This window comes from Lagenorhynchus albirostris, chromosome 6 (assembly GCF_949774975.1).
Source record: "Lagenorhynchus albirostris chromosome 6, mLagAlb1.1, whole genome shotgun sequence".
NCBI lineage: Eukaryota > Metazoa > Chordata > Mammalia > Artiodactyla > Delphinidae > Lagenorhynchus > Lagenorhynchus albirostris.
Window position 1 is genome coordinate 3119650 of NC_083100.1, and position 286323 is coordinate 3405972.

At 50.1% G+C, this 286323-nt stretch overlaps 4 protein-coding genes across 40 annotated transcripts; 1 reads left to right on the forward strand and 3 right to left on the reverse strand.

Annotated features, from left to right (window-relative positions):
• Nucleotides 1-3892: 3892 nt before the first annotated feature.
• LRRFIP1 (LRR binding FLII interacting protein 1) lies at nucleotides 3893-146216 on the reverse strand. 37 transcript variants are annotated; one of them, XM_060151760.1, is made up of 26 exons: nucleotides 146062-146216; nucleotides 71031-71117; nucleotides 64874-64891; nucleotides 61272-61319; nucleotides 59610-59654; nucleotides 58942-58992; nucleotides 55569-55607; nucleotides 51963-52022; nucleotides 49663-49725; nucleotides 47452-47529; nucleotides 46064-46108; nucleotides 44834-44899; nucleotides 39937-40026; nucleotides 30697-30732; nucleotides 30126-30251; nucleotides 28490-28561; nucleotides 26577-26747; nucleotides 23688-23780; nucleotides 22658-22750; nucleotides 21398-21490; nucleotides 19951-20092; nucleotides 10043-10092; nucleotides 8372-8489; nucleotides 7745-7824; nucleotides 6551-6655; nucleotides 3893-4753 (listed from the first exon to the last, which is right to left on the reverse strand). In XM_060151760.1, exons 1-26 carry the CDS (start codon nucleotides 146149-146151, stop codon nucleotides 4643-4645), a joined length of 2070 nt encoding a protein of 689 aa, XP_060007743.1. In that variant the 5' UTR covers nucleotides 146152-146216; the 3' UTR covers nucleotides 3893-4642. The 37 variants fall into 37 exon arrangements, with proteins under 37 accessions (XP_060007743.1, XP_060007745.1, XP_060007746.1 ...); XM_060151762.1 differs by lacking the exon at nucleotides 46064-46108; XM_060151763.1 differs by lacking the exons at nucleotides 28490-28561; nucleotides 61272-61319; nucleotides 64874-64891.
• A 26986-nt stretch (nucleotides 146217-173202) lies between these two features.
• RAB17 (RAB17, member RAS oncogene family) lies at nucleotides 173203-194555 on the forward strand. The gene is made up of 6 exons (XM_060151210.1): nucleotides 173203-173328; nucleotides 179997-180156; nucleotides 188882-189033; nucleotides 190280-190405; nucleotides 193334-193427; nucleotides 193697-194555. Exons 2-6 carry the CDS (start codon nucleotides 180000-180002, stop codon nucleotides 193807-193809), a joined length of 642 nt encoding a protein of 213 aa, XP_060007193.1. The 5' UTR covers nucleotides 173203-173328; nucleotides 179997-179999; the 3' UTR covers nucleotides 193810-194555.
• A 5434-nt stretch (nucleotides 194556-199989) lies between these two features.
• On the reverse strand, nucleotides 199990-200363 carry PRLH (prolactin releasing hormone). The gene is made up of 2 exons (XM_060151570.1): nucleotides 200342-200363; nucleotides 199990-200258 (listed from the first exon to the last, which is right to left on the reverse strand). Exons 1-2 carry the CDS (start codon nucleotides 200361-200363, stop codon nucleotides 200095-200097), a joined length of 186 nt encoding a protein of 61 aa, XP_060007553.1. The 3' UTR covers nucleotides 199990-200094.
• A 13704-nt stretch (nucleotides 200364-214067) lies between these two features.
• MLPH (melanophilin) lies at nucleotides 214068-255825 on the reverse strand. Its single transcript, XM_060151764.1, has 15 exons — nucleotides 255157-255825; nucleotides 247317-247450; nucleotides 235169-235387; nucleotides 234942-235054; nucleotides 233160-233198; nucleotides 232470-232573; nucleotides 231195-231314; nucleotides 229953-230151; nucleotides 227660-227799; nucleotides 221902-222132; nucleotides 221533-221688; nucleotides 220064-220156; nucleotides 217580-217637; nucleotides 217001-217101; nucleotides 214068-215511 (listed from the first exon to the last, which is right to left on the reverse strand). The coding sequence occupies exons 2-15, from the start codon at nucleotides 247424-247426 to the stop codon at nucleotides 215467-215469; spliced, it is 1728 nt and encodes a 575-aa protein (XP_060007747.1). The 5' UTR covers nucleotides 247427-247450; nucleotides 255157-255825; the 3' UTR covers nucleotides 214068-215466.
• Between the last annotated feature and the right edge of the window lie 30498 nt (nucleotides 255826-286323).

The window sequence follows — 286323 nt, forward strand, 5'->3', positions numbered from 1 at the left end:
AAGTTGCCTGATTTTTCTGTGCCTGTTACCTTATTTATAAAATGGAGGCAGTAAGAGTGCCCACCTCAATGGATTATTGCAAAGATTAAATATGATTGTAGATGTAGGGGAGGTAGTGACATAATCAGATTTTAAAAATTTTACTCTAATAGATTGGAGATGTGAAGAACACTGAACAGAGAAGGCCAGGCAAGGGTAGTTTGCCAATGATAATGGCCTGGTCCAGAGGAATAGCTACGGTGATGGGGAAACGGATGGATTTGTGAGGTCTTTAGTAAGTAGAATTGATAGATCTGTGTGCTTGAGATCAGAGTGGAGGTGGGTGAGGGAGAGGAAGGGGTCAAAAATAACACGTGGGCTTCAGACTAGGCTGGTGGCACGACTGATGCTGCCTTTGTAGCGGTAAGAATCTGGGGAAGAGAATCATGCAGCTGGGGCTGGGGAGTGGGAGAGGGACAAGGAATTCAGTTTATATCAGGAGACCTGGCTTTGTAAGCTGAACGGGATTTTGTATTTCTATACTCTGTTTATTGTCTTTTGTAACCTCTCATTAAGTAACCCTTTCCTGATGCTCCTCAATGCCCTTTGCTGGGCCCTCCTCCTTCACCCAACCCCTGTCAGGTTGTTTTTGGCTCTTGCTGTGCCCTCTAATTATTTACACTTTCTCCCTAGGCAAGTCTAGTCCCAAGACTAGAAAATCCCCTCTTTGCTGATGACTCCCAAATCTACACCTCCAACCTGGGTCTCTTCCGCAAGTTCCACACTCAGTTCTCTGCCATCCTGGAGGGATGCAGGATGCCTTCCAGTGGAGGATGAGAGATGGTAAATAAAACAAAATCTCTTGTGTGATAGACAGTGATAATTTGAGAGAAATGAATCAGAAAAGGGAACGGGAATTGTTGAGGGCTGGCAATTTTAAATAGGATGGTCGGAAAAGCACCTCACTGCTCTACGGCGCAACTGTCCTTATGTTTCATTAGCTTTGCAAGCCTGATGTGGCCTAAGTGGAACTCCTAAGCCCTCCTCTTTGACTTACTGTTTCTGTAGGACTACATTTCACTTTCACTGTTGCATCAGGTAAGATCTTACTGTTACGCTGTAGTGTGCATCTCAGGCACGGGGGTCGTTTCTATTATTACACATGAGCCCATCTGCTTGGTGTCAAGAGATTGATTCTGTGCGAATGATTTTTTTCTAGGTGCTCCTATAATATTTCAGTGTGTTTATTTGACTATTTCATGCAGAGAGCATAAGTTACATTCATACATATTAAATCATATTTGGTAAGTAAATTGAAACGCTTAGGTTTTTTAAATTATTTTTTTATTTTTCGGCCACACCATGTAGCATGTGGGATCTTAGTTCCCTGAAGAGGGATCGAACCCGCGTGCCCTGCAGTGGAAGGGCAGAGTCTTAACCACTGGACCACCAGGGAAGTCCCTGTTTGTTTTAATTATACTTAAATTATTTTTCTAATTCTAAAATAAGCATGGACACACTTAGATTTAAAACAAAGACGTGCTACTGATGCAGCATCGAGTGGACATGCAGAAGCTAGTGCTATGACTGAAAAAGTAAAGGAAAAAGAGACTGGGAGGAGGTGTGGTGTGAATTTCATGATGAATATTGATTTCAGTTTTCTGGGAAGAGCAAAATGAAAGCGTGCTTTGTTACATAAGAAATGTTTAAAGGGCTTCCCTGGTGGCGCGGTGGTTGAGAGTCCGCCTGCCGATGCAGGGGACACGGGTTCGTGCCCCGGTCCGGGAGGATCCCACATGCCGCAGAGTGGCTGGGTCCGTGAGCCATGGCCGCTGAGCCTGCGTGTCCAGAGCCTGTGCTCCGCGACGGGAGAGGCCACAGCAGTGAGAGGCCCGCGTACCGCAAAAAAAAAAAAAAAAAAAAAAAAAAAAAAGTTTAAAGATAAAGCTGACAATATTAAGAGAAATTTTCAGCAAATACATAGTATGATGGTTTAAAAAATATGTCCACAAATTCTTTGATACTCTTTCCTTTAATATCTAGGGATGCTGCTCTACATCCTACGATGCTCAGGACAGACACCCAGCACCCAGGAGTGATGTGGCCCCGGACGTCAGCGGTGTGAGGCTGAGAAACGCTGGGTTACAGGGATGAAAAAAGCCAGCAACAAATTCCCAATAGCCACAGGAAAAGTTTTATTCTATGAAATGAATTTAAAAATTGTGTTCTAGCTTCCTCTGGATGAGGAAGTTTGTGCAACGTGGATTTGCCGTGTCTGTAAGGATTGGCACAAGAGGTACCAAACTAAAGGTTTGACTTCCTTCAGAGCCACTGGTTTGAGAAATACCATCTTCCCAGGGCTGGCGAGACAAGCAAGAGTCGCTTCTTCACCAACTGTGAGATTCCCCAGGCTCTGGTTTCCTCATCGGTGATACGGATTTAATAACAGCATCTACCTCTCTAGGGCTTTCATGAAAATCAAATGAGTGAAAACATGCATCTACCTACCTGCCAGGCATGTCTAAATGATATACAAGTGTTTGCTGTCGTTAGTGTTATTTGTGAGCCAGATGGATATTTCACTGGTTAAGCAAGTTTGTATTAAGATGTCGTGGAAGGAACATTAGAGGTAAGACAATGAAGTAAACGTTTCTCTTCTGCTGGCTGGAAGGACACTGCAGGAAGTGTCACTGCAGGAGCTCCTCTTTCTGGTTCCTTCTGTCGTGCTTTCTTCCTCCTTGTTTACGGGGCACCTGTGGTGAGCAATTCAGGTCACCCGGTGGTGCGACCCGCAACCAAAATTTCTCCCAGTCTCGGCCCAAGTTTTCCTGTCTCCTGATGTCAGCCCTCTGTCACCCTGTAACTTGTCTGCCCCTAGTGGGTAGTGGCCCCAACCCCTCCAATGAGGTCTCAGTCCCACTTTGTCGCATTCTCAGGTTCTTTAGATCCTCTTTCATCCGTAGTAGTTAATCCCCTATTATGAGTTAATCATTCTTTATATTACACTTTCCCTGTTCCAATTACTGGGTGGTTTCTGTTTTTGGAGCGGACCGATACACTGCATTCTTGAAACAACTTGGAACGTTTAATGCTCATTAAGTAGAATTTCAAACTAAGTCTTTTGAAACCAATCATCCTAAAATTTGTTCTAACAAATCTTAGGTAAATATAGAAACCTGTGGGGAGTTGGAGCTGTCCTGGGATTAATGCAGCGTAGGTTTCCACATAAAAGCATTGTTTTTTGAATATGCAGCAGCTATAGCACGTCTGTGGCACTGACGTGTGGATTAGTGATTGGATAGTTTTATCTATGGAACACTCAAGAAGATCTGAATATCCTCGGCACAAGGAGACCGAATTTCTCTTACCCAGTGAAATGTAGCTTTACGTATCCCAGATCCAGACAGTGCTGGGGGACGGAACTTCGTGACCTCTAGCACTCTGCTGGGAATGTTTTCTTAATTATATATAATTAAGAAAGATGGAATAATTATATATTCCAATTCATGTCTAGCAGTCCACAATGGGTATAGTTATGGATGATGTCATCTTGGTTTGCACTTGCTAATATCCTGAAAAGGTGGCCGGCTGAACCAGCCTTAAGTGAAACCCAACGTATACAAAAGAGTAACTGAGAATCAGCAAATAGCCCAACGTCCTCTACTTTTGTCCCTGGAGTTACTGCCTCTACTCTGGTCTGTCACTTCTTCAGTTTACTTTTTATTCTAAGACCGCTGATTCTTATAAGTGTTCTATTCTTATTCACTGTGAATACACCTTCTTTTTTAAATAGAGAAAGAAAAGTGCATTGATTTGATATGCTAAAAAAAGAAAAAGATGATCCAAAATATAGAGAACAATTAGTATGAAATAAAGCTTCTTTCTCAGTGGGAAAAAATAAAAACCATATTGCTGAAGTCTTTCAACATTTCATTTTTTAATTTTTCCAATAGTACACTCTTTAAAAGAAGTTAACAACTTCAATTCCAAACATAAGGATTCAATAATGCGAATGAAAAGCTGTCATTTTCAGTGAAGCTGTTGCCTAATTACCCTGGAAAAAAGTATTCTTTTGATTGAACTGATGCAAAAATCCCTTAGAAAAGCTTCATTGTTGCCTGTAAAGAGTCTTCTTAAGGTCACTTTTACTTCTAGACCATCCCCCTTGTTTCTAGTGAAAGAGTTTTGCTTGGTAATGGCTTGTGGTTCCACAGTGTTTTGTGTATGAAAAGCGTAGACTAAGAGATACTACTGAAGTCGCTCAAATTGTAGATTTTGCCACAAAAGGAAGTCCCAACACTGAAACGTTTCCCCTTAATGTTCAGCAAGACACATGAAAAGAAAACTCAAGTCCCACTTTCATCTTTACTTTGATCACCATTTTAAATGGCGTGAAGAGGCTGCCGCACCGTCGGAAACAGAGCTCCACGGCCCCGTGTGCTTATTAAATGGCCTGCAGGTTCGGAGCGGCCGCCCCAGCCCCGGTTGCGGTCTGCAGACAGAGGCATCTGGTTGCTGCTGGGGGTCCCGGGGCCGAGCCGGGTGCTCCCCAGGGGTGTTCTCTCGGAAGCAGGGGAAGAAGCAGTGCTCCCAGACAGCAACAGAACAGCGCGCGAAACAATGCTCTCCATCCACCCAATCATTTCCTGTTCAGAGCTGGCCTTTACTGCTGGGACAAGAGGACACTCCTGTTGGCTTTCATTTTTTCCAGGCGCTTCACTAAGTGGCCATTGCTCACCTCGAGCTCTTCTGTTTTGTCCAATGCAGAGCGAAGCTGGAAATCAAGGCAAAAGGCAGTGAGCTTGGATTCCAAGCCTACTGACAAACAAATGACGACCCAGACCCACCGAGACTCTAAAAATACACATATACCTACACGTGTGTATACGTGTATTTCTTTTTTTTTTTTTGCGGCACGCGGGCCTCTCACTGCTGTGGCCTCTCCCGTTGCGGAGCACAGGCTCCGGACGCGCAGGCTCAGCGGCCATGGCTCACGGGCCCAGCCGCTCCGCGGCATGTGGGATCTTCCCGGACCGGGGCACGAACCCGCGTCCCCTGCATCGGCAGGCGGACTCTCAACCACTGCGCCACCAGGGAAGCCCACGTATATTTCCTAATTTAAAAAGGAACACAAGGCACAAGATTCTGGCCTCATGAGTAACTAGGGAATCTTCCTCTTCTGAAATAGCTAGACCCCAGACAGGGCGCAGTCTTGGGGATGGTGACGGTCTCACGGAAGGTGAGGCAAACGAACAAACAAGCGCTGAGCCAGACCAGCTGGAGGAGGTGATCCCCACAGCCCCGGGCAGCTGGCTGCTAGGGGTCTGCAGCCAGAAACCGAAGTGGGAATGGCTGAGGCCAGGATGACCGTGCCCGGGAACCAGGGGGGCACAGAGCCTGGGGGGCACAGAGCCTGGGGGGCACAGCAGGGAGCTGCACGGACTGCAGGCAGTGAGGCAGAGTGGAGGTGCCCTAAGGCGGGGGTTCACAGCCCTGTGCTTGTGGAGGCATGCATCATTAGAACAGAGTCTGCGGTTCTGCTTCTGATCCAAAACCCTCCAGGAGGGTGGGCGGGGTCCTGAGACAGGTTAAACGGCCCTGCCCTGCCTTTCACCAGCAGAGGCAGAAGCAGAAGCCCTTTTTGTAGAAATTTCCCCAAGTCAGGCCTGGAGTATAAATTCAAGTATCTAAATTCAAATCAAGCATAATCTCATAAAACACCAAACACATGGTGGGACAAACCATTTGAGTCAACAGAAGCAATAAACAACAGAAATAGACCCCAAAGACTGAACATGTTTCAGTCCTCAGTGTGGAAAGCAGAATAGCTGTGTATGAAATCGTTAAAGAAATAAGGATACAATCAACAAAGGAACCAAAACAAGAAACAATCAGGAATGAGAATACGAAACAAAAGGAGGTGAAATGGAAGATCTACAAAAACTGTACATTATGCAACGTTGGGAGGTAAGGAGATGGGGAACGGAAAAGACAGATGGTAGAGAAATGCAGAGGGTCCGTGAGAAGATCTGGTATCCTCTGATCAGAGTCCCAGGGGGAAGGTGGAGTCTAGGGAAGAGGAGTTACTGAAGGAGATCGTGGTTGAAAATTTTCCAAAATTTATTTAGAAAAAAGACCTCACAGATCAAAGAAACACAACATATCCCCAGCAGAACAAATAGCAGTAAACCCACATATTAACACATTAGAGTGGAGTGTAGAAAGTCAAAGGCAAAGAGAATGGCAGAGCAGCTAGAGAGGGGTAAAAAAAAAAAGATCACCTAAAAGGAGTTAGAATGACAGATTTCTTAGCAGAAGCCGGAAGATGGTGGCATGATAGTTGCAATCACCGTAGACAGAAAAACCACTGACAGGTGATTCTGGCCCTGAGCTCCTAATTGGCTGAACTACAATTTCCTTTACGGTGTGAGCACAGCCCTTCAGAGAGGTTCGGGCAGATGTGACAATGAATGATTCGGCCGCAGATTTCCCGGCGGTAAACCCTCCCTCTGCTCTCCCAACTAGAATAGCATTACCCATTCTTTTCCTAGAAATAGCCTAGAAAATTTACCTCTCTTTGAAGTTTCCGTTTTTCAGCCTTAAGTTCATCTTCTATCTTTTCAGCATTTTCAGCAGCCAGTTTATAACGTGATACTTGGCTTTCTAACCTTATGACCTGAGAGGAGAGGAGAAATCATGTGTATAAGTTGATGGGCCTGTGTTCTTTCCCCGATTGCTTTACTATATTTGAGATCAAAAGGTATAACTTGATAAAATGAGAGAAAACACCATGACAATAATTATGATCTAGCATTTGGGACTATTACGTAGGTTCTAGCCACGCAAGCTATTTGTTCATATTTATGAGCAAGCCAGTACTGACACCTATCAGGGACTCATTTCCTCCCTGACCCTTGTCCCAAGTGTGGTTCCCGCCATGCAGACCCCATGACACCATCTCTCCCCGATGTGGGTCGATCCTGCAGAACCAGGCTGGTGAGGCAACGGCTCCACCAGGACCTCAGCTCCAGTCTAATCTCTCCCGGGGTTGGGGGGTGGGGAATCAGGAAAGGGAGGAGAGAGGCAAGGAACTCAGAGAGCGGGGGTGACGGAAGGCGGCTCTGCGGTGGCATCTGCGGCCAGAGACTCAGCCTGCCCTCAAAGGCGTGCTTCCGAACACGCATCGCTTTCTAGGTGCGCTTCTCATCTTCGTCTCTACAAAAATTCCAGAAAGTTCCAGCCACATATACCCACAATGGAGGGGGCAAGAGTACCTGCTTGTATCTCTCCCTTTGGTTAGGACACAGTCTGTCCCAGGGCCCAGCACGCTGGAGGCATGAGTGCCCCAAATCTAGGGACCAGAGCGAGCTGCTGGGCTGGGATGGAAAGAGGGAAAATCCAGGCAAAAGGGACATCCCTGCATGAAGCGTTTTGTAATCAACCGATTTTTTTTTTTTTTTTAAAAACAAACTGTCAAAAAAAACCCTAACCACATTAGGTACTTTCTGCAACTAACTTTGTCTATAAAGGATTAGTATCGATTATAACAGCCCAGATACTAGTTATGACCTCTCCCTCCCCACGTCCTCTCCTTGTAGGAAATACACGGAGAGACTTGCTGCCTTGTTTACCCCCCTTAGGACCTTTTTTTGGTTCTAAAATTCTCTGCTTCTTTTTGTCCTCAGCCTTCAAGCCTTTCTAGCAAATAAAACTTCAGTTAGTCCTCAGTCGGGCGGCCAGTGATTGCGTACAAGTGTGCACGTACATTTTGTTCTAATGCAGTTATCTCTTGCTCAGATTTTGCAAGTTTAAATTTGAGGTCGCTGATCTGTCTGTTGGCATCCCCTAAAGGTTGAAAGAGAAGGAAAATCTGTTAAGCTCTTGGGCTTTGAAAATGTTAAAACAATGGTTACTGGGAACCAAGCCCTTACTTTATAATCGTTGCCCTTGAGCAAAGAAGGCAAAGAAATGGTAGGGGGAAGGGGGAAGGGGAGAGAGATTGGGCCTGCTTTTGTCCCCGTAAGCCGCCTTCTAGTCTCCTGGCACGGAAAAATACCTTCCGATCTCCCCATACAATCGGCAGATCCAAAGACTGTATTCAGCGTAGTAAACGTGGTTTCTAGCCGCACGTCAGCTGGTGGTACCTTGGTGTATGTTTTGGGTCACCTGTTCTGTTTCTTAGGCTCAGACAGAAACATCCTTGCTCTGCCCACCTGCCCATCCTTGTTCTAGCCCACAAGGAAACATCTTTGTGCTTCTGTACTCAGGGCTTTTGGGGGGACGTTGGGAACACCGGCCGTTCCTTGCCACGACAGTTTTTCTCCTCCCGCATTAGTACAATAAAAATCGCGCATGGCAAAGGGATTTCTTCTACAGGAGGATTGACATTTACTTTGCAGATCCATCACGTGCACGTCCGTCCCGTTTTGTAAGACCCCATCTTCCGGGTGCAGACTGTCTAATCTGATATTCCTCTGTCTCTCTTCCAGCTGCCCTTTGAGTTTCTTAATCTGCAAACATCCACCAATAAAGCACGTTAATTTCTCGATTCTAAATGAGATGAGAGCCTGTGAGAAAGGAAGCTGCATGTCACGTAAAAGCCCACACCCACTAAGCACAATCCGATGTTGCCTTGCAGTTATTCTGTGTGTCTCGAAGGGGCCAGAGAGACAGGGGTTCCGTAATGAAGCGGGAGAGAAATGTAGTAAGACATTACGAGCCACCAGGAAGATGGGGGAGTCTCTCCCGTTTCATAAAGGAACAAACCCAAATAAATAAATGAAAAACCTTGTGCCAGTCAGTACTCTTCTTAGAAAGCACTAGTAGTATACAGGATGAAAATGGAATTCTATTTACTGTAACAGGCATGCATTGTTTTGTAACTCTGGGCGAGAAGTTATTTCTAAGGTTGAAGTTCCTCTCGAATTCAGGAGGAGATTTTCCGTAAAAACGGTTCTGAGTGTTTATCTACAAGTTCATAAATCAGTACACGATCCACCTTTGCTTTATTCACTCAAAAGCCAGGAAAGGCCACCTGGAGCCTTCCAGGCACAGCAGTGCTGTCCCCAGCGGAACCCAAACAGGTTGTAGGTTTGCCACCTGCAGAGAGCTGGTCTCTACATAGCTTTCTTCCCTCTGAGAGAGACACACGCACACAGAGTAGCTGGAATGGCAGTTAGCAGCCGTGACTGTAGAATCTTCTGCTATGTAATGGCGTGTCTCCCAGCCCTCGTTCTGTTAACCTCTAATCTCTGCGGACTTGTTGGAAGTCCCCCCACACACCGACAGGAACAGAGCAGACCCCCGTGACATACAAACCATCGGTGCGCGCTGCTCTAAGAAAACAAGTACAGAGTTACCATGGACACGTGTTTTTAAAAGATCACAGGCACTTCATGAGAATCCTCCCACCACATTTAGTGCCTTAACCCAATTTTGAAAGAAATCTTCAAATCTTGCAAAAAGCGAGGCAAATACCTTTGATTAGGCTTACGCGGGAAAATGAGAAAAATCGAGCTTCCTTAGAAAGTGATTGTGGAATAATTTAATACTACCCTGCATATGAAAAAGACCAAACAGGACAACTGTGTAGCATTTCTTGAGGTAGAAGAGGTCAAGGAAGGTAAACTATAGTGAAAACAACTTGGATCAGCTGTAACAAAGAAATACCTGCTGGACAGGTGTGCTGACCACTGAGGGATTACAAAACTGACTTTTACAGGCCAGCGGAAGAGGAAGGGTGTTGGAATGTCTGGGGAACACCCTTGCCTCTCAATGCTTAATCTAGGCCTTCTACATAAATCTTTATTGTAAGCAGCAATCCATGTAGCATGTACCAAACTCAGACCCTGGCCTTGAATCTTTGGGACAATCTCTCGAAATCTGATAGGATTTCTAACGTTTTACTTGGATAAGAACATTAAGAACACTGGCTGGCTTGGTAATTATTTTCAGCCACGATGCATCAGGGGTTTCCTGATGAAGCAAGAAGCTAGAATGGGAAGGTTCCCGGTTTCAGGTGCCCCGTTTTCCAGAACTCGGAAAGTAATAAAAAGATCGTTACCTGTTCCAATAAGCATTCCCGTTCATCAACGAGCTTTTTCAACCTAATATCTAAAGAAATCAGAAAGATACAGGTTTAGGTGACTCCATGGACTGCCCCTTTCAGCAGATTGCTAAACTGAAGAAGGAGCATTGGGGTTAGTGAAACTGATGATGAAGGTATTATACACGTACCACGGCGAATGAGGCCACAGACAGGACGGGGGAGGAATTCAGCCAAGGGGGGTGAACTGCATCAACCTCCCACACATGCTTGTCTCGTCAGGGCAGCATCCGGCTGCATGCAAACAGGCTAATCTTCTACTCTGGGTTAGCATGCAAGAGCTCTAGGGCCAAACCACACTGCAACACAAGATCTCACAAGGCTTCACGGTTTAACATCATTAGCAAGGTACAAACACACTGAGAATCGGGATCAAATATCACCAGCATTTTCGTTAGCCTTGACTTTCCAAGTTTCCATCCCACGAGCGTTGATCTTCCTTATTTCTCTCAAAGACTCACCAGTGTCAGAGTTCTGACTCTCCTTACGAACCCTAAGTGTCCTGACAGCACCTCCGGTAACCCACTTTGTTGCTATTCTTTTGAGGAAGAATGCAGTAATAACTTAGGTTTCTGTCATTCTTCCCACCCCAGATACAGAAGTTTGCATACACGTAAGCACCTAGAAATCCCCCAAACAACTCTCTGAAGGGGCGTTGAGTAATACATTCTCCAGAGCACAGAGAGGAAACCAAGACCCAGGGAGGATTTTAGGGGCAAACTCCTACACCAGTTTCAGGGCAAAATCAGGATGACGTGATGGTGGTGGGTGCTCCTGTGTGCTGTGCCCTCACTGTGTGCCAGGCACTGTCCCAGTCACTCACACCACCTCCCGCGAAGCCCTCCAGGCGGGCAGTGCTGCCACGTCCCTCTTCTACAGATGAGGACCCAGGCCCAGCAGCTTTCCTAAGGCCCCAGGGCTGCACCCCTAACCCATGCACCCACTGTTTTCCTAAACACAGCCCTCTGAGTCAGACCGGACTCCTGGCCTGGCTCTTCTTCCCGAGGCGGCAGTGCTCTCACACTGCCCAGGTTTTGATTAGCCGTGTGAAATGGAAATAATGCATACAAAGCGCACCTTTGTTTTCATTAAAAAAAAAATCATCTATCCACATTCTAATCCAAGTTACGTGTTTTCGCTAATTGTTTTTCCAAACATCCTAAATTGCTATTTTAAAGGCACAATAACAACATAAATGAAAACAGAAAATGTTACGTATAAGATACATTTATAATCCTTTTGAGTTCCACTTTAATTTACATACAAACTGCTTCTGACAGATGTTTTATTCTGTCCCTTCCATAAATGCACCCAACACTGAAACAAAAATGAAAAATAAATTGAAAACCTGGCTCTCTTATTCAATATCACTTTTCATTTTATCTTGTATATTTTATATTCCTATATACAAAAACCACAGGCATCATAAGAAACACTGAATATATCAGAAAGTGATTTGAGGCTCACATATCTATTTACAATTTTATTATTATTTTTCTATTAGAAGACTTCAAATATCTTAGACAGCAAGTAAAAAAAAAGTTAAAATGCAATAATAGTGCTAACAATAAAAAACAAGAGCAATCTGACCTTGAGTCTTATAGGGAAAATATGAAAAATGGAGAGAGACAAATGGAACTTTTAAGGAAGAGAAATTTTAAAGCAGAAGTGGAGAAGATTAAATAGTTTCAGGAAACTGGAAAAAAGAAAGAAGCAAAGTTGTTTGACATAAAGAAAATAAGCACTGAAATAAGTCAGAGAAAGACAGACAGTATATGTTATCACTTATATGTAGAATTTGAAAAATAGAACAAACGAATGAATATAGCAAAACAGAAACAGACTCACAGATGGTAACTAGTGGTTACCAGTGGGGAGAGGGAAGGAGGGAGGGGCAAGATGGAACAGAGGATTAAGAGGTACAAACTACTATGTATAAAATAAATAAGCTACAGGGGTATATTGTACAGCACAGGAAATATAGTCACTATATTATAATAACTTTAAATAGAGTGTAATCTATAAAAATATTGAACCACTATGTTATACACCTGAAACGAACATAATATTGTAAATCAACTATACTGCAATAAAAAAAATTCAAAAGAGAAATGAAAATGAGTCCTGCTTTTTTTACAGTCTTAAAAGTCAACAAGTCTAACCTGTGACGTGAACAGTGATGCATGACTGGTAATTACTGTGGTACTGATCAGGAGTGCTGCAAATCTCTACTCACTAAGCAGCCCTGCTCACCGTTGGTCTCTAATACCCAAACGATAAGCATTAAAGAAAATAAAGTCACACTGTCTCGAACTCAGAGTTTTATTTTACACTGGGAAGTTAAAATCAATTGGCAATTAAAGTTATTTTAGTAACATTGTTAAAGGATTACATTTTTTAAAAATCTGTTTTTTATATATTAAACTCCACCACACTTTCTGGTGTGAACTTTAGAGACCCGTGAAACAAGAAACAAGAAAGGTGGCGAGGCCATACAGACCGTCACAGGGGCAGCAAGCCAGCCCCAGGACCCCCAGCCCCGCTCCAGAGGGGCTTGCGTGTTGTGACTGCGTCTGTCCCGGCTGCGAAGGTCAACCACCAGCAACAACCATGGTCACTCAGCACTTACTCTCCCGTGCTTTACTGGGTCTGATCCACACCGCCACTCTCAAAGGCAGGTTCTAACCCCAATTTCAGAGAGTAAAATGAGACACGGTAAGGGTAAGTAGCTTACTCATAATAATATATTATCAGGAGGATAATTTTCATTCTGTGGGTTAATTTCACCCAATCCTGGGCCTCAGGCCTCCTCTCCCCGTTGCAGAGAAAGTCGCCTCCCTCCATATTCGCAAAGCTAATGATCAGAAGATTGACATCTCAAGAAACCCACTGAGTGTGGTCCTTTCTCTGCTCCCTCCTTGCACTGACTTAATTTGATTATAATCCACGTGGTCAGTTTTCAACTTCCCCAGGGCTAGCCTCCCATGCCAGGATCGCCCCTGCTTCCGGTAAAAGGCAGAACAGGGACAGGCTGCTCAAGAGGTCTGTACAGATGGCAACTCCCTACAGCAGCTGCTGCTTCAGGTCAGCCGAACAGCTGAAGCCTTTCATGTCTCAAAAAATTCGTTCGTCTTTGATGTAAGAGGGGCAGAGAAGGTGAAAGGGAGAGAGCGAAAGGGTTTTTCTCCTGAAAGACTGTCCTCCCTGTATGAGGTCAGCACACTGGATACGCACATATTCTGAACGGAGCACGCTCACACGCCCCTGCCTTTCCTTCTGGAGCCCGGACACTTGGAGTGAATCTTACTGTTGTGTTCCCTTGTTTCGATGGCCATGGTGGCATGTCATACAAGGCGGTCTCCTAGAAAAGGAATCTTATCAATGGAAAACAGGAACCCTAAACTGTCTAAACACCCAGAAGCAGCATTCCAGGGTCCTAGTGACAGTGGAAATTTAAATGTTCAGGTCATTAGGTTTTCCATTAATTGGAAATACTCAATGTGATACAAAGTAGTCAATGCAAGATATCCCATTCTTAAACACTCTTCAAAAATTTTACTGCTTCTCAACCTTTGTATGTTATAAAATAGCCTGTAATTCAAAATTCTCAGTTACCTTTCCCTATGTTTTACAGAAACTCATAGTTATACTTACATACTTTGGAAGGAAGATTAACATTTTACATACAGTAGCCATGCTCTGGTTTGGGGTTGAAAAATACCCCAGCTTTTTGATTTAAAGTATCAGTGATCGATGCTTTTCTCTGTCCTGCATTATAGTGAAACCTCAGTGGTCCAGGTTCCTCTGGGGCTGGGGCTGACAGGTCACCATTTGATTCTTTTCTGAGTCTGAATTGTTTGACACTGCGATCTTTCCAAATTGCCTTATGTACTTCCACGCCTTCCTACACTGAATATACCAAAGGTAACCATTTCTTGATAATTCAGGGGCCTTCACGTGCACATTAATTACTGTGTGGGGCCGTAATATCATCTCGCCCTCAGAGCAGAGTAATTGGTGTGCATAATGAAGGTTCTTAGATTATCAGGGATGGTTTGGTTCTTCAGAATCCTTATCTTTTTTTGGTGACTTTCCAATTCTCTGTTGCTTCCACTAGAGGTTGGGTCCTATGTGCTTGTTCATGGGCAGAGCACCTTCCATATAGGAAGTGATCTTACATGTTTATTGATTAAATGAGGGATGAACACTTGAGACTGCTGGCTGGCTGGCTGGAAGGATGGGAAGCCTATAGTAATGCCCTTAAATGTGCTGTTGAATAACATGGGAAAGAAAGGAAAGAAGTTAAAATGGTTTGGTGATCTCACCACTGAGTGAGTTTGGCTGTTGAATCACTTCCCCAGAGGCCTTTAAAAGTAGGAAGGAGAGCTGTTCCCAATGTACCTTCCGGTATGAACGCAGCTTTGCTAAAGTTATAGATACCAACTTTAAAGTCCTTTGCAGCCCTTGGACTTGATTCTCTAGCAAGCCCCATAGTTTTCTATTTATATGGCACAAGTGGAGAGAACTGATCAGTCCCATTATCCTCTGCTTCAGGACACTTATGCAGAAATAGTCAATGTTTATTTGAAATTCTCATCATCCTCTTCGAAACATTCTAATAAGCATTGGCACCTGTAAGCAACGCAACAAGATGGAGACCTTTCTCAAGTGGGCTCTTCATCACAACCACAGACCACAGGAGATTCTACGAGGAAAGATCTTACTCAAGGAGGGTCCAACACTAGTCCCAGTCTAGACGCCGGGAGAGAAGCTCTTCACTACTGACAATGGATATTACGCATGAGTCCTCCACAGAACCCCAATTGGGAACTAGCAACCCAGAAGTAGATAAAAGTAGATTAAAGATGATATGATGTAGCCACAGTCAGAATTCAAGTAGCACAAGAGTGATCACAGGCTTGTAAAATTATAAAATGTTTTTATTTCAAATTTTGTTGAGGTATTGGTCATTTTTGCACTCAATTATATACTGTAACAATAATACGAAGTCATATGATCTCATAAAGTGTCAACAGCATTCAAACTGTACATTCCCCTGTAATTTTAATATTCTATAATGGTTTTTTATTTAACTTTACAATTATTTTTAAAATGTTTCTTTATATAGAAAATATATATCTTGTTCAGGAAGATCAAAACAAGAAATTTCTGGTAAGAATACACTGAAAAACAACAAATGAAAATATTTATACCAGATACCAAGTGATTCGACTATTTAAAATATCCCGTTAGAGTCTAATCAGAAGTTTGCACAAGAATAGCATCTTTTTGTCTTGTTCTACTGAATAATGATTAGACAAATAGAAAGAGAAGTAATTTTAAGGTTAAAAACATAAATTTTAGAAATGATTCTCCCTAGCCAAATACTGCAGTAGGAAATGCAATTACAACATGTACCTCTTCCAGAAAAGAATTAAAAAAAAAAAAAAGAAGTCTTTGCATAAAATGACTTTGGTACATAATTGTCATGAAGTCAAAATCTCCTACAAAATAAATTCAGTGATCCTCAAGAATGAGATCGAAAAGTATTGGTCTGAGATAAAATACTTATATGAGGTAAAGGCAAGTAAGCTATCCCTAGTGCTGTAAGATGTTTATTTGCTATCCCTAACATGATTGATTATTGTCCTAACATGCAAATCTCATCACTCAGTGACCTATGTGCTGTCTGGCCGTTTATGTACTTTTTAAATAAAATACCATACAGGTTATACTATACATATCAAGATCAAATATGAAAGCACATACATTTAAATGAGACACCTTCATTTAAATCATACTCATAATGCGGAAATCTCAGGATACTATTTGGTCGCTTCAATTAGATGTTGATACATTTGGTCAAGAATATGCACATTCATATCAGCTTAAGGCCAAAGCTAAATATTTTGATGCTGATTTTAAGCAGAAATAAAACAGTGTACATTATTGTTTGATGCTCTCGGAATGCTCTCCATTAGAACTAACTCCAATAACAGAAGTGTCCTTCTCATCTGGGTGATAACCTTAGTGATGAAATAGAAATCTACAGGTAACAGTCTATAGCTTCAAGGATTAGATAACTTGGTGGATTGGCATTCGGTGCGTCTATACCAATCTAGAACATTTTCTGTGTCTCACCGGTGGAGTCTCTCACAGTTGGACTTGCTGTGCAGTCCTGGTCTCCCCCTAAGACCCCGCCTCAACCTACGACAAGGCACAGTCCTCTTTGTTTCTGCCCTTCCCGTGTCCACCTGTCATCTCTTCCTTGCTTTCTGAATTAAAGTCCCCCACCTCGCCTGCTGGTGCCACGTCATCATTTTCTAGACTAACGCTGTCTGAAACCTTCCTGACTGTGTGGCCTCGATTTTCTGATGTCACATGCTCTCCTGTGCCTTTTGTTCGACAGGCATCGTTAATGTCCTTCGAGGGACCTTCATCTTGGAGCAGGGCGCTGCCTGGCACTTCCTCATTGTCTGGACCTGGAGGACGGCTGGGAGCGGTGCCGTCTTCCTCAGCATCATCTTTTCTAGCCCCTTCCTCTAATTCTTTATTACTGGCACTGGTGCCTGATGACTGAACTGTATTATCTTCAAAATCCAACGTGTCTCCATCAGCTACTGCTTTCCTTGTCTTGGTGTTTACGCCATAATCGTCTTGGTGAAGTCCTCCATCCAGCTCAGTTGTAGGATTTTCTGGCCCATCGGCGTTTTCACTGCTTCCTACCGCGGCGTCCTGGTTTGGGTTTTTAGTGACCTCATTTTGCGCTTCTACAACTGGCTTTTTGTCAGTAAGTTCGACCTGCTCTTCGTTCACTTCACTTAAATCTGGGTTTTGAAATGTTAACTCTTTCTGAACATCTTTGGTTTCTACAGGCGCTGGTGATTTTTTCTTCTTGTTTTTCTTTTTCTTGTTCTTCGTTTTCTTGGGCGACGAATCCGGTGCCTCTCCCTGTTGGTCATTCTTTTCCTCATTGGGCTCTCTCACATCTGGGGATTCACTTTCAGCATCTACCGTACTTGGACCTGTCACCTCCTGAGGGCTGCTTCTGGCTTCTGGAGAACAAGGAATGGCTTGGACTTCCGGCTTGATGGGTTTCTCATCCCTTAATTTTCTTCCATTACCCTCCCCTTCGTTGTTCTCCCCACCTACCTCTGTGCTCTGAATCGGGACCTCCTTGGGCTCAGCTACTTCCCGGTTGGTGAGTTCTTTCTCTGAATCATGCCCTGAGCTTGGGTCCAAGCCTTCCGGAGCATCTACCTCACACTTTTCACGGTGACTCACTGTGTCATCGATACCCCTTGGAGGACTTGAGGCTACTGTGCCCACCTGCTCCCCCAACCCAGTGAGCCCTGCCTCCGGCACAGCCTCTGTGGCGTTCCCACTCTGCTCCCCAGTGTCTGCACTGCTCTCCCTTCCAGCTTCAGATATTTGCAAAGGAGCACATTCCTGACGTGGTTCTACGCTAACCTCTTCCACGTTGGTTTCAAAATCTTCCTGTTTTTCTTTTTCCCACTCTCCTGCAGATTCTTTACTTTGGTTTTTGGTATCCAAGGCATTATTGCTGCGCTGCCCAATCCCAGGACCTGGGATTTCACCATCTAGTTCACTGTTTATGACCTCACTTGACTCAACCTGCTGTGTGCTTTCAAAGAAGGAAGTGTTCTCCAGAATCTGGCTTTGAACCTGTTCCTCGTTCTCAGAATTTACTAACGTTCCTGGGGAGGGGGCACTGTCTTCAGAGGTTTTCTGGTCCTCGGCATTGTCACCAGGATGTAACACCTCTGTGTCCACACAGTCCTCTCCTGGGTCCTCTTTGTGCTGTCTTTGCTCAGTGTTCTGCAAGATCTCTCTTTTCCCCTCATTCTCCACCATTTCATCTTTCACCTCCACTTCATTGGCTCTTCCTAAAAGACCATTGAGAAAATTGAAGGGACCCCATGACGTGGTTGACCACACAACATATATTACAATGTAAACACATGTTCTCTTTCCCAGCCAACCCCGCTCCTAAAGAGAGAGAGCCATCAGAGAAGCGCACGGACAGAAGCCTTTGCCAGTTCTGTGCGGCAAAGCAGCCAGCGCGTTAGCAAATGTTGGATCAGCGGAGGCCACTGCCGCCACGTCAAAGGCAAGAGCGGCTGCTGGTGCCACCTGGGGTGAACTGACTTTCAAAGGTGAAGTTACGTTTTAACAAATAAGAAAGAGCTCTGGATCAGGCAGCCAAACTCTCCAAGATGAGGGGATTCAGAAGGACGGAAGGTTCGTGGTCCCCATTCTCATTTCTGGATGCACACGGGGACCACTCCTACTTTTCCAGCTGTCAAACTGCACTGAATATCACGCAGCTCTGAGAGCAGCTTTCAAATAATTTTTAAAAGAAACATTCAGGGCTTCCCTGGTGGTGCAGGGGTTGAGAGTCCGCCTGCTGATGCAGGGGACACGGGTTCGTGCCCTGGTCCGGGAAGATCCCACATGCCGCGGAGCGGCTGGGCCCGTGAGGCAGGGGACGCGGGTTCGTGCCCCGGTCCGGGAAGATCCCACATGCCGCGGAGCGGCTGGGCCCGTGAGCCATGGCCGCCGAGCCTGTGCGTCCGGAGCCTGTGCTCCGCAACGGGAGAGGCCACAACAGTGAGAGGCCCGCGTACCGCAAAAAAAACAAAAACAAAAACAAAAACACATGAAGACCACTTACAAAACTGACGTTTCTAGTTCTTTAAGTGTTCATTACACAACAGTTATCAAGGATTTATAAGATGTATATTTGAACAAGAACAGCATGATAAATTCTAGCTGCTCAGGTAGGGAACATAAAGGTAGGATGGACATTCATCAGTTTATCTTCCCTCAGCAACTCTGACACAATGAAAAGAGCTGTGTTTCTTGAATAGTCATCAGGGTAATGAGGCACCTTCCCGGAAAGCCAGTCCTGGGAAGCTGGGGCCTACAGGTTTCTTCATGTCCATGAAGAACCTTCCAAGTGGAAACTACAGCCTTGGTCCCTGACCTTATCTCAGCCTCACTGTGAAAAGCTGGAAATGGTTGTGAGCGAGGCCTTATTTGCTGGCTACAACTTCAGGCGGCCCACCACATGCAGAAGGTTTATCCCAAAGCCAAGTATATTACGACAAATATTAACTGGTGAATCTTTTCAGATATTTGAAAACTGTGTAAAATATTCCTACAATATATTGGGTTTCCCAATTTACATTCTTTCGGAAGCAAAAATGTGACATACAAAGGAACATCACCTCTGACAAAGGGGCGGACGTTTTCAGACTCTTGCTGGTAAGGAAAGCCCTCCGCAATGACCACACTCACCACCCAGGGCTCCCCGTCCATCTCACCTACACCCAGGGCTACTTGTCCATCTGCTGTCCACAGGCACTTCAGACTCTCAAAACGCTTAATGTGCACGGGATCTGCAGCACTGGCTTGCAAATACAGTCAACTAACTTACTTTACGGCTCTGCTATTCTGATCTTTTGACAATTCTGTAACAGAATAAGTCACAACGCTGTGTTTGGCACATAACTGAAGAAAAACAAATACAACGGAACCGTCAACACGGTCACTTAATTTTGAGATTATTTTCCTTGTATTCACAGTCTCGCTGGCAGCTTTGAGAAGCAAAAGAAACGTAGTCTTAAGCCATCGGTGGTGAGCACTGAACAGAGGTACATGCCGGACAACACACGTGGGTGATGGCATCGTGTGACAAGGAAGTTCCCATGAAGTGACAGAACGAAGGGCATGCTGGGTGATTGTTAATCGATCAGTGATGATTATGTCAACTCTACCAATGCATGGAAGGTGAACCAGTGCTGACTGGAAGACACGAGGATCAAAGGAAAACAAGTACTTACCTAGCGTCCCATCCCCTGTTGCCTTGAGGGCATTTAACTCTTCCTTTGTCATCTTTGTAGAACCTTGGTAGCCAACATTATTTAGGGGGTCTGAAGTCTCTCCATTGGTAGCTACTTCTGAATTTAGGATTATTCCATGTTTCTGGGAATAAAAACAGGCTCATCGTAATACTCACTAAGAGATATTAGGTTAAACTTTCTTTTATAAATAATAATTTAAAAAAACCCTATTTTTCCCTAAGCAGAGGAAAACTCTACAGAGACAGAGGAGCGCCAGGCTGCACCCCTGTAAATATTCTATCAACACACACTGATCTCGGATGTCTTCCTCCAAGGGCCCTTCCTTACATGTTCCCATCCACATCTTAGTGTGCTGGTGACAAAACACCTTCCTTGGGCATCCTCTTTCACTGCAGGCTGCCAGGAAGCAGAGCAGCGAGCAAACCACTATAGAGTGGTCCTTACCTCTAACACCCCGGCTGTGCTCTTTAAAAGGACAGAGATAAAGAAATATGTACGTGTTCTGAGAGGAATGATCAAACTTGGATGGAAGGTTTGTGACATTCGAAAGAAATACAATTCGTGCTCACTACACAGCAAAACACTTTAAACCCGGCGACGCTTCACAACGCCAGGACGCCCCCCCTCACCCGGGATCACCCCCTCCCTTACCCGCTCCTGCCGCCCATAGCTCTTTCTCTTCTGCTTGGAGGAATTCCCAACCCTGTACTCACACCCTGGCTAGAAGCAGCACTGCGAATGTGAGCTCTAAGCCTGTTCCCTGCCGGCTTACTGCTCTGGCCTTGACCCTTCATTATAAGTAGCTGACGTGGATGTTTCCATTGGCGACGCACGCGCCAGCCCGTGGCCATACCCCCTAGACTCAACACCACCTTCTATGGTGCCGAGAGTCTACCCAGGGCTCTGACCCCCGCTGCTGCCCGTTGGTTTATTTTACTCAGTTTCCAGCCAGCAGCTGAAGACCCCTTGACATGGCCCAGACAGAACTTTCCTACCATCCACGGGGTCTCCACGTCTAACTAGCGTCAGCCACGCCACTGTCCAGCTACAGAGGTCCTTATGTTCGAGACTTTAATATAAGAAAGAAATACACTCTCTAACTTGGAGTAATGTCCTGGAGAATTTACTGGTGAGTTTGAGAAAAAAATTTAGACAGCCTATCAAAAAAATTCTTGGAAATCAGAGTTGCTTCCAAGATCAGATATGCCTATAAACATCTAAAGACAATAGGCACACCCCACGGAATCTACACTGACTTCACATGTCTCTTTGGGGGTCAGTTAACCCACGATTTGATTTTATTAACAGAACTAAAATCAACGACATAAAATCAATGAACACCACTATCCACACACATTCGTCCTTGAGAATCCTGGAATTTGCTGTTGTCGCCTGGATTTTTAAAAACTGTACTTTGGCTTCATACCTTTAATTCCTCTTTCAGCACGACTACTTCTTCTCTAAGATCGTCTCGTTCACTCCTTATGGAATCAAAGAACTCTTTCTGCCTCTCTAATGCCTGAGTGTGTAGCGGAGCAAAGAGAGAGAAGATTCGCACAGGTGAGCAGACGACTTCAGAAGCAGGACTAGGAAGGAGGCTTCTACTATGTAAAAGGCTAACACCGGCAGGGCATTCGATAGACTATGCTTAAAGATACAAACACAATGCAGTGTTAAGCTCTGCACTCAGTTTACGCCAGCCAAGAAATGTCACTGTGCATGCTCCCTGAGAGACATTAACGTTCTGAAGGATGCTCTCTGCTTTACACCCTCTCCTGGCTTAGTCTGCAGTTTCACGGCATAGTTGGAGAAGGAACAGAAGCCATGCACCCATTTAAATGAAGGATAAATAAAGGAAAAGAAGAAATGTTTACAAACCCCCAGTGACAACTATTTTAGTAATTTAGACTGTTTTTGTACGTTGATTCTCGGTGTTTGTTGTCACAGATGAACGTAAAGTGGTCCTGAGGCAAACGCAACGCACACACAGACATGCACACGAGATCTTAAGCGTTGGTGAGCGTATCAGAGTGAAGGCAAGGTGCAGCTGCACGCTGTAAAGGCGCTGACGTTCGCTTCAACATCTAGAGATTGCTATCAGAGCCGTGGGGAGTGAGTCGCCGTGTTTGGGAAGCCATTTGGCATCGCGGAGCACAGCTGTCACTTTAGTAAGCGTGTTCTTTGCTCCCTACTCGTCACTCCTAAATGCAGATGGGCTGCCTCTTCTTTCCCTGTGGAGCGAGAGCAGCTGACATCTCCCTGGGGAGGCTCAAGGTGGGGATGCGTGAGGCACAGCACCTGCCACCTTGCAGCTTCCTCAAAGCCCTTGGAGAAAAAGCCCAGGCAACACGGGATAGGGGATTCCAGGAGGTCTGAGCCTCCACGCGTGGACCCGCCCAGCGGGTTCCTCACTCCTCTGATCTCTGTGCCGCCCGCTGCTCACAGGCAGGCAGGGAGCCCGGGAATGCTGACCAAAGGAGAATCTCCACATTGGAAGTCCACTTCCAATGTGGAGTTAATGTCAATTTGGGTAAGTTCATGTAGTCTCTCTTTTATTCGTTTTGTGTCCCACGGGGGTCACATGCAAACTCATACAAGCCTTTTTGCAAACCAAAGATTCTGAAAGCATTCAATTTGCTAAGCAGACTGCCCACTTGAACCGATTGCAAAGACTTGAGAATCCTACCCCTATCTTTTTGTCTTTCCATTCTACTGTTTCCTGAAGATCAGAAATCTCCCTGATATAACTCGCCTGTTTCTGCTGTAGCTGTCGGATTTCCTGAAGAATAGGAACAGATAGAAAGAAAGCAGATACAGGGTTAAACGGGAAGCAACTCTGCAGTGTAGACAACCCCTGAGCCAGCAGGCGCCCCTGGCGGTCCCGGCACCATTTTTTCTCACTGATCCCGAGTTCGTTCTCAGGATGCAGGGACTTTATCCTTGTCCTTTTCCCCAGCTCCCAGCTGGAGTGAACTTCTCACTTACAGGCACTAGAGTTCTAACCAAATTAAAAAAGTAAAAAGTCAAGTCTGTATTAGTTTCTTTTTGTCGCTGTAACAAATTGTCACAAATTCAGTGGCTTTAGAACAACACAAACTTATTCTCTTACAGTTCTGGCGCTCAGAAGTTCAAAATGAGTCTTGTGGTGTCCCCAAGGCACAGGCAGGCCTGGGCTCTTTTCTGGAGGCTTGGGGCAGGGGAGAATCTATTTCCGCCATTTTTTAGTTCCTCGATGTGCCCACAGTCCTTGGTCTGTGGCCCCTTCCTCACGTGGCTCTGACCTCTGCCCCCGTGGTCACATCTCCTATGCTGCCTTTGACTTTCCTGCCTCCTTCTTGCAAGGACCCTTTGGATCACTGTGGGTCCATACAGATGATACAGGATAATCTCCCATCACAAGGTCCTTAACTTAATCACATCTGCAAAGTCCCTTTGTCTGAGTAAGGTGACATAGTCACAGTTCCAGGGATTAAGACATGGGCATCTTGGGGGGCATTATTCGGTCTGCCACACCTCCTCAAACAAACACAAAATCACCAAAGAATGAGAATCTTCACTAATAAAAGGAACTGTCTCCTCAAACGAGGCATAGAGAATTCGCCTAAACTCAATTTTCAAGAAAACTGGTAGCTTTAGTCATGACCCAGCAAGATGCTCGTAAGTCACACACAAAGAGAAAAAAAGAACAGAAAAGAAGAACGGGAAAAACTACTCACCTCAAGCATTTCTTCTCTTTGCTTCAGGGCCTCTTTCACCTCAGCAAACTGAAACTGGAGGATACTGTGGGCATGCTTTTCCCTTTCAAATTCCTATAAGGGAGGAGAAGAACGTTCAAGTTCCAGTGGAATCACATTTTTCTGTCACTCTAGTTCACGTTCTTATGATTTACCTTTACCTGGAACAAATTACCTGTTGCCATGTCATCACAGTTTTCAAGGCCTTTTTTAAAAATAAATTTATTTATTTTTTTTGTTTTTATTTTTGGCTGTGCACGGGCCTTCGTTGCTGCGACGGGCTTTCTCTAGTTGTGGCGAGCAGGGGCTACTCTTCATTGTGGTGCGCCGGTTTCTCATCGTGGTGGCTTCTCTTGTTGCAGAGCACGGGCTCTAGGTGCGCAGGCTCAGTAGTTGTGGCACAGGGGCTCAGTAGTTGTGGCTCGCGGGCTGTAGAGTGCAGGCTCAGTAGTTGTGGCGCACAGGCTTAGTTGCTCTGCTACATGTGGGATCTTCCCGGCCCAGGGCTCAAACCTGTGTCCCCTGCATTGGCAGGCAGATTCTTAACCACTGTGCCACCAGGGAAGCCCTCAAGGCCTTTTTAACAACATGAACCAGTTTCTCTGGATTTTCTAGAAGACAACCCTACGATCTACTGTAAAATTAACCTGAGGACAAACATATGGACACCAAGGGGGGAAAGGGGCGGGGGTGTGTGTGGTGTGGGATGAACTGGGAGATTGGGATTGACATGTATACACTAATATGTATAAAATGGATGACTAATAAGAAACTGCTGTATAAAAAAATAAATAAAATAAAATTCAAAAATTCAAAAAAAAAAATTAACCTGAGGAGTTGGCACAGCTGACAGTATGACCCGATTTCTTTACAGGTAAGCCGTGCCCTGGGAAGGCCCCCAAGCTGTCTGCTGAAGGCCTGGAGGAGGCAGCTTTGCAAAGAGTGGTAATAAAATCATCCCTGAGTTTGAAATATGCCGATGAATACTCTTTGGGGCAAAAAGGGATGGTCTACCTTGGCAAGTTTATCTCACTAACAGTAGGCGGCCAGCTCTGTACCTCAGAGACAAAACAGAAACAGGCGGGGGAAGCAAAGCCCTTGTCAGCACAAAGCCGCTCCCCCAGTCCAACCCTTCCCTGCATGAGACTCATCCCTGCAACCGGGCAACACGCTCCTCTCGTCTCCCACTCAGCACAGCACAGCAGCGCAGTCCCTGACGATGGTGTGGTACCCACCTAGCTGCCAGCAGTTTAGGGAACAGCAGGGAACACCTTCCCTCAATTCGTGACCAGTTATTTTAGAAGGGATTTGACCTTAGCTCATCCTGGCATCATGTGCTCACCCACTTTCTGAAGTCTGGGGGTGACTGGACCCTCCTAGCTGTGACAAAGACATGTCTGTCGGGCTTTGCTTCGCCCATGGTCCCCACCTTGGGTCAACATTCCAGGATCACCCCATTTCTCTGGAACTAGATTTGGGGCTTCTCGGTCTACTTCCTGATGCCTAAATGAGGGCATTCTAGGAGTAATTTAGAAGGCATTACAGTACTGTTCCACCCAAGTGGGTTCAGAATACGCTCTCTGCTCCTAAATTATGAATTAGTTTCAAAGAAAGCTTTCATGACATCAGGTCTCATGAAAAGTTTCTCCTTTGTTTCAGAGTTCAGTTACCAGGAACTTCATGGACAAAATTCTTCTTTAGCTTCTAACTCAACTACAGTAGGGAAAGAAGGAGGCCCCTGAGTTGTTATGGTATTTGGCTTCAACCCTTGGGATTTAGAGGATATAGCTAGTTAGGAAGAAAAAAGATAATGACACTCACAAATTAAATTTTCTATTTATCTCAGCAACTCTGAAAAATTGGATAATATTCTAGGATTTGAAAAACCAGCTAATTCCTTAAAATATGAAAAACAAGTATTCCTTGCTGTCTCACAAAGAACAGCTAAGCCCAGCCTTCACCAAATCAGCCTACTGTCATTAATTTCAACATATGCTCATGCTTTTTGTTGATAACGTAAGTTAACATATTAATTCCAGTGGTTCTTCATGAAAGCCCAAATAAGATTCTACCCTTTTCTGAGGTTAATGAAGGTTTTTAATTCTCAAGTGGAGGAACCATGTCTTTTCCCAATCAGCAGAAAACAAATGAATATAATTTTCTTAAAATCCTTGATACTTGTAACTATTTCTCTCTGGTGTTGAGATAACAAAATAAGAATGAAGAAATGTATATTAACAGGAAAATCTTGCAGCATCTAATTGTGCTTTGTCCAAGCATGCTGGGTCTTTTGTAGGCAGGTTTTTTCATGGTTATGATTTTACCTTATATGCAAAACACACAAATGTCCTCCTAGTAGAATTGTCTCTAGTTTACATATTGAAATTGTGCATACCAATATTGCAAGTCCCTCAGCAAAGAGCATGGTATTCTTATTCTTATATGTTTGGGCTTCCAGGGCAAGTGGAGAACTATTGTTTTTTAAAAAAACACACACACGCAAATATATACATACACATGTATAACGTGTAGATATCATATACCAAATATATATACATACACACACACACATATTCTACCATTCTTACCTATACCGTGTGTATATCCTCCCATCCTTATACATACCATTTATATATATAGTCTACAATAATTACATGTACCATTTATATACATATGCCTGTGTATATATATATTCTCCCATTCTTACATATACCATTTACTTGTATATTCTCCCATTCTTACATATATCATTTATATATATATTCTACCATCCTTACATACACCATTTATATATCTATATATTCTCCCGTCCTTACATATAGCATTTACATATATATACACTCCACCCTTCTTTCTCGCACTAGCACATACTTTGGTTTTCTCCTCGTACTGCCGCCTGGACTCAGCCAGCTGCTCTTCAAGCTCCAGCATCATGTCCTTTAGCGTATCGACCTGGTACATAAAGTTTGTCTTCTCATTGTCTAGCTGAGCGTTGGAAACCATGGCCTTCTTATATTTTTCTTCAACTTCTGCTAGTGAGTCCTGCAGAAAATAGGTCATGTTTTCGAAATTGTAGTAAGGAAACAGAAACACAGATTAGTTCAGTATTTTTAACAAAACCTCCAAAAACGCAGCCCTAAATTTAGACTTTTTTTCTGGGAGCAAATGAATCAGAAGAAGAAACACATGGCAATTTGAAATGTCCCCAAAGTCTCCCTTTTCAATTTGTTCCGATTCTCATGACTCAGGAAATTAGTTATTAACTGTGTGTAGCCGTGAAGATAACTTCCAGTCATCAGGACAAGGGGGACGCTGGGTGGAAGGGGCTCCGGTCACAGAGGCAGCAGAGCCCTGGCTGTGGGAATCTGATTCTGTAGCCCGCTGTACAGGTGTCTGAAGTAACCACTCAAGACACGTGACCAGAACCTGGGACAGAGCCAGTGCTGGGGAGGGGGAGTAGAACACCTGCCGCCAGCGGCCCACTGTCCCCACTGGGGCTTATGAACCAGGAAAGGCTTAAGTGGAAGTTCACATGTTCAACCCATAGGAAAACTCAACAAGGTACACAGGCCTCACTGGGTAGGTCCTGGAGAGACAAAGCTCATTCCTTTGAAAAGACAACCAGGGAAAGAGGCCTGCAAAGTAAACATGCCCCCCTCAACCCCGGGGCTCCCACACCGGCAGGGCAGGCCCCAGGGGACAGCAGCGTGTGGACCCCGAAGCACAGACCAGCGGGAGACGACTCTGGGAGAACACAGAGCAGCATCCCAGGTGCAAAGGACCCTGAGCTACAGAAAGGCGGGCACTGGCGGGTCGGGCGTGTGTCAGGTGCTACCAGGAGGCTCTGCGGAGACCAGCGCTGCTCTCGCCTGCACTTGCAAACCAGGGCAAGGATTTCAGGTGGGACCAGTGATTCCTGCGCTGTTCCATGGCTCTCTTTCCAACTCCAGTAGGAGTTGAAAGCCAGAATCTTAATTTTCCCCCCTTTTAAAGAGCGGTGACAAATAGGAAACTGATTAGTCATGGGATTTGGCACCCCTGGGATACCGAACTCAGACTGGCTTGGGGGTACTTTCTCAGGAGCTGAAAAGGAAGGAACAGAGTTACCATCCCTTGCTAGACTCATGAGCTGCCCGAGCTGCCCTGAGAAGCCAGAGAATAAAGTCCCCGATGCCCCACCTCACTTCACGGAGCCTGGCAACTCAACTTCCTGGTCGGCACAATGCAGTAATTCCACTTGCTACGAGTACCGTGTTATTTACTCAAATAAATCCAAGAAGATACACATTCAGACATTGCTTCCATTAGTAAAATGGCGCAGTATGCAAATAGTTTGTGTGTTTCAAAAGCACAGCAACAGAACTTCCTTATCGGGAGACATCAGGTGTTTTGAGAAGCAAATTAAGTTGAAGCCCTCCTTGTACGTAAGGACTGCGGAAAGTGAAGAAAACCAAAAACCCTTCTTCAAGTGTAGGGTATGCTTCTGTGGGAAATGAGAAACTGGTTTTAAGCCAGGTGTGGTGGGGAGGTGAGTCCAAGACATGCACCAGGAAACATGTTAGTAACATTTGCTAATGAGGAGTTACAATTTTCGAGTCTTGGTTTCAAAGCTGCCTTTGGGAAAACCCTGAGCACACACACCCGTGCTACCAGCATTCCTGCCACTTTGAGGTCTACAGTCTGCGGCCTCTTTAGAGTGAGCATGCAGTCTGAATGTCTTCTGTAGGATTTTTTAAAGTTAAGCTGGGTTAATATCGTGAGTCCACACTTCCGTAAGCCGGTACCTTCATCTCCTTCAATCCCTGCATGTATTTGCCTTCTACATCCTGAATCTGGTCCTTTAACTCATTGAGCTCCTGGGGGAAATGGCAAAAAACGCAAATGATGTCAAAGGGAAAAATGGACAGAGACCACAAGGAAGGAGAGGCGATTCTCTGATTCTTTTCTACTTCTGGGCGGTTTCCTTATTTGAGTAGTTGGAGCAGCGATCTTCGTTTAACTTTTTTAAGTGTTAAAAGGAAAATAAGATGAATTTCAACACTACAAAGATGAAAATTAGGTGTATCTCATATGATATTTTCACACAATTTTATCAAAGGTATGTGGCTTCAAATATTTTTACGCAGTTTTATAAAATGAGCTTCTGAAAATGGAACAGGTTAACTTACTCATACTTAACAATTCTTTCAAGCTCTCTGAGTTCTGCTCTGTGCTACACACAGTAAGATACGGAAGACAGAAATCAGCAAAGCCTTGTCCCTGCCCTTACAGAGCCCAAGGACTCTACTTTCCCGTCTTGTTCACCGCCACATTCCCAGGGGCTGGTGTCTGGCGTGAGCTGGAGTTGCAATAAATCCTTACTGAACGACTGAGTCATGCTCACAACCCCAAGACCAGATGCAGATTACGACTGCAGCCAACTCCACTTCAAGGCGGGAAAGGATGACCAAAGGGCTGCAGGAGGCCGAGGGACCACACAGGGAGGGACATTTCAGGAACAGAAGTCAAAACATTGTTCTTATAAAGCACAGGAGTTGGAAGGCGTCTGCAGGGGGACCTAGTCCCACCGGCCCTGATGCTTAAGCTCTTCTCTGGCCTCCCTGGCAAATGCCATCCGTCTGTTCAGGTAGCACCAATGGAAGCTGGTTCCCTTTCACCAGTTTTCATTACTAGAAAGCTCGTCCCTAAATGAAGCCAAACCTGACCCGGAAGAGCCTCCCTGCCCTTGGTGCCCCGGAAGAGCCTCCCTGCCCTTGGTGCTCTCTCCAGAGGACACGAGGTCTGGTGATTCAGCCTCCCCTCTGCACAGTCTCCATTTCAGATGCAACGTCCCTAGTTACTTTAACAAGCAGAGGCCCATTTGTCTGTCACACACTCAGTGTTGAGGATGTAACAGAGAACAGTGTCCACAGACTAGTGGGAGAAGGAAAAATCAGTAAAATACCATGATGGGGTCTACTGAAGGCATACTACGCATATGACAAAGGGAAAGGAAGGGCACGCTGCAGGCAGAGGGTGGGGATGCGCGAAGGGCAGGGTGGTACTGTCGGGGGCAGCGAGTGATCCTTGTCCAGCGCCTTCCAGTGCTGTGGGCGGAATGTCCACTTCTGCTCTGCGTACAGAGGTGGCTGAGCACCTCAGGGCAGCGTGGTGAGGGGTCTCGCCCAGGTGTGCCCGGGGAGCTGAGGGATCCCAGCGCAGGTGTGCTGGCCCTACCGGGGTGGGGAAGTCAGGGGCGGCTCCTTGCAGAACAAGAACCGGGCCGGGCCCTACTGTTACTAGAACACCAAGCTTAATGGGAGGGAGGGGAGACCAGATGGAGAAGAAAGAGCTGGAACTTCACAAATTAAATCCTACTTTACTTGAAGACTGATTTTCACAGAAGGTTTCCCTAGGTCACGCGTAAGTAGAGGGTCTTACCTTGATTTCCCTAATGGAGGCCTCAGTGTCAATGGAGATGGAGGTGTCCCCGCTGCCCCTTCGAGAGGAAGTCCCACCCAGGGAGGCCAGTGTGGCTGCAGACAGGCCAGGCAGCCCCCGAGACCCCTGCAAAGTGGCAAGAGCAAATGGGATTTCAGCCCAAACCAGGATTATTTCTCAGTCTACGAGGATGGTACCTTTACTTGAACTCAGGTTCCAAACTGCAATATCTTCGGTGGGTTTATGGTGAGCAAGAAAAAGAGGTTCATCTCGAGGGGCCTCACGGACGCTCAGGGTTTGTCTGGAGTAACCGTAAGCTCCATGGCTGGGCCCATCGTGAATTCCTTCACCGTTCTGCAGGTTTAACATGCACACTGGAAGTGACCCCCGCCCCCGGGGACCCCAAAGGTTTTGTGTTGCCTGGTGAGCCACCCACTAGTCCTGTTCACTCCATGGTGAAATTCTTTATTAAAGATCAAGCAATATATTTTCTTGTTAGTTTCATCCATAATTTTCGGGACCCTCGTGGTTTATAGATGACACAATATAAAGCTCTACAGAAATTCCTTACCTTCTCCGTGAAGTCTTTTTCTGGTCTCTCTTCAACCTGGAGAGGAAAATGGATAAATATTAAATACTTAAAAGCATTAAACGGAGAATCTGGATTTAGGGGGTAAGATAATAATAAAATAAAGCATCAGCTTCCTTTGTGATTTTATTTTTTTATTTTTTGCATCATGTGGGCCTCTCACTGTTGTGGCCTCTCCCGTTGCGGAGCACAGGCTCCGGACGCGCAGGCTCAGTGGCCACGGCTCACGGGCCCAGCCGCTCCGCGGCATGTGGGATCTTCCCCCCCTCTGTGATTTTAAACACTCCTTTGCCATGAGACTCTCGGATACGCCGGTGTCACAGCGGTGGCCCACGGGCAGCTCAGTGAGCCTGGTTGAATTTCACCGTGTGGTTTTTCAACTTTCACAACTTCCACAGGAAGATGATTTGTGAATGAACTGAACAGGATGACTTGACCAGTTTCTACATGTGTGCAGGACACAGTGTGGGTCAGGACAGGCCCCAGCCTCGTTCACCCACCACAATTACTATGATCGGAACGTGAGAATATGACCAGCATTCTGGGGGCTGGAAGATGCAACCACACAGTTTTAATTTTGACTCTCACTACACTTGGTCTCCAAAGCAAGAGAAAGCAGTGGAGCCACAACTGCAGCTTTCCCACTGCTTCTGAGTAACTGAGTCAACGTGAAAAGTCTAGTGTAAACATTTTGAGACAGACACCCAGATGTGGGGAGCTGGCTGGGGGTGGGTGACGGTACAGGAGAATTTGCTGGGTGAAAAGGGGGACCCCAAGAATTTGGCTTTTCAAAATCTTTCCTGTTTGGACTGTCTCTGAATCCTCTCTTTTCCCTCCTGCAAGCAGGGGTCTCTGCGGGAACCCCAGCAGCCTGTGGAGCCCCAAGACAGCACATCTGCTTCAACCCTATGGGAGACCCCTGCCCTGTGAGGGTCTGTTGGGGTCAACAGTCTGAGGCTGCACTGGTGCTATTTCTTTTTTGCTTAGCATCCAACGAAAGGCCAACTTTCTCTTCTTTTTTTTTTTTTTCTTCTTTTTTTTTTTGGCACATTGAGAGCTCCTTTCCGAAAGTCCATGGGAAAGGTCCCAGAGGGCGAGAGAACCCTGCACCAAGTTGTCTCCAGACTCTCTGGATTTTCCCATCATGCCTCCAATCCCACCTCCTGTAGCTCAGAGGTTCCTAAATTTGATGGCCAGGGAGTCAACTGAAGATGCCCGTGACGGGTGGGATCACACCTTTGATCCAGGAGACCTCGTGAGTGAGCTGGGACCCTGCAGTCACCCTTGACTGTTTACGCCACAGACCACCCAGACTGCAGGTGGACAAATCCTAACGGGTCTGGGTCAAAGGCCACCACAGAGCAGCTCGTGAACAGGTCAACTGCCCGCATCGCCGTCATGCACGGGGCATGTGGGTGCAGGCGCTAAGCACAGATCGGGATGCCGTAATGGCGGTGACTTCCTGTGAAGACGAGCACTTCCTGTCCTCTGCCCACCCTGGGCCCGTGCTGGGCTGGATGCCCACATCCTCCCCATCCTGTCCCCCACCAAGAAGGCTCACTGACTGCCACCTTCTCTCCTTCACGCTCCTCAAACCTGCTTTCCAAGGGCAGGACGCCTGAAGTAACCGCTAGAATAACACAGCAAAGCGTGAGAGCTAACAGCCGACCAAGGGGATCAGATGGAATCGTACAAAATACTTGATTAATTCAAAAGAAGGCAACTTCTGAAACCAGCTCTGAGCTCAGGAGAGTCGAGCTCAAGGCTCTTCTGCTTGACAGATCCAACTTTGCCCCCGGATCTGCCTCCCAAATCCACTGCATCTGTTCTCACGCACCCAGCTCACATCTGGGGCTTCAGCAAGAACTTTCTACTCTCGGCTAACCAGTCTCCTTCTTGTCCTGAGGAGAGGGCGTGAAGGAGCTGCAGCCCCCAGGCCAGCGGGATGCCCCGCGCTGGCCTCACTCCCAGCTTTTGCTAAATAAGCCCGTGGGCGGGTGGGGCTTTGGATTCTGGCGTTGCCTCCGCCCAGAGGACTCTCCTCTCCACTGGGCCACAGCCGGCTGGCCTCCAAGGACAGGAGATTTCCAGACACTCTTGGCCACGTGCATCCTTTTTCACTCGATGTGGCAGTCACAGCCTGTTAGATAAAGGCAGCTCACTCACTACCATGTCACACACCGCCTGCCATTTGTTGGCACGTGCGTTTAGCGTGTGTAAACTTATATATTTATATTTTTCCAGATGTGCATGTCACACCAGCCTAACTAGATATTCTGGAACATCTGTAGGTGGCCCACGATTAAGATGGTTCTATCTCATCCTCCCTGGCAAAGCGCCAGGGAGCCCCCGACCGATGTTCTGAGTCATGAGGAAGATTTTAGCATTTCAAGTGTGGGTCTCCTCTCCACTTGGGAATACAAATATTCCTGAAAATTTACGAAGGAAACGTTACTGTCCAGCACTTGCTCTGCTGCAGAATCCATTCATTAGATCTCCTGGACACAAGGCCTTTATTCCCTAGAATAAGTTAGTTTGCAGAACAAATATTAATGAGATGAAAATAAAGAGGGTATTTTAACTGTTGGTGGAAAGAGAAGATTCAGTTGAACAGACCATCAAGCTACCGTGAGAAGCCTGTTGCTGTTTTGCTCTGCAGTTTAAATAGTGTCTTTCCTGACTGTTCCTCAGCAATAGATAAATATTGCCCAGAGAAATGAAGCTCCAGAAATCCTATGTTCACCTACAAAGATATCCGTGCCCATAAAATGAGGACCCCACTTTCTTTTTTGTAGTATTTCTTGTGAGAAAGATGAGAACTATACACCAGACCGCAAAGCACTGGTTTCCTGGGGGCCTTTAGCATAGCTTTGTTCTGCATTGTTTCACCATAAACACACACACTGCTTTTGTAATTTGCAAAACACCAAATAAGGGAGAAAAAGCCCTAAAACCATAGCTTTCTCTTTAGTTTAAAAGTAGTTTGAAAAAAGCCTTTGTTCTGAAATAGATAACGAACTCAGAATGTGAAAATTCTGGATGTGTTTTTAAGTAGAGACCACGGAGGGAAAAATTAAGCTCTCAATGACAGTTATAGCCAATCTATGCTTGACTATTGTTTCCAATCTGTATTTTACGTATCAGGGTGACTGACGTTTGTCTGTTTTCTGAATGACAAGGGACACGTGTATCTGCCAGCCTTCCTGCAACCTAAGAAGTACGCGGAGCCCCATGGAAAGTGGTGCAGTTTTGGTTGGGGGAGGGACGGATTGGGAGTTTGGGATTAGCAGATGCAAACTATTATATATCGAATGGATAAACAACAAGGTCCTACTGTATAGCGCAGGGAACTGAACTATATTTAATATCCTGTGATAAACCATAATGGAAAAGAATATGAAAAAGAATATATATATGTATAACAATCACTTTTCTGTACAGCAGAAATTAACACAACATTGTAAATCAACTATATTTCAATAAAACAGAAGGAAGGAAGGAAAGGAAAGAAGGAAGGCAAGGCAAGAGGAAGGGAGGGATGGAGGGAGAAAAGCCCTGCAGCAGCATGGAGCCATTGCAGCCCCACCGGATGCCACTAGATGGCAACCTGCGTCGAACGGAGTGGGACCGGCCCAGGGAGCCTTGGTCAGGCAGGGCACCCCTCACTGCCCCTAACAAAGGAACAGATAAGTAACCCTGACGGTGAGTTTAATTTGACATAAAGCATAGTACTTTATCTCTGAAAATAATATACAAAGAAACAGAATAGATGGAAGGGTTTTAAACACTGTCGTTTCTGCTGCATGACGTGACCCAGGGCATGCCGTGGACCACACGTGTCCCAACACGCTGCAGCCCACGGCAGCACGGGACCCGGGACGAGCCACAGGACCTCGTGGACATCGCCTTCTTATCCGAGGAAGGGCGGCAGCACCACAGACCTTGCAGCCTGTTAGCCTTCTTACCCTCATTTACCGAGCAATACTAAACGTTTTAGGTCAGTGTGAAAACTTTATAGTAACAGCCTTATGAAACATGCAAACCAGTATTTTATAATGACAATGGAGTGTATAAAAAGGTATCTTTTAAAATCTACGGGAGGTAGTCACTTCCAAACAAATTCTGTGAACTTTTAAATTATGGCAATTCTTCCTTTCAGAAACAAACGCTTAACGTAGCACGTTAAATATTTTGTTAATTCCAACCTTCTAAAATCGTGTCTAAATGAGCACACTATTTAGGCTCACTTAAATATAATGTCTGGTGAGGTTTCAAATTCCAAGTTTTCCGTATCACCACCTGGCTTGCCCACCTTCCTCGAGACAGAGTACAGTAGGTGGGCGTGGGAAGACCCTAGCAAGGGGGCCAGGGACAAAGGGACTTTTCCTCATGGTGCCCCAAGCCCCAGATGGGAAACGGGATCATGGAAGCAGTGTCATCACGGGGTCCCTCTCGAGAAACCAACTGACAGTACTGAACGCTGCTCAGAAAACACCCATTTTAAGGGTAATTTTCCTTCAGATATAAACAGCAGTGGAGGCTACCATGAGAATGGACATTTCTGGTTTAAATCCGACAATATTGACCTCATCCTGAATGACTGGTCCTTGAACTCTTGTATTTATAATTCAAGACCTGTTTTTCCACCTGGTTCCTGCTTCCACCTCTCCACACGACACAAAACATGAGTCATTACAGTCTTTTGTTTTTCTAACTCAGATGGGGCTGAGATTCCTGTTCACCACCAATGCTTCTCTGAAAACACACTGGCGCGTGAACCTGGGCGCCACGCAGGACACCCCGACCGGTGCTTCCGTGACCCGGCAGGTTCGCTGGGTTCTGAGGCCTGGGTGACACAGCTGCGTCGGGCCCTCCAGGCGAGGCCCTCTGCCGGGCTGTTCTCCGGGCCTGGATTACCCAGACTCCCGAGTCCAGCTCCCTGGAAGCATCCTGCCTCTTTCCTTCGAGCCCGTGCTCTGAGTTCTATACTGTATTGCGCCCATTTGCTGAGGTCTGTGAGGGGAGCAGGTGTGTCCCTTCACCACTGCAGCCCTGTGTCTAGAACATTCGATAAACACTGGCTGAATGAACGGACCCCAACTTCCTCAACAGGAAGGTTCTGGAGAAGAAAATAGGGCTCAGCTACAGAACGTGAAAAATGAGATGAGGTCCCATAGTGTATGCCCTTCTGAGATGGGGCGGGCACCCTCTCTGCTACCCACGAGGCTGGAGGATCCAGGGGGTGGGGCACACTTCACGTCTTTGGATGCTGAGGTACCTTTATTTTCTCAAAGTGGGGCAAGCTATCGTTTTCCCTCATTCTGGTTACTTTTGTTCTTGGGCAATGCTCCACTTGCCCGTCCCCTGGGGCACCAGCCTACATCCCACACCCAGAGCCTCCCAGGGCTGCCCCTGCCCCGGCTCCTACTTCCTCCCGGAGAGGCCCCTGCCCCCTGCCCTCACCCGTACCACCCCCTGGAACCATATTCCTGATGGATCACCAGGCGGGATCATTCTCCCCGAGCCATAGTGGACATTCGATAAACAGCCCTGGAAAACTCGCCCAGGAGAAGCAGGTTATCAACCCAAATCTTTTCTTGTTTTTGGTTTTCAAGCATATCATTACTCGTCTTTCCAGGTGGAGTTCAGGAAGTCTACGTGCCTGGCCAGGTGTCCCCAGTCAGGAATGAGAGCTGTGACATCTTAACCTGGGTCTTGGAACTCCCCCTTTCTGCTCTGCGTCCTTCTGAGAAGCCAGGCGGGGAGGATCACTCACCCCACGGGCCTCTCCCTGGGCACCGCCTGTCCCTGCAGGCCTCCCTCCCAGGCAGGAGGACCAGGGGAGTCTGAGCACAAGTTTCCTGGCCTCTTTCCAGTCAACAAGGCCAAATGCATCCACTTACACTGTTCGTCTCGCAAGCCCAAAATGCAAACTCCCAGCCCCTTCCAGTGGTGTGACTGTGCAGGCTCAGAAAAGAGAAATGGGGCAGATTCCGTGGAAGAGGACTGCGGTTTGGAAGCACAGAGCAGAGGGCTCACTCAGCTCTGTCCTCCAGACCCTCTGCAGAGGCCAGGAATGCTGCCTGTGCTCTATCCTTCAGGTGACCAGGAGCCACCATAACTGCGTGGAAGTGCCCCGCGCGGCACACAGGTGTCTCTGCCTCCTGAGGGCCACACCCGGACGCGTCCTCAGCTCTGACGCCGCATACCCGCGCGGGCGCCCGGATGCTGACCTCTGCTCACTAACCGTGCCAGCCTGAGTCAGCCGACCTTCGTCAATGAGCAGCTGGGTCAGGGGAGAAAGGAGACGGAAGTGATGACCTGAGTGTAATGAACTGAAAAATCAGCCCAGTCAAGCCCCTGGGAGTCTTGCAAACCCAGGGCTCTCCAGGGACCAAGGGACGGTGGCAGAGGTCTTGCCAGGCTCCCCAGTTACCAAGAGACCCCCGCCTCTCGTCCTCAGGCCCCAGGGACACGGGCACGATGAACGCTCACCTCTCTTGTGTCCACTAAACCCATTTTGTGGGAGTAAACTGTTGTCAGATTTAGGAAGCAGATGACAGGGGAATTCATATCTGGTTTCAGTCTCTTCCATCCGGGGAACTAGACATGTTGCTAGGCTGAGACTTCATTCTGACGCCCGAATAAACCCAAAGACATCAGACCATCACGGGCGCACAGTTCCCTGCTTCGCCTGAGCTGCGCCAGGCAGGGAGCCCAGGAGGGGTCAGGCCTCAGCTTCTTCTGTCGACCGTGAACTTTCGTGTTCCCCAAAGTGAGCGCCAGAGAGCGAGCATCATGCCTGAGAACGGGCGGCTCTCCGCGTCGGGTCTATCATGGGAAAACACCGATGACTTCCGTCGGAAACACGCAAGCAAGGGCTTGAAGGCGGAGGCAGGCAGGCAGGCCCGCGCAGACGGGCGCTGCTCACCTCGGCGCAGGGATCCCTCAGCTCACAAACGCTGCGCTTCAGTCCCGTCCGCCACGTGCGGAAGAAGCGACGCGCCAGGTTTTGAACACTGAACGTACGTGATACGGAACAGCTGGATATCTTACCGTCCCTGCTTGACGGGTCCTGGCTGGAGCAGTAAGCAGTGGACTTTGTGGGGTGTCCGCCATGCCACGTTTCCTGCCCCACCCCAGTGCGGTCAGGAAGCGGCTTCTCCTATTACCCTCATTGCTGGGGGGCGAGGGGGGCAGCTTTCAATTCCACAGGGAAACAGGCTCTCCTGCTCTAATACTCGCTTGCCTCATCTATCTTTTGTTTTCTCACCCTCGATGTGTAAACGGCGGAGAGAACATTTCTCTACTAGCAGGAGAGCATCCGGGCAAGCCCAGTGACGAATGGCTCTGGCCTTGGCCTTGGAGTCGGGGAAAGCAGGGCAGGCGTGTGGGGGGACTGAGGCCCCCGATTCAGCAATACGGGCTCAGTCTGCAAAAGGGATCCATTCCTTTGTTTGCGTCGCCAGGGGAAGCAGACGTCTGCATTTGGTGTGAAGCCTCCTGGCTTTAAAAGGCTGCATCTAATTTTAAAAGCAAATCAGCAGCACCCCATGGGTGCACGTGTGCAAGTGGGCGACTCAGCCCCATGGCCTCTTCTCTGATGACCAGGAACACTTCCTGAATTTTAGACATCGATGCGTCTAACTGTGGTGTGGTGTAAGTGAGTTACAAACCACAGTCAAGCTCCAAGTTCAACCTCGCCCATCTTTGCCTTCTTCTGCCCAGGGTCTATGAGGAGGGGTCCTGGCCCTCGGTGTGGCAGCCCCCGTGGTGCAGGGCTGGCATGCACACCGCTCAGCACACGGCCCAGCCCCTGTCCACTGGACGTCCTTCCCTGGTCATTGTGTCAGCCCCCCCATCCCAAATGTCCCCTAGGCAGATGTGCTCTGCCAATCCCTTATGGTCAAGAGAACAATACAGTTGCCTCATACAAAGCATCAGATGCGGTGAAACTGTCTAAAATTCCAAGGACCATGGGAAAAACACACAATAATGAGACTTAAATGATGGAGACTAGGTAGCAGGACCCCTTGCTTTCTGAAGCAGAACTTGGGTCATCTCAGGCCGGGTGACAAACAGGAGAGCAGCTCTGTCGTTTGTTTCACAGGCACTGAACAGAGGACCAACGGGACAGTGGGGGATGGAACAGAGCTAGAGATGCCGTGGCACTCGCAGGCCGATACTTTACCCTAAAAAACTGTTGGGCTCCAATAACAGATAATGTTCCAAACAAAATGTTTAAAAGTGAACCCTTCAGGGGCTTCTCTGGTGGCGCAGTGGCTGAGAGTCCGCCTGCCGATGCAGGGGACACGGGTTCGTGCCCCGGTCCGGGAGGATCCCACATGCCGCGGAGCGGCTGGGCCCGTGAGCCATGGCTGCTGGGCCTGCGCGTCCGGAGCCTGTGCTCCGCAACGGGAGAGGCCGCAACAGTGAGAGGCCCGCGTACCACAAAAAAAAAAAAAAAAAAAAAAAAAAAAAGTGAACCCTTCAATCTAAAAGAATGGTACAAATGAACTTACTTACAAAACAGAAATTGAGTCACAGATGTAGAAAACAAACTTATGGTTACCAGGGGGGAAGTAGGGGGAGGGGTAGGAGGGGTAAATTGGGAGATTGGGACTGACATACACAAACTATTACACATAAAATAGCTAACTAATAAGGCCTACTGTGTAGCACAGGGAACTCTTCTCAATGGCCTATATGGAAAAAGAATCTAAGAAAGAGTGGATACATGTGTATGTATAACTGATTCACTTTGCTGTACATCTAAAACTAACACAACACTGTAAATCAACTACACCCCAATTAAAAAAAAATAAACTAACTGGGACAAATACAAAAAGAGCCTTCAAATTTTTAAATCATAAAAACAACACATCCAGGCACATGGCTACATTTCTCCCGCACTGCGCAAAGTTCCCGTCTCCCAGTGAGACCCCCATCTCTTCAGCGCTGTCAGCAGCTTCCTAGATGGTCCTTTGCAAACTGAGCAGTGCAATTCTGAGCTCACTGAATAGTCATTTTCTAAATTTGGAAGCATCCTCCCCAATCCTGCTTTTGCTTAGACCTGAAATAAATCATGGAAAGCCTTCCTACTTTCTCCCGGTTCAGGCGTTTGGAGGTGGAGGGGTCTTCTTACGGGACAGAGGACTGAAGGGTCCAAGGGGGGGGGGAAGGGAGGAAGTGGACAGCAGCAAGGGCGAGAGGCCCACTCACCACTGGGCTGGCCCGCGCCGAGCTGCCTCTTGAGGAGCTGCGGGAGCTGGACTTGAAGTGGCCGCTGTGCTCCGAGGGCTGCCCACCCAGCTGGCCGCGGGACACGCAGATGGAAACAAAGGAACAGGTCAGCGAAGATGCAAGGAGGACGGAGGCCACGAGACAAAGGCTCCGGTTAGCTGTGAGGCCAGCCAGGCGCAGCCCAGAAGGGAAGGAGAGGTTAGTGCGGCCGCTGGCCGGCCCTGGGAAAGGAGGTTGTGTCTTCCCAGCATTCGACATGTGGCCACTCAGAACACAAAACTTAATCACACTATCAAAAAACACAGAATTCTTGGTTAGTAGGAAGAAAGTAACACAGAGCATCTGTTCAGCTGGGGTGTGGAGGACACCTAGTTTCTGCGCTGAAAAGCCTCCACGATGTGCAAGAGACAGGTCTTGAGAACGTGAGCTGCCTGCCGGCACAGAAACTGAAGACCGGGACAAGTGGGGCCGGCTTCAGGGCAATGCAAAAGTTTGCCTCTCTACTATCTTTGCAAGTGAATACAAAATAAGATTTAGGGTTAATACAAAATCAGGCAAGGCTTTTTAAAGTGCCGCAGGACCTTCTGTCTGGTGGCCTGCGTGTACATCTGTCTGTCTACCCATCTACCTAAACTTCCTCTCTTCTAGTAAAGGAAAGCACCAGCAACTCGTGTATCTGGAGGCTATGCCCTTAACTTTGATTTGTATTCACATTTGTGATAGGCCTAAATGCATTTTCAGTTTAACAACAATAACAACAACAAAATCTTACCTTCCTATATGTGTACATATACCCCATATCCCCTCCCTCTTGCATCTCCCTCCCACCCCTCCATCCCACCTCTCTAGGTGGTCACAAAGCACCGAGCTGATCTCCCTGTGCTACGCAGCTGCTTCCCACTAGCTATCTATTTTTCGTTTGGTAGTGTCTATATGTCCATGCCACTCTCTCACTTCGTCCCAGCTTCCCCTTAAGCCTGCCCCGTGTCCTCAAGTCCATTCTCTACATCTGCGTCTTTATTCCTGTCCTGCCTCTAGGTTCTTCAGAACCATTTTTTTTACATTCCATACATATGCGTTAGCATATGGTATTTGTTTTTCTCTTTCTGACTTACTTCACTCTGTATGATAGTCTCTAAGTCCATCCACCTCACTACAAGTCACTTTGCTATACAGCAGAAGCTAACACAACATTGTAAAGCAATTATACTCCAATAAAGACGTTAAGAAAAAAAGTATGTACATATCTTAAAAAGTATCATAAAAGCGGTTCATGAGACCTTAAAAAGAAAATCTTACCTTCCTCTTGAACGAGGCAGGGCGGGGGGAGGGTGGGAGGGGAGGCGGAACTCGAACACCATTTAGGACCACAGGCACCGGCAGACTGAGAAGCTGGCCTGCGAGGCCTGTGCTGACTGCCCACTCCCTGCCCCCAGGCCCCCTGGAGGCCCGCAGGCATCATTCCTACTGCAAATTATGGGGCCACAAAACTTCAGGGGCGCTCACGGTCCTTATCGTAAATACCATCGTTTAGTTTGCCTGTTTTTCCACCAGAGAGGAATTCCCCAGGGCAGAGAATTCCCCAGGGCACAGTCTGTGTCTATTTTGTTCCCTGCTGAATCCCCAGCGACCAGAGGAGGCCTGGCACACAGTAGGTACTTGAGAAATACTTGTTGAATGAACCATTTCAAGTTTAGGCTGTTAACAGCCTTGGTCAAGATGAGCAAATTCCCCAGACCCATCTTGCCTGGACTCATTCCTATGTTGGATAAATATTTATTGTGTATTTACACTTAGGTGCAAGATGCTGTTTCTGATGCACAGATAATACAGCTGTACGTACACTGTGTGTAAGAATCACTGCCATGTATCGCACATACAAGAAATCTACCGGCATTGCCAGCCTCACCTTTTAGCTTTATTGTTCAAAATAAAGGAAAACACCTAACGTCAGCACTTTAAAGCAGAAGTATTTCGCCTTTGGGTTTGCTGATACAAGAGAGAGGAAAACTTCCTCCTGTAGACAAATCCTACTGTATCCTATGTCACTCGAGTCCTGCTTTATGGTGCTGAGATATGACAGGTTGTTGTCAATAAGGTTTATCTCTGACCCAGGTTTCCCCAACTCCTGAGTCTCAAATCATCCGATCTGACTTGATCATGCGGAAAAGAATCAGTGTAAAGTCTGTGTCACTGTGGTCCATGTGGCACCTTTGGAGTCGCCCATACTTTAGAGTCAGCGTGGCTAATGTGGGCTGAAGTAAGTTATTCAATAGCAAGATCTGAGTCCAGGGTCCATCTCTTATCGGCCACGAGAGCTTGAGAAAGTTACATGTCATCTATGTCATGAAGTAGAGACACTGACCACACAGGTTCTGAGGATTATGCAAGAGAATACAAGCTGGGCTTTTCTCAAGCTGTCACTTTCTGCTAGAAACAACTCTCACGGCTCCTGGACCAGCTGGCATCGGTGGTGATGACCGCTTCCCAGAGGGTCAGAACTAAGAAGGTCACTTCACACACGGCCAAGAGTCCTTCCTACAACATGCACACAGCTTACGAATGGTAAGGAAGGTACAGAATAGAAAGGTTTTGAAGCAAAACCGTTCTACTTTCAAGAACTAGTCATTTAATCATTTAACCGTAACTGTAATTAGTCCTTTAATTGTAAACACACACTGTGTCTGAGGCTAATTTCTTGGGAGAATGGAGACGGGGACATGTCTTTGAAAGAGGGCTCAGGACTGTCCTGGGCAGGCCTGGGGCCAGCCTGGACCCAGCTCTCAGTACTGCAGGGCAGGACAGGAGGGACTCCCAAGGCGCAGCGTCCTCACATTTTTGTGTGTGTATTTGTCGGCGGCCACAGCTCCTAGCTGCAGAGAGAGCCTGGGGAGATAGCATTCCTGGGCGCGGGGAGCTCCACATCCCCTGGCAGGGCTATCCTGAGGGCTGGGGGTGGGGCAGAGGTGGGAAGGGATGAGGGGTCAGCGGGCCTTCCCTCCCGCCAGGCCTGCTGATCGGTGGCTGGCACTGAGCTGATGGCCCAGAGATCTCTTCTGAGGGATTTTATCCCAGGGTTCAATTTGTCCCATGTAATCCAGCAAACGCATGCTGTGCTCCTTCTGCAAGAGAGTGTGGTGTTAGGTGCAGAAAAAAAAAAAATCTTTTGATTCTCTTTTATTTCTTCAGCCTGGTGTGAGACGGGGGACGTGAGCCCTATTTTAGGCATTCTGCTGTCGGGACAAGAAGACCTTTTACCTCCTAACTCCCTAAAGCCATACCGCCCAGGCAGTTCCTACAGAAGGGTTTAAAGCACCAAGTAACTGCTACACAAAAGAGCAATCAGCGATGCCAGTCACAGGGCCCAGAAGGTCAGCAATCGGCTACTTGAAAAAGTCCATCTACAGAGGCAACATTTAAAGAGAATCTAGGAGACGTACATCCCGCCAGACATTAGAAGTTCTGCTTTGGTGCTTGGGAAGATCCAGTCTCTTAAAGAGTTAGGCTGCTGCCTCTTACTGATAAAACAAAATCATTTAGTTGCATTTTATCCGTCCTATGGGCCTGAGCTATTTCATCCATTAGGTATGGTTTATGAGCTTTTTAAGGGCCTACAAAAATATTTAAGAACTTGGAAAAAGACAATATAGCGGGTTCCACTGCATTAAAATTTTATGCAATATAAAATTGTTCAATGCAAGTGTTCAATTAGATGTCGACAGAAACTCATGCTACGTGGGACTGACACATACACACGACTACGTATAAAACAGATAACTAACACGGACCTACTGTAGAGCACAGAGAACTCTGCTCAATACTCTGTAATGGCCTATATGGGAAAAGAATCTAAAAAAGAGTGGATACATGTATATGTATAACTGATTCACTTTGCTGTACACCTAAAACTAACACAACACTGTAAATCAACTACACCCCAATAAAAATTTTTAAAAACTCATGTTACATCAATTATTATAATTAATATTTACAAAAACTACATTCTGAAGAAACCTGTAGGCTACCCTGGCTTACTGCCTAAGAATTCCTGAATATTCATGGCTGGAGAAACATAATAAATCATAAAGCTGGATCATTTAACCAATTGATTAAGTAGTCAATGACTTCCGAAAGCAAAATTATAAAAGCACTTTCAAGTATTTCCTCAGCCATCGTCGTTCATGTGGGGCGTGGATGCATCTTCCTAGGATTTGTGCAGGAGCCTCAGGACGCAGAAGCATCCGCCCCTGGGGAGGGCTGACTGGGTCCAAAGCCCAGTCAGCTGATCCTCAGGACAGGTCAACCAGTTTCCGCACTTCCATGGGCCCAGCCCATTTTGTTTTCCTTTATCCTTCACTCATCTTTTTCATTCAACAAGTATTTCTTGTACAACTACTACACCTTTATTGAGAAACCCTATCACTTCAAATCCTTCAAAGAGGTGAAAGGACAACAAAATAGGAAAAGGAAATTCCTTATGTGTAATATTCTAGTCCTTAAATTTGTTCATCTTCCTCGATCATCCAGAGGTGAGAATAATTTGTGGCCTGTTGAATTCCCTTTTGACTCTTTGACTCCTTTTATTATTATAAGATCACTTCATCCCTTGTTGCAGGGAAAGAGCAGATAAAACTCAATTAAGATGAATCTTTCTCCCTTTGACCTCAACATAAACTGATGAGTGAGGACATTAAACTAACACCAAAGGCTGTATGACTTACGTTATCCATGACCCTTATTACCATGGAAAACTGGGATGAGACAGTGTTTCCTTCCTATCACTCTGGTTAGTTATCTCCCAGGGCTGAAGCTGTGCTGAGAGAGTCACCCCAGGGTCATGCAGCAGAAAGCTCGGGAAACACAGAAAGTGCCTTACAGCGTGGGAACCGCAGGCACTGCTCCGCCGAGCCCCACCGAGACTGCTCTCATCCGACACAGACGCCTGTGACGAAAACAGACTGTCAGGACAGAGCACCTTTCCTCTCTCCATCGGCACCCAGGAAACACTGAAATGTAAGCTAAGGAAGAGTGACACATGCCAGGAACACGTCCTGAAAAACATCACGATGGAAGACATGCAGGAAAGGCTCAAAACCACCTCCACAGGCAAAGGCTGTGCAGCAAAAAAACAGGGTCGTGCAAAAGTCCAAGTGAGAGAAGTTTCAGTTGCTATCAACCAACTGGCATGCAGTGGAACCGCCTTTAAATCTATGACTCTGAAAAATATTCCTTGCTAAGTAAAAACTTGTAAATCTAGATTTAAAACGAGCAGAGAGTTCAAATATCCTGGATTTTCTCATGGCATCCTCATAGTTGATGCTTAGAAAGTTACTCCAATATGAAGTGACTTTGTAATAAAAATAGCATGTTGATTATAGCTCAATTATCTTATGATTCTTTAAGAATTGCTAACTAGAGAACAGAACATTTCATTAACTTGAAAATCCTATGTAATCAATCACTGAGGGTAAATGAGGGTAAATAGGCGCTTACAATACCATGAATGGAACTTTAATTTCCCCTGTTTCTCCTTGAGGACACAGCGGGTTTGCTGGACCAGTTATACATCTAATTCATAAGTGTGAGATCTGATGGAAGTTCAGAAAGTTATTAACAATCAGAGTGTGGCTACTTTGAATACTTAAGTTTCCTGCAGGGCATAAGTACCTGGTATTTAAAACTGGAAATTTCCAAGATGATATAACATAATGGATTAATATCTGTTAAGGTTACCAAAGCAATAAAAACCTATCTTTCTTTTTGCCAATAGATTAAGTAAATGTCGCCAATACTTTATTTCTGCCTAACAATCCTATACAAACACGTGTCTTCCCCCTTTACTGTCAACTGTCGGGAGAAATAAACCCCAGATCTGGCCAAAGGGGGCTGCAAGTGTAAGCTCCACATAAAGGGGTAATTCACCCCCAGAAGGGCTGCAAACAGGTTAAGTCCACCGCACTCAGAGCAGGTGTTCGGTGGGGGAGAGGCGCGCGTGCGTGCTGAGGGGCCGTGGCGGGGGCGGGGGGCGGTTAGGCAGAGCGGGGGTGGGGGTGGGAAGGGGCGGAGTGGGCAGAAGCGGGCAAGGGGTTGTGGGAAGCACACGCACCCGGTAACTCCCAGCCGGCCGGGCAGCGCCGTACATATAGGAGGGCTGGAGGATGAAAGCAAATGGCAGGTTTTTAAACCCTTGAAAAAACAGCAACAAGTAACAGTGACAAGGTAATTATGATGCTTTTGGTGATCATGACAGCCAAGTTATTGTACAACTGTTATAAGGAAAAGAAGTCCACAAAGGCACCATGCCTTCAATAACTCTGATAGATGGAAATCCACATTTACAAGGAAAATAAACATGAGATGATTTCTAGCTTTAAAAATAGTGAACTTCCCCAGAACCTCTGAAATTTGGCTATTTTCTGGGCCTCTCTTTTCAGGCATTCCTAGAAGAAAGGGTCGGGGAGCGAGACAGAATGGTGACAACGTCAACGACACCAGCAAGAGCCCAACCCACGACTCAAAATCCCGGGTGAAGAAAGCACTTGGGGGTGTTAATACACAGGAACAGTGCGGCAGGAAGAGCCTGTTTGCTTCTATCAGAGGATCCCGCGACAGTCTCCAAGATACAAAGGAGCTGTAGAGGGGCTGCAGCTGCCCAGGGCTGGCATGTCTCTGGCACGGGGGAACCCACACCCGAACGGAGACAGAGCCTGTGCGGGGTGTGCTGGAACACAAGGGCAGCTCGCTCGTGTGACCTGAGCCTCACCTCCAAAGAGCATCATAACCTGTTTACCGGCAGAGGCCATGGAGAGCCCAGGGCAGGGGGCCCACGAGCTGGTCGGGGAACATGCAGGAACAGGGATGAATCACTCAGCAACGCCAAGGAACACGACAATGCAGGGAGATGGCAGTTCAACCTCCATAACGTGACGTGTTCTTGGAGCTCGGCCTCTGACCTCCTCCTACGAGAGCAGGACTCCTATACCTGGAGCTAAAAAGGCCAAGCACCTCGGGGACGGCCTTGTATAAACAGGAAACACAGCGGAGAACGCCTTTCTCCCCACTTTCCAAGACGGAGGAGTTAGATTATGTACAAAAGCCTTCCAAATTGCTTCCTGGATACATTTACAGGAGGAAAAAGGGGTTTTTAAAAAACAAAGGAAACCCCAAATGGGGAACAATTGCTGGAAAAGGAGGAGAGACCCAAGAGACCAATTTTTTGGACTTGAGCTTTTGAAAGTATACATTTAATAGAGCCTCCTTTTTCCTACACTCCTTTTTTAAAAAAATATAAGGTCTTAAATTATTTTTGATTTGCTTTGAAAGGATGAGGAAAGTCTTAGCCAGTTAGTCAAGCCAATTGAAACATCTACTAAGCTTTGCTCTTTGGACTTCACATGGAAGAGGTTGAAGTATCCACGTCCATTTAATCAGCAATTCAAGTGACAACAGAAGGAAAGAAGAGGGAAGAATGATGTGAAAAGGAGGAGGACAGACCCGGTTTCCATTCTGGGCAGACACGGGTCTGGGAGCAAGGCCACGACTGAGAAGCCCGAAGTCGGAGCAGGAAAGTCCCTGTAATCAGAGAAAACGGGCCGGAGGGGAAAAAGGCTCACAGCTTTATTTCATCTCAAAGGCATCATCAATTCACACGAAATTGACTTCCGCAACAAGATGGGTAAAGGACATGCACTTGCAGGGAAGAGAGAATGAGGGGAAGGAAGTAAGGCAGTCCAGTTAACTGACAGAACTACTACCTGGGACTAAATTAGGACTTGAGAGTCTACACACAGGCAAAAACAGGTTTCATTAATTTGAACTGACAGCAAGGTCAGTGGGATTTTGAAGGTCTTTCTAAAGCAAATTCTAATGTTTACAGTTTGGTGGGAAAAACTCAAAATCAGGAATTTGCAGAGATAGTAACCTCTATTCTACGTAATAAAATATTTCATTGGAGATGATCTTGGGCTTGGTTAGGTATTTACACAATGCGCATGTGTTCAGGATTCATAGAAGACATGATAGATTCAGTGGGACATTTCTGAGACCAACAGTCTATACGAGATTTCTGGGGAATACTACTATATAAATTAGCGGTTTCCCCAAATACAATGTCCTATCCACATTAAAGGACCCTTGAAGAGGAGGCTGGCTGTTTCAGATTTCCATGTCAGCAGTATTCTACTGATTACGCAAACCCAGGGCAGCCCTTGAAGGGGATGAAGTAGTTCTGTTCAGGTAACTTGGTGGCACGCTAAGACATCTCTCCATCCTTTCGAGATCCCGTAACTTGTGCCTATCGTTCCTATGCCTCGGATCAGGTGCACCAGAATGACCTGAGGGGCAGGCAAGTGGAATCCTGGGGTGCGCAGGGAGAAAGTTTCTAATATTTTAACACAAACCCTGAAACTTGTTCCAGTGGTTGGGAGAATGCCCTGGGTAGAAGCCATTTTGTCAATTAATTTTGGTGAATAATTCACATCCAAGTATTAGATAACTAACACCATGTTCTATTTTACAGAAAGTATCTAAGCTTGGAAGTAAAGTTTTCTGAATGACGAAGTGCTCTTTTCAACAGCAAAATCTCCCGCTGAATTAAGAAAATGCACACAATACACAAAAAGCTCGAGGTGTCAAAACCCACCAATCCTTTGGTGCTTACAGTTGATCTTACATTGTCAGAGTTCACATACTAGGGGAAGGAAGGGTTGGAGTATTTATTATTATGGGGGGCAGCGGTGGGAGTTTGGGGCGTGGGCAAGCTGATGGAGAGAGGGAGAAGCTGCGGCAGTGTCTGGAACGCCCCCTTCCGCCCTCCCCACGCAGCAGGAGTAGAAAGTTGGGGGCGGGGCTGAGGCACGACAGGGGTGAGGACGACGGAAGGACTAGGGTTAGACTACTGTGGCTCTACCTGGCTAGTTTCTATTTATTCTTTCTTTTCCCCTACGTATTCTTTAAGATTCAGTTGACATTCTTTGTTATGACACTTCCTGGCAAAATCAGTTTCTGCACTAGTGCGAGGGGCAGGGGGCGGGGGGGGGGGTCTGTCTTCTGTTTGACAAGTAAATGCTTCCGGAGGACCTAACTCACCTGCTTGTCTCTGTGACTTCCCTACCTAAACTAGTTCCCTTATGTTTGCTGAGTGAATACAAATCTCACCTAGGTAGGATAAACAAGGCTTACCTATTAGGGCTCTTAAATAATTGAGAAACATTTGCCTATCAAGATTGGTGTATGTTCTTAAAGGACGGGAAGGAATGTTATCGTGTGGACGTTTGGATTTGATTTGATTTTCATTCCAAGTCTATTCCATCCTTGTGAAATTGCCCCAAGTATGCATGTACCCTGCAAAGTAATGCTGCTTTCAAGAATTCTCAAGGAAAGAATTTCAGGGCTTTCTTCTTTCCCTTTTGATTAATTCCAACTACTACACAGCCACATACCTTCTTTCACCGTGCCTAACTCAACCCCACAATCTGCATTCAAACATTTGAATCTGAATTCAAATGCAAGAGAGTGGGCTAAATCCGAATTAAATATATCATGTTAATTACCACCCCAAAATGGACTTTAACAGTTATCCAAAGGAAACTTCATAAAATAGACATTCAAAGAGAAAAGAGAGTGGAATTTACACATATGGGATTGCATGCTACAAAACCTGTAGTTTCTGCAGAGAGGATGTGAAAGATTTAAATGGAAACCAACCAAGGTGTCCTCTCTGGATGACGACAAAGTAGAGAATCTGCTGTCACCGCTGTAGCTGGAATTCTGAGCAGCAAAGAAGACAAGGTAAGTGATGAGCACTTCCTTCCTCTCCCCAAAGCACCACCCGGTCAAAAGGCAAATATGGAATGACACAACCAAACCAGTATTAGTACTCCAGGAATGCAGAGGCAGCTAGAGAACTGATACCCGCTACTACAGCAGAAACTCTTAACCACTAGGGGTTCTAAGCTGTGTTTTACTTTTCAGTGTTTATATCTCAGTGAGGTCGTGTGATTTAACTATTATCATTACTTAACTATTTAAATTTAGCTATTATTGTCTGTAATTCCTTACTAAATCTCATGATGGACCACCTATAACCTTAGTCTAGACTTTCCATATGACATCTCTCCTTAGGTAACTAAAATTCCATGTACTGCACGATTTTCACTCTTTCCTCAGCCCAGCACGTCTGAGGGCTGCAGCTCAGCCCCGAGGCTCCAGGGAGGAAACAAACACCATCAGTCTTGGCCATCTCCTTCCTGCCCACAGACTGGTGCTTCTGACGTCTATGAAATTTCCCATTTCCCATCCAATTTTTCTCCAAGTCCATCCTTACACTGTTCCTGGAGTTTTCTGCTCCTATATAAGATGCTACATTAGAAGTACGTTACTTGGTCCTTCAATCATTATATGGGGTTACCCAAAAAGTTTGTTTGGGTTTTTGTGACCCGAACGAACTTTTTGGCCAACCCAGTATTTCTCGATTATTTATTAAATCAATTTTATATCCAACTTCACTCTGTGGTGAACAGTTTTATAATCAAGTTCTTTTGTATCTGATTTCTAGAGGCATTACTTACTCTAAACTAAATCATAAGGCACACTTCTACCGTTTCAACGTAAAAATCAAAGATTAAACTATATGGAGATATGTACGACGTAAAGCTTGATGCCACCTTGTATGGTCACAAACATGCTGGCAACTACATGTTTGGGATGCTCTAGAGAAGGATGTAATATTGGGTAGAAGTTGGACTAAAGACCTTCTAAAGTAACTTCCAACTCTGAACTATGATTCTTTGTGATCGATATGGTGAAACTATGCATTTAGGGTGAAAAGTTACTAACTAGTCAATTTAAGCCCAACGAGCAGTGGGAAGCCATCAGAGCTCCTGTCCTATAAAGCCAGCACTAAACAGCCCTCAGGGATGCTGAGCACAGGAAGCAAAACTGTCAACATCCTATAAGAGCTGAATGGATGTCGCTTGCTTCTGTCCCCGGAGTGCTGTATGACCTTAAAGAAAAACATGACAGAGCTTGAGAAAGTCCAAAGGCTGTCAGTGCAAAAGGCAACATAAATAGGAAGACACAGCCTTTCAACTGGGAAGACTTTTTAGTTTGGAATGAGAAACGCTGAGCTGCAACAGAAGTGTATGCAATCCTTCATAGGAACAAGAAGGTAAAACCTGACTGGCCAGTTTCAGAACGCTAAGGGGGTGTCCCGTTACCGCTTTGAACCGTGAAAATATAATTTAAATGTATATATGATATTGCTTAATATAATTAAGGCAAATGAAAAGAAATACTGTTTTATACAGCTAGTAAAATGTATTCCTACAAGAAAATAAATGAAGCAAATGCAGGAACAGGAAGATTTTGGATAATTTAATGTATAAGAGATCTGCGGCAGGTCAAGAAACTGAATTAAAATGTATCTGGTTTAACCACCTGAAATCCCCAATGACTTCCTTGGTAAACCGAGACCTCCCCCACTTATTACTGGCTGCCCTGCTATTGGTTCATTTCTTCCTCCCCCCCCCCACAGCATCCCTCAGCTCGTCTTCTGCTTCCTTCCCTGGAGCTATGAGTACTGCGAGCATCTCAGTGGTCAGCAAAACACAGGCTCTAGGGTATGTGTCGTTGAAATTACAAATGAGAGAGGTGGGCAACAGTGGAAATGTTGAATTTAAGTATGTTTGAGAGTGGAATACACTTCATATGCACATTACACACATACACCCAGGGCAATAAAATAATGAAGGAGCTAGTACTTAATTCGACCTTTTAATACCTAAGAGATTCCTTTCAATGTCGATCTCTTACCTTAACACTTAGAATGTTAGAAGACGAACAGTCTAACATTGCTAACCAACTGAAAAACATTAGCTTTCATTCTATCATGCACACACACACAGAACTACTATAACAGAAAATAACCAAAGAAGCTAAATTTAGCGATATTTTAGAAAAGCTTTGCAGCAACCTGTTTGAATTTTGTGTCACGCAAATTTACTAACCCTGCCAGATCTTCTATTCAGGGACTGGGATCCGTATAATTCTCCATCATAACCATTTGTCTGTTTCAGCGAAGAAAAGGAGAAAAACGGACATCAGTATACAAAGGCAGACACAGGTACAGATGAGCAGGGAAGAATTAGCCGGGTACAAAGTGAGTTTTTGGAGTGGAGCGGATGGACACGGCCAGGGTAGCACACATCCCGGCAGGCCCCCCGCTGCCTCCATGCTCCTGATCTGCTCGACTACACCTCAGGAGAAACCAGCCCCGTCGGCGGATCACAGTGTCACTGTGACTACGGGGCACTCACTCGGGGACAGGAGGAAATGCCAAGTCCCCATGGAGTGAGGCGCATGGGCCTGGGTGCACTTGATTTCCTCGGCAGTTTTTGGTTCCAGTTTTGTGCTGATGATGCGGGAATCCCAGCCTGTGAGGAGCCTGGATGTCAGGCAACGTGGGCTGATGACTTCCACCTGAGTCAATTCGTCTTGCGTTCTTGGTTCAGCATGAAGTCCTTAAAAACCACAGCTCATTATGAAGCTGTATTCAGAAGATTCAGAGAGAGCTTCTACTCAATTTATAATTAAATGCAAACGTTCATCATGGAAAAAATGTCTATCATGGCAGTACATCCTCTCTATCAGTTTTTCATTCATCCAGTCCTCCTACTTTATTTTTCAAAGTGAAATCTGAGCACATATTTTATGAGTTCATAATTTGTTCTCCAGAAAAAAAGAGAATGATTAAGTTAAGCATATGCTTGTCTTCCTTCTCTTCCCAATTCCCAGCCAAAGCTCGGGCTCTAGAACTGCTCTCATTCATCTATAAGGAAATTTCCGCTGATTCAAGATAAGAGCCGCCAAGTGTCAGGGACATGACCAGCTCCTGAGACAGAAAAAGGAGGAGCAGTCCCCACGACTGCTAAACATGGAAGGAGATGCCAGGGGATCATGGACCTGAGTCCAGATTCCAAGTAGAAGCTTTGTCATATGACTTTGGGCAAGTGAATTTAATCCACTGGAACCTCTCTACCTCCTTGGCTGTGAAAACGTGCATGGTAATAAATACTTTACAAGGCCATTGTGAGGATTAAAGCTGCTTAGAATGAGTGCCCAGATCAGTGCTGACTGTATGGTTAAGTGCTTGGTACCGAGGAAGGACAGGATACGTTTCCTTGTTAAAAGTTCGGGGGAGGGGAGACAGTTCAGCACGTATTATGCAGCTGTGACGTCGATGAAGAATACATATATGGATTTCCGGGCAGATTATAAATCCAGATTCATGAAACCCTGACTATAAAACTGTGTACTTACTTGTGTTACAATTCAAAAGCAAGTCTATTCGAAGTTTCTAAATGAAAAAGAGTATGTAGAAATCCTTCAAAATTAAAATTTAAAACTATGAGTATATTAAAACATTTCTGAAATAAATTTGCTAGTAAAAAAACCTTTGGAGATTGGCAGGAATTTTTATTCAGTCTAATTTCCTTTTTTTCTGTCTCGAGAGAAATAATCTTGCATGTCAAGGACTCGTCTATCTCAGACCTCAGTCTTATTCCTTTGATATCTGTTTAGAAGCTAGTTTCTGGAAAAAATTAATATTGAAGGCTAACGTCAATCAATTTTAGACGACTTTCCCCTTGCTAATAAATAAGGAAGAAAAATGTATTACATATATAAAGCCTCTGGCTTTCCACTGTTGCTTATAAAATACATACTGCTGTAGATGGATTTCTCCTTTTTGATCTTCTCATTCTCTCATTTAGCCTGCAGCGTAAAGCAGAGGGTGGGTGAAGGTTGGGAGAGCAAAGGCCCTCCTTCAGTTGTCCCTTTCTCTTCTGGCCTTCCATGAAAATGCAGGAAAAACGCTTCTTTTTAAGGCTTTGTGGAACCACACTTTTCTGTTGTAATGAAACTCTGTCATAGAGAACGTATCCCTACAACGTACTCCCAAATGTGTAGACCTCACCAACAACATCTCTGTAGTGAGAAGTACTGTGACCTTCTTAAATAACACACCAACTTTCTCCTCTTGGGTAGTTTTTCTGTGTTGAATTCAGATGGGTGGAGCTGTTTTTAGTGGCATAAGAGGGTAATAAGGAGAGTTGAAAATTAACTGTAACAACATTAGAGTAAAAAGTCCACAGAAGGCATATATCACCTTCATCTTAAGTCAGGTCTCGGATGTTCACCCAGCTTTGTTTTACAGAATTGTTTTTCAACACTCCTCAGACCACCTGCATCCTGGTCACGGGGCGTGCTTCCCATCCCAGGACATCGGAATACCCGGAGGCCCGGGAATATGCATTTTAACAAGTTCCCCAGGTGAATCTTACATATAGTAACACTGAGAAGCACTGCTCTAAGACAGAACAAAATAAAGACATTCACCAATCAGCATTTTCTAAAAGAGGATAAGTCAGATATAAGAATAAATGTCCCATCAAAACCTATTATTCTAATGGTAACGTGATTAGTCAGAATGCTAACGACTCCATGCAGTGCTGTCAAAGCATAACCAACTTCATGCGTGACCATGCAAAACGCAACTGTTATATTTTCATGAATAGTTTTAGGTATTCTTCTACTGAGTCAAAAGACAGAGCACCTTCAAGGGCATTAGAGATGGGAAACAAAATAAGCAAGGCAAAATCACAGCTTTGAAGTGCAATCCTTGATGCACTCAATCTAGTTGTAAAGGGGAGGACAGCAGCCTCACCGGGAGAGTCCGGGGACAAGCGTGCTGTGCCGATGTATGGTCCTGTTAATTGTCATCTTAAGGGTAAAAATATATTTTAAAAACCGGAGTTTGCTGGATATTTTTTCAATGCAATGGAATGAATGAAGCACAAAATCCTTTTGGAAAAAGTCCTTCAAGTGAAGAAGTGTATGATCTGCTATAATAATTTCAGTGCTGAGTCACTTTAATGCTGAGTGTGATTAATGCTGGTGAGATTACATTTTTCTTCCTTTTAGTGTAATTTAAGCTTACAGGTTTTCAGAAAGCATAAGGCGATCAAACTCTTCTAGATGGATGTAAGAAGGGAAATTCTGAATTTAAATCTAAAGGCTTCGTTTTTGTTACTGGATTTGGGGTCTTTCTCAAAGAGCACTTTCTGGCCAAAGAGCCATCTGGGACATTTAATTTGAAAGGATACAGATTAGAAAATAATCAATTTTTCATTAGATAAAATGACTTTAAATTCAATCTTTTAAAGGAAATGTAGAGGCTTGGGAATTCTTGATCTGATTTGAGTTCCCTGAAGAAGACCCATCCTTCCCATCTGGTGTCTGCAGCTGCTACCCCAAAGCCTGGCAGACAGCGGTGCTCACAGGCCGCCGGGTGCGGGAGATGGTCAAGCACCCACACCTGGGTTCCAGACCCATCCATGAGGGTCAGAGCTGTACCCAGGAGGCTCTGGGAAGAAGAGAGCTCACTGTGGTGTGTGCACCTGCCCTCCGGCCCTCAGTCCCCAGGTAAGAACAGGTGCGTGGCATGTGTGTCTTTTAAAACAAAGGTGTACAAATGCTCATGAGATTAGTGGAAACGCCACAGGTTATTATCTCCCACGCAACACTATTAGGATCAGGCCACATGTTCGTCTCACCCAAGCGTAGGGACCCCCGTACTCCAAGTCAGGCTGCGACTGTCAGAGGTGGGATGGAAGAGAAAAACAACACAAAAGAGTTGCCCAAAATCAATTAAAAAGCTACCTAAGGCATAACACAAACATAAAACAAAAAACAGGCAATCTTGAAAATCTTAATGAAATTCAACTATTTTCATGACTTCTAGAATCTCGTATGTATTTACAAACGCAATTACATTAGCATTACCATAAAACCATTAGCATTAAATGAAACTCCCGTGGCAGCCGTTGCCCTAATTCATGGCATCCGAAGCAGTCTGAGCAATCCTTTCTCCTCCCCTACCTAAAGCATTCTATTTACATTAGGCAAAAGGTCAACAGGTGTGTCACTCTCAATTTTTAAGTAGAGAAAATTAAGTACTTATGATACCTAAATCTAGGTTTTCTGAGAATGTCCATACAAACGCTAGAAAAAAAAATTTCTTCCATTTTTAAGGGTTTATCATCACTGTCAGTGGAGTGAAGAAGGCCTGTATTTTGAGAAAGTCAGGAGATAAAAGATAGGGTCTTTGGGCTTCCCTGGTGGCGCAGTGGTTGAGAGTCCGCCTGCCGATGCAGGGGACGCGGGTTCGTGCCCCGGTCCGGGAGGATCCCACATGCCGCGGAGCGGCTGGGCCCGTGAGCCATGGCCGCTGAGCCTGCGCGTCCGGAGCCTGTGCTCCGCAACGGGAGAGGCCACAACAGTGAGAGGCCCGCGTACCGGAAAAAAAAAAAAAAAAAAAGATAGGGTCTTTGAACTTTGCAAACGGAAGATTTCCAAATATTAAAATATGAAAAACAGTAGAAACTGGCCCTACGCATTGAAGGCCTGAGATGAGCCCCCCTGGCGGGGGAGGCGCAGTGGGGAACCCTGCCCGCCCACCAACCAGGAGAGGCCACTTCCGGGCCCCCGACGGGCTTTGGGATTGATGCTGTCACAGCACCCTAGCCCTGAGCAGGCCCCCTTGCTGCTCTGGGCTTGTTCTGTGTCTGTAAAAATTAGAAGGTTTGACTCTTATCCCCAGGATCCAAGTTCTCAAGGTCTGTGATTTTTAACGAGAGTTATTTCTTTAGGTCAAGTGCGTCACAGGAAAGAGCGGGGGAGCACGCTACCCGGCTAGCGACGAAAACCCATCCACTGCTGACTTTCCACCTTCCCCCCATCTCTTACTTAGCACCCTAATTGTGGAGCTCCTCCATAAACTTTTATATCCTAAAACAAATAGGCTTGTATCTTGGCAAAGAATGGTGTCCAGCACAGAAATTTAGCTCATTTCTGGTTAAAATCGTTGAAAATGAAATAAATGCTATAAACACCCAAACAACCACTAATAATACAATAGTTTTAAGCTTTTTGGGATCAGCTCTGAGAATCTTAAGAAAGTGACAGATTATTTTCCCAGAAAAATGCAAGTACAAACAAAATCTTGAATACAATTTCAAGGAGGATCGCAGATGGAAAATGCTATTTTATTTTATTTTATTTATTTATTTTTTTGCGGTACGGGGGCCTCTCACTGCTGTGGCCTCTCTCATTGCGGAGCATGGGCTCCGGACGCGCAGGCTGAGCGGCCATGGCTCACGGGCCCAGCCGCTCCGTGGCATGTGGGGTCTTCCCGGACCGGGGCACAAACCCATGTCCCCTGCATCGGCAGGCGGACTCTCAACCACTGCGCCACCAGGGAAGCCCGGAAAATGCTGTTTTGAAAGAGAGTTTGGGTTCTTTCTGCATCTCTCCTATTCTCCCTTGAGCCCAAAACAGTCAGGTTTTGCCCTCACTATTTCCATCAAAAGTGCCCTTGTCAAGCTCACCAACGTCTTGGCCAGTGGTCATGTGAGTCCTGTGCTCACATGATCACGCCCCTTCTCCTTGAAAAGGTATCTTCTTCATTTGGTTTCAAGGACCCGACCTTCTCCTGCACCTGCTGGACAGCTGTAATTTCTGACCCTTGTCTACAGATTCTGCAAACTGAGTTTTGCATTGATAATGTTTAGGTTACATAAATCTTACTTCCTCTCGTGTGAATCATGTCAGAGGGTATGTGAGGAAGTTACAACTACATGGCTAAGGAGAAAGTTTCAAATAGCAAGGAAGCTCTTTAACTGACTTCACCTTTGAACCGTAACTTTCTGGCAAAACCACGATGGATACGCTTTTGGCACCTTCAGGCCAATGACAGTTGTTAACAGCAAAGCAACAGTGTACAGCCATCCTTCGGTATCTGCGGGGGGTTGGTTCCAGGACCCCCCAGATACCACAATCTGCAGATGCTCCAGTCCCTTATATAAAATGGCGTAGTATCTGCATATAACCTACGCACACCCTCCTGTACACATTCAGTCATCTCTAGATTACTTGTAACACCTAATACAACGTAAATGCTACATGAATAGTGTGGAATTTTCCCCTCTGAATATTTTTAATCCGTGATTGGTTGAATCATGCAGAACCTTGGGTATATGGAAGGCTGACTGTATCACCTTTATAGTTTATTGTTATAAACAGCTAAATTAAATGTACATTTGGTGCGTGTATAAGAAGGCTAGGAGTTACATCACGACTTAATTGCCACGGTGATTAAAAACAAGGCTTCTGCCCCATACAGTCCTTCCGTAAAATGGAGTGGCTGCGTCGAGACCGAATTATTACCAGCAGAGAGATGCAGCTTTAATCCAGGGGTAAACTAACCTGACACGCTCAGATTAATTCACTGACTTAAAGGACTAAGCAAAACACGTTTTTCTCTACTTCACTTCCCAAAGCATGCCTTGTTTTCAAGTATAATTATGAAGATTTTTGGAATGTTTAAGGAAAAATGTGTATTTGTGTTTCTCAACCATCAGGCTGTCAGTGATGAAGAGATTTCATTATAGTTGATGAAAGGAAAGGCTCCTGAGACCTCAGGCTGGACGGATTCAATGTGCCCCGGTGTTCCACCGGCAGCCTACAGCAGCTTTCAAGGAGCTATGGGAAACATCACTGAATAATAGTTCCTTTAACTTGTAGTTACTTTAACTGAGATTCCAATTTGCTGGGGAGCTTGTGCACTTCCATTAGGACAGAATGAGCCTTCGTGCTCCCCTTCACCACACTAGCAATGAGGCAACTTACTCTAAATGGGGCAGTTTTGTGATGTGGACCAACACGAAGAAAGGAGGACTTCCACTCTGGGGAGAAAGACACAACAAAACTGCTTACGCTTATCACTAATCTCTCTACATCACAAAGAGACATCCCATCATTGAACAGAGGCTACAGGGATAATGAAAAAGAACTTCGAACGCAGGGATGGAAGGGCCAGGAGCGTGGACACAGACTGTACCATGCAAACTCAACCATCTGGTTACTGACCCTCAGACTTCCGCGGCTACCCGCTGACACGCGATCATCTTCATCAGACGCCTAGTAAAAAGAAAGGATGAAAACAACCATGAGGCGATGATGTAACAGACACAGAGAAACCAGTGACCAGCTCTGAGGGAAGCAGCTGACCCGACACATGGCGGGGGGCAGATCAGGCCCCTGTGAAAATCTCAGTGCACGTGAGCCTGGGTTTTCGCCAAAAGGGCTTTGTTTGTGCACCTCTGCTTAACAGAAGACTGTTTCTGGATAACACGACTTTAACTTCACTACAGTGATGCTGTTCACTTCGCTGGTAACCTACAAACATGTAGCTTAATGCATATTACTCTGCAAATTATTCATGGGTATTTAATAGCGAAAAAAGCACTAAAACTGTCATGAAACTCAGAAAATTTTCAAACACTCACTCTCGCCTCACCAAAGTCAGGTCACAATGCTAAAGGCTGGGTTCACAGTCTTTGTTTAGGTAACAGTATCAGTGTTAGTTAATTTCTTTCATAAGTATCATTAAGATATAGATATAGATACAGATCTATAGATAGGTGTATATACATACAGACAGATGGATAGAGAGACAATTTATGTATTTCAGCCATTAAAACTGCAAATCAGACTTCAGTCAAAACGCCGAGGTAACGAATGAACACAGTACTAACCGACGTGTTTCTTCTGGATCTACGGGAGTAGCGCTCACTGTCTTCCTACCAAAGCAACGGAGGAAACAGCACAGAAAGGTTAGGGCAGACACAGGAGAAGGCTTAGATACTCCATAATACAGTATTTCTGATATAAATGTCAAACAAATATTTTCTTTGCTTTTGCTTAAAGGCTTCAATTAAACCACTGGGGGAAAATGTTTTCTTCTAAAAGTGGGTGGGGGGCTTAAGCACACAAAGAATCAGCATATTTCATTTTGGCTTTAAAAGCAAGTGCGTGTTGGGTGAAAAGCAGGGTCTTAATTTTTTCCGAATCGAATGTGGTCCATTTAAATCAGCCTACTTTTCTTCTTACGTTCAAAACCTTACTCACTTCTCTTCAGGAATTGGAAGAGAAATCACTTTCGTAAGAGATCCAATACGGATGCCACCCCATCTACCATATTTTGTGCATTCTAAGGTGCTCCATTTTGCATTTGGACGTCTCTGAAGTTGGGGCATATCTTATCATCAAAGTTGCTCACGATTATAATTAGCAACTTTCTGTTTCTTTCTCAGTGGTATATAGAACACTGACACATCTTTTAACTGTGTCTTACGACTTGATAAACGTACATCTCCCTGTGTCATATAAACTAGAATGATGGTTTACACATAACAGAGGTTGAAGTTAATAGTTTTTTAAATAGAGGAACTGTGTGCTTTATATGTCATCAACTGTTTTCTTTTATATTATACACAGATCTCTCAATGTTAGGTCATTTTATACTCCCTTAGATTATTTTATGTGTAAGGGACACCTAATAGGACAGTTCCATACTGGTCAGGTTCTCAAATGCTACAGGTACGTGATGATGTCCATGAGGCCAGTCAGCAAGGTGACAAGGACAGGAAGAGGTGGGGAGCACTCAGGTGGATGAATTCATGACAGGAGCCATGAAGCCGTGCTCCCTCGGGACCAGTGGACAGCTCTTGGAATCCCCCCTCTTCTAGAACCTCCCGCCAGGGGGCAAGATCTCCCCCTGGGAGGGTCGTAAGGACAGGGGTATCGTGAGGGGCGGGCCAGCTCTTAACCGACTAAGGAGGACAGCTAAGTCGTGCCAGGAAACAGGGTGAGAAGGTAAAGGAATTTTCTCACCAGAGGACAGTGGTTTCTCAGGCACAGCAGATGAGGTTGGGGCGGGGGGTACCCAGCAGCAAAGTATAGAGGTCGGAATGGGGTGACCGGGCAGCTGACTGCAATCGTGAGTGAAGGAATTGCAGCATCACGCGTCCCCCTGGATTCCAACTAGAGCTGGCTGGACCGGATGCTCATGGGAAGGTTCTCGCGCCGGGGCCACACGCCCAGCCTGAGTGTCCCCAGTGGGGAGTCCACTGCAGAGGAGATCGGGGTCCTGGTCGGGGTGGAGACCCTCACAAACGCTGGCCTGGAAGCTCCAGGAGTCAGCTGCTACTGAACAGACCTGACACCAGCCCTGGCCAGGGCACCTTCTAACCAGGCTTCACGTGGGATGTACACAACCAGGCCAGATGCAAGCACGCCCAGCAGGAAATCACTCAGTATCAAATTAGGGTGCAACAGGGACCTAGCCATGTAATTAAACTGTGGAAGAATCCAATTACAAACCATTTACGCTTTTCAAAATCAGATTCAAGGCCTACCATCCATTGCTCGATGTCGCCCCACTTTGTATCCAGCCCATAATATTTCTACAGACAGAAGGGAAAGAAAATTAGGCAAGAAGTGCAACGGTAATCGCACAGGACACTGTTCTGACATGCATTTCCAAACTGTTGCCAAGCCTCGGGGTCAAGGTAGCATGCCAAGGCAGAGCAGGGAAGCACATGGTCAGGCTCTGACCCCCACGCGGCCTGTGAGCCTGTGAAGACAGAGCCTCCCGACCCGCTCCCTCGGGGAAGACGAGAGAGCCCAGGACGAAGCAGTCCTGGGGCGAGGGGGTGGCCTCCGTAGAGACCAGGAATTCAAACTGAGCCCAGCAGCTTTCAAGCCCCTCTGTAAAGCTGTCCATGCCTTCGGAGCAGGTGTACTGCAGGAATAAAGCACGATTTAAGAGAAGCCAAAGCCATTCCCGTGCTGCTACAACAGGAAGGAGAACACCAGAGGAAAGGGGGAGAAATGGTGTGCTGCCCCTAGATTTCTAGTACACTTGCTCCAGCTATCTGATAGCCACGCTAAATTTAGGCCCTCGAGAATTTCTGGGCTGTGGACGTCTTTATAACATGCCACTGATGGCAAGATGACCAAGCAGGCTGTTGCAGAAGAGGTCTTGGCCCAGGGAAGAAAAGTTCTGCTTGGTGTTTTCTTTAGCCAACACCTCCATGGTTTCAGCTCGCCTGTCTAAACCGCAATGGCCCAAGTTAGAAACAGAAAAGCAGATTCAGGGTGGCTACTACTGTTACTAAATACAGCAATTCCAAATTCAGGTGGGAACCCAGGTAGACTCTCAAGTAATGGGGCTTTGCTGTCCTCCTCACTCTTCCCTCAATTTCTAATAAGAAAAGCAAGAAACAACCATCCAAACCTCCCTATTGTATGACACAGATGGGATTTTCCTCTTACACGTGAAAAGCTTATCATCAGAAGAAAAAAAGTGGATGCTAGAGTACACGACAATTTTTGAAATTGTTTTACAATGACCAAAACAGGCTGCTGCTATGTTTGGTTCAGTTTCCATTTATTTTGATGGGCGGCCAGATTTAGAATATATATATGGCTCTTTGATGGCCTTGCCCCTTTCTCCTAGAGGCGGCAGCAAGCAGAAAACTGGAAGAAGAAAAGCAGGAGGGAGAATTTAACAGTGCTTTAAAAAGTCAAACAATACAGAACCTTAATATCCGGAGCACATAAGCCAAATCTTTTTCTGTAAGTTCCTTTCCTTAGACTATAAATCGAGAAAGGAAATAAACGTAAACACTTCCTAAAGTCACGTTTTAACATCCGTTTAAGTGAAATGTAACGGCTTAGAGCTATTCTGCGTTCAATTCATGTTAGCCCCACTCTCACTGTCAAATGCCAGATATGAAAATTTGATGTCATCAACCCTCCTTTATCTCACGGCTTCACTGCGAAGACAGAAAGAAAATGTGGTTTTTAAAAAGGAGGGGGCCTACAGAAATTGACAAAAAGTAAATTCCAAAAGAAGTCTGTGTTATCCGATTTTCTATTTCCATATTTCCCTTTTTGGCCAATTCTATACCCATATCACATACTGCCCTCTACCTATTGCTCTTTTTAGGACAAAAATAAGAATCAGTATTTAAAGTCTTTCATCGAGTCCACAGGTGGCCTAATAAACAGCTGCTGTAACTCTACAGCTGCATCTCCACGCCATTCCATGGAGGGAGGACACCCCTGCCAACAGTAAGTGCGGTTAACGAGTAGTCCTGGTGTTAGCTGGCAGTGACAGCACAGCAAACTCTAGAAAGTGTAAGATATTGCACATGTAAACTGCTATGATTAGCCAGCGAGTCATGCAGAAGGAAGCAAAAGCCAGACGAACGCAGAAGTGCTCGACTTTCAGAAACAGCTTTGATTCCGCAGGAGAGAAACCGTGATGGATGCAGCCGATGGGCTGGACCAGAGCCTTACTGCTTCCTTTTCCGTTTCCTGAGTCTCCGTGACAAGGAAAGCCTTCCCTTCCCTTGGACACATCTTTATGATAAAAATGTGTATCTGTTTTCCCATGGAGGGCTTCCTGTGCTCCCTCTAGCTGTACTTTGTATACAAATGACCATTCTGACGAAGTTCTAAGGGCGTATCCCTGGTGAGTTAGTGAAAGGAAAATAATCTTGATGCAGCACCAGATGGGAATGAATCAAAGTGGAAATGACCAGATAGGAGTCCCCTGTCTAGGTTTTAGGCAGTTATGTCTTGCTCTATCAGATACTGTGATGGTTCCCAGCCTTGTCTTTTTGTCTGTTTTTTTTCGCGGTATGTGGGCCTCTCACTGCTGTGGCCTCTCCCGTTGCGCAGCATGGGCTCCGGACGCGCAGGCCCAGCGGCCATGGCTCACGGGCCCAGCCGCTCCGCGGCATGTGGGATCCTCCCGGACCGGGGCACGAACCCGTGTCCCCTGCACCGGCAGGCGGACTCTCAACCACTGCGCCACCAGGGAAGCCCCCAGCCTTGTCTTTTACCTGTGAAATTCTTACCTAGATTCTCTGTGTATGGGTTGGAACTCTAGCTTCAATACACATTTCCAAGTGGACCCTGCAAAAACTAACGAAGTCCAAATAGATTCCGGCACCTACTTAACAGGTTTCTTAACACTCTGCGGGACAGTAGTTATGCAGAGTGAGAGAGGCAGGAAGGAAAGGCAATTTGGAACTGAAGCTGGCAAAGGAATCCAAAAACAGAATTTTAAATTTACTGATAGAGGGTGTTTAAAGGGTCGGCATGTTCTACCCTACGAAATTAAGTCACCTTGTTTTGATTTTCTTAGTTGCTCTCAAAGGCAAATATAGTCCTTCTTTATCTGTAAACTAAATAAATTTGTAAACACGAAGCTATTACAGGTGTCGTAAGTCACAACAATTCATTTTTGGGAAAGACTCACTGTAAACACTTTCTGTAAGTTCTCAGGGAACCGCTTACTCCTTCCTTCGTTATTGCTGGATCAGGAGTCACTGACTTGGTTGTTTTCCTCTTTATTTTCTGTGTCTGGCCTGCTCAGTGCATTTATTTCTAAACCTCCGCTGCTTTTACAAAATACTAGGAAACAGAGAATATTGGAGATAGAAGGCAGGTGTGTTTTAAGCTGTTGGATTTTACTGTTATATCACCATTTTCTTTTTTTACTCAGATTTTAAATCAGTATGTAATAATCTCCTCATGTATGGTAATATGCCTTGATAGCTTAAACCCTTTCTAATAAAATTATATGAGAGGATAATCTTTCTTTTTAAATATCTGATTTCAAAAGGTTTTCCAAACTCTGAGGTGTGATTTTTATTTTGTCTTAGAGTTAATTTTTCTTCTTCAACGATTTTCTAATTTCTTGAGAAAAGGGAGATGGGAAAAGCTTTCAGTACACAGAAATGTGTGCTGACGGCTGCTTTGCGTGTGGGCTGAAGTGGGGACCTAAGCATTCTTGTTCAAACCGATTCATAAATAAAGCAGTAAAAGAAGCAGTAAGAACTTCGATGAGTTTTCAATCAAAGGTGTTATTTCTGAAAGGTGACCAGGTCCTTGGCAAGGGAAAAAGAGTACATGCAAATTAGAAAATAAAGAAGGAAGAGCCTACCTTTTGAACCTGATAGATCTATAGAGAAGGGCAAAAGAAATTGGGAAAGAAATATAAAATCCAGTTACAGAAGTATAAACATCAGAAAGAAAGGTTCTGTAAGTACCTAGGAATATGAATAAAAGCCATATTGGAAAAAAGGTGAAAACTGGTGAAATATGAATGAAAACAACCTCTTGAAGCCTCATTGAAATAATCAGTAATTTCATAACAGATTTTACATTCTATTTTAGATATATTGGTGAAACACAGGCATGTCCACACAAGTCTACAAGAATCCTGCTACTATTCTAATGCAGAAGTTTGTATAACCTGTTACCGTTAATGGGAAAAAGAACTTCATCTTCAGTTTAAAATTTCTTTTCACCGTGATCAAAGTTTAACAAAAAAGTACAGAAATTTAATTGGAAAGTCAACTGGTCAAATTCACAAAGAGTGAAGAAAGAGGCTTTCACATTTGGATTCATGCAGAATATGTGGAAAATTCAACAGATACAAACAGAATACCAGGAAAATTCCAGCCAAATGGAGTGATCACTGGAATATAACTGAAAAAAAATTGAAAAGCTTATTATCATACCTTGACATATTCGTTTGCTCTAGAGCTTCCTCCTAATTTTGTAGTAATCTCTAGGTAAGACTGAGATGTCTACTCCACCCATCCGTTCATTCATTCATTCAACAAAACTTTGACTGAGTCAGGCATTGTCCAAGGCACTGCCACAACTACAAGGCTTGAGACTCGGTGCTTCTAGTCCTACGTGGGTAAGCACAGATCAATGTATTCAACACTATGACTACTGAACATTGTTCCTCCAACAGAAATGTTTATCAGGTCAGTAGCAACAAGAGATGCACTCTGACCATCATGAGATCACCTGGGCATCATACCACCATTTTTTTTTTCCATTAGTGTAGGTTCTCGAACAAAGTAAAAGGTTCACTCAGATTTCCCCAAGAATATCTACATATTCTCCTGAATAAATCCATTAAAAAGGAGCTCATAATCCTTTGAAACAGCCCCCAAGCACAGCTAACGTAGTCGGTTCTCACCATCCGCACGGGTGAAAAGAACCATTCTGGGGGGTGCGGTGGGCGGCTAGGAGGGCTGGGGTGCCTGGGCCATCTGGATAGATCTGCAGCCGGCTCGAGGCCCCATGTCCTCAGGGTCTGCTGGGGCTTGATGACAGGTCTACACTCCTCCAGCACTGATGACACTTCTCACCTCTCCTCTGTGCACACTCTCATGCTGGCCTTGGAGGGTCCCAGGCACTAGTGTGGCTTAAACCACGACCTATCTCTGACACCCCCCAGTGGTGCTGCCAGCTTCCCGCTCTCCTGAGCCCCCAGCGACGGTCACTGCTCTCCAGGCATTCACAGCCTTGGTCTGCCTGCAGCCGAGCTGACCTCCTTGTTAAGGAAAGCCTTGGTCCTGCTCAGAAGCACCTGTGCAGAGGCAGGGTGGCTCGCCGGCCGGTGCAAACAGGGATTGTGTTTCTCAATTTTTACACCAAAATATCAACCCTACTAGTTAAACACGGGTCTTCCAAAGCATATTCATTTCCACTTAATCAACAACTTAAAATGCCAGTGCCTGGGCTATCAGATTGTATAACCTCAGATTGTGGTGCTATTTCTAATAATAGGCCCGGAGATGTGATATGCAGAGGGGAGACCGAGGGATGTTGTCTGTACACCATCCTCAGTCCTAACAGCGCGTCCCCAAACCTGCAAGCTTGTCTGTCTCCTCTCTCTAGATGTGCACGCGAACGTCCATGCGCACCCAAGGGCCCACTCGTGCCCACTCCCCCAGCCCGGGATACGGGTCACGTAAAGAATCAGCTGGACGAACAGCTGCTGCTCCCGTGTTCTCGGTAACACTCAGTGGACACAAAGGTCCTTTCTGTGTTTATATGACGAGCCCTGAATCAGCACCAAGGAAAAAACTTGTTTTTCAAGGTGCTCGTCTGCTTGCAAAACGCTAAGGACCACGTGGATCTTCCCCCACCTCGGTGGCGAGTGGCAGCGTGCCCTCTGCCAAGGTTAATCCCAAGGGTGACACACTGACGCCGCCCTTTGTTTTCGCTGTTGGTTATACACTTGATCTGGAGGCAGAGGATGTAATGGGAAGCCTCCAAGCTTTGCAGCTTTTCCAGGTCCAGATCTGAATCCTGGCCAGCCACTCGCTCAGCTTTTGGGAACGCTGTCTAATTAAGGTCCGTCTTCCTCGCCTGTCAATAAAACCCGGACAGACCCCTCTCCAGACTGTGGCAGCACCCAGTCCCGGCACCGCCACACGCCAGGGGCTCCAGGAGGTCCCTGCCAGGCCCCTCGCCCCACCCCAGATCTCTCTCTGACTACGAATAAAACATGCGTATTTTATTTTAAACCTTTCAAATCCCTTTTTTGAGGAAGCAGACATACGCTTTAAATGGCAATGCGCTCCTGTCCCAAGCACACTGAATTTACGATAGCAAAACTGTCCTTTGTATGAGTCAGTGCTCCTGGGCTCACACATCGATACAAACCAGCGGGCAGAGCCGGGGCCCTCTCTCCATCCTCCAGGCCTCCGCCATCTGACTCTCATCACCCATGAGGCCTTCTTGCCTGTCCTGGCTTTCCCCACCTGCAGCTTCTTCATTCAGCACCTGCACTCACCCACCGTGCTGCCCGGAGTTACTTTCTCTGCTTCCTGCCTGACTGATACGGGCCCCCCACCCAGGGTGTCATTCTGCACCCAGATAATTCCCAGCGTGGGGCTGAGCCATCAGGCACATGGCCTGATCCTGAGAAAGGCCCCTGGAAACGTGTTCCCGCGTCTGAAAGCATCTCTGCGGTGGCTGAATGCTGAGGGCACCCAATTAGCAAACTGCTTTTGTGCGAGACCTTCCACGGAACTTGAATCACGACAAAACATTTTCATCCCTGTGAACCACCCGAGTGTCTTTACCGCAAGAGTAAAGAATTTCAAGGCAAACTATTAGACAGAGAATGGATAAACAACAAGGAACTACATTCAATACCCTGTGATAAACCATAAGGGAAAAGAATATGAAAAAATGTTTGTATATGTGTAACCAAATCACTTTGCTGTACCGCAAAAACTAACACAACACTGTAAATCAACTATACTTCAATAAAATAAATTTAAAAAAAAGAATTTCAAGATTCTAATGCCACCTACTAACCAACGACACTGTGTGTCTGACCGAGTGAGGCAAACTATGGCATTTTTAATCGGATTTCCCAGGTTTTAATCAGATTTTCTCGGCAAAGCCCGAGGTCCTTAGCAGGCACCAGACACCCCAGGGCAGGCCACGGTGCACAGGAGCTGGGCTTGAATCTCAGCTCCTGCCAGGCCAGGATACTTCAGTCCCTGTCCTGAGAGCACAGTGGGGCTCCCAGGGCCTGGTGAGGCTGCTGTGAGGGGCAGGGCTGTGCCTGGCGTGGCAGGCGGCGGGGGGACCCTCCACACGATCACCCCCTCCCCCCACCGACATCCAATGCCCATTTAATGATACCAAGATTAAATGGCCCTGACTTAGTTTCCCATCTTTGGGTAGCAACTGCGGTTTTGCGACTTGAAATATTGCAACTGAAGTGCAGGAGTTCAGCAGCAGATCACTCTGCAGAATTAAATGCAATGGGAGGGGATTTTCTTTGACTCCAAGGGGGAAAAGGGTGCTTTGCTTTGAAAGGAGGCCCTTCAAATAAATGGTTTCTTACTTAGCCGAATTCCTCTTAACTTTCATTTTCTAAATCAAGAACTTCTGCCAAAGAACTCTGTAACAGGCTGCTTTTGTTATCAACTATATATTTAATTCAATTCTGCCCATAATTAAGGCTAGAATATATTATAATTTGGAAGATAGATATGTATGTATATACAATGCAATTCATTTTGGACTTGAGTTTGTAGAAATTTTACCTTTGTGAGAGTAACTTTCTCTCACTTGTGAGACAAATGATAAAATGATTATCATTGATAACACCACCAAGAAAACCAAAGGCAGGCCCCCTGACAGGTTCAAGGTCATCTTTCCCGAGTCCAGTGGTCCAGCTCCAACAACAGAGCGGAGGGGACAGCCACAGGCCACCAGAAACACTACCAGGCGGCCACTCAGTCAAATGTGGCAAAACCTGGAGGGGCAACAATGTATTTTGAAAAATTCTTCTTACAGCTCTTTTAAGGACTTAATATGAAAAAGACTGGGGGGTGGAGGGGAAGCAGGGGAAGCAGAGGAACGAATGAGCCTCTGCTGGAGCTGGAGAATGCAGCCTCACCTCGCAAACTGTGATGAAGCCACTGCATTAACCCCCGAGCTTCCCTGCCAGTTGGTTTCCAAAGCAGAGGGCAGGGGCTGGCAGTGTCCTACACACGGGGGCTTTGCAAGTAGCCACTGAATGGACAGGAATATTCTAAACAGACATTGATGCCAGGCAGTTTGAAAAATCAATTTGCTATTTAAAATCTCTAACTTAGGGAGTTCCCCGGCGGCCCACTGCTGGGGCCCGGGTTTGATCCCTGGTCAGGGAACTGACATCTCGCAAGCCACACGGCTCGGCTCAATCAATCAACCAATCAATCAATCAAATCTCTAACTTAAAAACCAGTCCAGGCTAAGAGAACTATTCCATTAGGTGGCCTCCAACGAGGACTCTTTATGTCAGAGTCTGGTGCCCGGCTGTTGGCTGCTGTCAGGGTGATTCCTAAAGCCCAGGTGACACTGTCTCAGACAGGTTAAGTGACAAAGGTCTACAAAACAACAACACCTGTCCCTTTTCTCCACCTTCCAGTCCAAATACTTCTCCCCATAGAAGTATTTCTTCTTCACATCCCCAAGTGATGCCTAAAATACGGTCGAGGTGTGGCTGCCCCTCTGCTCGGGCCACTTCCCAACATCGCCGCCGGCGTGTTGTGTGGCCTTTCTCTCAGGGACATGTCCCCTCCATCCCCATCACTCCGGGGCCCCCGCCCTCCTGTCATCAGGACCCAGGTATGACTCTCCTAACTAACCCCCTGGGCTTGAGTTTCTAGTAACCTTCAACAGATTCTTGGAGCCACGTGGGAGAGGTTTCCTCCTCAAGTTCAAGCCTGGCCACGCCCCTCGCCCCGAGTACACACGTCCACGCGGAGTGGCAAACCCCGCAGGGAACAACAGTGAGCACCTCGCCTCTACAGGGAACGTGACCTTGGGGACCTGGCAGAAACTGCAGTGGTTTTAGGAGAAACTGGAAATCCAGACTTTAACTGAAACCTCACAAGTTTTAAGACACCGGTTCGACTTTGAAAATTTGGCTACCTGAACCAAACCAGACTCTGAGTACGAAAATCATCCCTGGGGAAAGCAGCAGGCCGCCTCTCCAACACAATACATTCAAATCTTCAAACAAGCAGAGCCGCCGGTGGGCCTGGCACGGCTGCTCCCCAGACCCCGCGAGGCCGAGGCCCACGGGAGAAGGCGGAGACCGTGGAGAGGGACTCGCTCGTGCGCTGCGTGGGCTTCAAGGTCACAGGGAAGCCCACCCCTTGAACTGCGAGTGAAAGAGCCCTCACGCTGCCCACGTGGCTTCTGGCTGCGGCTCAAGGTGGTGAACGAAAGTAGCAAACAGCATTAACAGGTGTGTAAACACATTACTGTCCACCTTCCCAGGAGGGCAGTTTCTATCCTGGTTATTTCATCCAGTGTGTATTCTGTTCTCTGTATCACACATGGGCTTCAGGCCTCATGAAACCTATGAAAAAGTGTAAAAACCACAGGGGAAGCATTTTAAACGAGACTGCTTAGCCTAAATAAATAATAACCTGTTCTGCTTTCACATTTTAATTCAGAGGACGGGCATCCTAGCTCAACAGCTAGAACCTCAAGTCCACAGCCAGCACCTCTTGGCTCCTGGCCAGAAGGCTGGGCCGGGGAGATCCACGTGGGCACGTGCTCTGTGCGCAGGCTCGTCCCAGGATCCGACAGGCTGAGTGTCCAGGATGGGCCATCTGGCATCTGTATGCTATGCCATGCCCTGGCCTGACCTTGAACCAAAGTCACAGGCACAGGTGCCTTCAAACCGAGAGCAACAGCAGAGGGGCAGGTGCCCCCGTGCGGCCCGCTCTGCCTGGAAGGAACCCTCCCGCGAGAACCGATGGGGAGCCCCGCGTTACCTCTTTCTGCTGTCGCTCCAGCTCCTTCATCCTGATCTCTCGGGCCTCTGCTCGTGCCGCACGCTTTGCCGCCAGCCTGGCCTCCGCCTGCAACAGACCGGAGATGGCATTAGGAGACAGACCAGCGGCTCCTGTCCAGGACACGGTTAACCATGATGCTCTTGTTCAGAGGTTAATAAATAGTAACACAGACTTGTAAGCGTTAAAAGGGTCCAGGAATCACAGTCACCATAGTTACAGCAGTCACGACTGACCCCTTACTGAATGCCAATGGGTGCTATTCTGAGGGCTTCGTGTATATTATGCCGTGGACTCCTCGTAACAGCCCTACTGGGGAGATGGTGTTACCATACCCAGCTAATAGATAAGGGAACTAGGGCACAGAGAGGGTAGGGCGCCCACGGTCACACAGCCCGTAAGTGGCAGGGCTGGGCGGTCTGCCTTCCTCTGGAGCGATGACAGATTAGTGCACGGAGCAAAGCACTAGAGCTGGACAAGACCCCAGGTCACTGGTTGAACCCCTCCCTTTACAGACCAGGAAGCAGAGGCCCGGAGACGCCACCAGACCTGTCCAAGGTCACCGGGCTGAGACTCTGCCCCTGCTTTCCAGAACTCCTGTCCAGTCACCCCTCACTACTCCCCGCTGCCCCCCAGCTGCCCCTCAGCACCTGAGCCCTGGGAAGCCCATCTTGTCTCAAGCAAGACATCTTCCACCAGAGCAGAGTGGTTCCCGCTGCTACACTAAAACAAAATCCGGCCCCATTAACTACCTGTCAACTTGCAGCTGATTTGCCCTATTCTACTCAAGAGCATCTAAGACGCTTGACCAGGACCAACCGACGTCGTCGGACCCGGCGCCTGAGCCCTGTTTCTCATTCTACAAATCTCGAGCTTATTCATTATCGCAGGTGATACAACGGCCCAGCGAGGTGAACGGTGCAAGGGGACCAGGATCCAGGTTTTCTGGTGTCAAACAAATCCGTCCTTTCCACTTAATTTTTTATGGGAATACACTTGTGATTCTTCCAACAGTTCTGACAGCTTTCGCTGCTCCCTAGGTCATCTTAAAACGGGGCCTTTGGAGACGGCCACGTGCTTCTGATGTGGTCATTGGGGCCAGCAAGCAGTGAGGTGGTCCAAATGTCCTGTTGTCCAGTTTCTTCCCAAAGGCCAGGCATCCTGTACCGCAGGCTCCCACCAGGACCGTGGCTCCTCACGTCAAGGACGTCCCTCGGCCTCACCCCACAATTACATTACACAGAACTACAAATTCGTCTTCTAAGTTCTAATCTCAGTTGAAAATTGACCACAGCTGATCTGTCAAAGATTAGCTAGCTAATGTCCTCATAAGGAATTTATTCTATAACCCTCTTCGTTCATGCGGGGTTTTTTTGTCTTTTTTGCGGTACGCGGGCCTCTCACCACCGCGGCCTCTCCTGCTGCGGAGCACAGGCTCCGGATGCGCAGGCCCAGCGGCCATGGCTCATGGGCCCAGCCGCTCCGCGGCATGTGGGATCCTCCTGGACCGGGGCACGAACCCGTGTCCCCCGCATCGGCAGGCGGACTCCCAACCACTGCGCCACCAGCGAAGCCCCATGTGGTTTCCTTATCAACCCAAGCCCAGGTCCTTCAAATCAAGGATATCAAAAGTCACAACTGCATCAGAACTTTGATACCTCATTGCCATTTTCAATTTTCTAAACCATGTTACATTGTGTGATGAGCCACTCGCTCAGGGTCTATAAAAAGATCCAGCCAAAATGGAGGGGAGAGGAGGGGAGGGGAGGGGAGGGGAAGGTTTGATAGACTGACATCTGGGTACACTGGCTACCTATAGCTTCATCAACGGGCCAGCAAGAGGTCTGCGTCCACGCTGAGCGCAGCTGCCTCTCCAGCCCTTCCTGGGCTCCCTGGCTGTTGGCCCAGGTTCTAAGCCGGTGTGGACCAGGCAGCCACAGCCCATCAGCTTGGGGAGGGGGCAGTGAGGAACAGTGAGGGGATTTAGGAAAAGAGAAGGGAGGGTATGGAGGAAGAAGAGGCGGGTGGAGGAGTGAGAACGTGAGAAAGAGGCTGGAAGCAGGAGGGGCTGCCAGAGGGGGACAGGGGAGAGAGGCGTGTGGCAGGCAGGGTTCTAGGATGGTCTCCGAGATTCCCGTCACTGCTGTACATGCTCTTCATTCTCCTCTCCCCTTGAGGGTGGCCAGAACGGTGAGTATGACAGATGTCACTCCTGTGACTGGGTTACATTATACTGCAAAGAGAAATGCACTAGTAATGAAGGTCCCTCGTCAGCTGACTTTGAGTTCATCAAAACAGAGCTCCAGGGTGGGCCTGACCTCATCAGGTGAGCCCCGGAAAAGTGGGCCTGGAGGTCAGACAGACTCCTGCCGGCCTCGCAAAAGCAAGCTGCCACGTGCGAGAGGGCCTGTGAGGAGTCGCATGACAAAGAATGAGAGCGGCCCAGCTGACAGCCAGCAGGAAAATGGGACCTCAGTCCCGCAACAGCAGGACGTGAACGCCACCAACAACCACGTGAGCTGGGAACAGGACTCTGAGCTCCAGAACGGATGCAGCCTGGCCGAGACCTTGACTGCAGCCTCGGGAGACCCTGAGCAGAGGGACCCAGTAGGCTGTGCCCAAACTCCTGGCCCACGGGAACTGTGAGATAATCAGCGTGTGTTGCTCTAAGCTGCCACATTTGTGGGTATCTGTCCTGCATCAGCAGACGACTGACATGAGGTGGTGAGGTCTGGGATGATTCCTGCGCACACAGCGTGGGTGCCTCTGTGACTAAGGAGCCCGAGCCCCTGCACGCCCACCTCCTCCCCGGCCTGTCCGGCCAGCCCCCTCCTCTGCTCGAACTCCTCTTGGGACCGGAGCAGAGATCCTCGAAGAGACCACCTCTCTGAGCAGGTGGTCCCTGCCACCTGAGACGGCCTCCCCACCAGACTGGCAGGCCTCCAAAATCATGTCCCATCAGACCCCAGCTACTCTGGTGGGCCTCTACCCACCAGCAAAGGGCTCCCGTCATGGCCCACCTCCTCTCTGGTCCTCACGTCCACCCAGCATGTCTGTCCTGTCCATGAGAACAACGCCCGACCTGAGGGACCTGGGCTTGGGTTGACAAAGGGACCACATGAATGAATGAAGTTACAGGACAAGCTCCCTGTGAGGACACGAGCTAGCCAACCCTGAAGACAGATCGATGTGGTCAAGCTTCACCTTCGATTAGAATGTGGAAAGGAGATAAATAATTCAGTACAGTTTCAAATGCTTGCAGTCACCGCCACATGAAGCACCTCCATCTCACAGGATTCTTATATGACTCATATGTGGAGAACAAGGCTCTCATAACACAGGAAGTGGTAACAACCATGCTTGCTCCTGGGACTCTGGCTAAAAGCTAACAGATACACAAGCCAACGTCTGAAGGGGCGCAAAACCTATGCACAGCCAACTTCATTAGCACAAAACCAGTATCAGCAGAATAACCCCAACACAACCTGAGATGCCTAAAAGAAAAACCACACGGAGCTTCGACAACACAATTCACTCTAAAACGCCGACACTGCCAAGAACACAAAACAGCCAGACACAGAGCATCACCGATGATGCTCATTTAAGACAGCATCAGGGGAAATGTTTGATAAGATCAGTCAGTCGTTCAATGAACAGAAAGTACAAAATAGCGATGGTCCACCCTGGTGACCTGCAGGCACGAGTTCATTCCCCCCAAAATTTCCAGGGAGGCCCAGCCCTGCCCTCCAGTTGCCAACCACCAACCGAGCAGTTCCAGGGGTCGATGTGCCCCCGGCCAGGGCTTCGGTGATGCAGGACAAATCCGTGTGGACTGACGCTTCTGTAAAATATAAACTCACACGCTTGAGGTCACAGCCAGGTCACACTGTTTGAGTCTCCAAATGCACACTTTCACTTTCTGTCCCTCGCCTGTAGGGGACTGCAGCTTCCTGGCCACCAGCACTCCAGCCCAGGCCTCGCAGCACTGCCGAGACTGCAGGCGAAGGACTTTCAACGTGCAGTCTGGGGCCCCAGTCTCAGGGGTGCCCACAAAGCTCTCGGGGACCATGTACAAGTGACAAGCGCTACGGTGGGTGAGAAACCGTGCTGGGGCTGCTCTGGAGGAGAACGTAACCCGTCCGGGTGTCGGGAAGGCGTCCTGGAGGACGGGGGCCCAAAGCCAACGCCGAGGGGCAAAGAGGAGAAGGCCAGGCGAGGGGGCGGGCGGCAAGGGGCCAGGACGGGGCGGCGGAGTCCCGAGGGCCCGGCTGCCTGCGCTAGCCTCAGCCCTGCTACCTGGAACCTCATCTTGAAGGAACGCGGAACCACTGACGGGTCTGAAGAAGGCAGAGCACAGCGGGGTCTAACTTTCACTTTAGAAACGTGGCTCTGGCTGAATGTGGGGACCAGGGGCGGGGTGGGGAGGGCGGGATGAGACCCGGGAAGTACGGAGAGGCTGCTTCTGAGCGGGGGCGGGGGGGGGGGGATGAAGCCGGGCGGAGAGGCGAGAGGGCCCTGGAGGGAACGTCAGGTGCCCAGGGTCCCAAGGAGGCCCACGCGGCCCCAGGAGCCAGCCTGCGCCATGCTGGATGCCACTCACCCAAACCCGAACCCGGGCACACGGTCTGCTCACGCCTCTGGCCTCGGAGGTGGGGCATTTCTCCACCCTGACCCCCTCCCCGCCGCGCTCCCAACCTCAAGGGAGACGACAGTGGCCGAAGGGAAAGGATGGGGCCAAGGAGACGGACCTATGGCATTTAGGGCACAAACGATAAACTGCACAGGCCTGTAAAGCAAGGTCTGGGAAACGAGACTTCCCAGGCTCCCCCTCCCCACGCCCGCGATGGCTCTCAGCCGTCGTCCTTCAGCTCCCACTGGAGGTCAAGGTCAGTGGGTCTTCCACTGGCTACTAGCCCCCGGCCTGCTCGCTGTGACCGCACGACGCTGGCAGGGCCGCGCTCCCACCCAGAGCTTGGTGGCCGGGCCGGTCCAGCTGCTCGTCCCTCAGCCCACCGTCCTCGACAGGGGCTCTGGAACAGGCGTAGCTCCGGACACCAAATCCTCCTTTTCTGGCCCAAGAGCACCTTTGTTGAGATACACGCTGAGACATTCAAGGATGACGTGATACGACCTCGCTCAGATGGGGAAAGTGGCCGTAGGCTGGCAGCTGTGGGGCTGGTGGCAGGAAGGGGGGGCCCTTGTGCCCCAGCGGCAGCCTCTGGGGCTTGTGAAAGATGCAGTCTCCAGCCCCACCCCAGACCCGCTGAGTCAGGGCCTCGGGTGCGGCCAGTCTGGGCTTCAACCCGCCCCCAGGGAGCTGGCTGCTCCCCCCAGTGCGACGACCTCTGCTTTCTGTTATCCCATCTCCGCTTGGGTTATGTTTGACGTTTTTCATAATAAATAGCAAACATTTTTGGAAGGAAGGAAGGGGGGTGGGGGAAGGGAGCAGAGGCTGAAAGGGAGAGAAAGAGAGGGAAGGAAAGAAATGAAGAAGCACCAAGGCCAAGCTCACTGCTGCGGGAAGGTCGCCTGGCGCCATCGCTAAAAACCCTTGCGGTGTTGCCCCCCAGCCCTCACCCTCGGGCCCCCTCCCTGTTCCCGCGCACCTCCAGGATTAGGGAGGAGCTGACCCAGCCGGGCCTCCTCTGACGAGATGCAGGCTCCCTGGCTTTCTCAGGACCGCCCAATGTTGGTGGGGAACGAACGCCAGAGTCCCAGCCCCCTCACAGGGGACACAGTCCCCCAGGATCCTACCGTCCTGACCTGGAACCTCATAAACAGAGCTTTACAGACATGGGGCTTTCAAGCAAGGCACCCTTTGATGGTGGAGATGGTTGGGAAGAGAAGATTCCTTTTATCACCAAAGTTGCCTCCTAATAATCCTAAAAAGCTGAACCCTTGATTCCGAAGTTCCACTTTTACATTTAATGTTACCAGAGATAAATAAGACCACGCTCTGACACTAAGGAGATATGTATGGTCTGAGAGATGCTAAAAACACACAAAGGAGCACAAGTCCGAGCCCCAGGGCCTCCTAAACAAATGGCTAAAAACAGCCAGGCGCGCCCAGCCAGGGTCTGGGACACCAGCCCTACGGCACCCTGCAGGTCCAGGGGCAGAAGCACGGAGGCCACCGGCCAAGGGCCCGGCCACAGGGGCACACAGGCTGGTTGAGGAGGTAGACAGCCAAAGTGATGCTTCTCTCTGAAATACCCTCTCTCAGCGGCCCAGACCCGGGCTGGGCTGGAGAAAGGCTGGAGGGTTATGTGAAAACGTCACTGGCAAAAACAGGAGTTACTTTGGTGATGGGTCTCTGCACTGGGCCGAGGGCTTGATCAGCTCTAGTTCTAGATCGGACCACAGAGCAGAAGTGGCTTCTACCAGAGCGGGACACAAAAGTCAGTGGATAAACAGACGCACGCCTCTTCTACCAGTGACCCTGACAGGACTCCTGCTTGGAGCACCAGAAACTCCCAGCTGCAATAAAACTGTCATCCAGAGACAACGGCTGCTCGTTTCTTCAGGGTCAGGGAACTCAGGGACAGCCCCCTGCTTGGCCTGGGGACTGGACAAAACTAAAAGAGAAGTTATGCACCAGGATGGGAGGAGAAAGCCCTGGGTGGGGCGTGTCCTTCCCTCCGAGCCTGGCCCCTGCACAGCTTCCTTCCTCCCTGACCTCCTGTCTGTGCTGGAGGTTTTGTAAGCAGTGGTGGACACAGCCCGAGGGCACAGCAACCACACACCGCCCCCAGTACCCCGCACCCCAGTGCCAGTGACGTCGGGGGCTCTAAGAGCTCTGATAATATCTGTATCCTTTTGTGACTCCTACCCGTTCAACCCCACGTCATGATCTTCGAAAAGCAGAAACGCGATAAACATTGGTGGAACCAAAGTCCTGCCTGCTTGGAGAGGACAGAGGTGCCCAGGACGTAGTCTCAGCAGCTTTCTAAAAAGCCTCACACGACTTCCGGAGTCCCGACTCTGTCTGCATACTTCCTGAGCTTCGAAGCTTTCCTGGGATTCAAGCATGGTGCGGAATTCTATATGCCAAGACCTCTCACCCCGCAGTCCCAGAAAAAGTTCTTATTCTGTTCTTAAATTCTCCTGGGGTTCAAGAATTCTACATGGAAGCTGGACGGGGTTTATGAGCTGTAACTCGAGGACGACTCTTGAGAAATGGGCCTGAGCTGCTTCGTCATCTCCTCCACCTCGGAGAAAGCCCTGGAGCCTGGAAAGGCACCGAGATGATGCTCTGGGAGCCGCTCCCCGTCGGCCCCGCAGAGCCCGGGGAGCCTTGCTGCTCATTACTGACGTGCGGATCCGTGACCCTAATGCTCTGTGATGGCAGAATTTTCTTCAGGCCACGTGATATGTTACCACTGTAGTTTATAACCTCTTGGGAAAAGTTAAAGGATGTATTTAAGGTTCACTCATGTGAATATAATAGGAATATCATGCAGTTGAAGCCAGCAGTGTGACAAAGAACCGGTTCTGTTTAGAAACAGGCAGGGGCCCTCTGTCTCCACGTGTGACTGTTCCTGGGAATGAGGAAGGACTACAGCTCCTGTTGGGCAAGGCTGAAATCTCAGAGTCGCTGGTGAACACACACAGCCCCGTGTTAAAGCGATTTACAACATGCTGCAGACAGTGCAAAGGAACCATGAGGCTGTGATACAGAAGCCCTTTCCTGACTTGCCATTTCTTTTTTTTTTTTTTCTTGAAGTAGAACTGAGTTACAATGTTGTGTTAGTTTCAGGTATACAGCAAAGTGATTCAGTTATTTTTTTCATATCATATTCTATTATAGGTTATTACAAGATATTAAATATAATACCCTGTGCTGTAAGATATATCCTTGTTGCTTATCTATCTTATATACAGTAGTTAGTATCTGTTAATCCCAAACTCCTCATTTGTTCTCCCTCCCTCCCTCCCTCCCTTTCCCTTTTGGTAACCGTAAGTTTGCTTTTTAAGTCTGTGAGTCTGTTTCTGTTTTGTACATAGATTCATTTGTATTATTATTAGATTCCACATATAGGTGACATCATATGGTATTTGTCTTTCTCTGTCTGACTTCACTAAGTATGACAATATCTAGGTCCCTCCATGTTGCTGCAAATGGCATGATTTCATTCTTTTTTATGGCTCAGTAATATTCCATTGTGTATATACACCACATCTTCTATCCATTCCTCTGTCCATGGACATTTAGGTTGTTTCATATCTTGGTTACTGTAAATAGCGATGCTATGAACAGTGGGGTGCATGTATCTTTCTGAATTAGAGTTTTTGTCTTTTCTGGATATATGCCCAGGAGTGGGATTGCTGGATCATATGACAACTCTATTTTTTGTTTTTTTTTTGTTTATTTTCAGTACACGGGCCTCTCACTGTTGTGGCCTCTCCCTATTTTTGGTTTTTAAAGGAACCTTCATAGTGGCTGCACCAACTTACATCCCCACCGGCAGTGCAGGAGGGCTCCCCTTTCTCCACATCCCCTCCAGCATTTACTATTTGTAGACTTTTTAATGATGGCAGTTCTGGCTGGTGTGAGGTGATACCCCATAGTGCTTTTAATTTGCATTTCTCTAATAATTAGCGATGTTGAGCACCTTTTCACATGCCTGTTGGCCATCCGTATGTCTTCTTTGAAGAAATGTCTATTTAGGTCTTCTGTCCATATTTTGGTTGGGTTGTTTGTTTTACTGAGTTGTATGAGCTGTGTGTATATTTTGGATATTAAGCCCTTGTCAGTCGCATCCTTTGCATGTATTTTCTCCCAGTCCGTAGGCTGTCTTTTCCTTTTGTTTATGGTTTCCTTTGCTGTGCAAAAGCTTTTAAGTTTAATTAGTTCCCATTTGTTTATTTTTGCTTTTATTTCTTTTGCCTTGGGAGACTGCTTTTGGGAGATCTAAGAAAATTTCGCTATAATTTGTCAGAGAATATTTTGCCTGTGTTCTCTTCTAGGGGTTTTATGGTGTCATGTCTTATATTTAAGTCTTTAAACCATTTTGAGTTTATTTTTGTATATGGTGTGAGGGAGTGTTCTAATTTCACTGATTTACATGCAGCTGTCCAGTTTTCCCAGCACCACTTGTTGAAGAGACTGTCTTTTCTCCACTGTACATTCTTGCCTCCTCTGTTGTAGATTAATTGACCGTAAGTGTGTGGGTTTACTTATGGGTTCTCTATTCTGTTCCATTGGTCTATATGTTTGTTTTTGTGCCAATATCACGCTGTTCTGATTACTGTAGTTTTGTAGTACTGTCTGAAGTCTGGTAAGGTTATGCCTCCAGCTTTGTTCTTTTTCCTCAGAAGTGCTTTGGCAATTCTGGGCCTTCTTTGATTCCATATAAATTTTAGGATGATTTGTTCTAGTTCTATGGGTATGGTGTCATGGGTATTTTGATAGGGATTGCATTAAATCTGTAGATTGCTTTGGGTAGTATGACCATTTTAACAATATTAATTCTTCCAGTCCAAGAGCATGGGATATCTTTCCATTTCTTTGAATCATCTTCAGTTTCCTTAATCAACATTTTATAATTTTCAGCAGATAATTTTTTTTTTTTTTTTTTTTGCCGTACGCGGGCCTCTCACTGCTGTAGCCTCTCCCATCGCGGAGCACAGGCTCCGGACGCACAGGCTCAGCGGCCATGGCCCACGGGCCCAACCGCTCCATGGCACGTGGGATCCTCCCGGACCGGGGCACGAACCCGCGTCCCCTGCATCGACAGGCGGACTCTCAACCACTGCGCCACCAGGGAAGCCCCAGCAGATAACTTTTATTATCACCTTGGTTAAGTTTATTCCTAGGTATTTATTTTGACGTGATTTTAAACAAGATTTTTTTTTACTTTATCTTCCTGATACTTTCTTATTAGTGTAAAGAAATGCAGCAGATTTCTGTATATTAATCTTGTATCCTGCTGCCTTGCTGAATTCATTTATTAGTTCTAACAGTTTCTGTGTGGAGACTTTAGGGTTCTCTATACAGAGTATCATCTAATCTACAAATAGTGACAATTTTACCTCTTCCCTTCCAATTCGGATACCTTGTATTTCTTTTTCTTGTCTGGTTGTTATGACTAGGACTTCCAATACTATGTTGAATAGAAGTGGTGAGAGTGGGCATCCTTATCCTTTTCCTGAATTTAGCTGGAAGGCTTTCAGCTTTTCACTACTGAGTATTATGTTGGCTGTGGGTTTGTCGTAAATGGCTTTTATTATGTTGAGATATGTCCCCTCTATAACCACTTTGGTGAGAGTTTCTATCATGAATGGAATGTTGAATTTTGTCATATGCTTTTTCTGCATCTATTGAGATGACCATGTGGTTTCTGTCTTTCCTTTAGTTGATGTGGTGTATCACATTGATTGATTTGCGTATGTTGAACCATCCTTGCCACCCTCGAATGAATCCGACTTGATTATGTGTATGATCTTTTTTATGTATTGTTGTATTTTGTTGAGGATTTTTGCATCTATATTCATTAAAGATATTGGCCTGCAACTTTGTTTTTTTTGTAGTGTCTTTGTCTGGTTTTGGTGTCAGGGTGGTGGTGGCTTCATAGAATGAATTTGGGAGTGTTCCCTCTTCCTTTCAATTTTTTTGGAATAGTTTGAGAAGGATACCTATAATAAGTTCCTCCTTGTATATTTGGTAGAATTCCCAAGTGAAGCCATCTAGTCTTGGACTTTTGTTTGCAGGGAGGTTGTTTTTTGTTTTTGTTTTTGTTTTTAATTACAGATTCTATTTCACTTCTAGTAATCAGTCTGTTCAAATTAGCTGTTTCTTCCTGACTCAGTTTTGGCAGGCTGTATGTTTCTAGAAACTTGTCCATGTCTTCTAGGTTGTGCAGTTCATTGGCACGTAACTGTTCATAGTATTCTCTTACAATTCTTTGTATTTCTGTGGTCTCAGTTGTTATTTCTTCTCCTTCATTTCTTATTGTTTATTTGGGTCCTCCCTCTTTTCTTCTTGGTGAGCCTGCCTAGAGGTTTGTTGATCTTGTTTATCTTTTTAAAAAACCTGCTCTTGGTTTTATTGATCTTTTCTATTTTTTAATCTCTATTTTATTTATTTCCTCTCTGATCTTTTTTATTTTCCTGAGTTGACTTTGCTACAGGAAGTGGCAACCGCTACCAACTTCTGTTTTCTATGTAAACCCCCAATTCCTCATATGCAGTAGATTCTAAAAATAGTTTGCCGTTCAAAGCAACCAAGCAGACTGGGCAATGTGTCCTCCTGCACAGGCAGGAACAGGAGAGGGAGCGTATACCAGCTGGCAGCTCGGAAACAGTGGCGATCCTGGCCTCTGTACCACATGTGTCCACGGCCACCGTGTCCCTCAGCTGCCACGTGCATTTTACTCCACTCTCAACATCTCATCTTTCCAACCCCTCACTCAGGCAATCACGATAAGTTCCCCCACGAGGGGGCCTGCTCTTTACAGCCATGACTGTAATTATGATGGCCACGGAGAAGAAGGCACTTTGGGATGACAGTTGTCAATGGGGGAAGTGCCAACGCTTGAGAGGGCATTCTGGAACTGCTGGGGGGGGGTGCTGGGAAGTCACAGTGACTGGAGGAGGGGACTGATGGCATTTAGGGGCAGGGCGTGGTATGCCAACCATCCTGTACTCAGACAGGCCCACACAATGAGGAACTTCCCCATTGGCTACTCAGGCAGATAGAAAAACCACATTATAACTTTCAGACCTACAAATTCATTCCAACTCACTTATAAATTCAAAATACATTCTGAGTAGTTTTAACATACACTGAATATTCCAGGAATGCAATCTGCATGGAAGTCAAGGGAAGATCATACACGGCTTTGTTCAGAACCTTCCCAAGAGTTACTCTCAATATTCACATTCTGTCACTGCAATTTACTTTCATTTTATTTCTTTTTAATGTTACAGTTAAAACATTATATTGACCTGAAATTATGTGTGAAGGAAGATTGTACCACCTAGGAACTTCATTTCAGGTTAGTAATAAGGATGTTAAAAACTTGTTATAAAAAAGGGGCACTGGGTCTGACAGAGCTGCAAACCACAGGTTTAAAACTTCGGGGTGGGATGAGGGGGAATGAACCCCTCTACTGCACAGCCATGCTTGTTGAAACAGCCCAGGCACAGGTTCAGGGCACAGGTCTGGGGGCCAGTGCTTAAGCCACAAAATAAACAAGACACGTTATCAATTTTACTTGACGATTTGGAGGACATAAAGTTAAGGACTAAAGTTTAACTGGTTATTTAAAACACTATGTTTCCATCAAAATCAAATCAGACGAGTTACGGACTGTAAAATGATCACGGAATTTTATGATAGAACAAGCAGCCTTCAAAGAAGCCTTTACCTCGCAAGGCCACTTTACGTCACTGCTTGTGAGGGGCTGGCTCGTGGGGGACCAGGTGGAAAAGCTACCTCTCGTGGCTGTGACTGCGGTGTTCTCAGCGGGGCCCTGAGTTTCCGAAGACAGAGACTGTCCAGAGAGGGGTCTCGAGACCAAGCTACCAGCGCTGGCTCTGTTGCTGACCCATTACGTGAACTTGGACAAACTGCATCACTTTTGAACACTAGCCCTCAATACCGGGGGCAAGGGGACCAGGTGACGTGATCTCTGGGTGCTCCCTTTGCCTCTGAAATGCTATGTCTCTACACTGGGGTGAATTCTTTGCACCCTGAGACTGTCCACAGAGTTCTCTTTCCCCATTTTGCTACTGGAAATCTCCTGACTTTGCTTCTCAGAAAAACATACCAGAATAACAAACATTTTAATCAGGAACAAAATTATTCACGTTCCTTTATCGACAGCAGACTAATAGCATTTACCTATTCAAACTTCACAGCACAATCTTAGGCTTAACAACGACCCACAAGCTGATCCATCGACCCACAACGATCCATCAAGCTGATGAATAAAAACCGTGCACAGTACCTTCCACGCAAATAAATTCTCTCGTTAATACATTTAAAATGTTTTTCTGAGATGAGTGATGTTCACACTGCCTTCAACATATGGGAGTAAAAAGCAAGGGCGTGATGGCCACAAATAACCTTGTGTGTGACCGACAGGATCGACGGGTGACAGGTAAGAGCAGCCTGGCCTCCCCTGTGCAGCTCTCCAGGTGACAGGTTCCCTCCAGCCAATGCCTCTGGGCTCCATACCCTTCACTTCACCTGCTCCACTCAGGGTCTTCCTTGCAAACTCCACGCCTTTAAGGTGACACAAAACACTAACACTGTTCCTTCTCAGAATAAGGCTGGACCCTCCAGCAGCTCCACACTTTCCCACGTAGGCAGCACACAACTACTGACAGCCTTTCCTATGCTCAAGTGATTCTCCTGGAACCAGCTAGGAAAGAGCCAGAAGGCGTCATTTCCATCCTCAACAAGCTTGTCTGTCTGTATGGTGGTAGGAGCCGTACAGCACGCAGGAATGAGGCTGGCGCCCAGCAGCTCCCGGCATGGCTTGACACAAGTGACAGCTAAAAAGCTGGTACAGTATGAAAAACAGAAAGATGAAAATTTCTGCAGCTCTGTCATTTCTACTATGCCTCTCCTTACTTAGAAAAAATACAGTTCATTGAGTGTGCTTTTGTCTGAAAAACTACCAGAAATAGAAAGGAAACGTTAATCAAATGAAGACTTCTCAGTATGCACTCCGGAGCAAGGTCTTGTGTCCTAACAGGCTGCCTTAGTAAAAAGAAACCCTTCAGCCCTGATACTGGGGTTGTGAGGCCCCAGGGCTGCAAAAGAGAGCCTGACAAGAGCAATGATGCTCGCTGACTGCCCGCCGGACCCTGCCCGAGCATCGTGTATGGTGGTGACATCACCAGCAGCAGCGCTGAACCAGCAGGGCTGGGTCTGAACTGGCCCCCACTGCCTGCTGGCTGTGTGGCCTTGGGAAAGTCCCCTGAACTTTCTGAGCCCGTTTTCTCTTTATGTGTAAGTGGAAATAACCAAACCACCGCTGAGGTTATGCAAGGGGGGAGGGAAGACTTCTACAGAAAACACTTAACAGGGCTGACACGGCAGGGGTTTGGGAGATGCTACCTACTGTTACTATCTACACAGTGTCTTCTATGACGACAGTGTGAATTCAGCTCACAGGAGGTTGAAAGCAGCAGGAGAAGACAAGCATGCTGAAGCACTCACCAGGAGAAAGAGTGCTGGGGGAATGAATGCCAGAGGAGGCAGGGGGAGACTCCCCACCCGCAACAAAAGCCCACTCCTACTTCTCTTCCCACAGGAAGATTACACACCCACTGGCCAGAGATAATAAAACAGATGTCAGGATCAGAAATGATGTTGCTTTAGGGGCTTCCCTGGTGGCGCAGTGGTTGAGAGTCCGCCTGCCGATGCAGGGGACACGGGTTTGTGCCCCGGTCCGGGAAGATCCCACATGCCGCGGAGCGGCTGGGCCCGTGAGCCATGGCCGCTGAGCCTGCGCGTCCGGAGCCTGTGCTCCGCAACGGGAGAGGCTACAGCAGTGAGAGGCCCGTGTACCGCAAAAAAAAAAAAAACAAAAGAAAGAAAAGATGTTGCTTTGATAAGCTCTATTACACAAACATATAAATGAAACATTTTAGTTAAAACGAAAAGTAAATCTTCCTTACAGTCATTTAAACTACAACTAGAGTAGTTGTACTTTAGCGTCCAAACAAAACTATTTATATGGCTTTAAAGTTGTAAAGTTACAGTATTAAGGAGAAAACCACTTGAAACTCTGGCCCTCCCCCAAATGAATACATGAGGCGCAGAAAGGGGATTTTAGTGGTGGTATGCAGTCAAGCACATGGCAATTCTGAATCACTTAACCTTGGATGTAGTCAAAATAGTGCTTTGTTTAACTCAGACGAAGTTCATTTACTTAATTTTATCTAGACTGTCTGAATAATGAAAGTTCTGGTAAATCCAATCCATGAAAATATGGAAATAAGCTGCTTTAAAACACACACACATACAGAGTAAAATTTGGGTGGCCCAGAGTAAAAGCAGTAAAGTAAATAAAAGTTCCTCTTCTCCCTGACCCACGTCTAACATATAGTGAGATGTCACAGGCTTACTGCCTTAACAGGTTAGCATTTCGAACCTTATGGCCAATGGGGCTCCAAGATTAAAACTTTTAAATATGATCAGATATTTCGGAAACACTAGCATATGAGTAACTAGTCATAAACATTTCCTTTCAATAAAGATGTTTAATAAATAAATAAATAACTAAAGTCTGTGGGTTCCGGGAAAAAAAACAACAACACATTTCCTTTGCTGAGTCACACAGCCTGATTTTTCAGGGATAAGAATTTCCTCTTGAACGCTGCCTTTTGAGGGGCAAACACACCGCACCAACTTGTGGCCTCATAATTCTGTAGAAACCAGATAAGAACCTCACTCTAATCAGGTAATACACCAATCAACTTTGCCTGAAAACACTTCAGCTGCTATAAATAACTCGATTTCCTGTGCTCACTGTAAGTGGCAGTTTAGACGGCAGGGTTTACAAGAAGTTTGCTAAGGAGGCTTCCACTACTTTGATACTAGCTCAGGCTGAACAGAAACTAACCCTTAAAGAAAAAGGGAAGTTAAGTCTCCATCTTTGCCCTAGTGGGACACTCTTACTACTATGAGGAAAGAACTAACTTACTGTTTTTATATCTTAACTGTTTGGGAAAACGATTCGTCTAAAGCAAACCATGATTCCAATGCTCAAAGGTCTCCTGTTGAGCCCAGCAGGGTCGGCCCCCCAGCACTGTGTTCACCCACCCCCGTTCATCCACATGTCCCCTCGCCACCAGGACCTGGGGACCTGCGCACTGGTACCTACAGTAAGATGAGACTTGGGGGTTCACGTTCTACCCTGATAGCCTCTCTCAGAATGGGGCTGGTCGTCTGTGAGGACTTAGTGCTAATCAGTATGTGGAAAACTTCCAGAGGTGACACAACCCGGCAGGAACATGGGGAAGTTACAAAAGTTAAAGAAACACGGTTTCTACGCTGTCCTCTCCTGCAGGGAGCCTGGACTTCCTGCTCGGATCCTGCTTTTTTCTTTGCCCCGTGAGATGGAGCTGGACAAGTCCATCTCCTCCTGCCAACCCCAGCTCTGGCCTCACACACAGGTGGCCCCGGCCCTCCTCCTCCCCTGGTGACCCCTGTTCCCGGGACACAGGGTCTCTGGGCACAGAACACAAGCCAGCACAAGCCAATCTGAAATGCCCACCGTTCTCCCGCTGGAACACTACCGCCCAGGGTGGCTGCTGGGCGACTCCTTCCGACACATCCCACCCCACCCCACTGGTCCTTCAGCAACGGTTTCCTTTCCTTTTTTTTTTTTTTGCGGTACGCGGGCCTCTCACTGTTGTGGCCTCTCCCGTTGCGGAGCACAGGCTCCGGATGCGCAGGCTCAGCGGCCATGGCTCACGGGCCCAGGCGCTCCGCGGCATGTGGGATCTTCCCGGACCGCAGCACGAACCCGTGTCCCCTGCATCGGCAGGCGGACTCTCAACCACTGTGCCACCAGGGAAGCCCAACGGTTTCCTTTTCAACCATTAACCTCAAAAAACAGTCCTACTCTAAAAAAGTTTTTGCTGCTATTTACTTGAGCAAGTTCACAATTGATTACTGAAAACCCCTAGGACCAAATGTGTTTCAGAATTCAACATTTTTGGATTTTAGAAAGGTAACAAGATGCGTACACCATATATTCTGTAACAACCCAGAGTAACAGCCCTTAATCAAGAACCTTAACAGGGCTGCAGAGAAATGTACGAATATTCACACTGAGAAGAATAAAGACTGAAAATAGCCTCCCATCGGCCAAATGGGACCTGGGGACCTTGGCACAGATACCTACAATAAGATGAGACTTGGGGGCCGCGAAGAGCCTCCCATCACCGCCAAATGAATCCTGCTGACAACTTACAAAAAAGAGAAACAACTTCTGATTTTCAGAGCTTACTGGATCCTGGAACTCGGGGTAGGAGGTGGGCTGTGCCCACCGAGCACCTCCTCACTCGGCAGCTGTCCCCGTCTCTCCTGTCACCAGCTCCCAGCAGCATCTCTGTGAAGCACGCATCTCGACCAGATCCAGTCCCAGGGTTAAGTTAAGGGTTAATGAGAGCGTGCAGCCAGCGCCTTCGGGCGACAGGTGTTATTTCTACTCCTGCCTCTGACGGCCTGGCGCTCCCTTCCTCACATCCTGTTCTCCATGGTCACTCTTTTCTTCTCCTTGCCCAGCAGTTCATTCCTCTGAGCTCAGATCTTGCCCAGGATTAACATCAGCCTGTTCTTGCCATCTATGGTTTGCCTAGGCGGCTCCCCGGGAGCTTGGGCATCTCAGCGGCGTTCCCATCCTTCTTTCCTCCAAGGGCCCTTCCCTGATGGTGATTCAAGGATCTCTCTGTAGGTTCCCAAGTAGGTTAAGGGGTAGGAACCAGCTCCAAAGGCCTGGTCCAGGGGTGGAACGTTATGTCAGGTCAGAGGAGCACACTAACGAGGACCTTAAAAATACCCACCCGCCTGTCCTCAGCAAGGAGTGTCATTTTCAAGCGTGTATTCATCAGAATCTATTTCTACACTCCTCTCTGGTGTTGACCGGGAAGCTCAGGGCAGGGCAGTCTTATTCACCTTGAATCCTCCACAAACACTCAGTAGGTGACTAATTCCTACCTGCTGAAGGAGTGATTATTTGGGGTTCACACTTTTATCAAGGTTCCACACAGGCCGGATAAAGTGGAAATCTAGGGTCTCTCTCCCTGTCTGCAGTACTAACTTAATGATGTGCTTCTTTTCCAAACTACGCCCTTTCACCTTTAAATATTCCCATTCATCATCAACCACAAGCCACATGAAAAGGGGTAGTTACTAACCTTCCCCACCTCACCCCCTGCCCGATTTTAACGCCAAACTACTCCCACATCCATGGTTCCAACGCTGGGTGCTGAGCCGGATAACTGCAAAATCCCCCAGAGGGAGGATCCCCTTCGGACCCGGTGACCACAGGAGACCAGTCAAAGTGGATCTGGGAACTGGGGTCCTTGGGGGAACTAGAGAAACCGGGTGCAACGCATTGGTTCTAAGGTCCAGCGCAGGGTAAGTGCTCCAAGCCACCCAGCCACTGGGGGCGCCAGCCTCAGAGCGAGGGCACCGCCTCTGGGCACCAGTTCCTAGGTACTGTATTTTGTAAAACATCAAACTAGAAGCTCTGAGCGAAACTCTAGACCACGCGCAGGTCTCACACCTCGGCTGGATCCGCGGCCGAGTCACGCAGCTGGGCAGAGCCCGTCAAAAGGCCGTAACTGCGGGCAGAGGGGACCAGACGAAGTTCCTTTCCGTCCTGCTGAGGGGCGTTGCCCAGGGAAATGTGCTTTCCAGAGCGCAAGCCGGGGGTCAGTGCACACCGAGCCGCGAACTGAACCGAGAGCAGGCCACCACCCCCCGCCCATGCTCGCGTGGGGACGTTCGTTTAAGGGGGTCCCCGGCCAGGCGAGGCAGCCCCACACCTCCCCGGGCACAGATGATTGCGGCGGAAGGTGCCGCCTGCCCTTGGCTCCTAGAACATCAATAAGGACCAAACACTGGCAATCAGAACCAAAAGTTTCGAAAATGTGTTTTCTTCTTACCAGTCTCTGAGCTTCTGGGCTCAGACAGTCAATTTCCTGGTTCTGCGCGGCCGCAGGGTTGGTCATCCTGCCGGCTGCAGGTCCACCTTCTCACACAGCAGGGAAAGGGAGCCAACGCCCGGCTCCCCGGATCCGCGAGCGGGCCGGCTCTCAGCGCAGCCACATGCCGAGAACGGCGGGGCTACTGCCCAGAGACAAATTCGCGCGTCGGGACGGGAACCTCGCCCTTCCCAAGGCGGGGTCGCGCCTCCGCTGTTCCGGGGCTGGAGTGCGGCCGAAGGGGCGGGGCGCAGGTGGCGGAGCCCGGGAGCCCGCGGGCCTGGGGTGGCGGCACCCGGGAGAAGAGCAGTTGGGGCCGCCCCCAGCCCTCCTCCCACAAGCGTCCCGCCCGCGCTCCACCACGCACCCCGCCCGGCCCGTTCTCAGCGAGCGCTCCTCCCCGCGCCCCAGCGGCGCGGTTATTAATCATCACCCAGCCCTCCTCCGCCCCCCACCCGAAAGGCGGTGGGGAAAAAAGACCGTAGCCGGCCCCGCCTACAGCCCCCCGTCGGCCGCCCACCCACCCGCCGAGAGAGGGCGAGCTGAGAGGCCTCGGAAGACCGGGGAGGAGTGGGGAGGCGCCCGCGCGTGGCCTGGGTCGCCCCGGGGAGGAGCCTGCGCGGGGGAGGGTTCTGCGCGAGGGGCGGGGTCCTCTGGTGGAGGAGCCAGAGCGGGGCGGGGCCCCCGGGGCGGGGCCCGCGCGGGGGTGGGGCGGATTGCTCCTCAGACCCCGCCCCCGGCCCCCTCGCCGTCGGTGCTGCGCTCCCGCCCCAAGGTGTTCTCCAAATACAGGCCGAAGTGAGCTTCTGCGGACGCGATTACCTCGCCCGAGTCCCGCAGCACCTGCTGGTCGGGGTACCCAGCTAACGCGTCACCCGGAGAAAGGGCCGGCTTCCAGGGCGACCACACCGCGCGGCCCGCGGGGGTAAGAGCAAGCATCCGAGGGCCGGGTGCGGCCCCGCCTGCCTCCCCCTCCGCAATAGGCGGCAGAAGAACGCGGCTTGGCGCGGATGCGGCGTCTCAGAGCCGGGGGACTGCACCGGCCAGGGATCCGGCGGGAGGTCGTGCGGGTCAGGGGCCGATCCGAGGTCCCCGCCGGGCGCCGCGCGGGGAGGGCGTGGAGAGGAGCGTCCAGCGGCGGGACGGGGCCCCGGCCACCCAGCACGCGCCTCCTCCAGCCGCAGAACTCGCGTCGCTCGTTCTTTAGCAGTTCTACATGCAAAGCAACGAAACGTCTCCTGACCTCGCCAGGCCGAAGCAGAAGCGACGGGCAGGAAGCGACGCAGATTTTCATCGGAATGCCAACCTGCCCCGGCCCAGCCCGCTGCCTGTGGCACCTGGAAGCTTTCCGCGCCCCGCCCGGCCTCCTACCCTGCGTCCAGGCGGTCCCGGGCCCTTCCTGCCCATACCCTGGGGGCACGTTTTCGGAGGCCGTTCTCAGAAAGACCACCTCCCCGCCCCTAATTCTCTGCAAAGGCGGCTCCAGCGAAATCCTCGACAGACCGCAAATACACATTTAAATGTTACAGTCCCCCAGTTCCCCACTCTGCCCCACTCACCTCCTCCTCGGTAACACGTTAGCGCAAGGCCCGTGTGCACTCGCCTTCCCGCTCTGGCTTCAGGGCAGGGGGCTCTGGAAGGAAGGGTGTATGTGTCGGGGGGCGTAGCGGGGTGGGGAACAGAGAAGGTTCTGAGGGACCGAGGTCCTAACCTAGGAGAGAGTAGGGACAGCAGAAAAGCAAGGCCGAGTAAAGACCCAAAGTGGCCTCTGCGGGAGAAACAGAAGGTTTCCACTTTGATGAGCGGGAACACAGCGCCAGGCCTCGATGGATAGCAGCGTTAGGTTGGCAAGAATAATTTTCAAAGATTGAAATGCGTACCTTTAATACCTTGTTTTCTCGCTATAACACTTTTAAAATACGTCAATGCATTACAGTTCTTGATTCTATAGAGTTAAACTAGTTGGCAAAAATAATTTTAAGCTGTTCTACATAAACAAGTACGGGACTTAGGGAATCTATGGTGGAAAGCAAAGATGATTTTAGTTAAGAGCTCCACAGATGAGAATGATAGCCAGTTAATAAAACCGCCTTCTGGGAGTCTTCAGTTTGAATATTCTGATCTAGATAAGCAAATTCTAGAGCTTCTTGCCACCTGGAACCTTATGACCACATCTCCCTGAGCAGGGCACAGGGAACAGGCTTCTTTTGTCCTGTCACAGGGCAATGCCTGTAGACACCTGCACCCTCCCCAGCTCCCAGGTGCCCGTCCAATGGCTACTTACCAGTTTTGTGAAAACCACATAGGGAAGGGGTTAGGTGGCTCTGGAATTAAACCATCTGGCTCAGTTCTTGCCTCTGCCACTTACTGTGGGATCATGACTAAGTTATGGAGCCCCTGTGTCTCGAGTCTCATCTGAAACATGACAGTGATAATGAAAGCGCCCAGGGCGGAGGGGAGGACCCCCACTGAGCACAGTCAGGGGAGCCGCCTTGCTGCCCCTCAGCCCGCTCTCTTCTCCTGGCCTCCAGGTGCCCAGGCCTTCCTGCCCTTCTCTGCAGCAGGAAGGAAGCTGGGCAACGACAGGTTTAAATGGCTGAGAGCCGGGAGAGATTGTGGGTAGCCCCGGAGAAGACAACAAACCCACAGCCTCCACGAAAGCTGTGAGAGGGCCTGGCTGGAGGGCACTATCGTGGAGGGAGAAGCAACTGGTTGACCAGTTTTATTCCCAGGAACAAACTAACAATACCAACAATAAAATAATGATAGTAAAGGCACAAGAGATTTCTGATTCTACTAAGCAGTAGCAAATTAGAGAAAACTGCTTTGCTAACATCCTTCTAGATGACAGGCCTCTATGTTCTGACATGTGTTCCAGCCCAGCCATACCGTGAAGATGGCTCAGACCCGTCCCAGCTGTAGGGAAATGTCAGTCTGTATTTTAAGTGGTGCTGAATTCACACTTCTTGGTGTTACTTAGACCCCGGGGCCCCAGAACAAAGTGTAGAGGGTCTAGTTGCCTTCTGTTCATTTTGACATAAGTAGCTCTCTAGTGAAAAGGGCCCCTTAGGAAGCCCCTTCCCAGGCAGTCTCCATCCCCCCCCCTTTTTTTTTTATGCGGTACGCGGGCCTCTCACTGTTGTGGCCTCTCCCATTGCAGAGCACAGGCTCCAGACGCACAGGCTCAGCGGCCATGGCTCACGGGCCCAGCCGCTCCGCGGCATGTGGGATCCTCCCGGACCGGGGCACGAACCCGTGTCCCCTGCATCGGCAGGCAGACGCTCAACCACTGCGCCACCAGGGAGGCCCCCAAACATAACTTTTATATGCTCTGGGATGCCGTGAAACTCGTGTGACTCCCTTTATTGTGATAAGCACTTTACTGCAGTGGACTGGAGCCGAGCCCACGATGTCTCCGAGGTGTGCCTGTGTAACATGCTTTGTAAACTGAAAGGTGCCGCGCAAATCTGGGTAATCCCTTCATGAACCAGCTTTATAATATGAAGTGGTTTTTATATTAGTCGGAAGGATCCATATAAGGTTATAACATACATGTAAGCTCACTGTTTGTAGAAGCAACATAGAGATGTTTATTCCGCTGTAATCAGTATGGCTGGGAATTCACGTTCATGCAGAACAGCTGTTATGGCTGGGATTTGGAAACTGGTTTTGTGTGGGTTATTAACTAGGGGTGCAGCCAGGAACCACTGTGCCCTCCCCTGCCCGCCCTCTACCTTGTGCTACATCCTGGAAGGATTTGTCTCCGTTGCTCTAGCACTCAGCATCGACCACAGCAGGAGGCAAAGCTGGTGAACCCAGAAGCAGCCCAGCACCACGAAGACCAGTAAACCATGTTTGGGTGCGACCCCAAAGTGGTTAAATGTTGTGGCATTTGCTGGTTAGCTATGAGTCTGAGGTTCCCAGAGCACCATTAGATCATTCTACTTACCTTCTGTTCTCTTCTAGGGGCTCCCTTAAGAAATTAAGTGCCTGCGTGTAACCTTATTGCACGTCAGAGAACTGCTTCTGAGATTTTCGACATTACATTTCTGTTGAGGGGGCTCAGAGCACCACAACCATCGTGGCTTTTAGGGATGCCCGAGACAGAAGCTGCCACAAAACCTAAGGTGCCTCTCAGGACAGAGTCCCTGGGTTTAAACGGTGACTAGGTGCTTGCAGGTCAGTGGCTGCCCAGCAGCTTGGAAGGGGCTGGAAATAGAGTCCACCTGCTAGAAGTGGGATCTTGACCTAAAGAAGGGAAAACTGAACCTGTCATTGACCTCACAGCTCTTTATATAAAGACCCTGGGCCCACACTGGTGCCATCTGAGCCTTCAGCAAGCCATAATCTTTTTGCTGGGGGAGGGTCCCGCCTCTGTGCTGGTGGCTGCTGACTGATCAGGGTGGTGGGTGTTGAAGGCTAGGGCGGCGGCAGTGATTTCCTAAAATAAGACAATGAAGTTCGCTGCATCGAGTGACTCTCGCTCTCACGAACGATTTCTCTGTAGCACGCAATGCTGTTTGATAACACTTTACCCCCAGTAGCACTTCTTTCAAAATTTGGAGTCCTTCCTCTCAAACCCTGCCACTGCTTTATCAACTCAGTTGATGAAATATTCTAACTCCTTTGTTGACATTTCAACAATCTTCACAGCATCTTCACAGGAGCAGATGCCATCTCAGGAAACCACTTTCATAGCAAATCCACAAGAAGCAAAATCCCTCAGTCATCAGCTCTATCATGAGATGGCAGCAGTTCGGTCCCATCTTCAGGCCCCACTACTGATTCCAGCTCTCCTGCTGCTCCCACCACATCTGCAGCCCTTCCTCCACTGAAGACTTGAGCCCCTCAAAGTCACCCATGAGGGCTGGAATCAACTTCTCCCCAACTTCTGTTAATGCTGATATTGTGACCTCTTCTGGTGAATCACAAATGTTCTTAATGGTGTGTAGAAGGTGCCCAGACCCATCAGAGGAATCACTGTCTATGGCACCTATAGCCTTAGGAAACATATTTATTAAATACAAGGTTGCTACAAACATTCTATTTGTAAAACAACACAGTATCTTTGAAACACAATAAAGTGAAGTACAATAAAACGAGGTCTAGGCAGGTGTACACACACGGAGGCCCACAAAGGTGGTATAACTCGTCCACAGATGCACACTGGCAGAGTGAAGTCAGGTTTTTAACCCAAGTCCCTGCTAAAAGTCCAAGCCCTTAGCATCCGGTGCACTGCCTGACACAGAGGTGCTCCCTCCCCCCAGCCACCCAGGGATCCTCACTGGGAACAGACAGTCACCAGACAGGCTGTCTCCCTGGGCTGAACCTGGACCAATAACCCCAACTCCTGCTCCAAGGGTGTTGGCAAAGCAGTGCGCGTACCCAGGTCCAGGCCGTAGCTTGCTCTCCCAGGGCACTGGTAGGAACATCAGATGAGGGAGCCAGTCCTCGCCTGCCATTCACAGAGAAAACTGTACCCCACAGTCAGCCGGCCCAGATCAGGCCCACGGTGAACTTGACACTCGGGCCTGGGTCCTGCCTGCCTCCAGTGGACAGAAATATTGGGGGCAAGAGTGGCTAGAAAGCAAGAGAGCTAGTTTCTAGCATACAGACAGCTCCTGCTTGCTGAGCACCCGCCCTGTGCTGGGTGTCCTACAGCCACATACTTCCTACTCACCGCTGCCTGTGACTGAGTCCTCACTCTCCCCAGAGACTCTGAGTGGGCTCTTCCAAAATGGGAGCAGGGGCTTCCCTGGTGGCGCAGTGGTTGAGGGTCCGCCTGCCGACGCAGGGGACGCGGGTTCGTGCCCCGGTCCGGGAGGATCCCGCATGCCGCGGAGCGGCTGGGCCCGTGAGTCATGGCCGCTGAGCCTGCCGTCCGGAGCCTGTGCTCCGCAACGGGAGAGGCCACACAGTGAGAGGCCCGCGTACAGGAAAAAAAAAAAAAAAAAAAAAAAAAAAGGGAGCAGATGCTCACCTCACAGATGGATGGATGGATGGATGGATGGATGATTCTCCCAGGAAAATGGAGGACTTTGATAGTTTATCATTAACTCTCATTGATCTTAAGTATGTTATATTTTTGGTAGCAACTGAGAATAGAAACTCTTTTTAAAACGGCATGACTTTTGGATTTTTTTTTGGCATAACTACCTGGCACGCAGCAGCAATTCACCACTTTTTTTTCATTTAGTATATATTTTGAAAATCCCTTTGGATTTTCTAAGGAAGGTGATGAGCTTGAGTTTTGGTTGCGCTGAACTTGAAGTGGGGCAGAAAGCCTTGAGGAAAGTGTCCAGCAGGCACTTTGGCACCAGAAGTATGAACCGGTTTAAGGTGGTGGTAAAAATGGTAGCATGCATATAACAGAAAAGAGGCTGAAGGAAGGAATCTGGGGGCTCCTACATTTAACGAATAAGAGAGTGTCAAGAACAAGCCAAGACAGACGACGGGTCGTTAGGGAAACAGAAAATCAGAGGCGCCTTCTGGAAGCCACTATTCAGAAGGCTGGCGTGAATACTGGTGTTAGGGTAGATGGAGCGGAGAGGCCAGGGTCGAGAAAGCCTTTAATTTGCAACTAGAAAAACACCTGCTATTGTATCCTCTTATTGAAATTCTACATTTAAGCATTTTCAACGGTTCATGCACACAAAATAAATGGCACGTCACAGCCTCGGAGGAAGACAGAATCAAGAAGGTTTTGGGTGGGGAGAGATTTGTTCATGCGTCCGTCTGTTTTTAAGGATGGAAGAGACTTGAGGCAGTTTGGAGGCTGGAAAGTGGAAGTTAACGGAGATTGAGCTAAAACAGGGTGGGCGTGTGGGAGACTGTTGACTAAGGGACAGTGGTGAGGGCATTTCTGGACTTTCAGGATTTGGCCTGATTCTGAGCTAAATGGGGATGAGAAAACCAAAGTGGCCAGGAGAGGACAGATAACGAGAAGCACAGTCCTGGTGCAGAGACTGTGGACACAGAACTGAGGGACGACGAAGGTTGGGAGGAGCAGAGACTGAAGGACCCACCAGACAGCCGCCTCCGGCACAGCCAGGGTGATGCTAGTTTCAGTACCTGAGCCCAGAGCCCTTCCACGGGGCTCCAGGAGGCCCAATAAGGCTGCCACAGGGTAAAATCTGTCCACATTTAAAATAATTTCTGACTTATTTTACTCTGGAATTAAGTTCATCTCCAAAAGCGTCCAGCAATAAGTCCATAGCAATCTTGGAGGGGGGAGGGATGTAGCCATTTTTTCAATCCATTCCTCAGAACTGTTGACCCTTAAGACCAGACCAGATGATCACAGAAACCCCCCCACCACCACCACCATATATTGTGTCCAAGGAAATGGCCACAAACACCTCCAATAAAGCACCTCTTAGGAAAACCAGTCCTGTTTTTCATGAACACAACACACTGCAAATACCACCCAATTATTTTCTAAAAATATTGAGAAGAAAACAACTCAAATCCATTACATATTTCTCAATCACAGAGGAAAAGACTTGGAAAAGTCCCTGTAAGTCAACCCTAATGCAAAGAAAAAATATCTATATATGTACTCAGAATAGTCCATTTAAGAAACTTTTGATCAGAATTGATAGTAAAATAAGGAAAATAGGCTTTACTTTCAACAACTGTATTCACTAGCTAACAGAACACCCCACTGATAAGAAATACACGAAATGCTTCAAAATGTATTTAGGAACATAAAATGATGGTTAAAAAAACAGAAGCAAAATTTCTTCTAGATTCTCACCGATTTGTTTGGCTCCGGTCTCAGTAATCTTGCCTATGAGTTTAACATTCTAGGAGAGATAGAATGTGCCTAACAGTCAGAGCCATGAAACAAGTCTCTACCCTGCTGGCTGAAAACTCCAGAAATCCATCAGGCTACAAAGGTGACGGACAAATGTCAGTCACAGAAAGGAAGTGTGGGGAACACAGGAGTTTATAATCTAAATTTAAACAGTACCCATAGCAAACAGGGAAATTTGAGGGCACATAGGGTGAATTCAAAGGTTTAAAATCCAGGCACTCCCACTAAACAGCTTGACTTGAAGACAACCTGACTTCAGGACAGACAGAAATGTCAGAAGTAAGCAACCTTCCAACCTAAGGTACAGAAATTTCTAAAAGAGCACCCTAAAATAATCCTTCTAAGAAAATGAAGTTTCCTAAAGGAAAATAAAGACCGGAACACACTTTAGCACAGCACTAAACACACATGCCCACACCCTAAAATAAGGGTTTTCCCCTCTGCATTTTAGCCCCTGAAACAAAGGGCAAAGAAAAGTCATCAACTGTTAGCCTCCAGGAAAGTACCAGGTTATGGGCACCTTTTTTATCATCAATCCGTATGAACCAGGTATCTCTCCAGCGGACTTAGCATAGAACATAAAAGCCTCACCTTTGAAAAATGAAGATTTTAGATGAAGTTTAAGGAAGAGCGAAGAACAGCCATCTGGAGAGACATGTTTAGTGTGAGAGTGGAAATTCTGGAAGAGCAGGAGATCAAATAGCCACTCCTGAGCACGTCACCTCTGAGTGCTAGCAGAGAGGTCGATTAAAGGCACCTTTATACCTGCCACCTCACTGGGCAGCTTCGACCCGCCTACCTTAATGGAAAGGCGTGGTTCCCTAAGCCCATTGTAGATCTTCCAAACGCCTCTTCTGACCTGTGGGTTTGACTTTAGTTACTCAGATTACACTGAAGCCCCTTCCTCTTATCCCCACTTCTGTTGAGGCGTTTGTATTAAATATGGGGTGAGACTTTATGAGGAAACTCTAATATAACTATAGAGCAGGGTTTCTTAATAGCGGCACTATTGACATTTTGGGTGAAGTAATTCTTTGCTGGGGTGCTGTCCTGGGCATCAGAGGATGACTGGTAGCATCCCTGGCCTCCACCCACTAGATGCCAGCAACGCTCTGCACCCTACCTGGATGACCAAAGGTGTCTCCAGACGTGGCCACATGTCCTCTGGGAGGGAAGGAGAACCCTGTTGAGAACCCCTGATCTAGAGGGTTGCAGCCTCCATCCAAGGCACTCACACTGTAGAAGGACACTGACTTATCAACTTACACAGACAAGTCACCTCAACAAATACACAGCTAAACATGCACAGAAATAATGATCAAGACAGAAATATTTCCACACGGGCTTCCCTGGTGGCGCAGTGGTTGAGAGTCCGCCTGCCGATGCAGGGGACACGGGTTCGTGCCCCGGTCCGGGAAGATCCCACATGTCGCGGAGCGGCTGGGCCCGTGAGCCATGGCCGCTGAGCCTGCGCGTCCGGAGCCTGTGCTCCGCAACGGGAGAGGCCACAACAGTGAGAGGCCCGCGTACCGCAAAAAAAAAAAAAAAAAAAAAAAAATTTCAACACGTTCTCTAATGTCCGTAGCCCTCTCTTTTTTTCAAGTAAGAACTCAAAAGCAGGGCTGGCGCTGTAGTCAGGAAGGAAGTCAGCACCAGACACTGAAAGGTAGGAAGTGGGAGCCACAGGGTGGGAAGTTTGAGGTTTCAGATGTACAGTCATGCCAAGACCAAGGGTGTAATGGCGGAGGTGGGCTGGAAGGAAGAACGTTGTAAGTGAGAAGGTCGAAGAACTGAGTTCTGCCTCCTGACCCTTTGGGAAGAGGCCCAATCAAAAAGGGGCAAATGATGGAGCGCAAAGCCAGAGCCGGGGCGCGAGCAGCCGTCACAGCCAGCACAGCACGAGAGTCCTCAAACCTCCAAAGCAGAGGTTTGGGAGAAAAGCTGGTTGGAATCCCTGCTCTGTCACTTACTAGGTTGTAGTTTCCGGCAACTCCTGTGACCTCTTCAGCTTCCCACGTGACACAGGAGAGACGCAGCCACCAGGCAGGTGGCAGATAAACGGTGGGACCCCAGGCTGGCACCTGCCACACACTCTGCCTGTTATTCTAAAGAACACAGATTAGTTTTCCTGCAGATAAGAGACTCTGGAATTTACACACAGGTTTAGAAAAGCCATCGGTGGAGTCCCGAGTCACTTAATTGGCTCAGATTAGGTTTAAGGCTTAGTGTCAGCATTTTTGAGCACGGGGAGCTTTGCCCTCTTTCTGGAACCTCCCCTCCTCCAAGCCCCGAATTTTGGGCTTATTGATCTCCCCAGAGCCAAGCTTTTGGCATCGTTGGTCCTTAGACAAGTGTATTGTGAATACAACTCTGTACAAATGTACGAATGTAGACAAAGACTGGAAGGAAACGCGGTAAACAAAAGAGCTTGCTCTATTTAAGTGGTGGATTCGTGGGAATTTTATTGCTTTTCAGAATACCCTTAGATATTGTTTGAATGCTCTTTTCTTATATAATAGTTTAAGGAACTTGAACTTTATTCAGGAGGCAGTAAAGGACCCACTGAAAGTGTTTGAACAGGGAAGTAGGATTTTGTTTGAACAAAGAACCTGTAGGCTACAAAAAAGTTAAAAATCACCCTCATTATTCTTTTGCAAGAATTTCTTGGCTCGTCTCACTATTTATTCTTCCAAGTTAGCTTTTAACTTTAAGCCAACCTTGTCCCCTAAACTGGGATTTTCTTTGAATTACGTTACACTTATAAATTATTTGGGATGGATTCACATCTTTTTAATACCGAGTCTTCTAATTCAGAAACAAGGTATCTCTCTCTCCACTTTTTAATCTATGTCCTTCAGTATATTGTTATACCTTCCTTCATATAGGTCCTACATATTTCTTTATTCCTAAATGCTCTTTTGAATGGGATCTTATCTTCTTGCCGTTATTTTAAAAAATTATTGTGGCATATGTATTTTTTTTGGAAGTAGGGAATTAATTTTTAATTATTAAATTATAATATAAAATTATTAAATTATTAAAATAATTTTAATTAATTAATATTACCTTTTTATTTTATATTGGAGTATAGTTGATTAACAATGTTGTGTTAGTTTCAGGTGTACAGCAAAGTGATTCAGTTATACATATACCTGTATCTATTCGTTTTCAAATTCTTTTCCCATTTAGGTTGCTACATAATACTGAGCAGAGTTCCCTGTGCTATACAGTAGGTCCTTGTTGGTTATCCATTTTAAATATAGCCATGTGCACATGTCAATTCCAAACTCCCTAACTATCCGTTTCCCTCACCCTTCCCCCCTGCTATGGATTTTTGTTTATATCATCACAAATTATTTCATTGAACTCTCAGTTTTAGGCTGATTTTTTTGGATTAGCTATGTACAAATCTGCAAGTAGTTACAAAAAGTATAACTACTTTTCAGTAGTTCTATTGCCGATTTCTTTATCCTGTCTGAACATCAGAACTCCCATCATTATAATGTTACACTGGCCCTGGTCTGCCATCTCTTCTTAAATCGGATACTCTGCAATTAGGGAAGTAGTAAGGACTCAGCAGCTTTGTGGGTTTGTGCTTGCACTGTAATAACACAGGACAGGACACCAGCCTTATTGGCATTTAAACAGCATTAAAGCTGCCTATACAGTAAACAGAGAATTTGTTGTCAGTCACCTGATAAAGCCCCTGAAAGGAAAGAAATTATAAGTCTCAGAACAAGACACTCTTGCCCAAAGGCCACAATCTAATTTTGACCAATAAAAGATAAACAGGCAAAGCGACTTGAAGAAAGATTAGTACTGAAGTCAGTGAAAAGTTTATTATTGTGAGTGTTACCATACAATTGTGTTCTGCAGGGAGAGGCCCTGTGGAGGGATGACACTCAGATTCTGGGGCCAACACTGCGTGGGCAGGAAGCCGCACCCCTGCCTAGAACTTGCTGTTGGTCTCGGGCCAGTTAACCTCTCTCTATGTCTCGGTTTCCTCATCTGTCAAATAGGAGTAACAATGGCACCCAGTTCATACCATTTATAAGGATTAAATGAGTGATTATTCATAATCAGTATTTAAATAAATAAAATGCTGGCTGTGAGCATAGCGCTTGGTTTACAAAATGCACAATGTTACAAAGTACTTCAGGGCGCATTTCACCTAAATCTAATGTAACCAGTCACCATTTACAAAGGGATGTGGGAATTAACTTTTGTCCCAGACCAAGGGCCCCTCCCTCTTGCCTTCCGGCCCCACCCCACTGTGGCTTCTATCTCAGCCTGCATCTCTGCAGCCCGGAACCCACAGCCTGCAGGGCACACCCTGGTGCAGGGGAAATATATAAGCTTGTTAAGCCCATGGAACTGGAAGACTAACTGGAATTCTAAGTCGTGAGGCTCTAGTAGGAGCAACCATTATTACTTTTCTAGAACAAGTGGCCTGAACTTTGGGACAGTTATTGTCTTTCAGGCACCCAGTCACTTCCTAGTTGAACGTTCTGCTCCAGATGGCTGGACTTGACTGTGTCTGCAAAGAATGGTATTAGGCAATAGAAGCCCAGGAACTTCTCTTTTTGGGCAAAGAGACTCTCTTATGGTACAATTTTTGAAAAAGAAGAAATTGTTCCACAGTGAAGCAACTAAGAGTTTTGAATAAAAATATTCAAAGTTTTCACTTCTAATATTCTACGGTTATTTAAAATACATTTAAAATAAAATGTAGTAGAACTATATCTTTCAGCATGGAAAGAGGCTGGAAGGAGGCAAAGGGGAGTAGGCAGTGAAGAACGGGAGAAAGCAGGGAGACACAGACACACTTGGGAGAGGGTCGGACGCCAGCGGCTGCCTCTTGGTGGTCACCGGCAAGCATTCCCGAGGGGCCTGCGCTAAAGGTTTCATCTTGGCTTAATAATGTCAGACAACCCGAGGGTCCACTGAATGGATAAATACATGTGGTGTATCCCTACAATGGAATATTACTGGGCCTTAAAAAAAGGAAATTCCGATACATGCTTCAATGTGGATGAAGCCTTGAAAACGTTATGCAAAGTGAAATACGCCAGATGCAGAAGGACAAATATTGTATGATTTCACTCACGGGAGATACGTAGAATGGTCAAATTTATACAGAAAGTAGAAGGTGGCTGCCAGGGGCTGGAGGGGACATAGGAATGAGGTTTAGTGTTCAATGGATACGGTTCCATCTGGGAAGATGAGAAGAGCTCTGGAGATGGATGGTGGTGACGGCTGCACAACAGTGTGAATGTACTTAATCCTACTGAATTGTACTCTTAAAAATAGTTAAGATGAAAAAAAATAGTTAAGATGGTGAAATTTATGTTATGTGTATTTTACCACAATCAAAAATAATTTATGGTAAAAGTTTTACACTGTAAGAAAGTGGCCAAATCGACCTTGGGATACCTACTTTATGGCATCCCTCTGGCTATAAACATGGTGTCTATGATGAGTATGTAATAGGATGCAAAACGCTCATGACAATGTTGAGTGCACACACACTCAGTACACACACACACACACCCCAATAACATCTATGAAAAAATAAACAACAAAGACCTTAAGGAAATAAATCAAAATAGAGCCATGGTTGTCTTTATGTTATAATGCTTTTTGTTTCCTTCTATTTTCCAATGATTATTTTGTTATGCATGTACTACTTTTAAAGGGGGAAAATAACACAGAATTTCATTTTTCTCTGTAACTTTATTTGAAAAGAAAGGAAGAATGAAAAACCTTTATGCCTTTTGTTCCTAGAGGCTTTTAAACCTGAAAGGAAACTGAAATTAATTAGGCTGCCCACCACTTGCACTTCTTTCCTATTTTTGTACCATGGATGCCCCTGGCAGGCTGGTGAAGCCTGTGGCCATTCTCAGAATGGTATTTTTTTTAATTAATTAATTTTTGGCTGCGTTGGGTCTTCGTTGCTGCACGTGGGCGTTCTCTAGTTGTGGCAAGTGGGGGCTACTCATCTTCGTGGTGCGCGGGCTTCTCACTGCGGTGGCTTCTCTTGTTGCGGAGCCTGGGCTCTAAGCAGGCGGGCTCAGTAGTTGTGGCACGCGGGCTCTGTAGTTGTGGCGCACAGGCTTAGTTGCTCCGCGGCACTTGGGATCTTCCCGGACCAGGGCTCAAACCCACATCCCCTGCGTTGGCAGGCAGATTCCCAACCACTGAGCCACCAGGGAAGTCCCAGAATGGTATTTTTAAGTGCTTAAAACAAAGTGTATAGGGTTACAAAGGAAAGTGATTATTCTGAAATATATTATCAAAATATATTTTTAAATTGTGATATATCGTATCAATCACAGTCCAGAGAGGAAAACAGGAAATGACACCAGTTCTATTAATAGGAGCAATTCAATACAGATGTTGGATGACTGAGACGGCAAAGGGGACTCGGGTAACACAGAGGTAATACTTTGTGGAACAGCTAGGGCTGGGGGAACAAAGGGCTCGGTTAGCGTCCCCCGAAGGCTCGGAAGGCACTGTGCTCCGGAATCTACTACGGGGCTCCACGACGGTAGTTTCTGGGAGCATGAAAAATACTAGAAACGGAACCGACGGCGGCTGCCTGGGTGGAGGCCGTTGCTGGCGTGATGCTCACAGAAACAGGAGGCAGACAGGGAGGAGTGGTCCTGTCTCCTTCCTTGGCCTCACAGCTGCCCTCTAGGGCCTGGGCAGAGCCCGGGGAGACGAGGTGTGTAGGGCTCCAGCCCCAGCATCACAGGGCTGGGAAGAAGCCGGGTTTGGAGCAGAGAGGCAACAGTTTAATAACCAGCCCCAACACGAGCTTCTTTCTTCGTGTACTGAGTGACAAGAGCGCATATCCACCATAATATCGACACAGCTGTCTGCAACCACCGAAAACGGACATAAACATAGTTGGTCCTTGGTGATGAAATCACACACACTTCTAAAGTTTTGGGGCTACATTCATAATTGGAGGTAACGCTGTTCTTTTTTTCTGATCCAATTTCAGGGATCCTTTGAAATATAAACAAAGACCCCTGGAGGATGATTGGACCCAAAGTTAAGAATCCTTCTGGGTGTTTCAAGATGTCGAATACAGTTCTTTTTCTTCCTTAATTTTTGCCTAAAAAAGTCACATGACTGATCACATGATCACAGGATTGATCACCAATACCAGGTTTCTTTTTCTGTTTTGAAAGGGAAAATAATACCATCCCAAATTCATGCCCTGGTGCATCTCTCTAACTGATATTATCAACCATCCTGCAAATAGTAAACAGTAATTTGTGCATTTTATCGATCATATTGCCTATTTCTGAATGCCACAGAAAATAAAGTAGACACACAACCGTGCTTACATCCTCAACCACTCTCCTGGGGGACATGGATTCCTGGGTGGTCTTCAGAGTTCTTTCCTGTAAGGTCCCCTCTCAGCCCCACCACTTTGACTGTGACCCAGATGTCCCCCAACACCAGGTCTCTATTTCTTTTCTCTTGACTTATCCAAGTTTCAGCCCACCTGCCAGGTGGACATCTCTACCCGGAGGTCCCAAAGTCACCTCAAGCTCGAGACGTATTCAGAACGGAACTTGTGTCGCCTCCAAGGGTCTTTCCTCCGCATTTCCTCCTCCGAGGGGGCACTACCAGACACTGCCTCCCAAGAAGGCTTTCTCTAATGTGTCTGGGCTTCAGTTCCCTCATCAGTGAAGGAGAGGCAGTAACAGTCACAACCTCCTGGGCTGTTGTAAGGACTAAATGTGCTGCCAGGTCTTGACATCAGTAAACGCCCGCCCCTGCGAGGTTGGTGCTCTCCCCCCTCCGCCGGACGTGCATCACCGAGTCGGCTTCCTCTCCTAATGTCACTTCAACGTGCCCCAGAGCCACTGCCTTAACCCAGCCTCAGCGTGACTCCCAGAATGATCAGAATTGTCCCCAGTGCCCACCCCACCCCCCACACTGCTGCAGAGTCTTCTCATCCGCTCGTTCCGTCGGTCATCACGCGTGGCTGAGGGCTGCCACGGGTCAGGACCACGGACGTAACCGTGAGCAAGGAGCAGCCACTCCTCCGGGGGAAAGACTGATGTTAAATAATTGCCGAGTAAGTAATTAATTGTCATGGTGAGTGCCATGACATTCAATGGACATATCCCCAGACGCAGACAGAAAATACAGCTTTGCGTTTCTAAGGAAACAAGAAGTGATTCCCAGCGGGGAGGGCTGGGGAAGGAGAGCCCTCCTGTGAGACCTGTGAGGCTTCCCTCTGAGAGCCGGGCAAAGGGCAAACTCCCAGACATCACCAAGCCTTCTAGATGCCGGCCTGGCGTCCTGCCACCAGCCACTCCACCATCGCCCTTACATCCCACAGACCAGCGACAGAAGACTGCCTCCTGGTGCTGACTTCAAACCTTTGAGACCGAATCCCCATGTTTCTTTTTTTCCACGAAGACAATTTATAAAAACGTAACGGTAATTGTAATCAAAGAGGACCCACCCCTCAGCTGAGGAACTTTAGTAACAAGCTCATTTATGTCAGAGTTTTAGTTAACATAGAAACAAGATCACTCTTCCGTCCCCCAGATGGAACGTACATGCATTGATACGTCTCCTCTTACTCTACAAAGCTTGAACAATTCCACCGACTGTGAAAGCATTTCATCATGCTCTGTGAACAAATGAAACACTGCAACTATTTACTAGAGTCACTGAAAGTCAGTATTTCCTGGCTTATCTATAGCACTCCTTGAAAATACAAGGTAAATCACATTGCAAGGTTTTGTTTAGAGTTTCAAGCTAAGGGAAATACTTTAAAATATATATCATCAATTCTAAGATATTTGTAAGGTCTTATTTCAACATGTGATAAAGTAGGTACTCTCTTAGAGTAACCAGAATAATAAACCCAATATAAAACGACCTTAAATTTAGGTCAATTTTTTTTTAAGGGCAAGATAAAATCTGTGTTATGCAGGTGCAGAAAATTTTCTGCTTTCCAGTTTGAACAAGTAATATGATCATAATGGATACCTAAGAATTTTTAAATCTTTGATTTCTATTCAATTTTTTATTTTTCAAATCTTAAATTTCTCATTGAACACAAAAGTCTAACTCACTTGCCTAAGAACCACATTTTCCATTTCTATTTTAAGAAGTTTTATGTTGTCTACCACATTTAAAAAGTCACTAACAAGACAAGAAATGGAGGGCACTGACCCTTCCTCTGTAAAGGGTCCATCAGTGACTATATGTCCTGAGACTAAGCTGCTTGTTCTGGGCTTCCGTAGACTTCTAGAAACTGTGAGGACCCAATACAGTACCGTTCATACCGCTGCAGAGATTAGAATGAGGAGAAGAAACTCTCAACCTGGCGCACAGTGAAAAAGCCTTAAGAAAAATGTTGCCACACCGGTCATTCATGTCACTCTAACTGTAATTTACTTAGAGAGGTGGTCTAAGATATTTCACAAGGGAAACACGCACACCCATGCCCAGACACACATAAGGCCTGTACTGAGCAGGGGCCCTAGCCCCTGGCCAGCTGGCCAGCTTCTCCGAGGGGACCACGGAAGTGCGGGGAAGGAGCAAGGAGCTGGCGGGCGGCCCACTGCAGCCCCTGAGCCTTGGCAGGGCCCCTGAACCAGCCCCTTCCCCTGCCCCCAGCTCTTCCTGCCGCATTTCTCCGTCGTTGTCGTGAGAATACGGAAGACTCAACACAAATGTCATTGCAGTGGTTCACCTCTGATTGGAAAGTGTCTGACTTAAGTGTCCAACAGCGAGAGAGAATCTATTCTGTGCCATCCTGGGTTTCTGACATGTGACAAAAAAATAGCTTTCGTGGGACCATGGGCGGTGCCTGGTTTGTTTCCATAGGTTGAGGCTAAGTGCTTCGGAGCCCGAACTGATGTGGAAAGTCTCCGGCTCTTGGATTTGCACCTCCATGGCAGCCTAGAACCACCCACTACCACTTGCAGGGTATGTGAGCAGTGCATGGGTTACACGGTCCTCGGCTGGCACCACGAGCCGACACAAGTTCACTGCTCATCACTTGCAAAGGCGGATGCCGGTGTTACAGCAATAACTGTCACGCGAACCAGAAGGGGTTCCCTTAGTTCAGGATCCCGGGACCCTTTTTGGATGCAATGGACTGGTTCTCCATATACGACCTGAAGATATTGTGAGTCTCTTCAGATAAAACAAGGGGGTGGACGGGAACCTTGGAAGGGGAAGGTTCGCTGTAAGCACCCCCCTGGCCCCCGTGTGCTATGCTCAGCACCTCCGCTGGACTCTCAAAGGAAACATTTCTCCATGAGGCTGATGATAAAAACAAGTGATAACACTGTGTACCAGATGCTGTTGAAATGCCTGACGTGCTTTATTCTGCTATTTCTCACAACGGCCCCATCAAGAGAAAGGATCCCACTCTCCGATTTGGGACCAAGGCAGAGACGGGGTGAGTGGCTCGTCAACGTCCTGTAACCAGGGGGCAGTGCAGCCGGATGTAGCCCAGGACGCAGAACCGGCAGGAACGTGGTCCCCAAACCTTCACCAGGTGGTCACTGAACAGTGTCAGAGGCTGCGTTGGCATTTTATGGGTTGATCTCATTTAAGCCTCAACAGCCCTGAAAGGTGGGTATTATTAAATCCCGGGTGTCTATGCGGAAACCGTGGCTGGGAGTTGAGTGATGGACTCCAGCTGACACAGTTTCGAGGCCGCAGGGCCGCACCAGGAGCTCAGCTGTGCTGCCCTCCCCACAGTCCTGGTTCTTTCCTACCCCATCCCTGCCTCCATCGAACAAATGTTTTCTCTCTTTCTTCAAACCACAGCTGGAAGGGGCCTCCAGACATGATCTGGCCTGGTTGCTGCTTCCAGCAGATGTCACTATTCCAGTCTTGACAAGTGACCTGTCCAAGGTCACACGGCCAAGCAGCCACACCTAGAACAGAGCAATCTCCGTTTCAACAACACCGCTTTCTGCCCTGCCAGTTGCGTTATAACAATGGCAAATAGCTTCACTGGGGACATTTCAGACTTTTTCCTCTCGGTGAAAAAACCCAGTTGACAAATCATCCTTAGATTATGCGTTATTTTTTCCCTTTTGGAATTACAACCATCTACCACCATTTGTCAAATGTCCAAGAACACAGGAAATGTACTCCTCCCAGCTGGTTTTTGTTAATGGCTCAGTGTCTAACGTTCAGATCTGTCCAGACTCTCGTGATCTCGTGCCAGACGCTGACTCAAGCCCACTCTCCAGGCAGTGGTGAGCGAGGCTTTGTGTCCAGCAGACACATCTCACACAGGGGTGGAAGCTGAGGAGAACTTGTAGGCTTCTGCTCGTCAGCAACTGTTTCCTAGGGAACAATGTGATGGAACAGGCAGTCGGTGTTTAAAGGGATTGTGTTCCTTTTAAAGAGAGGAGTGTGCGTACGCATTTACCAGAGGTAGAGTCATCCTTGTGGTCCCACTTAAGGCCAACCTTCTGCTCTCATTCATGTGATCAAAGTACTGTGACGGCTTCAACATCTTATAAGATAAGCCCAGTGGAGAACCTATTTTAGGGCTATCAAGCACCTGGGTAGGCATGTTTCTTTCAGGCAATGAGGAAGATGTTCAACTCCTAATCTCAACTGAGAAAACATATTTGCAATAGCTATGAAATGGGTTAATAAGCAACCTACAAATCACCAAAAAACAAAAAAATTAAATAAATACTAACACTCCAAGATGTGTTTTGGCAATTTGAAAAGGAACTTCCAGAAATGAAGAATCAAAAAGCCACCAGCTTTTAGCTCTCAAATTTACAAAGGCTAAGAATAAGCACAGCACTTAATCTTGTGGTGAGGAAGACACTTTCTTTCAGACAACACAGATGCCAACGTACACTGATATAGCCTTTCAGGAAAGCAGCTTGAAACAAATATCAGGGTTCTCACACATGTTTTCACTTTTAAAATCTATATTTGCACTTCTAATATTCTAATTTAAGGAAATCATTTGAAGTACAAGACAATATTTACTCTTAAAGACATTCACTGCAATGTTACTCACAACTGAGAGAAAAAAAAACCTGTAAAAAAACCTTTCCAAGTCCAAAAACAGGAAAACGAAGACACGATAGAACATCCTCAGTGCCATACTCTGTGGCCATTAAAACGTTTTTCAGACCATTCGATACCAAGGTTGCACTAATTTCTTTCCTTAAGAAAGACAATAAAGAATGCAGAGGGGAGGGGAGGGGAGGGGAGGGGAGGGGAGGGGAGGGAGGGGGAGGGGAGAGGGGGAGAGGAGGCTGAGAGGCCCTTGGTGTTATCCCAAGACTTGTAACTTTACCCTGGAAGCTACAGGGAGCCATTAAGGGTGGTAACGACGGAGACTGTGGCGTGAGGTGTGTGTTTGCTAGGGATCCCTGGGACACCAAGATGAAGACCGGTTTGAGGCGGGGGTCAGTCTGGGAAGCCCACAGGCTAGGAAGCTACCAAGGCAACCACGTGAGGTGAGCAGGCCTCAGCCAGGCCGTGTTCACACCTCCACAGTGGGAGGAACATGGGGGGGGCGGTCCTGGCTCAGGTGGCCGTGAGCGGGTAAGGACGCGAGACACCGGAGGGGCAGCGGCTGGTTGGAGATGAAGAGCCTCAGAGTTGGGGGCCGGGGATGTCGGGTAGTCAGGCCGAGTTCAAAGGGGGGTCAGGGCGGGACGTGGAGAAATCGTGAGGGGTGTTAACGCCGTAAGTGTGGCCGGAGAGGCACAGAGAACAGCCTGGGACGGGGCAGAGGAGAAGGACCGGGGCGGGGGGTGGGGGAGCGAAACACATGGCCGGAGGGTCAAAGGGCAGGAGGGGAGGCTGAGAGGCCAGTCCGGTGTCACAAACACGGCTCCCCGGCTCCTGGTTAGGTGGTCTCAGGTCCGTGTCAATCCCAGGTGGAAACCGTGGGTACCACACATTGGACGGCGACGAGGCGTGAATGAATCGTCCTCCCGTGTATGACGTCAGGAAGACAGCTTCTCCGCCCTCTCTGTGGCCTCCGCAGAGCAGCCGGGCTTGCCTCCCGCCCCCAGGCCTCCTGCCCGTCCTTCCCGCCGCCCGCCCCATCTCCATAAGAGAGAAAATTCCCAGCGCCCGAGGGGCCTAAAGGGCCAGTCAGCAGGGACTGCCCAGTACCTGTACAGCAGTAACGACGGCTGTGCCCTGCTTGCCCTGCTTCCCAGGCGGTGGCGATGTCCTTACACAGCCAGCCTGCCCGAGTGCTCAACGTGGGGGACAGAAGTCCCACTCCAGAGCTTGTCGCGGGCCTGGGTTCTCTTATTTAATTTTTACCACAGCCCCTGAATTACAGCCATTTTCCAAGTAAGGTCGTGGAGGCAAAAACAGGCGAGATAACTTGCCCCAAGTCATGTGCCTAGTCAGTGGTGTGGCCGGACCCTGGGGGCTCCTCCACCAGGAAGGCCCTGGCGCCTGCGTGTTTTGAACCTTGAACAGAGACACACGGGTCAGGGGCCATGGGAGCAGCAGGTGAGTTGCCATGGAAACCCTGCGTCAGAGGCAGCCCTGTAAATCAAGCCCCAGGGGAAGAACGGGCCCCAAGACCCCGAGAGCTGACGGCTGTCCCAGCTCTTCTGGACAGGAAGGATTGCCTGCCCCCCTTGCCGCAGGGAGATGGTGTCACCTACCCAGGCTTGGGGGCTTCTCTCTGCTGCACCTGAAGGATGTCGAACAACCCCCCTCTGCAAACACACAAGATCACTTCTACAGTTTTAATACTAACAAAGTTTATAAAGAGCATATATGTGTTGCTGTACACCTGAAACTAGGACAACATTGTAAATCAAGGATAGTCCAATATAAAAGAAAAGTCTTTTAAAAAGAGAGTATGTTTGCTTTGTTTTTGTAGGACCTTTTGGCAGTCTCATGGCAGGAAACGAGTTACTCAGAATAAAAACCCTCCTTTAAATGTTGTGCTGATAATCGGTAAGGCATCAGATTAAGGTGCCTTCTCCCCTCCCCTCCCCTCCCCTCCCCCTCCCCTCCCCTCCCCCCTCCTCTCCCCTCCCCTCCCCCCTCCTCTCCCCTCCCCTCCCCCTCCCCTCCCCCCTCCCCTCCCCTCCCCCCTCCCCTCCCCCCTCCCCTCCCCTCCCCTCCCCCCTCCCCTCCCCCTCCCTCCCTCCCCTCCCCTCCCCTCCCTCCCCTCCCCTCCCTCCCCTCCCCTCCCTCCCTCCCCTCCCCTCCCCTCCCTCCCCTCCCCCTCCCTCCCCTCCCCCTCCCCTCCCTCCCCTCCCCTCCCCCTTCCCTACCTCTCCCTTCTTATGAGAAGAGTGGATTCCCATGCTGACTCTGAAATCTGGGAGAAATGTCAGGATCCCTCTGTTTTGTAGATTACACATTATTTATATGTTTTATTCAAAATCACAGGCTCTTAAAATTATTTCAAAGTATAAAAACATCAGAACAATTCACTCCAGTAAATAAGAAAATTAGCATTTCTTTCTTTTAAACTAAATTACTATTGTAGTTTACCTTAATGTTTATTTGAAACCCTTAGACTTTAGTTTCACTAACTTCAAAAAGCACCAGTAAACAGTTTATTCCACAATAAGAAATGCTGCATTATTTAACAGTAAGAAGCTTATTTAAATGTTTCATAAATAATTAAAATTGTACGCGTTCGATACGTGAGAAACTTCAAAATCTTTCAGCATCAGCACAGTGCAGTGGGCTGATAATAACCCTCAAGTCGTTTATTAGTTTCCAGAAAAAACCCTACATGCAATTTTATGAATGGAAATTCTTGGCTGTCATGAAACTCTGCAAGGTAATGGAAAACTAAATCAAGGGGGCATGAAAATCAGTACGCTCCAAAAAATGCTCACATCCTTTGAACCCAGTGATTTCACTTCCAGCCACGGCCAGAGATGCAGGCAAAGATGATTAAATGTGAATGTTTGTCTCCATATTATTTATAGCAGAGGGATATAGGGGCGGAAGGAAATCAACGGTGGTAAATATAGATAGAACACTATGAAGCCACTGGGTATAAAAAGTGCATTTAGAATGGATTATTTTATAAAATGATATTTTATCAAATTCTAAAATTTATCAATTTAAAAATTCTATAAAATGCTCAAAATTCTAGAATTCAAACAAAAAAGTTCAAAGAAGGCAGCAAAACACACTCCCAGAGACCAGACCTTCACACCTTCAAGGAAGTCCATTCGGTTTCTGAGCAGCATTACTTGCTGGAAAGTTCCTTTTTAAACAGAATGAAGCCCAGCTTCCTCAGAGCTTCTGAACCTTGTACAGAATGCAGCTTGTTTCTCCCAAAGGCGGCACTGATGCCCTTGAACATGCTGTCTCATCACCAGACCCTGGTCCCTGGACATGCGCTCCTACAGGGCTGTCTGTTAGTGGAAGAGGGGTGCCCACCCTCTGGCCAGTGACCTGTCAGTCTCCGTTTTCTTTTCCCCTGACCACACCTATTCACAGCACTGTCAGGAAGGTGAAAGGAAAAGGCCTGGTTTGTAACAAGCACTCGGTAAAGTCCAGTCATGATTTTTACCAAGACTTTCAGCTCCTAGAACAGCCTTTTGCCTTGAAGTGATCCTTGTGGGGACAGTAGGTCTGAGTATCCAACAGGAGATGCAGGGGATGCTGCCTGAAGCAGCAAACTGGTCTGAAAACCAAGGTGCTTTCAGAGCTCGGGGCAGAACCATTGCAGCTGGACCAGGGCATCGGCAGTGGAGTCAGGGACGGAAGGGCAGCCATCAGCAAAGCCTTGGGCGGGCGAACCACGCGGGGACAGAACCATGCAGGATAGGAATCCAGGGTCCCCGCCACAAGCCCGACCCTGATCTCTGCCCCTCCATCTCCACTCCTGGCCCCCTGAGGTCCAGTCCACCGTGGTCCTTCACTGAACCCTCAGGCTCAGATCACCAGGGAGCTCCCTACCGCAAGGTCCCAGTGACATCCTTCTGCTTGTGCCCCTTTGGGTCTTTCTGCAGCATGAGACACTGCCAGCTTCCCTCCCGAGTTTGGATGAGCCTCCTCTGCCCCTGGCTCCTGGTGTGTGCCAGGTCAAACTTCTGCTCCCCTTTGTCCGTCCAAGGCCCCCAGCGCTTCATCCGCAGCACCCCACCCTCCTGATCTCCTTAGGAGACCTCATGGGCACGCGTGGCTCTGACCATCCCTGAATGAGATGACTCCCAACTGTAGGCCAATGGGTCTGGACGTTTGCTAGATCTTTCCATTTGGGCAGCCCTCAGCTACCTCAAACACACCACTTTCAGAAGGCAACTGAACTCTTCCCTGTTCCCCAACCTGCCCCACCAACCCACCGGCTCCCCAGTCTGAATAAATGGTACCATGACAGTGCACCACCCTCCCCCAAGCCCGGAAGTCAAGCTGTTCACCTCTTTTCTCCTTGTCTTACAGAATGGCCACAATCTTTATCAATCATGTTTTAAAGCCAAAACTTCTAGCCATTTTAGTTAAACCAGTTCCAGGTGTTAATGGTAACCAGTGCATTTTAATTCAGAGAAAATAGGTTTCACTATAAATAGCCAGGTGGAGAAAGGGGGCATAAAACTGTCCTAGTTATAAGGTATTATTAATGGATTTTACTGCAGAGCAAACAAGTATTTCAGGTCAGCTTATGACCTATGGTTATACATCTTCAAGTCCCAAGAGAAAGGAAAAAAATACTTTCAGTAGTTGGACCTGAAAAAAAAAATGTCTTTCCTTATCTTGTTGAAGGCCTTACGAACACAGGACACACACCACACACTTCAACCCCGAAGAACAAAATCATACATGTGACACTTAAGGACACTGTCCCAGGTTGCATACTCTCCTCCAAAAAGTCACGTCCACCCAGAACCCGTGACCGTGACCTTATTCGGAAACGGGCTAAGATGCAATGAAGCTAAGACGAAGTCATCCTGGATGCAGACGGGCCCTCATCCGATGGCTGGTGTCCTTATACGAAGAGAGAAGCCTGAACACAGAGACACAGACAGACAGGGAGGAAGCTCTGTGAAGACGGAGGCAGAGGTTGGAGGGATGTGGGTACAAGCCAAGGCACCCCAAGGTTCCGGTGACCCCCAGAAGCTGGAGAGAGGCAATGAACAGACAGACTCTCCCTCAGAGCTTCCGGAAGAAACTAACCTTACTGACACCTTGATTTCAGGCTTCTGGCCTCCAGAACTGTGAGAGAAGAAATTTACGCTCTTAAGCCACCCAGTTTGTGGCAGTTACGGCAGCCTCAGGACGCTAATGCAAACACACCGTCCTATGTTGCCCTGGACACACCAATCTTCAGATAGATTTTTATATTTTGCCCAGAGGAATCTTGGTGACTCCTATTCTGGGGACTCACAGGTACCTGGGTCGGGAGAGCCTTTGCCAGGCAGCCTGGCCATATAACTGCAGATGGTGGACTCAGAAAACAGAGAAACACTGCCATCTTTCTTTCTGCACCTGTCCCTGGGCAGGGCACGCTGGATGTACTCCCCATGACTGGTATGTCTCTGTCACAGACCTCAGCTTCATTTTAGAATCCCACTGATGGCGACAAGGCCGTCGGTATCCTCATCACTCCTCTGCTTCTGCCCGAGAGGATTAGCAGTAAGGACAGAGACGGCACCATGGGTGAGGACAGAGGCACCCATACAGCAACGTCCCCTGGGCAGGGACTGCAGGTGGACCAGGGGCCCAGAGCAAGACAGAGGGGTAAGGAAGAGTGAGCGGCCAAGTCCCAGACTCAACTAGGATCCAGAAGGAGAGAGGGGGTGCTGGGGAGGGCAGCCTGACAGCTGAAGACCAACCCTCCTTTATACCAGGGTGCCAGGGCCATGCCTGGGCTGGGGATGCAACAGAAAGGGTCCAACCCCACATCACGAGCTGGGTGTCTGACTTCCAGAAAGATGGAGACAGGGGTTCTCTCTCGGGAGTGGCCTCGATTTCTTGGGCTTATTCTTATCTTGTATTGTTTGTCTTTACAACTTCTCGGAGTTCTTTTTGTATCAGGAAAATCAGCCTTAGTGATACAAGTTGCAAATATTTTTTTCTCTTGTTTGACTTTCTTTTGACCTATTTTTTTTTCCCTGCGGTATGCGGGCCTCTCACTGCACAGGCTCCGGACGCGCAGGTTCAGCGGCCATGGCTCACGGGCCCAGCCACTCCGCAGCATGTGGGATCTTCCCGGACCGGGGCACGAACCCATGTCCCCTGCATCGGCAGGCGGACTCTCAACCACTGCGCCACCAGGGAAGCCCTCTTTTGACCTATTTTTAACGTTGGCTTTCACCATAATGAATACACGTAAACATTCACGTTTACATAATACAAATGTAAACATCTTTTCTTTTGTAACTCCTATATTTTGTATCTTACTTTGAAAAGCTTTCCAATATTATTTCAAAATTCTCTCATTATTTCTTCTTGTAATTGTATGGTTTCATTTTTTTATATTTAAATCTTTGATTTTCTTATTTTAAGTTGTGAAGCATCAGCTGACTTAATCTTATTCCACATAATTTGCCATTTGTGCCCAAGCAATTATTTAATAATCTATCTTTCCCCAATGGTTTGAGATGCTCCTTTTGCCATATATTTCTTTATTTACTTCTGCATTTCCTATTTTGTACCTCACCTACCTACCTGTTCTGAGATGTATGCCCAGAACCAAACAGTTTTATTTATTATAGATTTATAACGTGTTTAATATCTTAAGGCTAATCCCCCTAGGAATTATACTTTTTTGGAATTTCCTGGTTATTATTGCTTGCTAATTTTTCTGTACATATCTTAGAATCAGGTTGTCTAGTTCCAAAAGAAATCCTATTGCTATTTTGATTGGAACTGGCATTATGTAGATTAATGTGGGAGGCTGGATCTTTTTCTGAAGTTAAGTCATCCCATTGAAAAACACAGTATGCCTGTCCTGCTACTGAAATCTTTGGCATCTCTAGGTAATGTTTTAAAGATGACTTCACATAAACTGTGCTGGTGTTAGCCTTATTCCTTGGTATTGTAGGTATTTTGCAGCTATTAAATGAGGCTTTTTCTTCCATTAGAGCTTCTAACTGGTCATTGCATGATTACATGGAGGCTACTGATTTCGGTGCAGTACTTTATAGCCAACCAACCTACTGGATTCTTGCATGGTTTGTAATCGCTTTTCAGGTGGTCCTGTTGGTCACTGCATTTCCACACTGGTTTTAACCTTAGTCCTACAGCTCAGTGGGTACAATGTTCACTGCCAGTTCTTTTGTGTAGTGTTTTACTTACTTCTTGGTTGCACTGATTCTCAAACTTGGGGTTTCAAAAACTACCAGTAACTCGGTGGCAACAGCAGAGCACCTGACTTAATTAGTATGGGGTGTGGCCTGGGCACAGGGATTTGTAAAGGATCTCCAGCTGATTCCATTGAGCAACATTACATGGAAGACACTGTCTTTAATAGTTTATTCAAGAAGGGCTTATGGGAGTGATATTCCTGAATTCTTGCATTTTCAAAACTGGGATTTTATTTCCGTACACATCCTTTCAGAGAAACTCTATGCATATATAAACAAATACAACATTTTTCCTCCTCAAATTTGAATGACAGTTTGGGGTATACCACCCTTGGTCATCCTTCCTTTTCTTAGCTTTGTGGCCATTACTCCAACTGTCTTTCACTTTGGCTTTTTTTTTGTTTTTTTTTTTAAATTTTTTTTTGGCTGCGTTGGGTCTTTGTTGCTGCGTGCGGGCTTTCTCTAGTTGCGGCGAGCGGGGGCTACTCTTCGTTGCGGTGCGTGGGCTTCTCATTGCGGTGGCTTCTCTTGTTGCAGAGCACGGGCTCTAGGCGTGTGGGCTTCAGTAGTTGTGGCACGTGGGGTCAGTAGTTGTGGCTCATGGGCTCTAGAGCGCAGGCTCAGTAGTTGTGGCGCATGGGCTTAGTTGTCCCGCGGCATGTAGGATCTTCCCAGACTAGGGGTCGAACGTGTGTCCCCTGCACTGGCAGGTGGATTCTTAACCACTGAGCCACCAGGGAAGTCCCCTGTCTTTTACTTTGATTGTTACCATGGAGAAGTCTGAGGCCAGCATGAATATTTTTCCCCTCATGTGTGACTTGATCTCTTTGCCTAGTTTCCCATGGAAATCTTTATTATGGCTGTCTAGAAACTTTATTAGACTATGTCTTGGTATTGACGGTACTATGACTCTATTTTCTGGGTCACAGTGTAAATTTAAATCTTCTTTTCTTTCTGAGATGTTTTATTAATTTATATTTCAAAATATTTATGCTGTCCTGTTTATTTTGGCTCCTTCAGAGATTCTAATTTTGCATATGTTAAATCTCCTCTGCCTGTCTTACTGATCACAGCAGCATCTACAAACGCTTAAAAAGTCAAAGTCTGTACAGGTATAAGGCATGTTTATTTTTGTCCTGTAGGCCTACTTCTCCAAAGTGAAAGGTATACTCTTCTCATTATATTTTTTCTCATCCTTTTTTAGTTTCTATTTTTATTTGTACTGTACAATGAATTAACTTTCATTGTGGTAGTGCATGTATAATTTATGAGTAAGTAACCATACGTGTGCTGGATGGATATTCCATCAGAAATCTGCTGCTGTCCTCCACAATGCTTGGTGTCGATACAGAAGTACTGAGCACTGTGGCTTTGAGGTGTCTGAGAACCACTGCTTTCAAAATCTAGCCAAAGTCTTGTACATATGGTTGCTCAATAAATATTAGTTATTTTACTGATCTTGGAAGGTAATATTTCAATAATATAATAAACCATGTATCTCAACTTGGTCCCCCAAAAAGGGCATAAATGTTATTTGAGTAAATCTATTCAAAGATTTCAAAATCCATGCCCTCCCCCAAAAAAATCCATGCCTCACTCCTGCCCAGTATAATAGCTAGTACATTTTCTTTAATTATTCTTACTTTAACACTTAACTGCATAAAAAAGAAGGCTGCGATCTCAAACAACCAAAAGGGAAAATTATGTAGGTAGCACTGATTTGCTTAGGCAATGTTTGCTTTATTTGGTTTTTAATATATAATTACAATTGCCACCAAAAATTGGTCTTTTTTTTTTTTTTGAGGCTACACAGGTAATTCGTGCCAGGGAGATCTTCCTCTCCATCTTCCCAATCCCTACACACAAATGACAGGTGCAGGGAGTCAAGGTCAAAACCCAAAGGAAACAAGAGAGAAACAACCTTAATAACAAAACTGACAGAGTCTCCTGCATGAATAAATCTCAGACTGGGAACCAAGAGCTTACATTTCAGAAAATAAGAAGAGACCAGAAAGAGATGCCTGCCCTGTTGGAATTACGGGGTTTTTCAATAATAATCGGAGGAGAAAAAAAGTAGTCTCTCTTGTTTTGTCTTTTATTATTTCAACTGAGGGTTTGGATATTTTTGGATATAAAAAGATATAAGGGCTTCCCTGGTGGCGCAGTGGTTGAGAGTCTGCCTGCCGATGCAGGGGACAAGGGTTCGTGCCCCGGTCCGGGAAGATCCCACATGCCACAGAGCGGCTGGGCCCGTGAGCCATGGCCGCTGAGCCTGCGCGTCCAGAGCCCGTGCCCTGCAAGGGGAGAGGCCACGACAGTGAGAGGCCCGCGTACCGCAAAAAAAAAAAAAAAAAGATATAAAAATATCTTTGGATACTTTTCCTTTTGTTCATATGATTGGGTTTCAATCAACACTGAGCTGCTATGTTTTCTACAGGGAATACACGGAACTGTCTTTGGTTAAATCATATGATGAGGTTAAAAAGATGAACTATATACATCCAATCACAACACAAGCAAGAAGATCAGCTTCCGTGGATTTAGGAGATTTAGACGACCTGCCCCACGTGCTCTGGTGGCCTGGAGCGTCTGCTGAAATCACTGTAACCTTGCTAGGCAACTGTGATTTCAAAAAAGTAGTTTTGATTGTTGTGCCCTAGAATAGTAGTTCCTAAGTCAATCTGGGCACAAACATAGTTTTGTCAGTCGTCCGAGATGTCCACGCCCCAGCCCGGGCTCGCCCCCAGCTCTGAGCACCCCTGGCTGAGTGACCCTCCCAGAGGGGCCACGTCTCAAGCCACCATGTGCTGGTTTCTAAGCTACTGACTCACATGGTAAAAGAATAACTAACAGTTTAAAATGCCTTTCATGTGCCAGACACCCTTAACATTGAAAAAAAGTCACTTGTAAACTGAAACCAACTAAATATTATAAATACCGAAATAAATTGAAACCATTGAGATCATGTGGATAACAACTTGATCCACTGTTGGGGCCGATCTAAAGTTTGATCTGAAGTAATTTCATTCCAGATTAAGAGTTTACTGCCACTGCAAGTCACAGCCATTTTTCCATTTCCTAAAATTGTCAGGTTGCTCTAATGATGAACGTGTAAGTGATCTCCTCCCTGAACAGACAGGCCTTGTCGGGGCTAAAGGACTGTAAGCACCTCCTCACTGAAGCCTTTAAATATAGTAAGAAGGGGACATCAGGCCTGATGGAGTGAGGTCAGCCCTGCCCGGGAGAGCTGCCAGGAAACATGGCAGCACGTCTGGGTCCTGACAGCGAATCGATGTGTATCCTCGGGCGAGTCCTAGGCCCTCTGAGTCTTGTTTTTCAAATGAAGGAGATGGGCTGGAAATAAATAATCCCTAAGACCCCTTCCAGCTCTAAGTTATTACGACGGCTTGATTTAATGCCATGCATGTGGGAGAGCACCTGTCACCTGGCCCTGTTTGATCTGAGTGGAGAGCTTGGTGATGCCTTACGCACCATTTATAGAGCCAGAACTTGGGCGGGAACAGCTGCTCTCCACCAAGTCACTGAGCCCAAGTGCCTCCCCGCTAAGAAGCACCTCCGGGTCGGCCCGCCCTCGTGGCATCCGCAGGCCGGGTGACAGAATGGAAAGGAATGAGGTGACGAATGGCTCTCAAACAAAAAGCTGGGCTCAGAGCTATTTGCAGACAGACAGAGACTCAGGAAAGCCTGAGGTCGCCGGCCAGGCTTTCCTATCTGCTGACCCAGCTGCTGCTTCCGGGGCAGATGACAGCAGTGCGCCATGCCGAGTGACAGGCCGGAGGCGTGAAGGAGCCGAGCGCACCCTCAAGCCTCCCCAAGGGCTGCCCACCCCACGGCCCGCGAGCGTGGCTGACACCCGAGAGCTGTCACCTGCTGGCATCGTTCTGACGGTCCCCGACTGTGGGGAAGCCTTGACCGTGGGTGCCCAGAAGTGGAGCAGACTCGCCAGGTCCCCAGGGAGCCGCCTCTGATGAGGTCACACATCTAGATTAGAACGCTTTCCAGTCCTAAGACTGTGAAGGGACCCGGACAGAAGGGGAGGCTCACTGCCCACGACCACCTTCCCTTCCTGGTGAAATGGGGGCGACGGACAGGGTGCCTGTGGATAAGGGCGGGTTACAGGGAAGCATGATCGTGTGTGTGTGTGTGTGTGTGTGTGTGTGTGTGTGTGTGTGTGTGTGTGTGTGTGTTTTAACAGCTTTACCGGGGTATATTTCACACACCAGTCATCTCCTTTGGGCGTACAATTCAGGGATTTTCGGTACATTTACAGAGCAGTGCAACCATCGCCTCACTAATTTTAGAACATTTCCATCACCCTAGAGATATCTGTTTTATATAATCTGTTTGGTATGATCTGTTTGTAGACACACTCCCTGGAAGCATATTTAGCCTGGCCTGAAAATTATACCAAATCAAGAGTTTACTGGATTTTTTGCTGCCTCCAAGGTCACCACGGAGAAGTGGCCCAAAGTGATCGCTTTCTCTCCTTAACTTTGTACATTTTTAATGTATTGCCCTCGATCTTCTATACAGCTAAACTCCTTCACAGAATGACCCCCATTTTCTCTCTTTTAATTCCTGTCTCATCCCCACCTCCCATCTGGCACTCCCCACCTCGCCCCCGCAGTCCGACCCTGCCTCAACTTCCCTCTCTCCCTACACCCTTTTCTTTTACGGTAAAATACACAAAACATAAAATTTACCATCTTAACCATTTTTAGGTGTACACTTCAGTGGCATTAAGTACATTCACGTTGTTGTTCAACCATCAGCACCACCCATTTCCAGAACTATTTTCATCTTCCTCAACTGAAAGTCTCTTCCCATTAAAGACCAACTCCCCCTCGTGCTCCCCCAGCCCCTGGCCCCCACCATCTCCTTCCTATCTTTAGATTCCACCTCATACAAGAGGAATCATGCAGTCTTTGTCTTTTTGTGACTGTCTTACATCACTTAGCAGAATGTCTTCAGCGTTCATCCATGATGTAGCATGTGACAAAACTTCCTTCCCTTTTTCCAAACTTAAGTCATCCCCATGACTCATTTACTTTCTAACTGAGAGTTGGTACCTCTTAATTTCCCTCCCCTATTTCACTTGTCCCCCCTCCCCCTCCCCTCTGGTGACCACCTGTTTGTTCTCTGTATCTATGACTCTGTTTCTATTTTGTTATGTTTGTTCAGTTGTTTTGGTTTTTAGATTCCACATTTAACTGAAATCACACAGGATTTGTCTTCCTCTGACTTATTTAGCATAATACCCTCTAGATCCATCCATGTCGTCGCAAATGGCAAGATTTCATTCTTTTTTATGGCTGAGTAGTATTCCATTGTGTGTATATGTATGTGTGTATATATATATATACACATATATATATACATATATATGTGTATATATATACATATATATATACATATACACACACACACACACACACACACACACTCACACACCGTCTCTTCTTTATTCATTTGTCTATCCATGGAAACTTAGGTTTCTTCCGTATCTTGGCCATTGTAAATGATGCTGCAAAGAGCACTGGTGTGCATATGTCTTTTTTTTTTTTTTTTGGCTGTGCCACATGGCATGCGGGATCCCGACTAGGGATCCAACCCCTGCCCCCTGCATTGGGAGAGCAGAGTCTTAACCACTGGACCTCCAGGGAAGTCCCACATATGTCTTTTTGAATTAGTGTTTTGGTTTTCTTTGGAAAAATACCCAGAAGTGGAATTGCTGGATTGTACGGTAGTTTTATTTTTAATTTTTTGAGGAAACTCCAGATTGCTTTCCATAGTAGCTGCACCAATTTACATTCCCACCAACAGTGCACAAAGCTTCCTTTTTCTCCACATCCTCGCCAACCCTTGTTATTTCTTGTCTTTTTTAATAATAGCCATTCTGACAGGTGTGAGGTGATATCTTATTGTGGTTTTGACTCTCATTTCCCTGATTAGTGATGTTCCTCATGTGTCTGGAGCTATCTGTATGTATTCTTTGGGAAAATGTCTATTCAGGTCCTCTGTTCATTGTTTAATTGGGTTGTTTGTTTTTTGGATATTAGTCTTATGAGTTCTTTATATATTTTGGATATTAACCACTTACTTATTGGACATACCATTTGCAAATATTTTCTCCCATTCAGTAGGTGGCTTTTGTTTTGTTGATACTTTCCTTAGCTATGCAAGAGCTTTTCAGTTTCACATGGTCCCATCTGTTTATTTTTGGTTTTGACTTTGGTTTCCCTTGCCTGAGGAGACAGATCCATAAAACTATTGCTAAGTCTGATGTCAAAGAGAGTGCTGTCTACGTTTTCTTCTATGAGTTTTATGGTTTCATGTCTTATATTTAAGACTTTAGTCCATTTTGAGTTTATTTTTGCATATGGTGTGAGAAAGTAGTCCACTTTAATATTTTTGCATGTCGCTGCTGGTGTTCCTGACACCATTTATTGAAGAAGTTGTTTTTTCCCAACTGTATATTTTTGTCTGCTTTGTTGTAGATTAATTGACCATGTAAGTGTGGGTTAATTTCTGGACTCTCTATTCTGTTCCATCGATCTATGTACCTGTTCTTGTGCTAATACCATACTGTTTTGATTACTGTAGCTTTGTGGTATAGTTAGAAACCACAGAGCATGGTTCAGGGAGCAAGGTTAGGTTGTTTATTTGAGATTTTTCTTGTTTCCTGAGAAAGGTTTGTACTGTTTTAAACTTTCATCTTAGAACTGCTTTGGCTGTGTCCCATAGACTTTGGGTTGTTGTGTTTCCATTTTCATTTGTCTCCAGGTATTTTTAAATTTCCTCTCTGATTTCTTCCAGTGACCCATTGGCTGTTCAGTAGCATATTTTTTAGCCTCCATGTGTTTGTGTTTTTTACAGGTTTTTTTCTTATAGCTGATTTCCAGTCTCATGGCATTATAGTTGGAAAAGATACTTGGTATGCTTTCAATCTTCTTAAATTTATTGAGACTTCTTTTGTGGCCTAGCATGTGATCTATCCTGGAGAATGTTCCATGAGCACTTGAAAGGAATGTGTATTCTGCTGCTTTTGGATGGAATATTCTATATAGATCTATTAAGTCCATCGGGTCTAAAGTATTGCTTAAGGCCAGTGTTTCTTTATTGATTTTTCTGTCTGGATGATCTGAGAAGAATTTCCTTCTTTTTAAAAGATGGATAATATTCCCTTGTAAATATATATCACACTTTGTTTATCCATTCATACTTTGATGAAAACTTGGGTTGTTTCCACCTCTTAGCTATTGTGAATAATGCTCCTATGAACAAGGGTGTACAGATATCTGTTCCAGATCCTGATTTCAATTCTTTTGGATATGTACCCAGAAGCGGAATTGTTGGATCATATAGTAATTCTATGTTAAATTTTTTAAGGAACGTTTTTCTCTTGAAACTACTCCAATCGGATGTCCACCCCTACTACTCCACCGAACCAGCTCTCATCAAGGTCACTTCCAAATCCAATGGTCACTTCTCAGCCCTAGCCTTCCCCAACCCATGGGTGTTACCTGACACAGGTGATCCCTTCTTTCTACAGATAGTTTCCTCACTTGGCATCTGGGATAGCATTCAGCCTGCCTTGCTGGTTCCTTACCTTAGTGACCTCTCAACACTGGCCCTTGTTCCCTTGGTGATGTCATCTATACTCACACCATCGATACACTGGTGACTCCCAAGTTTATATCCCCAGCTGAGGTCTTGCTCTTGAGTTCCAAGCTCACATCCAACTGCCTCGTTTACTTTCCCGATTGTATGTCAAATAGGATTTGCAGATGTTACATGTGCAAAAATCAACTCCTGACTCCCTGACTTCTCAGTTTTCCCCATCTCAGAAAGTGAAAGCCCCATAGCTTTTTGGATGGGCAAGTTTGCAGTGGAAGGACCTGCACCCACAGATCACTAAAAGCGGGACCACCACTGAGGAACTCCCGATGTGACACAACAGGAAGCACACAGCACCACCTATGAGGGAAAGGTTCGCCAGAATCTGCAGGAGCCCCTTGAGTTACGCTGCCCAAGGCACCTCGCCACAGGTGGCTCCTGGGCAGGTGAGCTACCAAACAAGTGTGCCGCCCGTGCAAACTGCACTGGATTTCAAGGCTCAGTGCCTTAGAAAGAATGTTAATCTAGGAATGTAAATTAGGACAGGCTAATGGTCGAGTGACTTGGTTTCTGAAAGAACATGGTGGGGAGAAGGGAGCTTCCATGGATTAAAAGATGCTTAGGGGCAGCCCTTGATGTTGGACTACGTGTAGATCCTGATTTGAAGAAACTAATTGTAAAATGATATTTTTGAGATAATAAAAATCATAAATTTTTACTATGTTTGGGTATTAGACGATACAATGAATTAATGTCAGTTTTGCCATGTGTGAAAGCATCGTGGTCACATAAGAAAATGTTCCTGCTGTTAAGTTATGCATACTGACATGTGTAAGAGTGAGGCAACACGGTATCTGGAATTTGCTTATTATGAGCAAATGAAAAAAGAAAAAGAGAGCTGGATGAAGCAAATATGGTGAAATCTTATTGAATCTAGATGATGGATGGATGGGTGCTCATTGTACTAGTCTCCCTAATTTGGGGTACGTTTGAAATTTTTTACATTAAAATTCATTTTTATAAACCTCCAACTTAAAGAGTGTGATACAACTTGTAGAAATGAACGTCAATGTACCCCTTAGGGACCATGAGTTAACCTCTGGGTTCCCTGCATCAAAAATCCACACCCCAGAGGGACCCGGGGAGCATTTCAGAGGAGCATGTGGGGGAGAGCAGAGTTGTCAAGAGAGGTAACTAGGTCTTCCCCCCTAAAACTGACATGTACTCAACTCCCAGACTGGCTTCTGTCAGACCTCAGCATCCCTCTTCCGGTCGCTCAGGGCAAAACCCCTGGGGTATTCTTTGGGTGTCTCTTTTCCTCTCCAATCCCATGGCCAATCTGGGCTGCACAGGCATGTGGAATCCGACCCCCTCTCACCACCCCCACTGCTCCTCTCTGGTTCAGCGACCATCACCTCTCACCCTGGGTCACTGCATCCAGCCTGGTCCCTGCTTCTGCCCTCACATCCTCCTGTCTGCTCCTCATGCAGGGCTAGCCCTGCTCAGGCAGGTGATGGCCATGCATACAAGAGTCGGTCTGCAGGGTGTGCTCTGGGGTTCTGCGGCGCACAAACTGCACGGCCATCCACGGTGGTCCTGCACGTGGCGCCATGAAGAACCCTCTTAAGACACAGGCCAGAGCGGGCCGTCCTCCACTGGAGCTGTGCAACAGCCACCCATCTCACGAGGAGAGAAAACTCCAGCCTCACAGCGTCCTGGAAGGCCCCACAGGAGGCAGCCCCCAGCTGTCTCTCTCCCTGGGTGCACTGTGCTCAGTGCCACAGCCTCCCCGCTCAGGCCTGCTCTCAACCTGTGGCCTTCGCACCTGCTGTTCCCTCTACCTGGGATAGCGCCTTGTCAGGGAGCCCCCCCACCGATAAGCCATCACAAGGGCAATCCCATTTCCCTCCTTACACCTCTCCTCCTGCTTTTCTGCAAAGCCCTTTCAACCCCTGACATTGTTGCAGAGCTGCCCGTTCAGACGTTTATCTTTAGGGTTACAGGGGCTGGGGACTTTGCCTGAGCACCGCTGTGTCTTCAGCACAGTGGACGTGATCAGTAAAATCGGCCCAGTGGCCGGAGGGCCATTTGTAGGTGAGGTTGTTGAGATAAGCGCCACATCTTCTCCTTCTGTGGCCCCAGCACACTGTGCCTGTAGGGCCAGTCAAGACTCGTCAGGTCAGAGAAGGAGTGAATGCCTGAGGCAACAGGACATGAACAAAAAGACAACCCAGGGGCTCATACCAGCCCCATGGCTGTTCCCCGGGGGGAGAAAGGGGACAGTGAACAGAGGAATAAATAAAATGAAAAGTAAAAAGTGTCAAGCTCCTTTGCAGTCCGGTATCAACAGTGGCCTGAAAAATACCATCTTCCTTTTGAAAATAAAATCTAAAAATACATGGAGAATGCCCTCAGGTTGACCTATAATTGCATCTACCATCACCGCGCTCTCAGCTGAGTACAGATAATTAAATAGCGCTCATTCCGTGGGTGGGGAGAGAGGGACCTGGTCCGGGGCCGCGCTTTCTAGCACCAGCTCTGAGCTAAGTGGGGGTTCCCAGTGGGGGCCATGGATGCTCCCAGACTGTGGCCCTGCCTCTCCCCTCCAGCTCCTGCAGAAGCCACGGGCCCGGCAGCCACGCCACTGACCACGGAAGTAAGGCAACGGATGACAGCCTCCTCTCTGTTTTCAGCCCTGGCTGTTCTGAGAATCCCTTTGGGGCAGCCAGAGAGGCGGAACGGATGTATCTCACGGCAATGTGGTACCCAGAAGGGAGAAAGAGAAAAAAATCCTGAAAAGATGTGAGTCTTTCAGGAATTTGAGAAAATGAGGGGAGAGGTAATAAACTGCTTGATTTCAGTGCTTCTCCCTTCCTTTCCATGGCAGCCTGCCGTCGCTTCCCGCTTGGACGGGACCCTCTCCAGATAGTTCCTCCCTGGGTCTACACAGCTGGGGTGGTGATGGGGGCACAGGTGGTTTCTAGGAAAAATGGTTTCAGTTGCTCATCACCAGAAAGCATGAGAGGCGAAGAAAAGTTGGAGTCATGTGACTTGTCCAAGTTCACAAAGCAAATACCCTGAGAGGCGAGATTAAACTTCAGGTCTTTTGAACTGAAGCTGTCTTTTTTTTTCTTTTTTCTTTTTTTTTTCGGCTGAGCCTGGTGGCATTGGGATCCTAGCTCCCCGACCAGGGATAGAACCCAGGCCCCCTGCATTGGAAGCGCAGAGTCTTAACCACTGGACCGCCAGGGAAGTACCTGAAAGGTGTCTTTTATACCAGCCTGTGGTGGGCACTCTGGACACCATTGGTGAGCTGCCGCATGATTTCAGAAAAGAAAATCCCTAAAGTAGGGAAAGAGGAGAATTATGGCATCAGGAAAGAGCCGGCAGGTGCCAGGAAGATGTGCCGGACAGTCGTGGCCGCTCCCAGGCTCCTGCAATCTTAAAACACAAGTGCCACGTGGGACATGCAGGACAAGGTCAGGCTCAGGGCTTGCCTCCACCCACATTAAGTCGTTCAAACGTAACTTTAACACGGGAACAAAATGAGGGCGATGTTACAGTCCAAACAAAGAAAGCAAAACAAAGCAAAAGGACCGGTGTCCTCAGATACTGCCTCAGTTTGAGGTTGGGACGCTGCTGTAGCCAGGGGCAGCCCTCAGGACGTCAGAATATCAGGGAAAAGAGTAAGTTCTTCCCCCAGGTTCTGGAACATTCAACAAGCAGAGGCGGCTTCTACGTCAAGAAGAGTCTGAAAGGCAGTCTCGGCAGCAGCCCCGACGGCTCCTAACAATTCCTGGGAAGGCTGCGAAGAGGCAAAGGCCCATCCCATCTGAGCTGAGACGCAGCCCAGGGCCGGGCCCGGGGGGGGGCCCTCCCGCTAACTAAACGCTGGCTGAGGTGACTGGAAGCAGCTCCCCGCGTGGTGCTCCCAGGTTCCGCCTTAAGGGACAGAACATGCTCAGAACCAGAGCCCCACGCAGCCCCTCCCCCAACTCAGCCACACCCCCTGGGGGCTGCCCCACCTAAGGGGAGGGGCCCTCTCCCGTCCCAGCAGCGCACCTGTGGGGCGGGTCTTCCTTCCTTTTCTGCTTTGCACAGAGGCCGTCGCATCAGCCAGGGGAGCATTCAGCACGCCCCCTGCCGCCTGTGCCTGAAACGTGTGCCATTTCAGGGCAGAGGTGTTAAGAGCCGGTGAACAAGTCGCTGCGGCCCCCGCCCACTGCTGTGATGACAGCAGAAGCCCTTGGGAAGGAAGCCACTATCGGGCAGTGTCCCTGCGAGGCCACAGTGAGCCCCTCAGACCTGTGATGGGCGTCTACTGTGGGCAGGAGGGAAACTTCTGTCGTGTCAGACCTCTCAGGCTTGGGGTGTTTGTTACCACATCGAAACCTAGCCTATCCTAGGTTTCAAATATTAACACTAAAGAAAAGAGAATTCAATGTGAAAAAAGTCAAACATGGAAAATACTAGTATACTGTAACTGGGTAGGTTTACAGTTAAGCTAATAACTGTTGAGAACCTTTATAAACTGAAGATTTCACCAAATGCATAAAGCAAAATGATGAGAAGTAAAGGAAAAACCAACAGATGGATAAGGCAAGTCATTTCTCCTTTCTATGACTGTCTCTTCACTTTTGATATGGGAATGATATTACCAACCTTAGTCTGCTCAGGCTGCTATAACAAAAAGCCACATAAACGACTTAAACAACAGTTTAAACAACAGTTCTGGAGGCTAGAAGTCCAAGATCAAGGTGCCAGCAAGCGTGGCCAATGGTGAGGGCTCTCCTCTGGGCTTGTGGACGGCAGCCCTCTCCTGTGTGCTCACGTGGCCTCTTCTTTGTGTGCACGTGGGGAGCGAGCTCTTCACACAAGGACTCCAGCCCTATAGGATCAGGGGCTCACCTTTATGGCCTCATTTAATCTTAATTACTTCCTTTGAGGCCTCATCTCCAAATACAGCTATACTGGGGATTAGGGCTTCAACATATGAACTTGGGGCAGGGGTTGGGGTGGGGACAGACATTCAGTCTACACACGGCCTTATAGTGTCACCCTGAAGATCTAGGGAGTTAATCAAGGAGTATTAACCACTCAGTAAATGCTGCTACCACTCCCTCTGTTGTTGTTATGCTCATCTTACTACCAAGGTTGCCCTCAATGAGTAATCAATCTCAGGAAAAGAGAAAAAGGACCGTTATCACAGATGAAGAGCTCGGCCAGAGCTTAGGGAGAACTGCAATTCCGAACGTTCCCTAGAATCCGATGAACGCTGAGTTCTGCGGATTTCACGTTGACATTTTCTAGGCAAAGGTTTATAATTCTCGGCAATTTAGACATTTCGTCTTTAATAGTCTGGTCTGCATTTTTTTTTCTGATTTTTCTCACATTCTATGGCTCGTTGTTATTTAAGATAATTTCTAAAAGACAGGTACTGTATTTTCCCTTCTTTCCACTGGACTTTGCCCCTCAAGTCTTTGGTCACTTTAACAGTAGAAAAGCAGGGAGCAAAATTAGCAAAAAACATGTCCACTGAACCGCAGGTATTTAGGTTTAACTGCAAAATGAGCTTCAGCTGACTGAAGGTGATCGTTTTCTGCGTGTAGATTTCTTTACGATGTCACACGTTCAAGAGCACTTCTAAGCCAGACTTGCGCTTTTAAAAACTGAGATCTCGTCTCAAACTAGGCAATAAGTGACTCGACTATGAAAAGTGACAGTGAGTTAAGACGAAAAAAATTATTATTCTTTCTATTCGTGTAAGACCTCCATTCAATAACGATCCACTCTTTAGACTCCCCCTACCCCCTCCAAAAAAGAAAGAACTATCTTCCCAAGCATATCTCATCCCCACTGGGGAGGCAGCAAGGCCTCTCCTGGCTGCACCACGAGAAAACTGGAAGATGGAGATGAAAACTGGAAAACGTCCCTTCTGGTGGAAGGTGGGAGAAGGGGGACCGGGTGTGGGGCAGGGAGGCGTCAGCATATCCAGGCCACAGCAGTGAGTGAGCAGAACACTCAAAGGGGCGGGAGACCCAGAGACCCTCCCCGCCGGCATCCCCACAGCGAGGAGACGCAGAAAAGGCCACGGGGTCTGGCCGGGTAGAGGCCGGGTCAGGTGCCACAACACACAGGGCTTCCCAGCCCGTACTCTCAAGTTCACCGGAGGCACCACATAACTCGCTCTTCGCATTCACACTTAAAGAAGAAAGACGCACCCACCGACGAGCTTCAGGGCGACCCAGGATATCTGCACAGCATCAAAGTATCACTCTCCAAATTTGCTAATGACTGTGACGGTTTCAACCTGGGACCACACATTCTTTGATACCCCTCCTCCAGGACATGGAACAGAAGTCCCCTCCCCTGAGGTGGACTGGATTTAGGGACTTGCTTCCTGCGGACAGAGCAGGGAAAGGGAAAACAGTAACTCTGCAGTGGAGGAACCTGGCAGACCCCACCTCAGGTCAGCAGTCAGGATTGACGTCGTCAGGGATGTCACGCTGGTATCACGTGCCCCTGATGTGATATGAGCTCTGAATTCTTCCCCAAATCCACAACCTCAGTCTTATCAGGCAAATCCAAACTGAGGAACATTCTACTGAACGCATAGCTGACACTCTTCAAAAGTGCCTGGAAACCATCACAGATTGGAAGAGACAGAGGCAACACAATGACAAAATGCAGTGTGGGATCCTGGAATGGATCCTGGAACAGAAAGAAGACTTTAGTCAAAAAACTGGGAAATCTGTACAAAGTCTGTAGTTTAGTAAACAAAAAATCGCTTAGAACAGGTTATGCCTTCTCTTAATTGTCAGTCTAGCTAAGCTTTCTGGTCGACAAGGCACATCTCCAACGTTTAATCGTTTTAATTGCCATCTGCACGCCCAACCCGCCTCCGACATGTTACACCAGCATCACCCTCCTCCTAATGTTTTCAGTTCCTCCTGGTGTGTGCTAGGCTTTTTAGAACCACAGCACTTAGGTGAGGTTAAGGTCGGGCAAAGACAGCTATTTATTGCACCTGGCAGGGTATATGAATACACCTAAATTCCTCTAGTCCAAACCCTGCTCCCCAACAGGGAAACCGCACAGGAGAATGTTCTACGAACCTGCTCCAAGTTACTTCAGCCCCTGGTAGAGCGCCATCAACCTTAGCAGAGCTAAGGACACAATGAACGTCTTTTTAGGGAGTGCAAGCTTGGGGCACTGGCAACGTGCAGTGGAACCTGATGGCCCACGTGCTGTCCAAAGGCCCACCGCCAGGATCGTTCAAAGATTATTGCCAAGTGCCGACATCACAAAACAAGTCAAAGGAGAAACATGGGGGGGAAAAGTCTAAGGAGGAGTTGGAAGAGGGAACGATTGTAAGCATGATCAGGAAAGGATTGAAAGTTCTGCTTCATTTCTCCTTCCAACTCCTGGTACATGAACGGTGGATAAGGTCACTGACCAAACCGGCCAAGGTGGAGGTGGGGGGAATCAGGACGGACACTGCAGGAGTCAACACCTTGCCAGATTAGATCCTGCTAGCGACAGCTTTCTGGAAAATACTGACACCCAAGCGACCATCAAAGGTATTTAATAATCTTGTTCTAGTTTCAAAAGAATCTGTATTTTCAAATGTTACTGTGAAGTAGGGCTAATTCCACCCACCCATCCATCCATCCATTCATCCATCCACCCATCCATCCATTCAATCATTCATTCATTCATCCATCCATTCATTTGTTCACTCACTCACTCACCACCAGGAGAAAATTGCATTTCACTGGTTTCCCTTTCCCACAATGCTGTCCACCACACGAAAAGTATCACATGTGCCAAGAGGAGCTAACACAGACCCCGCCTTGGTGGCAGAGTTCAGTGTGGTTTCTGGGTGGTGCTGGCCTCTCTCTGATGAATTCTGATGAAGTTACCAATATGAGGACAGAACAACGCTACCTCCTGACCTATTCTGGTAACTGATGAGGTCGTCACGACTTGGAATGAGTTACCAATGAAACTCACTCCATATAATTAAGGTAGTTTAAACTATTGATACTTAGAAGAAAAATACCACATTCAAAGGCTTTCATTTTAATAAGAAGATAGGAGTCACCAGCAAACCGCAGAGAAATTTCCATTTATGCTTTGACTCACATTCATTCACCAGGTGGTCCCTGAGGGCCTCCCGTGTGCCAGGGGCAGGGTTCACTAGCAACTGGACCAGGCGCGGCCCCCAGAGAGCACGCAGTCTGCCGGGGAGGGGAGAGCCGAGTAAAGGACATAGCAACCCAGCCGACACGTGAGACGGGAGGAGCTGGGGACACTGGAGGGATGCACGTCTCAGGCCCGGGGTGGGAGACAGGTGGGCCTGGGTCTTCCCAGAGGAAGTGACCTCTGTGGGGAGGGAGGCCCAGACCTCAGCTGCTGATGGGCATACTCTCGTGAGTTCTCGCAACCACCACTGTCCTCATCCTACAGCTGAGGAACTGAAGCTTCAAGATAGCGAAGGACCCACATCCCAGCTCCAGCTGGCGGCAGAGCTGGGCCTTTATACGTCTCTGGAAGAAACGAATCAACCACCACGGAACGCGGCCAGGGCCCGAGACAGGGAGCACGATGCCCATGAAATCCTCTGACGGGTCAGGTGTATCTTCAGCCGACAGAATTCAAAATTTAAAAAGTTGAATACAGAAAAGTATAAACAGAATTCATTATAACTGGACAATATATGATGTATATTATATGTTGTGCTTTTCACCTGTTACACTGTTCTATATTAAATCGTATTTAAAAAGCAGGCCAGTATAGAGCACAACGCTAAACTGCAAGGCAACTCCCCACTCTGTCCTGTACTCAGGATAAGTTATTGTCTGCCTCATGCTGTTTAGGGAAAGTTGGAAAAGATGTTTAGGAAAGAAAAAACAGATTAAAACTGTGACACTATTCACAAACAAAAGTCTAAGTAAAAAAGATGGATTAAACTCAAAAAAAGATGGATTAATCCTAAAGCTGAATTTTCAAAGAATGAGAGGGATGCTGTATGTGTACATTTTCCTTTGCAAACTGTACATAAAAACAGAAGCAGGAGGCTTCCCTGGTGGCTCAGTGGTTAAGAATATGCCTGCCACTGCAGGGGACACAGGTTCGAGCCCTGGTCCAGGAAGATCCCCCATGCCGCGGAGCAACTAAGCCCGTGCGCCACAACTACTGAGCCTGCGAGCCACAACTACTGAGCCCGCGTGCCACAACTACTGAAGCCCGTGCGCCTAGAGCCCGTGCTCCCAACAAGAGAAGCCACCGCAGTGAGAAGCCTGCGGACCACAACGAAGTAGCCCCCGCTTGCCGCAACCAGAGAAAAGCCCGCGTGCAGCAACGAAGACCTAACACGGTCTAAAATAAAATAAATAAAATAATAAATAAATAAATAAATAACGAACAGAAGCGGGAGGTCTAAACGTGGGAGGGGAATATGATGGAACACAGAACATCAGCGTGGCTAACAGTCTCTTCCTGTCTCATCCCTGCAGCCTCAGCGGTGACTCACAGGCCTTTGGGCCAAGGGAATCCAGAGGGAACAGAGCCCCGGGATGGGCGAGGGCGTGGGGGGGGGTGGGGGAGGGGGGAGCCACTGGGACGGCTGATTTTTCCAGTTCTTTCCCTGGGAACAGGAAGAACGGGGCGATGGAGGCTGCACAGAGCTCTCTAAAGAAAGGAAAGAGCTCTCTAAAGCCGCAAGGAAAGGCAGGTGTCCTGCTGCGTGTGGGCAACAAGGACCCTGGCGCGCAGTGGGGTCCTCGCAGGGCCCAGGTCTGGTCATCTATTTTAACAAGTTCAGCTATGAATGACAAAAGCAACATGCCCCTTAGGAGACACGGGCACAGTTTTAACCCTATGGAATTGTGCTGGTCACTGGTCTTCGTGTTGCTTGACACCCAGCCCCCTTGTGATCTGGGGGGCCTCTCCAGGGGGTCTGGAGTTTTAATGGGCCGCCAGCGCGCTCCCAGCGGTGAGGCTGAGATGGGGTCCTCCCTGTCGCTCCACCTGCAGCACACCTGGGATTCTGCATGAGCAGGTGATGCAGGCGGGCGCGCTAGGGTCATGCCCGGCCTCAGAGACCTCCTGGTTCTTAAAGAACAAGGTGGCAGCTTGGACCCCCTCCCTCGGCTGTGGGGGGCTGCCCTGTCCCTGCCCTTTTGGGCATGTCACGTCCACCAGAAGCATCATCCCAGGCCTGGCCACTTACTGGCCTGACGTTCCTTCTCCCAGGCGGTGGGCGTCCCTATGGAAATGCCACCCTCAGGGTTACAGGATGGTGGGGTCACAGGCGGATGTGCTTAGCTGACACATCCCAGGCGGTGCCCGGCAGCGTCTCTCCTTCCTCGGTGGCCTCTTGCTGAGTCCCCAGCATGAAGCTGACAGGCACCAGGCAGAGCCCGTGGGCTGCGGGGACTGGACCCTAGCTGGCTCGAAAGGTCAAGCCTGTGGCCCCCCGACCTCTGGGCAGAGCTGGCTCTCGGAAGTGCTCACGGGAGGGCCACGTGAACGATGCCACCATGGCCCTGTTATCCCTGGAGCACGCCTGAGCCGTCGGCCTGGGGCCTTTCCTGGAGAGAAAGACAACACAGAACTGACACAGCCTGGTGGCCGCATCATCGCTCCGTGGTCCCAGCCGAATCGGGCCTGACGCTGGCCTGGCTGGCCTCGAGCACACCCATGATCGGGGGGGAAACGGGTGTCTGCGACGGGCAGAAGGGAGCCACGAGGGCCCACAGGATGGCACGCAAAGCACCCCCTCTCACCAGCTCCCACCTTCATGTCAACCCATCTTCCGTAGGCCTGCCATTCGGGGTCCATTCCATCGCCCCCTTTTTAGCCTCTCCCCACGCTGCTCCCACGCCACCGTCAACTCAAGCGCCCTCTAGCACACAGCAAGGTGTAATCAAATTCGCAGCTGAAGTCCCAGCTTCCTGAGTCTGCACAGCTTTTCCTAAAACAGCTCCACCACAGCCTTCCAGAGTACGCAGGCCCTTCCTACTAATTTCCGGGAGGGTTACGTGGGGAAGCTCCAGGGAGAATGTCGTTTGGTCACAGCTGGTGCTTTTTGCCCTCCTGGGGAGCAGCACTGACAGGAGTTGAGAGCAAAGGATCCAGCTTCTGGAGATGAGGCGTGCAGTTCAGAGCTAAGGTGCAAACCCAGTGGAGACGCGGAACGTACAACAAGGGTCCTCCACGGGGCCATTTTGCCCCCTGGGATGCTGTCAATACCCCACTACGTACAGACACCTCCCAGCATCCGGTCCAATGTCAGTAATCCCGAGGCTGAGAAACCCCGACTTAAAAGTAAGAGGAAAAACCTAAGAAACTGGAATGAAGATTTGGAAGGCTGCGTGGCCACCACCTTATCCCAGCTCATGTGGCCATTTCAATCTGGAGCTGGCCCCAGGCATGGGTGAAAAATAGTACCTACTGAGAGGTCAGATAAGCCCAGAAATAAACGGTGCAGGACACGGCCTGGGTGAAATGGCCCGTTATCTCCAGGAAGGTAACCAGAGGCGCGGCAGCAAGGCTTGGCTGCCTGACCATGAAGAAGCTCGAAAAATCTGATGGCATCCTACTACTGGTTCCTCAGTTCAAGGCCAAGAAGCACAACTACTGTCGAAAACAGAGGGTCCTTTCCATCTAAAGGCCAAAGAATTGTAATAAGCTCTAAACTATAAGAAAGTCCACAGCCGTCTGACACTAAAGAATACTTATCTACTGAGTGTATTGAAAGCAGCAGCCGTTAGTGCTTTTTCTGAGTTCATGGAACCAGTCCCAAGGGCCGCCTGTATCCTCCTGACACAAAGGAGATTGTCTCTCCTGTATTTTTCTCACAACTTTTGTACAGACTGCTCTCTTTTCTCTCCCCTTGACCCCCGCCTCTCACTCCAGCCCTCAACTTATGAGGGAGGGATTCACCCCTGCCTCTGCATCAGTAGTTCCTGAGGCACACCCTGGCCAGTCCAGCAGGACTGCTGTCCCCTGGTAGAGATGAAGGGAGAAAATAACTACCGTTGGGTTAGCACCTACCAGGTACCCGGGAGATGCTCTGCATTTCCCGGCACGGCTCATTACTACAACCACCGGATAATGTTTTCCCTCTGTCACAGACAAAGGAAAGGAGGCTGGGATACGCTAACTTGCCTACAGACACACGACTTCAGAAGGCTGACTGTGCTTCTCCCACTGCCCCGAACCTTCTCCCCACGCCGGACTGACTTCCGGCCTGTGGGACGCCAGCCCTGTCCACCTGCACTCCCATTTCACTCCTCTCCTATCATGAGACTCAATACCTTCTGCACTATAGAGCACACCTCTATGACAGCAAATTTCAACAAAGAATAAGTCATTGCTCTAGAGCTGTGCTGTCCAATATGGCAGCCACCAACCATAGGTGGCTATTTAACTTGAAAGGAATTAAAATTAAGTACAACTTAAAATGCCCTTTGTCAGCTGCACTAGCCACATTTCACGTGCTCAATTACTACACAGGGCTAGTGGCTGCCGTGACACACAGCACAGAGACGGAACGTCTCCATCGACACAGAAAGCCCTACTGGCCATCACTGCTCTGCAGGATTTCAAAGTATATCTGGGTGATTTCCAGCAATATCTAAGTCCAGCAATATCACTCCCTAAGGGTGGAGTCATATTAGTTGCAATATCTAAGTCCAGCAATATCACTCCCTAAGTCCAGCATATCTTCCAGCAATATCACTCCCTAAGGGTGGAGTCATATTAGTTGTTCAATCAACATGGAAATGCCATCTCTCCGACTGTCAACTTGGAAAATTCCACATCTTCCCATGTGCCTAAGGGACATCACAAAAGAAGGTGAAAAGTAAAAAGCAATCCAGGGTAAGGGTGGAAAAGCTGATAAACTTATGTGCGGGAGGTTGAAAGCATAATGAGCAACTTTAGATCTCCTGGGTTCTTTCTGCTGAACTATTATCACGACCACTGTGTGATTTTTCACTCACTCCCCGAAGCCAAGAAGTGGGTGGAAACACTGCACTATAATACGCCAGTGGAGCTTCTGGACGGTTCTGGCGCTTCCGTACTTGCTGATCCAGGGGTTTACCCATTGCCAAGACCATATCACATTCTGCCTACCTAAACTCTCCAGGTATTTTGTATTTGTTTTATGGAAAGTATATCTCACATCGTAGAGGATTTTCCGAACAAATAAATGAATGATGCCTGAAGCTCTGAAAATCTTATTTTTTCATAACTTCCTTTGTTTGCTCCCCTAATTTGACATGGATTCCACTCTCAGGAAAAGCACCGTGATGACTAGTTCTCTTGTTTGCGCCGTATGGACATTGCATCCTCCTTGGTACGTCTCAGATTATTTTTCAACTTTCTTCTCAAACCCTTCTACCCCCTTAATCAAAACCCAAACTCCATCTGTAGGTACCAAATTAGAGAGGTTTGCCTTGTTAGCATTAAGCAGCATTTCCTCCCAGCACTGACCCTGGCCTTGAAGGCACTGGCCTTGAAGACAAGGGGGCTCGGATTCAAGTCCAGGCCGTGTGCCAGGGTCCTGAGGGACGACTTAACGTCTGGTGCCAACACTTCAGCCACCCCGCTGCACCCCAGGTGGTGTCCTGGTCACATCTCCTGGCATCTCCCCTCCTGGCCTTTGCTCAAATCGTTCTCACAGTTTTTTAGTGCCTCATTCTCACATCTGAATGGATCCAAGGATCACCACCCATCTGGGAAAGGCTCCAAGATGAAAGACAGAGGCCACAGCACACAAAGGGCAAAAAGAAAGAGACCATAATGTAGGGAACAAAAGAAATTTTCAGGAAAACCCAGAAAACCAAAAATGAATATTCCCCAGAAGGATAAGAAAAGGTACTGCATTAGTGAATCAAAAAGGATGCTATAAAAATGGAACAAAGACCCAAAACAAACAAAAATCTTAGAAATTAAATATAGAACAGGTAAGTTTAGTAGAAGGAGTGGAAGATAAAGTTGAGTTATCACCCATAAAGTATCACCAAAAGACAAAAAGCTAGAAAATGCGGGGGAAAGGGAAGTTATTTCCAACAACAGGAGTTCCTTTAAAAGAGAACAGAGAAAATGGTGAGAAGGGGACAATTTTCAGAAAATTTTCCAGAATTTTAGGATACAAATTTCCAGACTGAATGAACCCAGTAAATGCTTAATAAATAGAAAAATAGGACCTAGAATACTGAGGATCAAGAGAAGACCCTAAAAGCTTATAGATATTATACAAGATACTGAAAATATATAAGGCATCAAATTCTCAAAGCAATCCTGAAAGCTAGAATCAAATGGAAAAAAGTCTTCAAAATTGTGGTAGAAAATAGTCTGTTAATTATACTTTTTGATATTTATTATTTTGTTTTATCAAATAGGTAACACAGTCGCATGGTTCAAATATCAAAAGCGTATGAAAAGTTACACTTAACAAATCTGCTTCCACTTACATCTCCACGTTTCTTTTACTATACTTTCTGCCAGTGTTTCTTTCTGTAAATGCAGGCAAGTTACAGCTTTTCTCACGTAAGGGACAGCATGCTATCTACACTTTCCGTATGTTGCTATTTTTAGTTAACAGTACATGCTGGAAATCATTTCAAAGAATACATAGAAATCTCTGTCATTCTTTGGAAAATTATTTTTAACCTAGAACTCTATGCTCAGACAAACTATCAAGTATTAAGGTAGAATAAAGACATTTTCAGACATGCAAGCACTTAGAAAAGGCGTTCTCTCTCAGAAAGCTACTGAAGGATGTGCTCCAGCAAAATGAGTTAGTATGGATCCAGCAACAACAACAACAACAAAGAAGTGGCAAAAGGAGTTCTCAGCATGGCGGCAAAGGGAACGGCAGCTGAAGCAAATCCTAAGAGCACTCAGAGCAGACTGGGTCTAGAGGACAGAGCCCTCCAGGGGGTAGATTTCCAGGAGGGAATAAAATGGAACTGATAGATTTGTTTAATCACATAGAAAATAATATTGTGAGGGGGTCCTATTGAAAAGTTTGTGAGGAATTAGGTATGATAGATATGCAGAGAAATGAGCAGTTGGGAAAAAAAAGAAGAGAGAGAAAGAATTAACCCCAGAAAAAGCAGAAAGTTGTACAAGGAAAAAGGTTACAGTATAATACTTGGCTCTGCAGTTAACACTATCATGTCACATCATCATCACCACTAGTGTTTACTGAGCATGTGTCAGTCACCATTCTGAGGTCTTTTCATGAAATACCTCATATACCCGTATAACCACCTTGTGAGAAGTATGCTGTTAAAATATTCCCATCTTACATATGAGGGAACGGAAGCACAGAGTGGTTAAGTAACTTGCTCTAGGTCATGGAATAAGTGGAAGGACCAGGAACTGAACCCAGGAAACCTGACCCTAGCACCCATACTCTTAACCAGCCTATTGTTCTGCCAGTGCCCATTCATCTCACCTAAAAGTACAATGTAATATGGTGTGAAGATACGGAGAGAGAAAGGTGGGGAGAGGACCTGAGCTAGACCTACAGATCCCAAGTCCTCATCCTCAAACCAGGGGGCCAGCAGGTAGTACCTAACATTGAAAAATCAATAACTAGTGCATATGCATATTATTTACAAACACGGAGCTACTCACCAGATCACTTAGGGTCTTGTAAGGCCATGAGGAGCTTGGCTTTTACTGAGGGATATGAAAAGCCATTATGACACGATCTGACATATTTTAAAAGGACCACCAGCTGCTGTGTGGAGAACGGCCTGGAGTATGGGACCAGGGTGAAAACATATATTACTTTAATTCAATAAAAATTAAGTTTTAAAGATGAACGAATGAAAAAAAGAAGAGGAGAGACACAGTAAGGCAGAGAAGAATATGGGACTCTCCCACGAAATGTTATGCCTGATGGCTCAGAGGTCAGCTGGGGATGACAGTCCCCAAGATGGGAAGCAAGTCAGCTCGACTTCAGGGCACCACCTGGAATAGGGCCTTGGCTGGAGCCGAGACACTGATCCCAGGAAACAGCCTGGATGACGAACTGGCACCCCTTAGTTAGCAGATGACCTTAGCATCTAGGACCCTTTTTCTTATGTCAAATAGAGATACTCTAAACTCTTCTGATGGGATATCATATAGTTACGGGGGTGAAGTTTGTGGGAGTACCCGGCACACCTTAGGCCTTAAAAGCAACCTCAGGGACTTCCCTGGTGGTCCAGTGGCTAAGACTCCGTGCTCCCAATGCAGGGGGCCTGGGTTCGATCCCTGGTCAGGGAACTAGATCCCACACGCTGCAACTAAGAGTTCGCATGCCGCAACTAAGACCCGGCACAGCCAAATAAATACATAAATAAAAATATTTAAAAAAAAAAAAGCAACCTCAGTCCCCATCTCTCCCCTTTCCCCTCCTGAACCCTGACAAGGCTCACAGGTTAACTGGCTCAACTAGAATCAAGGCCTTCTGATTTCCATTCTACCGAGCAGACCCTTCAGGTCCTCCACATGCATTCACAGTCCTGACTGCTGAACCCATGAGTCACTGAAGATTCACCCAGAAAAGGGAGAGGGAGAGAGCTGGCCCTGTGACAGAAATAGCTGTGGGGGGGGGCCCACAAGCCATCGGGGGCCAGGGGGCTGTCCACCCCTGAGTTTCCAATTCCAACTCCATCCAGAACCATCTTGTCGGGAATCACGGCAACAGCTCAAGGTCACAGGCATGGTGCTCGCCATTCCCCTGACAGCTCAGACTGTGATAAAAGTCCGCCTGGAACGCTGGTCCTGTCACATTCCTAACGCTTGTTATTGATCCGCCAAGATGTGTGTGGCTGTCTTAGGAAGATCAACTATGCAAGGGCCTGGTAGTTGTGTTAGAGTCTGGGGCAGGGCGGTGTGTGCAGTGCCAGGCGCTGAACGCCCCTCACATGTTCCTGACCTGGAAGGTGGGGCCCTGACACCACCCCCAGTCCCAAACCACTGGCCACGCCGGATTTCACCCTCCAGTCAGTGTCTGACAGGTTTGCATCCACCAGCCAGCCTCAGAAAAGCAAATTCACTGGAAAAAAAGGTATGAAGGTGATGGTTCACATGAAGTGGGACTGGCTGCAGCAGCAAGCCTGTGTTGTAAATGCCAGTGTGATCGCAACGGAGGTCAGGGACTGCACCAGGGTACCTGCAGCGTGCGTCACACCAGCTGGGCTCCCTCCAGACTGCGTGACCCCAGAGGGGCCAGACCTGCTGAGAGCCGGACGAAGGTGAAGTGGAGGCCCAAACTGAACCAGATTTCCAGGCCACTCTGCAAAAGGGCTTGTGCACCTAACCCCCAGACTGGCCCTCGAATGGCCTTGAGGCTTGAGGAGAAAAGGAGTCAGGGTCCCTCAAGACAGGGTGATCTGTGGGCACTATTTGGGAAGGACGGGAGGTGGGGGGACAGCAGGTGAAAGGGGGCTTTAGGATTAGAATGTCCTTTATTCATGGGACCACACAGAATGAGACATGGAGACTGTCCTAAGTTGGGGTGCCCAGAAGCAGAGCCTGAGGCAGGGATTTGGATGTGAGTGATCTACCAGGGAGCACGGCCAGCAGCGGGGTGTGAGGGGGCAGATGGGGCAGGGAAGGAGGTGGACTCAGTCTGCCCTGGGGCCCTCCCACGGGGAGCCCTGGAGTGTGAACTGCACCACAGAGTTGGTTCCACTGGGAGGCAAGTGGGCTGGGGGTGGAGCTTTTTGTGTCCTCACATCCCGGGCTCAGTCGCTGTGGGCTGCCCCTGGGGTGGGAGGTCTTACCCCCCCCCCCGCAAAGTGACCCCACCCAGTGGCCATGGGCACTTCTCTAGTGAAGTGGGGCCACGAGCCCAGAACAGCCACACTCACAGGCCAGGGGTCGGCACCCTCCAACAGGGGGGATCTGGGAGGTGCACCAGCGCCCCCGGGGCAATCATGGGCCCAGAGGGCAGCGTCCCAGTGGGACCACCTAGGAGAGGAGGCCACGGGAAACAGTCATGGGGGAGGTCTCCGTGCTGTGAGCGAGGAAGGGAAACCGACCGGCGTTCACGGCCGCAGAGAGGATGCCGGGCTCGCTGCGAGGACCGTCTAATGCCGCCTGCACAGCTTGCACAGCCGCCTTCCTCTGTACTGGAAAGGCCTTCTCCGCTGGAGAGGAACACTTTGAATTGCCTCGGGCACTGTGAGAGCAAAAGATCATTTCACTCAGCACAGAGCGCTGAATGAGAGGTTTGGGATGCTACCAAAAATCATCAGCAGAATGTTCAAGGCGGTGGGAGAGAAAAACATATCTGCTTGCAAGACACCTCTCCCTGGGATGTGAGAAACGCTGCTCGAGCTTCTCAAAGTGCTTACTGGACCTTCCTCCTGAAAACATCTTGCCTGAATCCCGCCTCAGACAAGACAGTGAGAAACAAGCTACTCGTGCTAACGCAGCTGCAGTGTTTTAAAGTTACAACTCCATTTACTACAAACTTGCCGGGAGTGAAACCATAAACTAAACTGCAGAAATATAAATGCAGCGCTTCCACTGCATTTGAGTCCAAAGCCCTCAGCAGGGAAGCCAGCTCTCCAGCAGGGCCCTGCCTCGGCCGCTCCAGGCTCCCCGTCCCAGACTCCATCACCTCTGCCTGGAACTCTCCACTTATCCCCTGAGTGCACATTCCTGGGGGCCTGACCCGAGTCCACCCCACCCCCTGCCACTTTCTTAAGGCCTCCTGGGTTTGTCCAGGCCCCCCCCACCCCTCCCCAAGTGCTTCGGGGGAAGCCAACTCCCCCCATTTCCAGGATGGGCCTGACTGATCACAGGGTAAACCCCCTCTGCCCTACTGCCACACTGCTGAGTCCACCATCCTGGTCACAGAGCTTGGCTCAGGGGCGGCATGGGAGATGCTTCTAGCTCTCAGGACGGAGCCACCGGAAGAGACGGGGTGTGGGCTCAGGAGCGGCAGCCTGGGAACGCGGCAGCCAGTCTGCCGAAAGCAAAGCGGCCTGAGGATGAGGCCACCCGCAGAGGACGGCCCGGGAGAGCCAGCTGCAGAGAGGCCATGGAGAAAAGGGGCCACCGCACCGGTGAGGCTACCCGGGAATCTGCCCTCCAGCCAAATCATTTCCCCTTGTGGAGGCCAGTCCAGGTCAGGGTTTCTGTCACTGCAAGACTAACTCAAAATGCCACTTCCCCCGGGGGGCCTCCTCTGATTGCCTGTCTTAGTCCCGTCAATAAATTTTAACTCTCTCATTTCGAAACCTTCAGGGAACGATATCCTTTAAATCTCAGATTCCTGTCTTCTATTTTTGTTACTGATCTATGTCAGGCCCCAACTCCTGGAGGGCGATGCTCTTCAGGTCCATCCCTGAATCCCAGTCTCCCTAGGACAGGGCTCTGGAGAGCACGTATCTGCTGAATCAACGAGCAAACACGAAAGCACGGAACTTAAGACGATTTTGTTAATTTTTATAAGAACTCTCGAGAACTTCATGCTGAGTAGATATTTGCCATTTGAATAGTGACTCTAAGTTTCACAGCTGGGAAATAGAATCCAATTTGTAGTAAAACATAAAGTGTTGCACCAGCTCCTTCCAACACCACAGATACGTGCCATTCAGCACTTGGAACAACCACATCTATGGTTGGTCTTATTGGGAGGATGTGTGTGTGAATAGCCCTCGCATTTAGCTAGTTAGTCACTTTATGTCTGCTACTCACTTCCTTTAATCCTGACAGCCTCGGGGATTTCTTCTTCCCCATTTTCGAGGTGAGAAAATGGAGGCTGGGAGGGGCTGAGCAGGGTCGCACAGCTCGCGAGGAGCTCTGCACAGTTTCGAGCCCAGGTCTGATGCTCACGTCTGAATTTGTCACGGCCAACTGCGTCCCCTGGCTGGGAGGCAGGACCGCGGGTTCCCAGTTACTCAGGACCTCAAGGCCGTCCACCCAGGAGCAGCCCCCGGCCTTCCTTTTCCGTCTGTCTTTATACAATCCAGCAGATATGAGGTGGACTTAGGGAACCCTCATTCTCCTTCCTTTGACCGTAACCACTGCCAGAAAGACAAGGCTCACGGATCGTGTCACCTCAGGCCTCCCAGAGAACACCTGTTTGGTTTTATGTTTAAATACGTACTTAAAGGACCGTCTTCACAGGGGGTGGGGATCATGTTCAAGCTACTACATTTAGCAAATGTCTATATTTAGCCAAACATACTGTAAGTGCCTTTTTGTCCCTCTTCTGTTTTTCAGGCAATGCAACAGAGACTTAGGAGCACCTACTATGTGCCTGGCTCTGTGCTGAGCTCTGGGGATACGAAAGGAAGACATTGCCTGCCGGGTGGCCACCTTCTACGGGGGTCGGACCAGTGAACAAATAATGCTGAGGCCACGTGACTACCACAGCAGGCGTAGGGAGTGAGAGCTAGTGGAACCCGAGTGGAGGCAGGGAGACTTCTGCCCCGGGGCGATGTAGGAGGTCTCACAGAGGACACAAATCTACCGTGGGCTTTAAGGGTTGAATAGGAGTTTTCCTGGAAAGCCTTTCTCTTCGCATAGGGAGAAAAACAAAAGTGTTCATTCATTCAGTAGTCAACAAATACTGATTGACAGCCATGTGTCCATAAAAGCAACATCACCTAAGAACTGGTCACAGAGTAGACCTCCATAAATAGCTGACTGAGGCAACCAGACGCCTCGGCCTAAATCGCCTGGAAGTTTTTCCAGGTGATAATAATGACATGCAGACAAACTCCATCACATTCCAGCACCTGGAGGAGAGGGTATCAGGAAGGCGGCACTGCCTCTGCGTGTACATCCTCTATAGTTAGCACACTGGGTGCACAGTTCAAAAGGTACGGAAGGGTATACGGTAAAAAGCAAGCTTGTCCACTGTTGGCCCAGGGAATCACGCCCCTTCCCAGGGAGGCTGCTGCCACCAATCTGCTGGGCATCTTTGCCAACGTCACCGTTTGTTTAACCTGAAGGCTGAATCCTTGTGGGAGAAAAAGGCACTTGCACAGCTACGCGGGCGGTGCACCTTTTGTTCGCCACACTTCAAGTTCATCAGCGACCATCATAATAAACTCTGCCCGGGGAAACTTTGAGGGGAACCTCTCGGCGTGCCTGAACCCGTCTGCACGCGCGGTCCAGAAACAAGATTCACGGGGACCCCGGTTCGCGCCCAAGCTGCGCCTTGTGTGTCAATCGAGACGGCAACTGGTTATCGACAGGAGCGGGTCATTTCGCCAGGGCCATGTCGCCTGCGGGGACTGTCCTCGGGCCTCCAGGGTCGGGCCGACATCACCCTCACCATGCGGCGCAACACAGCGGGGCGCTCGCTCGCCCCCCACCCGGCCGGCCCGCGGCCACCTTGCGCGTGGCGGGGGGGCGGGCGGCGGCCAAAGGGAGTTGGCGACATGGGGGGAGGGTCGGTGCCGCCGGCCTGTCCCCGCGGCGGAGGACCGGCGCCCGGCCCACCGGGGTCCCGGCCTGGCCCGCGCCCCGTCCGCGGCGCCGGCGTACCGACGGACGGCGGACGGACGGATGCCTGACAGCTACGGCGGCGCCGCCAGCGCCCGCGCCCCGGCCCGGCCCCGCCGCTCACCTCGCGCGCAATCTGGTTCAGCGCGTCGTCCTCCGCCGTCAGCCGCTCGCGGTTGGGGAGCCGCTTGCGCCCCGAGCCCTGGGTGCCCATGTCTGCCGGCCGCGTCGCCCGCTGCGCTGCGGGACCGTGGCTCCCGCCGCCCACGCCCCTCTCGGTCCGGCCGGGCCCCGCTCCGCCCCTCCCTCCGCCGCGGCGTCATGGCGTCAGCGGGCGCGGGCCGGGGACGCGGGGACGCGGGGACGCGGGGGACAGGGGCTGGGGGCGCCGGTGGGAGGAGCACGGGAGCTCGGGCTCCGGGGACAGCAGGGACGCGGGGACGCGCCGAAGAGGGGACCGGGGAGCCGGGTGCACTGGGACTCCGGGGGCCAGGGACGCGGGCGCTGGGGGCTGGGGGCGCGGGGACGCCGGGGGACCGTGAGCATGCAGATGGCGGGAGGTTTGGGATGGCTGGGGGTCGGGGGCGCGGGGACGCGTGGGGCAAGGACAACTGGGAGTGTCGGTGGAAACTGGGGCTGGGGGCGCGAGGTCACGCCGGAGCGGCGGGACACGGGGACCAGGACGCCGACGACCCGCGGGGACAACAAGGGCTGGGGATGCGAGTGGGGAGTGGGGACGGGGGTGCGGGGATGCTGGGGGACAGTGAGCGTGGAAGCGGCAGCAGACTTGGGATGGCTGGGGGTCGGCGGCGCGTGGGCTTAGGGGACGGGGTGATGAAGGCTTGGGGTGCCGGTGGGGACAGGGGGCAAGGGACCACGGAGGGTTCGGAGGCGCGAGGGCGGGAGCCTGGAGCTCGAGATGGCTGGAGGGGTCTGGGCCGGCGGGGCGGGGGACACTGGAGGGTGGACCCCCCTGGTAATCGTGGGCTGACCTCACCAGGGCAGCGGTCACTTCATCGGGGGCGCTGGAGGGCTCGCAGGGAGGGACTGGGCTGCAGAGAGGGGTTTGCACCCAGGGGTGGGTGCAGGGATGTGGTTCAAACCTGCACCCCAGGTGAAGTGGGGTCTGGCCTCACAGATGGGTGAAAGCTGGGTTTTAGGGTCAGGCTCAGGGGAGGTCAGATCCCGCTCTGTGGGATCTCGCCAGCCCCCTGAGCCTTACAGCACGTTCAGAACCCCCGTGTTGGTGTGGGCGTTTCCTTCTTCACCGGCGTGTTTTCTGGGACCTGCCACTTCCCTCCTGTGTCCCCAGCTTCTAGGAAAAGGTCTGAAACGTCAGCTGCTCTCAGGAAGTAGATACTGAAAAGGGAATGACTACTTGAGCTTTACCTTCCACTCTCTAAAGGTGGATTTAAAATTGAACAGGAGGATCAGATGAGGTTTACAAAGCCATTACCTTCTTTTCCAGGGTAAGGACCCGAGTAACTGTTAGCTGTCTGTACTGAATTAAGGAAGAAGAAATGTACTGGCCGAAGCACAGTAACCAAAAGTTCCTGGTATATTTGGGGTACGGGGAGATCTTTAATGCAGCTGGGGAAGAATGGAAGGGCAGGGCCGTCCTGGAGTCACCTGTCGTTTTCCCCCTAGAGATGAGTACAGTTACCATTTTGGTATATTTCTAACCAAGTGACATGACCAGGTTGGTTTGGGTTCTTAGAAAGTAAGCTGGGAGCTGGATGGAGGAGGGAACAGAAAGGGGACCCGGCAGTGGCAGAGAAGGATGTTGGAGGTTTACTGCAGGGAAAAGATGGTGGGGGAGTGACACAGGAGGGAGGAACCAGGTTCCATTGCTCAGGACACCTGAGTGGACTTCAGTGGGGTGGGTCGACAGGGCAGATGGTATTAGGGCTGTGACCTTGTTCATTACTGTACTCCTGGAGCTTGCATACACCTGACACCGCGGAGGGACTGAGGAAATACCTGTTGATTGAGTCTTCTATGTCACATTACACCACTTAGGACCCCCTACTCCTTAGGCGACATGGTCCTGGTTGGAGGACCATCTCTTGCTCTGCCCTCAGCCCTGCTGGAGGCTTGCTGCTCCCTTAGCGTGTGATGCCTGGTGAAGACTCTGCCTTTGCTCAGGCTCATTCCCACGGCTTCACTCATTCATTCCCCCACACCTGCTGCCTGGCAGGTGCTGCGCCGGAAGCTGGGGCAGGACTGCAAAGGACACAGACAGAGCGGCTGTTCTCTCGGGACTTACCTGAGATACCTGGAACTCCTTATCCAAAGCCACATCCAAGCTCCAACATCTCCTTTCTTTTTTGATTGACATATATGCACTAATATGTATAAAATAGATAACTAATACGAACCTGCTGTATAAAAAACTAAATACAATACAATTCAAAACAAATTTTTTTTAATTTTTTTTTTGGCTTCGCTGCGTGGCATGCAGGATCTTGGTTCCCTGACCAGGGATCAAACCCGTGCCCTGTGCAGTGGAAGCGCTGAGTCTTAACCACTCTTAACCCATCTCCACTCTGGAGGAAGTCTTCCCAACTCTCCAGGCTGCTCCTTGACTCTCCTCACTGGTCTTCCTCAGAACATCAGGCGACTGTTCTAGCCCTTGAATTCTTCTGTGCTGATCTGATGATGTGCTCATCTTTCCGCCCTCACTGGGGACTGAATGTGCCACTGCTTCAATCATAATGAGAGCGTCTGGCTGACTTTGGGGACTGAGTCCAGGTTCCACCCTCCTCCTCACCATCCCAGTTGGGTTTTGTACAGAGACAGGGGACTCACTGCCTCAGGGACAGACTGGAGGTATTTCTGAATAGTTCGGTCCCTACACAGTGTTCTCAGACACTAGGGTGAATTCTGTCTCCCATCTCTCCCCCATCAACCACCCACATCTGGGAAAGGCCAACCTTTTGGGAATCATCAGAACTCACGTTGCTGGTCCTCAGGTGGTCCCATGATGTCATGACCTCCTGAACCACCATCCGCATGCTTCCTCCTTCTTTGGTGATGTGCTCTCCAACTGTCTGCTTCTCCCTCTGGAATCAGTTCTTGCCTTTAAATGGAGATATGACCCCTGCATTGTCAGGGTGGGGGCAGTCCATGTAAAGATGTATCTCAGGGCTTGACCCACGGGCAATCAATAAGTGGTTCTCCAGCTCCTCTCTGCAGAGGCCTGGGTCTGGAATGAATAGGGCAGCAGCTCCTGCTGGGGCGTGGGGAGGTGGGCAAGGACATTAGGCTGCTTTGTGGCTGTCGCCTGTTCTTGGGGTGCCCCTTGAGGGATACAGAAGCCTGCGAGACCCCATCCATCAGGCTGAGCCACAGGCTTACCGAGAAGCTGTTGCTTTCTACTTGCTCTGGACTCTCAGCCTCTCCTGCGTGGTAGTCCACGAACTTGCTTCTACCTAGAAGACTGTATTGCGCCACCAGCACTACTGAGCCCCTCCCATGTGGCCCTTTTCTTATTCCAGGTGATTATACTGCCCACAAGGGGTTACTTCAGAGAAGCCGCGTCAGAAGGCTGATGTCGCGGGCAAGAGAATCTCCAAGCCTGGTACTGAGGCTCTTCACGAAGATACAGATGCGCTTCAGGAAGCATCCATGAATACGTGAAGGCAGCCTCGGTGAGGGGCACCACACAGGGGACCCCACGTGGACTTTCCACTCACGACACAGTGTTCCTTTTGTTTGGGACCTCATTAGGCAAGCCTGTGAGCCGGCTGGGGGAAGAAGTTAGTGGGCATCTCTGGAGGAGTCATCCAGGCTGGAGGGTGACTCAGAGCTGCTCTGATAGGGACCTCTGAAGGACAGTCACATGGGCCGTGAGCTGACTCACTGGGGTCCATTGAGAAAGCCTTCCATGTGGTTCAAACATCATTCACTCGTGTTCCAGCCTTACTCTTCCAATTAACAGAGGATGGAAAAACCTCCCTTGGATTACAGCTGGAGAAAGGCTAGGGAGAATCACAGCCACTCACAAGGATGGCTTGAAAGGCAGTGGACAGACCACGGAGCCAAAATCATGCCCAGAAGGGAGCTAGCTGAGGTCAGGGTCGCCACCACGCCGGGGAGGTTAATGGTTTGTCTCCAGTGGCCTGCTGGTCTTTGTTTCTTTCCTCTCTCAGCATCTCAAAGCAGAAAATTGGACTGATCCTTCACCCAACCCAATCTTGTCATTCTAAATGCCTCTTCTCTCCCAGGATACCACCACTTCCAGTTATGTTTTCATGTCTCTTGGAGTTAAAACTTTGGAATCACGTTGGATTTTTAAATTTAACTTATCCTTCATCCCTGATTGATTCTATCCCTATCCCCCTTCCGCATCTTTGCTGACTCCATGATGTTCTGTACCTGGTTCACCTTGCCACACCTGTGGGTGACTTGCAGTAAATCATCTCCTGAACTTGAGGTCTCCAGGGTGGGGTGCATGAGACAATACACTGGGGTGCAGGAGAAACATACTAGAACTTCCATTAATATGTATTTTAAACTAAAAATAAGAATGTTATAGATCAAATGTTAATGTATGATCTATAACCTCACTTTAAGTGGTCACAGGTCATGTCATAATGATACACAAGGTATTCCCAGGGGCTGCTAATGGCATTCTCTCTCATTAGACCATTTTCAGAATATTTTGATGTATTTGCATGAACAAGAAATGGATTTATGGGTTACATAGTCTAGTTTTAACTAAGACTCAAAGGGTAGATAAATGGCTTCAAAGGATTTAAAAGATTCTCAAGAAAATATTTCCCCCAAATCACAGACAAACAAGAGAATGAGAGACATATTTCTAACTCGGGAGGGACTCTTCACTGGTCTCAATATCAGGTTATTAGATATGATGAGAGCAATGAATAATCATCCCAAACAATTTGAAACACAAATTTACATTTCCTATTATTAGTGATTAACCTCATTTTTAATGGATATTGTGCCCTGATATAACAGAGGAAAATAGATTATGAACATAATTTACACATAAATAAATATATAAAATTTGGGGTGTATTTTAAAATATTTGGTGATTGAGTTCATGATAAAAAAAAAGTCTGGTTTCTAGATCAATAATTCTTAAATTTGGGGGGATTGTGGACCCCTTTGAAAATCTGATAAAGGCTGGATTCCTCCTTCCCACCAAAAAAAAAAAAAAAAGAGGGAAGAAAGTAAAGGGCACCTAAACAGGAAATTGAGCACAATTTTAAAGGGTGATACTTTGAAGTCCATCCGTGGGCCATCAGAGCTCCCGTTCTGTGCTGTCCCTATCTGAGCCTTCCTAACTACCAAAGCCAGAACAACCCTCTGAAGTACACTTCCATCACGTTGCACGCTCCAAACTCCAGAATGGCTCCATCGTAGCCTTTGCAGTAATTCTGGAGCTTCCCGATAGGTGTCAAATGTGTTACTGGTAATTCATGACTAGTGATAGTTAAAATGCTGAAGTTTGTGAGATTATTGGCGATAAGTGTTATTACCGTAATAATTTTACCTCCACTGAGTGCCACCGAGGGGCAGGAATTTTGCACAAATGAGGTGCTTTGGCAGGAGGATGTCACATTCAGGATAATTACATGCCATGCTTGTCTCCAGGGAGAAAAGCTGAGAGTGGCTGTCCTCTCACACACAGAACCGGCTCCTTAGCCAACCCCTTCAGTCAGCTCTCCGCAGCGCTCCTGGGATAGCGTTCCTGAGCCCCAAACCCAGGATTGTCTTTTCATCCCCCAAGAGAGCCTTATTCAGGGTCATGGGTCCATGAGTGTTTAGAAAATGTTCGTGGCTTGACTGAATAAAAAGCCCTTTCACATGGTGCTATATAAAATAGGACGTGAAGACCAATTTTCTTTTTATTTGTGCAAGAGAAATGCTACAAATACTCACTGACTGGCAGTGATACCAATTTTCTCCTTGCATGGGATTTATTAACTATTAATTCAGTTGGTTTTTAAAATAAGGACTTTTCACTTCTAGTGATGGAGAGGAAGCTTACCTCAAACTAATCCTCCTGTCAATAATCATTATAAACCTCAAACAAAATATAAAAGTACCCACTGAAGAGTAATCAAAGCAGATAGAGACTGGAGTGGCTACAACCTTTGAATTAAGGGAAGTGAAAGGTGACATCCGCTTCCCCAGAGGATGTTCTCCAGTCCTCAAGGTGCACTGGGAAAAGAATTCAAGAGTTATTGGATTGGAAATAGATGTTAGGGTCTCAGACTACAAGTACGGCTGGCAATTCAGTGAGGAAATCCCAGAAAAAGGGATGCAGAGAGGGTTAAGCCTCAAGATCTGCATACTAACTTATATAGAAGCCATGGCTGAGTCCTGAACAATGTGTGTGTGGAGTGAAACTCCAGGAAATCCACATGGAAGCTGGAAGCCTGGAAGAACTGAGCAGAGATTTCAGCAGCTGTCCCATGCTAGGAAGACAAAGTTAGTAATTCAAGTCCTATCAAGTTAGAGGGCTTGGCAAACACCTTGAGCCTTTCATGGAAACCACAGAAGGACTATGCCTTAATAGCAAGATGACATTAGAGGACTAAGGGGTATGACAGGAAAATCAAAATACACATGCTGTAGCAAAGCCTGGAACCAAGTCTCTACAAGATCAAGGTGCTATGAAGGGTTGAGGTAACTCCCCTCCCTGATAGAGCCAAATTCAGCACTCTTCAAAAGAAGGCAATAGAATCCAGAGTCTCTGAAATGTAATGTCCTCTATGTCCAGTATACAATAAAGAATTACTAGACACAAGAAGAATCAAGAAAATGAGGCTCACAGTCAAGAAAAAAATAATCAGTTGGAAAAGATTCCCAGATGACCTCGATGTGGAAATTAGCAGAGGACTACTATAAAATAACTATGAGAAAGATGGATATAATGGAAGAAGACATAGGAAATTTAAGGAAAGATTTGATGACTCTAAAAATGAACCAAATGGAAATTGTAGAACTGAAAAATACAATGCTTTCCAATTTAAAAAATCTTTGAATAGTATTAGCAAAAGATTGGATGATGTAGAGGAAAGGATCAGTGAACTTGAGGAATGGTCAGTAAAATTACCCAAACCGAAGGACAGAGAGAAAAAGACATTTAAAAAAAACAGGTTACAGGGATTCAGGCTACCACGGTGGTCACTTGATTTTAACGAAGCACCAAGAAAATTCAGCGAAGAAAGGAAAATCTTTTTTTGATAAGTGGAGCCCAAACCGCTGGATATCTATAGAGAAAATAAAGTTTGACCCTTAACTAACACCTTACACAATAATTAAATCATGAAATATTTTCGACCTAAACTTAAAAGCTAAAGCTATAAAATTTCTAGAAGAAAATCTAGGAGAATGTTTTTGAAAACTTGGGGTAGGCAAAGATTTCCTGGACAGTTTTTAAACAGCACTAATCATCAAATCCAAAATTGATAAATTCGATTTTGTCGCAATTAAAAATTTCTGCTTATATAAAAACTTCCGTAAGAAAATGAAAACACAAGGCACAGACTGGGAGAAAATATCCTCGGTATGTAAATGTGACAAAGCACTTCTATCCAGAATGTAGAAAGACTTCCCACAAATCAATAGAAAAAAGGTAAATAATTTATTTAAATAACAGACAAGAGATTTGAATACTTAAACAGACACTTTATATAAGAAGATATACAGAGAGTGTGGAGCAAAGGGCACCCTCTTACATTGTTCGTGGGAATGTAAATTCGCGCAGCCACTGTGGAGAGCAGTAAGGAGGTTCCTTTAAAAAATTAAAAATAAAGTTACCATATGATCCAGCAATCCCACTCCTGGGCATATATTCCAGAAAAGATGAAAACTCTAATTTGAAAAGATACATGCACCCCAGTGTTCATAGCATCACTATTTACAATAGCCAAGACATGGAAGCAACCCTAAATGTCTATCGACAGATGAATGGATAAAGAAGATGTGGTATGTATATACCATGGAATATTATTCAGCCATAAAAAGAAATGAAATAATACCATTTGCAGCAACGTGGATGGATCTAGAGATTATCATACAAAGTGAAGTAAGTCAGAGAAATACAAATACCATAAGATACCACTTATATGTGGAATCTTAAAAAATGATACAAACGAACTTATTTATGACACAGAAACAGACTCACAAACATAGGAAACAAATTTATGGTTACTGAAAGGGAAAGGGAAGTAGAGGGATAAATTAGGAGTTTGGGATTAATAGATACACGCTACTATATATAAAATAAATAAACAAGGACCTACTGTATGGCACAGGGAACTATATTCAGTATCTTGTAATAACCTATCATGGAAAAGAATTGGAAGAAGAATATATATATGTATATGTATAACTGAATTACTTTGCTCTACGCCTGAAACTAACACAACACTGTAAATTAACTACACTTCAATAAAAAATTGTTTGTTTAAAAAAAAAAAGAGGATATACAAATGACCAAAAAGTATAGGAAAAGTGTTGAACATGCTTATCGTGCAAAATGAAACCACAGTGAGAGACCACTTCACATCCGCTGGAATTCTACCATTGGAAAGACTGACAAGACCACATGTGGGTGAGGATGTCAAGCAACTGGGACTCTCACTCGTTGCCGGTGGGAGTATGAAATTGTATCGCTGCTCTGGAATGCTGTTTGGAAGTTTCTCAGAAACATAATTTACCCTGTAACCCGGTCATTCAAGTCATTGGTATTTACCCAAGAGACATGAAAGCATGTCCACAAAAAGACATGCACAAGAATGTTCATAATAGCCCAAAGCTGAAATCAACCCAATGTCCATCAACAGGTGAACAGATAAGCAAATTATAGTTACAGATGTACTACTGCTCAGCAATATAAACTAACAAACCCCGAATACAGCCAACAATGTGGATGTAGCCCCAAAGCATGACGTTGAGTGAAAGAAGCCAGACATAAAAAAGTACATATTGAATGGTTCTCTTTATATGAAATTCTGGAACAGGCAACACTAAGCTATGGCGATAGAAATTAGGATAGTGGTTGCCTTGGCAGGGTGAGTGGATTGACTACAAAGGGGCACAAGGAAACTTTTTGGGATGATGGAAATATTCTATATCTTCAGTGAGGTGTTTGCTGCACAGAGAGACGAACTGTCCAGTTTTATCTGGGGATAAGGGGCTTCCTGAGTCGTGGGACTTTCAGATTTCAAACAGGGATAGTCCCAGGAAAACTGGAACCAGTTGGTCACCTTACATATGTGCATGTAAGCATTTGTCAAAACTCGTAGAATTTTTGCATGCATGTCTACATGCATGTCCAAGAGCACGCACATTTAAAATTTGTGCATCTTATTAAGTGTTGATTATACAATTTAATAAAAAGAGTATTTAAAGAAATGATGATGGGAAAACAACCAAACCAATGAAAACATAAGCAGGCAACAGAAGAGAGCATCTGTCCTTTAGGCATCGTATTAAACTCATGGTTTTAACGTAATGGCTTTTGGAAAGACCATAACCTAACACATCGCTGACTACCCATCACTGACTACACATCACTTCCTCCGGGATGTGGAGATGCTGGATAAAAAGAGGCGCTGTGAAGGGGTATTTGGTGTCAGCCTATTTGACACCTGTCTCCTGGGAGGGTTTAAGAGGTTGGGGAGGTTCCATCCATTTCTCCCCTATTACTTGTTGTGGGGTCTCAGATATCCACTGGCATGCTGTTTTCCTGCAGAAGGACCACAGGTAACGTCAGGACACGGAAACAAAAAGGTGATTTTCTCACAGAACAGTTCGGCTCACTGTAGCAGCTGTGAAAGGAATCGTGAAGCCCCCTCCTTTTTTTCCTCTCCTGCCAATCCATCCCACTTCCCCTGGTCCTTTCTGCCTGTGAGCTTTTCTGTTCTCGCGGTCACTGAGCATCTGTAACCTGGAGGGCAGAGCCATGGAATATTCCAGGCTGTGTTTGATCTGCGCTGTTTTCTGTTCAGTACCGCACAGGTGATCATAGCTGTGGGCTGGTACCTGTGCAGGGTTTGACAGTTTGTATACATCTGTACATTTGGTGAGCCCTTTCTTTCTTCTGCTTTGCAGCCACGCCTAATTATTTTTTAATTGAAGTATATTTGATTTACAATATTATATTAGTTTCAGGTGTACAACATAGTGATTCAATATTTTTATAGATTATACTCCATTTAAAGTTATTGTAACGTATTGGCTACATACTCCATGCTGTACAGTATCTCCTTGTAGCTTATTGATTGGTGAGGCGTCTTGAGTAGGAAGTCACCGAGTTTCTCCACTACTTACATGGACCAGTTAGCGAGTGTAGCTTTTCCCCTTGAGGAATCGCTGTATTTATGAGCAAAACAGCAACCTTATCAACTACTCAACTCCAGTCCTCCAAAGCGGAAATTGAGCACAGATGTTTCAGATCTTTTTCATTATTATAGGAAGATGCTCGCCATGTTTTTGGCAGTAGCTTTTAAGAGTACACTGTATGCTGGATTTGCCAATTTTTAAATCGGACAAACATTTCACCAAGTTTTGGTTATACTGAATAGCGCTCTGAAGACGTTCTTGTGAGGAATTCACCGGAAATTTCTCTACACGAAGATAACGCCGAACAATTGAAAACACTCCGGAGGGTCCCGAGCTTTACCTTGTTTCACTCTCCGCCATAACAGCGCTCAAGGGTTCTGGGCCAAGATGAAGCTCTCTGTGCCGGCACCCGGGCTATTTTAGGAACAGAAGAGAAAAATAGTTTACCACTTACTCATTTGCTGTCTGTGCTCAAGTTAAGTTCTTTATATCTTTGTAACCCAGACAAAGAACAGTTTATAAAATTTGCTACAAGCAGCTTGTAAAATTTAGCTTTGCCTCAAGCAGAGGAAAGGTTATATGGTTTTCTTCTTAGGAAATTTTTTTTTTCTCACAGTAAAATCTAATCGCAATGCAAGTTAGCATCTCTGGGATGATTAAAAGGAATCACAGCCCTGCAAAGTGCCTGGCAGAGTCCAGCACGCTGGAAATGTACATCAGGGCACCTACTGTGTGCAGCAGAGAGAGGCCTGAGGAACAGGAGGATGAACGAGACCCCGTTCCTGTCTCCAGCGGGTCTCAAGGTGGCAAAAGGAGGGATAAAACCGCTTTGCTCCAACAGAGCACGTCGCTGGGAAAATCAGGAAGGAGCATTTGCTTTGTGGATGGATAGGACTTATTCCCACAGGAAGAAGCTGTATCCATGGAAAGCCCGGGCAGGGAGGCTGTGAGCTGCACCCTTGCTTTTATACGGGCCTCGCGGCCGTGGTTTCACTGCCTGAAGGGGAAAATTTAGTGTGAAACCTCGAAGGGTAGCAGGATGCACTCTCTCCAAATATGCCTTTTTGGCTTGAGGCTTATTCTGAGCTGATCATTTTGAGAAACAGCAGACCCAGGGAAAGCCCAGCAAACAGGGTAGAAGCTGCCCCTTTGTAAGTGAAATCTACACGTGTAAAGGGTATCTCCACGTAGAAGGGGGTCTCCTTCCCTGTACCAGGAAGAGAGGATGACTTTAAATCACAAGAAACGCCTATCAATGGCGAAGACACAGCTTAGAGCTGCATAATAACCTCACCCTGTTTACCTGCTCATCTCCCGTAGGAGCCTCCCACCTTTCCTCTGTGTCATTAGCTGAAGATGGTATTTAAGCTGGTGGCTGAGGCCCCCTGAAGAGTTACTCCTTTTTTCCCTGGGGATCTCCCACGTATACCTGAGGTAAACGTGTTAATAAACTTCCATTTGTTTTTCTCTTGTTACTGTTTTATTTTAGGGACCTCAGCCAAGAGCTCAGAAGGGCAAAGGGAGGATTCTTTTTTCTGCCCTGCAGCCGTCTCTGTCTCTCTCCAGGGACCGCTGTCTTGTTGCTCTGGGAAGGGGACTCAGGATCCTTACTCAGCACCAGACCGGAGCTGCTGACCGAAGCCGCTGGCTGCCCTGATGGGACAGAGGTGAGAAGCCAGCTCCCCAGAAGGAAGGCCTCTGGCCGTGGGGAGGAGGGGCAGGGCCGGAGGAGGCAGAGACTGGGCTGAGGATTGGGTCAGGGCCAATCGCTGAAGGGGGGAAGGGCTCCAGAACAGGCCCAGATAAGGGCACAGAGATGTGGCCGTGCAGAGAGAGAGAGAGAGAGAGAGAGAGAGAGAGAGAACAAAGAGACCAGCAGGGCCACGTGCCCACAGGTCTGCTTGTGTGAGTGTGTGTGAGTGTGTGAGTGTGTGTGTGTGTGAGTGTGTGTGTGTGTGTGTGTGTGAGTGTTTAAGGTACATCATCAACTTCCCGCTTCCCAGTCTTGAGCAAGGACTTGTTTCTGTCTTTCTGGGTAGACTGGCTGGGGGGGAAACCATCCTTTCAAATTATTTCAAATTCTCAAAATGTATTCCATATTCAAATGATTTCACTTCCTAAAGGAAATGGGACATTCATTCATTCATTTATTCATTCACTCACACGGCCCTTTAATTCTGTGCTTGGCCTTGCTTCAGGTGGGAAGCCTGACTTTTGTGTTTTTGTGGTTTTCACTTACCCACCATTCACTCCATCACTCAGCAATGGGATAAGTATTTATCGAATGTCCCCTGGGAACAAGGGAAGCGGGAACCCTCCATCCTTTGGTGGAGCCCAGGGTGAGCAGAGCCTTTTCCGGTGTCCTTGAGAGACCCCCTTCCTCACTCTCCATCACAGCGTTTCCTGTGTTATCAGGGTTTCCACAGCTACCATTCCTGGTGGGAAGAATCGTCTGCTGTGGAGGCTCACCGCAGCCTCTGCTCCCCGTCCTGCCTCCTGGGAAGGTGTTTGCCACACTCTGCCATGTTCTGGGGAGACTAACTGTGTCCTCAGGCCGCAGTATTTAGGGAGAAGTGTCCTTCACAGCAAACCTGGAGAGCAAGAAAGAGAAACGGAGTCAGATCAGACATCTGCCTTCCCCTGCCTGCCTTTCCGTGTTGGCATCTGTTCCAATGTATCTGCTGCACTTTTCTTGGGGGGGTGGGGGGGGAGGTGGGCACTGCGTGCTTTTGAAGATTCTGATTATCTTTTATACTCTTGGGGGCCTTACCCGTCTATTCTTTTTTTTTTTTTAATCTTTATTAGAGTATAATTGCTTTGCAATGGTGTGTTAGTTTCTGCTGTATAACAAAGTGAATCAGCTATATGTATACGTATATCCCCATATCTCCTCCCTCTTGCATCTCCCTCCCACCCTCCCTATCCCACCCCTCTAGGGGGCCACAAAGTACCGAGCTGATCTCCCTGCGCTATGTGGCTGCTTCCCACTAGCTAGCTGTTTTTCATTTGGTAGTGTCTATATGCCCATGCCACTCTCTCACTTCGTCCCAGCTTACCCTTCCCCCTCCCCATGTCCTCAAGGACCTCGGGGCAGGACAGGAATACCTGTCTATTCTTATTGCAACATGTATTGTAGTGCTGACATGAATAATGTACTTTTTATATTGTCGTTGTACTCTGTGAAGTTTTCTTTGGCCTCCTCAGTACACAGGAAGCTTCCCGAGGGTATTTCTCGGTGACCCTGTAGGTTTCTGACGGTTCTGGGGACTCGGGAAGGTTTTTGATAAACACTGAATGAAGGATAAGTTTTGAGATCTACTGTGTTAGAGAAGAGAGGTGTCCGCTCCGTCCTGTGTTGGTCGGACTGCTCTCGGGAGTTTGGTCTAGTTCAGGAAGTAAACTTGAGTGGGACACAGGCAAAGCGTCCAAAAGTCAACTGGGAGCACATCGTGATGGGAAGAAGCTGAGCAGAGCGGACTGTCCGGGGCGAGGGGGCCGAGGAACAGGCGCGGGTGCAGTGGAAGGAAGGAAGGAGCTCCTGAGCATCAGGTCCCGGGGGAGGACAGGGACGCCTCGGCCAGCATGGAGAGCCTCCAAAGGACTCCTCTCCCCACCGAGGAGGGGCTGGTGTCGGGCTGGGTGAGTTTGCCCCACCGTGTGTTTCCTGGACCACTAATTCCGGGGCATGATAATAGGTGCTCCATGAAAAATGTGTTTGGGCTCCAGTAAATGTGGGAAATGCTGGTTTAAACGAAGTTGAACAGGTCGCAATGCAGGGGCTTCTCGGGGTCTTCTGTGTACAGATGGGCATTGAGTCTCCGAGAAGGGATTGCAAGGAATAGTCATTCCAAACCCATCTGACCTCGGACCCTTGCCCTGGAAACACATCACAGGCCTAGAATTCACAGAGCCCACTTTGGGGATAACAGAGTACAGTCTGACAAGACCGAGGCCAAGGGCTCTTCCACTTGCAACTTTGCAACAGAGAGGTTCATCCACTGAGCTGGTGCCTCACTGGAGCTTTCTGTGGCTGTCTCCATCCATTCGGGCTGTAAGAACACCACCGAATGGGTGGCTTACAGACAACACCATTTATTTTTCATGTCCTGGAGGCTGGGAAGTCCATGATCATGGTGCTGGCAGGTTTAGTGGCTGCTGGCATCCGCTTCCTGGTTCAAAGACTGTCATCTTCTCACTGTGTCCTCACAGGGTGGAGGGGATGGGAGCTCTCTCTGGGGTCTCTTTTATAAGGACACTAATCCTCCACCCTCATGACCTAATCCCTTCCCAAAGGCCCTACCACCCAACACCATCACACTGGGGAGTAGGTTTCAACACATGAATTGTTCATGGGCACAGATATTTAGTCCGCAGCAGTGGCTTTCTGAACAGGCTCGGGCATATTTCCTCTCTGGAATCAGGATGCATTTTAGGCACACCTGCTCTGAGGAGTTGAAGCAATACGAGAGAACATTGGTGGTTGTGCTCTGGAGTTTGTAGGCCACGTGTGGCAGTTTAAAGGTAATTGTTAATGTGACAGCCATCACTCTGCAGGGGACCCGTCCTCCTCATGAGGGCCCCTTCTGCTCAGAGCTTCCTCCGTCCACCGTGTTTGTTCACGGTCCCCCACCCTCAACCACCTCCTCCAGCTTCCTCAACCGTTGATGGGCTCTGGGTGACCGTGTGGGACTTTGGGAAGAAGAGGGGGAGAGACTGACGGTCAGGCAGGGCCGGTCCCTTGTCAATTCCAGAACCACAGGCTGCTGCGAGTGCAGAGAAGCAGACAAGGGATGCGGGACGCAGAGAGGACCCCTGGGGGTGACAGCTCTTCACTTACTGTTTCCAGGCCTGGCTGCCCTCCGCTTCCATGAACAACCTCGGTAGATATCTAATAAAATCCCTTTTACTCCGGCTAGCTTGAATTGGTTTGGTAACTTGCAACCAAAACAACTGTTTTCAAAATCCCCTTTCGAGACTTCCCTGGTGGCACAGTGATTAAGAAGCCGCCTGCCAATGCAGGGGACACGGGTTCGAACCCTGGTCTGGGAAGATCCCACATGCCGCGGAGCAACTAAGCCCGTGCACCACAACTACTGAGCCTGCTCTCTAGAGCCTGCGAGCCACAACTACCGAGCCTGTGTGCCACAACTACTGAGCCTGCATGCCTAGAGCCCGTGCTCTGCAACAAGAGAAGCCACCGCAATGAGAAGCCCACGCACCGCAACACCCAGCTCGCCACAACTAGAGAAAGCCCGCGCGCAGCAACAAAGACCCAACGCAGCCAAGAACAATAAATAGATAAAATAAAATACATTTATAAAAGAAAAAAGAAATATAAAAAAATAATCCCCTCTTGAGTGCATTTTTTAGGCTCTGTGCTGGGTCTTATCCATACCTGATATTTCAGTACTCACAACTTCCTGTGGCTAAGGCCCAACTTTATTCTTTTTTTTTTTTAAAGGATAAGCACTTTAATTAATTAATTAATTAATTTATGGTCTCGGCACACAGCATGTGGGATCTTAGTTCCCCGACCAGGGTTTAAAATCTTGCCCCCTGTGTTGGAAGCGCGGAGTCCTAACCACTGGACCTATTCATCTTTTACAGATGGAGGAGCTGAGGTTCAGAGAGCTCACGTGACCTGCCAAGGTCACACAACCAGCAAAGGTCAGAACAGTCTCCAACCCCAGTCTGTCAGACACCAAGGCCATGCCCTGAACCTCTCTCTGTGCTTGCTGAGCTGTACTTTTCTCTCCTCAGTGGGGAGGTCCAGGTGGAGGCCAGGTGGGCCCTAGACTGGCCCCTAGACTGGCCCCTAACGGGGGGAGGTTGCGGCTTCAGGGGTGAGAGGTGGGAGCCCCACTGCTCCGAGGCTTCCCCTGTCCGCAGAGCAGGTGGAGGGAGCTGGGCGGCCATGGGGAGCCCCACCCCTGCTGGAGGTTGGGGAGGTGATCTCCAGGCGAGGACCCCTGCCTGGTGCCCGGTGCCTGGTGCCTGGTGCCCGGTGCCCAGTGCCTGGTGCTTGTCACCCACGGGGCTTTGAGGCACCAGCTCAGCCTACACCCCCGCCCACCACCCCGTGTTCAGCCAGCAGGGCAGGGACTCTGTGTTGCCAATTCTTCATCTGTTAAGAGTGACGAAGATGTCAGTGGCAGGAAATGCTGGCCACACAGCAGATCTCATGGGAGCAGGACTGAAGTGATTCAGGGCTCTCTGCAGTTCCAGGGCCCAAATCATAGTCTGCCACCTCTCTGGAGTGCCATGCTGTCACAGCTCCGCTGCCCTCTTCCTTCTCTCCGCCTGCCTTCTTGGTTTCTGCTGTTGTGGCCAGATGCTTAACCAGAGACTAAGCTGTCTTAGTCACTTGGAGCTAACAAGTGACATAGTGAGTGTGCATTCGGTTACCAGCATTACCTCTGCTGGGTAAACTTTGTGCACAGCCTCTGTCACCTGGGGCCCAGGTGGGGGTCTAACGGGGGGCTAGCATCACGGAGTGTGACCTGTGCAGACACACAGTGCTGTGCTCTGGAAGACTCCAGGACTGGCCTGATGTTCTGTGTCGGGCTAGTAAACTCCCAAAGGGCACGGGTTCTGTACTGGTGTCCTGGGGCTGATGTAACAAACCTCCACAGACTGGAGGGCTTAAAACAACAGAAATTTGTGGTCTCACAGTCCTGGAGCCTTGGAAGTCAAGGTGTGGGTAGGGTTGGCTCCTTCTGGAAGCTCTGAGGACGGTCTGTTCCATGCCACTCTCCTGGCCTCCGGTGGTTACTGGTGATCCTTGATTTCCTTGGACACGAATCTGGGGGACACTCTTCGACGCAGTACAGTCATCTGGAGTCCAAAGACCTCCTCTTGATTCAGGAACCCGCAAAGGACCAGGCCTGGGGCAAATGGCCGAGTTGCTTTTCACAGAGACAGACCTACACAAAAGCACGTTGGTTGACCTTCTCATGAGTATTTATGATGTACAAGGTGTTATGAGTTGAACTGTGTCCCTCGAGAATTCATATGTTGAAGTCCTAAGCCCCAGCACCTCAAAATGTGACCTTATTTGGAGAGAGGGTCTTTACAGAGGTCATCAGGTTGTGGTGAGTTCATTAGTGTGGGCCATGGGCCCATATGACAGGTGTCCTTATCAAAGGGGAAGTTTGGACACAGACACACAATCACAGGGAGAAGGCCTCCTGAGGATGGAGCCAGAGATGGAGATGATGCTTCTATAATACAAGCCAAAGAATGGCGAAGGTTGCAGCACGCCCCCTGAGGCAGGGGAGAGGCCTGAAACAGCTTCCTCAGAGGGAACAGCCTCAGAGGGAACCGACCACCGGCAGACACAATGGTTGGGTGGACAAAGTGCTATTTCTCCACTTTTTATGGGAGATGTGTTTTCTCGATGTCTGGATCTTCCTTTACTCCTGCCTGGGTGCCTCTGGACATGACCAAGAGCATCCTGGCTGAGTCCCCCTTGCCTCGCCCGCTCACTTGCCCTGGCTGAGAACGTGGGCACAGCAGCCTGTGGCCTCTGCTGTTGGTCACGCCACCCAAGGCTCCTCAGGAGTAGAATGTGACCCCTCCAAAGAGCCTCTGAGCTTGGGAGGGTCAGGGGTGGGTGGGTGCTGGAGAAGGTCTGTTCCAGAGCCTCTTCCTTAGGGAGGTCAGCCAGGGAATCTCAGTGAGAGCTGAGGAACCACTGGAAAAGGAAAGGAAACCCAACAGCCTGGGGCTCAGACAACCCTTAGATACAAGGAGCTCACGTCTCAGACGTGTATCTAAATCGAGCTGAATTCCTGCCCCTCCTCCACCTTCCTTCACTGTCAGCTTTGCGTTTTCCCAGGGCTGCCTTGTGTGCATCACAGCCGGCTGGGCAGGAGGGTGAGTAATTTTACTGTCAGCATGAAGTGTAGCTAAAATCAGCCGATGAACTAAAGAACTGAATCATTTCTTCGATTCTGCCCTCCGGGTCCTAGGTGCTTTCTGCGTGCGGGGAAGCAGCTGAGTCAAAGGCTGTATTATTGTCCAGCCCATAGGTACATATTCCCAGTTTACCCTCCAGAAAAACGTATGTTCTCAGTGGCAGTTTCTGGAAGTGTCTCGACTCTCCTTCAGTGAAAAAGTCTGTGTATGGAGCCAGTCCCCCAACAGATAAATAGGTGTTTAACCTACATAAGTCCCAGCACCCCATGGCCCAATCACAGCTTGGTTTCCCCCTTAAACAAATACAATCCAACAACTAAAGGCAATTTAAAAAGTGATTCCAGGGGGAGTTCCAGTTCTAGTAACTGTGCAGGAGCTCGTACCGGACAAATCTCCCCATAAAGAACAATAATAAACTCTGGATAAAACGTAAAACACTGTTTCAGGACACTGGAGAGTGATGTGAGAAGCAAAAGCTGGAGGGGATTTGACCCTTGAAAGAAGGGAAGTGATCTGGATGAGATCCATGTGAATGGGATGTTCCTCAGAGGGGGAGGGCCCTTCCTGGTCTGCTCAGGGAGGGGCAGCTAGAACTTACAGGTCTGAGAAGTCAGAGGATGGAGTTTGGCTGCCTGAGTGGCTGGAAAATGAGAGGTGAAATCTTGGTTTACTGAGAGTTTTTGTCATGAATGGGAGTTGGATTTTGTAAATGCTTTTTCTGCATCTACTGATATGATCATGTGATTTTTCTTTTTTAGCGTCTTGATGTGATGGATTGCATTAACTGATTCTTGAATGTTGAACCAGCCTTGCATACCTGGGATAAATCCCACTTGGTCGTGGTGTATAATTCTTTTTATCATTATTGGATTTGATTTGAGAATATTTTGTTGAGGATTTTTATAGCTATGTTCAGAAGAGATATTGGTCTCTAGTTTTCTTGTAATACCTTTGGTTTTGGTATTAGGATAATGCTGGCCTCATAGGATGAATTAGGAAGTACTTCCTCTGATTCTATGCTCTGAAAGAGATTGTAGGGAATTGATATAATTTCTTCCTTAAATGCTTGGTAGAATTTACAAGTGAATTACAGGCATCTGGGCCTGGAGCTTTCTGTTTTGCAAGATTATTAATTATTAATTCAACTTCTTTATAATAACTATAGGCCTATTTAGATTGTTTATTTCTTCTTGTGTGAGTTCTAGCACACTGGGTCTTTCACGGAACTGGTCCATTTCATCTAGGTTACCAAATTTGTGGGCATAGAGTTGTTCATAGCACTCTTTTATTATCATTAAATATCCATGGGATCTGAGTGATGTCCCCTCTTTCATTTCCAATATTAGTGACTTATTTGTTCTTTTCATTTTTCTCAGCCTGGCTAGAGGCTTTTGGTTTCTTTGACTTTTTTCGATTGATTTCTTATTTTCAATTTCATTGATTTCTGCTCTCATTCTTATTATTTCTTCTGCTAACTTTGTATTCAATTTGCTCTTCTTTTTCTAGTTTCTAAGGTGGAAACTTAGATTATTGATTTTCAATCTTCTTTTCTAATATATGCATTCAATGCTATAAATTTCCCTCTAAGCACTGCTTTTGCTGCACCCCTCAATTTTGATAAGCTGTGTTTTCATTTTCATCTTGTTAAATATCTTTTGAAATTTCTCTTGTGATTTCTTCTTTGACTCATGTGTTATTTAGCAATGTGTTGTTTAATCTCTATGAATTTGGAGATTTTCCAGTTATTGATTTCTATTTTAATTCCACTGTGGTCTGAGAGCAGACATTGTATGAATTCTATTATTTTAAATTTGTTAAGGTGTGTTTCATGACCCAGAATGTGGTCTATCTCAGTGAACGTTCCATGTGAGCTTGAGAAACGTGTGTATTCTGCTGTTGTTGGATGCAGAGGTGAAATCTTAAAAAGAAGAGAGGTCCAAAATATTGCATATTAATGCTCCTCAAATCCTTAACTGACCCGTCAAGAGCTCATACACAGGTGAGGCTTCAAGAAACCCAGAGGAAAGCAATGCCTGTAAGGTTTAAAGAGCTGAGCAGAGATTTCAGCTGCTGCCCCCTTGCTGCAGGTGAGAGTGAGTTTGGAGTTTAAGTTCTGCAGAGTAGAGGGGCCTGGTGGACCCCTCAGACTTTCCACCGAAACCACAGAAGGGCCTCAGCTTAGGAACAAAGACTATGTGCCAGGAATAAGATTCACCCTAGGATTAAAGGCAAACCAAGCTCCCCAACAAGGTATAAAGCAAAGTGTCCACACGTTCAAGATGATCCACAGTAATTTAACTGGCTTCTAGAATCAGCTCAACACTTTTCAAAGGAAAAGAATCCAGAATCTCAGAAATAGATCATTCACAATATCTGACACACTATAACATCATTCACAATATCTGACACACTATAACATCATTCACACTATCTGATACACTATAACATCATTCACAATATCTGATACACTACAACATCATTCACAATATCTGATACACTATAACATCATTCACAATATCTGATAAACTATAACAATTCCCAGACATATGGAGGATCAGGAAAATGTGACCCATGGTCAAGAAAAACACAAAACAACCAATCAGTAGGAAAAGACCCACAAACTAACCATACGTTGAAATTAGTAGGTAAGGAGTCTAAAATACTACGGTGAACACAGTAAAGAATCTGTAGGGAAGGATGCATATAGCGAGCGAAGAAGTGGCGAATTTCAGGAGAGATTTAGAGATTCTAGAAAAGAACCAAGTGGAAACCATAGAACTGAAAAATACAATCTAATGTACTTAAAAAACCAGTAAAGAAGATAGAATAGAATACTAAAAGTACTTGATTAAATCAAAAGGAGAAGGACAGAGGAAAAAGAACAGAGGGAACAAACAGAAAACAAACAGCAAGATGGCAGACTTAAGCAGAACCCTATCAATAATTATATTAAAGTTAGACGGACCAGATGCTAAACTGGAGGGCAGACAGGATCAAAATGTTAATACTCAGCTCTGTATACTGTTTCTAAGAGATGTACATTAAGCATGAAGACAGGCTGAAAATCAAAGTATGGAAAAGATATATTGGCTCACTTTGCCCTGCAGGGGGTGGGTCCCTACCTCTTTCCTTCCTCGTGAGTCCCATGCCTCACTCTCCACTTTCCCAAATCAGCCCCGTAAGGCCTGGAGTCTGGCTGGCCTGGAAATATGCTTCATGGAAAGCAGGGTGACGGGAGGAAGCAGAGGAGGCAAAGACAGAGTTCCCTTTACGGGAGGGGTCCCCAGCCCCCGGGCCGCAGACCAGTACTGGTCCATGGCCTTGGGAACCAGGCCGCACAGCAGGAGGTGAGCGGTGGGCGGGCGAGCGAGTGAAGCTTCATCTGTATTTACAGCCGCTCCCCATTGCTCCGCACCGCTCCCCATTGCTCCCCACCGCTCCCCATTGCTCCGTACCGCTCCCCATAGCTCCCCACCACTCCCCATTGCTCCGCACCGCTCCCCATTGCCCCCCACCACTCCCCATTGCTCCTCACTGCTCTCCATTGCTCCACACCGCTCCCCATGGCTCCCCACCGCTCCCCATTGCTCCGCACCGCTCCCCATTGCTCCCCACTGCTCCCCTGGCTCCGCATCACTTGCATTACTGCCTGAACCATCCCCCCAACACCCCCCCCCACCATCCATGGAAAAATTGTCTTCCATGAAACCAGTCCCTGGTGCCAAAAAGTTTGGGGACTGCTGCTCTAAGGTATACAGTGGGAAAGATGGGATGGGAAATATGTTCACACTAATAAATGTTCCCCCCATTGGCAGCTGCACTCAAAACATTTATTTACAAGTGGTGTACTTGGAAGGTAAAACATAGTGTCCCCCTGAGACAAGAAATGAGGCCTAGGTTCTTAAGCCCCAGGCTATGATGTACAGGTAGATTGTTACATGTTGTATCAAGCATATTCAGGAAATGGTAACTCATTGAACTGAATGAGATGGGGTTAGGGGCAGTGTCAGCTTCAGGATATCAATGTCTGATCTGGGAGCAGACTGAGTTCTTCAAGTATCAAGTCTTTCTGCATCTCCAACCACTCTGCCCACCGGCTGCTGCCTCCTGGCCTGGGTGCACACACTGGTGGCGTGGTTTGCTTTCGGGGGGCAGACCCAGCCCCGAGGCCTGCAGGGAAGTGGGCTTAGGTCTACTAGGGAATTCTGCCGTCTCAGAATCTAGAAGTCAGGGGCATGGGTTTTAAGTAGTCATGCCCCTTGGTTCCGTGGACTCCTCTCCGCTGAGGAAGGCATGGCTGGCAGAAGGCCAGCAGAGGGCCCTCTGGGGGGTGGCCCACAGGCTGGGGTTGCTGTGGGGATGAGGATGAAATCAGAGACTCTGAGTTAAGGACTTAGCACAGTGTTGGTGCATAATCTGTGCTCAATAAAGAGTGCCTACGTTGGTTTGCTATGTTTCTAGTCTTTATGGAATCGTACAAGGCCTCTCCACCCTCACCCCGGCTACCCACCCAGACTGCACTCGCTGGCAGTCTCCCCTAGCGCCCCCTAGCGCACGGTTCCAGGACTCGCGCTGTGCTCACACTACCTCTGGGGCTGGGAAAACCCTTCCTTCTCTGGGCCAGTGCATAAGTTTCTCATCCGTCTGTCCATCCTTGTGTCAGTATTTCCCCCTGGAAATACCCATCTCTCTTCCCTCCGGCCAAGCGAGGTGTCTCCTCTGCCTGCGCCCTCTGCCCCTTTTGGACCGTGTCTGAACCAGGGCGGCCCCCTTGCTCGGTGTGGTCTTGTCGCATCCCTGCAGCCCTGGGCACCCCGGGGCAGGGCTTTGCTTTCCTCCGCTCTGCTCTGCCCAGCCTGGCTGGCAGCCATGCACTGAACTGATTGTTGAGCTGAGGAATTTCACTTGGTGTTCAGAAACCCCTGCTGGAATTTTCCATTGAGATAAGTGAGGGTGCAGGTTTCGGGGCAAGGCTGGAGGTCATTCCTGCTTATCTTAAAGGCCTTAGGAGATAAGAACATTCTGGAAGGTCTGCACCTCAGATGTCTATCACACTATGAGATGGATTCTTAGCTACAGCCCAGCAAGGAGGCCTCAAGGAGGAAGGGGAGGCTACTCTTCCCCCAGATCCCTAGAGTGGGTCACTGGGCACATCTACTGGAAAGCTGTGTTGATCATCTGAGCCATGGGGGGTCCTTTTACAAGGAGGTCTGGGCGGGCAGTTGGCAGTGTTGGTTACAAGCCCTGATAACAGCTTCAAAAATATCAGAAATGTTTATGTCGCAGTGGGTCAGGCGGGTGAGAAGTTACAAAGGCTGATGTTTGAACAGTCTCAGGATTTCAAATCCTAGAATCTAGAATCCACCGTGGATATCTGAGCAGGGACTGACTGGGACATGAGTCAGCAGGGCTGTTGCTGGGTTCTTCAGCCACTGGGTGCTCAGGCCACATAGTCCCCAGGGGCCCCTTCAGCTCCAAAATTCTGTAATTTTGCATTTCTTTTGAAGGGGGAATATGCCCATGAGTGTACCTGTCTGAATCTGTGGCCTGATTAATTGGTGCAGTGGAAATTCTTCCTGTTAATGTCAATACAGGAAAGTTGACAAATGCCAAGAGAGAAAGTTAAAAGTTAGTATGGCCATATAAAAATAATATTAATTATGGTCACGTAAGCAAATTTCTTATGTGCTGTCTTTGATTAGTTTCCACCATAAGCAGTGATAATTCTGGGGTGCAGGTCTCAGTGGGGTTAGAAGGTCTGTGTTCTAAGTCTCCATCCTCCCCACCAGGGACTTTGTTTGTCCCCGAGCCTGACTCACACAACCTCGTGGGAAAGCCTCCTCTGATTTAAGCATGAGTGCCCCCCGCTTTGCTCTCTGTGCCGTGAGACCAGATCACAGAGGCCAGAGGTGAAGGGAACCCCCTCACCTTAGAGGTGAGGAAACAGGTGTCGAGAGGGGAGTGATTGCCAAAGTCTCTGCAGGAGGAACCCTAAGGTTTCAGGGAAAAGACCCACCCAAATGACAGCTGTGCAGGGTGACCCTGAGACCACAGAAGCAATCAGCCCCCAGGCCCTCCTGAGTATCTGAGTCCTGGCCTCTCATGGTGCCCCTGGGCCTTTCGAGGTGAGAAAAGGTCGGCTGTTGGGGACTGGCCTGAGTTCAGGCCCCGGGGTGGGGGGTGGTTCTCACCACCTGCCAGTGGTGCGCTTTCCCTCTGCGTCCCTGGTGGGGGGAGCAGTGCCCCCCTCTGTGTGCTCTGGCTCAGGTCCGAGGCAGACAGGATTCTAGATGGCTCTCGAGATGCCCACACTAGGTGTCCACACGCTGGCTAATCCCCTCTTTTGAGGGCGCCCAGGGCCTGGATACAATGATGCCAACTCTTGAGATTAGGTCATACTACATGCCAAAGGGGAAGAGGTTTTTGCAGATGTAACTAAGGTCCCTCATCAGCTGACTCTGAGTTAAGGAAAGGGAGATTGTGTCCGGTGGGCCTGACCTAATCAGGTGAGGCTGTGCTAGTGGGTCTGGAAGTCAGCGAGAGATCCTGATGGCCTCGAGGAAGCAAGCTGCCGTGTGTGAGAGGGCCTGGGGGCTTGGCGCTCTTTCGGGGCCTCTCAGAGCTGAGAGTGCCCTCTGACTGGCGGCCAGTAGCAAAACGGGACTTCAGTCCTACAACAGCAGAGGACTGGGTTCCACCAAGATTACATGAACTTGCAGTGGACCTTGGGCTCCAGAAAGGATGCAGCCCTGCCGACACCTTGACCACAGCCTGTGAGACCCTGAGCACAGGACCCATCAGGCTGTCCCCAGATTCCTGACCCATGGGAACTGTGAGATAATACGCGTGTGTTGTAGGCGACCGTGTTGGTGGTGGCTTGTTACAGGCTGACAGCCGAGTACCCAGGCCCCGAGCCCTTGTCCACCCAGAGGCTGTCCGAGTGCTGGGTTGGCTCCGCTCCAGGCTGTGGTGGCAGCATCGTGAACTTGGGGCTCTTTCCTCTGCGCCCGGGAGTGACACGTCCTCCCCTGGGGCAGTCACTGAGGGTTCCGGGGCCACAGGTCACAGAATTCTTAACGCAGTTTTATTTCATAGCGATTAACCAGAACTTCTCTGCGAGGCCTCTGCCTCTGGAAAATTGAGGGAGGGCTTCTCAACCTGTGTCCAGTGCAGGGACCTTGGTCTCCCGCAGTCACAGAAAGGATGTGGGTGAGATGCCCGCTCTCTCAGATGCCTTCCTTCTACTCCCACTCCTCTGCGAGACGGACGCTGGGGACCTTGGTGGGCAGGGTGACCGGAGACCTCAGGGCAGCGTCGGGAGGGGAAGGGACAGAGAAGACTGGCACGAGTGGCTCTTCTAGGGGCTTCCAGCCGGCCCCCGGCGTATCTGGGCTCCCCAGACCTCTCCAGGATCGCAAGCCCCTGCCCTCGAGGGTGGGCAGGAAAGGCGTGTGCGCAGCTGTGAGCAGGGGGCCTCTGCGTCCCCGTTCCCCCCATCTCCCCCTCTGCCCGCCAGTTGGGACCTTCCCTAACGTGGTCCATGGCGGCTGGAGAGTCACATGGGAGCTTTTTAAAGGACCCCCAAATCTCTTCTTTGGACAGGATCTGGCTTTCAAACCTACTGTCTGACTGCGGGTGCAAAACTCCCATCTGGGGTGTTAGACGCTGGTTATTTACTACTTTGTCTCTTGCATTCCTGCCACAAAGCTGATCTCTACACCCCCCTCCCATCTTGTGCCCCTATCAACCTGCAGGAAGGTGGATGCTTCACGATAATTGGGGAGACGCCCATCCCCGTTAGAGAAAAGCACCTTCACCTGCATCAGAGCTGGACCCTCTGTCACACGGGTTCTCTGGGCAGAGCAGCGGGTCAGCACCCAGACCTTTGGTTCCCGGTCTGCGGGTCGGGGATGAGGACATCATTCAAAAGGGGAGAGGGGTTCTCAGTCTCCAAAGTGACAGGACAATTATGTGGTGGTACCCGGGGAGGCGGCTGCACCCCAGACGAAATGATTGTGTGGGGGAAGAACCCCTGTCCCCAGGGTGGTGTGGGTGCAGCCGAGAGAGGCTGGCCCTGGAGGGATGGTGGGAGTCCCCAGTGGGACTTACACAGGTGTCCCCTCCAACAGAAGACCCCAGGACCCCACAGGGCGCGGGGGAACCACGGAGCTGACAGAGCGTGTCTCACTGAAATTAAGGTGAGTCATGAGAACATAAAGAAAGCCAGCTTTCTGCACACCGTGTCTGCAGACAGATTCGTGGCCCACAGATTTCTACCTTTCTCAGCATCTGGCTCCCCCTTCCCCAGTGCTCGGAGACTCTGAAAATCTTATCTCAAAGAGGCTATTCTATCACTGCTGAGGTGGGAAATTCCACAGCTAGAGTCGTGTGACGAATTTGGGAGGAAGAGGAAAATGTCCCCTGCCCTCGTCTTGTGCCTAGACCCTCCCACCTCCGGGAGATGCAGTCAGGTTGCTGGGAGAAGGCATCAGGGAAATACAGCCCCCCACCCCGAGGCATCCAGGCAGGATGGGCTGGTCTGACCCCAGGACCAGCACACCCTGCCTTGCCCCTGGTTCCAGGCTCAGGGCCCCCAGCGCTGGCGCCCAGCTGTTTGTGGCAGGAATGAATTCATTTGACCCAAATACTTCCTTCTCTTCTGGGCTACTAGTTTCAAGCACAACAAAGAGCCCCACAGCTCGAGGGAGGAGCAGAAGGAAATAAATCAGCATTGAAATGCGACTCGTAACAAAACTGAGAAACTCAGGCGCAGCTGGGTGACCGGATGGGAGCGTGACTTCCGGCAGGTGCCCAGGTGCACCCGCAGCGCCTGCATTAAGGTCCAGCCTCCCGCTGCCCCAGGTGACCACCTGACCACGGTGGACCTTGCCCTGAGAGCCTCTCGGGAAGGGTGGAGGCCTTGGGGGAGGGGGCTGGGCATCGCCTTGGCCCGAGGCTGCTGCCTCTCACCTGTTTTCTGTGAGCCTCTGCCTGGCCCCGGGGCCACGGCCACGCCCCAGCCCGCCTGTTGAGGGAACAAAACTTTCCCCTGGCCAGAAGCGGGGAGAAAGGGGACACACGTAGGGGCCCTGTGGGACCCGGTGATGATAGGGTGTCAGGCTCTCTGGAAGTGACCAGGCCTGGGGAACAGGTGAGTCATTGTTTAAACTTCTGCGTGCTTTGTCGACTGTGTGTGTCATTGTTTAAACTTCTGTGTGCTTTGTCGAGTGTGTGTGTGTGTGTATCTGTGTGCGGATATCGATGTGTGTCTGTTTGTATCTGTGTGTCTGTGTGCATGTATGTGGGTGTGAGTGTATGCGTGTGTGTCATGCGTGCCTGCACCTTTGTGTCTGACGTGTGTCCGTGCACGAGCCCCAGTGCACAGACTCAAAAGGGCGAAGTGAAGAGCCAGGAGTGTGCTCTCCTGAGCGCCAGAGGTGTCCTTGCTCGTCCCCGACGGCTTGCTAGGTCAGGGTCCTGGAAGGAGATTCCTATTTAAAGAGTGGCCTCTGGGAAAATCCATTTAAAGGCTTGAACGTAATGAATAGGAGCCCTTACAGGAATCCATTTCAAATGGATCACGGTGCCCAAGTGCTACCGACTGACCTCAGAATAGACAACTGCACAGTAAGCCCTGCGTTCCTTACACGCCTGGGCGGGGAGAGCTGGAGGAGGACGTGCTCGCTGGCGGACGGACTCGGCAGATCAGACGCTTCCCTGGAGCGACCCTCCCCCAGAAAGACTGGTTTGGACTTGCAATCTCTCCTTTTTCCCTTGATGCAAGGAGATGAGCTTGTCAGAAATGAAAAGCCCGAAACCGAAATGCTCCGCAGGGTGTCCCTGTTGGCCCCGATCACGAACGTGGCATTCTTGAGATCGTCTCTGCGTTTAGAGACACTTCAGTAACCCTGTCTTCATGAAATTACAGGGGCCGGGTCAGGAGTCACATTTTTCAATTGGAGTCCTCTCTGAACAGAGGGCTTCAACCTCTAATCACCGTGTAATCACACGAAAACTCATACATGAAAATGCTTACTGCAGTCTTATTTATTACAGAGAAAAAACAATTAAAGCCAAGTAAAAATCCAGTAACAGAGAAATAGTTCAGGAAATTGGAATCGTTGTAGGGGTATTATGTGGTCATTAAACACACATAGCTCAAATGCATCTACAACGTATGCAGTAATGTGGAAAACCGCCCTTCATATGTCTTACTTTTTATTTTTTAATGTAGGATGCATAATTTTATGTTAAAATGATGGTTTGTTTTTAAGATTCTTATACAAAAAATTAGAAGAAAGTAGGCAAAATACCATCCCTCGTTGTATGAAGGGTGTGGAATTATGGGTAATCTCATTTTTTTCATATTGACAATTATGTGTTTATATTTATTGAAAAATAACGTTTTTAGATAAAGAGATATGTCACCTGTATGTGGTATCATAGTAATGGCATGTTTATTCATACTCCACCGATTTTGGTTAATTCAGACATGTTTGGGGCTAAAGATTTTCTTGACTTAAGGAGAGTTTTATTAATTAGTGCACATAAATAGCAAGGAAAACTTAAAGGGGTATCTTTAAATACTGGAGAATGGCTGTAGGTGTGTTAGAACTTTCTCTTTATGTAAAATTACAGCACAAATCAGTGGAATATCTGCTTCTAAGCAGGTGCCTTAAGTACTTTCGCAAGAAACAAGGTATTAGCCTGGGGTGGCACAGAAACCTGGGGAATTCCATTCTTAAAAGCGTTTCTTTTTTCCAGCTTTATTGAGACAATTGACATATATATAACATGGGGTAAATTTAAGGTATGTCACGTGTTGATTGGGTACATTTACATATTGCAAAAACACCTCCACCCCGTCACATAATTACCATTTCTTTTTGTGGTGAGAACACTTTAAGATCTACTCTCTTAATACTTTTCGAGTGTATAATACTATATGAGCTTTAATCATCACGCTGTACATGAGATCCCCAGAACCTGTGAATCTTACAACTGAAGTTTGCACCCTTTTACCAATATCATCCCACTTCCCACACACACCCCAGCCTCTGGTCACCACCACTCTACTCTCTGTTTCTCTACATTAGGCCAAAAAAAAAAAAAAAAAAAAAAGTGGTTTGTAAGTGAGGGCTTGCTAGTGAGATGACCATCTTTTGGGCAATGAGGTCCGGCCAGCGGCTCCCCGGCAGGCTCATTGCACCAGCGGTTCTTGATGTGGGTGGAGCGCAGGTCCTGCTGCCTCTGTAAGTGACTGAAATGATGCTCGTGCCTGGTGAATCCAGTGTGGACGTGAAGGCAGCCTGTTCTGGCTTAAAAAAAATTTTTTTTTAAATTTGTTTTATTGAAGTCTAGTTGATTTACAATGTTGTGTGAATTTCTGCTGTACTGCAAAGTGATTCAATTATACATATATATACATTCCTTTTCATACTCTTTTCCATTATGGTTTATCCCGGGATAGTGAATATAATTCCCTGTGCTTTCAGTAGGACCTTGTTGTTTATCCATCCGTTATATAATAGTTTGCATCTGCTGACCCCAAACTCTCAGTCCATCTCTCCCCCGCCCCCATCCTCCTCCTTGAGCCTGCTCTGGCTTGGGCTCCTGCATCTTTCTCTTAGAAAAGCTGCTGGGCCTCTCTGTAAGGTGGGGTAACGCCAGGACCCCCGGAGGCTTCTTGCTCTGCTTCAGTAGAAACCTGTGTGCCGCCGAGCCGTGCAGGGGCCCTGAGCACACGGTCACCCTGCGCCTCAGTGGAGATGGCGGGTCCATTAGGCTTGGTCCCCCCCTCCCCCGCAGTGTTGCAGGGCAAGGGCTCCCTGCCCAACAAGCATAGAAGCAACACTATGGCACTGGCTTTTGAGAAAAGACAGAGGTTTAATTTGAGGTCGACCGGCAAGGCTCTCAAACGTGTCTCTACAATCCACGTTTGGGGCAAAATTTAAGGGCTTCGGGGAATTTTAAACTTGGAAGCGAACCGGCTAGTCTTGAATCTCCCTATAAGCTACGCGCGCGCTCCAGGAAGCCAGCTTTTCCTTATTAAAGGACCTGTCCTTCCTAAAGGGCTCTGGGGGCAACATTTCTATTCTTTGAGTTTCCTAGTCTGGAGCTTTCTGGTTTGGGAGTCATCCTGGAGACGTGGGTTCCCGCCTTGCGCATGCGCAGTGCTGTCTCTGTACAGTAACTCCGGGTTTGATTAGTCAACCCACCTCTTTAAGGAGGCAAAACCACTTTAAGTTGGTCAAGGTTTTACGTGCTGTTTCAGCAGCCTCATCTGAATACGTTGTCTGAATCTGAATGCCGGGTTGCCTTTAAACCTGTAACTTTCTGCTTTTCTTGGTCACTCGGGCTGAGCTGCCTGGAGGAAGCGGGTCCCAGCACCTCCTGGATGCCCGTCCTCTGGTTTCTCTTTCTGCAGAGATCCCAGCCCACTTTTTTTTTAATTTGCGGTACGTGGGCCTCTCACTGCTGTGGCCTCTCCCGTTGCGGAGCACAGGCTCCGGACGCGCAGGCTCAGCGGCCATGGCTCACGGGCCCAGCCGCTCCACGGCATGTGGGATCTTCCCGGACCGGGGCACCAACCCGCGTCCCCCGCATCAGCAGGCGGACTCTCAACCACTGCGCCCCCAGGGAAGCTCCCAGCCCACTTTTTGACAAGCTCCCTGGGGTTGGACTGGCTGTGCAAACTGCGGTGGAAGCAGCGTGTCTGTCTAGTTATGACTTGCTAAGCCGTCCCTACGGATATGCACGAGACATTTATTGAGCACCTACTGTCATCTCAGTGAACACTGTCTTTGCTTTCGTGAGCAGTTATAGCCCGGCGAGAGAGAGAACCAAGAAAGAAATAATTCTACGAATTAAGGGAGAGCTGGAAACAGATCATTTCCATCAAGAAGAGGAACAGGGAGCTGTGGGCCCCACGATGCAGAGACTTTTCTCTCTTTTATGCACTGCTATTTATGGGGACTGGATCGGGGGTGAGGGGGTGGGGTAGGGGTGGCAGCTGTGAGACCAGACAGGAGGCTGCGGTGGGAGAGGGATTTGCATCGAGGTGAACAGAGAGAAGAGAGCAGAAGTAGCAGCTTCACCGTAGGGCAGATTCCCCAGATGATTAGGCCGTGGGGATGACAGATAAGCAGCTCTAGCAACCTCTGAACTTTGAGCCAATATCTTTTTGTTATCTTTCCTGCGGCTTCTCTCCTCATTCCGGACTGTGATTTGCCCTTTGGCCTGTAGAGCTGAATCATAGGCTGTCATTTTATCCGTGGAGGGCCAGCCACTTTGGGGGGCGCCCCCATTTGTTCCTGGTGTTTATTTTATTTTGCCTTTGAGTTTAATTTCTACCAGTGGATCAGAAATCTGTAGAAGGACTGCTTTGAATTCCTGCATGGGTGGTGGGTTCTGGAGAGAGGACTGGCCCCTGCAGAACTCCATTCCCCAACCCCCGGGGCAGCTGCGGGTCTGCGGGATGCAGAGGAAGTCGCAGGGTGCCCTGGGGGATGTCATCCGTTGACACAATTAAGCATCATCCCCGATGGTGAAACTTGACAGCATCCCATGGAAGATGGGGTTCCAGACATGCTTTCCAGTAACCATTCAGCTCTGCTGTGTCCCTTTCGCCAGGGAGTGGATGGGCCTGTGAACCCTCTCCGCCAGACCCTGTAACTCCAGTCACCTTCTGTTTAGAAAGTCTTGTTGGTATTTAGGACTCCGTCCTGTTTGCTTTTAAACTTTGATCCCCAACTCGATTCTTTTCCTTTTGTCCCCACAGCGCAGACCAGACCAGTCTGTGGCTGTGGCTGCCTGTTGGGGACAGCGAGGAAACCGGGTCTGCTTCCTACTGCTCTCGCTTTTCTCCCTCCCTCTTCAAAATCCCTTCCCTTCCTCCATTCCCACCCACTGCAATGAGGTGGGAGACGCTCTGTTCACTGAACGGGCTAGCTCTGAGGTGGGTTTGGGTATTGTTCAGGGGAAGTTTTCTCCAGATACAATCCAGATAGTAGACGAAGACAATGATAACAGTGGAATGCCACCAGTTTGCAGCCCCCGAATGAGACAGTGGACATAGGGACAGTTTTCAATGGCTGTTGCCTCCTGAGGAAATGCCCACCACACTCATGACAGTATTCTTGCCAAAAGACAGCCTATATCCAATCAGATTTCTGTTCCGAGCCACCAGGCTACAGAAAATCAGGGTTCAAGGGAACACATTCAATGACAACTTAGGGATGCAATCAGCAAAATCCAGACTGGAAACTACAAGGCAATCTGATTTCTTCAACAAATAAATTACAGAGAAAAAGAGGATGCATGTACATATACCAAGATTTGCAGGAGAATTAATAGGATGTCTAGGAATTCCCTCAAACTAATCTTCGGAGGAAGGGGGGTTTGGGGATGTGGGTGAAACAAGATTGGCTACAGCTTATAAGGTCGGATCTTAAACGGCACCACGAAATAAAGGAAAGCTTCAAGTGAGCTTTATTAGGGAGCGCTCCCGGGCGAGGTTCACTGGTCCGAGAGAAAGGGGCCAGAGAAGTCGCTCCTGGGCGAGGGTTGGGCAAGATTTTATAGGGGAAGAAGGGAAAGGGGCGTGGTGAATCTGGGAGGACGCAGGGCATTCCTTATTTGGTGGTCTTTTCGGGTATCCTGGTGGACCGTTAGTCCCGCCCCTCGAAAGGCGGGAAGGCTGGGCTGGGTTCAAAGTCCCCAGGTCAGTTCCTGGAACTGGGTGGTCCGGAATGTCTCCAGGGCAGTTTCTGGAACTGGGTGGTCCGGAGAATTTCGGTCTGATGCAACCTGTGAATCTGATTGTGTTCCCCTGCCTCGGGCCAGTTGGCCTTACACAGCTGATTCTTGTGGAGGTGGATGATGGAGGTCTGAGGTCCACCAGAACGACCTCCATCCTCTCTGTTCTGGTACATGCCTGAAATTTTCTGCAATGAAAACATGTGCAGGGTTTGCCCAAATTAATTTTGATCACAGAGCCGTTTTTCTCCAGGGCATATCGCTGTGGGTTCTGAGGCTTTCAATACAGTGGGAAGGAATGCAATGTTTTGAGATCCTTGAAACACCAAGCTTTTTCTTGAAACACCAGTTTGAATCCATGAACCACAGCTGAGAGAGTGCTGTACCTTTTAGGTATTTCAGAACCTTTTTGGAATAAGTCATAGGTTTTTCAAAAGTGAGAGGTGATGGAAAGAGGGCAATGAGCCAGTATGATGACAAGCACACAATCACTACTTTGCAGGGTACGAAGCCGTTCGTATGCATAGGCCCCTGCCGGGCACCGTGCACACGCTTTGCAAGCACCTCACAGCACTTCCACCCTGTCCGGGGGTGAAAAGCCCCACTTCCCACCTAAAATAGGGAGACCCAGTGTGCGCTCAGTGCCAGTCCTCTCAGAGGGCAGCCGTCATGGTGGAAGAGACACCTCACTGGGAACGAAAGCTTCGGTATGAAACTTGGGCTGTGCTGTGGATAAGCCTTCCGTTTCTCTGTGTCCACTCATTCATTCATTCAGTCACCCATCCATTCATTCACTCACTCCTCCATTCACTCACTCACTCATTCATTCAGTCACTCATCCGTTCACTCACTCACAGCAGGCGTATATTATAGCTATTGCTCACCCCACTTTCCAGAAGGGGAGATGGGGTGCAGAGTGGCAAGCCAGGTGCCTCTGACTTGGAGCTCCTTTCCGTTCAAGGCTGTCTGTATTCATCCAGGGCAGCAGCATCCCGGGGGCCCACTTGCTGAGAGTATTTGGTATCTGACATTCAGCCTCCGTCCATCATTGTCTCTCTGCAGGGCATGGCGCAGGTGGATGGGGTCCCCTGGCCCGGGGCTGCCCTGGGCCAGGCCTGCATCTTCAAGCTGGTTCTCCTGGGCAGTGGTTCTGTGGGCAAGTCCAGCTTGGCTCTCCAGTATGTGAAGAACGATTTCAGGAGCATCCTGCCGACCGTGGGATGTAAGTGACGGGACAGGGCACCCTTCCTTCGTCTCCTGGTGGGGGAGCCAGGGCTGCTGACCCACACGTGGGGCACCTGGGGATGAGGCCGCCTGGGAATTTCCCAGGCTCTCCTGGAGCCTCGGGCAGTGCCTGGCACGTGCAGGGAGGGCATGAGGTCCACCCCAGGCAGGCATGCACACGGGATCCAGAACCCAGACAGGTTTCAGCTCAGCTGGAGTCTGCGGGGGCCGGGGAGGGGGCGGGTAGTGTATCCGCGACAGAGTTTCTGGCCCCGAAGGGTTGGGTGTGTGAGGGCTTCTGCTGGTGGAGGGCGGAGCCCAGAAGAAGAACCTGCCTCCAGGCTCTGCCACTCAGCCCTCTGAACAAGCCGGCCTCTCACCCTGGCTGGTTGCTCTCCTGCTGACGCTGCTCCCTTTCTGCCTGGACTCGGCTTACCCGCCTGGCCTGGGCTGGCGGATAGGGTGGGTGCTGTAGGGAGGGACGGCAGGGAGGGAGGCCTCTCTCACTGCACTGCTTAAAGAGGATAGCAAGTCGTGGCTTTCAGAGGGGAGGGACTTTGGCGCATCTGTGGACAACTGGTCTCCTTCACATCCTGTCTGGGGATGAAAAGCCCCACTTCCCACCTAAAATAGGGAGACCCAGTGTGCGCTCAGTGTCAGTCCTCTCAGGAGGCAGCCGTCATGGTGGAAGAGACACCTCACTGGGAACGAAAGCTTCGGTATGAAACTTGGGCTGTGCTGTGGATAAGCCTTCCGTTTCTCTGTGTCCACTCATTCATTCATTCAGTCACCCATCCATTCATTCGCTCACTCATTCATTCAGTCACCCATCCATTCATTCGCTCACTCATCCATTCATTCGCTCACTCATCCATTCATTCACTCATCCATTCATTCATTCACTCATCCATTCATTCACTCACCCATCCATTCATTCACTCACTCATCCATTCATTCACTCACCCATCCATTCATTCACTCATCCATTCATTCACTCACTCAGCAAGTATCTGTTGGGTGTGGCCTCTGTCCCAGGCCCACATTAGGTGTGGAGGATTCTCTAAGATGCCAAGCAGACACACCAACGTAGAAACAGAGCACAAAATTCAGCAAACGGTATTAACTCCTTGGGGGCCCTCAGTCTTCTCAGAAGGGTGGTTCCTGAGTCCCTGAGGAATATGCGGCCCGAAGGGATCTGCCAGGGCCAGGCCCCCAGAAATAGTGGTGAGAAGGGCAGAAGCAGGGTGAAGGGCTGGCCCCAGGACGGGAACGCGGGGAGAGCTGGTAGAGACCGTAGATTCAGGCCGGCTGAGGGGCGCGCAGGGCCACCTCTTCTCCATCGGCAGGAAAGTTGACACCGCTCACCCGTGATATCAGACTGGGCTTTAAAAAAATACGACAAAGTGCCAAGTCTGGCTTCAAGTGGGTTTCGTTGAGAGCGGAGACCACAGAAGGGGGCCAGGCCAAGCTGGGATCTTGAGGGCTGTGTCCCTGGGTGTGAACCTGGATTCCAGTTCAGGGAAGGGAGACAGCAGGGACCAGACCGGGCGGCTTGTCGGGCTGGATCTCACTCTAAGACCGAGGTCTGAGGCCACGGCTCCCAGGGCCCTGCTTGTTTATGCACATAAGGTTCTAGGGGGACAGAGCCCCGCGCATGCCTGTGTGTCCTCTGTGGCTGCTTTCCCTCTGCAAGGGCGGCTTTGAGTTGATTGCTGGCAACGGTGACAGTACACCCCTCGAAGCCTAAAATGTTTACTACAGGGAACTTCCCCCCAAAAGTTTAGGACCCCTGCTCGAGAGCCAGTATCCCGGGAGGCAGTGGGCGGCCAGGGGGTGGGCTCCAGCAGGCATGGAGTGGCCTGGGGACTCACGGTGAGCCGAGAACTTAGCTCAGTGGGCCCAGGGAGGCCTGCAGCTCTGACCTACCTTGTGGGGCAGAAGCGGCCCCCCACACAGAGCCAGGCCGAGGCTGCGGGCGGTGCTGGCGTTCTGTATTTCCGGGGAGGGAAAGGGGAGCGCAGACAAGTTCGCTAACTCTCCCAAGCGAGAAACCCGCAGGTCCAGCGCGCTGCAGCTCGTGGACAGTGGGTGGGGTGCCCTGTCTCCCCAACCCCAGTCACCTCCACAGCTTCCTTTAGCTCCAGCAAGTCGGGGGCCAAGCTGTCACCCTCCCCAGGCTGTCCAAGTCACCGTGCTCTCTTCAGGGGTCCTACGAGGGTCAGGAGGGTGCACAGAGCCTGGGCTCGGGTCAGGGTGGGGGGGGTCTTTGCTTGGGTGGCAGGCCGGGGTGCACCCTCTCCACTATTGGTCCTCTGCCCGGCCCCGGCAGTCCTCCTCCTGCCCATGCCCCTCCCCCAGGCCCGGGCTCATCTCCCCAGGACCCTGCCTCTGCCCTGGGGCTGGTGCCCTAGGCCTTGGCTTCCTGGGCTGCCGTGGCCCGCAGCCCTCTAGGTGGGTTAGCGGTCCTTTATTCAATCAGCAACCGGCCTATTTATGGAGCACCTGCGAGGTGCCAGCCACTGAGCTGTGTGTAAGGGACGTAGAGATGAGTGCGCCCTCCTTTGCTTTGAGGAGCTAAATCCCCTGTGGGAATGACGGTCTCCGCCACGTACCTCTCTGGGCCTACTTCACATGCCTTGTACACCTTGTGATGTTCTTACGACCTTTGCAGGTGGATATTATAACGATTACTAAGTTTTTATAAAAATAAATAAATAATATTATTTATTATAATATGATATTTAATCACATATTATATTCTATGTGATTTTATTAATTATTATGCTATGATAATTATTATAAAAACAGACATTCCCCCTTTTTTGTTTTTTCTGGTTTGGCCACACTGCACAGCAGGTGGGATCTTAATTCCCTGACCAGGGATCGAACCTGCGCCCCCTGCTTTGGAAATGCAGAGTCTTAACCACTGGACCTTTATTTTATTTATTTTTGGCTGTTTTGGGTCTTCGTTGCCACACACGGGCTTTCTCTAGTGCAGCGAGCGGTTGCTACTCTTCGTTGTGCTTCTCATTGCGGTGGCCTCTTTTGTTGCAGAGCACGTGCTCTAGGCCCACGGGCTTCAGTAGCTGTGGCATGTGGGCTCAGTAGTTGTGGCTTGCGGGCTCTAGAGTGCAGGCTCAGTAGTTGTGGCGCACGGGTTTAGTTGCTCCACGGCATGTGGGATCTTCCCGGACCAGGGCTTGAACCCGTGTCCCCTGCATTGGCAGGTGGGTTCTTAACCACTGTGCCACCAGGGAAGTCCCTATGTGTATCCCTTGAGGCGGAACCAGGACCCTGGCCCAAGGCTGCTCTATTGCTTCTTGGCTGCCCCTCCCTTGTCTCTGCGTCCTCTCCCTTTCCCTGATTAGCAACGGTTCGAATCTGCCCTCTGGAACTCAGGGAAGGTCATGGGGGCTGGAGTCTGTTCCCTACAAACAAAAGCGGGGGGCATGGAAAGGCTTCTGTGCCCAGGAGCCCCACAGGGTCCTGCTTGGTTTCAGTTGTCACCCTTTCCTGCTGCCCCCTTTCCTCAGACGGCCACCCTCACACTCCCGAGGGCAGCAGGGGGACCAGGACCTGGCATGTCTTTGGTGGTGCTGCCTTCAGGGCAGGCCAGCTGCAAGACACTCCAGCCCTGGGGAAGAGCGGGGGTCCCTGGGCCCCTCCAGAGGGTCTGGATCTGTCGGTGAGTGTGTGGAGTGGCCCCGCAGTGGAGGGTTACACAAGCACTGGGCACAGCTGTGCAGAAGAGCGCCCGGGCCGAGACAGGGTTCCAGCCACCCTGCGGCAAGACCTGTCCTTCCAGAGGAAGCCGGAGCCGTAAGTGTGGCAGGCGGTGACAGACTCTTGTCCCCGAAGCAGAGCCAGAGTGGAACTGAGCACAGCCTCCCGAGGGCGTGGCCTGCTGGGAGGAGACCAGAACCCCCTGAACTCCCGGCTGCCCCAGCACCACAAAGCCCGCCAGGCCCATCTGAGAGAGGGGCTGGCAGGGGAGGTGGGCCGCTGCCAGACGCGCTTACGGTGGCTGGGAGCTTGGAGCACCAAGAGCTCCCGCAGACCCCTCATCCTGGAATCCTGAAAGGCAGCAGCAGGGGAAATTCCAGCCCAGTTCCCTGCCCTGCACGTTGTAGTGACATCTTTGGAGGGGCGGTGACATCTAGTGCTTGCGTTCGGATTTGCTGGCAGAAGCCAGTTTGGACCAGCTGGGCCTTGCCTGGGGCAGCGAAGGTGCGAAAGGTGCTGGATTTCGCCCCACCTCCCTTCCCTGCTGAATGAAACATTGCTGGAGCCCAGGTGACCCTGAGAAGTCACCCATGTTGTGTTCCCTTCCACCGGGAAGCAGCTCGTGACTTTTACAGAAAAGAGAGCGCCGCAGAGAGGGCTTCAGTGAGCAGGATAGGACGTTTATTTAAATTAAAAGGTCAAAAAGCAAAACGTTTCCTTGTGTTAACATTTAGTTGAGACCCTTTTAATTGGGGGCAACAGAATGCAAGTTGAAGAACAACCCCCAGTGAATTCTCTCGTCATTCGTTGCCCGCTGGGGGTCCATTCAGCTCAGCAAGTGGAAGGCACGCCCGCTTCCAGAGGCTGGGGAGGGGGCCGGAAGCGTCCCCAAGTGTCCCCACTGCTGGGGCTCCTGTGTTGAGGTCTGTGCTGGGGCCAGAGGAGGCTGGAGCCCTGCTTTGTGTCACCATATAAAGCAATGCCAGGTGGCCCCGGTTCAGCGTATCGTCTGGTAAAAATGTGCCGGTGTGTCATCTCCACCAGCGTATTCTAGAAACGTGGACAATTCTGGGTTCTGGGCCTGGTCCTGCTCCCACATCCCAGCTTGTTGCCAACATCATTTCAGGAAAAATCTCCCAGTCTGTTTGAATATCTCGGAAGTTTACTTTGTAATCACTTTTTGGCTTTAGCTGTGAACAGGTAGAAAATGTGGTCAGTGGGTTTCTGAACAAGGAAGGTGATACATGTGGGCTCTTTTGTGGGTTGGAGCCAGGAGTTCACGGGGCAGGGGGTGGAAGTTTGCTTTGGATACCAGCCCAGGGGCCCACCTGGGGGGTCTGTGTCTCTCTCCAGGGGAGACGAGGTGCTGCGGTCTGTGAATATCCAACAGCCACTCATGCCACGTCATTGCTCGGTGTGAAAACCCTGCGCTCCTTGGAAATCGGTTGGGATTTTACGTTGATTTAAACTCAGCCACCAGCCATCGTTTTCAGAGTAGAACAGAAGCTAAGATTGTTAAGTGAAGGAGGCAAACCTGAATTTTATGCCCACCTGTAACCTGGCAGTGATGACTTTTAAGCTGAAACCAAAATCGCACACAGAAGTGTGATTTGACCTGATAGCAAACAGACAAAGGGTGTGGATCAAAGGCTGCTGTTCCCAGGCAGTGAGCCGGGAGAGCGGAGAGGGAGGGGGGGAAGGGGCGTCAGGTGCCACACCCTGCACCTCGTCTCTTTTCTCCTGGGTTTGACAACAGCCCTGGGAAGAGGGTACTGTTGACTCTTGGTAAAGGAGGAAGCTGGGATCTCTAAGGTTGAAGCAAGCCGACAGAGTTTGTTGCAGCTGATAGACTTCCCTCCAAGGCCCAGGCGTGGCCCTCACCCTCAAGACCTCAACAGTCTTAATGGAGCTTCTGTCCTGCTCCGTCCTGACAGTAGCCCTGTACGAGCTGGGAGCTGTCAGTCCTACTGTTGAGCTGAAGACGGCAGCTTTGTTTGACCTGGTGTGGTGTTCTGCTGGGCTGTCATAATAAACACCACAGACTGGGTGCCTTAAATAACAGAGGTTTATTCTCATAGTTCTGGGGGCTGGAAGTCCAAAAGTGAGGTGTTGGCCAAGGAGTTTTCATCCTGAGCTCTCTTTTCTTGGCTTATGGTAGCTGCCATCTAGGTAACTGGCTGTGTGCTTCCATGGCCTCTTCTTTGTGTTTGCATGGAAGGGAGGGGAGAGAGAGAGAGCGAGAGCAGACAGACAGACAGAGACAGAGAGACAGAGAGAGGAGATAGAGGGAAGAAGACAGAGAGAGAGACAGTGAGAGAGAGGGAGTGCATTCTTACAGAGGCACTAATCCCATCCTGAGGGCCCCACCCTCATGACCTCATGTAACCCTAATCGCCTCCCAGAAGCTCCATCTCCAAATACTATCATGCTGAGGGTTAGGGCTTCTATATGTGAATTTTGGGAGGATACGATCATTCGGTCCATAACACCTAGGAAGTGTATCTGACTTCGAGTTTGTGGACGAGCAGAAAAATGCAGGATGTGCAGGCAGAGGGTGGATCACCCCAAACTAGATTCTCATGAGAGAGAATCATGATCTTACCCTTTCTATGCTAAAAATCTCAGCCCAGACTTGTCTCTTATTCTCTGTCTGTAGCAAATTGAATTGTGTCCCACAAAAGATTCGTCCTCCTCCTAATTCCCAGTGCCTATGAATGTGGCTTTATTTGGAAAAAGGGTGTTTACAGATGTAACTAGTTAAGGATAGTCCTGGATTTCGGGTGAGCCCTGAATCCCATGACCAGTGTCTCTGGAACAGGAGAACACAAAGATGCAGAGGGGGTGGCCATGTGAAGACAGAGGCAGAGACGGGAGACATGCATCTACAAGCCAGCGACCACCGACGGTTGCTGGTCCCCACCAGGAGCCAGGAGGGGGTGTGGAACAGATTCCCTCTCAGAACTTCTGGAAGGAGCCAACGCTGGAAACACCTTGATTTTGGACCTCTGGCCCCCAGAACTGAAAGGATAAATGTCTGCTGTTTTTAGCCACCCTTTTTGTGGTTATTTGTTATGACAACCCCAGGGCACTAACACACTGGCCTTGGAGTGAAAAATTTAACTTCAAGCATGTGACTACGTTTACCAGAATCTCCCAACAAGCTTCCAACCCAGCCCGGGTCTGGGCAGGACAGAAGCTTTGCCTGGAGTCTCATCCCTGGCCCCTCCCAGTCCCTGGTCTAGTTCTGTATATGACATACTCCATACGCTATGGGGGCAGAACATCTTTTTTTTTCTGCGGTACGCGGGCCTCTCACTGCTGTGGCCTCTCCCGTTGCGGAGCACGGGCTCCGGACGCGCAGGCTTAGCGACCATGGATCACGGGCCCAGCCGCTCCATGGCACGTGGGATCTTCCCGGACCGGGGCACGAACCCGTGTCCCCTGCATTGGCAGGCGGACTCTCAACCACTGCGCCACCAGGGAAGCCCAGAACATCTTTTTTATTTTATTGAAGTATAGTTGATTTCTGCTGTACAGCAAATGACTCAGTTATACATATGTATATTCTTTTTCATCCTTTTCCATTATGGTTTATCACAGGATATTGAATACAGTTCCCTGTGCTCTACAGCAGGACCTTGTTTATCCATCCTGTATAAATACTAGTTTGCATCCATCCCTCCTTCACCTCCTCTCCCCCTTGGCAACCATAAGCCTGTTCTCTATGTCTGTGAGTCTGTTTCTGTTTTGTAAATAGTTCACTTGTGTCATGTTTTAGATTCCACATATAAGTGATATCATATGGTATTTGTCTTTCTCTTTCCGGCCTACTTCATTTAGTATGAGAATCTGTAGGTCCATCCATGTTGCTGCAAATGACATTATTTCATTCTTTTTATGACTGAGTACTGTTCCATTGTATGTATGTACCACATCTCTATCCATTCATCTGTCGATGAACATTAGGTTGTTTCCATGTCCTGGCCATTGTGAATAGTGCTGCTGTGAACATTGGGGTGCATGTATCTTTTTGAATTATAGTTTTGTTCGGATATATGCCTAGGAGTGGGATCGCTGGATCACATGGCAACTCTTATTAGTTCTTTGAGGAACCTTCACACTGTTTTCCATAGTGGCTGCACCATTTTACATTCTGGGGACAGAACATCCTGGTGTTAGTAAATAACTATTTTAAAGTCACAACACTTTGGAAAGCTATGCTAAGGGGAAAACAGTCTTCAAGTGAAAGGTGGATTGCCCAATATGTTGAATAAATGGTTTGGGGATAGACCTTGCGTTGTGTGTACTTATTAAGCAGGGGCAATAGTGCATAAAAGTCCTTGCTCTCCAGGTGCTCCCTGTCGCCAGGGGTGACAGATGAGAACACAGAAGTCTACCTGTGCAGTGGGTGAGTGATAAGCACAGGCGGGCTACTGTAGACCACTCCCAGGGAAGGGGGCCCCAGCACCGCCCCGAGGGCTCACACTCAGAGACCCGGTGGACATGTAGGGAGGTGGGGAAGAGGGAGGATTCCAAGCAGAGAGGTCAGTGGAGAAGGGAGGTCAGCAGGGAGAGGTGTGGGTCAGGCCGGGGGGTTAGCAGGAGGCCAGGAAGGTTGCAGGGGAGGAGCTGGTGTGACCGTCAGCATGCCAGTTACCTCGCTGGACACCCACGGGGTGACCCTGGTTGTCAGAGACCCTTCCATGCCTCACATAGTCCAGAGGATTTGGATAGGACCCTGAGAGTCTCTCTTCCCACCCAAAGCCTCTGTGGAATCTGCAAAGGTCTGCAGCAAATTCCTTGCAACTCTTTGCTTTTTCTGGAAAATGCCATCTTCTAGAAGAGGTGTTTGCTGAGCCTTCCCCACTGAGGGTGACAGGAAGCACAGGGCTGGCTGTCTCTGGCTGGTTTGCTGAGCCCAGCGTTCACGCTGGTCCAGGCTGAGCCGTGGATAAAGACCTCGTCCTCCATGTAAAACTCCTTCCGGTCTTCTGTTTCAGGTGCGTTCTTCACAAAGGTGGTGGATTTGGGGGCTGCGTCTCTGAAGTTTGAGATCTGGGACACGGCTGGCCAGGAAAAGTACCACAGCGTCTGCCACCTCTACTTCAGGGGTGCCAATGCTGCGCTTTTGGTGTATGATGTCACCAGGAAGGTGAGGCTCACCTGGGTGTGTCCCTGCCCTCCCAGGCACATGGACGCAACCTTCTGGCGGCATTACGTGACTGACCTGTGCTGGTGCTTTATGTTAAAATCGTGAGCACCAGTGGAGAATCCTTCAGTGAAAGTCAGTCACCTCCTCTGGGAAGCCCTCCCTGACAATCCCTTTGCCTGCTGCACAGTTAGGTTTGCGCCCCTCCGTGGTTCTCTTGGAGTACCCAGAACAGTGCACCCCCATCCATCACTCACGATTCCTTGGGTGCCCACTGAGCTGGTGAGGGGGGTGTTATGAAAACAGGATACAGCCCCTGGCTGCATATCCACTACAGAATCTCATCGGGCCAAACAGAAGTGAGCAGATGCTCAGTGTACCAGCAGGGAAGGGTGGGGTTCTATGGGAGTTGCCAGGAGGGGCACCATAATTCCTGCAGGAAGGCTCTAGCTGAGACGTTGGGAGAAACAGGATTAGCCCTGTTGGGCAGGGCCGGGCAGGGAGGTGGTGGTGGGCATGTGAGTGGCGAGGGGGAAGGGAGTTCCGGTCAGAGGGCAACGCTGGTGGAATTAAGGAGGTCGAGTGCCGTGCGTGGAGCCCCTGCAGTGCTGAGAGCAGGCCTACTGGGTCAGCATGGCTGCAGGGGAGAGGGGCTGCGTGGGACCCAGGACAGAGGCCCCGTTCCCGGGTCTGTGGGGCACTGCAGTTAGGATCAGGGTTTGGTGTGACAGCCACTTCCCCACAAAGTGGTCCTTGAGGGTATCGTGGAGCAGAGGCCTCTAGGGCTCCAGGTCTGACTCGGAACCTCCTGCAGCCCCCAGCCTCCTGCTGGCTGGGTGAGGACAGAGCTGCCTTCGGCCCAGACCACCCGGGGCCAGAGAAAGACCAGCTACCCCTGCTCAAGGGGCAGAACAGCCCTTGGGGCCCGATATAAGGCCAGTTGGATCATGTGCCATTTTATGTTAAAATCGTGACAACCAGTAGATTCCTTCAGTGACAGTTGGTCACCTCCTCCAGGAAGCCCTCCCTGACAGCCCCTCTTCCTGCTGCACGGTTGGGTTTGCGCCCCTCTGTGGTCCTCCCGGAGTACTCAGAACAGAGCACCCCCATCCATCCCTCACGGTTCCTTGGGTGGGTCACTTGGATCCTGTGTTTTACGCAGGGTAGCTACCGACACTTGCCTTGTCCTTCCTGGGATGGCTGAGGAAGACCACCGGGTTTGCCTGACAGTCCTGTTTTCCTTTCTCAGGCTTCCTTCTGCAAGGCGCAGCAGTGGCTGAAGGACCTGGAGGAGGAGTTCCACCCGGGAGAAGTCGTGGTGATGCTGGTCGGCAACAAGACGGACCTCAAGCAGGAGCGGGAGGTGACCTTTGAGGTGGGCCTGGAGACGGTCATTATGTCCCCGGTGCGGGAGGGGGGAGGGACCCCAAACACACACACCCACCTACCGACACACTCATACACACCCCCCCCCCACGTGCACACACTCACATATCACTTTAGCTTCCCTCTTGGGCAAAGGTTTCTGGTCTCTCCTGGGAAGGTCAGACCCAGAGGTGTCTGCTCCTGGCTGCGGGGAGAGCTGCGAGCATGACCGCAGCCTCCCGAGGGCTGGCAGGGGCGGGCGCAGTGCAGGGAACGGTTTCCATGAGGAAACCACGACCCTTCCCACCCTCGCTCCTTCTTTGAGTAATGCGGGTCTCAGATCTTTCTCTTTGTGTTCAATAAACTGTTCAAGAAGGGGCAAATCCAAATTTTTTGCTAGGAAATGAGTAAGGGAGAGAGAACCTGAAAGCTGCAGCTCTTCTGTAAAACGACTAACAGCAGAATAAATGCTCTAGGTAGTTGCTTGTAAAGCGGGGAGAACCTGAAGCAGGGAGCAAGGGGTTCGAGCGCGTGTGTACAGGACGCGCGTGTGTGTACAGGATGCGTGTGTGTACAGGACGCGCGTGTGTGTACAGGACATGTGTGTGTACAGGATGCATGTGTGTGTACAGGACACGCATGAGTGTGCAGGACGCGTGTGTGTGTACAGGACATGTGTGTGTGTACGGAACGCGTGTGTGTACAGGACGCGTGTGTGTACAGGACGTGTGTGTACAGGACGCGTGTGTGTGTACAGGACGCATGTGTGTATAGGACGCGTGTGTGTACAGGACGCGTGTGTGTGTACAGGACACGTGTGTGTGTATAGGACGTGTGTGTGTACAGGACGTGTGTGTGTACAGGACGTGTGTGTGTACAGGATGCGTGTGTACAGTGGTGTCTGTGTGTGTGTATGTGGGGGTGTGGGAGGAGGGGCAGATGAGGGGAGAGCGGGACGGGGAGGGTGCTGGGCTACAGTGCAGGGCAGGAAGGGGAGGAGTCTGGGGGCAGGGGGCGCCGGTGGAGGCCGTGCTGGGTAGGCGCTGGGGCTCGGAGGCGGAGATCCCAGCGCCAGTGTTGGGACTGGGGGCTTTATTCCGGGGCAGCCTTGAGTCCCTGGGGTGGGGGCCTGATGGGTGATTTAGGAAGAGCGTGTGGGGCCCAGGTCAGGCCGAGTTGGGAGACGGGGCCTGGGTGGGGAGACCCACTGGAGGCCGGGGGCCCAGCTCAGGGGCGGGAGGGGCCTCCTCTCCGCTCTCCCAGGACCCCTGCCCGCGGGAGGGGGACCCCGTGGCTTAGACTGCACGGAAGCGGCCACCCTGGGGCCTGGGCTGTAGACGCTGGGCCCCCAGACCCCACCCTGGCTTCTTGTTCCCTCTGAGCTCCCACTGAGCTGGGCCTTGGGGGCGGGGGGCAGACCCCGGAGCCGCAGGTGCCTTGGCTGGGCAGAGGCCAAGCTGACCTGTGGCCAGTGCAGCTTTCACATTGATTTGGGGGCTTTTCATCTTAAAATAATTTCAGAATTACAAAAATTGTTGCAGAAATAGTACAAAAAGTCCCCGTCGGCCCTTCTCCCAGCTTTCCCAAATGTTAACATCTTACGTAAGCTCGGAACCACGAGCAAATCAGGAAACGAACGTTAAAACTGCTTTACAGCTCTCGCTCAGATTTTGTCATTTCCCCACTAACGCCCTTCTCTTGGTCGTGGGAAATCTGCTCCTAGATTTGGCCGTTGAGAGCGCTCCCCTCCGCTGGCCCTGTCACCCGCCCTGTTATTCCTTGAGCGCTTCCTTCCTTTCTGGCTCACCAAGTTGTTCCAGGTTCACCTTTGTCCTTTCTCGGCCCCAGCCCTGGAATCAATTATTTCCCCAAAGAGCCCTGGTTCCTAGTGCCGGGGAATGAGTTTAGGAGTCAAGATCTGTGCACTGGATGTGCTCATTCCACGGGGGGTGAGGTAACTGTGGCTCCCATCCTGGGGAACCTCCAGGACAAACTGGCAGACGGAGGGCTGGGGACCTGTAATTTAGGGGCCAGAGGCTCATTGGACCCAAGGACAAACCCCTAAAATGACCCCATCTGGAACCCCCAAGCTAGTTGGGCAAAGGGGGGTATTTGAGTTTCATTCATGTGACGCAGATATGAGCTACCTGAAGTCACCAAGTCTTCAGCTGTACCAGGTCACCTTGTCCTTTAAAATACAAGTAATAATGTCCCCATCCCTGTGTCTGGGAAAGGGCTGAGAAGCTCGTTGGGGGGTGGTGAAGAGCAAAGCTCTGCGGGCCAGGCTGGGGGTGGGGGGAGTAGACACCGCTGGGCGCCATGCTGTGGGCACGGCCGGCCCAGCCCCCAGGGGCCGGCTCAGCGTCAGGCACTGAGCACTGCGCCTCCTGGGAGGGTCGGGAGGCGAGGGGCCTGCACGGGGAGGCCCCCAGCTCCTCCTTCACCCCGGCCTTCCCATAAACGCTTCTCCACTTCTCGGCCACATGAGCAGCCCTGGTGTTTCCCAGACGCCCTTGCTCTGTACACCCTTCACTCCACGTAGGTTGGACCCCTGTGGGACGGTGGTGGGGGACCCAGAGAAGGGCCGGGCTCCCACCAGGCTGTCCCCACTCCCCTTCCATGTTTCCTCTGTTCTCACTTGGTTTCAGAGCCCACCGGGGCCAGAGAGCCGTGGTAGGGGCAGGAATCTCGCCAAGGAAAGCATCCTTGGACCCCGCTGCGGGTGCCGGGCTCCCCTGCCAGCGAGCACCCTCCCTGCCCTGCTCCCTGGTCTGGGCCCCCTTCTCTGGGAGTCCCAGAAACAGAACTTGAGGAATGACGTTCTCTGCTGGTGCAATTGTTTCTCGGTGTTTCTTGGGTCTTCCTGTTAGAAGGCGTCTAGATGTTCTTGGGAAACTTCTGATGATTAATGTGGGCTTTCCGTGGCCATTTCCGTCAGGAAGGGAGGGAGTTTGCAGAGAGCAAAGGGTTGCTGTTCATGGAAACCTCGGCCAAACTGAACCACCAGGTGACTGAAGTCTTCAGTGCTGTCGGTGAGTGACCAGCCTCCGACCCCAGAGCAGGGGGTGGGGGGACCGTCACTGGATCTTCAACAGGTCTTCTTCTCTGGCAACCTGGGACCCAGAAGAACGTCCCCAGGGCCTGGAAAGTGGGCAGGAGTCAAGGGCCCGTGTTTCCTGCTTCCTGGAAAACATCAGGGAGGGTGGGACCCTGGGGGATGCCACGTGTGCAAAGCGAGTGCTGGGCTGGGTTGGGGGATTTTCCTCCCAACCAGGCCATGTCCTTCTCCTGTTGTCCCCAGCCCGAGAGCTTTTGCAGAGACAAGAGAAGAAGGAGGGCCAGAGGCAGCAGGGAGATGCACGGCTGGCTCTGAATGAGACGCCCCCGGAGCGGGGCAGATGCTGCGCCCGCTAGAAGGGGCCACTCCAGGAAAGGCCGTGGGGAGGATGCGCCCAGCCCACAACCCACTGGTCCTCAGGGTGAGCCACCGCCAGCTCCACGTCGCTTGTGGTACTTATCCTGATTCACTGTTGATGCTGGCTTGCTCCTGAGTCCTAGAGGCTCTGCAAGAGGGCATCCCTTAGAATAACCACCTCCCAAGCTGGTGGGAATCATTCAGGAGAGGGTCCCATGTCCAAGGCTCCCAGAAGGTGTCAGCTCCACCTCTCAGACACCAGATACCGACTGAATCCCTGATGTCCTGGGGGGTGGGCACGAATGGCCCTGCCCTTAGCTGCCTGGCCACCGGACACTGGAGAATGAAATGGTCAGAGGGGAAATAAAGATCGGAAAATCACCCAGCATGCACTTGGTGTTGGGCAGGGGGCTGCCCGGGGGCTTGGGGCCCCCCTGCTCCTGGGAGGTGGGAGAGGGGACAGCAGGCCCAGCTGCAGGGGGCAGTGCCAGGGAGAGATGGCGTGACCATCATGGGGCTGGGCCCGTCGTCACTGGATCTCTGTGAGGTTCCCCCGAAGGACGGTGCCTGACAGAGGGCAGCTGGGGATGGGGGTGGGGGAGTCAGGCCCCCTACTCTCTGCTCCTCTCTGTGAATGCGAAGTGGTGCTTGTGCAAAGCACGCCAGGACTCAGACTTCAAGCCGAGGTGCAAATTGTATCGCGTATGAGTTTTTCTCCGAAAAGTAAACCGATTTCTATCATGTGGTCCTTTTTGTTTTTCCAAATGTTTTTTTATTGTGGTGAAAGTCACATAATATAAAACATACTATTTTAACCACATTTAACTGTACAGTTCGGGGGCACTAAGTACATTCACATTGTTGTGCAATTCTCACCATCATCCGTCTCCTGAAGTTTTCACTTTCTTAAACGGAAACTCTGTCCCCATTACACCCTGAGTCCTCATTCCCCCTCCCCCCTCCCCTCCCCCGACCCTGGAATTTATCAATGGACTTTCTGACTCTATGAATTTGGCTATTCTATGTACCTCGTGTAAGTGGAATCAAACAGTATTTGTCTGCACCTACTGTCTATTGGAATGCATTTTTAGGGTTAACTTTATATCACGTGGTCTTCGGTGAGTTTGTAAGCTGGGGGTCTGTTCCTGCACATCCTCTAGGAGGGCTCATGGTGAGTAAATACTGAGGGGCCCCAAGCGCGGGCTGTGGCTGAGGTGGGCACAGGACATCTTTCTGGTGGTGACACATCATGAGCTCACCTCGTTCCTGCCTTTAGAGAGGCCCGATGGCTCTTCTGTATGAAATTTTAAATAAGACGACATTGTCATCCCCCTGAAAAAGGTGGCTTCACTATATCAACTGTAACTTCTATATCAACAGAAACGTAAAGCATCCTTCCCCATTGACGCTGAGCTCCTGGACGTCCCAAAAGCACTCACGCGGTCTTTTTCCTAGACAATTTCCAGGTGAAACCTGACAACTTGGTGCTGTGTGCCCTGCAGTTTCTGACTGCAGTGAAGTTTTGTATGCGACTGTTCCCTTGTAGGTGAAGTACGTGAGGTGTGAGCCCCTCTGTGTAAGGCTGAGTCCTCATGCTGTCTGTTCCCCCACGCTGGGGTAGCAGGGCTGGGATCCCTTCTGCACAGCGCGGGACCCACTTCGGAGGTGGCGGGAGGCTGAGGTGGCCCCTGGCCACTAGATGGCGCGCCAGCATCGCTGAAGGCAAACCCCACCGCCCCTGGTCTTTGCGTCCTGAATGCTGCTTTGCCGACAGTAAGGCTTTCAGAGGAGTATCTGACCCCTCCATGATGAAATAGGGAGCGGGGAAATAATATTTGTAGGATGCCCACATTTCTGATTTTTTTTTCTCCCGTCTTGCCAGGCTAGTAACACTGTGCTAGAAGTTATTATTAAAACATATTCTTTGACTCATTGCCACTTGGCATCCGTTCACGCTTCCCTCCCTTCCCCCAAGATGGGATGGGGTGCGTTGTGATCCTGGAGCTGGGTTGTGATAGCCATTGCCGGTTGTGATAGCCCCTTTTCCTCCCCTTCTCCCCCATGAGGCAGGTGGGGCTCAGCCCTGCAATGGAATCACCTAGGAGCCTTTGCAGGCAGCATCCCCGTGCCCACCAGAAGCTCTGGTTAAATCCGTCTGCAGTGCGGCTTGAGCCCTGGGAGTTTTGAGCCCTCCTGGTGACCTAATATTCAGATAAGGGGGAGCTCTGCCATGAGGGCAGGGGTTCTGTCTGTCCTTCCTCTCGTGGGGCTGCCGGTGCCTGGTACGATGTCTGGTACATGCCAGGCACTCAACAAATATGTGTCCAAGAGAGGACAGGAGCCGATATTCCCAGTGATGTAAAGAAAAGGCATGTTCTTCTACAAACAGCCTCCACCCCAGCCACCGCAGACGTTTATGGAAGCCTCTCTCTGCGTCAATGCTTCTCCCACCTGATCTCAGCCCGTCCTGGACCGTGAGGTGGTGGTAGGGGGCGTGGGCGTAGAGCCTGGGAGGCGATGAGCCCGTGGGGTTGCAGGTGCTCAGGGGAGGCTGGTGGTTGAGCTCGCCGTCCTGCCCGCATCCGGGGAATCCGCTCCAGCCCTTCGCATGAGCCAGGCTGTGTGTGCGCGTGCGTGCTCGTGATGGAGGCAGGAAGCACAGAGAGGACGAGAAGCAGCGTGTGGGCGCAGCCCTGCTGTCCTGCCTGTAGCCGTGACCCTTCCCATCCCCCTCTGCTTCTAACGCCTCCTCCAACTTCCCTGGAAGAGCCCCCTGTGCCCAGAGGGCTGACTCAGAATTCCATTCTTTCTCTTTTTCTTTTTTTTGGTACCTTTTTTTTTTTTTTTTTTTTTTTGCGGTACACGGGCCTCTCACTGTTGCGGCCTCTCCCGTTGCGGAGCACAGGCTCCGGACGCGCAGGCTCAGCGGCCATGGCTCACGGGCCCAGCCGCTCCATGGCATGTGGGATCTTCCCGGACCGGGGCACGAACCCGTGTCCCCTGCATCGGCAGGCGGACTCTCAACCACTGCGCCACCAGGGAAGCCCCGTTGGTACCGTCTTTAAAAAATTAATTAATTATTTTTGTCTGCGTTGGGTCTTCGTTGCTGCGCGCGGGCTTTCTCTAGTTGCGGCGAGCGGGGGCTACTCTTTGTTGCGGTGCGCGGGCTTATTACGGTGGCTTCTCGTTGCGGAGCACAGGTTCTGGGCGCGTGGGCTTCAGTAGTTGCGGCACGCGGGCTCAGTATTTGGGGCGCACGGGCTTAGTTGCTCCGCGGCATGTGGGATCTTCCCGGACCGGGGCACGAACCCGTGTCCCCTGCATCGGCAGGCGGATTCTTAACCGCTGTGCCACCAGGGAAGCCCCAGTCTTTTTCTTTTAAAATGTATTCCCTTTTTGAAGGTCTCACTGGCCAAACTTAGGACAATTTGAGCATCAAGAATGATTTGTAAGTTGCTGAACAAAAAAGAAAAAAAAAAGGGAGGAAAGGAGAAAAAAGGAGAAATATCTCCTTTAGAAGAATCCCGCTCCTACACGTGGAAGGAATTAGAGAATCACCATTGTACAACCCATGATGTAACAGTTGATCCCAGCGAAGGTATTCCATAAGGTTTACATCATTGGCTGTGAGCCCTTTGGGAAACAGGCTAGTGCTGTGGGTCCCCAGGACCTCTGTGGATCGCATAGTGAGCAGACGGGGAACCTGAGAGATTTTTACAGTTGAGAGATCCTCTCCGTAAAGGGCCAGACTTGGCACCGGTCAGAGTGGGGCCCAGAGCCCACCATCAGGTATGACGCTGTAGGACAGACACAGAGCATTCGTGCCCTCAGTGGTAACCGAGTCCAGTTCTGCCCCTAGACCCACTGCTCAGATTACAGGAAATACAGTGGGGGGGGGGGGGACAGGAGAACAGGGTGACAGCACTTGGGGGAGCAGTTGACAGGTCACACGTGTGGATCCGTTCTATAAGATAACACATCCGGGCCTTTGTGAAAGTCAATGTCGTGACAAAATGAGATGATCCAGGAGTGATGAGAAATAACTGAGGGTGACCTTGAAATTAGATTGGAGCCTGGCTTCCAAAAAAAAAAAAAAAAAGAAAAGACAAGTAAGATTTTGTTGCCCTATTTGGGGATTTTTGTGTATGGACTAAAAACTGGATGACATTAGGGAATTATTACAAAATGTTTTAGGCATGGTGATAATTTTGTGGTTATGTAGGAGATTGTCCTTAGTTTGAGGAGAAAGATGCTGAGATTTCTAGGGGAAATAGGATGTCTACAGCTTACTTCCAAGCGGTAGAGAGAGAGGAGGGGAGGTGGCAGGGAGAGAAAGTAAATACAGTGATAATTGCAGAATTTAATGCAAGGTATTAGATGTCATAATATTTTTGTGATTTCTTGTAAGTTTGCAAACTTTCATAATAAGAATTTGTAGAAAACATAACATCTTCCATCTCTCTACTCCTCTGGGCTCAGAAGATGTATTTGTCTCCTGGGGCTGCCCTGACAGGGTATCATACGCTGGGTGGCTGGAATCCGGAGCCCTTCATCACACTGATGTTGCCATGTCTGCGTCCTGTGGGGCTGTGAACTCTTTTGTTTAAAGTGTACGATTGAGTGGCGTTTAGCACACTTACCACCTCGGGCCAGTTCCCAGACACTTCCATCCCCACAAGGAAAGCCTGTAGCCATGGCGCAGACCCCAGCCCCTGGCAACCACCGAGCTACTCTGTCTCTGTGGATTTTCCTCTTCTGCACCTTTCATATTAATGGAATCATCCACTGTGGGACCTTTTGTGTCTGGCTTCTTTCACTCTGCGTCATGCTTTCAAGGTTCATCCATGTGGGAGCATTTGGAAGGACTCCTTCCTTCTCATGGTCGAATAATAATCCGTTGTGTGGATGGACCGCGTTCTGTTACCCATTCGTCTATCGACGGGTATTGCGTTGTTTCTACCTTTTTGGCTGTTGTGAATTGTGCTGCTGTGAACATTCCTGTACAAGTATTTATTTGAACACCGGTTCTCAGCTCTCTGGGGTATGTACCCACGAGTGGGAGGGGCCGTGTGCTAACTCCAGGTTTAACTTTTGAAGAACCGCCAAACTGCTTTCCTGGGCTCTCCACGCTGCCTGCCCTGGCCCAGCATCTGCCTGCCCCGGAAGCAGACCCGGCCGCTCTCCTGTTCCCCCATGCGCATCCACCCCGGGGAGGTGCCGACGCTGCGGGAGCTCTCCCCTGGGAGGGGACTGGCCTCTGGCCTCCCTCTGGCCTCCCTGTGGCTGGGAAGGGGGGCAGCCCTGGTGCAGCTCCATTTGGGTGGTCTGGGCCAGCTCAGCCTCCTCCAGCTGGCCAGCGAGTGTGACCCGCCTTCCTTGATTTGGAGCAGGGATGGCTGGTGTCTGGGGTCCTGTGGGCTTGCTCTGCATCCTGAGCCCTCCTGAGTGTGGATGGACAGAAGGAGTCCCGTGGTCCGGGCAGGCTCCTGGGACCCTGTGGGCAGAGGCCTGACGGGCCCTGAGCTCTGGGCTCAGAAGCAACTGGTTACACCTGCCCTGCCCCCCACCCCAGTGCTGGACTAGGGGGTGCGCCTTGGAGAAGGGGGTTCACGCTCACAGAGCATCCCCACTTGCTGGCTGCACCAACCTGAGCTCAGGAGTGAGGGGGGTGGTCATTAGCCCCAGGTTCAGGCGTGGGAACCGGGGCTCCGAGAAGTTAGCGGCTGTGTGTTCCCCGATGCCAAAGCGAGTTCCCTTTGAGACAGGACACAGGGACGTCCCCGTGCGATTTGAAAGGGACGCAAGCTGGGGTTGAAATACGTGAACCTAAGAGTACTGGAAACAAGCCACCCGTGCTTCTTTTTCTCCCCCGAGTACCAACAGGGAGGTGAGAAGGCCTGCCTGGGGCAGAGAGAGGGCAGGGCAGGCCGGGGGGCGGGGCTGCCCTCCACTGGGGCCTCCTGCGTGGTGGCCTCGTGCAGTGCACAGCCTGAGCAGCCATTCAGGGCGACTGGGGGAGGGTGGTAGGAGCTGCAGCGACCAAGGACATCCCAGCCTCCCTACTCCATGCTGGGCGCCCTTGGACAAGTCCTAGAGCCTCTGGGCTCTAAGGGTCCTCTAGGCTAACGTCCCACGAGAGAAAGCACCTCCCACTTTGTCCCCACACAGACACTTGCAAACAAGGCCAGCTGCTTTTATTGGGACTGAAGGGGATGTAGCCTGTGGAGGAGGGGGTGGGGGTCTGGAGACAGGCCCCTGGGGCTATTCCTGGAGGAGCTGAGCTGTCAGCCCCCCTGGGAGGGCTCAGCACCTCCTGCCAGGGGGAAGCAGGCCGGCGGGCGCTGGAGGCCAGGCTTTGGTCCGTCCCCCAGGGCTGCTCTCCTCCGGCCAAAGCGGCCCACAGGCCGGATTCCACGGCCTGTGTACCAGGCAGGATTGATGTCGGGGGCTGGAAAGAGAGAGAACAGTGTGTGAATGCACGTGCCCCGGTGTGTGCAACCGCGGTGGCAGGGCCCAGTGCACGCAGCTCACTGCTGCCCAGTCGCCAGGCCATGCTGGGACCTGCCCGTTCAGGAGGGGTGCCCAGAGGGCCTGGCCAGGCCGTTTCTGGGGGGTGCGGTGGCTTCGGGAAATGGGAATTCAAGCTCACACCAGGACGAAGTCCCCCTTCCCTTCCTGTCCCCACAAGCCCGTTCTCATGGGCAAAGTGGCCTCAGCCCCAGGCTGCCCTGGTGGTGAGGAGAGAAGCCCTCCCCCGAACGTCGGGCAGGGCCCTTGGGAGCAGGTGTCAGGGACGCTGTGGGGAGAGGTCTGGTGGGCAGGAGGCCGAGCCCCCAGCCCTGGGGCACTTAGCGAGGATGGTGCCCCAGCTCAGGAGGCGGCCGGGCCACCACCGTGACCCCGGGGCGGAGGGGTGGGAGGGCAGGCCAGGGGTCCGGGCGCCCCCTGCGGAGCTCCGTGGAGTGCTGGTGGGCCAGGCCCCCGGTGCGCTCATCCCTCTGGCTCCGTGAGAGGCCCGCTGGAGCTGGGGTTCCACACGGGAGGGCGCAGCCTGGGGCAGGGGTAAAGGTGAGAGCGCATGAGGGCGTGTGCGCACAGAGCTGGGACCTTCAGATAATGTGAGCACTGTGCATGTCAGAGTGGACGTGCCCATGTGCGTGAGCGTGTGTATGTGTGAATGCACGCGTGCATGGGTGTGCACCTGTGTACGACAGGGTGTGCGTGTGTTTTCACGCCCCTGTGTACGTGAGGGGGTGTGCATGGGGTTACATGCGTGTGCAGGCAGCTGTGCTCTGCTGCGCGTTTCTCTGCTCTGCTGGGATGGCAGTGAGCACAGAGGTAGCAGGCGACCTGGCTCTCTGCACAGTCCCTTGCTCCCCTGGGGACCCCAGCCTCTCCTCCGTACAGTGAGCACTAAATGAGGTGGCCACGTGTGTGGTGGCCTCTGCCGTGCTCAGTCCTGTTTGCAAGGACCCTCTGTCCTCAGAAGGAAGCCGGGGGGGATGTGAGCTGTGGATGTAGAGAGCGGGGCTCTCTTGGAACGGCCCCCATCTGTCTGCCTGTCTGTGTCAGGGAGCCAGGAGTGCGGGAGGGCTCCGCACCACTGTGGGTGTGCACACCTGGCCTCGGCAGGGAGGGCAGAGGTGAGCCCATTGGGGGGGAGCTGCCCGGAGGAGCCAGGGTTGCTGCAGAGGTGGACGGGGTGCGGCCCAACCTCAGACGTGCCCAGGGAGGGGAGCCGGGGGGCTGCTGAGCCTGGACCACGCTCAGGGGCCGGGACCCTGGTGCAGGTTTCTTTCCCTCCCTTGGCCTGGTTCCATCCTGCCCTGTGCCGCCCGCCGGGCACTGCAGAAGTGTCATCATCTTCCATCCTTCCCAAGAGCGCTTACCCTCCCCACGACCCCAGATCCCAGCTGCTGAGTCTCCAAGATCAACGTGCAGCAGGTGGGACCTGTCCTCGTGCAGCAGGACGCCCCCAGTGCCGGTGCTGGGGGAGAGGTTGCTGAGGGCAACAGAGAAAACTCACTTCTCACCCTGCCGGGGCCGAGGCCCTGAACAGCGTCCATCCCGCAGACCTGGCAACTCCTTCCGCAGGTGCCCCCAGCTCATAGGGCTGGCTCCTCCCACCCCACCCGCCCTTGGTACTTCAGGAACCCGCAGAAGATGCCAGAGAGGCTGCCTGTTTCAGGGAGGACCCCTCTGCCGACCTTGGCTTTCCAGCCCCCGGAAGGTGCTCTCCATCCGAGATTTAAGATGCCCACCCCTTTCCTTTCCAGAGACGTGTTGCGGTGTCTCACACTCAGTGGCAGGGGGACTCCGACTTAGAGGAAATGGAGGTACCATCATCAAAGCAGAGTAATAAAGGGCGCCCCCTGGCGGTCCAGGGGTTGGACTCGGCACTTTCACTGCTGGGGCCCAGGTTCAATCCCTGATCGGGGAATTAAAATCCCCGCAGCCAAAAAAAAAAAAAAAAACAAGCAGAGTAATAAAGAGATGCACCCAGAGACACTGGGGTGTTTGCTCCTCCCCCTGGGCTGGGACCCTCGCTGGGTGGAGGGCATCTTAGGAGAACCCTGACAGCACCTGATACCAGAGGAAGGACCTGCCTCCTGAGAGTTGGAGGTTGGCTGTCGCCTGGCCAGCGGGATTCCTGGTCTGCATTCCCAGCAGAGTTGCCTGGACGGCTTCACCTCTTGTCTCCACCACGGACAGCCTTGTGCACCGGGGCCCCGGCAGGCTGGCATGGCCCTCAGATGCACAAGTGACGTGGTGGCTGCCCCTTCCGTCCCCGCCAGCGCTGGTCCTGGCTGCCAGGACTGACCCCTGCCCGGATGCGGAGGGAAGGTTGACAGAGGAGGGTGGAGTGTCAGGGACCCCCACCCTCTCCAGCACCCTGGGAGCTACTCACCGAGGCTCCCACGAGGCTGGCAGGTGCTGTGACCAGGAACAGTGACCCAGGTAGCAGCCAACTCCCCGCTTTTATAGTCCCAGGAGGAAGCAGTCTACCCGACACCCACCCGTCCCTCCCCGCCTGCCTCCCTCACTGGGCGGCATCAGGAGAGAGTTGGTTTTTTTTCTTTTCTTTCTTCTATTTTTTTTTTTAACTCTCATCAGCGATGTGATGTGTCCCTTCCTGGGTTATATAATTTCATTTGGGCTGAGTGGTTTTAAAACACATTAGCCTTCCTCCTTCATGCTTTGGGCAATTGCAGTCAGGTGCCACCAGCCTGGGTGCTCGCAGCTGCGTGACGGCTGACACAGAGGGGACCCTGCGGCTGTCTCCCTCCTCCTTTAAGTCCCAGTTTCCAATGCAAAGGTGAAGGGACAAGCCACCCGAGGCCATCACCACTGAATGATATCCTCGTGATCCTTCCCAGGCACCTACATGGCTTTTCATAGCTGCATTCATTACGTGCAAGCCACTTTCGTCCTGTTCCGATCACTGAAAAATTATTTTTTCTAGGCTTTTCCAGAATTGTCATAATTACTGTTTAAAATAAACAAGTTTATTATTATGATAAAACAAATACATGTATTTCCATTGTAAAATAAATAATAAACAAGTTTATTTTTATTATAAAAGCTATTTATATACATGTGGAAAGATTTAGCACATACAGAAAGCTAGAAAAAAACCATCCGTCATATCAGGGAATCCAGCCATTTATCACACGTGATATGTTTCCTTCTCGTGGGCTTTTCACATACTTTCTGGGCAGATTCATCAGACTCGTGCTTTCCACATACTTTCTGGGTAGATTCATCGGACTCTTTTCATTTAACAACCATGTCCTCAAGTTGTTAAAAAAGCTGTATATTTATGCTATTTGAAATAACTGAACATTGTTCTCCATTCCACTTGGCCCTCAGAACTGAACTCATTCATATACTGAATAATCATAGATTATAGCAAAGGTCATTTAAGCGCCGTTGAGCCTCATCTCAAGGAGCCTGTCCTGGGGAGGACACCTCCCGAGTTGTTCTCCTTGGACGCGTGCAGGGGGCCACGCGGCCCTTCCTGAGCCTCCGTCAGACTTCGAGGGAAGTTCCAGAGCAGTACCTGGACCCCAGAGGGCCAGTCACGGGCGCTTCTCCTTCCTGTCATGGCTGCCCGTTCCTGGTGATGGAGGTTATATGGGTGGTGGGTTCCCAGAAACTCTGGAGTCGGGGGGCGCTGGTGAGGGGGAGTGTATAAGGAGTGTGGCGGGTGGCTTCTACCCCGGGCTGCAGGCTGAGGCCACTGGGATGGATTCTGTCGGAATGCCCAGGGGAGCTCAGGGTCCGCGGTGGTCAGAGTGGCTCTTGTGAAGAGTGGTGACGGTGGAGAAGCAGTCACATGAGGTGTGGTCCTGTCTCGAGGTGGGTCCTCTCCCTGCAGATGTGCGCATAGCACCTGGGCCTCGGGGGCAGTGGGCACTGTGAGACCACAGCAGCTGGAGGCAGCTTCCTGGGCACCATTGTGGGAGCCTGCGTGTGTGTGCGCGTGTGAGTGTGTCTGTGAGTATTGTGTGTGCGAGTGTGCACGTGAGTGTGACTGTGCATGTGCGAGTGTGCATGCACGTGTGAGTGTGCAGCGCGTGAGTCTGTGCGTGCGTGCGTGTGTGCACACGTGTGCAAGCGCGCAGCGAGTGTGAGTGTGCACACGTGTGAGCGAGTGCTAGCGTGTGACTGTGAGAGGGCACGCGTGTGTGTTGCACGCGGGTGCGCACAAGTGTGAGTGTGCGTGCATGTGTGTGTGCATGTGGTGCGTGTGGTGTGTGAGTGTGTATGTGTGCATGAGTGTGTGTGTGTGTGTGTGTGTGTGGAGTAGTGAATCCTCTTTCAGCCAAGCAGCTTCGTCTCAGTGCGGGTTGGTGCTGATAAAAGAAATGTTCACATATTGAGGTCTGGGGGAGTCGTTCTGGCTTATACCTGTGTTAACTTGAATTGTATGTTAACTAGAACATCCTGTTTGTGGCCCATCAAACATACATTGTACGTCTGCTCTAATCATTAAAGAAAAGGGCGCACTGACTAGAAGTAAAGAACGTCCACATTAAAAATAAAAATGAAATGCCTCCCTTCCTGGGACGCCGATGCTGGCGCTCCTTTGAGGATAAGACTCCCTTTCCAGGGCCAAGGCCATGCTGGCTCGCTGTGTACCTGCTGCTCTGTTTTTTAAAAATACTTTGGAAGAATGTATCCCTGACTTGTTTAATGTTTTTTGTTCTGACGAGGTGCACAGCTGTTCTGAAAACCATGCTCCTGCAGAGCAGTTCCGGGTTATCTGGGAGGCTGGCTTCCGGGCTGTGGCCCTCAGTTTGGCTCAGATAAATCTCTTTCCTATTCCTAGTATAGACTGTCGATTGATTATTTTGGTCGACAGGGTGGCATTGCTCCAGCCCCTGCGCCCACGGCTCTCTGCTCCGCCCTGCTGACAGAGGGGAATGATGTCCCCCGTGGTCTCTGGTGGCAGCCATAAGAGGACCCAGAGTTACTGAGGGGGCACTTTGAGAAGTGGAGGTGCTACTCTACTGCTTTCGCCAGGAGCCCCCGAGCCCCAGGGGGCACCTGCAAGACGTTATTTATGAGAACACCTGGAACCACAGTCCGCTGCTCCCTGGTCTGTATCTCTAGCTAGAAATGATTTATGACAGGTGTGGGTGAACAGTACTCTGCACAGGGAGGCCTCAGATCTTTGGGGAGAGATGACAGTCTGGCTCCTGGGACCCCTTGTGGGGTGTCTGTGAGGTTTACATGGGTGGATCCAGTGACCCGCTCCCCGCCGGTCCAGCGGAGGGCTTCTCAGCAGGCTCGGTCCATCCCTGACTGGCCAACACCCAGGACATACGTCACCCTGCTCACTCTTGTGTCTAGAACCATGAGCTGTGGCCGCCGCAGGGCTACAGTCAGAACCTGGGCTGGAGAGGCAGGGGCGGGGGTGGAGACTCACCTCCTGAAATGCGCGACGAACGGCTCATGCTCAAGAGGGACGCTCCGGAGAGGTCTCCAGGGCATGGCTGCCCCGAGCCACCCTGGCCCCTGCCCTTTCCTCCGTCCTGAGAGGATGCTCCAGGCGCACCAGGCTGCTGTGAGCAGATGACACTCCTGCACTGGAAGAGCCACGTGGAGGAGACCCCCGTGTCCTCAGCATGGTTAGGAGAACCCCAGTCTTTGGGATGGAAGTCACAGCTCTGAGGTCTTTGAGCTCACACACTCACATGGTAGATTACCGGGTACCCAGCGAGCACGCAGTAAGTAGCGTGATGATGGATGGTTTTGTTTTGGCTTTTGGACCTAATGGTGCTTTGTAGGGGGTTGAATAGTGTCCTCCCAAATTCATGTCCACCTGGAACCTCAGATGCGACATTCTTTGGAAATAGGGTCGTTGCAGATGTGATTTGTTAAGACGAGATCATTCTGGTGTAAAGCGGGCCCTAAATCCAATTGCTGGGGTCATGATGAGAAGAGGACAGACAAGCAGAGACACACAAGGGAAGAGGCGATGTGGATTCTGAGGCAGAGATGGGAGGGATGCAGCCACAAGACCAGGAACGACGTCAAGGGCTGCCGGAAGCACCTGAAGCTGGGCAAGAAGCATGGGGCCATTTCCCCTGGCCTCCAGAAGGAACCAAGCCTGCCGATACCTTGATTTTGGACTTGCTCTCTTGACCTGTGAGACGATGAATTTTTGTTGTTCTCAGCCACCTTGCTTGTCGTCCTTTGTTATGGCAGCCATGGGAAAATATGCAGTGCTCTATAAAGGTGTCTGAGTGACTGATGACATGTTTCTTTCTGGCCCTTGTTCCTAGAAGAAACTGGAGTCTTTGTGGCTTTGGCCTGTGTGTTTCTTAAACACAGGATTCCTCTGGACCCCTGGAAAGACACTGTCCTATCTGAGGTCTAGCTGCAGAAGAGCCCTGGTGAGTGGAGTATTCAGTTATTGGCAAGGCTGTTTCTGAGGTAGAGGGCTTCTGAAAATCCAGAGAAAATGTTAAAGCACTCATCTATAAATTAGAAAGCTGTTTTTGAAGTCTGAGTCGTGTGGAAAGTGAGGTCCCTGAGGCCTGAGTGGGATGAAGTTATATTGAGAGGTGGGTGGGCAGCAGTGGGGGGTCCCTTCCTTCTCCAAGAGGCAGTGGCTCTGGGGACCTGACTCTGCATTTGGGATCTGCAGCAGCGCCTTACTCATGGCTCCCAGTCAACTGGTTTCCAAGCTTCAAATGCGATGATGATGTGAGAAACATTATGCACGTAGGAGCTGTGTATTAATCAGGGTTCTGCAGAGAAACAGAACCAATAAGGGGTGTGTGTGTGTGTGTGTGTGCGCGTGTGCGTGTTTTCAAGGAGAAAGAGAAAGGGAGAGAGTGGGATTTTGTGGAATAGCCTCATGTGACTTTGGGCCTGGCAAGTCTGAAATCCTCAGGGCAGCCGGCAGCCTGGAGACGAGGGAAGAGTTGACTTTGCCACCGGAGTCCCAACATAGTCTGCAGAATTCCCTCTTCCTTGGGAACCTCAATCTTTTTCCTCTTAAGGGCTTCAGCTGATTAGACAAGGCCCACCCACATTATGGCATGTCTTCTGTTAATCTCGCCTGAAAATCACCTTCACAGCAACATCTTGACTGGTGTTTGACTAAACATCTGGACTCCGCGGCCAGGCCAAGATGACGCATAAAATTAACCGTCACAGACTGCTGCGTTTGTGGTGATGGAGCAAAGCACTACTTTCTCCAGTGTGACTATTCCCTTGGGATTCTGAGCCCAGGTGCCACTGAGCTGCGAGTGTGGAAGGACTTGAGGGGTTGGCTCGTTTCTTTACCCAAAAGGCTGCCTCTGGGCAGACTTTGCTGTAGATGTTTTCAGGGGAATGCGGCAGCATAAGATCCCTCAGGCTGGCCCTTTCCCGAGAAGCCACAGCTGTCAGGTACCTTCTGGAATGGACTTCACCTACTTACCCGTAAATTAACCTGCAGGAGTCTTGGCTAAAAGTTAATATGTGAATGGATGTCCGGAGGAATGAACAAGATTGCTGGTTGAGAGAGGATTCTGACTTTTGCTTTTCTTACCTTATTTTTTTAGTTTATCTATTTTTTCTGTTTTCTTCCCAATAAAGCATAAAGACATCTCATAGGTAATAAAAGTCCTCTATAAAAATAACTTTGGAGCTACAGGCACTGTGAGTATGTTGAAAGATTTCTTGGCCGCAGCCGGCAAGCTGAACACAGAGCGCCTGGCTGGCAGAGGCCAAGCAGTAAGATTCCTGGCGCTCCTTCAGCGACGGGTTATTAGGCCCCAGCAAAGCAGCTTCTTCCTCACGGTGCTGCTGAGAAGTGAAAGTCCTTGGAACTTTCTGAAATGACGGTTTGGTATAAAATTGTGGAATTGCAGCTCTTTAACTCATGGTTGGCTTGGAGTTGATGAGACCAGGGAGGTGACCTGTGAAATCACACTCTTCCCTAAGGACTTGAAGGAGACTGGGCGTCCTTTGGCGACCTGGGTGCTGGATGCTAGGTTATCTGGGCAGAACGATTTGTGCTGCCCACTCACAGCCCACCTTTAACCGTGAAAGGTCTTTGGTAGATTCCTGCATTCAACTCCTCTTAATGATTTTTCTCTTTTCCGCATTAAGGAGACTGACAGAGAAGAAGACTCTGGAGAAGTATTTTAAATACTGTTTAAATAGTGTCTCTCATGTCCACCCGGGGTCACAGTGAAGCCACTGGCTTCTCTTGCTTCCTGGCTGGAAGCAGGGGTATGGCTCTCTGTACACCAGGGCCACTGGTCCCTGACCTGTGTTCCGCTCCCAGGAGAGATGTCTCTGGAATGGCCATCTGGGAGAAAAAGGAACTCGGGAGAATTCTCTCAAACAGTGGAATTTATAAAGACTATTGGGAATTAGATGAAAAATCCCCTCTTATTAGATGCCCTGGGAGCCAGAAACACAGCTGCCAGTTTGGCTTCTGTGTCTCCTGGAAATATAGGGGTGCCTGACACCCAGCAAAGCACTTTGGAGTTGAACCTTGTTTTTTTCTGTGGTGCGCAGGCCTCTCACTGTGGCCTCTCCCGTTGCGAAGCACAGGCTCCGGACGCGCAGGCTCAGCGGCCACGGCTCACGGGCCCAGCCGCTCCGCGGCACGTGGGATCTTCCCGGACCGGGGCACGAACCCGCGTCCCCTGCATCGGCAGGCGGACTCTCAACCACCGCGCCACCAGGGAAGCCCCCTTGTTTTTTTTTTTTAATTGATTTACAATATTGTGTTAGTTTTAGGGGTACAGTAAAGTGATTCAGACACACACACACACTCACACATATATCTTTTCCATTATAGGTTATTACAAAATATTGAATATAGTTCCCTGTGCTATGCAGTAGGTCCTTGTTTATCTATTTTATATGTAGTAGTGTATATCTGTTAATCACATACTCCTAATTCATCCCTTGCCCTCTTTCCCCTTTGGTAACCAGAACTTTGTTTTCTATGTCTTTGAGTCTGTTTCTGTTTTGTAAATAAGTTCATTTGTATCATGTTTTCTAGATTCCACATGGTATTTGTTTTTCTCTGTCTGGCTTACTTCACATAGTATGATAATCTCTAGGTCCACCCATGTTGCTGAGAATGACATTATTTCATTCTTTTTATGACTAGTATTCCACTGTATGTATATATATGTGTATGTATGTATATATATATATACCACATCTTCTTTATCCACTCATCTGTCAATGGACATTTAGGCTGATTCCATGTCTTGGCTATTGTAAATAGCGTTGCTGTGAACACAGGGGTGCATGTATCTTTTCGAATTAGAGTTTTCATCTTGTCTGGATATATGCCCAGTAGTGGGATTGCTGGGTCATATGGGAACTCTATTTTTAGTTTTTTTAGAAACCTCCTGACTATTCTCCATAGTGGCTGTACCAGTTTACATTCCCACCAACAGTGCAGGAGGGTTCCCTTTTCTCCACACCCTCTCCAGCATTTATTGTTTGTAGGTTTTTTGATGATGGCCATTCTGACAGGTGTGAGGTGATACCTCATTGTAGTTTTGATTTGCATTTCTCTAATGATTAGTGATGTTGAGCATCTTTTCATGTGCCTGTTGGCCACCTGTATGTCTTCTTTGCAGAAATGTCTATTTAAGTCTTCTGCAGATTTTTGGATTGGGCTGTGAGCCTTGGCTTTGATCGAGAGATTGGAGAGCAAGTCAGGAAGTGTCCTACGCAGAGAGGGCAGGAGACTCTGCGCCATGTCAGCTCTGGGGGACACGGGCTTGGCTCTGTCCCTGTGCCTGTTTGACTCCAAAGGAAGCCCCCTCCCTCATCTCGGGGATGAGCCTTGGGGCTCTGTCTGGACCGAGCCAACAGCGTCACCCGTGGCAAAGCCAGCAGAAGGTGGGCAGCTTGAGAGCCCTTTGAAATTACAGCCTCCCTTGCTCTGCCTGGCGAACTCCGGTCCTGCTCTGCCTGAGACTGTCCATGTGCCATCACCATGTCACTGTATTGTCCTCACGTCCTGCCACCCCTTGGAGGACAGGGGTGGAGCCAGGCCACCGCCTATCCTTAGGTCCGCACCCATCTGTGCCGCACGGCAGGAGCTCTAGGGACCCCCATCCACGTGGGCCCTGGCCAGGGACCCCTCAGTCCCCAGAGAAGCTGGCGCCAGCAGGGGTCCAAGGCGTGCCCGGAACCTTCCACCTGACCTTTCCCCTGCACCTTTCAATCCTTGGTCCTTTGTGCCCGGAACCTTCCACCTGACCTTTCCCCTGCACCTTTCAATCCTTGGTCCTTTGCATATGAATGTTTACATACGTTACCTGTCATTTAAATTCTACTCTTTATATTATCTTAGTTTTTCATTTATGTTTTCAGTAGCATCCATGAACAAACACCACCCCTGGTCTGCTCTCACCCCAAACCCTGTAGCTTTTACACAGGGGCCAGAAAGACACAACCACCAACCCCGAGAGAGCCTGGATTAGGGATGAAGAGCTGGGGTGGTGAGTAAGCGTCCTCTCAAGGGTCTGCGGGGCTGGGGGCAGTGAGGCTGCTATGAGGAGGGTCCCCGAGGACTCCGGGAGAGCACACCAGTCACGTGACGATGTCCTGGGGGAGGCACGGGGGTGGGGGGAAATCTGCAATTTGTTGGACACCCTCATATGGCAGAAAAAGCGTCCCCTTTGGTGCTCGTGTAGTCCTGGGTCTGAACCCGCCTTCGCGCTACCAGCGTGGGCAGGTCTTCCGACCTTCGTGGAATTTCTACTTTTTCATTCAGAGGGCAAGCTGCTGGTGCCTGCCCTGCAGGGCTGTTGTGTGGATTAGAGGTCGCGACCCCTTGCGTGGCTTGGGGTCTGAACATGTCACGTCTCTAGTTTTTCTGATTAGTCATTTATGTGCTCACCAGCCCTTGTCATCAGCATCCCTCCCACATCCCAGAAAACAACAAGAGCTCTGGGGCTCCCTCGGCCTCAAAAGCTCAGCCCCGTTTCCGAAGGCAGGTGGGAGGGGTGCACGGCTGCGGCTGCTGCCACCCATGTCCCCGCTGGGAACCTGCAGTCTGGTGGCGGTGTGTCCCTTGCTGGGGTGGTGCCCAGGCTGCTGCGGATGCCACAGGTGCAGGGCGGCCTTGACCTTGGGCTCGCATCACTGCTCAGTGAGGTCACGGGCCTGGCTCTTGGTCCTGAAGCATTTCCACTGCGTGCGGGTGCTGGGCCCCGGGGTCCGGTCACGGCCACTCGCTGCCCGGGCGCGGGCCTCCTCCCCTAAACTGGTACTACTGGAGGTTTCCTTGCACAGAGTGGGTCCTCTGGCCTTGAGTGGGGAGGGAAGGAAAGAACTCGAGGGAAAGTTCCACGAGGGCTGGGGGACAAGGTGAGGCAGGCGATGCCACCGGGACGGAACGGGGGAGGCCGGGTGTCCGTGCCCCCCAGCTCTCAGGGGTGAGGTGTGAGTGTGGCCAGGCTGCGGGCAGAGTCCCACGGTCTCTGTGGAGGCTGAGCCCTGAGGGGCAGGGGGCCCATCCTGTTTGCTCCATACTCTCTTTTGGGGGCTCTGGAAGGGGGTTCCACTGACTGGTTTCTGTAAACAGATTTCCTAGTGTGACAACAGTGGGTTGAACGGTGGCTCCCAAAACTGACATCGCCATCCCAACTCCCGGAACCTGAGAATGTGACCTTACTGGGAACAGGGGCTTTGCTCAGGCAACAGGAGGGGATTGTCCTGGACAGTCCAGCTGGGCCCTAAATCCCGTGACAAGTGTCCTTGTGAGAGAAAGGCAGAGGGAGGAGACGACACAGAGAAGACGACAGACAAGACGAGGAGACGACACCGACACCCCACGACACTCCACACATGTGGAGGTAGGTGGAGGTTGGAGGGATGCGGCCACAAGCCTCGGACCACTGCAGCCCCCAGGACCTGGAAGAGGCAAAGGCCAGTTTCTCATAGAGCTTCTGGAAGGAGGGCAGCCCTGCACACACCTTGATTTTGGACTTTGGGCCCCTGTGAGAGAACACATTGCTGCTGCTTGAAGCAGCCCAGGTTGTAGTGAGCTGTTCAAGCAGCCGCAGGGCCCACCGAGGTCAGGCTGGGGGCGGTGCCCGAGTCCAAGGCACAGCGTACTTGGCTTCTGCCAAGATGGTGGGTTAACGTGAGGTGCTGGCTCCTTTCACCGAACAAAATCTGCAGAAACGATTGAGTAAGAGAACAAACAATCCTAGGCTTTGAGAAGGGCCCTCAGGGAGGCCGAGAGCCGCTTGGGATGGAAGGTCTGGGACAGTGGTGACAGCAGCTGGGGTGGAGGGAGACTGGGGTGAAGATAAAGGGGACAAACATCGTCCGGTCCTTCCACGCTGCTCGGCACTGCCTGGGGACGGTCCTTGCCAACCCTGCGAGACCAAGGTCAAGGCAGTCCTGCATCTGTGGGGTCCGCAGCCTGGACCAGGGGTCAGCACAGATTTTCCATAAAGAGCCAGACGGAAATATTCGGGTTTGTAGCACAAAAGCAACCACAGACACAAGGAAGCATATGGACCTGGCCAGACTTGCTGACCCGGCCTGGACCGCCGGAGTGGGCAGCCTCGGGAGGGAGCGAGGGCAGAGGAGCTTTGGAGAAGAGAGAAGGGCTGCCCTGCCTGGACATCGTCGCTCCAAACCCACAGGACTGTGGACCCCAGGCTGGGGAGCTGTCTCCTCTCAAGGTTCCCAGGGGCTCAAAGGAGAAGGCAAAGGGGGCCGGCAGTCGGGTTCATGGTGACCTTCCTGGTGCCCTGGGCTGCCCAGGCACGGCTGACAGAGCAGCCAGTACTCCCAGGGGACGTGAGTCCTCAAGTCACAACGACGGTCTCAAGAGACCAATAACACACTGGACCGCTCGTAACACTGGCAACAGACGCACGGCATCCATGCAATACCACAGGGTTGTAAGATAAGCACGACGAGGGCACTGAGGTGACGGGGGGCGCAAGGCGTGTGAAGCCAGATCTGACATCCTGGAAATAACCGAGCGGACATTTGGCATAAAAATATACCCCAAATAAGGGACACAGCCGCTGATGGGACGGAAGGGCTGGGGCATACGCAGAAGTCAGAGTCGCCAGCTTTTCCCGACAGATGTGAGGTTAAAGAGAGGGTAGAGCCTTGGCCGGAGCCCCTGGGAGCACGGAGTTGACCCGAGTGGATGCAGCAGGGTTTGGGGGTAAGACCGGAGTTCAGTAGGATGGGCTGACTTCGAGATGCCAGAGGAAGAGGCAGCTGGTCTGTGGTGGGGACCTCGGGGGGTCTGGGCTGCAATCCAGCCACAGGTGCCTAAAGCCGTGGGACCTGATGGGGATGGAAAGGAGATTCGACATCAAGGGGCCGAGAGGGGCTGAGGAACCAGCGCAGGAGCTGGGAGAATTCACATCCCCGGCACCCCGGCCGCTGCCCACAGGATGGGTGCAGGTCCCTGGGCCATGCACACCGTCCGGGGCCTCTGCAGTGCTGCAGAGAGAATGAAAGACTGAGTGTAGCCCTGACCCTAATCGGAGACCCCAACGAGAGGCCTTCTGAAGGAGGGACAGATGTGCTTCCAGGTTGGAAGCTCTCTGAACTCAAGTTAGCAACGGAGCTAAGTGGCCACTACGGTTCCGGGGCACAAGGCCTCACGTGCTTGCTGCATCACACCCAGGGCAGTGCTGCAGGCCAGCCGCGACTGCCTCTTCCTTGGCGCTAGGGACTCACGCTGACTTAGTTTACTCTGTGAATGAGGAGGGGTGCACGGAGACAAGGATTGACCCTCTTTGGCTTACTGGACTCCTTTAATCATTTTCAGCGCTGAATTAGGAGCTGACTATTTCAAGCAGCTTTCATTCTGAGAAGGAGTTTCAGAGCCATCTTTTCTGCAAATCCCAGCACAACCTGAAGCCTCGTCATTCAGATCAACTCAGATGCTGATTCTGAAAAGCGCACTGGAGCTGCCATGGGCCAGCCCGTCGATGACACGGTCTCTGCGGTGACCGTGATGCTATAGGCTCAGTGGAAACGTGAAGGGAGCTCGTGATGCAGAATCTGTAAACCATGGGTGGGGCTGTGTCCACAGTCAGTCTTCGTATCAAAGGCTCTTGGGCATCATTTATTCACCTCTTCTTTCAGTTACCACAGAACACAGACACCAGACCACTTGAGAGAGCAAACTCAAAGCTGACCCCGTCACTCTGGAACGTATCAGGGATCACAGGGGAGGCTGCCTCACACTCGGGGCTCTGTTCCCTCCTCTGCAAAGTGCGCTGTTCCGAGGACTCAGTAAACCGGTCCCTCTGAAGCACGCAGCCGTGCTCAGCGAGGGGAGACGGGTTACTGTGCTCAAGGCAGCTGTGGAGGGGGTCCCAGCGGGCTCCCCTTCAAGCTGGATGAGCCACACAGACACCCAGACTGTCCGAGGCTGAGCAGGACTTGGAGATCCTCTGCGGACCGACGGCAAGTGGCCTCCTGGATTCCACCGCAGCGAGTGGCAGTGCCAGGCTGGGCCCCGCCCGTCCAGACTCTGCCAGTGCCTCCCGGCAGGCGGTCTGCACCTGCACCCGGGCTTTGAGCAAATGCTCACTTGCTGCCGCTGGCATGCTCTGTCCTCGACCACGGTGTCCCTTCTCCCAGCCTGTGAAGCACAGGCTGGGAAATTGCAGACTAGGTGTGTTTGTGTGAGGAGATGCGGGGGTCTATCCCACCCTCTTATTCAGATGGACATGAGCTCAGTGACTTGTCCTGACGTCCAGTCGCACCCACACACCTGCCCTGGCTCCGACAGACACAGTCAGGAGTGTACAGATGGCTGGTGCGGTCACTGAGTCACCCCTTTTCCATTCTGGTCATGAAAGCAGCATAAGAAAGCCAGCAGTGAAAGGGGTAGAAGATCACTGAACAGAGCTTCTTTGTGTCCTTCAGAAAGCTTAAACCCTAAAGGAAAGACGCGTCAGCTTAGATGTTTCTCACGGATCAGAGCAGGTGGGCAGGGGCGGCCTTGGAGGTCATCAAAGAACGTGGGTGAAGAGCTGACGGCCTGAGAACCGCCGTCAGCTCACAGATGGGGTTTCTTCTCGTTCCTCCACTGGGCTGCGTGCATTGGAAAACGCAGGGCAGGTGGAGGGACACGGAGGCCGAGGTGGAGGGAAAGGACCGGCGCCACTCCTGCTCTGTCCCGTTCAGACGAACCTCCCGTTTAAGGGCTGGTGGGTCATCACGGGTTTCTGTGAACACACATGGACACGTCAGCATGCACAGGTGGGTACGCACACAGATACACGGGCGAGAGCACACACACACTCATGCAGGCGTGGGCACAGAAATCCACGGGTGAGCACAGAGGAACATGTAAACACACAGGTGTGCACACAGGTAGACACGCACTTAGCTATATGACTGTGTGTACATAAAAACACACACGGCACGTACACACACACACACGGGAGAGCACACAGATGCGCACATGGGCTTGCTGGTCGGGAGGCATCAGTCAACCTGCTGCCGGGTTTTTTTTTACTCTATCTCTTTCTGCCTGTTTCCCCAGCTATGGGTCAATGACACCAGCCCTCATCAAATGGGCTGTAAGGACGGAAAGTATGTGACGATCTAAAGCTCTGAAACACGGAAGGCGCGTTCTAATTTGAAAGCATGTAGACTTTCAAGCCCCCGCTGGTGATTTCTTATCGCCCGCCATCAGCCCCTGGGGATGGCCACGCTCTGGCCACGGTCCAGGCGGCCTCTTCCGGGCTCAGGTGGGGCCTGGCAGGGAGCCTCTGCCCTCTGTCCTTTCCTGTCGTCTGGGGCGGCCTAACGCTGGCTCTATCGGACACGTGTGCCCCATTTCCCCGTCTGCCGACACAAGGCTCGCACACAATCATCAGCAATGAGTACTGTGAGATACTTTGAAATCCCGATTAAAAACGGAGTTTGTGGAAAGAACAGAGCGGTCGCTCCGTCTTCCTGGACAGCGAAGCCATCGACTCAGACTCTCGTAACCGGCATGAAGTCAGAATGACTGCTGGGTGGTCGCAGTGTGGACAGCTGTGGGGATGGGGGTGTTTGCACCTGACGTAGGCCACTGAGACCTCATGCCCACTCCTGGGACGTGGGCATGACTCTGGGGTCCCTAGAGGTCAGCTGTCTCTCGCCGTTGCAGCCCTGTGTCTGCGGAGTGCCGTGGGCACCCAGGCAGCTGACACGCCCGTCAGAAAAGCTGGTGCTTTCAGCAGGCTCTCGTGCGGCTGCAAACACCAAGGACCATGGTGCCAGGGCTGCAAGGTGCACTTCTGCGGGCATCAAGGCCATGACCCCGCCGGTCCAGCCTGATGTCCCCTGGGCTTTGGGAGACACCTCACGTTCTTTCTGCAGAGAGCCCTCTCCCACGGAAGTCGGGGGACAGCCTTGACGCCGGCACCTGCACAGGTGGTTCAGCTGAATGACCTTTACAGCGCTGGGTGGGCAGGTGGGGCTGCGTGGGGAGTCCTCACTGCCTCATGCACTGTCCCCGTCCCCAAGCCCAGAGTCCCCCAGGGCCAGGCGACCCCGTCACTGTACACTGTGTACCTTTAAGAAATGTTTCCGATTTTCCTTTAGACCTTTTGCTGGTTTTACTATTCCCGTTAGTGTACCCCAATTCTTTACTTTGAAAACCTAATATCAACATGTCAGTCTGAGAGAATTTTAAAGCCGCCTCAGTGAAAAGAGAAAACGTACCGCAATGCTGTGGTTGGCGGTTTCCTTCCTGCCACTGGGGTTTCTCTGTGTCAGGGATCCGCGGGACACGGATTTCCGATCGAAAGAGTCATCATCTTTGTCTTTGAGGAAAACAGGAGGCGGGGGTGCTTATTAATCACAAACTTACCCCAAACAAGTGTCTTTGCTTCCTAAGAAATTTTAAAAGGAGCATAAAAACAAATGTGCCGTCCAGGACGAAGCTGATGTCCTCGTCACCACCAAGACATCAAGGCGGGCTAATTACGTCCTGTGTGCTCTAGGTGGGGAGCTTTGCACCATTATTAGGACGATTTACATCGCAGGACAAGGAAACCACCGCTGCCACCACCGTCAACACCCTTATGTGCTTCAGGCAGCAAATTCCAGGTATCCAGACACCACGTCACTGCAACGGTCCCTGAGGGTGGCCCGAGGGCACTGGAGTGTCCTTCGGGCATCAGTGGCATGACATGCCGGGTCCCACGGGTTACGCAGAAATATGGGGCCCCGACTGGCCATTTTCACGCCCCTGAGCTCACCTCCCAGGCCTGGGGGACGAGGGAAGCAGGTGACTCTTACCTTGACTTCTGGGGTGATCACTGAGCTTTCTCCTCACAGGATAGGGTACAGCCACCACCTGGAAGAAAGAAGCCGTCTCTGGGCGTCAGTACCTTGCTGTAATTGTTAGGAACACCGGGGAGCTAGGTTTGGATTTCTCATCATTCCTGCAGATTCGGATTAATCAGGGCAACTCTCTTCTGTTCCTGGGCAAAATTTGAACTTTTAACAATATTAAAATGCACGCTATCAATACATTACGCAACAAATGCCGGAATATAAAAGAGCTGCTTAGCTTTCGGAGAACTGCAGCCTTGGGTGGGTACAGTGGAAAAGGCCAAGTTCCAGCCCCACAGACAGGTTCAAATCCTATCGCTACCCCTCACCACCGTGACAAGGACGATTTACATCTTCTCTCTGAACTGTCTCCTCATCTGGAAAATGGGTCAGCAGCCCCTGTACAGGATATTGGAAGATTAACTGTACCTAATACATTCTCAGCGCCCCATGGCGGCTGGGCCCCCCACCTTTCTTTCCCTGCCCCTTTCCTGTTGCTCACCTCTCTACTCTGGGCTAATTCATTCGCTGTTTTGCCTCTTCAAGGGGGAAGCTGAGAGCAAAACGGCCTGACTCCCTGGAAGTCCTGCCAACGCCTGACTCCCTGCGATTCAGCCTGGCTGGTTTTGTGGGCTGTACCAGGAGGCTGGCTGCAGACACGTTCAGGCTGGGCTTCCCGGGACAGGTCAGGGAAGACCACAGCCCCGAGAAGAGGGTCAGGGTGGGGCTGGGAGGCCGGACTGAGACCGCCTGTCGCTGGTCTGTGTGGTCTCAATCCAGTACGTCTACCTCCCCCACCCTCAGGCTCCGCATTGGTGCAACAGGGGCGATATCCACACCTGCTTACCAGGTTTTTTGAACATCAAATGGAAAGATGGAAAAAAAATACCGTTTTTAACTACGAAGAGCTACCTACTGCTCTTGTCACGAGAAGCACAAATGACTAGGTGCTCATCACAGCTCACAAGGGGCGTATCAGGCAGCAGGCAGGACCCGGAGCAGACGGCCTGCTCTGTGCGTCCCGCCCATACCCCGCGTCCATCCTTGTGCCGTTTCGCGCACACCGGCTCCCGTGCTTCGCTCCCACGGCCGGGACCCGCGGCTCCCAGGGGAGGCCCGTCCCCGGGCCCTGGAGCCTGCTACGCCTGTGAATGTTCGTCACCCAGGACAGGGGGGCGTGGGGGGCAGTACGTGCCCAGCACCCGGCCCCTGTGATGTGCACTGTCTCCAGGGCTCTGTGTTCCTCTCAGCCAGTTCCCCTGCCTGGGGTCTGCCCGTCTCCTTCCCCTCTGCCCTCTGTCCCACCCTCCCACTCCCCTGGCTGGGTTTTCCTGGATTTTCCCCGACAGACACCCTATGGGGAGAGCAGCCTGTGAGACTTGCCAGGTTTCTAAAGTCCCAATGTTTCAGCTCCACCCCCCCCCCACCCCCTCCGTACTTGTCACGCTTCTGGAAAAGTCGGGCCAACCGTTCACCCGCGTCCAGCCTCTCGAGCTTGGATGTAGTAACACGTACCTCGACCTCACCCGAAGGGTCTGCACGCGGATCCTTAGGACTCTGGCCCAACTTCCCAACAAGCTGGGGAAGAAATACCTGGAGAACAGGGAAGGAGCCTGTGCTTATGACTGCTCGTCTGACCTCCTGCCACGGGGCGGGCGGGCAGGACACACGGAGGGTGTTCTCTTTAGTCCTCGGTCTGGAAGGCCGGGACGGCACGGCAACACCCACAGAGCACACACCACTCCAGGGCTCTGCGCCCAGGGCTGCTGGGTTTAGCAAATTAAAGTACAGAACGCCCAGTTGGCTTTGAACTTCAGATAAACAATGATTAAACTTTTTTGGTACAAGTATGCCCCAGATATTGCACGGGGTATACTTATACTAGAAGATGACTTGCTGTGAATCTGAAATTCAGATTTGATTGGGCATCCCGGCAGCCGCATCTGGGACTCCCCTAAGAGCATTTATCATCCTTCTGCCAGATTTCCTCATACTGTGATCTGTCTGGAGACTCCCGACTTGAATCGGGGGGAAGGATGTTGGTCTCAGGTCTCTGTCGTGGGCAGGTCCCCATCCTGCTACCGTCACACCCGCCTTGCAAAGCGCTTTTATGAAGGCCACCAACACGAGGTGCTGTCCAGCCTGCTTCCTTTGGACTTTGTGTGTGTGCGTGTGTGTGTGTGTACCACGTGGCTGTGTTTCCAATTCTCATGCAGGAGCTGACGGTCCCCCCATATAGCACTCTTTTCCGTTAGAAACGACACTAGCAAACGAAAAGGAATCCCAGCGCAGCCCACAGGTCACTGATTGCAGGAACACGAGGCTGGCAGATGAAGGAGGAGGGCGGCGGCTGCCCCGGGGGCTCTCACTGCCAGGCCCCGGGCTGCCCCGTGCTCCTGGCCAGGGCTCCAGGCACGACCCCCAGGGCCCTGCGGCCCCTCCACTCACCGGGAGGCTGGATTTCTTCCGGGGCTTTGCCGAGGTTCTCACAGTGAGCCCTGCAGCCTGCAAGGCTGCAATCCTGTACTCGATATCTGACACCTGGGGGAACCACAGACAGACAGACAGATGTCACTTGGACGTCCTTTCAACGTCACAGGACAGGAGGAGCTGCTGCCCCCGATTCACCGATTTCATCATGCTTCCCCTAAGATGGGTGACCCGCCCAGGGCCACTTCCTGGGCGCCCCATTTCCATCCGTCTTCCACGGTTGTCAGGAGGGTCACCCCCAAGCGGGGGAGGGGCTCCATACATTTTCTGGGGGCTCATCCATGAGGGATTGAGGGAGGGGTAGTGACGGGGGGAGAGCTGAAGGCAGAGGCTTCTGGGAACAGGAACCGGGCCCCCTTCAGGTCCGTCCAGAGCCCTCCCACAGCCCCCAACCCTTCTCACGGTCCTTGGGGCTCTCTGGAATCTGCTCTCCTCCCAGACACTCCCCTTCGCATTCCCTGGGCTCTGGCGCAGGGCTCCACTGCAGATCCCCGCACACACCACATTCGACACCGCCTCGGGGCCTTCGCCCGGGCTGCCTTCTTGTATTATCCCTTCCCGACCACCCTGCCCCATCCGAGCGCTCCCTGGGGCTACCCTCTCCTCAGTCTCGTCGACTTGTTCTGTCTCCTCCCACTAGAAGCACAAGCTCCAGGAACGCAGGGGTTTGCCCTGAGGTGCTCATAGCTGCACCTTGTGTCTACACAATGCCCGCCGTACTTGGGGTCCCGACTGAGAACTGTTGGCTCCATAGGAAGGAATAAATGAATGCAAAGTTCTCAGGCTCACTTGCGCCCCCTAAGGTGCACGGCCTGGGGAGGCGCCCCTTCTTCCTTGGGGACGGAAGGGCACTTGCTGAAGAGAAAAGAAGCTGGAATGAATGGACAGTGGGTGCTGCGTCCCCTGCACTCGGACGGGCAGACCTCCTCTCCTCTGGGGTCAGCAGGGGGAGGGCAGAGCAGAGCCCAATCACCTTGACTGTCTCTGGGAGACCCTCGCTCTGTCCTTTGACCTTTGCACACCACTAACACACCTCCTACCCTAACTCAAGCCCGGGACCCAAGTTTACAGGATGACCCTCGGTCAGAGTCTGGTCCTGAGCCCCGGGGCTGTCCTAAAATCTAAGCCTGCTTCTGGAGAAGCCCTCCTCATGGGGCAGGGAGGGGTAAGTGTCAGCATCTTCCTTCCGTGGCTGAAAACGCCTGCCGCCTGTCCCCTGCCAACCTAAAAGGGAAATGGGCAGGGGTGGGGCACAGGGCGTGGCGTGGAGAGTGATTCCACGGAAAGCCCCAGGAGCCTGTCCTGGAGCCGACAACGTGGGCTCCCTGTGTGTGAGCCCTTCGGGGGGCTGACCACCCTTGCCAGGCCTCCAGGGCCCCCACTACCTATCTGGGGGAGCTGCCTGCTCCCGGGGCTGCCGGGGCTACCTCGCTTTCTGTCCGCTGCACCTGAGAGGCCGTGGCGGCCACTCTGTCCTCCAGCTGCGACAGCTCCTCGTCTGTGGTCCTGCTGGGCTGCACGGGGTCCTGGGGGCCACGGGCCCCCTTCTCCCGGCTGGGCGTTTGGCCTGCAGCCGTGCACACCTAGGAGAGGGAAGCGCCGCACGTGACCACCAGCGGGGGAGACCGCAGGGCTCGCCCCAACACACGTCCCATCCTGAAGGTGCCCCTTTCGCTGCGCCAGGAGCTGCCTGGCCAGCCGGGCAGCCCGCGGTGGGGCGCTGTGTGCAGCCGGGGCCAGGCCCCCCCGGCCCCGCCTCCGAGCGTGTGCTGCCGGGGTCGCTCAGGCAGCCTCACCTCCGGGGCGGCCCCGGGGGGGTCCTCGCTGGGGACGCTGCTGCCCTGCTCCGCCCCTCCGTCCTTGCCCTCCTCCTCGGATGAGGCCCGCTGGTCACCGGCGCGGCTGATCAAGGCCTCCAGTCTTCTCTTTAGGGCCGCCTCTTCCATGTCGGCGCCCATGGGCTTGCTGCCAACTGGACACTGAGATGGACGAGTGGCTGATCTCAGCCGGTCGGTCACCTGGAAGCGCTGAAAGCAGAAGCAGGGCTCCGTAAAGCACCGGCCCCCAGCACCCCGGGGGCTTGGCCGGAGCTGCGGCCTCATCTACGTCCCACACGAGCTCGGCCAAGGGGCCCGCGCCGCCTGTGCTCCAGAACCAGGCCCCGAAGGGTGGGATGTTCCTGGCGATCCTAACAGCACCCAGGCCACCCGAGACGCACCATTTTTCAACTTCTCTCTGTTCCCAAACTGGGTCCCCAAGCCACTTCCTAGGGTTTAAGCATCCTCATGGCGCCAAACCAAGACCTCAGCCCGGACTGTCTGCATCCGCCAGCTGAGGCCACGGGGTGCTGACAAGTCTGTTCTCGGGGTTTTTCTCGGTCCCCCCGTGATAAGACTGAAGTACCCGACGGCCGTGTGGCCTCAGTATCACCCGAGGGCTCGGGGGTGGGCCCTGAACTTGCATAACCGCTACAGCACTCATGTCCACTGTCCATGCTATGTCTCTGTGTACCAGGCTCTGTGTCCACGGTCTCTCCCACGAGCCTCCTGTCAGCTTTGCAAAGGAATCGTACTCCTAGACGCGGGTCTGGAGCTGACTGAGAAGTGTCTACAGTGTACTTGTGACTCTTGGAAAACTGCAAAGTTGTGTGAACCTCTCAGTGATGTTTTCCATGACACAGTGAGTAGCACCCTTTACCACTCACCCCTTCCTGAATCTAGCGCCAGGGAAGTTTGCCACCAGGGTGGACTTGGAGGAGATTCCTACCACCCAGAATATCTATTTATCTGCCTTGGCTGGTGAGAAACTCAGAGCTAAACAGTGCTCATTTCTGGAAATCTCTTCTCCGGAGTTTAGCTAGGCCTCTGTTTCTTGAAATTATTTTTCAGGGTTGTATTCTTTTTTTGTTTTTCGTTACGCGGGCCTCTCACTGCTGTGGCCTCTCCCGTTGCGGAGCACAGGCTCCGGATGCACAGGCCCAGCGGCCATGGCTCATGGGCCCAGCTGCTCCGCGGCATGTGGGATCCTCCCGGACCAGGGCACGAACCCGTGTCCCCTGCATCGGCAGGCCGACTCTCAACCACTGCACCACCAGGGAAGCCCCAGGGTTGTGTTCTTTGGTCATAATTTTCTAAGTCTCTATAAGGGGGTGGGAGTCCCTCATTGATTCCAGCTCTTACCCTAATTCTACATGTGGGGAAAGGATGCTCAGAGCCCCTCCTTTGCCCGGCCTCACTCAGTAAGCATCATACCAGGGCCTAGACTGCAGTAAGCTCTGGCTGCCGCCCCTACGCCCACAGCTACCCGGCTGTCTGTCTCTCAGACGCACATGTGCACATGCACTCGCATTAGACCAAGGGTTCTGTTCCATTCACTCCCCAGAAGGTGGCCCCTGTGCGCTGGGTACACCCTCACACACAGGGTGGGCAGGAGACCCCTGCCCGCTCCAACGGACTGGACCCCCAGGCCGGATACTGCAGGACCAAGCGAGGTCCCCGGGTCTTCGCTGCTCTGACTTCCCAGCCTCTCTCTCGTTACATCCGCACCAAAGGCTGCACACCTGCGCCCCTCTGAGTTCTGCACCTTTGGCTGGGCCCACAGATGCCCAGGCTCCGCGCACAGCGGACGGCAGGGGCGTGGAGGGGCAGACGCCCCCCCTCCCCCAGCTGTAGCACAGCGGACGGCAGGGGCCTGGACGGGGCAGACGCCCGCCCCCCTCAGCTGTAGCACAGCGGACGGCAGGGGCGTGGAGGGGCAGACGCCCCCCACCCCCAGCTGTAGCACAGCGGACGTCAGGGGCCTGGACGGGGCAGACGCCCCCCACCCCCAGCTGTAGCACAGCAGACGGCAGGGGCGTGGAGGGGCAGACGCCCCCCACCCCCAGCTGTAGCACAGCGGACGGCAGGGACCTGGAGGGGGCAGACGCCCGCCCCCCCCCCCGCAGCTGTACGGTGGAAACCCGTTCAGCTCTCTGAGCCCCATGCATGAGCTCCCAATTGAGAGTCTTCCTTGCAAAGCCCGTGTTGGTGCCTCAACCTCCCTTAACAAAGGGGCTTCAGTGGGTCAGCAGGCGGTCCCCGGCTGACATGTACCTGTTCCGCTCAGAGATCTGCAGCAGAGGGAGGGATTCAGTGGCTGGAGGACAGAGCCACTCCGGCCAGCAGGACACTGGCACCTACCACCTCGGGAGCACCAAATTCCCAAGCAGTGGAAGGAAAGGTCAGGCCACCATTCGTCATGTGCCCTGGGAAGGTAACTGTGAGGCCCATTTTCTGACAGCCGGGGTTCTGGAACGCCAAGCAGAAGCTGGGAGCGGTACCAGAAGCGGAGGCGGGGGGCGTTGGGAGGATGAATAAAGCAGGACAGGTGACACATTCAGCGTCACTGCCGTGGCGCAGCCGTTGTCACTGCTGAACCTGAGGTGCACAGGAAGGTGTGAATTGATTATGCCAGGCTGCTCAAACTAGAAGTCAAGAGCCCCGGGTCAGCGTGGGCCAGGAGGCCTGCCAGGTGATGACCTGAAAGTGCGACTGGCTCATACCTTGAGTCACCAGCTCTTGAGTCACCAGAGCCTATTAACTCCCAGGCCGGGAAATGAGAAAATCAATTCTCCTGTTTTCTTCCAAGCCCGGCAGATGCATCTGGCCTGCCATTATCTCCTCTGTGGTCCGCCTTGTTTTAAAAGAGGGAGATGGCTCCAGCAGGCTGGTAAGACGCTTTTGCATTGTTCCGCAGGTAATTAGTTTGATCTTCACAGCACCGAGGGCTCTGAGTGGGCAAATCTGCCCAGAGAAGAACACAAGCTGAGAAGCTTCAACACGAGGGTTTCGGCGGGAGCGGCCCCAGCCTCGAGTGGCTGCTGGTAACTGAGACCAGCTGTGGGCGCACTCATGGCACCTGAGAGGCAGCGATCAATACCTGGGAGGGGGATGCTCAGCAGACAGTCGTGTGTCCCCGGGGAGCGTGGTGGGCATGAACCCACGGCAGGAGAATAAGAGCTGACCCAACCAGGGTCCGGCACCGGCACAGTGAAGTACCACCTCCAGAGCGAAAGAGAAAGGAAAGCATCCCATGACGAGAACTCAGAAAGTTCTCGTCCTGACGGAGGAGGGACACGAGCTGGGGGCGGCACAGAGCCGTAGAGAGACCACAGCCCTCGGAACGGAAGGTGAGCTGCGGGCTGGTGGTTTTCTCTGAGCAAGAGAGCCTGTCCGCATGCCGCCAGGACAGCCTGGACGCGTCCCAGTTTTCCATCTGGGATCAAGAGCCGTTGGCCCCCTGTAGACAGCCCCCAGGGAACACCTGTCTCTCAGGTGCTCAGGGGCCCAAAGCTGCTCGTGCCCCTCCCTTCGGCCCAAAGTGGGAGCCGCTCTGTCCCGTGTGAGCTCCGTCCAGGTAAATTACATGCTATCTGGACACACGGACGGCAACTTGGAATGAACTTCCGGTGTTTCCAACTCGTTTGCAGCAAAACCCAGATTTACAATTTAGGAATGCAGTGCAGACAGAGGAGGAAAATGAGCGACTGTAGTTTGGCACCGGTGAGGCTTTCGTGGGGAAACCGAGTCAGTGTCTTTAGCCTGCGCTCTTGGGGCACCAGGGGCTCACTACCCACCACATGGGGCAGGGTGCGTGCCAGGGCTCCGTTTCCTGCACCTCCTTGATCTCAGCCCCTTGGAAGCATCCGTCCTTGGTACCACGTGCTGTGCTCTCTCTGGCCTCTCTCTCAGCATGAGTGATTATTTATAGAAAGTCTTTGCTGACTATCCCTCACCCAGAAAGTCCTGACCACGAACGAGTACAGATGCGAAGACAGGCAACAGGTCAGGGGAGGACCATTCAGACTGACCCCAATAGTACATTATTCTCGAGAACTCTCGAATCCCCAAGGCATGTCTGTGAGTCCGGTAAGAGTCGGCCCTGGGTCTTCCCCAATGCACAGGGACGCTACTGCCCTCTGGAGGCCGCTCTTTACACTGCCTGATTCCCTTTTCACAAAGATGCAGGTGAAGTCAGTGGAAGTAAATAAAGTCAAGAGAAAGAAATGAAGAAGAAGAATTCCAGAGACAAGATACAAGCATGAAACAGAGAGTAATTTTCAAGGAGGCATAAAGGATGACTGGTGTCAGTAGGACTAAATACCGGGATATGTGTTTTACTGAACGTCACTAAAGCTGCTAAATTAAAAACTTGCTGAAAATAGACTATTTAATTCTAGTCTTTATCCCATTGTCTTCTGGCCTGGACACTGGGAACTTCTCTGCCAGCGGTGGTTCTGCCACCCAGGGAGGTCTCTGTTTCTGCCCTGGGGAGGTCTCTGTCTCTGCCCTGGGGAGGTCTCTGCCCTGGGGAGGTCTCTGTCTCTGCCCTGGGGAGGTCTCTGTCTCTGCCCTGGGGAGGTCTCCGTCCTGGCCACACTGGCCGTCCACCATCATCCCGCAGCCTTCCCAGGGGCCAAGCCAGTCACCCCCTGGTCTGAATCAAAGGACACTTCCTTGCATCAGCATCTCCCCTGTTCCATAAAAGAAGAGTGAGCCCCTGGGTTGAATGGCAGAGAGCGGGGTCTTCACTGCAGGCCTCCTGAGGGCCTTTCGTGCCCCGCTGTGCTCAGGGCAAAGGGTCAGTGGCTTCTCTCAGAGACGGAGGTCGGAGCAGGAGGTACGTCCAGCCCCGGGGTCGGGCCATGCTGCCGGGTGATATTATAGGAAAGAGAGCCAGCTGGGCCTGCGGGCACTGACTCTGCAGAGGGAGACGCAGAGTTTAAAAACTCCACGCTTCTGCCCTGTTGACGTTTTAGATCAATTTTAGAACAACAAAAAAACCTCCCAAAACAACTAACAAAACACCTGACACTGATTCACCAGAAAGCCATGCGAAGAAAGGCACCTTCTTGGCCTTCCCTGGTGGCACAGTGGTTGAGAGGCTGCCTGCCGATGCAGGGGACACGGGTTCGTGCCCCGGTCCGGGAAGATCCCACATGCCGCGGAGCGGCTGGGCCCGTGAGCCATGGCCGCTGAGCCTGCTCGTCCGGAGCCTGTGCTCCGCAACGGGAGAGGCCACAGCGGTGAGAGGCCCGCGTATCGCAAAAAAAAAAAGAAAGGCACCTTCTACAAGTCAGGCGCTCCTGTTCGCAGATCATTCACTTCCGGAGCACAGCTGTGAAGGGACTGAGGCTGGAAGGGCCCCTAACCTGTTCTAGGTCAGCTTAGACTGAGGAAGGGCCCCCCCAACGTCCGAGCCCGGGAAGGGTGAGCCCCGGGCAGATCAGAGGGGGAAGCAGGTGCGGACGGAAGCAGAGGGCTCAGCAAAGGCCCGGCCCGCCGGCAGCCCTGCTTGTTGTCCCCGAGGCCCTGGAGGGCAGTGTGTAGCCTGTGGCCGCAGCGCTGGACCACACCCCTCGTCCCAGGGCTCCTGACACTGCACATCTCTGCTGAGCAGGCTTGTGCAGTTTCATAGTTTTGAAGTACTTTTAATTTCTCAGCAATGAACTGATGTTAAGGTAAAAAGGCACCACCCAGAGCAGCAACTAGAATGCATTCTTTCCGGCCACCTTACCTGCTTCTCAGACAAGGTCTGGCCTCTCCGTCTGGGATGGTGAGAGGCCACCCTCTGAGCCCAGACGCTTTCTTCATCTGAGGTGTCCACGTCGGCCAGATAGTGGGATGGGAGCTGCTCAATCCAGAGGACATTTGTTCCTTTGGAGGAAGAGTGGGTTTGGATTATTTGGAGTGAAAAGCTGAAAGCCAATGGGCATTTTCTCCAATGAAGAGAAATCAGAAATCGAAGAAAACGGAGACATGATTCTACTCCATTGATATTATGGGGCTGAGATCCCTAGACCAAGTAAGAATGGAACAGAGTCCACGGTCCCACGCTCGGAATTTCAGGAGCAGAAGCCCCTGCCCCGCCAGCACTCACGGGGGGCTCCAAGGTAGGAAAGCCAGGTGGGCAAAGCAAATGTCATATAATTCCATCACATGGACTTCCACGCGCCTCGGGTGTGGCAGACACGCGTCCCGGGAAGTTTCCACGAGTGGAGGGGACTTTGGGGAGTCTTTCCACATTGGTCACCGGGGACTGCTTTTCCTGCCAGCCTAGTGATTCGCAGACTCTCGTGGGCACGGGTCACCTACGGTGTGGCCTGAGACGCTTATTCCTGGGCTCTGTTGGTGGAAGAGCCCCATGTTCTCACCAGAAAGTACCCCCAGAGTTCCAGGTTGGCCTGGAGGGCACAACATCCAGCTGTGCCGGGAGGGGGAGGGCTTGACCCTCCTGTGGGGCGCCCCACAGGAGCCAGGGTCCCAGGAATCAGCTGCACAAGCTGTTTCTGTGCTTGACGTGCAGCCGGCCACATGGCCCTGCCAGCACCCTGAACGACCTGGGGGCAAGGCCCTGAGCTCCAGCTGAGACTCTGGCCCCGTGGACACTGTGGTTTCAGCCTGGGAGACGTGCGCTAATGACCTGGCGATGCCGTGTTGGATGCCTGGCCCCCGTGAGCTCATAAATGTGTGTTGTTTTAAGCTGGTAAGTTTGTGATAGGTCATTATGTCTCAAGGGCTAACAGATGCAACCATCCCATTCAGAGGCCACAACAGTGCGCTGAGCTAGGCACTAACCCTATTTTACAACGAGGAAACCGAGGCACGGCGGTTCAGAGGTTTGTTCAAGCACACACCACACTCCTTTAAACCGCAGACCTTGTAGCTTGTCTGATGCACTATTAAGACACAACACTGCCAATCTATCTCCAACACACTCTCTTCTACCACACTCGCTGTAAGACGCTCCCAATTTGAGACGAGGTGACAAATGTGTCTTAGAATCAATGAAATCGGGTGGTGAGTTGGTCGAAAGAGCTGGGCTTGAAACTCAGAGCTGCCTGCCTCCCAGGCGCATTTCCCAGCTCGATACTGTCTGTCTCAGCTTCTCCCTCTCCCCGCTGCCCCCCCATCCACGTGCCGGGGTTGATTAGGGACCCTGGGAGGAAATGCGTGTGTCCGAGTCTTCATCCTGTGACTTGGTCGATGTAGATTCGTTTACTCATTGTTTATGGGGAAGTAAAGCTGCCCTCCCGCTGCCCCCAGACGCTCCAGGATCCTGGTGGGCGTGTGAATCATGAGCTTACAGTCCCTATAATATAATGAAAAGGGAACATGGAAAGCCGGCCCACTTCCTGGCAGACGGCATCTTAAGCACCTTTCCCCGGCAGCTGGTCCCACGTTGCAGCCACGTGGGAGCAGGTCGGTGGGAAGCAGCCCGTGCTGCTTCTGGGGTCTCACCTGCTCCTTCATCACTAGGGTACCTGAACCCCGGACCCCAGTGCACACTCCCCCAGGGCCCAGGAACAGACAGTGGTTCGGGATTTCATCAGGAAGCCGACTGTCTGACAACAAAACTAAACTGAGGATTTAAACTAGGGTCTCAGCACTCAGGGACCTCCCGAGTCATAGCTGGAAGGGAGGTGGCGCCCCAGGTTTGGAGCTGCCCTGTCCTGTGGTTAAGGTGGTCGGTCCGGGGGACCAGTGATCCTATCATCTCAGGGACACCTGCACGTCCCTACCCCAGTCCTGCTCGATGTCCCCCCATCCAAGGTGGCAGTGAGCTGTGTGGCCAGGGCAGGCGTCAATGTTGGTACTTCTGAGCATTACCAGGGAAGCGCGCAGCCCAGGGGAGCAGGGGTTGATGGCGTGTGCCAGGCCTGCCCATGCTGAAGAGTCAGAGTGAAGAAGGGGCTACGCACTGTAAACCAGTCAGGGGCCTGGCACAGATCGGGGTGGTGGGGCAGGCTGCCAGCGACCCTCTCCTCCACGCAGAGCCCGCGCGGAAGACGGTGGTCAAGGGCACCTACCAGGTGTCGCAGTCGTCCCCGGGGCCATCGTGCAAGACTCTCCTGGCAGGCAGAGCTCAGCGAGGGCGTCTGGTCCGGCAGGCGAGAGGCTGGCCATCTGCCCTTCTGGACGGGGGTGGCACCCAGAGGCCCTGGCATCAGCCTCATCCACGGGCTCCTGGGAGGTGGTCTCCTCCACGCAGGGCTCATCTGTGAGGGCCTGAGCACATGGGGCCTGTTGGCAGGTTTTACTGGGAAAGGGCAGCTCCTTGGAATGTGGGCCTTTCCAGTCCAAGTCTTGAGGGTTTACAGGCATCATCTGACCGACCGAACACTGGACACCCATCCTCTCTGCTCCTGGAGACTCAATTCCCTTTCATTTCAAAGGGCTCCGGACTTGCCGCTGGAGCAGAACCCGTGGCCCAAAGACCTTTTGGGTGCTGGCTCCCAGCTCCCTGCTCTGTTGCGCCCCCACCCGCAGGCGTCTGCAGATCAGCCCCGGAAGACCGAGCCTGGCCCCAGCTCTGGGCTGGTGCCATTTGAGCCCGGGCACTGAGATGTCAGGGCTCCAGCCGAGGGCGTCCTCGCTCTGGGGCTCGTGCCCCAGCTGCCCGTGCTGTGTGTGATGGTCCTGTGTGTGCCGGGCTCAGCCTCTAGTGCCTTTGGAAAGGGGTCCTGTGAGGCTGAGAGGATCAGCCCTTGTCCAGGTGAGGCGAGGGGATGGAGCCTCACGCAGGGTCCCCAGGCCAAGGGCACACAGCTAGGGAGCAGTGACTACATGGCCGGTTCTCCTGGGCGGCCCCCGTGGAGGCCGCGTGTCCTGGTGTAAGTATTAACGGCAGCCCGTTCCGCCCACAAGGCTGCCCTCGCCTGGGCGATGGAGCAGAGGGACCCCAGTGGCGAGCCGCGGTGAGTGCAGGCGCGTGCCGGGCCCTGTCCGACCCCAGGGCGATGCTGTTCCTCTGCCCTCGCTCCTGAGTCCCGGGGGTTCTGCATTCATACGGGGACAGGCACCCGCCCCGAACGCCCCAGGGCCCTGACCCATTTGCCCAGCGCCCCACTTCTCCGAGCAGCCAACCCCGTCTCTCCAGGGACCGGAGGGTGTGACGTTTCTATGCCCCCCACCCCAGCTGGCCCCCTGCCTGTGATGCCCCCATGGCCATCAGACTGTTTCCCAGAATGCTGTCCCCCGACCCGGGGCCTGAAAACCTGTCGCCCAGGTTATCCTGGGATGGCCGGGGGCAGAAAAGAGAGCCCACTGACCTGCGGGTTGTCCGCGGCCACAGAGACCAAGGACAGGCTTGGGGGGTGCCCGCAGGACGGAGTGGAGTCGTCAGAGTCTGCCTCGAAGTCCAAGCCGTGAACGGGCAGGACGCGCTTTTTCTGAGCAGGAAGGGGTGCGGGAAAGAGGAGACAGAGGGTCAGCCTGACTGTGAGGGCCACACGTCCTCGCCTCGGGCAGCGGGGAGGGCATCTCCAAGGGCACAGCCACCATCTGCGGCGGCGCCGGGGGCCGCCCAGAGCCCCCCACCCATCACAGGCTCTGCATCCCCAGCGCCTCTTAGAAGAGCAGAAGGAATCGTCCGCTCAGCCCCCGACGGGCACACAGCTGCACACGGCCCAGCAGTGCCGCCCTGGGGGGCAGGCAGGCTTCTCTGGGCCGATGGGTGCTTCTCACCCCTCACACTTTAGCAAATGAGGGGTGCCCAGCGTGGGGAAGCAGAGCGGGGAGGGGGGCTCCAGAGAGCTCCATCATCTTTAGATGCAAGAGCAGAGTGTATTCCGAATCCTTCCCTCATCATGGTTTCCATCCTTTAAACGTATTGTGTAGGGAACATTCAACACTGGAGAGCACTCGCTGAGCTTAGTCAGCGAGACATATACAATTTTCTCATAAAAAGATGCCTACAGTCCCCGGGGACCAGCTGCGCAGACCAGCCGGCATGGTTCTCAGAGACCCTGTTGCTCTCCAAGGGGCTCCAGCCAACATCACCGCCCGCCCCGCCCCTCCCCTCCCTCCTGCTGCCCTTCTGTCAACCTGCCCAGAAACCCCGGGGATTACTTTGCTTGTCTTTATCACCAAAAATAAGTTAAAAAAGAAGTGAAAGCAGAAGCAGACACCAATAAAAAACAAGGCTCACGGCCGGCTATAAACAAAAGCAAGGACGTTCACAGAGGAAAGCCGGAGGGGGTTCGCTTCCCTGAAAGGTGCAAAGGCTGTTTCCGGGGGACACCAGTGCCCTCACGACCACGTGCCCGGAGGACGCTGGCCGGATGTCCAGGCAGGGCTGGAGGTCCAGGAAGGCCTCTCTGCAGGCCCCGCCTCCCTGCAGCTTGCTCTGGGGTTTCCTATGGAGAGACCTGTGCCGAGAGCACACTGCTGCTTGGTGCTCAGTGATCTCAGAGGCTGCGGGGCATGGTGGAGGCAGGCGGCTCTTCGTGCTCCAGGCCCGCGGAGGGATGGAGAGCCTGTGATTCTCAGGACATCGGAATCCGAGCCTCCAGCATCAGGGAGGGCGGGGCTGGGGGAAGACTTACTTTGCTTCCAACGGGCTGGGCCTGGGCCCCTGTGTCCTGTTCTCTGTCCTCATCCGTGTGCTCGCTGTCTCCACTTCTCCCTCCGGGGCCTGGCTCAGGCCCACCTGCAATGGACGCCTGCATGACTGCACAAGGACAAGACCATCCGTCCATCCGCCCACCCACCCCTCCATCTGCTGTGAAGCGACCAGGCAAGGCCCTCTACTGGCCTCCCAAAGACCTATCTGAGCATCAGGTAGAGCTGTTCTGAATCACAGCCAAAAACGAATACTCTGCATCCACTTCACCAATGGTCACCTTCACCGACCGCTTCCTAAGCAGTCTGAAGACACTGCAGTGTGTGGGTGAAGCAGGCCTGGAGCTAAGTCACCTTTTCCCAAACTAACCTCTTCACTTTCAGTCTCATTTCACTTGCTTCTCAGCCCCGGGCCTCCCTCCCCTCCCTTCTCTGCCCCCCCAGGACGCCTTTTTCACCTGAGCCCCCAGGTCTGTCCCCCGACCCCCAGCACAGCCTCACTCTTCCCTCTTTCCCCCCAGTCACACTGGCCTGGCCGGTGTTCTGTTCCCTCAGGTCACTACAAAAGAGTGATACAGTGCATTCTGGGGTTTTAGTCTGGAAGCCCCATGGACCATCCACCCTCCTCGGGGGCCAGGGGCACCCCGGCATCCTTGTGAGCACAAAAGACTTACTGTTGACGTCAGGTGAGCGCAGCACTTGGTCAGGTAAACCTAGAGCCGAAGAAAAGCACTCAGCAGAGACCCCAGCGGCCCTCACCAGCTACACCCCTGCGTTAGGCCCCGCCTGGACCAGCTTTTGAAACATTAACTTGAATCACTTCTTCTTCTTTTTTGTGTTTGACTACTTCGTTTTAAAGGTACAACTTTCCCGATTTTGTGCTCTTTCCGTGTGCCCTTTCTTGGTGTGCTGCATTCACAGGTACCAGCAGGGAGAATGCAGCCCCTGGACCATCACCCCACCCGAGACCTGCCTCACTGGGTCCGCAGCAGCAGCTGCAATCAGATTTTTTGTTGCCCCCCAGTGCCACCTCCTGGCCCTCGGTGGTGACAGTTCTGAACTGGCCGCTTCTGGGTGGCTCCCAGCTCTGCAACCTGCTGGGCGCCAGAATCCCCGTGACCTTTTACCTAACGCAGATTCCTGAGCCCACCCCAGTCCCTAGAAATCAGAACCTCCCGGGGCCAGGACCAGGTCCTCAGCGTTGTGACGTGGCCTGTGGTTTCCCACCGTGAACGGGGCCTCCGGCGTTGAGATTCTCAGACGCTTCGTGGTGTGGCTTTTCCCGTGCTACCTGTGGTTCCCACACCTGAGCCCTGCGGCGGCGGTGAAACCACACTCCTGCTGCAGGAAGATCCCTCAGCGGGCTCCCGGCCGGCCGAGCGGGCACGGGGTCGCGGGTGCATGCGGCTGTGGGATTTACTGATAGGCTCCAACCAAGACAGAAATATCGGCCGCGATCCTGGTGAGGATCCTGGTGAGGAGGTGGGGGAAACTCCCGAAGAATAGGGTGACAGTGCCCCCCGCCCCACCGTGTCACCAGGACACTCCTAGTGACGCCAGCTGTCTCAGCACGGTTACCAGGAGAGCCACTTTTACTCTTACAAATGTCCTGGTTTCGATGATTTATCACATGCCCCCTGCACCCCCGGCCCAAGGAAGCCCCCTACCCCCGCGGTCTGTTGCTCCAGGTGCCAAAAGCCATCACAGGTGAGGAAGCGTCTCGGTGGTCTGTCCTAAATTCAACAGTGTGCTAAGACTGCTCAGAAACACCTGTGCCAGGCCCAGTGCGTGTGCCCATGCCCTGAGGGTGGCTATGCCTACCTCCTGCATCTGCCTATCAACGTGGGGCTTTACGGGGCCCGAGACACAAGTAAGGCGCCTCTCCAGAAGGCCTGGGGGAGACGCCCAGGCTGGCGCACAGTGAGGACACCCCCAATCCCAGAAGCACCGCCTCCGCTCGGGACGTGCAGGAGCTCCAGACCCCGGGGCATTCTCCTCGGTGCCCCAGATGGAGACGGTCAAGACACCGAGCCCCCAGATGCTGGCCTGACAGGCCGTCACAGCCCGAAGGCCTGGCCAGGTGTTGGCAGAGCCTGGGACTCAGGTGACAGGGACAAGGCAAGAGCTTCCCGAAAACACCGCTCAGTTCTCTCCGTTCAAGTTCAGCAGACACTTCTAAGCTCAGGCAATCTCACGTCCTTCCCCCGACATATCCCTCTACCCCAATGGCTTCAAGGTGGACAACACAGGTGAGCACAGGTTTAGTGCAAGAACACCGTCTGGACCTCAAGTTCTTCATGGAATAAATACTTGGATTCAGAATATTAAAACAAACGATTGAGCTACAGCCCATCTCTTATGTCTTGATGATCTCATCGGACTCATGGGGAATGTTTGCTGAAAAGACAGAGTCTGGGCCCCGTACTGGATGCCTGGGGAAGAGGCTCACTCCTTACCTGCTCCCTGCAGCCTCCCGCAGAGGGACCACGCTACCTGGGCACCCCCGGAGTGCTGGAAGCGGGCTCTCACATGTCTGTAGTACCACTCCAGGGAGCCCCTCTTCACCAGCCTGCAGAGACACAGAGCTCAGGCCCGGGCGGGGCGGCACACACCCCCGTGTCCTGGAAGGGGCAGGCCGGGCCCCCCGCCGGCAGGGCCACTTGATCTCCAGGTCCCGGCTCACCTGGCCAGGTGGCAGGGGTCGCAGAGCCAGCCCTGCTCCTCCGGGTTGTGGCCGCAGCCTTTGCAGGTGAAGAGGCCGCAGTCCAGGCATTGCCTCTTGGGGGTCTCGAGGAGCCGGTAGGGCTGCAGGCAGCGGGCGCAGTGCGTGTTGCTCAGGTGGGCCGTGTCCGAAAGCAGCTCCCTCTTGGAGTTTTCCTTCTTAATCTTGCCTTTCAAACCCCTGAATCGGAAACAAGAAAATATCAGATGCCTTGTTTCTGCAACAGGTTTTAAATTCAAGGGCACGCGTGCGCGCGCGCACACACACACACACACACACACAGACTCTCAGATGCAGAAAACAGTGACCCAAAGTCAGGTAGCACCATGACTTTCTTTCATTGCTAAAGGGCTGCGAACCATACAGGTTCAGAATCACAGGAGGGAGCAGGCCCACAACTGCCCGCACCACCTCACGTAACTCAGTATAGCGGGACGAGGGTGCACAGAGGTCCTGGACCCCAGGTTGGTTCCCCAGCTCTGACCCTGAACCCGGAGCTTTTCTGATGTACAGCCCAGAGCTTGGAGACTGTATAGCTGGATGATGTGGACCCGTGGCCACTAGCACCCAGTGTCCAAGCTCCGTCGGACCAGACGGGGTTGGCGGCTCTGGGAAACCAGCAGGGATGGGGCCCGGTGAGGTCCTGGGGGTGCAGCTTGGCTGGGCCACACAGTTATCTAGAGCCAATCTGTGGCCCAGTTTAATTGTTTAGCAGGAGACTAGAGGAGAAAAATCCAAGAGGTTCCTGGACCAGTCAGAGCGGCAGCAGGAAGAGTCACAGAGGATGGAGCAGGACGGTGGGCAGACGGTGGGCCAGGCTGACGCTCTCTTCTGTGAGGCCCAGGTCAGCCACACCTGCTCCGCCACCCTGGCCTGAGTTAATGGTCCTGAGCTGAGGATGACACCAGGTAAGTGGAGGTCAGGTCGGCACCCTACAGTAAGCGTTGAGAAGCTGAACCCACACAGCCAAGAAACAAAGCCCAGTGGTGGCAGGAAGCTAGGAAGAATACTGTCATCCACTGACTACAGGCTAGATAGAGCTGCATTGACATGGTAGAGAAAGTGTCTTCCTTAAACCGCAGAGCACCTGGGGCCAGGTGGAAAGGGCCTAGCGTCCTCCACGTCCACTCCTGATGTATCTGCTTCAGCCAGAAAACCTCAAGGCCACCCCTTGGCTGGGCAGGGCCTTGTCCAGCTTGTCTCCCAGCATGGGTCCCCCATTCTCCATCCAGGTGGAGCTGGACCCCCGGAAAGAAAGAGGAGGACGTGCAGAGGTACACTGCATCCCAGGATGCGAAGTCCTCTTAAACAAGAGCCCGCGAGAGTCCTGGGGTGGCGGCTGGAAACCTTCAGGTGTTGAATTGGGGGGAACAGATCATGATACTCTGCTTCAGATTCCTTTTTTTGTGAATATATTTATTTGTAATATATATTATTTAAAATAAATTTAAATTTTTAAAAATTAAAAAAAATTTTATTAGAGTATTGTTGATGTACAATGTTGTGTTCGTTTCTGCTGTACGGCACAGTGACTCTATCATACATATATGTATGTCCACTCTTTCTTAGGTTCTTTCCCCATATAGGTCATTATAGAGTATTGAGTAGAGTTCCCTGTGCTCTACAGTAGGTCTTTATTAGGTATCTATTTTATATGTAGTAGTGTGCATATGTCGATCACAATCTCCCAAGTTATCCCCCCCCACCTCCCCCCGGTAGCCATAAGTTTGTTTTCTACATCTGTGACTCTGCTTCAGATTCTCTACAACACAACTTCTCTTCTTCACAGCTGGAAAACAGGAGGGAGAGAAGAGGGGACCCTGCATGGGTCCAGCAGAGTAACACCAGATGCCTGCCAACCAGAGGGCACGTCAACAGACCTGGAGGATCGTGAGGGGCCAGAGCCACCCTGCTTATCGCAATCACAGGGTCGACCAGATGTCCCTGCACTACAGGCAGGGATGAGCCCAACATGCAGCTACAAGTTAAGGTCACCTTCAGGAAGAAAAGATGCCCTGAATGTGATTGACTACACAGTAGTAGTAAACAGAGGAAGACTTGAAACTAGTCTTCCTGTGTGTGTGCTGAGCGGGCCTAAGAGAGAGGAGCAGGAGGTAAGAAGAAGCCAGGCTGAGGTGGAAAGACCACAGGCTATGTTCACGGAGGTGGAGAAGACTGGGCTAAAGTGAAGATGGAAAGGAACTGAGGTGGGCAATGGGGAGGGAAACGGGCAGAACATCAAGTCCAGGGATTCAGAACAGTGGTTCTAAAGGTGTGGTCCAGGGACCTACAGGGGTACCTGAGACCCTTTGACAGGGTCCACAAGGTCAAAACTCTTCTCATAGTAACACTAAGGTAGTACCTGTGTTTTTTGCTCTTTGACCCCCGCACCGGTGGTGCAAAAGCTATGGCGGGTGAAAGTTCTGGGGCCTCAGCACAGATCAAGCCAGAGGTACAGAGTGTACCAGCGGCCAATCTGCTCTCTGCCAGAAAAGAAACGAAACGAAAGCATGTCTTGATGAAGTGCGTCTTTGATTAAAAGTGTGTCAAGTGACAGTATTTGTTGCCATTGACAAAACTCAAGCTTTCAAGCTCAAAGACTTTTGGAAAACTTTTATGTCTCTGCTGACTTGGGCCGGACGGTTTTCATCACGGAGCGGTTTCTGGTAAGATCAGCAGTGATTTGATTTTTTGGGTTCGGTATAATGAAACGTGTCGACATTTGGAAAGTCTGCATAGGTGTCACAAAATCATGCGTGGACAGAAGATTAACTGCAAGTGCAAGATGGACCAATGGACTTTCATGAAACAGGAAAGGTAAAGTTCATTGCCATGGTTTCAGATTCCACATTGTAACTTCCTTTAAGAAACTACCAGTCCTAGGGTTTTCATGTATTATCAAAACAATGTCCATAATTATGTGAGAAAGCTACTAAAACACTCCTGCTTTTTCCTACTACATATCTGTGTGAGGCTAGATTTTCTTCCAACACCTCAGACAAAACAACATATTACAACACATTGAATGCGGAAGAAATATCAGAATTCAGCTATCTCCAATTATGCCAGACGTTAAAGGGATTTTCAAAAAATACAGAACAATGCCATTTTCCTCACTCATGTTTTTATTTTGGAAAAAAAGTTATTTTTCATAAAAATTTTGTTATGTTGTAAGGGGTTTATTGTTGTTTTAAATAAACGAATGACTATTTTTAAAACGCCCAGTTTTAATTTTTGATGGGATAAATATTGACATCTATAACCCAGCTAAACAAAAGCTCCTTGGGGTTCTCAGTAATTTAAGAACATAAAGGGTCCCTCAGACCAAAATGTTTGAGAACTGCTGATTTGGAAGCCATACATTTACTCTCCTAGAATGCAAAGAAAAGGGCTGAGGAGACAGAAATGTGGAGAGAAGATAATGGCCAAGGCAGAGAAGGGCAAACACCTGACGGGTAATAAGGCACACCTTGGAGACATTGTGGGTTCAGTTCCAGACCACCGCAACAAAATGAATACTGCAATAAAGGGAGTCGCAGGAATTTCTTGGTTCCCCAGGGCAAATAAAAGTTATGTTTACACTATACTGAAGTCTATTAAGTGTGCAATAACATTATGTTTGAAAAAATAATGCACACACCTTAATTAAAATATTTTCTTGTTAAAAATTGCTAACCTTCTTCTGAGTCATATTCTTTTTGCGGGTGGAGGGTCCTGCCTCTGTGCTGGTGGCTGCTGACTGATCAGGGTGGTGGGTGTTGAAGGCTAGGGCGGCGGCAGTGATTTCCTAAAATAAGACAACAATGAAGTTCGCTGCATGGACTCTTCGTTTCATGAACAATTTCTCTGCAGCATGCAACGCTGTTTGACAGCAATTTACCCACAGTAGAACTTCTTTCAAAATTGGAGTCAATTCTGTCAAATCCTGTTGCTGCGTTATCAACTCAGTTTATGGAATATTCTGAATCCTTTGTTATCATTCCAACAACCTTCACACCATCTGCACCAGGAGTAGACCCATCTCAAGAAACCGCTTTCTTTGCTCACCCATGAGAAGCAACTCGTCGTCTGTTCAAGTTGTATCATGAGATTGCAGAAATTCAGTCACATCTGGAGCCCCACTTCTAATTCTAGTTTTCTCATGGTGTCCACCACATCTGCAGTTACTTCTGCCACTGGAGTCTTGAACCCCTCAAAGTCATCCGTTGAGAGTTGGAATCAACTTCTTACAGACTCCTGTGAATGTGGATATTTGGACCTCTTTTCATGAATCATGGATGTTCTTCATGGCATCTAGAATGACAAATCCTTTCCATGGTGTTTTCAGTTTACTTTTCCCACATTCATCAGAGGAATCACTGCCTCTGGCAGCTATGGCCTCATGAAAGGCATTTCTTAAAGAATAAGACTTAGAAGCCAAAATTACTCCTCCATCCATGGGCTGCAGAATGGATGTGTCTTAGCAGCATGAAAACAATATTAATCTCATTGTCCATCTCCATCAGAGATCTTGGGTGACCAGGTACACTGTCAATGAGCAGTATTATTATTATTATTTTTTGCGGTACACGGGCCTCTCACTGCTGTGGCCTCTCCCGTTGCGGAGCACAGGCTCCGGACATGCAGGCTCAGCGGCCATGGCTCACGGGCCCAGCCACTCCATGGCATGTGGGATCTTCCCGGACCGGGGCACGAACCCGTGTCCCCTGCATCAGCAGGTGGACTCTCAACCACTGCACCACCAGGGAAGCCCAGCAGTATTATTTTGAAAAGAATCTTTTCCTAAGCAGTAGGTCTCATCAGTGAGCTTAAAATATTCAGTAAACCGTACTGTAAACAGATGTGCTGTCACCCAGGCTTTGTTGTTCCATTTACAGAGCACAGGAAGAGTAGATTTATCATAGTTCTTCAGGACCCTAGGGTTTTCAAAATGGTAAATGAGCCCTGGCTTCAACTTAAAGTCACCAGCTGCATTAGCCCCTAACAAGAGAGTCAGCCTGACTTTTGAAGCTTTGAAGCCAGGTATTGACTTCTCCTCTCAAGCTATGGAAGTCCTAGATGGCACCCAAAATCAAGGTGTTGGTGGGAATGGGATTCTTCCTGGAGGCTCAGGGGGAAGGTCTGTGCCCTTGCTTTCCCAGCTTCTAGAGGGCAACTGTATTCACTGGCTCATGGCCCCTTCTTCCATCTCAGAGCCAGCAATGGTGGGTTGAGTCCTTCTCACCATGAATCACTCTTACGCTGCCCTGTGTCCCCCCTCCTTCCATCTGTCAGGCCCCTTGTGGCCACACTGGCCCACCTGGATTACCCAGGATTGTCTCCCCATGCTAAGGCCCTGATTGGCACCCTTAATTGCATCTGCAATCTTAATTCCCCTTTGCCAGGTAGCCCAGTATACTCACAGATTTGGGGGATTAGGACATGGGCATCTTTGGGGGCTCGTTATTCTGCCATGGTTCTGAAGGGAAAATGTGTGAGCAGAGATCTCACTCCCAGCTGAGAGATTCCCAAATATAAAATCCCCCCCCACCATGCCATTCCTGAGAAAACAATCTGAAGATGTGCTCCAGAGGACTGAAAATCGAATCTCAAGTATGACCCTTAAGAATGAGGGTGAAAGGACCAATGAGTCACAGAATTGAGACAAAAGTATTAAAAGTACATCAACCAAACTAAAGTGTCAGAGAGAATTGCTGAAAGAGGACAAACATAATGTAATAAGAACTGAAGAGCAATTACATGATCTAAGGTCCTGATTATATGAGTTAAGTATCAGGAATTATAATGAGGGAAATAGACACTTGCTAAAGTTCTTTGAGGTCTTCTGAAGAGAATGAGCAAATGATGATAAAAGGGGTAAAGAGGAAATACGTGGTGATGTGTGAACTGAGGGAGGCTCACAGGAATCTCACAGGTGAACCCAGACCACAGTTAATCTCCAGGCTGCGCTGGCGGCTGACTTCCTGTTTCAGCCCCTGTGTTTTCAACCCTGGAGTTGCCTGTCTGTGGTGCCAGGTGGCCCAGCAAAGGGTGACCTCAAATTCCTTATTATTTATTTTTAAAGCAAGTCATGGTTTGCAAGCCACGTGTCACACCAGGAGCTCTTTCGTGGGTAATCTCAGGCATTCAGGTCTGTTTGCAAAGATTGCAAATCCACATCACCACCTGTTTGCCTTTCTGGGGAAGGTCCGCACCCTAATATTTGACTTGTGGGCTGTGCCCTTGAAAACAGGGTGTTCTATTTAGGTAAACTTGGGTCCTCACCCAGCGACATGAGTCACCCATGCATTCTCATTTATCCCTTTCCTATGTAAACTTTGGAATTTCTGTGTTTTTCTAACTTGGAAAACTTCTTTATCTTTCTGATTTTAAGACACTCTTTAGAGATCAAAGATATGAATCACTGCCATTTCTGTTAAAACTCTTTCTTCTAGGGGCTTCCCTGGTGGCGCAGTGGTTGAGAGTCTGCCTGCCGATGCAAGGGACACGGGTTCGTGCCCTGGTCCGGGAAGATCCCACATGCCGTGGAGTGGCTGGGCCCGTGAGCCATGGCCGCTGAGCCTGCGTGTCCGGAGCCTGTGCTCCACAACGGGAGAGGCCACAACAGTGAGAGGCCTGCATACCGCAAAAAAAACCAAAAACAAAACAAAACTTTTTCTTCTAATTTTTAAAAATTAAACATTTTCCTTTTAGATTCAGATGTACATATTTAGTCAATACTTATCAGTATTTTGTGTTGTGATGTCTACCTGTGTTGTCATATGTGGGCTTTTCCACTCCAAGATTATGTACATATTTACTTATATTTTCTTCCAATAATTTTCAGTTTCATGTTTTACATTTTTAATGTATCAGTTATAAATCTAACTGAGGTCAAACTCCCTCCCCCAGCCCTGCACTCATGGTCAACTATTCCAACACTTAGCTTTAACTAATTCTTCCCTCTTTTACTGATATGAAATGTTACCATTGTACTAGATATTGTTATACATACTTGGTTGCATTTTGGGACTTCCATGTTGTTTCACTGATTATCTATATCTGTGAAAGGGCTGGCTGCCAGAACAGACCAGTGGAACATGAGGCAGATGTAAGGATGTGCAGCCCTTGCGCGTGCCAGGGCTTAGCAGGGTGTCAGGGACAAAGGAGAGGCTTTCTGTGTTTTTTCGTTGGTTTGTTCTTGCTTTTGTTTTCTTTGTTCCAATATGGCGACTGATCCTACTGACATTCCAAGTAGGAGCTATAGGGCAGAGAGGGAGTAACTGAGGCAGCTCCCTGCTCCAGGAGCTGGGAGCAGACAGGAAAGGGCCAGAGCACAAGTAAGGGCCAGGAGAGGGAACACAGGGTGGGCATGAACACAAGTGAGGATGGGGGCAGCACGGGGGGAGGTTACACCTGGTATCCGTGAGCTTTCTGTGAGGAACTGGGTGAGCTCACTGCGACAGTGAGTGGGGTCTGGAGGAGAGTGAAGGCTTGAGGAATTGCCTAAGAATTTTTGTGCATCTTTGGGTTTTGGATTCTCCAGAGTGTAGCACTGTGTTGATGGGAAGCCAGGAATAACATCACACCGCGTACGGTAAACACCCCACTCCTGAGTCCCTGGTCACACATGCTGACTTCAGGGAGAGACTTATATCTGCCTGGGGCTAAATCAAAGGTCAGATGGCCTCCCCCTTCCTTCTCCTCGAATTCCCGAAATAGCCTGTGAGAAAAGCCATTTGGAAGCTCCACAAGGCACCTGCCACTCAGCAGCTAGACCCCCAGGGACATCCTCCTGGGCAGTTCAGAGGGTAGCTGTCCACACGGTCCGCCCACAGCCCCAGTCCCTGGAACGAGCGTGTTCTGTTTGAAATGTCCCTTTAAGAGGCTCATGGGGAAGATGCTCCAGCCTTTGCCCTTCACCACCGGATGGCCTCCATCTTCCCCATGGGGCTGTGAGAAGTCCTCTGCACAGGGCAGGAGGTCAGGCCTGGCCGAGGGGTCGGAGGCTTTCGTGTCATGGAGATGGTCTACTGGGCATGCGGGCGTTAGTGCTGGGGACCTGGGCCAGCTCACTGGTCACACACTTTGACAGCAGAAGCCAAAGAGGTGCTGGTCCTACCCCACAGGAGAAGGTGCCGGAGCCCTCACCCAGGCCCCATCCCAGCATCCTTTACAGGGTGATGCTCCCACATGGGGAGAAAAACTGAGCAGCAATCCATCAAACATCCATTCCTGTTAACTCTGTAAACACTAAAGGAGACGTATTCCTTTTTTTGTTTGATTGTTTCCTAACTTGTATATTCGGTGAATTGGCTGTTTAGCAAATCGCCTCTCTGGTAAATGTGCTGCTGGTGAACTGACCTTGAGCCCACACACTATGTCCACTTGACGTGTATTCAGGACAGGAAAGTTCCTTCCAAGTAATGCATGTGTTTGTGTCTTGGTTTCACAGTTTCCCCCCTATTAACTTTGTTCTGTCAACGACCTCGGTAGGTGTTTTGAGCTGGGCCATCCATTTGGCATCTTTCAGAGTGTGTCAAGGACATCAAAAACTCATCTGAGTGCTATACATCTGAAACCAACACAACCTTGTAAATCAACTATATCTCAATAAAAATTAAACAAACAAACAAACAAAAAACTCATCTGAACAACCCCTGAGCAGCTCAGTTTGCTAAGGTCACCCACTTAGTTGTCACCTGAGGGCCAGTTTCTCCATTCAGCCCATTGTTGGTTCATAGATTAGAGAATCAGGAACTGGGAGAAAATATGAGGACTCCAGGGAATCGTGGAGAAACCAGACGTGTGACAGAGAACGGGATACCGTGGCTGCAGGAAATGGACGATTAACGTTGAAACTGGTGAAACGCACAGATTACCACTGAGAGGAGATTGGGAAGGAGGGGGGTTATTATTCTTAAACTGTCTTCGGTTTCATTGTAGACTGCTGGTATTGTAGCCAACTTGCTCTGCAGAAACAATCTCAGTGTCCAGAACCCAAAGGTCTTTATTCGGAGCTTGTTTCCGCCACGCCCTTCCTAAGCCTCAGCACCTACCCGAGCAGAACTTGAACCCACACTCCGTGTGTCCTGGCCTCAGAACCACATGCCTGGGCCCTGCTCCCCGGGGTCACGGGGACCCTGGGGATAAGGCTTGTCACAGGCAGAGGCGGCTTCACCTCTTGTTGCAGTTAACCAATACCACAGTGAGCAAGAGACAGAAACATCAAAAAATAAAACCCACAAAACACCCTTCACTAAGCCCCCACTGTTTACACGACTCTTCCCAAGTGTGTCACCAGGGGCCTGTGTCTGCACAGGAAGCACCAATCATGGGAAGGCTACTGGGGCTCCAGCATCCTTGCCTTGACTCTGATGTGGATTCTCTGAACCACCACCTCTCCAAACTAGAGCATTTCCAGGGACCATGTCCTGCGCTATTGTATTTAACAAGCTCACCATCTAATCGCACACGGAAGGCCAAGAAGACACAGCAGAGCGGCCGATCTGAAGGCCGCTTGAGCAGAAGGCCTCAGGCACTTCCGAACAAGGACATCACCCTGACCGTAACCGACTGGCCGGGGACCTGCCCTGCCCCATAGGCCCCCCAGAAGTGGAGGCAACACAACCCGCATCCTTAGGAGACTTCCTTTCCCAGCAGTAACTGGAGGTTACCCGGGCGTGTCTCCCTTTTACGGTGTGACATGACTAGAGGAACATGGAAAATAAAGAGGAAGGGTATCAGGAGGGCATCCCCCGTAGACAGGAATTTCTGCAAAACCACCCGAGCTCTGCCTGGACGGAGGGAGGGGCTGACCCACTCAAGGGTCTCCCTGGAGGGCTGGGTTCCCCTCACCTCTGACTGATCTGCGATTCTATATACGTATCGAATGGGAGGGTCTAAGCTGTCATTGAAAATAAAAGTACATCAAATATACTTCAATTAAAAAAATAAATAAAAAAATAAAAGTGACAACAGCTGGGCTGCCTGGAGAGGCTGTGATCCCCAGAGCAAAGGCCAGGTGGGCTCTGTCGCTGAGAGCCTGTGGCCCTGGGCCCCGGGTGCAGCCTCCAGGCCACGGCTGAAGCAGAGGGAGGGGACGAGGGGCGGGGCGGGCCCAATCAGCATGAGGACGCTGGCCAAGGTCAGCTCTGGGCCCCAGTCCTGGGGTCGCGGGGGGCTGAGTCAGGGCCCCAGACACCAGTGGGGAGAAAGCACCTTCATAATGAAAACCCGGGGGCGGGGGTGACCTGCAGCCCAACACAGAGCGGAGGGTGGAGGGCTCCACAGAGGGGCGGCAGGAAGCCTCGCGGTCCTGGTCCGACGCCTCCCCGCCATCGAGAGAGGCGCTGGCCTCCAATGAACGTGCTTCACTTAACAGTTCGTCTGTTTGTGTGGACGCTGCTCTGTGTTGGGACCCAGAGACTCCCACCGCGGCTCCTTCTGTCTCCGCTGGGGTCCGTCTTTCTCTCTGTGTCCTCCCTGCAGGGTGGCCTCCTCCAGACCCATGGCTTTAAATACTGGGGCAGCTAAGTAATGATCCCTCTACCCCAAAACGCTGTATGTCCTGGTTCTTAGAACCTGGGACTGTGTCTCCTTACAGGGCAAGAGGGACTCTGCAGGTGTGATTAACTTAAGGGTTGTGAGTCGGTGATGGGATTAGCTGGGTGGGCTCAGCGTGATCGTGAGATCCTTCTAGGCAAAACAGGAGGGCAGGAGAGTCAGAGAGATGCGACGACAGAAGCAGAGGTCAGAAAGACAGAGACTGGAAGACGGCAGGCTGACGGCCTCGAAGAGGCAGGAGGGGCAGAAGCCAAGGAGCGTGGGCCCCTCGAGACGCCGGCAGAGGCAAGGGACCCTCCGGAAGGCGGGCAGCCCCGCCCACACCTCGGCTTCTGGACTCCAGAGCCGCGAGGGATGTGTGTGCTTTAAGCCACTAGTCTGGAATGATTCCAGCAGCCACAGCATCTGTAGGTGGCTGCGCCCTCAGTCCTGTCTCTGCTGGGTTCCAGCCCCGTGGGTGTGGGGCTTCCCTGGCCACTTCGTGTCTAACAGGCAACCCAGCGTCAACAGGTCTGACCCGTGTCCTGGCTTCCTCCACACCTGCTCCACCCTCACCTTCCCCAGGTGAGGTGATGACACCTCCATGCCCCAGTTACTCAGGCCATGGCTCTGGAGTGACCCTGACCTTGACGCCTCCCATACTCCACACCCCACATCCAACCCGTGGGCACACTTGCAGGGGCCCCCTTCAAAGCTCATCTGACCACTTCTCCGTAGCCCACCGCCTGCAGAGCAGAAGCCGGGTCTTGTTACTCCCCTGCCCGAAGGCCTGCAGCCACGCGGGGAAAGGCCCAAGTCCTGCCCGGGTCCTCAGCCCCCCGACGGTCTGCTCCCCATCATGGCTCTAACCTCCTCTTGGTGCTCCGCCACCAGGGGCCTTTCAGGCATTTCCTTGGCTACCTCCCCCCCCACCCCCGAGTCTTTATACAATGTCTCCTTCGCAATAGGCCTACCAACCCACAAAAGTCACCAAGACAACAGGGAGCCCAGGGGACAGCTAAGCCTTGGAGGTCTGGTGGAGGAATATGCAAGGGCAGAGGGGGAGTAAGTAACGCCGGGTAGGTTTTAGCTCAGCCCACGGGGAGAGACATGCAAACTGGCGCTGGGGCCTCCATGCTGAGGATGAGGTGCCCCAACACTGCTGGGAAGAGGCGGAAGTCAGCCTTTGTCCTAAATGCCCTTGCTCCCAGCTTCTGGGTGTCTCAGGCCAGCGCCAAGGCTTTCCCTATTCATCACCTCTAGCTCTTTTATTCGTGCAATGCCGTGCCCTAAGCATCGCCCCACTTAGGAGAGAATGTCACCCTGGGGCTGGATCAAGTTGAACTAAACCTATTCAGGGAATATCTGGCTCTCAGGAGCAAAGTCAGATCTCCTTGTTTTAATTAGGAAGAAACTTAATTAAAGTTTCTTAAGGCCAGAAAGCAGAATGTTTCCCAGCGCCCGGCTTCCGGCCAGTGTCCTGTACCCGAGCTCCTGCTGTCTGTCCACTCGGAGGGCCGCGAGGTGACAGCCCCTCCGGAGGCCACCAGGGCTGCACTGCGGGGGCCCAGCCACACACACTCACTCTAGTCTCTCCTCTTCTTTCCTTCGAAGGTCAAAGTCCCGTTGAACCACTTCCCAGACGTGCTTGGCCTCTTCATCTGTGAGCGTGGAAAGATCCAGTTTTTTCCCCATCTCTGCTTCTCGTCCGGGTCACACCTGCAATAACACAGGACCACAGTGTTCAGCCCAGGAAGCCCGCGTGCAGATGCCGGCCAATTCACAAAGAAGAGGCAACACAGCAAGTGCTGATTTCCCAGCAGCTGGAACCTGGGTTAAATGGTTTTAGAAAACAGGCAAATGGGTGTCTGGAAATGTGTGCAGTCGAAATAAACGAACCCATGCGTACAACCCCCACACCCCAGGAGTCAGGCTTCAGATGACGTTATGCCCTTTCCGAGGACACTGAAGACCCCAATCAATGCCAAGAGGACAAAGGAAGGAAAATCCAAATGTCAAAAAGCAAGAGAAGGAGAGCTTTACCACCTTGCTCGCTATGCAGAGTGTGCTCTGCAGACCAGCAGCAGCTCCCAGAGCCTGTGAGACATGCAGACTCCCAGGCCCTGCCCCAGCACTCCTGACTCAGAATCTGTATCCTAACAAGATCTTCTGATGACACCTCCACCTGTCTCTCCCTCCCCCATCACGCCTGCCCCTTGAGTATTTCTTCACACCTAACAGCTGGTGACATCACATATCGCGATGACGGCGACTGCTCCCTGGCACATGGGGGTGCTTTTCTGGGCTCCCACCTCTCTGGTCTTCGTCAGGCCACACAGGGGCCCCTTGGCCAGAGACTGTGGCCACTACATCCAGTCCAGCTCTGCTCTGGGGGAAGATTCTGTTTGGGTGACAGGTTCCCTGTGGGCAACCGTGAGTTCAAGAACCTCTGGGCGACTTCAGCCACTCTTCACTGAGGACTGAAAACTGCTTTTTAGGAACATCAGAGAAGGGATCCAATCTGTCTGCTCTCACTGGGAAACCTTAACACCAATCGAAAGACCCAATGTTGCTTCTGAATTCTGGGGAACTTCTCCCTCTCACCAGTGCTGACCAGCCGAAAGTACTCTCTGCAGAAATGTGAACACAACTTGCTCTGTTAGAAAACTGCTTTGCTGTACAAGAGGTTAATTATGAAAAGTGCCGTTTTCTGAGAAACGCTTGATGCCAGCTAAAATGGAGATGTCCACGGAGATCCCACGGCTGTCAACTAAACTGTTTCCTGGCTTGTGCCTTAAAGTCGGTGAAAAATAATTTCTTAAATTTTTTGCACCGACCCCTCAGTATTTCCATCCTCAAGCGCCGTGCTGACTGTGAACGACGCATTAAGGGGATGCCCTGATGTGCTAGAATCGTTCGAACTATTTTCATTACGGTTGACTTTAGATGTTGGACGTGAAAACATTAAACCAAGACTGATTCCTGATGCTCCTCTAGAGCACACAGTTTCCGTTTTTAAAAAAACTGGAGGGCTTCCCTGGGGGCGCAGTGGTTGGGAGTCCGCCTGCCGATGCGGGGGACGTGGGTTCGTGCCCCGGTCCGGGAAGATCCCACATGCCGCGGAGCGGCTGGGCCCGTGAGCCATGGCCGCTGAGCCTGCGCGTCCGGAGCCTGTGCTCCGCAACGGGAGAGGCCACAACAGGGAGAGGCCCGCGTACTGCCAAAAAAAAGAAAAAGTCATTTGATGGATGGCTGGGGTTTACTCATTTTTGTTTTTCACCATTGTTGAAAAAAATTCTATCATAAGAAGCCCATTCATTGAAATTCTCTTCCCAGAGCAGATGAAAGCCGTGACCATCAGCTGAGTAGTTAGCATTCTCTCTCCTCTCCTAAAGGAAAAGTCACAATTCCAGGCCTTATTTCAAGAAACTAAAATTGTGAGGTGTGGGGGAGAAAAGCAAAACAAAAGGAAACAAGTATCTCTTTCTTGTCACGCAAGCGTAACCGTCTTGGAGCATGTCAGTGACCGATAAGGGATGGATGGAAAGGTCACTAGGAGTCAGAACTGCCACCGGACGCTTCACACCCACCGGATCCCCCCCACCAGCCCCCTCTCAAGGCTGTTTCTTTTGTTTGATGTGTCTTTCTAATAAGGATGTACTTGGTTTCCCAGCTCAGATAGAAAAGGCCATTGAGGCCTGGGAACGGGCACACGCTGGACCAGGGAGGGTCCGGGCACCTCTGGTGAGGTGGGTGCCTCCCGGGGTCGGGTGGTGAAGAGGCCCAGCCTGGCTGCCTGCTGCCTGGAGTGATGCCGGGCAGCAACCTACTGAGATGTGAACAAGGGAGACCAGGATGCAGAGGGAAGCAGACAGCCTCCCACGCTTCAAGGGGACCACGGCACCACGGCTTAGCGCCATTTCGGAGGTGCCAGGGATGACCCTGAATTGTTGAGGAAGGTGATATGTGTTCATGATGCTCTGTTTAATGAAGCTCAGGAATGACGCAGTACAGACTCTGAAAAACACGCATCCCACATGCTAAACCAAGAGCAGACGGCTGGTGCCTCACGGATGAGACATCATCTGAAAACTTTTACTCTGGGGCCTATCTTTATTTGATTTATTTAACGTCTTTATTGGAGTATAATTGCTTTACAATGGTGTGTTTCTGCTGTATAACAAAGTGAATCAGCTATACATATACATATGTCCCCATATCTCTTCCCTCTTGCAACTTCCTCCCACCCTCCCTATCCCACCCCTCTAGGTGGTCACAAAGCACCGAGCTGATCTCCCTGTGCTATGCGGCTGCTTCCCACTAGCTATCTATTTTACATTTGGTCGTGTATATATGTCCATGCCACTCCCTCACTTCGTCCCAGCTTACCCTTTCCCCTCCCTGGGTCCTCAAGTCCATTCTCTACATCTGCACCTTTATTCCTGTCCTGCCCCTAGATTCTTCAGAACCTTTTTTTTCTTAGATTCCATATATATGTGTTAGCATACGGTATTTGTTTTTCTCTTTCTGACTTACTTCACTCTGTATGACAGACTCTAGGTCCATCCACCTCACTACAAATAACTCAATTTCATTTCTTTTTATGGCTGAGTAATATTCCATTGTATATATGTGCCACATCTTCTGTCAATGGACACTTAGGTTGCTTCCATGTCCTGGCTATTGTAAACAGAGCTGCAATGAACATTGTGGTACGTGACTCTTTTTGAATTATGGTTTTCTCAGGGTATATGTGGTGCCTTTTTTTTTTTTTTTTTTTTGCGGTACGCGGGCCTCTCACTGTTGTGGCCTCTCCCGTTGCGGAGCACAGGCTCCGGACGCGCAGGCTCAGCGGCCATGGCTCACGGGCCCAGCCGCTCCGCGGCATGTGGGATCTTCGCGGACCGGGGCACGAACCCGTGTCCCCTGCATCGGCAGGCGGACTCCCAACCACTGCGCCACCAGGGAAGCCCTGTGGCGCCTATTTTTAGCTCTGGCCCAACTTCTGGGTGAACAGGAGGTGCAGGCAGAGGAGGGGAGGGAGAGTGATTCCAAATTTCAGACACATCCCGTGTGTAGCGTGCTGTGCCATGCAGCAGGGACGCGATGCTTCCGAGGGAAGCATGTTCTCAGGACAGCCTGGGGTCAGGAGCCTGGCTCCCGACATGGGTCCACGACACGGGTGGTCCACGACATGGGTCTTTATCTACTGTGACCAAATCTTCCCATGTAGTGAACTAATGATGTGCAGAAGCTTAAAGCTATTTATTTATTTAAAGATTTTCTGATGTGGACCATTTTTAAAGTCTTTATTGAATTTGTTACAACATTGGTTCTGTTTTATGTTCTGTTTTTTTGGCCCCGAGGCATGTGGGATCTCAGTTGCCCAGCCAGGGATTGAACCCGCAACCCCTGCATTGGAAGGTGAAGTCTTAACCACTGGACTGCCAGGGAAGTCCCAGCTTTTTATTATTTTTATTAATTTATTATTTTCGTTGTTCTTGTTGTTGTTGGTGGTGATGATGGGTGGTGGGGTGATGGTTTAAAGCTTTTAAAAAACTATCTTTAGAAAATAATCTGAAGTCGAATGGAGAATATGTTTGATTTCAGTATTCAAAACGCATAAACCAAAAGTCTCTGGCAATCGAGGAGTGTGTTGCTAGCACCCCTTCTGGCCTGCGTCAGGCTGATGGGGGAACTTGGGGTATGGGGGAAGGGCAGCCCCTCTGCCAGGTACGGCCACGCTGAGGGATCCACGTGGGTTCACGGAAGGGAACAGTCTTTCAGCCACAGTCATCTCTCTCCTCACTCCCCACTTAGCTTGCTCACCAAGACCCTAATCTCCAACCGGTATCCCTCCAACCGTTAACAGTCGAGGGGGAACATGGCAGCAGAGGACATGCTGGACCCATGGAGGGGGCCGGGCTCTGCCCTGCCCTAGCCTGGGGGAACCTCCCAGGGCATGCGTGCTGGGGCGGGGGCAGACCCCACCAGGCTCCACCTGCTCCTGGCTCCACTTCGGTGCAGATAGTGCCCAGTCATGAGCTTCCTGAACAAACCACTTTCAATTTGCGCCTGGTCCACGGCTCAGATGTAATCACATTTTTAATCTTTGAGCCTGTGAGCCCTCCCCCGTTGCTTAAAAGCTATAATGGAGAAAAGAGAGCGTGACACCGAGGTTAGTGAGTTGGGAAGAGACAGAACAGGTTTTACCAAGTGGATATCCCGAACCCAGACCACCGCCATTTCAATGGTGGGTCATCTTTATCTGTTAGAGATCTGAGTTCGTATTTTGGCCACATTAAAGGGAGATCTGGGCGGGGATCCCTCCTACATAAAACCTGGGCTGGCGGCCCCCCGAGCTGGAAGCGACAGCAGTTCTGCGTAGTCACCACCGCCGGAGCAGATAAACTCTGCAGCAAGTCCAAGCTCCTCTTCGATGCCCAACAAACAATGGCAGGAATGACTCAGAATCAGGTGGGCAACTCTTGCCGATAAAGATGTGGGCACGTTCCTGAGGGAAGGCCAGGCACCAGCTGTGGGGCCTCTGTGTTAACCCTTTGCGGCTGCTTCCCAAAGCTGGCCTGTGTGGTCACTTCTGCAGGCAGGGCCTGCTGCCCTCGTCAGCTGCAAAGTGAGCACCTTCCCCCCCACCCACTGCGGGTGCTCTGAAATAAGTCCAGCAGCAACGGCCCTGCAGCTTGCCTCCCGCCTGCCCATTCTCTCCGTTCTCCCAGCTCCCTGGGAAGCTGCTGGAAACCTTGTTTACGCATGGACATAGTTCTGCACCTGCAGCTAAAGCCTCAGCTCTAGTCTCCACAGCAAGGACGGGTCCCAAGGTGACGCTGAGGGACGAGGACGCGGCTGAGCTCCAGGAACTGGGTTCCTATCCTAGTTCAGGCACCAACCAGCCCTGCGACTTGGGACAAGTCCCCTTCCTCTCTGGGTCTCAGGTTTTCCATCTGTACCATGACCTCTATGTCTCTCTCCAGCCCTGGGTGATGCCAGGATATCAGGATTAAAGGGAGAGGTTACCAGGTGGGTAGACGGGAGCGGGCTCTTCCTCCAGAGACTGCTTCTGAAAAGAACGAGACAGCCCTAGAAGGCTGACCCAGTGGCATGAACTGGGGGCAGCCACGAGAAGTCACCACACTGTCATCTGAGTGCACCAAAGTCTCCCTTCTGTGTAGCCTACAGGGCTCTGCAGCCTCTTCATCACCCCCAAGCCTTCCACTCAACTGGCTTTAATTTTTCAGTCACAAATGCCTTAATCAATAAGACCCACTGACTGCTAGTCTATGTGCCTGGAATTGTCTTCAGTGAATCCTGCGGGGCTCCTACCACTGCACCCAGATTTTGGAGGTGGTGGAGCGCAGGCACCTATGATTGGTGCTTGGATCTAAGGCGTGAGGCCCTGGAGATTCAGGCAGGGGGCTCTTGCCCAGGAGAGCTGTGTCTTACTGAGGTCAGCGGAGCGGCTGACAATCCAGTGGAGGGCTGGACGTCGGAGGACAGAGGTGAACGGGCTGAACCCAGCTGCCAGTGTCACTGCTCCGCTGCCATGGTCTGCAAGCCCTGGCCTCCTCCTTGGGGCTTCACGGCCAAGCGCAGTGCCACCTATGCACCTGGTGGGCTAGTGGGGGCCTCACCTCCCCCCTTTATCATTCCAACCTCTCAGAAAGAAATGTGTAACTAAAATTTTAAAAAACAAACATTAAAAGGCAAAGACCCCAACCCAACTGAAAATGAAATGGGGTTTTCAACATTTGGTTAAGGTGAGTAGGACACAGTCTAGGAAACCGCAGGGGATTTGTAAAGAGGTCTGGCTCAGGCAGGGACCCGGGGCCACCCACTATGTGACTCTCCTCGTCTACAGACCCTTCCCCCATCCCGATAACAAGGTGGGCGTGGTGGGCTGTCGAGGGGCGTGTCGGAAAACAAAACATAATTCCAATAAAACTGGGGCTTTCAGAGGCCCCAAAGTCCAGGACGCCTCCTCCCATATGCCATGACACCACCCGGGCTCTCTCTTTCCGGGCAGGAGGGGTCTCTCCCCAAACAGCCTCAGGCCCCTGGGCGACCAGCCAGAGTGAGTCTCCTCCGAGGCCGGCAGTCTCAGCCCCGTCTGCATGGAGATCCGCAACAGGGCTAAAAGGGAACACGCCTGCACTGCTGGTGGGAATGTGAATTGGTACAGCCACTGTGGAGAACAGTGTGGAGGTTCCTTAAAAAACTACAAATAGAACTACCATATGACCCAGCAATCCCACTACTGGGCATATACCCAGAGAAAACCATAATTCAAAAAGAGTCATGTACCAAAACGTTCATTGCAGCTCTATTTACAATAGCCCGGAGATGGAAACAACCTAAGTGCCCATCATCGGATGAATGGATAAAGAAGATGTGGCACATATATACAATGGAATATTACTCAGCTATAAAAAGAAACAAAATTGAGCTATTTGTAATGAGGTGGATGGACCTAGAGTCTGTCATACAGAGTGAAGTAAGTGAGAAAGAGAAAGACAAATACCATATGCTAACACATATATATGGAATTTAAGAAAAAAAATGTCATCAAGAACCTAGGGGTAAGACAGGAATAAAGACACAGACCTACTAGAGAATGGACTTGAGGATATGGGGAGGGGGAAGGGTAAGCTGTGACAAAGCGAGAGAGAGGCAAGGACATATATACACTACCAAACGTAAGGTAGATAGCTAGTGGGAAGCAGCCGCATAGCACAGGGAGATCAGCTCGGTGCTTTGTGACCGCCTGGAAGGGTGGGATAGGGAGGGTGGGAGGGAGGGAGACGCAAGAGGGAAGAGATATGGGAACATATGTATATGTATAACTGATTCACTTTGCTATAAAGCAGAAACTAACACACCATTGTAAAGCAATTATACCCCAATAAAGATGTTTAGAAAAAAAACAAAAAAACCCTCAAAAACACCCCACTGTTTTGGGCTTCCCTGGTGGCGCAGTGGTTGAGAGTCTGCCTGTCGATTCAGGGGACATGGGTTCGTGCCCCGGTCCGGGAAGATCCCACATGCCGCGGAGCGGCTGGGCCCGTGAGCCCTGGCCGCTGAGCCTGCGCGTCCGGAGGCTGTGCTCCGCAACGGGAGAGGCCACGACAGTGAGAGGCCTGCGTACCGCAAAAAACAAAAAAACAAAAAACCCCACTGTTTTGCTCCCTGAGGATCCAGACCAGTTTGCCAAGCTATCTGGGTGAAGCCTGGGTTTGGGGTTCGGTGGGTTGGACGCGTCCTCCTCATCGGCCGGGACCGAGGCCTGGGGGCCCCTGGGGGTGTTTTCACACCGGTGGGGCTGCACCCAGCACCGCGGACCCGCCCTGAACCTGCGGCCTCCATCTCGGGCGCCACCGGACCCCGCCGTTCCCCCTTCTCCCCGAACTCACCAACTCCTTTCCGGGTGCCTGTCGGCCCTGGCCCGGACCCCGGGGTTGCTCTCTGCGGTCCTGCTAGGGAGAGCAAGGCGACGGCCGGGCGTCGGGTCGCGGTGCGTTGAGGCCTGGAGGGCAAATACAGGCCAGGCAGGGCGCAGGGCGCACAGCCAGGAGGGAGGGGCGAGGTCCCGGAGGCGTCCGCCGGGTCACGAGGACCGCGCCGCGCCCAGCTCCGGGAGCGCCGGGCACCTCCGGGTGTCGGCGGGGCAGACACCCGGGGCGCCAGCGCGGGAGGCGCCAGTGCCGGGCAGAGCCCGTCGCTCCTCGCCCCCAGCCTACTTCGGGGAGGAAGGCGGGGAGGAAGGCAGGGAGCGGAGGGCTGAGCCCACACCTGGCGAGTCGGGAGACTGCCCGGTGATGCGGCCGCCGCCGTCCTGTCCTCGGCGCGAAGGGAGCCGCCGGCCTTTCTCGCCCTCGGAGCGCGCGGGACCTCGTGTAATTCCCATCCCAATTCTGCGCGATTTACTCCGGTTTTACAGATGGGGAAACTGAGGCCCAGGAAAGAGCGTTCCCCAAAGCCACAGACTAACTCGTGGGAACGCCTCACTCGTAAATGGGACTCTGGACCCCGTGTTTCCTGCGGCAGACGCGCGCCTCTCCACGTCTTCCCTCCTGCCTGGACGCGGCTGGACCCGGAAGCTCAAACGCCAGTAGCCCCGCCACGGGGAGGGCACCGAGACCTTGCGCGCCAAAAAAAGTCCCGCAAGTCACAGCCGCGGCTCGCGGCGGGGTCAGCATCCGCGCACAGACGGGGCGGGGCCGGGGGCGAGGATTCCCTGCGTAAGGACCTCCGAGTCCCCGCGCCGCCGTCTCACTTTCCGCGCCCGGACTCGCGCTCAGGGGCGCCTCAAACCCGGAGCGTGCGACGCACCACCGCCAGCTCCAGCCACCGTGCCGTGCCTCCTTGTCCTTCCCAAATCCCCTGGACATTAAAGGGCGTCACCATCTTCCCTTTCCCTTCTGGAGCTGGGCGCATCAAAGCACTCCCCCCTCCTCCCTCTCACTTACTATTGATAAAGAAAGATCAAACAAAACTACATTCTTTCCCCCAGGAACTACTTTCGAAACTTTCCATATCTGCGAAATGGGGATAGGAATGTAAATAAATACATAAATGATCAGTGCTGTTAGGTGAACAAATACTGATATCTCCGTTTTACAGAGGAGGAAACTAAACCTTATAGGATCATTGTGATGTCACATTGGATAATTTATAAGGCACTTTCAAAAGGCCCACAATTCTGCTCGGGTTAGAGCTCTGGTTGTCTGCTGAGCCCGCGGAAGCACTGTAAGTGCGTGTGGGTACATAGGCGCTCTGGCCAAGCACCATCAACTCTGTGTGCGAACCCGGGAAGTAAGGTGACACTTATACGTAACCCAGAGTTTCCAGAAACCCTGTGAGCCGGTTCTCATGTTTTCCGTTTCCTTACCATATACTTTACTGTTGCTTATAAAATTAACAGATCCCTTAAAAGTTGGTATCAGGACCGTTTCTTTTCAATATGTATTTTATCTTTTATTTTTTTAAAAAATTGAAGTAGAGTTGCTTTACGATGTTGTGTTAGTTTCAGGTGTACAGCAAAGTGATTCAGGTATGCATATACCAATATCTAGTCTTTTTCAGATTCTTTTCCATTATGGATTATTACAAGACATTGAATATAGTTCCCTGTACTATATAGTAAGTCCTTGTTGTTAATCTATTTTGTATATAGTAGTGTGTATCTGTTAATCCCAAAACCCTAACTTATCCTCCACTCCTTTCCCCTTTGGTAACCGTAGTTTGTTTTCTAAGTCTGTGAGTCTATTTTTGTTTTGTAAATAAGTTCATTTGTACTATTTTTTCGATCCCACATATAAGTGATATCATGTGATATTTGTCTTTCTCTGACTGACTTCGCTTAGTATGATAATTTCTAGGTCCATCTATGTTGCTGCAAATGCAACATTCTGCATGCTGCACTATTTCATTCTTTTTTAGGGCTGAGAAGTATTCCATTGTGTATATGTACCACATCTTCTGCCAGTGGACACTTAGTTTGCTTCCATGTCTTCTTGGCTATTGTAAATAGTGCTGCCATGAACATTGGGGTGCATGTATCTTTTCAAATGAGAGTTTTCATCTTTTTTGGATATATGCCCAGGAGTGGGATTGCTGGATCATCTGGTAACTCTATTTTTACTTTTTAGAGTAACTTCCATACTCTTGTCCATCGTTTTAAAATGTTTTTTTATACTTTCATGCTTATTTATTTAAATTAGTGGGTTTTAAGTAATGTGTAAAACTGATACATGGTGATATGTGATAAAGATATATGGTAAAGAATATGAACAGTATGAAATGAAAAGTCAAACTTAATCTTATTCCTTCACCCAAGCCCACTTCCCAAAAACCATCATTAGCAGTGGTGCCTTGTGTATTCTGCCCAAATTATTGTGTGTGTTTAAGCATGTGGACTCTGGAACCAGCTGCAGGAGTTGGACCCCAGCTGACCGCATCCTCATTGGACTGTTCCTTAACCTCCCCCAGGCTCAATTCTCTCTTCTACACGTTGGGGATAGCAACAGGTTCTACACAGTAGGGTCGTTCTGAATCAGTATACACGAAGCACTGGGATGAGACCTGCCCTGAGGTGAGTGCTAGGTAGATATTAACCCCTGTTAGTATAGACCTGGTTCATTCTTTTTAATGGTTGCAGAGTAGCCACTGCATGAGTTTACCATCCTTATTTTACTGCTCTCCTATTGATGGACAGTTAACTTTGGATTTTTTGCTATTTAAAAATATTTCTGGGGCTTCCCTGGTGGCGCAGTGGTTGAGAGTCCGCCTGCCGATGCAGGGGACGCGGGTTCGTGCCCCGGTCTGGGAAGATCCCACATGCCGCGGACCGGCTGGGCCCATGAGCCATGGCTGCTGAGCCTGCGCACCCAGAGCCTGTGCTCCGCAACGGGAGAGGCCATAGCAGTGAGAGGCCCGCGTACCACAAAAAAAAAAAAAAAAAAATTTCTGCCATAAACATCTTGCGTATAATGTGTAATATCACTGGCTTATACATATTTATGATGGTACATAAATGTAATTGTACCTACATACGTATCACTGTACATACATGCGAATACAAATATATCTATACAATAAAATCCTAATATTGAATTGCCGAGTCAAAGGATGTATGCAATTTTTAAGAGAAAATTCTATAATTGAAAAAGTTTAAATTATTGAAACAATCTCAAAAATGACATAAATTTGGAAGTATGATACAAAGAAGTCCTCCTTCCAATTTGTAAGTTGCTGACGTGATGTTTTAGTATGTATTTTACAAACAAGGACAAACTTCTATAAAACTTCAACCCAGCCATCAAAATTGGTAAATGGTATGCTGTTATGTATAATCATGAGAACCCTTTCCAATTTTGCCATTTGTCTCAGTAATTATCCTTTATTGTGAAGGATCCAGTTCAGAATATCTTGATTTCTTAATTTAGCTATTTATGGGGAGAAGGGAGGGGACAGAGAGGAGAGGAGGGGAAAGGTAAGCAGTGGGGCCTGGTGGCTGCTGGCCAGGATCTTGGGCTCGGTTGTTTCTCCTTCTCCTGGTATTCTTGGCTTGCCTGGGCCTTACCTTTGGAGCCCTGGCCCCTTCCTAGCTTCTCAGGGCTCCCGGTGTGCCCCTGGGTGCTACCCTCTGGCTCCCTTTTTGCCCCTGCCCCTGTATCTGTCCTTCCTCATTCACTTGCTTCGGGCTGGCTTTCCTTTTTAAGACTATGTGGTCCAATCCTGTCTCTTACAGATGAGAAAACCGATGCTGAGAGAGGGGGTGGCATACACCCAGGGTCACACAGTGAGTTGGAGATGGCTCGCCTCTCCAGCAGTAAGCGTCGCAATCAGCCATCACGGACCCTCAAGAAGTCGGCTTGGTGGGTGGACACCAGAGGGAAGCAGAGGCCCCCCCCCGCCACTTCCTTGTCTTAAAGTGGCTGTCAGGAGACCCTGCCTTCTCTGAGGTTTAGGGGTGGACACAGCAAGGAAGGCAGGATGGCTGTCTTGGCCATGCCATCAGGAAGCTCCCCATGGAAGATGGGCTTCAGGGGAGCGCCCTTTAATTTCACTGTTTGGAAGTCCCCCATCTTCAGGGATAGCTGGACAGGCAAGTCCTGTTGAGGGCTGGGCTGGGACTTCCCTCATCTCTGCTGGTAGAGAGGAGACGCCAAGGGGGAGGAGGCCCCCGGCCCACCAGGGAGCATCCTGCAGTGCCTGGAAGTACCAGCTTCCCGCGATGGCAGATGCAGGATTAGAGCTGAGAGGCCTGCGGTCCCCTACCCACCGCCATCCTTGGGTCCTTGATAGAGCTCACCGGCAGGCAGCAGTTAAATCCTTCCTGCCTTCTCCCTGTCTAAATCCTCTGGGCTGGTTTGCCCTTGGGCTAACCAGGGCATCTGGAGTTTTGAGACGAACACCCAGGAAGTTGAACACACATAAAGTACCACCCCCAATCCCAGCCATGTTCAGTAAACTATATTTTACAAGAAAACACATTTAAATGGTACAAATGAACTTATTTACAAAACAGAAATAGAGTCACAGATGTAGAAAACAAACTTATGGTTACCAGGGGGGAAAGAGGGGTGGGGGAGGGATAAATTGGGAGATTGGGATTGACACATACACACTACGATATATGAAATAGATGACTAATAAGGACCTACCGCATAGCACAGGGAACTCTAGTCAATACTCTGTAATGACCTATATGGGAAAAGAATCTAAAAAAGAGTGGATATATGTATGTGTAGAACTGATTCACTTTGCTGTACACCTGAAAGTAACACAACATTGTACATCAACTAGACTCCAGTAAAATTAAAAAAGAAAATGCATTTACATCAAATGCTGAATGATTTTCTTTCTTTTATAAATCTGAAAAACTGAGAAAATCCCATTTTGGGAGTGTTCTCCTGGCTTTGTGGTTGTTCTCCTGGGCTGGGAATCCCAGGGCCTTTGAGGAAGTGTCACCTGACCCTGCTGCCTGCCGGCTCTTCAGCGCACAGGGCCCCGTGACTGCAGTGGAGCTCACACAGTGACCCCTGAGCTGTATGTCTCGGGGTGGGGGGTGGGGTCTGGGGTGAGAACCACTCCCAGGAAAGCGCCTGTCTGCTCATCTCCCAGCCTCCGCCTGCCTTCCCTCTCGTTTCCGAGCTCCAACCCTTTTCAGAATGATGTCCCTGCCCCACTCACTTGCACAAGTCCTACTCCTTTCGGGTGTCAGCTCAACTGTCCTCCCCTCAGAAAAGCATTTCCTGCCTGTCCAGCCCTCCCCACTATCAGACTCCCCGTTATTCCCGTCACGTTCTTACAGAACCATTCTCATGGTTTCCCCACCACATGTGTGAGGCGCTCTGGTAACGTCTTTGTTCCCCTGCTCTAAGGCCCGGGAGCCCCAGGAATGGGATGTTCACTTTGACGTCCCTGCTGCCCATGGTTGGTCTTTGATGACTACTTGTTGAATGAATATTGTTCAGTAATCATAATAAGTATTGTGATGATGCCCTTGATTTTAACTTTGACTGACGATCTCCAAACAGAGCTCTGTTCCCACCACCCGGTGAACTAAGCCCAGGGCACCTTCCGGGGAGAAATGTTGGTTGAGAAGAGGGCTGGTGGAAACGTGGGATGCAGGGTTGGGAGAGGGAGGCCTGCTTTCTTCTGGGGCCATGATTCCCCTCTTCCTCGCACCCTTCATCAGCCCTTACTGTGTTTTGAGACAGCAGCCCCCAACTCAGCTCAGCCTCTTCCCCTATCTTGGGCTGGTCTGAGCTCATCCTTGCTTTTTCTCCCCAGGAAGGATGTGTCAGAGGGCAAGAAACAGTCCCCTTCTACTCAGAGCTGAACAGAATTCATTTGCCTGTTTCTATCCCATGTTCAATAGATCAGAAATGTAGAGTTTGCAAACTCATTTTGGCAAGTTGCTTTCCCGCCATCTGAACACATGAGGAATTAGATTTTGATAAGTGCCTAGAAGGAGCTCTAATTAGGCAGAGAGGCCAGCCAAGAAGAGGGAAAAATCTGAAGAATGAAGCCCTTGACTCTAAAGCCATCAGACCACTCAGGCTTTCAGGGTTTTGGAAGCTTTAGATCATGTGAGACGTGAGCCAGTGAGCACTTGTCTTTCCCTAGAGTAGCTTAATGAGGAGTTTTCACTATGCAGCGTTCAGGAATCCAGCAGAAGTGGTTCCTACTGAAGGGAAAGAACTTAGGCAATAAAGTTTTATGCTCTATTCTCAGAAGACCCTCTTCTGGAAACCTCAGTTGTGTCTATGAAGGGAAGGAGCATGAAGGGAACTGATCCTCACTGAAGACCTACTGGGTGCCTGTGAGCACTTTCTGGTTGCCCAACTTCTATAATATCAATTGTATTGTGTGCCTGACCTGTACAGCGTTAGTTGAGTTGGGTGCCTGACCTGTACAGTATCAATTGTATTGTGTGCCTGACCCGTACAGTATCATCTGAGTTGGGTGCCCGACCTACACAGTATCAGTTGAGTTGGGTGCTTGACCTATACAGTATCAGTTGAGTTAGGTGCCTGACCTATGCAGTATCAGTTGAATTGGGTCCCTGACTTATACAGTATCAATTGGGTTGTGCAGGTCAGGAAGCTAAGACACTAGCCCTAAGTCACTCAGTTAGAGAGGTGAGATCAGATTCAAATCCCGGTCTGAGAGTCTCAAAGCCTAGACTTTCACCTTGCCCTGTGGCTCTCACCACTGCAGGAGTGACCAGCTCAGTTGGTGTTGGCATAACCAGAGGCAGAAAATCTGTGAAGAGCAGCCCTAGAAACTGAAACCCAGTCACCCCCCTTCTGGTGGTTACTTGCCGGGGCACACAAGGGGAAGTGGCTAGGTTAGCCCTTGAGAGCATCCCGCCCTCCATCATGGGGTGGTCACCTCCACCCCCAGGTTCCCAAGTCATGGCTGCTAAATCAGGCATTACAGTGACAATTCTTTCCACCCCTCCTTCACTTCCGTAATTCACAGAATGACCTGATTTCAGTTCTAACAGCGTAAGTTGCCCTTCACATTAAACTCTCGTACAAAAGTTCTGGGACATTTGCAGTGCTGTTAATGGCCTTCCCTGCAGTGAGATCTGTCACGAGATCTGTCACTTGAGCTCCTGCCACCCTCACCCTCTCTGTCTGATGCCAGAACAGGCTCGGGAGTCAGTGCCGACTGGAAACCAACCCAGAACAGGGAGTGGGATTCCAACAGTACCTCACCCACTGCTTCCCCACCCCATGGCCAGATCCCAAAGCCCATGGCCAACCCCACCCCATCCTTAGCCCACGAATCCTCCCCTCACACTTCCTCTAACCCCATATCCACCCCCATTTTTGTGTTAATGGTCCTGTTTCCCGCACCGTCACCACCACCTGAACCCCACACCCAGTTACAGTTTCCAGCTTCCTGATCCCAGGAATCCAAACGGGCTTGCCTGTTTCTTGGAGCACAAGCTATGCCTTCAATTCGGGGTGGAAACTTTATGTCAAACTGTGCTTTCGTGCCTGCACTTTTTCTCCTCCACCCGTCCACAGTTCACCTTCCAAACTGGCTGGAACTCTACCAGCTCGGGAGGCCAAGCTAGGTCACTGGTTTTGAAATTAGCGTTGTAAGTGTATTTCAGGGTTCTGGAGATACCTGATTAGAATTTTCAGGTTTTAAAGCCATTTAAAAACTGTAATAAAACCCCAACATCCTTGGGGAATGGAACGGCAGGCTCCAATCTCCGTCCTCAGGGCTTGCGCTATGCAAGCCAAAATGTGTATCACGGCAGTGTTTAGAGAAATCCGTATCTCCTGCCACCTTGGGGCAGCCTGTGCTGATAATCGGACACAGAATTTAATTGTAAGGGTGCCAGTGTGGGGGTTCCAGATAAAATACAGGATGCCCAGTTAAATTTGAATTTTAGATAAACAATGAACATTTTTTTGTTTTTGTATAAGCTTGTTCTAAATGTTTCATGGAGCATACATATTTATACTAAAATATTATTTGTTGTTTATCTGAAATTCAAATCTAACTGGGGATCTTGTACTATCTGGCAAATATGTACCAGCACTACAGAGAGAGCACCCTGAGTATGTTTTCTATGCTAAAGTCAGGGCCTCGAGAGGGAAATGCTGGCATCCTGTGACCTGGAATGGGGACATTTGGGTGGATGAGCCTGAGCTTGAACACCTAGATTTCCCAGAATTCTCTGGGCATAGAGAAGCAGCCCTTTTCCTCTCCCCAGAGGTACTGGTACCCAGAGACTAGGGAAGACTTCACCGGAGGTGAATGTCTTACAATAGGATGCTTGTCCTCAAGATCTGTCCCCATCTCTTCTTATTTCCTCTAGATTAAAAACTGGGGCCAGGTCTCAGCAGAGCCTAAGTGGGAAAATAAAGTTCCTGCCCTGGGAATAAATAAGCTCCTCACTGACATAGTGACAGGTCCTGACTGGTATGAATCACCAAGTGACAGAGGGAAATGTGTGGGAATGCACCTTGAAGGTATTGAATCGAGTTTACTGATTAGCAAGAATTTCTCCCATGGGTCAGGATTTCACTTGCTGGCAAGGACACTTAGAAATTAGCCAAACACACTGCTGAGATGGCTCTGCAAAGCTTGGGCATGACATAAATGAGATGTAGGCACTGCAGTTGTCTTCCTAGACTATTAAGTAAGAGCTTAGAGGGCTTAGGGAAGTAGGAATATGAGACTAGACTTATTATGTAAGATTGAAGACTCCACCACTTGGCTCTGCTCCCTGGGAGGCCCCAGAGGACACTTGCTTCATCCAGGCAGTAAGGGACACACGGATGAGGGGAGCACCTGCATCTTTGGGCAATCAGTGCTGGCTGTCCTCTGTCATTAGTGCTGACAGTAGGAGATTATGCCGTGGAACTGCCCTCCTTAGTGTCCAAGGGGATGCCGTCATTCAGAAATAGCAGAGTCTGGTGGAGGTGCTCCATTACCAGAGGCAAGGTGGATGAAATTGTCACAATGACAGAAAATCCACAAAGGCGACCAGGGCCCTCTAGCTCAAAGGTATCTGTGGGACTGGCTAATAGACCATGGTAGTCCTTGGGGCTTAGAAGACTGGCATCAAATTAGGGCATTGCTAGATTGGTATATGTAGAAGAATTCAAGAACTGGTGAACAGAAGGTTGATTTCAGACGTTGCAATGAAAAATTACAATGCCACACCCAGTTTCCAGATCTAAACCAGCTTTCAACCCCAGAGCCACTTGACTAAAGGAGAAAACAGGCCCCCTTGAGGACGGACCTTACAATGTCACTACACAATATATACCGTAATTATTCCACATTCCTTCCTTCAAGGGGCCTATGGTTGTTTACCAGAGTAACTGCCCTATTGGAGAAGAGGAAGTACCCAAACTTGGGAGGGAGATTGGACACAGATTCTGAGCTGCCACTCATCCAGGGAGTCACTACATCATCATCAGAAAAGAGGATCCGAAGCAGTTAGCTTTTACATGGGAAGGACAGCAGTACACCTGTTGCCCCAGGGCTGTATTAACTCTGATCTCTGTCACAATATCATCCTCAGAAACCTTGACCACGCTTGTTCAATATATGGATGATCTTTTCCTAATTACACCTGGTGTACTGGAAGTGGCAATGACTCTGGATGCCCAGGGAAGACTTTTAGGCACCAGAAGCTGGAAGCAAATCCTACAAAGATTCAGGGGGATGTAACTTTGGTGAAGTTTTAGGGGTCTAATGATCTAGCGTATGCTGGAAGTTGCCCTCTAAGGTAAAGGCAAGTTATTCACTTTGTAGTTCTTACCACAGAGGCAGAGCCACACACTTGATGAAACTCTGGATTTTGGAGGCAACATATGCCCACTTGGGAATACTGCTCCAATCCATTTAGCAAGTTTTTCAAAAGGCTGACAGGTTTGGGTGGGGCTCAGAGGATGGGGGGAATTCTGTAGCAGGTTTAGGCATTAATGCAAACTTGGTTGGTCAGGGAACTAGAGGAAATAAGATGGGAAAATTGGAGACAGGGGCATGTGTGTGAATCTTGGGAGTGGGTACCACAGGTGAATCTTGCATCTCAAGTCACTGCTCAGCAGAGGCCATCTCCAGTAGAAAGGACACTGAATGAATGGGTGTACTGGGTGACCCTTCCTGTGGAGGTCAGCCTCTGTGCTTGGCCACCTCAGTGTTTACATGGGTCCAGCTGTACAGTCTCCCTCTCACCAAGGCTGATCTAGCTGCTCCTGTTGCTGAATATCTGACTGATGCTAAGCCCTTTATATGACACCATCCCTTGAGAAGATAACATCCCCTGAAATTGCTGTGTACTAGGAGTATTAAATGGGGGTTGTCAAGAGATTGGAAAGTGCAATTACAAAGGACTTAAGGTTTTGGTTCTGGAATAAGATGCATAGACTCAATTTCCCCTGCTCGTCTATCATAAAAACAAATAAATACCCTGGAAATTATTCAACAAATGATACAAGGACTCTGAAAGATGGGTGGAAGAGGGTGGACTGGCCAGAGACCTCATGACTGGAGGGAGGACCATGTGGTGAGTTCCCTGGGTTTTCCTTTTATCTACTGCACAGCCCTGGGCTGGGTGCCAGAGAAACCTGCAACCAGAACCTCCAACAGGCATAGATTAAAAAAAACCCCAAACCTGGAAAAGCCTTCTTTCTCTGGCTAAGGGACTGGGGAAGGGGACGCCCGAGAGAAAGTTAGTGAAGGGTTCCAGTCCCCGCTCAGCATCCCAGACCCCAGCAGGCAGTCTGATCTGTGAACAGCGGTGACAGCACCCAGGCTCCAGGCCATCCCAGCCCCTCCATAGCTGGGCCCCTGGTGGTCCATCTGCCCACAGCTATAGCAGCCATGAAGCTGTTACCAAGCCAAGCTTGGGTCTGCTTGCCCATGTGCAGTAAAGCCAATCTACTGACACTGGGTTGTGGTGAAGGAAAGGGCAGCGTTTACTGCAAGAGCCAAGCAAGGAGTCTAGGCAGCTAGTGCTCAAACCCCCCGAGCCCCCGATGGGTTTCAGCAAAGCATTTTTAAAGACCAGGTGAGGGAGGGGTGTCCCAGGGTGTGTGATCAGCTAGTTCACAATTCTCTGATCAGTTGATGGTGGGGTAACAGGGTGGTGTCACAGGGGTTAACATTACCAATCCTTAGGCGCCAGTAGGTCTGGAGGCTACATGCTCATGGTCATCTAGTAGTTAATTTCTTCCATTTGGTGGGGGTTTTAGCATCTGTAAAACAACTCCAGAAAAGTGCATCAGATACTATTACCTAGGTACCTCTGAGAGAAGCTACAGCAGAGGGTATGGGGATGGGGGGTGGTCTGTCCTAGGAAGACAACATAGGATTCTGCTCGGTTATAAAGCCATGTGTCTCCTTGCCCTCCACCCAGTGGCATAAGGAGACCTAGGTCAGTCGTTCCAGGTTCACCCAGTGAGGGCAGGTGGCCCAGGGCAGTGCCTTCTGGCCTCAGAGATGACACCAGCAGGGACTGAGAAGAGCCCCAGCAGCACGGGAAGAACGAAGCAGCCCCGGGTGACATGGCGAGGGCTCAGGACACAAAACTATTGGCAGGCAGTCAATCTCCGAACTCCTTGTTATGGGGAAATGAAGCCCATGAATGTAGGCCAGAACCTACACCTCAACTAAACAGGTGACTGTTGCCGAAATAGAAGATTTTATCAGGATTGAGTTTCCTACCATAATAGCCAAAATGTGTAGGGTATAATACAAAATCACTGGTGCTACCGAGAACCAGGAAAACCACTGGATGAGAAAAGACAGTGAACTGAGGCCAGTACTTAGATGAATCAGACAGGGATTTTACTTCATTTTTTAAAAGATTTATTTTTATTTATTTATTTATTTGGCTGTGCCGTGCAGCATGTGGGATCTTAGTTCCCCGACCAGGGGTTGAACCTGCAGTGGAAGTGTGGAGTCTTAACCACTGGACCGCAAGGGAAGTCCCCCTGCCACGGATTTTAAAGCAGCTGTCATATATCAATGTCAATGCTTCAAAATCAATGTCAGAAAGGCCTCAATAATCAATTAGAAGTCGTGGATTTATAAAACATTATTACTTAGAATTAGGAGACCAGGACGTCACCCACTCGCTATGTGATCTTGGGGAAGATTTTCAACCTTACTGAGCCTTGATTTCTCTGTCTACAAGGTAGAAATAATATGTCTGACCTGGCAGGTGAGATGAATCATACAACAGCATGCTGGTAACACTGTTGGTGCCCACTCAACAACCATGTTCCTTCTGTACTCGCAGCACCCTGCTCTCATGGAGAGAAGAGATGCTCCTAGCTGACGGTGCACAGCTCTCCAGCCTCCCTTGCAGCTAGGATGGACCACAGGACACACTTCTGGACGATGGAGGTATGGGGGTAGAGGTTCCTGGAGAGGGCGTCCCTTCCAAAACAAGGCAGGAAAACCTCACTCAGGGAAAGCCCTGCGTGTCTTATCCTTTCCCATTCTTTCCGCCTGGAACTTGGATGTGAGGTCTGGAGCGGCAGCAGGTTTCTGGCAACCAGGAGGAGGCAGGCAAGGGTAGAAAGCCTACCTGCTAACGCTCCTGGGGTGGAAAGACGAGCCTGGAGTCCTGAGCTGAGCTGTGCTCCTGGCAGGCAGTCGTCAATCTCTGAACTCCTTGTTATGGGGAAAGACGAACACCTACGTATTGAGGCCACTGCCGTGTGGGTTTTCTGAGCTTATGGTAGAAAGCATTCCTGATGTAATGACGAAGGTGAGGAAGAGAGTGTGAGTGATGGTTTATTCAGTGCCAGGTACCGTTCTGAAGGATGACAGTCACCTTTAATCCTCACAGCTACCCAGGGAGGTCAGGGCCAGTCCTGTCCCCGTTTCAGGGAGGACTGAGTAGGGGTGTGGGTGCCTGTCCAAGATGCAGCGTAGGCAGGAGGAGAGGCAGGAGCGCATACACCCCACCTTCCTTGTGCTGTGGCTCAATAAACATCAGTGGTTAATATTTTCTTTGTCGTCGTTAAGGTTACATTAGAGGATTTTCGTGTGTTTGTGTGAAAACCCTTAGGAGGGTCAATGCTTATCGCACTGAAACTTCCTCTCTTTCTGCCCCTCTTCCAGCATCCTGACCTTCTGCCATGTGGGTAGCACATGGTGTACAACCTCCTGCCCTAAAGGAGCTGGCAGGGCCAAGGTCAACCTGCTAAGCCTGCTGAGGCTGGCCTGGGCTCCTGCCCCGCGAGGCCTGTTTTCCCACCCTTAACACGGGGACGCCTTGCTGCGCTCAGAGAGCATAGGCAGCCTTTGAGCGTAGTGCTGGGCGGTGGGCGGGAGGGGCGTCCCCATGCAGTGGGATTGCTGCGGTGTGAATGAGGTCGCATCTCACCCTCACGAGCGGGACTCCCTCCCCATCCCACGCCCCCGCCCCTCCTTAGTCCACCCACCGCCTCCATCTGGGCCTGGCTGGGGCCTCAAAGCTTTCCATCTGTGGCCAAAGAGCTTAACTCAAACGCATAATTAAAGACGGGGATGCGGTTTTTGGCTGGAGGGTGAGCGCCACACAAGCATGCCAGCGCCCTGCCCGGCCTCGCATGTCTGTCCCCTGGGGTGGGGCCCATGGGAGTCCGTCCACCCGCACCCAGGAGGAGCCAGTTGACAGCAGGGAAGCCCAAAGCTCTCCAGCAACCCTCAGGGACACCCTCTCCAGTGGACTTACAACCCCTGGGGACGAGGGGTCCGCACCTCCCACCCTTTGACTGGGGAAACCTCAGCAAAACCTTGCAGTTACAAAGCATCAGCGGCGACTAGGACCTCCAAGCCCAGAGCACGGGATATATTACTCCCTGCCCACAGTGTGATTCAAAATAAACCCGGACAGACCAGAGCGATGTTCTGGCGATCCAGCACTGGCCCGCACTCCCCATCTCCCGCCAAGAGTTTTTATTGACAGTAGTTACTTGAATATTGTTTTTGGTTTGGTTTTGTTTTTAATATCGAATTTAAGAAAAAATTCATCACTTGGTGCACCTGCCCGGATTGTTGGTGGCCCAGGCTCCCGTGTGCCGGGATCCTCGGGAAATCACCTCCCAGTGGGCTGTCATTCGGGAGCTGCAGGGACCTGCACCGGCATATCACATCACTTCACCCTCTGCTCCGGGTCCAGCTAGGAGAGTCCTGGGCCCTCCCCGGGGTGGGGATGGCGCCAGTGCCGGGACTCCCCTCCATCCCCACATACGGGGTCAGGATCCCTGGCCTGGTGCCCATCACAGCCCTTGGACCTCGAGGCCTGCAGAGGCCTCCAGGGACCCACCCATGGCTGCCCGGGGCTCTCCAGGGCTGCCCCCTCTCTCTCCAGCCCCAACTAGCAGCTCCTGCTAGGAAGTTGCTCCCAGCAACTCCCCTTCTGGCTGGAACCACCGGAGGAGGCTGGGCCCCCGCCTCCTCACAGGGCAGACCCGAGGGGGGCATCACTTCAGGCCACAGCTCTGGGAAAGGGGGCAGCAGGCGGGTGGGCCGGGAGGGCTGGGTGGGAGAAGGGGCCAGGAATTACTTCTAAGTCTCGGGAGGCAGACAGGTGGGACCTGGGTCGACCATTTCCCGGGAACCAGTGGGAAACTGTCAGCGTCTGCTGGCGGCTCAGTCGCGGCACGGGCTCTGCGGCTTGTGGCGCGGGGCCGGCCGCGCTGGCTGTGGGAGTGTGCGTCCCGGCCTCCAGGAGACTGAGTCAGGGCTCTGTGGAGACACTGGGAAGCCTTGTTCTCACTGTCCGCACCCAGCATCCGCTGCTGACAGGGGCTTCCCTGGAGGGCGGGCGCCCTCCGTGGTTGTCACTCTGTGGAGTCCTCCACGATGCTCTGAGGCCCGGGCAGCTCCGGGACCTCTGCGCCACCACCCGCCCCGACCTGGGGTTTGCCCCAACTGCTCCGTCTGTGCCCATTCTCTTAGCCTGGTCTCGTGGGGGCTCCAGGCCATGCACCCCACCCGCCTCCCCGAGTGCCTTCTCCCTGCAGGGTCTGGAAAGGAGACGGCCACAAGAGTTGCTGCCCAGGGACCCCTGGCAGAGGTGTGGGCAGAGTTAAGGGAACCAGCAAAGGAGACTGACTTGGCCCTGGAGCTGGCCACAGCGGAGGCCACAGTGGAGGCCGTTGCCACCTTAGGTCTTAAGGGGCAGATGAGGGCGTGGTTTCTGGAACGCGGAGTGTGGAGCTGTAGGGGGCCGTGTCACCGGCGCTGTGGGATACGGCCCAGCCAGGGCCGCTGCGTGCAGGGAGGGGAAGAGGACCATGCTCTCCAGGCTTGGCTGGCGCCCCTCGTTGGCTGGGCCCGCTGGGAAGCCAGGAGCAGGGGCACAGTTGATGCAGGCCGTAGAGGTCAGTGTCCGGGACCCAGAGCAGGGTGGGGAGGCGGGGCCCGAGGGGCACAGAGGCCCCACGTAGGATGACCGCACATGTCCCTGGGCTTCCAAGTTCCCAGCAGCCTTTTCTGCCCCAGGATCCCTGGGGTCCCTAAGAAGCAGCAGTTGGTGAGGTGAGAGGCTGCTGACCCCCTCCCAGGCCTCCTGACCCTCTGGCCACAGGAGCCCCCACGGCAGGCAACATGGGAGGAGCCTCCAGGGAGGACGAAGCCTTCCCATCCCTCTGCCTCTCACGCCCTGGCCTGATTTCGTTCCCAGCTGTAGGCCGCGCGCCCACAGTGGTGTCTGCAGAGAGCTGGCAAATATCTGTGGATTGAAAGCATAAGTGGGTCCTGGGCCCCTCTCTGCCACTCCTTCTCAAAGAAAGGCCACCCCTGCAGGAGTGAGGCAGGCAACCTTGGGGCCGGGGTACAGCACCTAGGGTGGTCCCCAGGGCCCTGTGAGTGGGGCACTGCCCTGGGCCTCTGTGCCCGTCACCTGCTGACACAGGGGGGCCCAGCTGACTGTCATCTCCTCCCGCTGCACATAAAGTGACAACTGTGTGACGCTAATCGTGGCTCCCAGATACTGAGCCCTCAGGCCATGCGCAGCCCTGCGCCCAGTGTCACTCATGCGACCTCACTCCGTCCCTGTGGCCTCCTGTGGGGTAAATGCTGCTGAAAACAGTCCTATTTTATGGACCAGGAGACTGAGATTCAGGCTGGTTGGACGTCAGTTGAGCGACTTTCCAAAGGTCCTGGACGGTGCGGGTTTGGCCGGGGTTCCTTCTCAGGTCTGTGCCTTTTTGCCGGGAGGCTTTCCCCGGAAGGCCACCTGGGCCACTGGCGCCCCTGTGCTGGTCCCCGGGGAAACTGACAGCTGAGGCCAAACTCCGCTGACCCCCAGTCTGGTGACTGTTGGCCCAGCCCTTGGGCGGGGGTCAGGCACTAGCACGCACCCCTTCCACGTCTCCATCACCTTTCCCTTCCAGACCCTCCTCTGACCCCTCACCATAGACCTGGGCCAGGCTCCCAGCACCCCGGCCTGGGATGTACCCCCTAGAGATCCCCAGTGCTGTTTCTTATCTCCAGCCAAATGCCCCACCTCTCCGCAGAGGGAGCTTCTAGCATGCACACCCCTCCCCCCTTGGCTTCCGTGGTCCCCTCAGGCCCTTTGTCCCCAGCTGCATGACTGGGCACCCTCGGGCTCCGGGAGCTGAGCCCACACCTCCTCGCCCCCTGCTCACCTGCGAGGTCTCCCCTGGCATCTCCCCCATGGCTCCCTTGACCTTGGAGTGTAACAGGCTGCCCGCCCTCCAGGAGCTCAGGACTGAGGGCAGTGGCCACAGGTCTGACCCGGAGGCCTGTACCTTCTGGAAGCTCCCCCTGGAGCCAAGGAAAGAACCCCCCAGGCCAGCTGGGCCTGGACTCCCTGGTCCACTGCCGGTTCCCGCTGCCCTCTGATGCCCTCTACTGTCCAGAGCGGGTAACTACAGCCGACCCTGCCGGCCCAGGGGACACAAGATCCCCAGGCCTTAGTCCCAGCCCCACAGCAGACCTCTGTCTGCTAAGCATGTCCATCTGCCCTGACCTGGAGCCCACGGCGAGGCCCCACAGCCCTCCCTACCCCCACCGCAAGCAGCTTGGGGGGGCTGCAAGGCGGCCCCATCTGATCTCCATTAGCGTCTGAGGGACCTATAATCACAGACTCCTGAGCAGTCCTAGCGGCTGCTTCAGTGCTTTAAGGCTCGCATTCTTCTGCTAAATGGCTTGCCACGTCTTGAGGTGTCTGGTTTCAACTTGATGGTCTTTTGGCATCTTAGAACGCCTATGCCTGATTTCATAGGCAGAATGACTTCAGCCGTCTGGATGGTAAAGTCTGCAAGGGTCCTGCCAAAACGTCTGTTGTGTAAAATCCGGAATGGATGTCCGGAGGCCGGGAAGCCCTCCTGCCGCGGGAGCTTCCCAAGTCTGGTGGCCGTAGCCCAGCAGGTACGTCTGTGTGTCCCTGCGCACGAGGAGTTCGGGGCCCATTAGGGCAGCCGGGCGGCTCTGTCCCCAGCGGGTGCAGCCCACCCTCACCGACTCTCAGACAAGGGTGCCTGGAAGCTGAGCAGGAGCTGGCTGGTTGGGAGGAACTCATCCTCCCCTCATGGTTCTTTTCCTTGCATCTTGTGAGTGTTGATCAAAGCTAAGGGCTCCCTGCTTTGGCCCTTCTAAAGGTTTCCATCCCTGTCTCAGTTGTATTGAGTTAAAGAGGCATCACTAGTATGAACGGTTTCTTCCTCCTTTCCTCCCCCATCCCTCTCCTTCCTTTCTTCCTTCTTTCCTTTCTAGTTACTACTTGTATTAGTCTGCTTGGGCTGCCGTAACAAAACACCACAGACTGGGTGGCTGAAACAATACAAACGAATTTTCTCCCAGTTTTGGAGGCTAGAAGTCCGGGATCAAGCTTCCCACCAATTTGGCTCTAGGGAGAACTTTCTTCCTGGCTTGCAGATGGCTGCCTTCCCACTATGCTACGTCCTTATGTGGTCTTTCTTCTGTGTGGTTGTGTGGAGAGAGAGAGAGAGAGACCTGTGCTCGCTCCTCCTGTTCTTATAAAGACACCAATCCTGTCGGATCTGGACCCCACCCTTATGACTTCATTAAACTTTCTATACCTCCTTATAAGCCCTGTCTCCAAATATAGTCGCATGGGGGTTAGGGCTCAACAGATGAATTTTGAAGGGATGCAAACATTCAGTCTACAGCACTATTCATTTTTATGAGAATAAAACACGGCATTCAAATAATTGCCCCCCTCTGGAAGCCTCTAGATAAAAATGCCAAAGCTGCAGTTACTGTTGGCTGAGACAGACAGCTTCGTCATGTGAGAGCCTGAATGTTAGGGAGTGGTTGGTCCACAAGAATGGAGACCCACAGTGAAGACAGTGTGGTGCCAATGCAAATACAGGCCAAGGGCAACCAGCTCAAAGCAACCCTGGGCCCCGCTCTCAGTTTGTGTCCCCCAGAAGCAGACCCTGAGCACATCTGATGCAAATAATTTATTTTTGGAGGTCATTCCAGGGAAGAGAGGAATTAAGGCTGGGAATTGAGGTCAAAGAGTGTATTATCAAGTCAGTTACGCCACGGGCGACTGGAGTCGTGCCTGGTGGGCGACGGGGTGTGCGGGGAGCATATGCCTCGGCATCGTCACATCCTGGGCTGAGGATTCTGAGATTTCATCCACTACCTCCCTGTCCATCACCGATGGAGACTCTAACCCTCAGGAAAGCTGCTTCAGGCACAGAGCTTTGCGGTTACCAGTAAATTGCTTCCGGTCACAGCACCGGGACAGATATGTGTGGCACTGAAAACACCACTCTGCTATAATTTCCCCATATGCCCTGTGACCTCAGAGTTTGTCCAGCCCCGCAGTGGGGCCTCCACTGAAACTTCCTGCCCTGTGCCCAGATGCCGTGTGCCCAGATCTCCGGTGCCCTGTGGCTACAGCCCTACCCTCAACCCCACCCACCTGTGCAGGTTGGGAACCCTGCTGAGCCTTTTCCATCCCTTCCACCTGCCCAAGGGTTAAGCCCCACCCCGTTTTCTCTAGTGGTGGCCGGACTCAGGGCTACATATGCTACTTTCCCGACCCTCCCTGTGTCCTAACTCTGGCAGGATCTTCAAAGGATGTGAGGAAAGTTAAAAATAAATTTAGTTCAGATTACTTTGTTTTCTTAAAAAAAAGAATGATGGGCTTCCCTGGTGGCGCAGTGGTTGAGAGTCCGCCTGCCGATGCAGGGGACACGGGTTCGTGCCCCGGTCCGGGAAGATCCCACATGCCGCGGAGCGGCTGGGCCCGTGAGCCATGGCCGCTGAGCCTGCGCATCCGGAGCCTGTGCTCTGCAACGGGAGAGGCCACAGCAGTGAGGGGCCCGCGTACTGCAAAAAAATAAATAAATAAATAAAATTAAAAAAAGAATGAATTATGATGTTAGTGTCACTATAGAGCTACAGCAATTAAGACTGTATGGTATTGGCAAAGGGATAGACACGTAGATCAATGGCTGAAAATGGAGAACCGGAAATAGATCCACTCAAATATGCTCAACGGATATATTTCCCCCTTTTTTTCTTTTCTTTTAAAAATGTTATTGGACTACAGTTGATGTACAATGTCGTGTTAGTGCCAGGTGTACAGCATGGTGATTCATTTATACATATACATGTATCTATTCTTTTTCGTATTTTTTTCCCATACAGGTTATTACAGAATACTGAGTAGAGTTCCCTGTGCTCTACAGTAGGTCCTTGTTAGTTATCTATTTTATATATAGTGGTGTGTGTATGTTAAGCCCAGGTTCCTAATTTATCCCTCCCCGCCACGTTTCCCCTTTGTCACCATAAGTTTGCTTTCGAAATCTGTGAGTCGGTTTATGTTCCATAAATAAGTTCATTTATACCACTGTTTAAAAAATTAGATTCCACATATGAGTGATATCGTAGGATGTTTGTCTTTGTCTGTCTGACTTACTTCACTCAGTATGACCATCTCCAGGCCCATCCACGTTGCTGCACATGGCATTATTTCCTTCTTTTTTATGGCTGAGTTATATTCCATTGTATACAGGTGCCACATCTTCTTGGTCCATTCCTCTGTCGACGGACATTTAGGTTGCTTCCATGTCTTCACTGGTATTTGACAAAGATGCAAGAGCACCCATCCAGGAGCGACAGTCTTTTCAACAAAGGGTGTGAGAGCAAGTGCACATCCAAGGGCAAAGAAATGAGCCTCAGCCCAAATGTCACACATTTTACAAAAATCAGCTCCACGTGGATCACAGACTTAAATGTAAAGTATAAAACCAGTACATTTTAGGGGAGAAAAAAGAAAATAATTTAGATCAAGGGCTAGGAGAAGAGTTAGTTGTTTGACGTCACACCAAAAACACTGTCCATAACAGGAAAAAGAAATGGATAAACTGGAGTGTATCAAAACTAAAAACTCTTGCTCTGTGAAAAATTCTGTTAAGAGGATGAAAAGAAACGTTATACGCTGGGAGAACATATTTGCAAACCATACGTTCAACAGAGGATTAGTATCTAGGGTACATAAAGAACTCTTAAAACTCAACAGCAAAAAATCCCCCAAACAATCCAATTAGAAAATGGGCAAAAGAAATGAACAGACATTTCACCAAAGAGGATTCCCAGATGGCCAATAAGCACATGAAAAGATATTCACCCTCAATTGTCATTAGGCAAATGCAAACCAAAACCACAATGAGATATGACTACCCATCTATAAGAGTGGCTAAAGCAAAAAGTAGTGATGACACCAAATGCTGGAGAGAATGGAGAGAAACTGGATCACTTATACTTGCTGGTAGAAATGTACGATGGTACAGCCCCTCTAGAAAAGAGTATGGTAGTTTCCTACAAAACTGAACATGCCCTTACCCCGATGGTCCTGCAATTGCACAACTGGGCATCGATTCCAGAAATTTGAAAACGTATGCTCACGCAAAAACCTGTATACAAATGTTCTTAGAAGCTCTACCTGTATTAGCTCTAAACTGGGAACAACTCAGTGTCCTGCAATGTGTGAAAGGTTAAACAACTGTAAACTGTGGTGCATCTATAGCTTGAAATGCTTCTCAGCAGTAAACAGAACAGACTATTGGTCCATGCCACCACTTGGACTGTGATTTATGGGAATTATGGTGCATGAAAAAAGTCAATCTCCAAGGGTCACAAATTGCACGGTAACATTTAAGTAGCCTTCTTGACATGACAAATTTATAGAGGAGGAGAAAAGTTGAGTCGTTGCCAGGGGCTAGAAAAGGGGGAGAGAGGGAGGTGGCCATGGACGTGGAAGCCATCCTTGTCAAGGAGCTGGTCTGTATCTTCCCTGCGGTGCTGGCTATAAGGATCTGCAAGTGTGATGAGATTGCACAGAACTAAACACACGCACACACGTGCACCCACACCAGTGCACATAAAACCAATAAAATCTGAATAAGCTCAATGAATTGTATGAAGGTCAACTTCTTGGTTGTGATACTGTGCTACCGTTATGCAAAATGTTGTCCTGGATGGAAACTAGGTAAAGGGCATTTGGGTCTCTCTGTGTTACTTCTTACAACGACATGTGAATCTACAATGATCTCAAAGTAAAAAGTTAGAAAAGTGTGAATGAGTTAAAAGAGATATGAAAACTGGTACACGATGTCCATAGCATAATTGCCCACAACGGGAAAGAATGCAAATATCTGTTAATGGGTGAACAGGTGAGCGGGTAAGCCAAGTGGGGTCCTCTGTGCAGTGGAATGCTAACGACTCTTCGATAAAAAGTGACAAACTGATGATAACACAGCAGCTTGAGTGGCTGTCATAGACACGCTGAGTGCGAGAAGCCAGACACAAGAGGACGTGGAATATGGGCCCATTTACACGAAGCTCTGCAGGAGACGGATCTAATTTCGTTGAGGTAAGAAGTTGTCTGGAGCTGAGGGTGGGGGCTGACTAAGAAGGGGCACAAGGGGTCCTTTTGGGGTGATGGAAATGTTCTCTGCCCTCATTGAGATAGTGGCTACATGGATGCATGCATTTGTTGAAACTCATCAAAATATGTACTTAACGTACCTAGGTGTACACATTCATCAGAAATCATTATCCCTTCATCTGTCGATGGACATTTAGGTGGCTTCCATGTCCCGGCTATTGTAAATAGTGCTGCTGTGAACATTGGGGTGCATGTATCTTTTCGGATTATAGTTTTCTCCAGATATATGCCCAGGAGTGGGATGGATGGATCATACGGTAGCTCTGTTTTCAGTTTTTCAAGGAACCTCCATACTGTCCTCCACAGTGGGCACCAATTAACATTCCCACCAACAGTGCAGGAGGGTTCCCTTTTCTCCACAGCCTCTCCAGCATTCACCTATAAAGGAAAAGAATGGAAAAATAGTATATATATATATGTATGTATAACTGAATCACTCTGCTGTACACCTGAAACTAACATGACATTGTACATCAGCTAAACTTCAATAAAAAATAAATACATAGTCACAGAACTTCAGTTTTTGTTCCCCTTTCGTGTAAAATATATAATTGGAAATGAGGATTTTCTTCTATTTCTGGGTAACTTCACTAGACATGTTTCTCTCACACTATCTAATTACATATACATAGAAAGAAAAAAGTCATTGAAATATCCATTTGAAATGAGTGCATTTGGGTGTAGATTATATCTGATTGAAAAGGATAGGCTTCCCTCAATGGAAGCGGGAGGTTTTTAGCTCAGCGGTAGAGCTGGTTACAAACGTCAGTTTTAGAGCATAGTTTCCCATGTTGCAATTGACAGCTGGATGAGAGTTCTCTCTTAAAATATTTCTCTGCATTCTGTAGATAATTTAACTCATTCCAGCTGGGCCCTGACCCTCCCATTCCCTGTGGCTCGCGTGATGAATGGTCTGTTTAAAAGTGCCTGTAGAGAAGAGATTTTTGGCTCTGGGGCTACACATCAGTCTCTTGGGGTGGGCCCCCCATTCTTTCTCATATGGGGTTCCCTCAGGGTGAAATCAAGATGTAAGTGAGACAAGTTTTTACGAAAGAGTAGCTTGCTGTTGCCAATATGGAGGTGAGCCACTAAGATTTCCCTTTAAGGAAGAACTCGCTGGAAAGCTGGAGAGAGTTTGCTGGCAGCCTGGTTTCTCAGCACCCTTAGGATCCATTCTGGTGCGTAAGCTGAGGCAGCTCCTGTGGGCAGCTCTGGACAAGCTCCGGGCACAGTGAGGGGTCAGAGCCTGGCCATTTCTACCCAGCGCAGGACGATCGCAGGGCTGGCTGGTGCTTCCCAGCAGAGCACTGCAGTCCAAGCACTCCCAGCACTGTCCCCCTTCTCCCTCCCTGCTGGTGTCCCAGGACCACCTGCATCACCTTCTCCCTCGCCTCTTCCTTTCCCAGGCATCGTCCACCACAGGTGTCTTGCACTCTACCTCTGCCATGGCCAGTGCCTCCCGAAGACTGGAAGTCACATCCTTGCCAACCTCTTGCTTCAGCCGGAATCCAACCAAGACCACAGAATCCACGCCGGTTATTTCAGAGAGAGGACACAGTGCAGGGAAGTGTTTCCACAGGTGGCAGATAGAGGTAAGGAGCAGAATACAGAATAATAAGACAATCAGGACATTAGCAAGAGGAGGAAGTCGCCCATCCCTCTAGGTCCAGAGGGATAACGGGAGGAGGTGTTGCTGGAGCCCAGGATCTGGGGCCATCCGGTGGACAGTGGCTTCACTTCAGGCATGGCATGTAGGAGCTGGGATCCCAGAGGGATGGGCTGGAGGACCCATTGTAGTCATGTTGGGGGGCACCTAAAATGGAAAGGGAGACAGTGAGAGAGAAAGTAAGAGAGAGAGAGAAGCAGAAACACCCTGACTCATCCCCTACCTGTCCTCCCCCACCAGTGTCTGCCCTTGTCTAAACCCACCCACAAGCTAGAAGACAATGGGGAATATTGTCAGGATATGAATCTGAAAGAAAACAGGCAAATGACCGGGACATCCTTCAAAACCTCATCCTTGCTAATTTACTGGAAGCCGCATCATGAATTTACATAGGTGGGTAGGTGGAGGGCTGGATGTATGGATTGCTATGTGATAAAGCAAATACCGTGATGTACTGACAGCAGAAACTGAGTGGAGGAGATCTGGACATTCACTATAAGGGGCTTTCAACTTTGCTGTATGTTTGAATATTTTCGTAATAAAATATTATAGAAGAAATGCCCTCTCTAAGCGAAATTTCCACCTTTCAGTGGGGAGAGGCAGGTTCGTTTCTGGCATAGCCACGTCTCCCTGGAGCACAGTTATACAGCCCTTTCTTTCGCTTTGCTGAGAAAACAGTGAGGGACAGTGTAACACCCCCCCAACCCCCGCCGCCGGTCGGCAGCATTTGGGTTTCTCTTCCATCTCGGTGGGGCTGAAAGTGTGAGCCCACGAGCACGCTTCAGTCTGTGACACATTCTGTGTGGCTCACCCACTGTTTTACAACTTTTGAGTTAGCTACTCACATTGAAAAATCTGAAAAATTATCATAAAAATCTAGAAGGTCCAACTTTTCTTTGCAAACAGAAGACCTGACCACACTGGGCCTGCGTTTCTCCATAGCAACCGTTGAATGGAGTCGAGCCAGTTGGATGGTGACCCCTCCCGTTTGCCCCTGTCTCCACCGCTCCCTGTTGTCTGGCACCTGGCCCACTTTACTCACTTAGATTTCCTGTCTGGCCCCCGAAAACAGTTGCATTTAGGACCCTGGGTTCATTAAGTCATGTCTATTTATAATGTGCATGCTACAACCATCCCTCTAAGGCCACATTCCTTCTTCGGCTGCGTGAGTCCACGAAGCCCCTTTGTGACTTGCTATATCCACGTGCCACCTCTGTTTGCTCACGACTTTGAAATGGATTCTTTTAAAGTCAAGTCCTAGTTTTCACATTTGCTAAGTAGTAATCCTGTAAAACCAAGAGTTTGGTGTACCCTGCAGTTTTATTTCTAACACAAGATAAAGCATGCTTGTGCCTGAAATATTGGAGGTCATCTCTCGCGCTCCAATGGCACACACTCCTCACTCCAAGAGCACACATTTGTTGATGCCAAGGCAGATTGCCCGAAAGACCCACCCCACATCATCGACTTGGTCGTCCCTCTCCCCAGCAGCGCCTTTCACGCTGGGTTACACGTTAACCATCCTAGGCCGTCCTGCGAGCCCGGGCTGCCTTTCACATGCATCTGAAACTCAAAGTACATAGAATAGTCTCTCAAGTCCTCCTCTCTCCGAGAGCTGCCTGGTTCTTGCCCTTCCTGAGTCCTGCTTCTTTGGTGCGTCTTGGGATTTCAGGACATTCCCCGTTTGCTTGAGTTCACTCAAGTTCATCCAGAAGATACATAACCAGTTCAAACTGTAAGTTCTTCATCAGGGATGGGGTGTGGCGAGAGATGGGATCACGCTGGAGAGAGAGATGGGTTTGCAGGGCCACACTGAGGCTCTGTCCTGTCCTGTGACTATGAATAATTTCCCGTCTCCATTAACCCAATAAGTTGTAGAAATTGTTCTGTTATCCCAACATAGTTGGAAATAGGCATAACGACATTGTTGACTGAAAAAAATGCACAACCTAAAAAAGTTTAGAATTATGTTCTATTCGGCAGACTTGCGGGACTCCAGCCCAGGAGGAGCCTCTCCGGTGTTCTGAGGGATGGCTCTGAAGAGGCAAGGGAGGAACCAGGATACACAGGAGTTTCTGCAACTAAGACCAGGTAGTCGGAACATCAGAAGATTACCGTTAAAGAAAAAACAAGCGTCTCAAGTTAATGGATTTAGCGCTTTTCTAGATATGGGAAGATGCAGGAGTCTGGGCTCATGGAAATCATTCCTTTGATTTGCACCTCAACTATGTAGGGCCAGTATCCTGCTTTTTCCATCCTGAATCCACTCAGGGTGCACAGCTGCGGAGGCTGCAGTGGCCGCTGGCTTCATGGCCGCAGCATCCCTTGTTGACTGATACGGCAGTTGGCATTTTTCGTCCCCAGCATGCACAGCGAGAAGACCGCCCGCATTTACTGAGTGCTGACCACGAGCCGGCACACGCACCGTCTAATTCAACGGTCACGCGAGCGCTGCAAGGGAGCTACCGTGACTTTGGCCACTTTACAGGTGAGGAAATTGACGTTCAGAGAGGTTAAGTGTGTGACTAAGGCCCCACAGCTGAGAAGCGGTGGAGTCAGCCCCCGAATCCAGGTTCGTTCAACACCAGGTCCGCACTCTGGACGACTTGCTGTTCGTGGGCATTTGACGCTGATTCATTTCCTGTTCTGCTGGTGAGTTAACCCCAGTCCCTTCCCCCTTCACTTTATGGGTCAAGGGGTTTTGTTGCTCTTGGATTTCCCTCTGGTTTCCCCACCTTTGCCTTCATACGCTGCCCTGAATTGGGTGCAGTGTTGTGAAAAGGCCACACAGATCAACTCGCCCCATGAGGCCAACTTTCCTCCTACAAGGATGCCGTGTGTTCTCCTCCTGACTAGGGGGGAATGAGCGGCGTCATCCAGGCAGCTTCCACTCTCGAGAGGAATGAACTCCTCTCTATCCCAGCCAGCACCACAGAATGCTCTGCAAAGAAGACCAGAGGTTGGTGTCCTAATATTACTCAGCCCTTGTTGTCTGTGGCTGAGTAACGCCCACCCAGTCTTAGAGCCAGTGGCAGGGGTTGTCTGTGCATGGCGTGGTCTCCACACCCAGCCAGGAGAAAGCAAGAGGCTGGGGGTGAGGAGGGGCTCCTGCTACCCTCCAGCAGAGGCCGTCCCTGTACTAGGGAGGGGGGCCTCGGCATAGGCCCACCAACGCGGGGTACCATCCTTTAAAGGAGACGGATGATGGGGCAGAGGTGGAATAGTCATCCGCTCCTGCACATTTCTACACCTCCCTTGTGGTCAAGCTGGGAGTCACAGGATTAGTTCTGGCCAGTGGAAAGGGCTGTGTCACTTCTGAGCAGAGGCATTTAAAAGTCACTGTGCTTCCTTCAGGTCCCTCCCTCTTCTCCTGCCGTGATGCCTTTGGAGACCACACGTTGCAAATGATGTTAGTGACAAGATGGGGATGAGCCACCCACCTGCTGAGGGCTATGGCTTGAGTGAGTGTGGTACTCAGTCTTAAAAGACGGCCCCCAGGGCTTCCCTGGTGGCGCAGCGGTTGAGAGTCCGCCTGCCGATGCAGGGGACACGGGTTTGTGCCCCGGTCTGGGAAGATCCCACGTGCCGTGGAGCGCCTGGGCCCGTGAGCCATGGCCACTGAGCCTGCGCGTCCGGAGCCTGTGCTCCGCAATGGGAGAGGCCGCAGCAGTGAGAGGCCCGCGTACTGCAAAAACCAAACCAAAACAAAACAAAAGACGGCCCCGATGCACCACACTTCCTAGTCTTCACTCCTGTTTTGGTCTTTTCGAGCCGCTGTAATAAACTGCCGTAGTGGTCTGTGGCTGGTAAACCACAGACATTTATTTCTTACGGTTCTGGAGGCTGGGAAGTCCAAGGTCAAGGTGCTGACAGATTTGGTACCTGGTGAGAGCTTCCTGGTTCATAGACGGCTGTCTTTTTACTGTGTCCTCACATGTGGAGGGGGCAAGGGAGCTCTGGGTCTCTTTTATAAGGGCACTCATCCCATTCTTGAGGGCTCTGCCCTCATGACCCAATCTCCTCTCAAATATCAAATCTCACATCTCCTAATATCATCACTTTGGGGATGTTCAGTGCACAGCACATCCTTGTGTAACGCTCTCCCATGCTGAATCTGGGCTGGCCCTCTCTTGAGCCAACGGAACGTTGCAGAAGTGGTACCGGGTCAGTTATGGATCCAAGTTCTAAGAAGGCCTGGCGGTGGATGCTTTCCCACTTGGGGAGCCCTAAGATGTCACATAAGAAGTCCGGGTACCCTGCTGAACTTACCAAGTACAGAGGGAGTTGCCCTGGGGCTATTCAGAGGGAGAGAGGTGCTCAGCTCTCTCAGGGTCCCAGCTGAGTTCGGTGTTCGGGCTATCCCTCCGAAGGGGCCAAACCTCTGAGTGAGCCATGCTGGATGTTCCTACCCAGTCAGGTACCCAAGACGACCGCATCCCCAGGCAACACCAGGTGGAACAGAAGAACGACCCAGCTGAACCTGTCCACCTACAGAATCATGAGTGAAAAGACAGTGGTTGTTTTGAGCCACTGAATCTCGGCATGGTTTGCACACAGCAATGGATACCTAACAAGGTGAGAGAGGAGACGCAATGGCGCTGTGACTTGGGGCTTTGTCTGTTGCAGCAGCTGGTATTTATTTCCCTGATGTAACAGATGATAGCCCAATAGGCCAGCCAGGAGATAGCAGGGCCTACACGCTGGCAAAGATGCCAAAACTGGGAGGCTATGCAGAAACAGTCCTCAAGACCTGATTGACTAGATGAGGAGAATAAGGGAAGTGCAGAGGCTCTGAGAGACCAAGCCTGCGACTGCACGGGTGGGAAGGTCCTCAGGGGGGCTGGAGACCCGGGAGGAGGAGAGACCTGCTTGGGGAAGGAAGCAAGAAAAAGAAGGCATTGTGGTTTTGGATTTAAGGTGCTGGTGGGATCTCGGTAGGAAAATAACCACCAGGCATAGTGAACCTGATTTGCTGCTCAGGTAAGACATTAAGCCTGGAAATGAGTGGGGGAAAGAGAGCTGACTCCATGGGAGAATGATGCCCATGGAGAGGGTAGAGAGAAAGGGAGGATGGGGCTGAGGGAGAGCCATGGAAAATACCTCTGTGGACATGGCATCCGAGGGACCAGCAGTCAGGGAAAAAGGCTAAGGAAGAGCTGGTGCAAAGAGGTGATTCCTCAGAGCCTGGGGTAGGAGAGTGTCAGTGACTGGTGGAGTCAATGGCATCAAAGCCTGTGGCAGTGCTAAGGGGCGGGGGGCCTTGAGAAGAGGGCCCTGGGCTCCAGCCAGAGGCAGTGGTGAATGAAAGGAAGGCAGAATGTATTTGATCTTCATACATTTATTCATCCATCTGTTATCCCTCTGTTTGTCCATATATTTATTTATCCATCCATCCACCCATCCATCTATCCATCCATCCATCCTTATATCCATCCATTTATCCATTCACCTACCTACCCATCCACCCACCCACTCATCCGTCCACCCATCCACATTCATCCATCCGTCCATTTGTTCATCTATCCAAACCTTGTTAGAGCTTACCATGGGCCGTGCAGGGGAGTTATATTAGAGTAAAACAGATGTGGTCCTGCCCTTCGTTGGGAACACTCAGTGAACCCCCCTAAACCCTGAGATGCTCAGATTTGACAATCAAGCTCTCTCCTGCACACAAAAGGTCACAGTAAAGACACCAGCCACCATTTGTCAAGCTCTCGTTTGGGGCCAAGCCCAGTGACTCGTGATTTGTGTGTTTTCTGCCACGTAGTCCTCCCAACAATGACTAAAGTGGGAACCGTTCGGAGATGACCTGACCGAGGCTGAGAGGGGTTACAGATCTGCCAAAGCTTGAAGCGGGTGCTGGGATGCAGGTACACAGCTGGTGGCCACCTACCAGGTCTCCCCGCCCCCGCCCATGCCCTCCCCCCCCTGCCCCCGCCAGGAGAGCGGGCCTCTTGATCTGCTCGGGACATCAGGATTTATCTTCTCACAGAAGCCATGCCAGAGCTGATGCTGAGGGGAACCGGAAAAGTGAAAATGGTAACGTACTTTCATACATCATTGGAGGAAGAGACAGCTATGGGTTAACTTGATGACCCATGAGCACAGTTTCTATGGGAAAATACATCTCAAGTTCCAAAGGACTGACTTGGAAACACAGCCCTGGAGCTTAGCCTGTGTATAAATCAGGGACTGTCTGTAACTATAACATTTGTTTACTTTGAATGCGGACCCGACTGGACTTGCTTTTTCTCACTCTGGTTCCTTCTCTGACTTTTTTCTTTTCCTTATGCTGTGCAAAGACCCTGGGCTTCCTGTTCAAGCTAACTGGCAGGAATCATACTGTCCCTTAGGAGACAGAGCATGCATTTTTGTAAATACCCCCTAGAGATTTATTTCATCGCTATGGAAAATGTAATTCTGTTTTCCTAGGTGATGGCTCTGTTTATGCAGGGACTCCAAGTGGACTCAAGGCCTGGCCAGATGGTGCCGGATGTGCTCCGTGCAACGTGAGGAGCTGAGGCCTCAGGTACTCCCCGGCCACGTGACTCTCGGCGAGAGCCAGGTCTAGGTGGCTGTTCGGCTGTCCGATCTGCCCACGCCGGGCTGTCCATACAGGACACCCAGTCCTGCTCCTTGGACACCTAAGGTGGTGTTGAGGCAGAGGAGGGCTTGCTGGAGCTGCGATTTGGCTCTTCCAGCCAAGTGTGAGTCAGACCTATTTTTAGCAGTGCCACTCCTCCAGGCGGGCCAGGTTTGACGCTGGGGGCTTTCTGCGTTCGGCATCTCTATTTCCTTGGTCCAACGGCTAGATGATCTGGGGACTTGGCATTTTCCAGCTGATATTTCTGCACACGTGACTCTTAGCAAGGCTGGCGGTGGAGGGAAGGAACATTAGCCGTTGCAGGAGCTGGTGACATTATGACAGTGAGGTTTGTTGAATGACTCTGTGGGTTCTGCCAGCCCGTGGGCAGGCGCAGGCATGGCAAATGGCGAGGCACTTGCTGTATCCCCCACCTGTTCTACCAGTGCCAGACATGACTAGGTGATCAGGATGCTCTCTCTCTCTGTGCTTGGAGAAAGGGGGCTGTGATCAATTAGCAATGGCTGCCGCTGAGGGTGTGGAAGTGTGGGGACCGTGTCCAGCTCTGTGCCTTCTGGGGTGGAGGGTATTTGTCTAAAGTTTAGCTACTGTATGGAATCACTTATATCTGCTCTATTGACGATAGTTTTTTTTAGTGTGTTCAGAGCACTTTAATTTGGGATTCTGCAGAAGCAGACCCCCAGACCAGAGTTTGAGTGCAGGTCGTTTATCTGGGAGGTGGCCCGGAGAAACGGGAGGCCAGGGGGTCAGTGAGGCCGCAGGTGTGGACGCACAGCTTCCCACTGTGGGCCACGGGGGCCTCTCGGAACTGTGTAGACTGTCTCCAGGGTCGTCCCCTCAAGGGGCGAGCAGTGGAGTATTTACTCTGC

Bases quoted from the DNA above. Each gene is read 5' to 3' on its own strand.
- LRRFIP1 (XM_060151723.1), bottom strand. From the start codon at position 146,151: ATGGGCACCCAGGGCTCGGGGCGCAAGCGGCTCCCCAACCGCGAGCGG. The intron at 23,781-26,576 runs GTATGTGCTAGT...CCTCCCTTATAG, and splicing joins AGTACGAGGAGAAAACCAAA to GAATTTGAAAGGGAAAAGCA. The intron at 17,992-19,950 runs GTAAGTACTTGT...ATGGTCTTTTAG, and splicing joins AACAGGGGATGGGACGCTAG to GAAGAGCCAATGAAGTGGAG.
- PRLH (XM_060151570.1), bottom strand. From the start codon at position 200,363: ATGGCCTGGCGACTGGGCAGCA. The intron at 200,259-200,341 runs GTGAGCTGCGTG...CTCTCTTTCCAG, and splicing joins GGCCTGGCGACTGGGCAGCA to CCCCCGACATCAATCCTGCC.
- MLPH (XM_060151764.1), bottom strand. From the start codon at position 247,426: ATGGGGAAAAAACTGGATCTTTCCACGCTCACAGATGAAGAGGCCAAG. The intron at 217,638-220,063 runs GTGAGTGGAGGG...TCTTTCTTCCAG, and splicing joins GGAAGAAATCCAGCCTCCCG to GTGGTGGCTGTACCCTATCC. The intron at 217,102-217,579 runs GTAAGAGTCACC...TTTTCCTCAAAG, and splicing joins TGATCACCCCAGAAGTCAAG to ACAAAGATGATGACTCTTTC.
- RAB17 (XM_060151210.1), top strand. From the start codon at position 180,000: ATGGCGCAGGTGGATGGGGTCCCCTGGCCCGGGGCTGCCCTGGGCCAG. The intron at 180,157-188,881 runs GTAAGTGACGGG...CTTCTGTTTCAG, and splicing joins CATCCTGCCGACCGTGGGAT to GTGCGTTCTTCACAAAGGTG. The intron at 190,406-193,333 runs GTGGGCCTGGAG...CATTTCCGTCAG, and splicing joins AGCGGGAGGTGACCTTTGAG to GAAGGGAGGGAGTTTGCAGA.